This window comes from Orcinus orca, chromosome 2, assembly GCF_937001465.1.
Source record: "Orcinus orca chromosome 2, mOrcOrc1.1, whole genome shotgun sequence".
Classification (NCBI taxonomy): Eukaryota; Metazoa; Chordata; class Mammalia; order Artiodactyla; family Delphinidae; genus Orcinus; species Orcinus orca.
This window is the reverse complement of record NC_064560.1, coordinates 85,360,826-85,571,599: the sequence shown is the minus strand read 5'-3', so window position 1 is coordinate 85,571,599 and position 210,774 is coordinate 85,360,826. Positions and strand designations below refer to the sequence as shown.

Here is a 210,774-nt window from a genome sequence, read left to right as displayed (position 1 = left end):
TGTATAGTATTCCATCATGTGAATATACCACAATTCATTTATTCGTACTACCGTTGATGGACATTTATGCAACAGCTTGGGGCTATTAGAAATAATGCTGTTATATATACACACTACTATATATAAAATAGATAATCAACAAAGACCTACTGTATAGCACAGGGAACTCTGCTTAATATTCTATAATAACCTATATGGGAAAAGAATCTAAAAAAGAATGGATATATGTATATATATAACTGAATCTCTTTGCTGTACACCTGAAACTGACAGAATGTTGTAAATCAACTGTACTCCAATAAATTAAAAGAAATTAATATGAATAAACTTTTTGAGAGTTGGTTTAGTTTTGTAAAAAAAAAAAAAAGAAAAAGAAAGAAAGAAAACAAAAGAAATAGTGCTGTTATAAACATTCCTGTATATATCTTTGGAGAATTTATACATTTTTATAGGAGCAGAATTACAAGGCAAAGAAAAAGAAAAAGAAATGTCGTATATTAGTGCATATATATGGAATCTAGAAAAACGGGACAGATGAACCTGTTTGCAGGGCAGGAATAGAGACATAGAGAACAGACATGTGGACACGGGGAAGGGGGGAAGGGGAGGGTGGGACGAATGGGAGATTAGGATTGACATCTATACACTACCATGTGTAAAATAGATAGCTAGTGGGAACCTGCTATATAGCGCAGGGAGCTCAGTTTGGTGCTCTGTGACGACGTAGATGGGTGGGATGGGGAGGGAGGGAAGTCCAAGAGGGAGGGGATATGTGTATACATATAGCTGATTCACTTCGTTGTACAGCAGAAACTAACACAACATTATAAACAATTACACTCCAATTAAAAAAAAATGAAAACGAGAAAGCAGAGGGAATACTTCCTTTTAAAAAAAAAACAAAACGGCTTCCCTGGTGGCGCAGTGGTTGAGAGTCCGCCTGCCGATGCAGGGCACGCGGGTTTGTGCCCCGGTCCGGGAAGATCCCACATGCCGCGGAGCGGCTGCGCCCATGAGCTATGGCCGCTGAGCCTGCGCGTCTGGAGCCTGTGCTTCGCAGCGGGAGAGGCCACAACAGTAAGAGGTCCGCGTACCGCAAAAATAAATAAATAAATAAAAGAATTGCAAGTCAATACAGTGTGCATATACTTGGCTTTGGTGGATACTGCCAAACAGTTTTGCAATATATACCAACTGACACTTGGACCAGCAGTGAGTCCTCATCAACACTCAGCGCTGTCTGCTTTGGGTTTTCGATATTCTGTTAGATGTGCAGCAGCATTGCACTGTGGTTATAATTGGCATTTCGCTGATGATTAATAAGTTGAACACTTATTTATTGTCCATTTGGTTATCCTCTTACATAAAGTGTCTTTTACTCATTCTTCTGTTGGGTTGTCTATCCTTTTCTTATTGATTCCTGAGTTCTTTATATATTCTGGATAGGAAGCCTTTGTATTTAAAATGTCTTCTCCCTCTTTATGGCTTCTCTTTTCACTCTTTTCATGTGGTTTTTTTTTTAAAATGAAAAGCTGTTCTTAATTTTAATGTATTCCAATTTATTGATTATTTTTCTATAGGGTTAGAACTTTTTTGGACCATGTTTAAGAAATCTTTGCACATCCCAAGATCATGAAAGTATTCTCCTATGTTTTCTTCTAAAAGCATTATTTTTTGCCTTTTACATTTAGATCTACAAGTCATCTGGAAGTTATTTTTGTGTATGGAGTAAGGTGAGGTCCAGATTCATATTTTTCTATGTGGATAGCCAGTTGACTCTACATCTTTTATTGAAAAAATGATCTTCCCCTCAGTATAAGGCCTTGGCACCTTTGTCATTGGTTAGGTGACCACATATATATATGTGTGTGTTTTTCTAGACTCTCTGATCCTACTTCTGTCATCATATCTCTGTGTCTCTTTTCTGTGCCCTTCTACTTTTAAGGATCCTTGCGATCACATTGAGTCCACCCAGATAATCCAGGATAATCTCCACATTTTAAAGTCAGCTGATTAACTATTTTAATTCCATCTGCAACCTTAGTTCCCTTTTGCCATGTAACCTAACGTATGCGCAGGTTCTAGGGATTAGGGCATATATGTCTTTGGAGGGCCCTTATTCTTCCTACTGCAATGAGTGATCCAGTTTTTCTGCATCCTCACAAGGATTTGGTGCCGTCACTATTTTTTATTTTAGTCATTCTGATATGTGTGTGGTGATATCTCATTGTATGGTTTTAATTTGCAGTTCCCTGGGTGGTGAATGATGCTGAACATCTTTTTATGTGTTTATGTGCTATCTACATATCCTTCTTAGCTAACTGTCTGTTCATGTCTTCTGCACATTTTCCAATTAGATTTTTTGGGTTTTTTTGCTGTGGAATTTTGAAAGTTCTTTGTATATTCCATATACTAGTCCTCTGTTGGATATATGGCTTGCAAATATTTTCTCCCACACTGTAGTTTTTCTTTTTATCCTCTTAACAGAGTTTTTCATACAGCAAATATTTTTAATTTTGCTGAGGTCAAATTTAGCAATTTTTCCTTTTATGAATCGTGTTTTTGCTGTCAAGTTGAAGAGCTCTTTGCCAAGCCTTAGATCCTGAAGATTTTCTTTTATTTTCCCCCCAAAGTTTTCTAGTTATAGGTTTTACATTTACATCTATGAGTCATTTTAAGTTAATTATTGTATAAAGTGGGAGGTTTAGGCGGAGAGCCCATTGCCTGTGAATATCCAATTGCTCCAACACCATTTGTTGAGAAGGCTATCCTTCCTCCAATGAACTGCTTTTGCACCTTTGTTAAAAATCAGTTGGGGGGCTTCCCTGGCGGCGCAGTGGTTGAGAGTCCGCCTGCCAATGCAGGGGACACGGGTTCATGCCCCGGTCTGGGAGGATCCCACGTGCTGCGGAGCGGCTGGGCCCGTGAGCCATGGCCGCTGAGCCTGCGCGTCCGGAGCCTGTGCTCCGCAACGGGAGAGGCCACGACAGTGAGAGGCCCGCGTACCGGAAAAAAAAAAAAAAAAAAAAAAAAAATCAGTTGGGCATATTGGAATGGGTCTGTTTCTGGGTTCTCTATTCTCTTCCATTGATCTATGTATCTATCCCTCCACTGACTGATACCGTACTCTATGAATTATTGTAGCTAGACAGTAGTACTGAGTGTCAAGTAGAGTGATTTTTTTCCATTTTACTTTGCCTTGTAATGATTCTAGGGGCTGTTCCTTTCCCTAACATTTTTAGAATAGGCTTGTCTATGTTTAAAAAAAAAAAAAAACTTGCTGGGATTTTTATAGGAATGGTATTAAACTTATGGACATCTTTACTATGTCAAGTCTTTTAATCCATGAACATGATATGTCTCTCCATTTGTTTCAGTTGTCTTTGATTTCTTTCATGAGCACTTTGTAATTGTCAGCATGTGGATTCTGTACATATCTTACTAAGTGTATACATAAGTATTTCATTTTCTTTGGGGTGATCATTAAAGGTACTGTGTTTTTAATTTCGGTTTGCACATGTTCATTATTAGTACATAAAAATGTGATGATTTGTGTGTGTCAGTCTTACATTCTGCAACCTTGTTGAACTCAGTTATTATTCTAAGAATGTTTTGCAGATTCCTTGGGATTTCCTCTGTGATATGTTAATGTTGTTTTTATAGCCAATTCTTGTATTTATTTATCCACATGATCAAGTCCTCAGTATTGCTCCTAATGCTGTTTATTTGTGTCTCCTTTTTTTTTTTTTTTTTTTTTTGCGGTACGCAGCAGCTGCGTGAGTGATCCCAGGCGAGACCAGCAGAACTGCCCAGATCGCCAACCCACAAGACTGTGAGAAACATTTTTGTCTTTAACCACTAAGTTTTGGAGTGGTTTGTCATGGAGCAATAGATAACTGAACGCTTGTAAATCACACAATTCCATGTAACTGGATTTTCAAAATCCAGATTGAGCACCTTTCTTTTCTTTGATAACAAATTGTTCATAATTTATTGTACTTAATATGTTCATATCTCTTCCTAATACCTTATTTTGAGTTTTCTCTCTACCGTGTTTTTTTTTTCTTGCCTTTTTCCCCTCCTTATTTCTTGCTTTTTGGTAGATTGGTCAAGTTTTATTTATTTTATTTTTCGTCTCATGATTTGAAAGTTACAAATTCTATTCTCATTCTTCTGACTTTTCTATCCAGGAGACAGAAGAATATATCTGAACCTGTTTCCTCATTTTCTTTGGCTATAGGGTGTGCTTTGGGGATAACTAGGTTGAATTTTACCCATTGGAAGCAAAGCTACTGCTTGTGGCCTAGAAAAATATAAAATATAGAGTAAAGCAATCAAAATCACCACAGGAGAGGAGCCCTATGGGTCTGTCTGTGTGTGTGTGTGTGAGTGGATGGTTATTGGAAAATGGCAGGAGGGCAGCTCATCAGCACTGGTCTTGGACTTCGGCCACCCACCCGACACTTATCAAAAGTGTCTGCAGAGGGCTTCCCTGGTAGCGCAGTGGTTGAGGATCTGCCTGCCAATGCAGGGGACACGGGTTCGAGCCCTGGTCTGGGAGGATCCCACATGCCGGGGAACAACTAGGCCCGTGAGGCACAAGTACTGAGGCTGCGTGTCTAGAGCCTGTGCTCCGCAACAAGAGAGGCTGCGATAGTGAGAGGCCCGCACAACGCGATGAAGAGTGACCCCCGCTTGCCACAACTAGAGAAAGCCCTCGCACAGAAATGAAGACCCAACACAGCAAAAATTAATTAATAAACTCCTACCCCCAACATTTAAAAAAAAAAAAAGTGTCTGCAGATGGACCAAGGGTCCACAATTGCCTCTTGGTTAACCTCTGCTTTACCTTGACCACACTTTAGGCAGGCTTCTGTCTTCACTGCAGGCCCCTGAACCCTGCTTTCCCCCAAGCTTGAGCAAGCACAAAAACACTGGGATATGCCCCCCACCATCAGCCTCTCCTGAGAATTGCCCGACCACAACGGAACACTTTTCCTGCCAAACCTCACTGGTATTTCCCCTTGCATGTTCAGCTTTCCCTCCAAAGATTATGCTTATCTATACTTGCCTCTCCTCTACCCTATAAAAGAAAACCCTTTTTCTGTTTGATTTTAATACGTTTGCAGATTTCTGAGATGCGAGTGTTCTCCCTATTGCAATAGTCTTTCTAATTAAAGTCTCTATCTAAGTCTCTTACCTAAGTCTGGATTTGTGTGTGTGTGTGTTTTTTAAACTGCATATTTTATTTATTTATTGTTTAATAAATTTATTCATTTTATTTTTGGCTGCGTTGGGTCTTCGTTGCTGTGCATGGGCTTCCTCTAGTTGCAGTGAGTGGGGGCTACTCTTCATTGTGGTGCGTGGGCTTCTCATTGTGGTGGCTTCTCTTGTTGCGGAGCATAGGCTCTAGGCGCACGGGCTTCAGTAGTTGTGGCACGCGGGCTCAGTAGTTGTGGCATGCAGGTTCAGTATTTGTGGAGCATGGGCTTAGTTGCTCCGCGGTATGCGGGATCTTCCTTGACCAGGGCTCGAACCTGTGTTGCCTGCATTGGCAGGCAGATTCTTAACCATTGCGCCACTGGAGAAGCCCATGGATTTGCATTTATTTGACAAGATACAGTCATCATTTGCTGAGACCAAAATCCTGGATAACATCAGAAACCTGGAAGGTATACTCCTTAAGGGCAGAAGGAATAGTCCCCTTACTTTTCTTTCCAAGAACTTAGACTGCTCTTGAAACATGATGTACTAAATATGTGTTTCCTGAATGGATGAATGAATGAATGAATGAATGAACAAACAGTTGCTCAACTCAGGAGACAGAGAAGGAGGCTGGGAGACCTGGTGCCTGGTCCCTCGTCCTTCTTTTCCTTAGAAGCTAGATTCTGCCCATTCACAGCTGTAACTACCAGAGATCTGGAAACATATCCTCTACCTTGGAAATATGCATAGTCACAGAGTGGGAAATTTTGTTACTTAAAAGAGCTACATCGTTTGGAAGAAGATCTCTAAAGTCCTTGCTCCTGCAGGAGACAGTGACTGGGTGACAACAGTGGAGTCACACGGTTAATGATGGCAGTCTCAAATAAAGCCAAAACAATAGCTAGAGATGCAAACATTTTTGCCACTTACTTGAGTTCCCTGTCACCTTTGCCTTGCTTTCTCCATGTTTACCGTCTCCAACTTCTTGCAACTAGATTGCATACGTGTGTTTCAGGAGCAGCCTGGCCCAACCTAGTGACTGAGGCAGGAAGCTGGTCTGTTAGTCTCAGCTGCTCTTGACAAAGCCCCGTGGGCTAAAATCTGTTCACCCTTCCCCCAGAGCTGCTGCTAAGGCAAGTCCCCATTCCCTTGGTGGCTTTGTCAGGCCTTGTTTATCTTTTCATCTCTCTTGACTGGCTCTGGACTATTTCTGGATCCCATATCTGTCCTCTGACAAATCCCACATCTCCACCAGCTCCTTGGTGTCTGTAACTCTGAGAGGCATGGAAAAATGACATTGTCCAACTGAACCAGCATTCCGCTGTGGCAAAAAAGTATATTTGTCCAAAGCAATTTGAGCACACATGAATGTCCCTAGTCACTAAACATCCCCAATCGCTGGTTTTCCCCACGGAGAGGTTTTGCAAACACCCATCTCCATGCATTTTTATGCTCTGATGTTAATTTTGATGGATTTTTTTCTCTCCCCTTTACTTGATTTAAATGAGACTATTTAAATGAAAAAAAATCATTTAAATCCATTTTAGCTGATTATTCCTTCTCTGAGCTGTTCCTAGAACAGCTAGAGACAATGTAATTACTAACAGCAAGAGATATTTCCCCGTCATCTGGTGTGGGCTCTCTGTGATCAGCCCGCAGGCTGGGGTTTACTTTTCTCCTCCCACTGACCTCACTTGTAGCTAACCTGTAGTCTGGTGGCCTAGCCTGTTTCTAAACAGCTGACCTCTGCCTGGTCCAACTCACTCTGACAGAGCATCTTCTTGTTCCCCAGTGGGATGTTAGGGGAGGAGCAGCTGAATGGAGCAGAGAGAGGCCTGCCCACGGGTAACTGATGACAAAGGTGCAACTGATCTGTGCACCCAACGTGCTCCCTCTTCCATGAATGTGGGCTGCATTCCAGTAGCTGCATCTGTTCACTCTCCCTGCCCACCTCCCCCATGCAGAGAATTGAGGATACTATGTTAGTGAAATCCTCTTCTCTCCGTCATGTGTAAGGCCCAGAAGCAGCTACACTGATTACAGCATCACCTCCTACCTTTCCAGCTACACAGTTGACCAGCTGTGCATCAGTCTAGGAAAGTCACCCTGAAACCCAGCTCTAGTTTGGGGAGATGACACACTCTTGTTTTGTTCCAAGAGATGATCTTCTGTGGTCCTTGCAATGGGGAGTACCTTACAGGCTGAGTGCAGCAGCCTGGCTGGGGAGGGAGGGATCTATTTACAAGTCTCGGATGAGACAGGTACTTCTAAGTCAATCAAAACTTTTCATATCCCAAAAGACACTAATGCTCAAGTGAACACAGCAGCCACTGAATTAGACTGGGCACATCACACAAATGAACTCTGATTATTGTATTGTTTTCTCGATTGCCTTGTGAAACTAAGTAAAGTTACATTTCCTGATTCAGAGGTTGTGACGAAAATGTCCTTTGGGGAAACAAATGGGGAAATTTTTTTTTTTTTTTTTTTTGCGGTACGTGGGCCTCTCACTGTTGTGGCCTCTCCCATTGCGGAGCACAGGCTCCAGAGGCGCAGGCTCAGCGGCCATGACTCACGGGCCCAGCCGCTCCGCGGCATGAGGGATCTTCCCGGACCGGGGCATGAACCTGTGTCCCCTGCATTGGCAGGCAGACTCTCAACCACTGCGCCACCAGGGAAGCCCGGGAAATTTTGCTTAACAGATGTGTCGGCCCTTTGCAGGGCAGAACTGATTCTGTAAGCTGTCCCCACAAGCACACATTCTGTAGCATATCAAGCGGCGCACTGAACATGGCAACCGAAACAGGTTCTCCCAAGCTCCAAGGTATTTTGAGTTGAAAGATAGAGTTTTAAAGTGTTTTCTGGGTTTCTCTGAAGATCTTAGAGAAATCACAGATTATATGAAACAAAAGATTGTTATCTTACCCAAATGCTAACTTTATTCATCTGTCTGCATATTGGCAAACGGTGCAAATGTAAATGTTGGAAAATTCCATTCAGTCTATGAACCAAAGAAAAATTTCTCACCAAAGAAAAATTTTAAAATCTTACCAGCTAAATGTCCTGCACACCTTTTACATAACACTGCTAAAAAGAGATCTGATTTGCTTACCTATGATATTGAGATTTTCATAATGAAATTTTAGGTCACTTTTCCATCTCCTGAAAGCATGAAGAAGCACTTAATGACATTTTTAATTTATAGAAGCAGAAGGAGATAGCCTCCTTAGACATATGCTTACAAGATGTCTTATAGAATAGATGTTAAAACATTGGCTTGCAGGCTTCCCTGGTGGCGCAGTGGTTGAGAGTCCGCCTGCCGATGCAGGGGACACGGGTTCGTGCCCCCGTCTGGGAAGATCCCACATGCTGCGGAGCGGCTGGGCCCGTGAGCCGTGGCCGCTGAGTCTGCGCATCCGGAGCCTGTGCTCCGCAACGGGAGAGGCCACAACAGTGAGAGGCCCATGTACCGCAAAAAAAAAAACAAAACAAAAACAAAACATTGGCTTGCTCTAAAATAATATTTTCCAAGTGTGGGACCAGAAGGATGTCCTTCTCTAACTTAGAAGTACATTGAGAGGGAGTTCCCTGGTTGCCTAGTGGTTAGGATTCTGGGCTTTCACTGCCACGGCCCAGGTTCAATCTCTGGTCGGGGAACTGAGATCCCATAAGCCACTTGGCTTGGCCAAAAAAAAAAAAAAATTACATTGAGCATGAGAGTGGAGAAAGGGGTTACTGTGAAATGGAAGTCTACATGCCATTTCTCCAAAATTGTTTGATGATCTTTGAAGAGACTGCAGAAAAGGATGAACTGAGGGCACCTGACTAGTTCCATTCAGGTGTAGGTTGGACAAAAACTCATCCAGTGAAAAAAATGACTCATTTCTTGGAAGTAAGACTGCCTCAGAACTCAAAAACTTATCATCAGTAAAGGACAGCCAAGTTGAAGAGGACTTTCTCGATTCCTTTGCTGTCACTTATTTGAAATCCAAGTTCAATTTCACAAGTTCAAATTGCCTCTGTGCTTTAAAGCCATTTTTCCTGAGAAATGGGGTCTAACTTGCAATGACATTTGATGTGCTTCAAGATGTTTTAAAATGATGGACATTTTAGACATGGAGAGCTTACAGGAGGAATTTATGGACACAAAAGACCTGATTGACAAACAGCTAGTCTCCCCAAACGAGCCTATACCTACAAAGAGCATGGGCATTCTTGGAGTGGTGGAGATTAATTCCTACAAGTCTAAAACTCTGCTGATGCTAAGAAGTTAAATCCTAAGTATTCCAGTCTCAAACACTTTTCTTGAGAGGCTGTCTAGCACGATGTCATCACATTGAGCTGACACTAGGAACCAGTGTAGTGCGGGCTTGATAAAAGCAGAGCTGCAGGTCAAAGTGTACATTTGTCTCTATTCCATTTTACCACTACATAAAGGAAAAGAACGATGTCATAAAGGCTGCAGGCAATTCAGAGAGGTGTTACTGGGAAAGAAAGCTGAAAGAGTAAAAATATGCCACCATAGCATGGGATAGAAGGAAATATGTCGTTACTTTTTATTAAATATAGGTAATATCTGTTTAACTGATACTATTACATTTATATATTCCTTTTTTAGAAGTGTTACATGTATGTATCTTAAGAATATACAATAGTTAGTCTATAAAATTTTTAAAAATAAATTTATTTATTTTTGCTGCGTTGGGTCTTCGTGGCTGCGTGCGGGGTACTCTCTAGTGGCGGAGCACGGGCTTCTCATTATGATGGCTTCTCTTGTTGTGGAGCATGGGCTCTAGGCACACGGGCTTCAGCAGTTGTGGCTCGTGGGCTCTAGAGCACAGGCTCAGTAGTTGTGGCGCACATGCTTAGTTGCTCCGCGGCATGTGGGATCTTCCCGGACCAGGGCTCGAACCCGTATCCCCTGCATTGGCAGACAGATTATTTTTTTTTTTTTAACATCTTTATTGGGGTATAATTGCTTTACAATGGTGTGTTAGTTTCTGCTTTATAACAAAGTGAATCAGTCATACATAAACATATGTTCCCATATGTCTTCCCTCTTGCGTCTCCCTCCCTCCTACCCTCCCTATCCCACCCCTCCAGGCTGTCACAAAGCACCGAGCCAATATCCCTGTGCCATGCGGCTGCTTCCCACTAGCTATCTACCTTACTACGTTTGTTAGTGTGTATATGTCCATGACTCTCTCTCGCCCTGTCACAGCTCACCCTTCCCCCTCCCCATAACGTCAAGTCCGTTCTCTAGGAGGTCTGCGTCCTTATTCCTGCCTTACCCCTAGGTTCTTCATGACATTTTTTTCCCTTAAATTCCATATATATGTGTTAGCATACGGTATTTGTCTTTTTCTTTCTGACTTACTTCACTCTGTATGACAGACTCTAGGTCTATCCACCTCATTACAAATAGCTCAATTTCGTTTCTTTTTATGGCTGAGTAGTATTCCATTGTATATATGTGCCACATCTTCTTTATCCATTCATCCGATGATGGGCACTTAGGTTGTTTCCATCTCCGGGCTATTGTAAATAGAGCTGCAATGAACATTTTGGTACATGACTCTTTTTGAATTTTGGTTTTCTCAGGGTATATGCCCAGTAGTGGGATTGCTGGGTCATATGGTAGTTCTATTTGTAGTTTTTTAAGGAACCTCCATACTGTTCTCCATAGTGGCTGAACCAATTCACATTCCCACCAGCAGTGCAGTAGGGTTCCCTTTTCTCCACACCCTCTCCAGCATTTATTGTTTCTAGATTTTTTTGATGATGGCCATTCTGACTGGTGTGAGATGATATCTCATTGTAGTTTTGATTTGCATTTCTCTAATGATTAATGATGTTGAGCATTCTTTCATGTGTTTGTTGGCAGTCTGTATATCTTCTTTGGAGAAATGTCTATTTAGGTCTTCTGCCCATTTTTGGATTGGGTTGTTTGTTTTTTTGTTATTGAGCTGCATGAGCTGCTTGTAAATTTTGGAGATTAATCCTTTGTCAGCTGCTTCATTTGCAAATATTTTCTCCCATTCTGAGGGTTGTCTTTTGGGGCAGACGGATTCTTAACCACTGCACCACCAGGGAAGTCCCTAGTCTATAAAATTTAAATATATAATAGAGTTTAAAAGTTAAAATAAATTGCTGTATCAGAGGATAGAAAGAGTATGAAAATATTATTTTTTCTCATACATATGTCAATTAATTCTACTATTAATTACCACTAATTGCTATTATTAATTGTTTTGTTTAAATAATAGCATTTATGTAGCAGAAAGTAAACAATACAGAATGATACATAATTTCAAATAAGCACCTATTTTTATCTTTGTATAGTAAAATTTAAAAAGTAATAGCTCATCTGTGTCTATTTATTACATATTATATTATTAATTTTTTTTCTTTTTTTGGTCTGGCCTGGCATAGCTGTCTTGGATTGTCTTTCTAAAAAGTTGGTCGTCCTGTTTGTCATTCAGCATAATCCTTCTGAGATTCATCCATGTTGTGCGTATCAGTTGTTCAATCCTTTTTATTGCTTGGAAGTACTCCGTATTACGGATATACCCCTGATGTTTCTTTTAATTCATTCACTAGCTGATGGACATTCGTGTTGTTTCAGTCTGGGGTGATTATGAATGATGTTATTTTAAACATATGTATGCAGGTTTTTGTATGAACATGTATTTTTATTTTTCTTGAGTAACCCTAAGAGTAGAATTGATAGGTTGTACAGTAAATATAAACTCCCATATTGTTTTCCGAAGTGGCTGTACCATTTTGCATTCCCCCAGAAATGTATGAGTTGCTCTGCATCCCAGCTAGAACCTGATAATTTTAGAGTTTTAAACAATGTTCCTTTTTCAGCCATTTTAATAGATGAATAGTGCTACTTCATTACTTTAACATTTTACAGCAGTCATTTTGATGGACATTCACAACTGCCTCGAATGGAATTGAGACAAAAAGAAAACATAAAGGAAAGTCCCCCAGTGAAACCGGAGAATGGGACAGGTGTGGAAAGGGCCCTGGGGAATGTACGTGACTTGGAGCGTATTTTGGGTAAAGAGTCAGCTTGTGTTTGGGGAAGAGCAGGAAAGGGAATCAGCCAGACTCGCCCTTCCCCCAGAAGCTCACACCCCCAGCCCTGAAAATTCTCAGAGTCAATGAAGGGATGGGGGAGGGGAGCGGAGAACTCTTGTTCAGAAAGTTCTCTCTCAGAGGCATCCCTAAGCTCCATGAAGGCAGCCTGCTGTCAACCTCATCGCCTGCTCTCTGTCCCCAGAAGCTGGCTCATTACTGTCTTATCACAGGAGCCCAAGAGATAGAGTGGAATGAATGAATGAGGGTCTCTGGACTGCTTAAGTTGCTCCCTCTCACCATCCCTTTGTGAACCTCACCCAGAAGCAGTGACTGCCCTCTCTGCCAGCCCAGGGAAAGCCCCTTTGCTCACCCCAGGTCCAACTTGTGGCCCATTTGGTCTTTTCCTCACCACCTCTCACCCCTGCCCACTCCACTGCTCCCGCCTTCCTACTGCTTCTTCTCTGGGCGATTGACACAGCCTTCTAACAACTCTCCCTGTACCCCCCTTCCCCTTCTCTCCCCCTTTCTAATCTATCTCATCTGCACCAGATGCTGAATTCATAAATCCCAGCTCTTATCCTGCAGCGCTCACATCCAAGCTTCTGCACCGGCTCCTAGGTATCCACAAGAGAAAAGCCAACAGGCAGGCTGGGTCTGGCTCCCTTCCTCCCACTGGCCCTCTGGGGGCTTGACATTGTGGTCAAATTCCACCTTCATGTCTTTTTATCCTCCCCTTTCCTGCTGAAGCCACAACCAATCCAGCCTGTTGGGCTCCTTGAGAACCAGACAGAGGCGGGTTTGAACTCTGGTCCCCTTATTTCCTAAGCAAGGGGACATTGACAAATTCCTTAACCTCAGCCTCAGTGGTCCCTTCTCTAGAATGGGCAATAAAATGACCTACCTTTTGGGGCTTCCCTGGTGGCGCAGTGGTTGAGAGTCCACCTGCCGATGCAGGGGACACGCGTTCGTGCCCCGATCCGGGAAGATCCCACATGCCGCGGAGCGGCTGGGCCCGTGAGCCATGGCCGCTGAGCCTGCGCGTCCGGAGCTGTGCTCCGCAAGGGGAGAGGCCACAACAGTGAGAGGCTCGCGTACCGCAAAAAAAAAGAAAAAAAAAAAAAGAATACCTACCTTTTGTGTGGTTGCAAGGAGATGGTTTGTATAAAGGGTCTGGCACATGGTAGATACAGAATGGTAGATATGATTTTTGGTAATAATCAAAAATCATTGGTAATTCCTGCCTCAAGTAGAAAAAAAAAGGTTAAAAACAGGGGTATAATTAATTAATTTTTTTCAAGTAGGAAAAAAAAAGGTTAAAAACAGGGGTATAATTAATTAATTTTTTTCAAACCCCTTTCCAGCCCTAAACTGGAGGATTCTTCTCTAGAATCATCAGAGAAACAGCCTGGAAAAGATAGGGTTTCAAGTGTAGGTGTTGCTGCCTCTGAGTACAATGTCCCCACCCTGGCATGTGGGGTAACCCTCAGCCTAATGGCTCACACACCTTAAAGAGGAGCCGGTGAATCGAGGTGCCCTCCATCTCCCCTCTGCCCCCTTCCCACCCCCAACCAGCCTTTCTGCTTGGGAGGGAGGCCTCATGGGCTAAAAGACCAAAGTGCCCAATGGGACGTGGTAGGGAGAAGAGCCAGTGAAGAGCTCTCATTTTCCCGGGTGGACAGTTAGGTTTCTCTCATGTGAGACCCTCATGAAGGGGGAAGACAAAGATAAACCAAGAGACCGGGCATTTCCTGAGGGCAGTCACTGAGCTGGGACTGGGCAAAGGGCTCCAGAAAACACACTGATGATGGTTGGAGTTCTTCCAAGAAGGGGACCTCAAACTTCTCCAAAGCGATGGGCCTCCTTGGAATAGAAAGTTCCCTAGCGTTGATGGTGTTCCAGAGGGAACTTCATGTTGGAGTATCGGGGTGGAGCATGAAGCTTCAAATGGGCTGTTTGATGACACGCCCTCTCAAGCCCAGCCTCATTCTGGGATCTATAACTGACAAGGCTTCAGGGTTTCAAAGGGCTTCCAGCTGCTTGAAAAGCAAAAATAAACAGAAGAAGCTCGTATGTCAATAAAGCGAGGCACTAGGAAAGCAGGGGCTTTTAATAGGAGGCAACGTCAGCACAAGGAGACATATACAAAGCTGGGTCATTTTTAGGATTTGGTGAAGGCACATTATTCTTTTGACAATAAGAATAAAGAAAGCAATTAGAAACTCCAGGAAAATCAAAAGCTGTACAAAACAGCCATCACCCAAATATAAAGCAAATGAAAACATGGCAAGCCTTCGAGTAGTTGATGGAGCCTAAGGAAATTGAATACATGCGACCTTGATGCATTCTTAACCACCCTTTGAGTGGCCTGGGCCTCACGACACTGGATCGGAAGGGAAGGAAATATAATCCTTGGGTACATATTCCTTCACTCAGCAGTGGACTATACTCATAGTAATATTGGTTCATTGATTTTTTTAACTTTTAAAACCGATCTAAGGACAAAATGCAACTGTCATAATTATGATTTCAAAACAGCATTTAAATATTATCATCTTTTAAAATGTAAGACTATTACAGACAGGTTGAGAGGCAGATGAATGGGGGGAGGGGAAGAGGAGAGATAGGAGCGGTAAATTTCTCATTTTATATAGCGGGAAGGCATTAGATGGTGTCTCCACTCTATGGAGGAGGAAGGAAGATGCAGCGTTTAGAGCGCAAATGTAACCGATAGAAGAACCCAAACTATTTTAACTAGCAAAACTCAGGAGGAATGGGGGAGAGAAGAATGGGAGCATATAAGTGAGCTAAAACGTGATTTTCCGTAGAAGAGCGTATTCGTTTCCTAAGGCTGTCACAACAAAGCACCAAGACCCAGGTGGCTTCAACAACAGAAGTTTACTGTCTCACAGTGCTGGAGGCTGGAAGTCTGAGACCAAGGTGTCGGCAGGGCTGGTTCCTCCGAGACTGTGAGGGAACACCCGCTCTATGGCTCCTAGCTTCTGGGGTTTGCTGGTAACCTTTGGGGTTTCTTGGCTTGTAGATATCACTCTAATACTTGCCTTCACCTTCACAAGGCATCCTCCTTTGTGTCTTTACACGGTGTTCCCTCTGTGTCCCTTTTTTTTAATAAGGACGCCAATTTTATTGGATTAGGGCCCCCCTTAATGCCTTCATTTTAAATTGATTATCTCTTTAAAGACCCTATTTCCAAACATCACATTCTGAGGTACTGGGGGACTTCAACATAGCTTTCTGGGGGGAATACAATTCAACGCATAGCAAAGAGTCATAGATATTGTCTAAAAGTTTCTGTATCAAGACAAGGTATTCTATGCATATAATTTAGATTTATGCAGGTCAATATCACTTCATTCCAGGCAGTGGGGCCCCAGCCCTGAGCCCCAGGCTTTAGAGAGCTTGGCCCTGACTCTAGCCTACAGTGCCAGGCTTTTTTTCAGTATAAGTATGTCCCATGTAATATTGGGGCCACACTTATACTAAAAAATTATTGTTGTCTAACCGGGTGTCCTGTATTTTATCTGGCATTCCTACCTGAGACATGCCTTTCAAGGGGACTTTTCCACCTAGATCCTACACCCCAACTTCTGGAGCTGGGGCCATGGAACTCTCTGCCCAAATAAAACGGCCTGAGCCTGCTTCCAGGGCCTCTGTAAACCTTTCACCCTGACCACTCCTCCCCAGGCAGAACTACACCAGGGTGTGTGTACCCTTAGGCCTGAGTCAGTTCGAGGGAGGTAGGGAATGTGGACAGAGCTTGGGTGTGAGGGCTGTGGTGTTCACTTCCCTATGCCTAGGGCCCCTCGTGATACAGGATGGAGCCTGGGGTGGGAAGAGAAATAGGACAGCTGTAGGTGGGGGGTCCTCTGCCTGCCTGTCTAGTTCTAGGCTGGGACTCCAAGGAGTACAAGAATTCTAAAGTTGAACTTGGCCTTCAAGTGGTAATGAAGGGACATTTGTAAAGGTAGGAGAATAGAACATATTATGTAGCTTGCAGGATTTACAACTTTTAAATATTTAGACATATGTTACGTGCATCCCCAAATGTACCCTTGCCCCAGGTCCTGCAAATGTTATGGGCAGGCCCGATATGTGTAACCACAGCAGAACTAAAAACAGACAACATCCCAAGTTGTCGCCTCTGGGGAATGGATGGGGGAGGGAAGGGTGGGAGGCAGAGGACTGTAGTATTTTGTATTAAGCCTCTCTGTCCATTTTTTTTTTTTTTTTTTTGTGGTACGCGGGCCTCTCACTGTTGTGGCCTCTCCCGTTGCGGAGCACAGGCTCCGGACGCGCAGGCTCAGCGGCCATAGCTCACGGGCCCAGCCACTCCGCAGCATGTGGGATCTTCCCGGACCGGGGCACGAACCCGTGTCCCCTGCATCGGCAGGCGGACTCTCAACCACTGCGCCACCAGGGAAGCCCCTCTCTGTCCATTTGATTTTCGCGGGCCTCTCACTGTTGTGGCCTCTCCCGTTGCGGAGCACAGGCTCTGGACGCGCAGGCTCAGCGGCCATGGCTCACGGGCCCAGCCGCTCCGTGGCATGTGGGATCTTCCCGGACCGGGGCACGAACCCGCGTCCCCTGCATCGGGCAGGCGGACTCTCAACCACTGCGCCACTAGGGAAGCCTGCATTCTTTACTTTGTTATGAAAAGTATTCAAGTTCCCAGTTCCTCCCTTAAGTCTTCCTGATCCCCAGCTCACACACCCTTCTCTCAACCCCTACACCCCATGCTGTGCAGCATTCTGTTCTGCCTGGCCTTCTCCCAGAGGTCTTTGCAGCCAATGCCACCTGCCCAGGCCGACTGGCCTCCTGTCTCCTTGTCTTCCCCTGAGAGGTAGCCTTGGGCCGAGGTCAGCGTGGCCCTGTGACCCTGCCTCCCCGTGGTCAGCAGCCTTGGCCAGAGCTCCTCTCCTCCCTCCATCTCCAGCTGGTGCTCCCCACTTGTACACCCTAGGAAGCCCCTCAGGGTTGGGAGAAGCCTGCAGCCCTGACTGCAACCTCTTTCTGCAGGTTGGTGTGGAGCAGCATAGCATGGAAATCTCGCTGCAGCCTGGCCTGTTGATGAGAAGCGGGTGTCCTGAGGGCTTTCTGCTGTCGGTGAGCTGCTCCACACTCCTCCTGGCTGGCCCCTCCTTTCCCACCCCTGTTCTCTCATGTCTCCTCCCTACCTGCTCCCCTCTCTCTTCTTTTTCTCTCTCTGCCCTTGTCTCCCTATTTCTCCTTTTGTCTCTTTGCATTACTCTGTAGTCCTCTGCCAACTGCCTCTACTGCACTTTCCAACAAGGCATGGGGACCATTGCTACTATTTCAGACCCCAAACCCTGCTTCATACATGGTGTTAACCTACCTCCGCCCCACCCTCTAAATCTACACCTGCATTTAATCCTGGCCTTTCAAGCTGACCCCTAACAAGTGGCCTTGGCCTGTTCCAGTGCACCATAGCTACCTAGGGACTGGGATCCTGACCTTATATCTCTGGTCCCAGTCTAGAACCTTAATTCAAAGACTCACTCATTCACAGCACTCCCCAGTCCCACCCCTAGCCTTTGAGAAGGCGTGGGGCTGAAAACTAGAAATCTGCTATGTGCCCTGGGTGTGTGGCCGAGGTCTGAATTTCTGGAAATTGTGGGATTGGCGGGCAGAAGAACAAAAATAATTGCAATGAAATATGCCGCAGTTAGTGCCGCTGCTGAAAACGGCCCCTGCGAACTAAGGGAAAGGTCAGGAGAGGGCAGTGAGGATGGTACTAGGCGGCAGGGACCAGAAATGCCAGCTAGAGAGTGTCCAGTGACAGAGAGGGCAGTGCCACACAGAAGGGAGGGGCTGGGGAGGCCCTGAGCAGGTGGAGGAGGGCCGGGGGGCAGAGGCTTCCTGTTAGGAGACTGGAGGTCTTTTCCTTCATTCATTCATTCAACACTATTTACCGAGCACCCGCTAAGTGGCTGACCCTTTGGCAGGCACTGGGGGTATCGCAGTGAACAGAAAAGTGCCCACCCACGTGGAGCTCATATTCAGACTGGGGAGATGGACAAGAATTACACTCACAGATATGTCAGAGGTAAGTGTTAGGAAGAGGGACGGGGAATTCCCCACTGGTCCGGTGGTTAGGACTCGGCGATTTCACTGCCATGGCCCGGGTTCAATCCCTGGTCGGGGAGCTAAGATCCTGCCAGCCGAGCGGCATGGCAAAAAAAATGTAAAAAGGAAGAGGGACAAATAAAGCAGGGTGAGGGGACAGAGTGACAAAGGCTGATTATGTAAGGTGGTTGGGGAAGGCCTCTCTGGGGAGCTGGCATTTGAAAATCTCCATAGACTAGAGGGAGTGAGCCCTACAGAGTCCAGTTTGAGAAAAGAACGAGAGCAGTGCCCCCAATGTGGGAGCAGGTGATGCGTGAGGCTGGACACCGTTAGCGGGGTGGAGATGGGGCCAGACAAGTAGCCAGGGGCAGATCAGAGAGGCACCTCCTGGTTTCCAAGTTCTGAAGAACTGAGACTGGAGAAGAGCTGAGAGGCCCTCACACCTGAGCGAAGGGGAGGGGTGTGTGGAGAGGAAGGTGGAGGGTGGGAAAGGAAACGGGAGTGAGGGCATCACGGTAGGGTCAGCCAGGGACCAGGCCGGCTCTGCCTGGGCTGGGGCCTCTGGGCTGAGGCCGATGCAGGGGAGGAGATGGGGCCTGGCCTGCTGGCCCTACCCACAGCCTCGGGAGCCCACACAACGCTCCGACGCTCGAGCTGTCCCCACATACCCGCAGTGTGCGTGCACCAACAAGCACATATGGAAAATCAGCACAGGCTCACGTGCGTGCAAACAGAAATGATTGTGCGTGAACGCACGAGTGCACGCACACTCCTCGTGTGAAGGTAGGCATTAGAAATTCTAGAACATCAGGGCTGAAGGACATCAGACCATCTCATCTGACTCCCACGTAGGACAGAGAAACTGTATTCTCAATGGCACAGGCAAGACTCTTCCTCCTGGGAGACCCACAGGCTTCACCAAGTCCCGCCAGGAGCCACTGAGCTTCCTCCCAATTATTCCAGCAAGCTGTGTGGAGGGAAAGTGGGGTTGGAATCAAGACCAACCTGCCCTCTCCGCATGATGGCAACAGCCCCCAACCACGGCTGGCCACACATCTGAGCACCAACGGTCTCCTTCTTCTCAGAGCCAATTTCAGGGCCCAGCGGACCCTCTTTCTCCATCTCCTTTTCTGTGTCGTCCTTTCTCTACCTTCAGGTCTAACCCTGGCTGTCGGTGATTGCTCTCTTTCTCTCTTCCCCCATCTCTGTCTCCCTTTTCTCAGTCTCTCGGTTTCTCTCCAGTTCCCTCTGTGCTGGGCTCTGTCCCTCTCACTCTATTTTCTCTCTCTCTCCAGGATCTTTTTTTGCCTTCCAGGAAAAGCTGACGTGGACCCCTGGTCAGCTGGAGTGAGGCCTCTTTGGGGTGGTGGAGTCAGGCTGGCTGAGCCTCTGCAGCAGGAAAGGGATTGGCCGCCCTGGTGGGAGGGGAAGGCAGGAGGAATGGGAGGAGAAAGGGCTGGGCTCCTGCGGAGGGCTGGGGAAGGGGGAGCAGAAAGAAAAACTCTGTGGGAAGAAGTGAGCACCACCTCCCCTGCTACGGTGATCAACTGTCCCAGTTGGCCTGGGACTGTCTGGATTTTAACACTGAAAGCCCCGCATCCTAGGACTGTTGGTCACTCTACCCTGAGGCCCACAGGAGCCAGGATGGGGCTGGCAGGATGGGCTCCCAGACCTGACTCCTTTCCTCCACCTCCTAATTCTCCCTTCCACCGTTGCAGGGCTGCTGAGGATCCAGGGATGGTGGAGGGGTTTTAGGGTCTGAGAGAAGCTCTCTAGCCCTAGGCCTTTGGGCCTCCATCTGTGATCTGGGGACCGTCAAGGTATCCATATACTCACCGAGGACCCCCATCTCCAGGTCCACAGGGAGCTTCCGGCTGGGAAGAGGAAGGGGAGCCGACCTCCAGTTTGTGTCCTTGCCTGCTCGCATTATCTCCTGTGGGATGGGCTTTTCAGGAAGAACTTTCAGTCGATGAGGGGATGATGGTGCAGGGAGAGCGAGGGGTGGGGGTGGGGGGTGGCTGCCTAGGAGTTGAAAAGCCCAGTCCTTGGAGTTGTACCACCGCTTCTCAGGCTCAGCAGGGAGTGGCCCTGCGTGGCCCACTGTGAAGCACCTTGGAGGACACCATGCTTCTCGGTAGAGGCACACTGGACCCTGACGGCCCTTGTCCCATTGTCCTTCTTGGTAGAGGTGGGGCACACTGCACCCTCAGGAGGTGATGGGATCTGGGCAGATGGGGAAGAGCTGTCAGTGACCAATGTGTGCAGACTCAGTTCTGCCTGGGTGGGCAGGTCCCTCTTGCTTCTCCTGCCATAGCACCACCCCGTTCGCCCCTGCCTCCACCCCCGGCTGTTCTGCATGGGATTCCAAGGGCAGCCTAGTGTTGGGCTGCCATCAAGGTCTTTGATGATGGGGAATGGGGGTGAAAGGACCCCCAGGAAGTCTGGTAACGTGCTCACTCACCCGACAGAGGGTGGGTCTCCCACATTGTATGAAATATTCTTAAAATGTCCTGTTCTGAGGAAGCCGGTCTGGGCCCAGGGTCCTGATCTTTAAAATGAGGGGGTGGAGAAGGTGACCTCCAAAGTGCTTTCATTTCTGGCAGCTGAGGCCCACGCAACTCACCCATTCATTGAGTCAAGGGGTATTTACTGAGCATCCTCTCTGTGCCAGGGGTTAACAACAACAGGGGAGACAAGATGTCTGCCTTGAGCAGGCTTCCTCTCTAGCAGAGGGGTCTCCCATTAAACACATGAGAATAAAGTTATGTCAAGTGAATTAACTGAGAAAATCTCTAATAGGAAAGACAGTTCCAAATAAGTAAGCTAACAGAAAAAAAAATGCAACTTGAAGAAACCAGCAATGCAGATAGAATGAAGCTTTCAAAAAAAAGCTATTATTAATGTCAGAGAAATACAATATATACACATGAAACAAGAACTGGATGCACATCAGAAAATCTACAAACAATAAATTCTAGAGAGGGTGTGGAGAAGAGGGAACCCTCTCGCACTGCTGGTGGGAATGTAAATTGATACAGCCACTATGGAGAACAGTACGGAGGTTCCTTAAAAAACTACAAATAGAACTACCATATGATCCAGCAATCCCACTACTGGGCATATACCCTGAGAAAACCATAATTCAAAAAGACACATGCACCCCAGTGTTCATTGCAACACTATTTTACAATAGTCAGGTCATGGAAGCAACCTAAATGCCCATTGACAGAGGAATGGATAAAGAAGATGTGGTACATATATACAATGGAATAAAAAGGAACGAAATTGGGTCATTTGTAGAGACGTGGATGGAGTTAGAGACCGTCATACAGAGTGAAATAAGTCAAAAAGAGAAAAATAAATATCGTACATTAATGCATATATGTGGAATCTAGAAAAATGGTACAGATGAACCGGTTTGCAGGGCAGAAATAGAGACACAGATGTAGAGAACAAACGTTATGGACACCAAGGGGGGAAAGCAGGGTGGTGGTGGTGGTGTGATGAATTGGGAGATTGGGATTGACATATATAGACTAATATGTGTAAAATGGGTAACTAATAAGAACCTGCTGTATAAAATATAAAATTTAAAAAAACAAAGAACTGGACACAAGTATCCTCTCCCTGGAGGATGCTAGTGTTGGGACAGCAGAGCCCAGGGAGCGACGCTGCGTCCCCAGACAGGCGGCACCTAAGGTGGGGTTTCAGGCACTTGGGAGGCCACAAAGAGACTATTCCAAATGGAGCGATGTCCTTCAACCTCACCTGGCTGCCAGGTGGGTAGTCCTGGGTGATGGAACCATCTCTGTGAGCCTGAGTGTCTCAGAATCCCGGTCTGGAAACTGAAGCCCAGCTGGTTCCTGTCCGGAGCTTTCTTTTACCCGCTTGGAGCTCAGTCACACCCCTGCCTCCCACCCGCCCACCACTTCCAGCCCAGTGGGGAGCCAGGGCTGGAGCCCTGGAGCCTGGGGACCTCCGGGATTACATGTGTTTAGGGCAGCCCAGCCTCAGAGCCAGCAGGCAGGCCTGACACAGGCGGGCCAGGAGGATGTGTTTTCTTACAAAAACATCTCTAACGTTTTGGCTTCTTACTGAGGCTTCGGAGCATCGTGGGTGTTTTATACAGTTTGGCCTCAGCTTTTCACTGGAACACACCCACCACCCACACAGACACACAGTCACAGATATGCACACTCACTTCTACACATAAACATGCACACACACACACACACACACACACGCCCAAATATACAGACAGACTCACATACACCCACACAAACACAGAGACACACAAAGACTCAGCCTCACACTACACAAATACACACACCCAAACATTTCCAAACACACAAATTCACCCATACATGGTCTCACACCCACATCCACACAAACACACATACAAGCTCATCTGCACATAGAGATGTCACACCCACACTCAGACATGTGCACACAAGTGTACACACAATCCCTCACACCGTCTCAGCCTGGAGAATGCCCCCCACCCCCGCGCATTTTTTTTTTGTTCAAAGTGAGGTTAGACGTCTCCCACCTTCCACGGGATTCAGTTTCTCACCCTTCGCCCCATAAAAATCCTTCTGGCCACATCTTTTCTTGGGTCTTGTCCAGCTAGTGCTGTGTCTTTAAGGAAGTTGAAGCTGCTAAAAGTGAGCGAGAGAGGAAAAAAAATCCAAAAATTTGGCATCTTTTCCCCCTCAAGTTTCTGGTGTCACTTATGAAACACGGGTCCTTGTTGCTGCAGAGAAGCAGTTGTTTTGCTGGAAGGAGGAAGTATACGGGCTGCCTGGGCTTCCTTCCTGCAGCCTCCTCTCAGCAGACGGTCTCAGGCACCCTGTTCGGATAAGGAAAGGGCAGGCCCAGGTGTGCAGACTGAAGGTGGGGCAGGGACCAGGCTGCCCCTTCCTCCAGCATCTTCATCTTCCCTTGGCCCTGCAGACCGTCCAGGGCTAACTCTTCCTTTGTTGCTTTTTTGGTCCCATCTTAGAAGAGGCTCTGCTTGACTAAGAAAGAGTAGTTTGAAGGTAAGCCAGCTGGAAGAGGGCTCCAAGGGCCAGTGGGAGGAGAGGGCAGCCTGCCGGGCACAGGGCCTGGGCTCCCCTGGGCACTTTCCTGTTGGTTTGGGGTGCTTGGGACAATCCCTTGCTTGGGTCTGTCCAGGGGGCCTCAGTCCCTCTAACAACCGCAGCCCTGGAAATCTCAGCAGTATTTGGGTTGAGCCACTGGCCTCACCCAAGCCAGCTGACAGGTCCTGGCAGGGGTTTATTTAGGCAGCTGCCTGGCGTAGTTTGAACCGAATAGGCCAAGGGTGTGATTCTGTAGAAAGGGTCTGGTGTCTGCTGTGGTCACGGGCCAGTAGGAACGGGAGAGCGGTGGGTGGGGCGGATGGGGGTGGTGTGCACTGCACAAGGGGCCTTGTCTAGGCCGGGGCAAAGCATACCTATGGGGGGCTCTAGTGGGAGGGACTGCGGCCAGGATGTGGGAGGGCAGGAGGGAGGTTCTGCCGAGTGCTGGGGGGAGGAGGTGGCTGGAAAACAGATCTCAAGCCATAAAGTCAGCTCGGAGCTGGCCGATGCAGGGAGAGCTCTCTGCTCAGAGAAGGAGCTGGGGTCCTCTTCCGTCCGGTCTTCACCTGCTCCTGACTGCATGACCTCGGGCAAGTCCTGGACCTTCTTTGGGCCTCAGTTTCCCCTCCTATAGAATGGGGGTGGTGGGCTAGGTGGTATTGGGTCTTAGCTGGATAATGCTGGCAGGTCCTTCTGATGGGGAAGAGCTCTGGGTCAGGGTGCTGAGAGGGACGAGCGCCTTCTGCGTGTCCTCGGGGTCACCCTGGTGGCATGTCCTTCTCTGCAGGAGGTAGGATGCAGGAGCTGCGTCTGCTGTGCTGGGTGGTCCTTGTGGGCCTGGTGCAGGCCTGTCCCGAGCCCTGCGACTGTGGGGAAAAGTACGGCTTCCAGATCGCCGACTGTGCCTACCGTGACCTGGAGGCCGTGCCACCCGGCTTCCCGGCCAACGTGACCACGTTAAGCCTGTCGGCCAACCGGCTGCCGAGCTTACCAGAGGGCGTCTTCAGGGAGGTGCCCCTGCTGCAGTCGCTGTGGCTGGCGCACAATGAGATCCGCAGGGTGGCCGCTGGTGCCCTGGCCCCTCTGGGCCAACTCAAGAGCCTGGACCTCAGCCACAACCTCATCTCTGACTTTGCCTGGAGCGATCTGAACAACCTCAGCGCCCTCCAGCTGCTCAAGATGGATAGCAACGAGCTGACCTTCATCCCCCGCGACGCCTTCCGCAGCCTTCGCGCCCTGCGCTCACTGCAGCTCAATCACAACCGCTTGCACACGCTGGCAGAGGGCACCTTCGCGCCGCTCACCGCACTGTCCCACCTGCAGATCAACGATAACCCCTTCGACTGTACCTGTGGCATCGTGTGGTTCAAGACGTGGGCCCTGACCACTGCTGTGTCCATCCCAGAGCAGGATAACATCACCTGCACTTCACCCCACGTGCTCAAGGGCACACGGCTGAACCGCCTGCTGCCGCTGCCTTGCTCGGCACCCTCGGTGCAGCTCACTTACCAGCCCAGCCAGGACGGCGCCGAGCTGCGTCCCGGCTTCGTGCTGGCGCTCCACTGTGACGTGGACGGGCAGCCAGCCCCCCAGGTTCACTGGCACATCCAGACGCCCGGCGGCACCGTGGAGATTGCCAGCCCCAACGTGGGTGCCGATGGGCGTGCCCTGCCCGGTGTCCTGGCAGCCAGCAGCCGGCCGCGCTTTCAGGCCTTTGCCAATGGCAGCCTGCTCATCCCCGACTTCGGCAAGCTGGAGGAGGGCACCTATAGCTGCCTGGCCACCAACGAGCTGGGCAGTGCGGAGAGCTCAGTGAACGTGGCACTGGCCACACCAGGCGAGGGTGGCGAGGATGCACTGGGGCGCAGGTTCCACGGCAAAGCGGCCGAGGGTAAGGGCTGCTACACGGTTGACAATGAGGTGCAGCCGTCGGGTCCTGAGGACAACGTCGTCATCATCTACCTCAGCCGTACTGGGGGCCCCGAGGCTGCAGCAGCAGGAGGAGGGGTCTCTGGGAAGCAGCCCCCAGGGCTGCTCCTGCTGGGCCAGAGCCTCCTCCTCCTCTTCCTCAATGCCTTCTAGCCCCACCCCCACCCAGGCTGGGCTGGAGGAGGCCCAATGCCTCGTTGACTCCTGCCCCTGACTCTGCAGCCGTCCCTTACAAGTGCTGCAGGGGTCTGGGCTCGGCAACTCTCGAAGCCTGCATCGGGGACTTCCCATCTTCCTACCTCCCTTTCTCATCTCTTCTGGAACACTCACTGCCCCAACTTCTAGACTTGCTCAAAGCTAGTGACTAGGACAGAATTTGACCCCGTAACTCACCGTCTACGGTGCTAATTGCTGCTAACAACAATGCCATGCTCCCTTCTCGGGGCAGCGTGCTGACAGGGCGGCGCCCTAACCAAGCTGGGTGGGGGGGACTCACCGATGGAATTCTGGGCACTGGGACTGACAAGCTGCCGGAGGCTATGGGCGGGGCTTGGGGCTTGGGGCTTGGGGCTTGGCAGGGAGGTAGGCTGAAGCAGACAGGACACAGGAGACTAGGATGTAGCGGAAGTGGCTGGCGTGGCTTTGAGGCTCTCTGACCTGCTTGAGCTCCTGCTGACCTTTGGCGTTCTCTGACGACCTGGGGGCTTGGGAGGCTCTGCCCTCATCTCAGACAGGACTGGAGTGTCCAGAATGTCCTTCATCTCCTCACCCTTCCTCCTTCAGTGTGCCCCTCCACCCTGGACACCTGCCCTGTCTTCCTCTCCAGGTATGCATCTGTAGCCTGCCCCTCCAGAGAGACCAGGCAGCCTGGGGGCGGCAGAGAAATAAACAGCATTTCTGGTGCTCCCCTGCATCTGCCTGGTGTTTTGTCTGGATCTAGGGGGCCCCTGGTGGAGGATAGGACTGGAAGGACAGCCAGCCTGCCTGTCCACATGTTCTGGGGCCTGTGAGGCAGGGAGGGGTGGCCCGGTGGTGGGTTCAGGGCTGGGTTGAGCTGCAGATGCTCTCCTCCACCCCCCACCTAGCCCACGGCACAAATGGGGGCATGAGCCTGACAACCACTGCAAAGGCTTCCCTGGGGTCCCTGAGCAGTGGCCTGAAGGAGGTGTTTTGGAGGGGGCATGGGGGAAATCAAGTGCCTGGGTTGTGGCCTCTCTTCCCATTCCTGCTCCGGGAAGAGATGTTAGGGAACAGTGAGGAAAGCGGGGATGGGCAAGGCAAGATGGAGGGGAGAGAGAAAGGAGGAGAGAGGGGATGTAGGATGGGGTGAGAAGGAAAGAGAAAGACCCAGAGAGACTGAGGACAAGAGAACATATTTGAAGGAGAAGCCAGAGGAAATGAATGGTACTTCCTCCCACATTTCCAGAAAGAGGAAATAGTATTCCTGGAGGAAAGTCTTTTCCTCACAGAGCAGGGGGATCAGGAACTGACTTGAGGGGTGGAGGGCCTGGCAGCAAACTGTGGGTCTCTTAGGATGGGGTCAGAACCTGGAGACCGTAGAACCTGTGCTGGGTCAGAGACACGTCTCCCTACTGCCTTTATCCCTGCCCCTTTCCTGATCAAATGGTGCTATGCATAGGGACAAGACCCCATGAGAGAGGCTCTGAAGCCTCTGACTAGAGCCCCCAGAACTGCTGAGCCCAGCAAAGTGGAGGCAGGGAGGCCAAGGAACGTGGGGTAGCAGTTGTGAGCCTTGGAGGCTGGCCAGCCCCGCTTCCTCCTCCTTCTACATAGAGCACCTCCCCATCCCCCCAGTCAGCTTGCAGCTCCTGCTGAGCTGCTGTCACCAGAGCACATGTCAAGGATGACTGCACCTCCGACGGAAAGCAGCAGGATGGTGCCGAGTCCCCTGTGCTGTGCCACTTTGGGTAAGTCACTGCCCATCTCTGGACTTCAGTTTCCTCAGAAAACAAAGGATGGGCTAGGGTATGGTAACTCATTGACTCTGACCCACTGACTCTGATTATCTAAGGCTTGATAATCCTAACCCAGCTTGGACCCCTTGACATCTCTGGCTCCATTCACAGTTGAGCAGGCTTGGCTTCTTGGAGTAGGATGTGGGCCTAAGACCTGAGTCGGGGGCAGCTGGGGAACATTTGTGCTCTGAATGAACTAGCTACTCGCTTGTTTTAAAGTCATCCATGGCCCCCCATGCCCTCATGGTGAAGCCCAAGTTCCCCAGCCAGATGTTCGTGGCCCCTCTGACTGGCTCTCCAAAGTCACCCCTCCCCACCTCTCTTGGAATGGCTAATTAATTGTTCCTTTAACAGTCTGCGATGTGTCATCCTCTGTACGTTTACTTATACTGTTCCATCAGTCTGGACACCCTTCTCCTGTTCGTCACTTGGCTAAGTCAGCTTTTGAGGGTCGGCTGAGGTACCACCTCCTCCAGAAAGCCTTCCTGGATGCTTTTCCCTCACCACCCCCCCCCAATTGGACTAGGCCCCCTCCTCTGGCTCACACAGTCCTGAGTGTCCAGTGTCCCAGCCTGATTACACTTTATTATGACTCTGTTTCCATATTAAGGGCAGAGACCCAGTCTGCCTTCTCATTCCTGAGACCCCGTCAATCACTAACACGGGGCTGGGAAGACATTTTTCAGTGGGCTGCAGTGGGATCAGACCCTGCCCCCTTTGCCCTCTTCCTGGGCATCCTCGAAGGTGGGTTGATGCTCCCTGGCCCTGCCTGGCTTCCTGCAAGTTTGAGGCTGTCGTTTGGGTGCAGGAATGTGATGTAATTGTGCAGATATTTCTGGAGGCCCCACTGATCCAGGTGTGTGGGGTGGCCACATCTGCCCCACCCTCGGTAGCCCCAGCCCCACAGTGGTCCCCAAACCCTCACTCATACATGCCCGTACCTCAGTCCCCAGCAGGGGGAGGGACCCCCTCAGTTGCCCTCCCTTCTGCATACTAGTCTCCTCCTACCTCCATACCTTTATTCATATTGTCTCCCCATCTCTTGAAATCTCTCCTCCTCCCCAAATCCTGCTCATTCTCGAAGACCCAGAATCAGTCTCACTTCCAAAGCCAGTGCTCACACGGCTCAGGGGTGGCACCATAGGCCCCCAGTCTCTCCACCACCCCAAGGGATGTGGCCACGGTTCCCATTCTGCCCCCCATCCAGTGCCCAGCCCAGCATTGACCAGAGTACCCCAACCCCACCCAAGCCCCATAAACACAGTGTTGATTGACTGAGATGCCGGGTGGTTTTCCCCACGTACCCCTCCCCTTCAGGAAGACTGTTTCTTAGGGACAAGTTTATTCCAGGGAACACACTAACCTCTTTCATAATATCTAAAGGCATACCAGCTACAAAAATATCAGGCTCTCAAGTGTGGCCAGCTCGGTGTGGGGCCTGGTTTGAGCCGTGACTGCTGCCAGGTAGGAGCCCATGGCTTCCTCCTGGGCTGCCTTGCAGGCCACAGGGACCCCCAGGAGGAGCGGAGAAAGCTGCAGGAGAGAGGAAGCGCTGTGTCTGGTCACAGTGGTGTGTTCCAAGGCTGAGTGGGCCCAGCTGGAATCCTAGGTTGTCCCGGTCTGCATCACCAGCCCCGATCAGGAGAAGGCCTCCGTGAAGCCTGAAGGCTGGCGGCAGAGCCAGCGTCGGGAGGCTCCTGGACCGAGGGCCTAAACCACCGATTGCTTTCTCCAGAGCCCTAGCTGGCTTCCCAGGGTCAAAGGGGCAGACCAGAGCCTTCCCAAGGCTTGAGGTTCACAGTGCTGACAGACTTCCACCCAAGCAAAGCAACCCCCGGCTGGCCCTGAACCCCCGGGACCTGCTGACAGAGCTGGTGCCAAGCAGAGAGGCTGCCATGGCTGGAGTGACAGATGCTGGGAGAGCTGGGGAGGGAGTGGGCGGGGAGGATGGGAAGTGCTCCAGCACAGGCAAGGACACGGCGGGTGGCCTTCCCCACCTTCAGGGCTGGGCACCGTTGGCCCGGGCATCCGATAGGGCTGTCTTCCGGAAGGCCTGCAGGGCTGGGTTGTGCAGCAGCGTGTATGCCAGACCCCAGCGGGCCCTGCCTCGGCCTACCCGGGGCCCCGCTCCCTTGGCCACCCGGTCCTTGGTCTGCAGCAGCTGCATCCCTGAAAAGAGACCTTCCGTGAGTCACTCAACACACACCCAGCCAAGCCCCACCCCCAGCACCAAGACCTGAGCAGAGGCTGAAAACCCCTTGTGTATGTAGGGTGAGGGAGGCCGAGACTGGGGCTCCAGGTGCCCGTTCACAGGGTGGGAAGCCAGGAGAGTGTGCGGTGCAGAAGCGTGTTTGTTAAGGCTCAAGGTGTCATCCTCTGGGTGGCCAGCAGAAGAGGGAAAGGATGAGCTCTGTGGAGGGGACTGGAGGCAGGGCTGGGACAAGGGTCCCCCTCCATACTACACGCTTCCCAGGCAGCAGCGGGGGGAGGACGTACTGCTTAGGAGAGGCAGGGGGTGGCCTGGGGTGGTAGGGGTGACGGAGCCCCTTAGCTCTGAGGCTGTCTCATTCTCCACGTGAGGAGTGAGTGTGTGTGCACACACGTGACAGAAAGTGTGTGTATGTTAGTATTATGGGAAAAATTACCCTGAGACGGACCAGGAGAATTCTCACTTCTTCTCTCCCACAGGCAGCCCAGAGAGGATGTGGGCATTTTCCTAGCCCTGTCTCCCTTGCGTTGCGGGAGAGGGGGCGTGCCTCCTTCCTGGGAGAAGCCGGGTGGGCTCAATTCCCCCCATTCCCACTGGAAAGGCTCACCGTCCTCTTCCTCCCCGAGTCTGAGGCCATCCCGGGGGGCCGTGAGGGGCTGGGGCCTCCGAGTTCGCAGGAGCAGGACGCAGAAGGCTGTCGCGGCTGGATGTGACTGGCTGGCCTCCATCTTCAAGAAGTTGCAGTATGTGTGGTAGCCTGGGTGGGTGGGGAATGGCCGTGCTAGTGCGGGGGGGCCCCAGCCGGCACCTAACACAGACACAGGGAGTGCCCTGCACACCCTGCATGCGAGCTCGTGGGCACGTGAGCGTGTCACACGTGCACTGCACATGGCCCCCTACACATACCCACAGCCTGGGGTTACAGACATCCTCTGTAGAGACCAGGTCAGGGCAGACCCTCCCGCACTGCTTGGGCAGCCTGAGCATCCCCTGCCCCCAGCTCCTGCCCAGTAACCTTACCGGGGTCGAAAGTGGCGGCTCTAGGTGGCAGCAGGCTGAGGTCCATCTGGCCAAGGTGGACAGCATTGTAGAGGGCAGACAGCAGCACTCGCCAGGCGGCCATCATGGCACCCACCAGCACATTGATGGGGAAGAGAAGGAAGGTGGTTGCATAGAGTGCTCGCCTGGGGTCAGGGAGAAGAGAGCTGAGGCAGGTCCTCACACAGAGTCCCTTCCTCAGGGTCAGTGGCAGACCTAGATGACCACAACTGCCGTGTATTGGTTGGTTACACCTCTGTGTACCCATCTTCTGGGCTGGGTCTGCTCTCTCAACCCAGCTCACTCATCCCACCCATCTGGGAGACAGAGGCCCAGAGAGTCTGCGAGACTTTGCTAAGGCTGTCTGGCTAGTCAGTGGGGTTTAAGTCCAGGTCCACCTGGATCTTTCTATGACCCTGGTGCCCCCACCTCCCTCTTCTGGGTCCCTTGTCCACTGACTCTAAGTCTCTCCTGGGGCTAGCACGGAAATAATATTTCTGTTAACCTCCTTCCTGCAAAGGGGAAAGCAGTATTGATCCCCAAAACAGGAAAGGCTCATGGGGGTATTTCTGGCCGTGTGACAGGTAAACAGAGAGGTATTTTGGACTAAGCTGGGTCACTGACCCCTTTTAAGGCAAGCTCTTTTTACTGCTCACTGGGCTCCCCATTAGAGAAAGGGGAAAGATGGCAGACGAGGGAGAAGGGCACAAGGACAAAGACACCGAAGAAGCAGCTGAGGGCCTAAGGGAGGCGCAAGCCCAGGAGCAACCTCACCGGTTGGTCAGCTCTGGGCGTCCATGGTGAGTGTCTAGGAAGACCCAGTGGGCTGCCATGTTCTGCAGGGTCACAGCCAGGGCCAAGGTCAGCCAGAAGGGCCTGTGGGGGGTGAGGGGATGGGGCGGGTGTCACTATTAGTGGTCCTCGGGAAAGCGGTCCCAGAGCCCTCGGTCCCTTGCCTCACTCACCATGAGGATTTCAGGGATCGGAGGAGCAGAAGGTTCCTGCCATGCAGCACGGGCGTGAACACCAGGAAGGTAAGGGCCAAGGTCCCCAGGAAGAAGAGGATCTGCTGCACCAGGAGCCCTGCCAGCATGGGGAGGAGAACAGGGAAAGGCATCAGCCCACCCTCCCAGGAGCCCCAGGCTTTGGAACTGGGCAGACCTGGTTTCAGATACCTGCTCTGCTGCTGCTTAGCTGTGCCACCTTGAGCAAGTTATTTTACCTCTCTGAGCCTTGGTTTCTTCCTCTGTAAAAAGGGGATAAGCAGCCCCTACCCAGGAGGGCTGTTGTGAGGATCCAATGAGACAGTATCTGTGGCGGCTCTTTGAAAACCACAGAGTGCTTTGCAAATGTCATTTTCCCCCAGTTGCTCCTGAGTCCTTGAGGACAAGACAGTATTTGAAATTAATGTTTGCATTCCTACTGGCCAAAGCCTGGCACATGGTAGGTACCTGAAAGTTGCCTGTTGAAACAGTTGGCTAATGGTTTACATGGGATATGTACAAAAGGGTTTCAGAGGCATAAAGTTTACCTATACGAGGAATTATGACTTTTAGTGCTAGGGATTCGTCCACCCCTTTATCATCTTTTTCCACCTCCGCCAGCAAGGTGAGAACTGAAGGAACCAGCAGCAGAGGGAGAAATCAGGCCCTTGCTTCGGCAACAATGGCCCCAGCCCCCTCACATCTGCAAGGACTTTATTCACCGCAGTGCCCAAGGGGAGAATCAGAAACTCGGAGCTTGGAGGGGTCCTTGAAGTTAATCTAGTCCAGTTCTCTCAGAGCAGGGCCCTCCTTGCGGCCCCCAACCATGGCCGCATAACCATGCTTGAATACTCCCAGTGACAGAGATGACCTCCTGAGACAGCCCATCATGATATTGCCCTCCCTTACAAAAGCAGGAACATGCCTCCTCGAACTTTCCAGCCCTGGGTCACCTTCTGTGTAAACCCCTGGTGGCACCCAGGAGCCATCCTCATGGGACGGGTATCCTTTTACCAAGGGCCCCTGCACCTGCCCCCCCACCCCACCTGTGTGGACTCACTGAGGGCAGGGAAGGCAAGGTGGGTCCCTCCTCTTGCTTTTAGCCCCAGAGCCAGCTCCAGCACAGGCAGACCCCAAGAGGCAGCCAAGACCTGCTGGGAACCCTCCCCTCCCCCGCTCGGGCCAGTGGGGCCTGCTGAGGTCAGGTGGAGTGGGCAAGGGGGCGCTCACCAAGGCAGGTAAACGCAGTCTGGTAGGCGGTGAAGCTCATCCAACAAAATATGGCCTGGCGGGAGGGGCGAGGGCTCGGGGGCCGCGGGCCCAGGTCCAGGGCGCGCCCTCGGTGCAGAGCTCGCAGGTTGGCCCTGGGGTGGGAGTGAGGAAGCCAGCGATCTCAGGGAGCACACACGCTCCCTAATTTCCTGCTCTGGTCCAGCCTCTGGCTGAACTCCCAGTCTAAGTACAACCCACGGCCATGGGCAGGGAAGCCCAGAGCTGTGGGAGCCCAGAGGAGCTACTAACCCAGCCTGGGAGATCAGGGAGGGCTTCCCGGAGGAGGTGATGTCTGAGTTGCGTCTTAAAGGATGAATCAGACTAAGCTGGTGGGGGGCGGGGCAGGGATCAAGGAAGACAAATTAAGGCAGAAGGCTCAACCTGAGCCAAGTCAGGAACGTGGGACACAACAGTAGGGATGGAAAGTGATTGGCAGCTCGGCCGTCAGGGCAGGAGGCAAGGTTCCAGGCAGGCAGAAGCTTGAGGGCCTTGATATGCCAGCCTAAGTAGAGCCAACCCTGTGAGAAAAGATCCTGGGGCAGGAACCCTGAGGCCTGATAAATGTACAGCATACGGACCAGCTCCCTGCCAAGTCCCTGGCCCTCCCCTCCCCACCCACTCTACTCCCAGCTAGAAGCTTCTCTCCCTCTCTGCCCACATTTCCTCAGCGCTCCTTACCATTCACCATGAAAGGGCAAGGTAGGCGGCTTGGCATTCCATGTCCCACAATAATCTCTCTGGTGCCCCAGCGCCAGCCAGTCCACTCCTCACCCACACTTCACACTTGTTCTTGCCCACACAGTTCCTCCCGCCTGTGGCACCCTTCCTCCCTCATCTCCATTCCCAGGTAGCATGCCAGCTTCCCCAGGTGGCCCCACGCCAGCCCTTCGTCAGCCGTACATCAGTCGCAGATGTTTCTCCAATCGGACAGGGATACCCCACCATCTCCACCCACCACAGGGCAGCTGGGCAGCTGGGCAGCTGGGCTCAGTAAGAGCCTGGTCCTGCAGGGACTCTCCCTCCCTCCAGCCCCTAGCTTCTCCCCACAGGCCTCCTGGGTCAGGGGTCCTGCAGGCCCACAGGGCTCTGACCCCTTCCCCACGTCTGCACCGGGGGGAATCAGAGCCTGTCACTCACCTGTGTGTCACCAGCGAGCGGGTCAGCATGAAGAAGGTGAACAAGCAAGACAGAACCAAGGCCGAGATGTAGCAAACTGGAAGGTGGAAAGGGAGCAAAGTGGGAGGTCAGGGCCTGGGGGTCTCCTGGGACCCCGAACTGCTGCCAGGATGGTACCTGGGTGGGAGTTATCCCTGCCCCACACCCCCCTCTGAGGTGTCACATCTTGTCACATCCCCTGTTCTCAGATCCAGTATAAGTCGATGACCTTGGTTGACCAATACTGCCAGGTGACATCTGGTGGCCAAGACAGACAGAGGCCGGCTCTGAGGCTGCAGACCTGGCCCTCACCCCGGTCTTGCTGCTTCCATTGCTGTGTGACCCCCAGTGAGAGACTCCATCCCATGTGGCATCTGCCTTCAGCTCCATGGCTTCCTGGCTGTGTGGGCTTCAGGGGGTCATTTCATCTCCCAGCCTCAGCTTGCCCATGCTGGGCACACTGCTGGGCTGCCCGTCTCCCAGCATGCTGTGAGCCATAAAACCCCATCAGGGCCTGCGTCAGTGGCCTTTGTTAAGATGTGAGCGCCCGTCAGTGTGGCCTGAGTCCATCAGAATGAGGGAAGTGACCACTGCTACCCATCTCCTCCCCGGGTCGCCACCCACCCTGTCCATTTGCACAGATCATGAGTTTCCTGTATCACCAGCAGCTGGGGGAGAATGCATGGTGTTGTGAACAAGCCTGGCATTTAGCATAGCAGGGATGCAGGGCTACAACCCTTCCACCCTATATCCACATCTAGTCTTACTCAACACCCTCACAGTAACCCCACAGGAGAGGCACAGGGAGACATGGGACCAACAAAGAAGCTGAGACTCAGAGAGAGGGCCTGACCCGCCAGCCACACTGCTAGGAAGTGACAGAGCAAGGGGTGCAATCATTTCCAAGCAGACCCAGAATGAGCCCAGGGTGTCTGCACTCTGATCTCATTGGTCAGCCAAGGGAAGTGTTCCTGGCTCCCATCAGAGACTCAGGAGGGGAGCAAACACACACGGGAAAGGCAAGCACTAGGTCCTTGTAGCCACAGGTTCTGGAGATGTGGGTCTCAGCACTGACAGCATATTAGGATCTCCTGGAGTTGTTCAAATTCCCATGGCCCAGGTTGTACCCCAGACCAATTAAATCAGAATTTCTGGGCATAGGACCCAGGCCATAGCTTTTGGGAAAGCAACCCCAGTAATTCCGATGTGCGGTCAGGGTTAAGAACCACTGAACTGGGTTGTTGTTTTTTTTTTTTCAAAGACAGAGTCCTAATGATCTATTTCAAATAGCAACTGATTGAAATCAATCAGCCAACCGACATGTGTAGAGCTCCTGCTACAGTGGTTCTCAAACTCAGGCTGGCATCAGAACCGTGGGGAGGGCTTGTCCCATCACAGAGGCTGGGCCCCACCCTCAAGGTTTCTGAAGTCTGGCTTGAGCCTTGGGATTTCTTACAAGTTACCAGGTGATTCTCAGGCACAGCCAGTATTGAGGATGACCGCTACAGAAACCCGGGGCCGATCTGCCTGTCCCTGGCTCACTCCTCTCGGGGCAGAAGGGGGCACTTCTCTGAAAGGCAAGGCTAGGAGAAAGCCCTGGACACGTGCAGCTCTGCCCTCCTAGAGCCAACACGGTACCAGCGAAGGTACATTCTGGACTGTTTCTGCCAGGAGGTGAGGAGCCTGCCTGCTGAGGCTGTCCAGGTGAGTGAACAGGTTAATTGGGGTGAAGGGTTAGCCAGCCCCCTTGGCCCCAGCCTGGCCTTTGGTCTCCATTTGTCTACCTCTTGTTCCTCTCTACCTCAAATGTGTCCAAACTTGGGTCCCTCCTAATCCTGGTACCCATAAAATCTTCCTGCACTTTGCCTCCTCTGGGACTCTGCACCTGCCCCCTCCTGGGCACTGATTCCGTGGATCAGTCTGTCTCCCCTACTCAGTCAAGCGCCTCTAGGACAAGGTTGCCCTTAGAGCTTCAGCACCCATTTTGCAGGTAGGAAGATGGAGGTCCAAAGGAGAAAAGTGGCTTGCCGGGGTCACACAGCTGCTAAGTGATGGAGCAGGAATTCTAATCTAGTCTGCCTGACTCAGAGTGTGAGATTTCTGTGAATGATGCCAGCCTTATAGTCCAGGTGCTAGGTGGGCAGCCCTAAAACAGGCTCTCGGAGCTCAGAAGACATTCGCTTCTTAGGCTAAGAACAGACCAAAAGGTCCCCAAGCTCAGACCTATCTCAGTTCCATCCCTGGCTTGCTGAGTGCTTGGGGCATATCTCTAATCCTCCTGGGCCTCAGTTTGCCTTGTTAAACACTGATCTGTTTGACCCCTGCATCCAAGGAGATCCAAAGTGGGAGCCTTTGGGCTTGGAAACTGCAACATGTGATTAGAAGTGTCAGGTGTGTTGAGTAGAAACCAAATCCATTGTCCTGGACATGTCACTTCCTCCCTCTGCCTTTTGATTTCCTGCTCTGTGGGATGAGATCAATGATGCTGACCTAACAGGGCTGCAGTGAGCAAGGTGTGAGCTTGGATGTGGACTGATGTGGGCCATGTCTGCTCCTGCCTGTGGCCCAGATTGCAGCCAACTTGGAAAATCTCCCTGGAGATGTCATTTTCAGCCCATCCAGAACTTGTCACCTGTCTATCTTGTGGGCTTTGGCCACAGTTCCAGGGAGCAGACGCACTCAGGAAAGTGGTGGGAGTGGTAGTTGGGGAAGGAAGCAGGCACTGCATATACCCCTGCCCACTCCTACTCCCTCCCTGATGGTAATGGTAAGAAAGAGCTGCAGAGCAATCACACCTCCACCTGCCATACTGGCAGCCTAGACTCTGACGATCACATGTTACTCCTCCAGAGCCAGGGTGCCTTTGCCTGTGCCTTTGCCAGGGACGCCCAAGCCAGCAGAGGGTGCAGGCCCCATGACACCTGACCACTAGGCTTTGTCTCAAGGTGATGGAGAGCCCCAGCCTGGGCATCAGGAGATTGTGTTCTCCTCTTGGCTCCCGTCTGCCTGGCTGTACGACCTCAGGTGATTCCCTCCCCGTGTGTCAAGTGAGGATACTTCTCAGTCTCGTCCACAGGGCTGTGGAGGTGGCGTAGGTGGGAAACAGGGCTAAGGGATAAGGAGGCATCAGACCACAGAAGGGGAGACTAGTACAGTTCCCGGGCCCAGGAGCTCATTGTCAAGGGAAGGAAGGAGAAAGCAGGTGCCTGGAGGACAGGGATTGGGGAAGAGAAAGCGTCCGCCCTGCCTGACCCCACCCACCTGCCATGAGGATTAGCTCAGAATCCTGGCGCACTGTCCCACTTCACTGCCTCCTTTTCCCTTTCCCCACCCGCAGCAAAGGCCCCGGGCTGTCCCCTCAGCTCACACATACCACACCCTCCCCCATCTCCACGCCTGCAGAACTGGGCAAAGTCACTAGGGGTGGGGGTGGGAGACACCACACAAGCTAACAGCGGCCTGCTGAGGTGACCTTCAGGTCTCAGAGACTTGGAACTGGAAGCTCCAACCACCCCAATTTGGAGATGAAGCAGCCAAGATGCAGAAAGGGGAAGGGACGTGCCCAAGGACACCCCGCATGTCTGCAGCACCTGGGACAGAGCTCAGGTATCCCAGCTGAGGTCCCCACTGCCGGCCCTCAGGGGCTCCCGAGAGGCCTCACCTTCCAGAGCCCACAGGTAGTGCTTCACCAGCTCCACCACCTCCTGCTTGTCCTCTGAGAGCACGATCCCAAAGCCAGCCAGCAGGTAGGAGATGTCCGTGGTGATCCCTGCCCTCACCTTCTGGATGGTGGGTACCACGCCCACCAGTAGCAGCAGGGCCACCTGGAAGAACCCCCAAATCAGGGCGGCAGGGCCTGGCTGTGCTCACACCAGACACTCCCATCCCAGGAAAAGTGTGCTCTGAGACTTCAGGGAAGAAACTCTGGCAGCACATGGGCTGCCTCCACGTGCCCATCACCCTTCACAGTGTTCTTATCTGTCCCTTAGAGCAGCATCCTCATGCCTCCAAACAGCACATTACAAACAGATACGACTTTAGCCTCATAGGCCTCAGATATGCTTTCAAGCAGCACAAGTATGCGTGTGTATCTCTGACCGCCTGTCAATCATCTATCTATCTAAAACTTCAGAATATTAAATTTCCAATTTTTCCATGTTGGACAAAGCAAAGTGTCTTATAAATGAGCACAGGCACTGAAGCTGGACAGACCTGGATTCAAATTTTGGCTACCCTGAGATATTAACTGTAGGAACTTGGCCAAGTCAAGTTCATCTCTCAGCCTCAATTTCCTCCATCTGTAAAATGGAGAAAAATCATACCTACCTTCCAGGGTTTTTGATTTTTTTTTTGTTTTTTTTTTTCTGAGGGGGGCATAGTGGTGGTGGGGATTTATCAAACATATATTATCTCACTAAATCTTCCCAACTAAAAGGAATTAATCTATTTCCTCCATTTCACAGCTAAGCTAATTGTTTCAGGGATGTTGAGTAACTTGCCCAAGGTCACTCAGGAGGTAAATAAAGGAGCTAGGATTTAAATCCACATTTATGTGACTCCAAAACTCGTGCTCTGACCCTGTGTGAGCCCAACAAGAGTTACCATCCCCTCTCCTCTGGGTAGGCCAGCATTCCCAAGATGGCCAGAAGCAGCTGGACAGGATTTGGGTCGGGGCTTTTGGAGAGCTGAGCTGAGGGCCTGAGCCATCTCAGCCTTGGGGGTTGGGAGCAGGGGTCCAGAGGCAAGTGGCACTACAGAGGCAGGACATACCTGGTAGATGGCCGTCCCTGTCAGGGTGACTGAAAGCACCAGCTTCAGGGGGAGTCGGAATCCTGCAGTCCCCAAAAGGAGGGGTGTGGTGAACCCCAGCGCCATCCAGCCCCGGGAGCCCCATCCCTCCCAAGAGGCCTAGGACAAGGGCGAGGGCTCACAGGACCCTGGACCACCAAGGCCAGGCCAGGGGCTTCCCCTTGTCCCAAGCTGGGGTTGTTCTTCCTGATGACAAGAGTTTTGGGGAAAGGGGCGGACCTTCTACTGCAGCTGTTCTATGCAAAAGAGGGGTGAGGTCACCCGTCACTCTTGACCTCAGCTCCCCACGCCATACCTCGCTGTGGAGTGTAGATATAGTGTCTGAAGTAGATCCAGGCCCGGGACAGGAAGCCCTGCTTGGACGTGTGGGAGCTGCAGAAAGACCCAGGCAGGAGGGAGCTCTCAGGAGAAGCCCCTGCCCTGAGCCTGGGCCCCAGGCTTTGGTTCATTCCTCATCTCTGCCCCACCATGCTGCCCAGTGCCAGCCTCCCAAACCAGCCTGCCTGCCCAGACCTGTCCCCTGGCCCTAGGACCTCACCTGCTTTTCAGCTTCTTCTGGCAAAGGAGGGTCCTCAGATATTCTTCAGAGTAGCTGTTCTGCAGCCCCTGTGGCGACACACAAATGGACAAGCAGATGGGACCTGTCTCGAGCCATCCCTGGGGCCCTGGCTCAGGGTAGGTGCGCGTACAAACCTCTTGGCAGTGGTGGAGTACAGAGAAGGGCCATCCCGTGGGGACGAGGTCCATGCCCCCCAAAGCTGCCCTTCCCTCCTCCGTAAATAAAAGACTAATCAGTCTCCTATCTAAGAACTCTCAATGCAGGGAAGGTCTTCCTAAGGTCTATCTCCAACTCTCTCCAGCTTTACTCAGTCACATCACATCACTGCTTTCCTCCTGGCCCTCTGGCCTCTAGTAGCTAAGACTGAAGCAAAAAGGGAACTTATGTCCCACGAGCACATCCCTGACCAGGACACAGGATAGGGCCATTTCAGGTCAGATCCCCCCAGCCCTCTCCTACTCCAGGGAGATCACAAGGGTGACCTGATTTGTCTAAGCCACATTCCAGGCCTTAAACTCCCTGCCAAGTGGCAGAGGCCCACAGTAAGATGCAGTGAGCCCCTGGCCCCTGACGATTAGGAAAATATAGGCCATTGTCACCTGTTGCCATGGCAACCCTGGGATCCAGGGCAGGTGTGGGTCAGCTCAAAGCTTGACTGTGTCCTTTGAGGCTTAAAACTCTTTGACCAAGGGCCAAAGAGGATTCTAGTTCTCCTCAGACTCCCCAAGAGGAAAGGCATGCAATGGAGGGAGAGGCCGAGAAGATCCCTGGAAGGGAAGGGAAGGGCCTGGACGAGGTGCTATGTGTCCTGGGGAGCTGCTCCCCTCTTCTGAGCATCTGGAGGGCAGTAGTGACAAGTACTGAGGACCCTACTGCTACCCTGTGAGAGCGAAACCCGGAGTCAGGTGGGCCTGTGGGGGACCCAGGGTCGCCCCAGAGATGCTGAGCCCACCCACCTCTTCTCCCCTCACTCTTCATCCCTCCATGGGGACCTCACTCCTTCTCTGGCTTCAGTCCTAGCCCCTCTCCTGAGCTCCAGGCCCACAGTCCAGCTGCCCGCCAGACCCCTCAGCGCCACACACCTACAGCTACACATCGTCCCCCGCACACCTGCTCTCATCCAGCGTTGTGTATGTCAGCAACTAGCGCCACCACCCACCTGCTGTCTGTCCTAGATGCCACCCTTCAAGCCTTTCCTTCACCCTCCACATCCGCAGAGCAATCAGCCTTTTGCATCTGTGTCTTTAACCTTTCTCAAGGGCCTCTGTGGAGCAGTCTCCCTCTTCCTCCCCTCTCGCCAGGAAGAGTGCTGGGCCCCGCCTCCACCCATGCTCCCAGGTCAGCTGGATGAGCCCAGTGCACTTCTCACAGCGCACTGTAAATATATGTTGCTGCATCCATCTCCCCCAGCACACTGGGAGTCCTGGAGGTCCGACACAAGTCACTCGGCTAAGTTCACAAACCCAGCCTAGGGCCTGGCACAGGGCAGGTGCTTAGGAGGTCTACCTAATCTCAGATAAGATTGCCATATCTTGTAAGAATTCTCTCTTGCCATGGGTGCCAGCTGAGGGCCTGGCCTGGCCTTTGCCTGGGGAGGGAGGACCCACCAGTCCCTCTGCGACTCAGCAAACATTTTCTGAGCACGTGTTATGTTCTAGGCTCCATACCGGGCATGACCACGTGTAGGGGAACAATAGATACGGGCAAGTCCAGGGTGTCTCGTGTGCTGAGTACGAGCCCACCCCAGCCCTGCCCCTTTACCTGGGAACCCGCTGCTGCCCCATGACTGAAGCTTTTCACCAGCTGCACTGGGTACCAAAGGCTCAGGAATCCGAGGCCCAGAAGGAGAGGCAGAGAGGCCAACAGAGAGTAGTACCTGTAGATCTGGATGGACAGAACAACGCCTAGACACACCTACCTTCTGCCTCCTTCCCCCAACTGAAGACCAGGGTTCATTTCCCTTCCCAGCTCACAGGGGTCCCTGAGGGTGGTCTAGGGTGCATGGGAAGGCTTCTGGTTCTTTCACTACCCCCCCGCCAGGGCCACTTGGCCCCAACTTCTTCTTCCCCTTCTCAGGCCCTGCAGAGGTGCTTGCCCCTCTCCCAGTCCCCTGGACTCCCAGGTCCCTTACAGGAGCCAAAGGGAGTATGTTCTGTAATCCTCTCCTACCCACCCCAGGGGGCTGGGATAGGGCCTGAAACGGGGGACATCCACCTTCTATGTCCCTACGTTCCTGGTGCTTTGACACAGGCCTGATTTTTTCTATTACAGTTTGCAACCTGGGCATCTGGGAAGTACATGCTCTGCCTCCCGGGGTTGAGGCCCTCCTAGAGTTGAACATGTATTCATCTATTTGTTAATTCAATATGTTTTTATTGAGAGCTTAGTATGTGCCAGGTCCTGGCTGGTGAAAAAGACCAACGAAGTCCCTGCTCTCACGGAAACCACCTAATCTTCAACTCTACCCTGAGGGATTCGTGTTACAACTTCATTTATGGGGGCAGGGCAGGGTGGGGGGGAACCTGAGTCTCAGAAATGTGGTAAGGTGTCCTCAAAACACCTAGCACCACCTGGCATCATTTCGTATATTTGTTTGTTTGACTGTGTGTCCCCTTCTGGAATGGCAGCTCTTGGGATGTCAGGGACGTCATCTGTCTTGTTCACAGCTGTATTCCAGTGTCTGGAAATGTCCCTGGTGCAGAGTATATGCTCAGATATGTTTGTGGAATGACCAAAGGAAGGAAGGGATAAAGTTGGATTCAAACCTGGGTTGTCTGACTCTGTAGGCCACACCCCCACCCTTTGGGCTCTGGACTGGTCAAGCTTCACACCCCAGCCAGCTCCAGTGAACCAGGTTCTGAGGTTCTGGAATTCTCTTTTTAGCCCTCTGAGACCATCCCCCAGCTCAGCACTTGCGTCCTCCAGCTCTCTTCACTCCCACTCCAGTCTGGCCAAGGGAAGTCTGGGAGATCAATAATGGGGGGATTTCAGGCTTCCTCTCCCTCCTTCTCTGCCCCTTCCCCCCCTCCTTCCCCCTCCCAGACTGGAAGCTCCTGAGGGCCGGCCCGGCTGCTTGGTCCCCAGCCTCTCCCAAAGAGGGGCAGAGCTTGGAATGAGCATGTGTGTATAGGCGTGGAATCCTGTGCAACAGGGAAGCAGGACAGAGAGGAAAGGAGCCACACTGGTTTAAGCAGCTTCTCCACGCCCCGCCGCCCCAGGCCGTCGTAAGTCAGCGGTTACCTTGGGTGACACCGGACACTCTGCCCTTTGCCAGACCTGGACCCCCAGATGAGCCCAGGACAGCACGCTGCCGAGCAGGTGTGCGGCTCTATGCCTGACCGTGGCACAGACAGCCAGGGGATAGTAGAGGGCAGGGTAATAGAGCAGAGCCAGTATCTTCCACGGCCCTGGAAGGCAAGACAGGCCGAGAGACACAGGATGGAGGGGCAGATGTGGGGCCTGGGTCCAACCCACCCAAGCTTCTCTCCTGTCTCCGTCTTCCCAGCCCCTCAGCTGATTCCGTGGGCAAGAGCCCTGCACGCAAATCCAGGCTCTGACTATTATCAGCTCTGTGATCTTGGGCAAGTTACCTCTTGGAGTCTCAGTTTCCCCGTCTGTAAAATGGAAATAATATATAGTACATTAGCAAAGGTAAAATGAGAAGGTATGTGTACAGTGCCTTAGCCCAGTGCCTGAGTTAGTACTCAATAAATTAGGCTAATATTTTATTACTCTTCCCTTCTCTGACCCTCAGCACGCTGTAAAATGGGGCGAATATCTGCATCTTGTGGAGTTGCTGTGAGGATCGGATCATCTAAGGAGGTCATGTTGCAGGGCAGTGGCTCCTCTGGGTGGCAGCTGTCCTTTTTACCATCACCTCCTTGAGCCCAGCTCAAGTCTCCAGGACCCCTCCCCGCACCCCTCCCCACCCTTCTTCATGCTCACACGGGACTGGGCTGTCTGGGGGACTCAGCCTGTGCTCCCTCCCTCCTGAGGGTGGGATTTGCACAAGAGCAGAGGGGGCAGTATTGACTCAGGACAGAGCAATAGAGGTTTCAGGCACTGTGGTGGGACAATTGGGGAGGGCAATGGGACAGCGTCTTCTGGTCTATGGCTCATGACTGGAATGGGGAGCCCCAGTACTCTGGATTCCCACCTGCCCCCTCCCATCAATCCAGCCCAGGGCCTCAGCTGTGCTGGGTACCTTGGCCGGGTGGTAAGGCGAGAGTCAGGAAAGGCAGTGGGTCCTCAGTGGGGAGCAGCAAGCACAGGGAGCTGAAGAGGACCGTGAAGACGGCGGCAGGCACGGTCCGGGGCCTGTCCCCAGCCAAGAAGTCCACAGGGCTGGTGCAGAGGCGGGGGCAGGACAGGGGGGAGTTGCTCAGGCCCTGCACGCCCATTACCACACACCGAGTTCCATAAACCGGGGAGGTGAGTCAGTTCCACTTTCCAGATGGGGAAACTGAGGTCCCTTCGTGCATTCATTCCACAGATGTCTGTGTAGTGCCTCCTATGTAACCAGATCTGGGCCCTGTGGCAAAGTGACTCAGGAACATCCCCTGCCCCACCCCCTGCAACAGGCAGACACAGAAGGAAGAAGCCTGAGCACTGCTCCCTCCGCCCACTCTGGAAGCTTCAGGAAACAGCCGCCTCCACGCTAATTGGTCTGTCTGGGCTGGCTGACCTTCAGAGAGCTGGAGAGTCACAACATCCTTATGCAACAGCCGCCACCCTGGCCTGGGAGTGGCCCTGGGGCAGAGGGCAGACAGCGGGCATGGCTGTCCCAGGCATCACCCCTCTGGGCTCAGGGCAAGCCACTCAGACGCTCTGCTTCTGTGCTCCAGTTTGCCTTCATGCCCTGAGGGCTCCATCCTGCTTCTCCCAGGCCCTCCCCCAGGCGGGGCATGCTCTCTCCTGGGCCAGCCAGTGTGGCAGAAACCCCAGGCTAGTTCCTCACAAAACCAACATGGCAGGCCCCACCTCAGTGTGCAGCCCAGGCCTGGGGTGCAAGGCTGTCTACACTGGGGCTCCACCTACCACCTCGCCCCAGGCCTTTGGTCTTTCCCACACAAGGCTGCCCGGTCCTGTCTCCTCAGGGTCATCCCCATCCCAGACTCTGGGGTTGCTGGGCTGAAGGAGACGGGGAGAAAATTTCAGCCAGAGGGACTGGAGGGCAATCCCTCATAAATCTGCCTCGAAGCATCAGGGTCCAGGTAACACCCTCAGGGAAATGAGGGTCAAGATGGCATGGAGAGGGGCTTCCCTGGTGGCGCAGTGGTTAAGAATCCGCCTGCCAATGCAGGGGACACAGGTTCGATCCCTGGTCCGGGAAGATCCCACATGCCGCCGAGCAACTAAGCCCGTGCGCCACAACTACTGAGCCTGTGCCCTAGAGCCCGCGAGCCACAACTACTGAAGCCCGTGTGCCTAGAGCCCGTGCTCCGCAGCAAGAGACGCCACCGCAACGAGAAGCCCGGGCTCCGCAATGAAGAGTAGGCCCTGCTGGCCGCAACTAGAGAAAGCCCGCGCACAGCAACGAAGACCCAACGCAGCCAAAAATATTAAAAAAAAAGAAAGACAGTGTGGAGTGACCACGGCCTGTCGAGACTATGGACTGCCTGAGGGGGTGTGTCCTAGAGCTGGGCCCTCTTGGGCTCGGTCTCCCTGGGGTCTGGAACAGGAGTGGGTGCATCTGAGTGGGTCCCTCCCCTTCCCTCAGGGGGTCCCAACTAAGCCTGGAGATCTGGGTGGGGATGGGGAGACCCCCTAGACTGAGAGAGTTTGGGGTGTCCCAGAGGCCAGAGCTGGCTCCTAGGTACCTAACAAGCCACCACCCTCCCAGCTGGGCCCCCTGAGCGGGGGTGCCCAGGCCAAGGCACCAACCTGGGGAGCCCAGGCCTGCCGTGCCCACAGTGGGGCCAGAGCTGGCGGCGCTTCACCAGCATGGCCAGCAGCAGCAACACGAGGATCTGAAAGGAGAGCACAGAGGAGGGCTCGGGTGCCCAGGCCTTCCCTGAGGGGCTGAGTCAGGGCACTCAATCCCAGGACCCCCTACCCCGCAGTGCACACTCCTGCAGCAACTGGGGACTGGCTAGGAGGTGACATAAGTTTGAAAGGTTGGTCTGCATCCTGGTTTGGGTCCCCACCCTGCGAGAACTCCCGGTACCCACTCCCATATGTGGGCTCCCCGAGTCTCCCTTCACCAGCGCCAGCAAAGAACACACATCCCCCTGTTCAGGCTGGCAGTAGGCGGCAAGCCAGTTGGGACTCACCGACAGCACGATCAGGCAGGCGTGGTAGAGGCCGGGTGGCACGCTGGGGTGGCAGGAGGGCACCAGCCTGCAGAGTGAGTGAAGGCTGGGTCAGGCCGAGGTAGGGAAACCCCAGGTGTGCAGCCCAGTCTGGGGTTCCAGGCTGTCTATACTGGGGCTCCACCCACCACCTCCCTTGACCCTCTGATGTCTCCTAGACAGTTCACCTGCTCAGGGCCATTCTGGGCCTCTGATGACCCTGAAGTGTGCCGGTCCCACGCCCAGCTCTGAGGTTACAGGGCTGAAGGAGACAGGGGGCTCCCAGGGGAAGACATGGGAGAAACAGAATGGGCCAGCTTGGCCTTTCTATCCATCAAGGCCCACTTCATTCCTCCCTCCTCCAGGAAGCCTCCCTGACTGCTCCAGGCCTCAGATCTCTCCTCAGAACTGTGGCTGAGTGTACCGCCTGGGTCCGGCAATCAGCAATGGGTCCTATGATTTGTCTTTCACTCACTGGAATCCAAGTTTGGTCTGTGTCTCTGACTGGAATGATCTACCTTGGTCTTCCAGGATTTATGTCTCTTCTTTACCTGTTTTATTAAGGGCTGAGTCACGTGGCAGAGAAAGGTATCAGGTAGGAGCCCTGAGCTCAGGGCTGGACGTGAACCTGGGAGAGCTGATAGGACTGGGTTCCTGGGGGAGAGGTAGACCTCTGGGTTTGCCCAGATGGAGCCTGGGAGTGCCAGAAGGAGGTAACCAGTGTGGGCAAGGCCACCAAGTTCTGGTGGGTGAGGCATCAGGGGAAGCCCTGCAGCTGCGCCCTCCCTGCCGCAGGCGGGGCTCACCCACCCAGCTGGGCTCCTTCCTGCTGTGTGGAAAAGAGGGATCCCAAGGGTGAGCCTGAGTACTCTGTGCTGGAACACCCCGAGCTTGGGAATCCCAGAGAGTGAGAAGCAGGAAAGAACCCGGTCACACGGGCTTGTCCTTGGGGTGGAGGGACAGAAGGAGTCTGTTTTGTGCGATTTCTTGGCCAGAGCAGAGCCAGCCTCTTCCCAGAGCAGTAGAGTTTGTGCCATGCAGGGGATCAGGTTCCTGCTGTCTGAGCCCAGGCCTCACGCTCCGCGCTTGCAACTCTGAGGCATTTGACTCGAGTATGTGGGGTGGGGTTTGGGTGAGGCAGGGCCCCTCACCAGCCCCAAGAGTTCAGAGCCACCACTCCAGGCCCTCTCAGCCTGCATCTCACCACCTGACAAAGTCCTACTCAATCCTGCGCCCCCCACCAGGCCCAGCCAGGGCAGGGGCTCCGTAAACCGTCCCTGGAGCAGCCTGACCGTTTCCCACTCACCCCAGACCAGGAGCCACCCTCACCTCCACGGACCCCCTCCAGGGCCCTGTCTGGGGGCAGCTCTGGCCCTTCCTGTGCCACCCGGGGCCCCCCGTCTACCCTTTACTTAGCTCAGTTTGGCGGAGGCTCATGGACCCTCAAATGTTTGAGGTCTGAGCGACAGAAATTTAGCTGAGCAAATGTTTGGCTCACAGCTCGTGGACCCATGTTTCGTGCTGTGGGACAGGCCGGATGGTGCAGACACAGAGAATGCTACGTCAGGGAGGGCGGGCGCTCGATCTTTGAGGGGGCACAGCAGATGCTAAAGGATGCAGAAGAGGGAGAGAAATCTGGGGCAAGGCCTCAGAGGGGGTGGGATTTGAGTTTGAAAGATGGTGGCATCTCTTTAGGCAAAGAAGGGGCAAGGGAGCTCCATGTAGAGGAAAGAGCGTGAGAAAGTGGAGTGACAGGCAGTAGACAGTGAGGCTGGGGCCAGGCAAGGTTTTCAGCTTGATTACAGCGCAGAGGGCAGGCTGAGAGCCGGTAATAGCAGGCATGGGAGGCACTAGGGAGCCACTGAGGGCGTCTGAGCGGGACAGTGTTCTAGATTTTAGGAGATTTCTGTGGCTAGATTTGAATAACAACAACAACAGTAACTAGTATTGACTAAGCATCGAGTGAGGCACTTCCTATGTATTAACTCAGTTAATTACCTAAGAGGTGGGTGCTATCAGTATCCCCCTTGCCTAGATAAGGAGAACAAGGCTCAGAGAGGCTAGGTATCTTGCCCAAATCACACAGCTAGTCAAGCACCAGAGCCAGAATTCGAACTGAGGTAGTCTGACTTCAGCAGCCGCGTGTGACCAGGATGTGAGAGGCAAGGAGTACGTGGAGGAAGATATTAAGTTGAACCACACGAAACTGCCACTTCTTTCCATCAAAAACAGTTGAGTATCAGCATTTTCAAATGGCTCAGCATAAACAGTCACGGGGGAGCGGGAATGTCAGGCAGTATCTCAGGGGTATTTAGGTGGAAGACTTTACGTGCCTTAATGTAGCGGAGCAGAGAGAAGGGGAGTTTCTGGGATGACTGTAGGGTTCTGGGCCTTATTCCAAGACGGAGAGTGAGGACAGAGTCCAATGGAACCCAAGGAAGCTGAGGCTTGGTCTTGGGCAATTCAGAGGTGGTGATGGGCACTCAGGGACAGAGGCCAGACTGCAGGATGGTGAGGACACTGAGACGGAGAAGCAAGGCAACTGTTTCTAGAAGTTTGGCTCTGAGGTAGAGGTTGCAAAGGGCCCCATCCAGAGGGGAGGGCAGAACACATCTGTGTGGGTGAGAGGGAAAGGCTGACTGTCTGGGGCGGGGGTCTGTGGGCCTGTGGTCCCCGGGGGGCCTGGAGCCCTGCTGCCTGACCCTCTCCCTGCTCCCACAGCAGAAGAACCTGCAGATCACCCTGGCGTTGACCTCTCTTGGTGGGAGGGCAGGCCATGAAGGAAGCCTCCCAATTCCACCTTCCAGGCAGCCCTTTGAAGTGGTGGGGAGGTGACTGACATCCTGGACAGCTGCCACAGATGTATTTGTATCCCCAGGCTCTGGCTGGGAAGCTCGGTATTGATGATAAGAGTGGATGACACACGAGCACATGGCAAGTAGGGCCCATAACCTGACCAGAGGAGCCTCTGGGGGTAGAAAAGAGCCAGCTCGGCTTATACGCATCAATCCTATGTCCACAGAAGACCCCAGACAGTGTGCATCCCATCGCCATCAGACTCACCCCCACCCCCAACCTCTCCAACCAGGTCCTGGCGCCAAGGGGGCACTTGGATAAATGTGACCAGGAGATTGAGTCCATCCCAGACACTGTCACCAGTGCCCACAACCTCGACTCCAGCCTGCTGGGGCACGCTGAGGCACAAGGGGGACCACTGTGCAGAGCTCCTCAAAGCTTTGGTGCACCACCTCGCCGGGGTGTCTGACTCACACAGGGAGAAGTGAGTCCAAGTTTGCCTCCTTGGGATTCCCCTGGGATCCCAGCTTCCCACTCCCACCTTTGGCAGGAAGTTCGACTTGGTTTGGCCAAGTAAGTAGATTCAAACAAAGCTCTTCATTCTTACCTGCAGTGGGAAAAGAGAGCTACAAATTCTAGATGACACCCACCTTAGGAGTGGTACTGCTCATCACCTAGTCCCTGCCATGCACCCAGCTTTATTCTAGGGCCATATCTAAATACCTGAGCCACAGAGCTGGCTGCAGGCACCTGGCCCCAGCCAATGCCTGGGCCCTGAAGTGGCTAAGGACACAGCTTCAAATCAGGGCCTTAACTCAGGTCAGATTCTGTGTCCTCTTGGGGCTCCCAGGCCCCTCTCCATTCTGCTGCTTCTCCCACCTCACACATACACAGCAGGAACCTGGGGAGCCCTGGGCTTTCGAGGTCAGCCAGGGAAGGGGAAGAGGGCACCCTTTTGCTGACAGCAGGGCTGCTTTCCAGGTGGTCAGAACCCCGAGTCCTCCAAACATCTCCTTCCCCCAGGCCTGGGTGGGGTCTCCATCCCTGCCGGGTGACCCCAGCCTGGCCAGGCCACAGCCCTGGCCTCTGGGGAGGCATGCGAGCATTTTTCCCTTCTCCGGTTTTGGTTGTTGATGGAGAACAGATGTGCACACATCTGGCTCGGCAACCCCCAGCCTCACCTTTCTAGTTCCGCAAACCTTCAGACAGAGAAGGGAGGTAGGGGATGGGGCCGGGGCCAGGGACAACAAGGGGAGAACTGGGCTCTGGGGCCCACGCAGGCAAGGCGTCCTTGGCAGCATGGGGGCACAAGGAGGCCCAGCTCCTCCACCAGGGTACCCAGACTAAACAAAGATAGAAGGGATCTGGGCAGAGGCGGCTGTGGGCCGAGTCCTCAGGCCACACTGGGCTGGGCTGAGGCCGCCTCCCTCCCCTGGGCTGCCCGAGCACTCCTGCTGAAGAGAACAGGGCCTCCTCAGCTTCACGGAGCCTCAGACCAGCCAAAGCCAACCAGGGCGGCATGTTTCCTCAGGCCTCCCCCTGCCCCAGGTCTGCCCAGAGAACCTGACGCTTACTAACAGCACACCCCAGATGGTCACCACAGGGGCCAGTAACACCTTGAAGGCAGGCCCGATTCCCTCAACCACTCACCCAGGACTCTCCACCCTGGTTACAGGCCAGAGTCACCCAGGGAGCCACCACAGCCCAGCTGGATCTGAGTTTGCAAGGATGGGGCCCAGGAATCTGTTTTTTAAACACACCACAGGGAATTCCCTGGCGGTCCAGTGGTTAGGACTCAGTGCTCTCCCTGCCAGGGCCGGGGTTCAGTCCCTGGTCAGGGAACTAAGATCCCACAAGCCGCGTGGCACAGCCCCCAAAAATAAAATAAAGTCAAAAAAACAAACACAGCGCACAGGTGCTTTTTAGGTGACTAGCCTGGCCCAGGTCCTCCACCTCAAGTTTCTTAACACCAGCACAAAGGCTGTTCTCACCTAACAGGCGAGGAGACTGAAGCCCAGAGAGGCTGTGACTTGCCAAGGGTTCACACAGCAAATGAGCGGCAGAGCCCCTCTTAGCAGCCCTCGCTCAGGGTCTTCCCCACACACCCCCATCTGTAACCTCTGCCACACCCCATGCGCTGGCCGACAGGGCCAGGGGTTCCGACTCACCCTTCCGGCTCAAGCTCCTGGCCACCCTGGGGCTCGTCGATGTACCAGCTGCCGTAGGAGTCATCGTCGTCTGGGGCCCCGGACGAGGTCTGGTTCCCTGCTACCTGGGTCGACATTCTCTGGTGCTTTTCCTCTGACCCCCAAACCAGAGGGAAAAAGCCACTACAGATGAGAAAAGAGGCTTGGGGGGGCGGGGGGAGAAAGAAAACTCAAACAAAGAAACGTTTCTCTTTAATCCTAAAGGTTACTTTCTTGCTTTTAGCTCTCTGGGAAAAGCCCTCCTGGGAGTGAGGGCCTGGGCCGGCTGGCACAGGAGAAGGGGAAGGGCTTCTCCTGTCCCCTCCTGTCCCTTCTCGCCCAGTCTCGCGAGGTCCTGCAGGAGGTAGTTATCCCTTGGGGATGGTGCCCCCTCAGGGTCCTCGGGCTTTTGCTGGGGCACCCGTCTGTCTCTCTATGACTGGCCACCGGTAGGTTTTGACTCAAAGCACCATTTTCAAAGAAGTTTTGTCCAATCCAAGCTGCCCACAGAGAGCACCCCCTTCCTTCCCCCTCCTCAAGCCCACCCAGATGGACCCACAGACACACACTCAAGGAAGGACCAGGGAGGAAGGAGCTGCGGAGATGAAAGGGTGGGCGGGCAGCGGGCAGCGGGCGGGCTCAGCACCGTCTGCCGGCCCCTCCCAGCTGGACTCCCAGCCCCTTCCGCTCTCAGGGGTCCAGCCCAATCCCCCCTCTTTGTTCAGGCTCCCTCGAGACCATCCCCCAGCCTCAGCCTGCCCCTCGCTGGCCCCCTTGGGCCTCAGTGATGGGAACACACCGTGGTCCTCACAAGACCCCCTTCCGGAGGTGGAGGTCCGGCTCCATTGGCGGCCTGAGCCTGGGAGGAGTGCGGCCAGGAGTGCCGGCACCTGACTGCACGCACATACCTGCCTTCGGCGCCTGCCCCAAATCGCCCACACATCTGCAGGGCCTTACAGACAAGTCAGGCATTCCAGCAACCCAGGGAGACTGGGCCAGGGCCAGAAGGAGGGGAGGGAGCCCGTCCGTTCCTTCTCCTGGAGGAACATGTGTCTCACTGGTAAAATCTTTTTGTTTCTCCAACTTGATTTCACAAGGAGATAACTCACCCCCACAAGGCAGAAATTAGTCCTTTAAACACGAACCAGACCCACGGGGAGGCAAGAACCCTGCCTGCCTCCTGTTCCTCCCGGAGTGTGGGGTGAGAGTGAGGGCAGGAGATGGAGGTTCCTCTCCCCCTCCTGGCCCCCAACCGGGGGTGGAGGTATGGCAAGATGCAGACAAGGCAGAGAGCAGTTCTCAGGGCCCCTATCCCTGGGTGGGAGTCAGGCCCCCTGAAACTTTGAGGGTCCCTGTCCTTCCAATACCCCACAGGGCGCCTGGGTCATGGCCCTACCCAGCTAAGGCATTCATTCAACAAGCTTTTCAAAAGGACGTTCATCCATTTATTATTTTAACATAAATTCATTGAACACCTACTTAGTGCCAGCACTGTTTGGGGTCCTGGGACGGGAGAGTCTACAGTTCAGGGGGACACAGCCAAGTAGGTAAATGACCTTGGATCTGAGGGTTACAAAGGGAAGGCACAGAGTGCCCTGATGTACACCACAGGAAACGGAATTTGGTCTGAAAGAATGGGGGGCGGGGGTGGTGCGGTGTGTGTCTTGAAGAAAGAAACCTTTCAGTGGAGATCCGATGGCAGGGAAAAGTCAGCTGCACAGAGGGTGGAGTTGGTGGGTGGGGTGGGTAGTGGAGGGAAGCGTGTTCCTGATAGAGGGAACAGCATGAGGGATGCTCAGAGGGACAGAGCTTGAAATCCTAAAAGCTCCCCATCCAAATTCTGTAGCCAGGCTCACAAGGCCTTCCAGAATTAGGGTCTGAGGGCTCTGTTGGCTTTGGTTCCTCCCCCTCCTTCCCAAATGACCCCTCTTCCAGGAAGAGGGCTCTGGCCTCCCCTCTGCCACCCCACAGAGATGTCAGCATCTGCTGACTCAGAGCTGAACCTGAACTTTGTTTGATGCGACGCAGGAGCCCACACTGCCCATCTGATCCCAGGGATCAGACCTGGCTAGGATCTCCTGAGGGCAGAGTTCTACCTCTTCTCCTCCTCATGCCTCCTTCCCCTGATGCACGGTACCCAGCACTGGGGCCACAGGGACTTTCTAAACTGGGTTTGGCAAAGCCATTGCTTGTTCTGGTGACCATCGCTCCTCCATGGGCCTGTCCCGTGCAGCCTGCTGTTTCTCCAGCCAGGTTTCCAGAGCCCTGCATTCCCTTCACTGCTCAGGAGTCCTAGACCCATAGCTTAGGGAGCAACTCACTATCTGATTTTAAATCCCCCTCATGATTCCTCCAACAGTAGGAGTCCAGTCTGTGCCGGGGAGCTCACTCCCTCTACAAGGTGGAGAAGTTCATAGCTGGATAAATCCCTGTCCGAAACTGCTTTCTACCCTGCAGGGAGCGAGTCTGCCTCCTCAGTCTGGTTTGTTCATTCCCTCATTTATTCCACAGATGTTGACGGCATGCCGATTACGTGCCAGGCAAGGTTCTCCACGCTGAGAATATAGCAGCAAGCAAGATAGATAAAGTCCTGTGCCCCAGGGAACCTCATGTGTAATGGGGGGTGGGGGGGGACAAAACATGTGTCATGAGTGCTGAGAGGGAAAATACAGTGGGATACGAGAGGAGAGACAGACAGACGGGAGTTGGCTATTTTAGGCAGGATGGTGAGGACAGGCACAGTCGAGAAGGTGATATTTGAGCAGACCCCTGAACGAAGGGGGGCGGTACCCAAATGGGCGCCTGGAGGAGACTCCATCAGCCTCAGGGGCTACAGCGAGGCCGGCAGGGAGGGGCCCAAGCTAAGTCCAGGCACAGTCCTTTCCCCACTGCACTCTTCCCCGACCCAAACCCTGCTCTGCCCCCAAAGAGATCTCAAGTGGAGACAGCGCCTCCCCCCATCCCCCACCCCGGGCCAGCCCAGTGCCCATGGTGCCACCTCCCTCCTTACTGGGGAGATGCAGAGGCCACCTTCAGGGAGGCCCTAAGCAGAGGTGAGAAAGTGTGAGCTTGTCTCTCTCCCCAGGTACAAGCACAGAGGGCAGTCTTTTGTTCAGTACCTCTAGAGCTGGGTTTCTATATGGCAGGGAGAAATGCTCTGGTTAGGGAGGCAGCCTACCTGGGTTTGAGCCCTGGGACTGGCTGTGTGACCTTGAGTGATTCCCTTGGCTTCTCTGAGTCTCAGCCCTGCCTCTCTCCCAGGAGGAATAGGTTATCCAGCCAGGAGATCCTTTGACTGTGGGCTCTCCTCTCCCCAAGGCCCCCACTCCCTGCCCTCAATGACTTCACGGCCCAGGAATGTGGAGCCAACACACCAGGCACTGGTTATAGTAAGAAGTTCAAAGCTACAGAGAGCAGCTGTGACTGCCCAGGAGTCCCCCATTGTCTTCCACCCACCCTCCTGGCCCCCAGCTCCCCTATACACTCTGATGGGGGCAGGGAGGCAGGCTGGGTCAAAGATCCATGGTTACTAGGCTGCTGCATAGCTCAGGCTGGGAAGGGGACCCCACTCCTTGAGCCCAAAGTACCTCCTCAGCTTGAAACTAGGAGAGCTCACATCTGTGAAATGGAAGGTTGCCTCTGAGGTGTTAGGAAGGATGCCACCTGGCCAGACTGCAAGCTGGCAAGGAAAAGTATTGAGAGGAGAAAGATGGTAATGATGTGCTCCTGAAGAATTTCTCCAAAGGCCTGGCGGCAGAGTCCAGGGCCTACCCTCTGGAGTTGGGCCTACCCGTTATAGAGGGACTCGTATCCAAAAAAGTCAGAGACCTGCAGGAGAGGAGGAGCTGGCCGGTGGAGTTACTTGGAAGACAGACAGTAAAAACTCGGAGAAGGGAGAAGAGAGGAGAAAGAATAAGGAGATGGACTGAGCAGTCTTGAAGGCTTCCTGGAGGAGGGGGCCTGGAGCAGGGCCCTGAGGTCAGACAGAGTCAGCAATGGCAGCAAGAATGAGGTGTAAGTGTCATAGGAGAGTTGAGAAGGGGAGTCTGAGAGGCAAGGAGAGAGCAGGGCAGGGCTCAGGGCTGTCTGGCTGTGCCCTCGTGAGCCCACACGGGCACATTCAGATGAGGCTGACACCAGCACCCAGGGAGCAGCCCACGCCAGCAGGGCTCCTAGCTGAGCACAGATTGGGGGGTTGCAAAAAGCCTCTGGGCTCTGAGCAGACGAAGGCCATCTGCCGTCTGGGCCTGGCACGGAGCTCCCCTTGGGCTGGAGCTGGACCACGAAGCCCTCGGGTCAGGGCTTCCTTCCTCCCCATGTTTTTGTTCAAGTTGATTACATCTGAGGAATTTTGGCGTCCAGGAACAGAGGCCCACGTGTGTGCCTCCAGCAGCCTGTGGTTATCAAAATCCTCAAAGGGTAAAGTGCTCAGCTTAAAAGGAGCTGACAGTGGGCCTGAAGGCGTGAGGAAGAACCTCAGAGACACCCCCAAGGACTCCCAGATCCTCCGGAGCACCTCCAGGATCTCAGCAATGTCCCCAGAATGTTAGTAACACCACAAGAACTCCCAGAACTTCAGAATCACCCGCCACGAGCCCCCAGAACGTCAGTAACACACCAGAACCTCTAAAACACCTCAGAACCTCGGCCCACATTCCAAGGACCCTCAAACTCCGGCAAATCAAGCACTGGTAGGGGCAAGATGGTCAAAACCATGGTACGCGGTTGCAGAAGGCCCAGAGACCCCTCATTGCTCACCACCCTCCCATCCCAGCTTTTGGCTCTCTGAGTCCAACTGCACCCCCCAAAAGTTCTACAGCACCCAAACCTCAGTAACACCCAGAGCCTCAGCAACACCCCAATTCCCAGCAGCACAGCAGAGAATGGCCAAGGGTTGCCTCAGTCCAGGAGTGGGGGATGGCCCACGTGCCTGCCTGTGCAGCCCAGCCCACCGTGAACCCATGGATACACAGCCAAGGCAGGTTCAACCCCACGTGGACCAGTGAGCTCTGGGTCCGCCCCCATCTACACAGCACACTCACATACACACATATCGAACTGCCCCCGGCACACACAGGCGCCTGACCCTGGCTCCAGACCCAGCCTGACCCCATTCAGTGGCCGGAAGGCAGTGCTGTTGGCTGCTAAGCTCACAACAGGAAGTGTGGATGGCTCTCTACCTCCTACCTCCCTTGCCATGTGGGAGCATCAGAAGCATCTAAGACATGCCTTTCTTAGAATTCTCCTGCCCCCCTCACCAATAACATCATCATAGCATGAGGGATGTAAGCCAGACTGCTCTGGTATGAGTGTGGACACTGGTGGGGAGAAGGAGGGCAGCCAACTGTTCCAGGGGAGCAGTGTGTTCTTCCCCTCCCAGAGTGCCAGCTAGAACTGACTCAGAGGAGGCAGGTTTCAGCTCAGGACAAAGGTAGCTTTCTTTGTCTCACAGAGCAGTGAGCCCCCCATCAGAGGAGGCAATCAAGAATAGGCTGGTAACATCAAGATGCCTTCAGAGGAGGACTGGCCAAAAGGCCATGAAGATGCCCCCAGCTATTAGAGGCCTGGATTCTCCCTTCCCAGCACGTCCTCCCTGGGATGGTGCCACCATGGTCTGGTCTTGAGATGTGGGCTTTGTGCTGCCCTCCTTCCTCACTGAGGACACCAACTCCCGGGCAGATCCCCTGAGTTCTCTCTCCTTGTTCCCTGCTGACCACAGGACAGTGCTCTCCGTCAATCTCTTGCCTACCAGCAGACCCTACTCAGACACAACTCTTCTGATGTCTCCCTGCGTTTTGGAGCTCGTACTAGCTCCCCTGGGTCCCCCGAGTACAGCAATCTCGAGGTCTCCAACCTCATCCCTCAGAATTGCTCAACCCTACCATTCCTGCCCCCTTGCTGCCCTCACCTTTGTGCTCTGTCGTACCCCCTCCCCGCTGTGCCTCTTCCTTGCTCCCTCACCTGTCCCGATCCTACCTGGCCCGCAAGGCTTGGCTCCAGCCCCACCTCCACCAGGCGTTCTCTTGATCTCTCCCTTCCGTATCTCTTCCTTCTCCTTAGTGGTCGCCCTGGGGAGTCCTGTGCCTCCAGGCAGGCAAGGTGCTCCCCGCCCCCTGGGGCCTCCTCCGCTGAGCCGCCAGCACCAGCTCTGGCTGGGATCCCGGAGGGATGGCTGGTTGTGCCGTCTCAGCACTCGGCCCTGAGCAGAGTCCCCAGCACCTGCTTTAAAAGGTGTTTGATCTCCTCCTCCCAGAAAGGCAGCTCCCTCCTTCCCACCAGCTCTGGCCCTGCCCCTCCTCCCGCCCCCCAGGCCTCCCGCCTGTGATTCTAGCATCAGAGAAGCCCACCCCACCCCCATCTCGCCAGCTCAGGGCCACAGCCCAGCTGGGGCCCCACACAACACACAGGGCGGCTTGTCTTTGGCGGAGACTCTCCAACCCCCAAACCATTTGCCCGAAACTTGATCTCCTTGGCCCTCAGAGTCACCTCAGTGGAGAAGCCTGCACAGGGCTTTAATGGCTGAGTTTCCCCAGCTGTGGCCCAGGATGGGCTAAGGAACCCCCTACCTACCTTCATGTGTCACCATCCATCACTCCCGGGGAGCCATCGCCTGATGAATTGCACCAAGCCGGAGGGGAACCACCAGCTAAGCTTTTAATAACCCGATCAGCACCCTGCTGCTGCCCAACTGGGCTGAGGGCCCTGACCATGGGAAGGGGGGCATTTGTCACACTTTCATGGGGCTTTGGGGCTCAAATTTCAGGTATGATCCATTCCAGGGGGAGGGCCAAAAAGCTCTCTCAGAGAGCTTTCTCTTCAACTCCTCATAGCCCAGTCTGTCTCTAGAAGAAGTCTGGGGTTCTGGGGCCTGCTACTCATCCCAAGCACCTTCCTACAACCCCCAAGTCTGCAGGGACAGTCGCCCCGATCACCATCCCAGAACGTGGAAGGGGAGGTGATTAGCTCAGATTCACCACGCTCTTCCCTCCCCCTCCTAGCAGGGGTGCCCTGGAGGGGGGTAAATGAGGAGAAAAGGGCTCAGAAGGTGCTAAAACATGGTGCTGTGGTAGTCAGGGAGGGAAGGGATAAAGGTGGGGACCAGAAGAAGGGCCCTAAATTCCCAAGAGAAGGATACCAGGGGAGGTGTCTTCCTCCTCAAAGGAGAAAGGGTGTACAGTCAACAAAAGGGTGGGGCCGCCAGGCAGCATTAAGATGTGAGATTGGCTTCCAGTGATGGTAAAGACCCCAGAACAGAGGGCACAGTGAGGATGGGGCCAGGGCTGTGTTTGCTTAGTGGGAGGGAGGGAGGAAGGGAGAGGGTGCAGTCCAAACCAAGATGGAAGGGGCCTCTGAGCTGACTGCAATTTTCCCCATGGAGAAGAAGGATTTTCAAAGAGTTAAACCCACGACACTAGGAGCGAATTAAACTTTGGCCCATTTTTAGGAATCTATCCTCAAGTACCACTTGCATATATATGCAGAGAAGATACCCAAGGCTGTTAGTAATGTAAAAATTTGACAAGCCTGATATCCATCAATAAGCTTTGATAAGTCTATATGGTAAGGCACTATTCAGTTGTCACAAAGAATGAGGTACCTCCTTGTGGACTGGCATGGCAGAACCTCCAAGACATAATGCCATGTAACAATAACCAAGAATGCAAGTTGCAGAATAATACACACCTATGTTCCTTTAAACTAGGTATACGTGTGTGTGTGTGTGTAAATACATAAAAAATGAATCTAGAAGACACACAGAAAACTGTTCACAGTGATACACTCAGGGGAGGGATGAGTTTGGGGAAATGAAGGAGATTTGCACTAGTAAAAACTATCTATTATCTATCTATCTATCTATCTATCTTTAGTAAGCAAAAGGAAAACATTGTAAGGCTGTGTTGAAGCTGCTGTGAGGAGCTGTGATGGCATCACTGAACTGTGTGAAATACATTGTCTCCAACCTAGTATTGCACATTCCACAGCCTCCCTTGAAGTTAGATGCAGCCCTGAGTCGAAGTATTAGCCAATAAGATGGAAAAAGAAATGTTGAGCATAACTTCCAAAGAGGTGTTCTTTAAAAGAGAGGTGTTTTCTTTAGTCTTTCCTCCTTCCAATTGGTTGAAATGTGCTTGTGATGGCTGGCTCTCAAGCAGCCATCTTGGACTATGAGGTGAAGGTCATGAGTTAAATAGGATAGAGCAGTAAGTGAGCTGCAAAGATGGAGAAGTCTGAGCTAAGACCAGATCTTAGGGCTGGAGGAGACCTCAGAGACCCCTGTTCTACTCCTACTCACCCTCACATCCAGAGGAAACTGAGGACCAGAGAGGCCACATGATGTGTCAGGGACAGTGACTGAGCTAGGAGTTTTGCCCGAGATCCCCCACCCCCACCCCACCCACATGCACACACAGAGTTCATGGTTCTTTCCCCAGAAAACTTCCTTTCCCAGAGCTTTAATGCTGCTCCATTCTGTGGCTAGGGGACTCCCTCTGGGGCCCAGTCCGAGGACTAGGTGAAGGCCCCCAGGGTTGGTTAAGTGGTAGACCTGGGACATACCTCTCAGCACTCTGATGAGAACACAGCAGAACCTCTGCCCAGAACCTCTGTGGGTCTGTCAGTATCTCCTATTTGGCTTCTTTCTTTCTTTCTCTCTCTCTGTCCTTCTGTCTGCCTGTCTGTCCCTGTCGATTAGCGCCTCTTTTCATCCCTATTATCGTCTCTCTGTCCGCCTCAGTCTGCCTGTCTGCTATCTTTCTATCTCTCTTTCTAACTCTGTCTCTGCCTCTTTCTTTCGCTGTCAATCTCTGTCTCTCTCTACCCTTCCTGTCTTTCCCTTTCTGTTTCTCTCTCCTGCTCTTGTATTGTTTCTCTGTCTCCCTCTCTCTGAGCCTGACTGTGAAGTGCATCTCTCTTCCTAAAGGTTTTAGGCGGTACCTTTTCTTGGGTCGTGTTGTGTGCTGACTTGGTGCTGCCCCTACCAGCTCCTGCCTCCTCTCTCCCCCACTTACCTCCTCTGGCCCCCAAGCAGGCTGGACTCCCTCTCAGGGGTTTGAGTCCGTGGAGCCAGTGGAGCAGCTGGGCAACTGGGCACAGAAAAGGCAAAGGTCAGTGCCGTTGATGCTGCCAGAGAGGCTAGCACCCTCGCCCTCCTGCAACCGCAGGAACTTCATTCTTTCTGAGCCAAGGCTGGCAGAGAGGGCTGCTGGGGAGAGCCCAGGGATCATGGGTATGGCCCTAGCCCAGGCTGAAGGCCAGAGCCAGAGGGCTTCAGGGGTGACCCAAGACTCTCCTGGCAGTGTTCCATGCTGGAGCCTGGAGCAAAAGGCCGGGAGGGGAAGGGTGGGGCCGGAGGCATGGAGGCTGGATCAGTTGCCACTCAGAGGGGAGAGTTTCAAGGTAGCCAGGCCCCAGTCTTAACCACCACAATCAATGGAGGGAAAAAACCAGGCTTCTAATTTTGCGTTTACCACTTACTAGCTGAGTGACCACAAACAAGGCCGTTTCCAGCTCTGGGCCTCAGTTTTCTCATCTGTGCGGTGGAGAGAGACTGGCTGCTACGTTTCACTTTGCCAGTTGGAGTCTGTTCTATCATCCCATGAGCCTCTGGCACTGTGGATTTGAAGGGAGTGGGGTGTGGACCTTGGGCAGTTCCACTGTGGGGGAGGGGAGGCTACTGGAGGGGAGCTGGGGGCTGAAATCCCAGTGTGGAGCAGTGATGATCGTTTGATCCCACTGGCCTGGGAATCAGGAGTCTGAGGTCCAGGTCCATCCCTTCACTCACCCACCTGATCTCTCTGTGCCTGTTTCACCATGTGTAACCCCATCTGGTGTTAATAGTCCCAGCTCCCAGGCCTTGGGAGGATCCAGTGAACTCACAGATGTCCCTGCCATGAGGACTCAGCTCTGAGCAGAGGTGGCGGGTGAGGGAGGGGGGAGTTGGAGGTGGGTCTTTGGGGATGAGGGTCTGAGGGCCCACAGGAGCCATGGGGGCTGTCAGCAGGGGAGGCTGAAAGGAACTATTGTGGGAAGCAGGAAGGGGCTCTCTGGGGCAGGCTAATTACAGGCCCAGGCTCTTCCAGACAAAGCCAGCAGCCTCTGAGTGGCCATTCTTCTGGAGAAGAAAGAAGACTTGGCCCCATGAAGTCCTTTCACGTTGGGACTGCAGAAGGCGGCCTGGAAGTCAGCACTGTCGCCTCCTGTCTTCACCTCACACTCTGCCCCTTCTTGGCTCCTTCTGTGGGAGTCGGGACTCTTCCTGGAGTTTAAACCTTTTGAAAAACCACAGGAGGCTGAATCAGGGAGGCAGCTGGGAGTGGAGAGAACCCTGGGAAGGGAGTTGGGATCTGGTCCTGCTCTACTATCCTGGGCTCAGTTTCTCCATCTATAACATGGGGGAACTATCCGGTCCTGACCTGCTAAAATTCACTGAGGTGTCCAGAGACTTCCTCGGTGGAACTGAGGCCAGGCCCAGAGAAGCCTGAGCAACAGAACACTGCCTCCTGCCCTGTGGTTTACCCCCCCGCGCTGCTACCCTCCCTCCTGGGCACCAGCCTGCCCACTGAGACACCGGGATGCATCTGAGTCCAAGTGTGAGTCAAAAACCCAAAATGGTCTTCCCTTCTCACAAACGGACTCGAGATGAACTAGCCAAAAGGAGTATTCCTTATTCTTTTATGCACAAGCAAAAGCTGGGTTGGGCTTGTTGATCACTCCTCCTTCCCTCCCTCCCTCCCTCCCTTCCTTTCTTTCTAGAAGGTGTTAAAGGTCCCCCAGGCACCTATCTCTTGCCCAGCCCTGTCCTGGGCACACAGACGTGATTCCTGAAGGCACCTGCAGTTGAGCGTGGGCAAGTTTGAGGTGTGTGCAGTGTGTGGCAATCGGGTGGAGTCACCAGCCTGATCCCAGAGGAGGAGGCTTTTAGCCAGACTGGAGGAGGAGTAGCATGACATCAGATGGGGCTGGGCAGCTTGGGCAGAGGAAAGAGCACCAGCCAAGGCAGGGAGGAGAGACTGGGCGGGCCTGGCTTGGGGCAAAAGTGAGCCTTCCCCAGGACATTGAGTGAAATAAGCCAGTCCCCAGAGGACAAACACCATGTGATTCCACTTATATGAGGTGCCTAGAGTAACCTCATTCACAGAGACAGAAAGTAGAACGGCGGCTGCCAGAGGCAATGGAGCGATGTTGTGTAATGGTGTAGAGTTTCAGTATTACAAGATGAAAAGAGCTCTGGAGATTGGTTGCACAGCAATGTAAATGTACTTAACACTACCGAACTTGCGCACTTAAAAATGGTTAAGACGGTCGGTTTTATCTTGTGCATATTTTACCAGAATTAAAAAGAAAAAAATAACCAAACATACACACCAAAGCATGAGCTCTGCCCAGAGACTGAGTAGGGGAGGGGAGGCTAGAAGTGGGAGGGGTGGGTCATCAGATGCAGAGGGCCCTCAAACCATGCTGTGGCTGCTGGCACAGTCACCTCAGATCTTCTGCAGAAAGCTGGAGGGAGGGAAAGAAGGGAGGAAGGGGGAAAGAGGGAAGCGTTGAGGAAGGGGCTCAGGCTGAACCCTGAACGGTGGTGTGCATGGGGCCTGCTTGCAGGGGCGTGGGTCTGGCTGTAGTGCACAGAGGTCTGCCCGAGGGCAGAAGAGACTGGCTCCCGTCTTGTAACATCTCTGAGGGTCACTTCAAACATGCAAGAGAAGAGAGCTACCTCTACCGAATCACTGCGTCTCCAAGACTTTAGACCTAGCAGAGGCAAACCATGGCTTCCAGACCCAGGCTGGTTGGCCAGGCCCAGCTGTGGAAGCAAAGGTTTCCAGGTAACCTCTGCCAGCCACCCTCTTCCCATAATGGCCAGACTGCGGCCTTTTCCAACATGACTTGCAGAATTTTAAACCGCCAGAACTTATCTGCGAAGACTTATCCGTCCAACTCCTACCCATCATACAGATGGGTCCACTGATACCCAGAAAGGGAAAGGAATCTGCCCAAGATCACCTGCAAGTCAGGTGACTAGAACTCTGGTCTTCTAAACGGTCTCTGCCTCAGTTTCTCCTTGGGGGACCTGAAGAAACTGAATTTTAATCATTGCAGAGGAAGCCTGCCACATACATCAGGACCCTTATCTGGGCTGGCCAGACCATCTTTAGACTGGTTATCTCTTACTTTTTGAAAATGATGCCTTCCAGTCAAGGTGACTTCAAATGAACTCTTTTGAATGAAATCTATGCTGTCCATAAATCTACTCTTTAGACTCAGAACGAAGGTACAGAACTCCCTAATAGTTTGAATTTAAATCTTTGAGCCAGTCCCAGGCCACATTCAGTAGGGGAAAATGTAGATAGGTTTAGAATCTCTGGGTTCAGATCTCAGCTCTGTTTCTTACTAGCTACATTATCTGAGATTCTCTCAGCTTCAGCTTCTTCATCTGTAAGATGAGGATGATTATATCTATCTCACAGAGCCATATAGAGTGCCTGGTACCCAGCAGCTGCTCAGTGAGGAGTATCACAAATGATGGTGATGATATTGGCTAATGATGAGAATAATGACGGTGGTATAGTGGTGATGGTAGAGATGGTTCTTCCTGAGGAGTGTCCAGAATCCACCCTCTCCCACTGGATATCAGCAAGACCCAGGATCAGGAAGGATGGGCTCCAGCTTGACAATTCTTTGGTGCAACAAGCTCTGGGCTCTCTGTAAAGTGAAGCTGTGCCCCATATTCTGCGTTTTGATTCAGAAGGTAAACAAATGGGTTCTAGAAGCAGGTGCTAAGGGTATGCTCCCAGGAAACAGACACTCCCCCGACTCAAGAACTCTAGGGAATGAACAGGCATGTGGAGATAGGCTCTCCTGGAAATGGGAAGCCCTGATTACCCCATACCTGTGTGCTCCCCACACCGGTACTCCTTATCCCTGACCCTGCTCTAATTTTTCCATAGAACTTATCATCATCTAGCAGACATCATAGTTAACTTACTTTCTATATTTAGTGTTTACTTTTATCTGTCCCCACCTCCCTCCCCCACTAGAAGATAAGCTTCAGGAGGGCAGGAATCTTTGGTTCACTGCTATATTCCAGATGCCTAAAATAGTGCCTGGCACACAGTAGATGCTCAATAAATATCTGCTGAATGAACAAAAGCTAAATGGGAGGAATCCATTGCTGCCTTTTTTCCCTGGGACGGGCCCAGCTTCCTGGCTTGTTACCTGGGTTCTCCTCAAACAAACAGAGAAACGTGGGGGTGTGGCCCTGAGCGCCCAGCCAGTAGGCTTTCAGACTGGGCCCAGGCAGGGACGTGGCTGGGAGGGGGCAGCGCTCAGCCCGGGGCTCAGTCCCTGACATGGGCATGGCCTTCAGGGGGCCTGAACCCTGGGTCCCTGCATCCCTGCTGAGCCAGAGGCTGAAGGCCGAGGAAAAGACTTTGGACCTGGAGTTTGAGGTCTTGAGCGTGGGGTTTAACAAGGAGGGCAGATACGCCCTGCGGCTGTCAGCTGAGAGGCCCCAGCAGGCCAGCTCTGGGGCTGGGGTGCAGTTGCAGGTGAATGATGGGGACCCCCTCCCTGCCTGCTCTGCTGTCACTGATGTCGTTGAGCAGAAAGACCCTGGCCGGAGCCTCACCCTCACCAGGAACAAGTTTGTCTTTACTTTGCTTAAAGGTATGAAGTAAGGGTGGAGGCTGGGGAGAGACAGGGACCCTGCAAATCCTGCCTGGCCCCTGTCAGGGACTCCAGGGAGCCTCAGGGGAACTGGGAGGGGCGGGGGCAGAGCTCCAGATTGAATCCCAAAGCTCTGCCTGTGTCACTTGGGCCAAATTGACCCTCTGTGACCCCTGCCTCCTTCAGTATGACACAGGGATGCTGACGCTGGTCACCCAGGGTCGGGTGAGGAAGAAATGAAAGGACAGCTGAGGAATGGCTTTGTGAATTTGTAAGAGCTGAGCACACAGCAGGTTTGGGGCCAGTCCCACCGGCCATCACACTGAGTAGCCTTAGAGCCACTGGACTGTGGGTAGGCAGGGTAGACAGAGAGATGGAGACCTGGGCCCAGCCATCAGGTAGAGAGGCAGGAATTCCAAAGAGAGAATAGTTAAGTGACCTGAAAAGAGCAGAAGATCCATACCTAGACTGTGAAGACATCCAAATGGGCTTCCTGGAGGAGGAGGCACATGCAGGAATAGGGAACCTAAGTTCCAGGCCTTCATGTGGTCAGAGATCAGAGTCAGGTTGAACTCCTCCCTCTGGGTGGCAGGACCCAGGACCATCTCACAGGCTAAGAGCCCTCCACTCCCTACATTAGTAAAGGGAGGGGGCCATGGATGGGGCCTGAGAGGGGGTCATCCACAGGGAAACCAAGCCTGGCTTCAACTCAAAGGCCGGGCAGCCCGGGTTTCCCAAGGGCCTTGCCTGTCCTCCTCATCCCCTGGGGGAGGCAGAGAGAGACCCCAGAGACCACCTCTGAGACCCCTGTTCCCTACCCAGCTTTCTGCAAGAATGATGGACAGCATGACGCACAGCTGCGCCTGAAGGCTGAGCAGGGCCTCCGGAAGGGCGGCCCAGAGGGTGGGCGAGGCCATTTTTCCCATCTACCCGCGCCTGGACGAACCTCTCGGCCTGGGAGCACGAGGACCCGCACCACTACCGCGGCAACCTGTCTCTGCTCCGGGCCAGTGCAGACCCCACGGCCTGCCACTGCGGGAGCCTGGCCTACAGGGTGGCCTTCCACATGCACCGGGCCCCTCAGCCTCCTGCCACAAACTGGCCCCCCAGCGCCAGCTAGCCAGAACCAACGTCACCGCACCCAGAGCCCCAGCTGCCCGGGCTGCAGGTGGGTGTTCCCTGGGTCCCCATCAGGTTCTAGAATCACTGCTCCCCCAGTTAGAAGACCTGTGTCTTTGATAAGCCTGGCTGTCCCCACAATCTTTCACTGAGCAGAGCAGCAGGACTTGCCAAGCTTGCCTCATTCAGTTCTTAAGAACAAGCAGTCTGAGGGGGCAGCAGGGAGTCCCAGTTTGAAGGAGGAGACAGAAAATGGAGCAAAGGCCACACAGATCAAGGACATCACTGGGTGGGGTTTCTCTGCCCAGTGGGTGAGTGTCCCCTGAGAGGCTTCCGTCCTCAAACTCACTCTCGCACGTTCTCACCAGGTTTTGAGGGAGGCCTGGAGTGACCAGGAGACAGAAGTCTCTCTGTGCCCACCCTCAAGCCCATCCAGCTCTCACCACGGCCAGGAGGGACTCAGCCCTGAACCAGGACCCTGGCAGCCTCAGGCCCAGGTGACAGGGTCTAGTCCTCGTCCGAGCTGAGGAAGGTTCCCCAACGCAATAGTGTTCCGCAACCAGTGTGTCTGGTGGGCCTCACAGTCAGTATAGATAGACACTAGTAGAGCAAGCAGCCCATTTCACAGGTAGAGAAACTGAGGATCACCCCCAAGGACGCTTGATTCCATTTAACGCCAACAACATTTCCTGGGGACCTTAGTGCACAACAGTGCACGGAATCCAAAGCTAGGTCAAACCCCAGGTTCAAGATGCCACCTGGCTTGAAAACAGTCTGGCGTACTGTGGGCATCATATGGTCCCACAAGTTATGTGCTGGAAGGAGAGCTCTGGTGAGGAAGTGTGTGGGTCTGATTTTGGAGCCTAGGAAAGGTGTTTCAGAAGAGATATCATTTGAGGTGAATCTTTCATTCATTCATTCGCTCATTCATCCATCAAACATTTGTTAAGTGCTGACTCTAACAGATCCCATGCTAGGCGGGTAAGATTTAGGAATGGCAGTTCTGGACTTTGAGGAGCACATTCCAAGGAGGAGGGACCAGAATGAGCTGGCTGAAAACGAAAGGGTTTGGCTAGCAGCAGAATGAGCTGAGGTTGAAACTAAAAGTTTACAGCCAAAGGTGCCTGGCTCTCCTGCAGCACCTCCCCCCCACAGCGCATTGGTCTAGGCTGAAGTGGAGCCCACGGTGGTGGGCTGAGTTGGGCTGGAAGACGGCTGACGGACGGGAGAAAGTGGAAGGAATCAGGAACAGTGACAAAAGAGCTAGGTGGATGTTCAATTCAGGAGGCAATGGGGGACCACCAGAGGGGTTTGTGCATGAGAAAGACAATCTGACCCGTGGTTTAGACAGAGTAATCTGGCAGAATGTGCCAGGAGAACTGGAAGGATGGACCAGGGACCAGGCACCGACTTCTCTTGCCCAGGTCTCAGTCTGTTACATGGACTACTTTGGCCCCTGTTTATTCATTCATTAGTCAGTCGATCAACAAATACTTTTGACCACCTATTGTATGCCCAGCTCTGTGCTGGGTGCTGAGGAGACAGCGGTGAGCTTGTGAGTGAGATAGATGATACCTGGGTTCCAACATGTTCTACAGTTTGTTACAGGACTAGATATGCAAGAAGCTCAGAGCTCAGGGAGAAGCAGTCCCCTGCTGTCTATGTCCCAGCATGTCCTGGCCACCTGAGCCAGGGGACACATGGACAGTTCTTTGCAGGCCGCAGCTCTGAATGCCTCTGAGGGAGGGTGGGACTGCTGCAGGGAAGGGGGACTGAGATGGCTGAGCCATCCGAGGCAGCTCTAATTTCTGTTATTTAATGCTGTCATTTCCCTGCCGTTCTCCCTCTTAAAGTGTCAGATGTCTGCTTCTACCAAGACAAGAAAATGGCTTTCAAGGGAGAGGAAAATCGCTTCCCTCCTGGGGGTGGGGTCAGCCATCACAGCCCTGACAACAGGGCCAGGAAGCCAGGGGGGAACAGACAACGGAGAGGGATCCTTCAGAGGATAGAGGGGCTGTTTCTTTCAGCTCAGGCAAACTCATCCAGCAGTTCAGCCTGAGGAAGGAGGGGGGCACCTTTCTGGTGTCTTTGGAGGCTCAAAGACACAGCTGGTAGGACAGCACCATGACCAGGGTCTCAGCGCGGGGTGGGGCCGCAGGCTGTCCTCCGGGCCTGTGGCCAGCTCCCTGGGGAAGTGGATGTGGCCTAGAACCACAGGGATCCTTAAAACCATCCTCCCTCCCCTCCTTGCAGATAGGGAAAATGAAGCCCAGGATGGAAGGACTTAACCCAGCTCTCTTTGATTCTCAACTGAAGAGGAGGAGAAAGCAATCTTGGGGCGGGTGAGGCTGGTGAGGGGAAAAGGCGGTGAGCAGGACAGATGGAGAGGAGGGAACTGCGTTCTTGAGTGTAGCTCAACTTCAGCAATATTCAGTTCAAGGCCAGGAATGGATTTTAGGCTATAGATGCCAATGGATAGACTCAAGGCCACCTCATACAGGAAGCCTTCCCTGCATTGATTTTGTCCCTTCCAAACTAGCCTCGGTCCTGTCTGGTCAGGCATTTCAACCATTGAATCTATTCAATTTCAAACTTTATTGTAAGCTGACAAGTTGCTCTCCAACTTGTGTGTCAGTTTTTTAAGCCAGAACTGATGATGGTTATGGGTTGAGAGATGGGGTAAGTGTGGAGCTGGGGGCAGAGGGCAGGGGGATTACTAATGCAGTGATCAAGAGTGAGTAGGGAACAGGAGGCAGGGCTCGGTGTGAAGCTTCAGTGACTGACTTTGAATCACTTTGCTTCTCAGCCATGGCTCACAGGCTTCACAGCCATGGTCATAGCATTCCAGAAATCTTGGAGACTCTGCTGGGACAATGAATTCCCCTGAGTTAACATCTTCCCTTCTTCAGTACTCACATTTCCTGTTATGTGTGTGGGGAGATGGGGAGGTGCCGGGGTCGGGAGGGAGTGGGGGTTGCTGGTAGTGTGGGCTTATGCCCCATGAGTATTTCCAGCAGGTACTAACAGACTCCGGGGTAGAGATCACTCCCTCGGGCCCTGACCCACGAGTTGGGGGACTGGGCTGTGCAGGCAGTGGCTGGAGAGGGAAGTTTACTGTGCACGGGAGGGAACGAGCTCCAGGTTTCCTGCCAGCTGCAGTGTCCTCTAGCGGCTTCCCTTCTGGGAGGAGCTCCACCAGACTCATCCTGTCCCTTGACCCTGCCTCCTGCGCCTCTTGGCGGGTTTGAGACCACAGGGCAGTGCCACCCCGGCACCCCCAAGGCCCTTTCTCCCCAGGGCAAGAGAGAGTTTATCTGACCAGAATGAGGGTGGCCTGTCCAGTGCCAGGCAGGGTAGGTCCCCAAGGATGAGGGAAGCGGCGGGGTGCAGGCCAAATCTGGCAGCTGAGCCCTTGGGGGTGACTCCCGCTCAACTCTCTTAAGGGCATATGAGGCCTCCTGGGGAATTATGGGGCAGGGGAGGCCACAACTGCTTTGGGCTGGGAGCCGCAGGGCCCTCAGGGGCCGCAATCCCTCCTTGTACCTCACTCACCTCTCTAAGAGATCCTGAAGGCGGAAGGACAAACTCCTGCAGGGCAGCGCCGTTTAGGAGGGAAACTATGGACTGGAAATTCCCAGTCAAGAAATTTCGGGAAACATGAACTTTAAAATTCCTTGCTGGTAGCTCTGTGAGCCATCCTGGGGGCTCCTTCATGCTAGGCCCTGGAGCTTCCTCCCACGCGGGAGGGGAGGGGGGAGGGGAAGGAGGGGAAGGAGGGGGAGGGGAAGGGGAGGGGGAGGGGAAGGAGGGGGAGGGGAAGGAGGGGGAGGGGAAGGAGGGGAGGGGAAGGAGGGGGAGGGGAAGGAGGGGGAGGGGAAGGAGGGGGCGAGGTGGGCTCCCTCCCCTGCATTTACCTCTTGCAAACAATCGCACTTTTGTTTCAAGGAAATGATTCTGTTCCCGAGGAGCCTTTTAAATGATGCTTTCAAGGGTCTGTTTTTTTAAAATTCTTTCCATTTAAAACATTTTTTTTTGCCCTGGAGGGGGAAAAAGAGAAGAAAAAGCTAATAAAGCAATCACCAAATGCTGAGCGCCTGGCTCTAATCCTGTGGCTTCTGATTGTGGCTTTGGCACCAACAGGCTGGGGGGGTTCATGAAAAGGAGTGGAGGGGAACGAGCAGTCAGTGGCTCTCCTGGCGTCCCTGCTGCCTGCGGTCCCCGAAACTCTGTCTCTGCGTCTGTGTCCCTTTGTTCCTTCCTTCCTCCCCTCCCCCAGCCCCCTCTCTGATTCTCTCCATCCTTTTCGGGTCCCAGTTCTGGCTAGATCTCCAGACCAGCACACTTCCACCCCAGGTGTCTTTCTGCCTTCGGGCCAGAGCACTCCAGGCCCTCACTCTCTTCCCCTTCCTGCTCTGCTTTTCAATTCATTCCGCCTTTTATTGCGCACTATTGTATATACTATTTCTGTTGCCCTGGAGATGGGAACAGTTCTAGTGGGGAAAGGCGCACACACTGTTGGATTTCATTAACATTCCTGCCCGGTTCATCTGGGGTGGGGGTGGGGAGCTGGCCTGGCGGGGGAGCTGGGTACTTCTTTGCTCACGCCCCTACACCTCAGTGCCAGACCTTCAGGGTCAGTGTCAGGCTTCCCTCCTGTATCCAGTCTCATGGTGGAGGGGGATGCCCACAGCCATTTCACAGGTGGGGAAACAGAGGCTTGGACTGCTACTAACAAGGTGGGAAAGGTGGGAACAGGTTAGATCAGGACTGCTAACCCCCTCCCAAGCTAATGCTCCAGTCCCTCAGTATTGGGGCCCCAATGTCACCCTTCCCCCTCCCTTCCTGTGCTCCATCACATACGGAGGATGTGAGCAGGTCAGCTCCTCCTTGCAAATGAGGCAGTTTTACGGGCTTTAGAAAAACACTCCAATTGTTCCCTCAATTACCCCGAGTGGATTGAATATATTAATCTCTCTCTTAACTCGAGTGAGAGACTCGGCTGCTGCCCCTCCCCCAGCCACCAGCACCCCTCCACGGGCACGTGCTGGGGAGTGACTCCCAGCCCCTGCTCCCCTGGCCTGGGCCCCAGATCAGGTCAGCATACTTCTGCTGTGCCTAACACACACACACACACACACACACACACACACACACACACACACACACACACACACACACACACACACACACACACACACACACACACACACACACACACACACACACACACACACACACACACACACACACACACACACACGGCTGCTTTACATTCCTCCATCAATTCTCATTGATTTTGCTCCTTTGCTGCTATTTGGAAGAGCCTTTTCCTTGTGTAAACTCAATCAAGGGGCGAGGGTGGTGGGAGAGGACTGCGGGCAGCTCCCCCTTCTGCTCCTGTGACAACTGCCTCCAGCTTAAACACACTCTGCCCCAGGCGGCTGAGCTCCGTTAAAAGCTACCTGAGGTTTCCCTTTGTAGCTCAATTTTCTTTTATTTCTGGGGAACAAAGGCACTGTCAAGACGTTCCTAGAGCGCGCTGTCACCCATGCAGGGAGGGGTGTGGACCCATCACCAGTCGCGGAGGAGAGCTGAGGCTGGCAGGAGAGGCGGGGTTGGCCAGGGCTGGCCCCAGGTTGGGGGGGAGGGGCGGTGAGGGCCGTGGCCAGACCCTCCTCGGGAAGAGAAAGGCCCTTGGCTATTTGTACCACAATGACCCTGCAAGCTGCCTGCTGTCCCTTCTTGCTCCTGGGTGGCCCTGAAAGACTTTCTGCCCACAGGGGCCTCTGAAGGGCCTCAAAAGTCCCTGGACATAGTGGATATGACCTGAAAATATGTAAGTTGGGGGGGTCCCATATTTATGTCCTTGCCCGAGCCAGTCTCTTCACCCTGCCTGCCTGATTTCCAAGTCTCTATATATGCCTTTGGAGTCGGTGCCTAGAGCTCAGACGGGTGGGTTATAGGAGAGTTTGGGGTTCAGCCAACTTGCAGTGAGAGGCAGGTACAGTGGGGTCAGGTGGATCTGGGTTCAGGTCAGTCTCTAACATTTATTTAGTAGCTGTGTGACCTTGTGCAGGTCATATAACTTCCCTCAGCCTCCATTTTCACATCTGTAAAATGGGGGAGAGCAATGCCCTCTGTTGCTGGGAAAATTAAATGAGCTGGTATATGGTTAGCCATGCCCTGCAGGCAGGGTTTAATAGATGCTCTTCTAGTAATGAGTTGGGATATCTGTACTAGGCAAAGCAGATGCGTCTGGGCCTCAGTTTCTGCATCTAGAAAAGAGGGTAGCTCCTGCTTGCCTAGCTGGCCTCCCATGGGAAGGGTGTTGGGAACTTGTGAAGCCCACTGTCTCTGGGACCTGGGTACCAGTTTTCAGGGTTGAGAAGGCTGGATCAGCCTGAGCGCTGGTCTGGGAAGAAACTCCATTAGCAGATTGTTGTATCTGAGCACACCAGATGGCCCCGCTGCCCCTCCCCCATCACTGCCTTCCCCCACCCCAGCCAGGGGCTGCGGCTGACTCACACCTCCTGGAGGCCCTGTGTATGTGTGTGTGTGTGTGAATGTGTGATATGTGTGTGGTGAAGGGGAAATGGAGAGGAAGGGGGTACCTGGCTCTGATGTCCTCCCAGCCAGCCCAGGCCCAGCAGCTGAAGGGCTCCGGGGTTGGGGGGGGGGCGGGGGGGATACTATGGTAGCCTTCTCATCTCCAGAAATTACCTTCGTGTGAAAGGAGGGAGGAGTGGCAGGAGGGTCCAGTTGTCATGCCTTTTAGGGTCATCTTTCTCTCTTCTCCCTCGCTCACACCCTTGGAAAGTAGATGTTCCCCCAACAGACACTCGGGAACACAGCCACTCTCACAGACGTGCAGACACACAAGGACACACACTTGTTGGATATACACAAACCCACCACATCCTGGACATGCAGAGACCCACTGCCCACATCACAATGATAGATTCATACCGACTCATTGACGGACATACATGGAGCACACCCCCTCCCACACACAGACCCATACCTCCACGGGACCCTCCTGGCTTTATCTCTGTACAAGCCCTCCAAGTGCAGCCTCTAGCAGAGGAGAAAGAAGCTTTGGGGATATGGCATGTATGATGTATGAGGTTAAATTAAAACCCCGTATGAAACCAGTCTTTAATAACTGGTCTCTAGGACTTCCCTCGTGGTGCAGTGGTTAAGAATCTGCCTGCCAATGCAGGGGACACGGGTTCAATCCCTGGGCCGGGAAGATCCCACATGCCGCGGAGCAACTAAGTTCATGCACCACAACTACTAAGCCTGCGCTCTAGAGCCTGCGAGCCACAACTACTGAAGCCCACGTACCTAGAGGCCATGCTCTGCAACAAGAGAAGCCACCGCAATGAGAAGCCCGTGCACCTCAACGAATGGTAGCCCCTGCTCACCGCAACTAGAGGAAGCCCATGCACAGCAACGAAGACCCAACGCAGCTAAAAATAAATAAATATTTTTTAAGAAAAAAATAAATAACTGGTCTCTAATATTAAACAGCGGATGGGGGAGGGCAGAAGGGAAAGAAAGTTGACAGTGCCCAGTTGGCCTGCCATGGCCCTGGTGAGGGGTTGGCCCGTCAGGAGTCAGCCGAGACACCCCAGCCTGGGTCCCCGGCTGGTTCTGCAGAGTCCCTGGGCTCAGGCGCAGCTGAGGCCAGCAGGATGGATGGCAGATGAGTCAGAGGTATCCTTTCTCTACCTGGATCTGACAGCCTGCCCTTGGGCCCAATGGTCCAACCTCCCTTGGCCCACAGTGATCATCTGTCCATCCAACCATTCATCCATCCACTCCCCAGCAGTAAACAAGGTAGCTGATCTCCCAGCCCTTGGGGAGCCACCAGGCTAGGTGGGGAGAGGAAATAGGAGGAGTTGGAAGACCATGACTTAAAAAGCTCACTGTGAGGGCTGCTGGAGCTTGGGGAGGAAGCGATGGGCATGAGCTGGGTGGTCATCAAGGACTCAGTCTGCCGTAGGAAAGCCAGTTCTGACTGGGAATCAAAAGACCTTGATTTAGGACTCCATTCTGCAGTTGCATAAGAGCTGTATGACTTTGAACAAATCACTTACTTCCCTGGGCCTCAAGTTCCTCATCTGTACAGTGGGCAGAGCAGTACCCACTGACACGGAGGTTGTGAGGCTCAGGTGAGGAAGAGGGTGAAAAATTGCTTGGTTCGTTAAAACCCACCTCACAAATGGGGAACATCTGATCCCTGCCTCAAAGAATGGGTGCGATTCCAGTAGGGACTGAGGAGAGTCATTTTCAAGCGGAGAGAACAGGGTAAGCAAAGGTGTGGGTGCATGAGGTGTGTGAAGGAACAGCAAGAAGGGAGAAAGGATGGAGTGGAGAGAGCGTGTTTGTGGGATGAGGAGTTGCAGGGGATGCCGAGGGAATGGAGGGTCGGTGCCAGCTCCCAGGCTCTGAGCCCTTTGCTATACCGTTTGCCCAGGCTGCTCAGAGCCAGGCTGGCAAAGGGGGAAGCTACAAAGCCCATTAGAGCACTGCGTGGGTCTTGGGAGGTGGGCAGGTTAGCCTCGATAATGTCCATTTTCTGGAGCAAGAAACTGAGCCCTTGGGAAGTAAACCATTTACTCATGGCTTCCTATTGACTCAGTAGCAAAGCCAGGCTAGAATCCAGGTCCCCACCATATATTTTGCTTTTTCTGATACAGTAATCAGCACAGAGGAGGGAATGACTTGTAGTGTTCTTTCCCAGGGAGACTCATTCTTCAATGGGCTTTCCAGGCAACATGACAGGCTCATGGGCAAGCATTTGGGGAAACAGATTTCTTCCTGGTGGCCCCATCTCACACCAAGTCCAGCCCAGACAGATTACTCAGTGTTAAGCTGACCCTAACAGCAGTTGCTCATTGTTGTACCGGGTGGTTTGGGAGCAGGACTGGGGATGGGGTTGGGGCTGTCAGTGCCTCAGAGTCCCCAGGCAACCCCCCTGGCCTACTGGAGTTGGCTGATGACACCTAGAAAAAAGTGTTGCATAAATAGCCCCAGCACAGAATTAAGCCCTTACCCACCCTATCTGAGGAGTGAGAGTGAGTCACTGCCGAGAAGATGCTGTGGATCGATACCGAAGCTGGATTCAGGCATGAATTCAGATCCCTGCTCTGCCTCATACTTAGTGCTCCTGATCAAGTCACTTCACTTCTCTGACCCTCTGTTTTCTCCTCTGTAATATGGGGATAATGATGCCTACTTTGCAGTGTGATTATGAAGATTAAATGATATGCTAACCTGACTGCATGCAGTCCAGGAGCCCTTCCTGGAGGAGAGGGGATTCCAAATCGATTCCAATTCCAATACGGATAAACTGGAAGGCACCACTGGAAGGATACAGCTTCGGAGGCAAGAGTGGGACACACATTCGCACCCCTTCTATCCCTGCAGGGAGGTGTGTCGATTCGTCCACCCAAGAATTATTTGTTAAATCCCGATTCTCCTCCAGGCCTGGCCTCTCAGAGTCCTCAGGGAGATAAGACACCACAGTGAGACCACTGCAGTCATGGGTACAGGAAGGGAAGCAGCTGGGCCTACCCTGGGCGAAAGGGTGAATGTTCTTCTTTTAATTCCTGCTCTGCCTCCTTCCAGCTATGGGACTTCTTCTCTGTGGCCCTCTTTCTTCATCTATAAAATGGGAATAATGACAACAGTCCCCTGAACATGTAGTAAATTTAAAGAACACACTAAGTGCTCGAAAACTTAACCTATGATTATTATGCGGAGTGAATGGCAGCCTGCCAGGTAAACAAGGGCTGGGGGGCTACATTCCAGGCAGAGGGAACAGCCTAGGCAAAGACCCAGAGGCTTGAGAGGGCATAGTTTCTTTGGGGAACGCAGGGAGGTAAAGAGTGGTGAATGCGGGGGCAGGTGAGGGGCTAGGCCTTGGGGGCACGTCCTCCTCAGAGGGAGAGAACTGAGTCTGCCGCCCCGCCCCCGAGCAGGAAGCCTCCCTAGAATCACAGTCGGGAGGTGGTGGAGGCTGGGTGGAGCTGAGGCCCTCGGGTGGGGATTGTTGCAGAGGATATTATTTTAATCTTCCTCTTAAAGCATAATTGCTTTTCGTCGGTGGGTGTTCTGGGACGCGCCTCCCCACAAGATTGCTTTCCAGGCTCCTCTCCTCCAGGAGACAGGCAGGGCCGGGCCAGCTCCATGCTGCATTAATACGCTGCAAATGCGATTTCATGGCCGCAAATGAGATTAGGGCCAGAGGCTCTGCTCTCTGGTAGAGACGGTGGGCAGCCGGTGTGGACGAGGGGCAGGTGCTGAGGAGGGAATGCGAGAGAGGGAATCAAGGGATCCCAGCAGGTAAAGCCTGAGTAAGCAGTTTCTTGTAACTGGAGCTCCTCGGACCTGCTGGCTCATTCCAGCTGCAGAGTGGGCCCCGAGGCCCCATCCTGGGAGTGGCGTGCTCTGGGCTGTCCCTCCCACCCCCAAACTCCCCACAAGCACCTCATTAAGGGAGAGGGCTGTGATGACAAATGCGGGTTCTACAGCCACATGGCCTGGGTCTAAGCTTGGCTGTTCAGCTCCTGGTACTGCCTCTGTTTTCCCATCTGTAAAAGGGGGTTACAGTTGTACCTACCTCACACGCAGTTGTGAGCACCGAGTTAACAGATGTAAAATGCATAGAATAGTGCCTGGCACATAACAAGCGCTTGTTAATCATTAGCTCTTCCTATGAGGTTCACACCAAATATTCATGCCCGAGTAGGGGAAGAAGGCCCCTGAGGGCTTGTTCTCTGGAAGAGAGAGGGCTATTTGGGGAGCAGGCATCACTGTCCCAGGCTGAAGTGGGGGCATCTGGGGAACTAGCGGAGAGGAGGGAAGCATCTGATGCTAACGTCATCCCTCACTCATTCAACGAGCACCCACCTGACACCAGTTCTGTACCAGGCAACAGCCTGGGCCTTGGGGACAAGGCATCACCAGGCACAGTCTCTACCCTCAGAGGAGACAGACCCTCTCCCAGAAAAGTCAATAGTGGGTCATGAGCCAGGCCAGGGGGAGGCCCAGGGGCTATGGATCTGATGCCCCTCGGTGGAAGTGGAGGCAGTGGGGGAAGGTTTCAGGGAAGATTTGCCCGAGGTTGTTCCATTTGTGTCTTGAAGAAACACGATGAATTATTCAGGCTGGTAGAGAGAGGACAGTCCAGGCAGAGCTTAGGTGAAGGCCAGGAGGCTGGAGAGACCAGAGCCATTTCAGGGGACTGCAGACGTGTAGTGTGGCTGGAGCGTGGGTGTGAGGCAGGGATCGGGAGCAATGAGGCTCGAGGGGCTGAGGCGAGCCGAACATGAGGCTCCTGAGAGAGTCAGCATCTCTCCTGAGAGCAGTGGGGCCTACTGAAGTGTTTATCAAAGCAGAGGAGGAACTGGGTCAGACTTGTGGGTCAGAAGAGTTGGGGTGAGGGAACTGGTTGAGCCTCCTGCCCACCCCCCCTCAGGCCTCTCTGCCCTGAGTGGACCCCTCGACCTTGGCAGGGTCCCTCTTCTGCCCCCTCCTGATGGAAGGGAATAGCAGGTGGCCTTCCCTGCTTACCCCTTTATTCAGTCCTTTGTTAACGAGTTATTGATTCTGCAAAAGAAAAATGCCCAAAAGCCACGTTGCTTCTTTAGCAAAGTGATTCATGGCACGATGATGGGACCTGGGCTGCCCCAAACAAGAGGTCTGGTTACCAATGCTGAGAGGACTCCTTCAATGTGGTGATCAATAAACATGCCTGCTGAGCTAAGGGACGCGGTGTCAGCCAACGAGGAGAATAGCATATCCGTGACAATCACCCCAAGTCTCCCGTTGCACAGCTGGGGCCGCAGGGGCTCCGAATAGGCACAAACTGGCATAAACATGGGGGAAGCTCGGTTTTCTGGGCCACCTGCCATGTGCCAGGCGTCCATTCTCTCACCTGATCCTCACCGCACCCCTGCAAGGTAGATTCTCCTTGCTGCTTTGCAGGTGAGGAATTGAGGCCCCAGCTGGTCAAAGGACTTGTGCAAATGCTTGTTGCTGGGGCTGGAGGAGCCCCAGTTAAAGCCTCACTTGGCGGATTCCAGGCCGGTGGATGGTGTTTTTTGCTGCCCAGTGTGATGGTGCTGGGCCAGGCTGGTCAGTCCTGAGGGGCAGAAACGAGGCGCGGTGACAAGTTTGGGACTATCAAGTAAGCCATGATGGAGGTACATGCATTAGGCCCAGGAGCCAATGACTGAGAAGATCCAGGTCACCTCTGCATAGTAGGGCACCAGAGGAAGGTCAGAGGGCAGCCGCCCAGTGCCTCCAGGATCCACCACCCAGACAGCAGACAGGCTGCTTTGAAGGGGCTTAGCTGGAACTGGGAGCTTGATCCCAGGCATAGCCCCCAAGCACCAGGACTCCACCAAACAACACTGCCACGCATTTGTGCTGGATACAATGGCCTCCTCTGGACACCCCAGCTTCTGCCCTGGTTTACAGGGGCCTGGCCCAGCCGTGCCCAGTGAGCCTCCAGGATGCTCCGCCTCTCTCTCCTTTGACTCTTGGTGTCTGTGGACAGCACTGTCACAGAGCAGCTCTCTGGCCCCATTCAAGAGGTCGGGTGTTTTCATCTCTGACCTTGACCTTTTACGTGTTGTCCCAGTTTTAGGAGTGAAGGATGGAGAGATGTGACCCCTTGCCCTGGGAGTAAAGGAAAAAGCAATATGCTTTGGTGGTTATGACCATAGGCTTTGGAGCCAGCAGATCTGCACTCAGATCCCAACTCTGTTGCTTCAAAGTTTGGACAAGTCCCTTCATTTCTCAGAGTGTCTGTTTCCTCTTCTCTAAAATGGAGTAAAAACAATAACTCCTGGGGCTGTGAGTGTGAGGATGAAATGAGACAGTGAGGTAAACTCTGGGCACAGCACCTGGCACAAAGTAAGAGCTCACTCATCGTTAGCAGGGTGTGAAGATGTGGAGGTGATGCATGGCGGCAATACCAGGGTATTTATCAGATGAGCGCTCAGGCCCGCAAAGAAGGGCTCACGCAGCAGGAGCATCAGTTGAGGGCCTTGTAGGAGAAAGAAGGCGTTCAAATTCTGTCATTTGAGGGGAATTTATTAGAGGCGCTATTTGCAAAGTTGAGAGTGATGTTTAGGAAAAACAAAAGGGACAGTGTAGTCCCCTGGGGGCTAGTAAGTGAGAGGAGCCGTCACTGTCTCTTAGACCTGAACAGGCAAGAGGGGGAGCGATGACCTGGAGGGGCAGCTGTATGGAGAGTGCTGCCTGCTAGGCAGGGTGGCCCTGGGGAGAGGGACCAGCCAGCCCAGAGAACCAGCCAGGAGGATCTTCCTAGCTCCCTGATGGCCCTCCCGTAAACCCAACCCAAACAGAACCCACTGAAGTGGCCACATGGGTCAGCCTCCTGGGCACAGCGCAGGGTGGAGAAGAGGGAGAATGCATGTACGGTACAGATGGGAGGCGCCCAGCACCATAGGTGACGGGAGAGGACCCTCCTGCCACACTCACCTGCTCCCCAGTTGGAGCATTCTCAGAGGAAGCCGGTGGCCCTGTCCTTGGGCTGCTTCTTTGGTGTGGGCGGGACTAAGGGCAGGAAGGAGGACAGGCTGGAGGGAACCACAGAGAGAGGGGCTTCCAGGTGCCCCCTGCAGAGCTCTGGCTGCAGTGTCTTAAGCTCAAACTCTGCTCAGTGCCTTAAGGGGTAGGGTGTGAAATGGCCCCCAGGGGCCCCAGTGGGAGATGAAATTGAAGCACAAGGTGGAGCCAGTCCTCCCCTACTCACCCCCAAATCTCTCTGCAGAAACTCCCGGGTTGAGCCTCAGCTGATGTGAGGTCAGAGCAGCCCCTGATGACCCTGACCTAGCGGGCTGTGGATTCACCACTGTAATCTGAGGAGGGGGCCCTGCTGGAGTCTGCCATCCTTCAGCCAATGAGTGAGCATCTGCTGTATACACTGCTGGTGCTGACGGGAAGTGGCATTTGGAGGGTAGAGGCCCTCTAAAGGAACTACCTTGGGCTTTCCCGGTGGCGCAGTGGTTGAGAGTCCGCCTGCCGATGCAGGGGACACGGGTTCGTGCCCCGGTTTGGGAAGATTCCACATGCCGCAGAGCGGCTGGGCCCGTGAGCCATGGCCGCTGAGCCTGCGCGTCCGGAGCCTGTGCTCTGCAACGGGAGAGGCCACAGCAGTGAGAGGCCCGCGTACCGCAAAAATAAAATAAAATAAAATAAAAGAACTGCCTTGGCTGACAATTGCCAATAACTTGGGGAGGGGCAGGCACTTGACCTCAGGTTTATTTCCTAACGGGAGTGAACTCACAAACACAGGCACAGGCAGGTGTTACCGTGGACAGAGGACTGTTCAGAGCAGGAGAGAAGGGGGCTCAGGAAGGCTTCCTGGATGAAATGTCTTGAGCTGGACCCTGAGGATAAATTGGATTTAGGTAGGAGGGGAGAAGAGATTTCTGGCGAGGGGGCTGCCTGGAGAAAGGTGGCTGTGGGCGTGGTCTTGGAAGCTGGGAACAGAGTGGGTCTGGGGAAGAGAAGAGGGAGGCTGGGATATCTGAGGTGGGGGTGAAGGCTCAGGCGCTGGGGGGAGACTGCACCCTGCAGACATTTCTCACTTTTCTGGCCCATTTCTTCTGGGGACAACCTGCCAAGTCCAAGGTTGTTTAGCAGGGAAAAGAGCGAACATTTCTGGAGAACTTAAATGAGTATCAGCACTAAGGGCTTGACCGGCATTGTCTCTTTCAGTCCTCAAAGCTGCCTGGTTTCCCCACTGTATAAAGAAGGAAACCAAAGCTCAGAGAGGGTTAGTATGTGAACCAAGATCACATAGCTATTGGCTGCTATTTGCTACAAAAATCACACTAAATTTCCACCTCATCTATCCCTTCCCTTTCCCAGAAGCCCAATTCAACTGCCCAAAAGAAATGGAGAGAAAGTGATGGGGGTGGGGAAGTGGTGGTGAAAGAATGGGGGAGGTGGAGGGGTAGGCTCTTCCTGCTGCCCAGCAAGCCCAGTGCAAAGCCAGCGGAAGAAGCAGGACCCCTCCTTCCCAAGAGCCAGCCTCAGATCAAGTGTGCAGTGACTGTGGGCTCCCTAATGGCTGTGTTTAACCCCTGGCCCTACCAAATGATGCAGCACCAAGTGTTCTCTCCTGAGGGGAGGGGTTGGGTAGGGTTACTTATTAGCCGTGAGATCAATCATTACCTGCTTCCCCTAACAGTGGAATCTCCTTGAGTCATCAGAGCTTGGGGCTGGTCCCCTGGTCAGGGGAGCAGAAGGTCTTCTGGACGTTTGGGGAGCAGGCTCATTTCCCTTGGCTGGGGGAGGCGGAGTTCCCCTTCCTGGGAAAGGGCCATGAGGCAGGTAGAAGAGCCTGCGCGGGAGGGGGAATGGGGTTCGTAGTGTTGTTACGTAGGAGAGCCACATCCAGTCCCCAGGCTGATGGCCGTCTCACTGGTGAGGAGTAAGCAGTTCTGGAGGGAAGGTTAGTGTAGCACAGGAGTGAGTGTCCCAGGGGCCCTTGGTCCAGGGAGCCGGGCAGCCAGCGAGTGAGGCGGTGGGAAGGCCCTCTTTCCGTTGGCTGCTGAGTGTGCAGGGCTCAGGGCTCACTAGGGCTCTGGAGCCAGACGGCCTGGAACCAGTGCCCAATTGCATTATCTTCTTCCCAGGCAGGAAGGCCGACGGGCTGGGAGCTGCAGCTGTAGAAAGCTCAGATGCCAGCGGGGAGCTGCAGGGCAGGGCAGGCAAGGCAGTTAGGGCGCAGGATTTAAGGAGGTGTGGCGGCAGGCGCTTGGGACTGAGTGGAAGGGGGAGGCACTCTAGGGAGACTGGGGAACCACCCACTGAGGTCTTCTCCACGCATGCTCGATTGTGACAGTGTCGGCCCAGGCCTGGGAGGGGAGAAACCTGGAAGTGGGACTCACAGCGTGCATCCCCAACCATCTGGGTGACCTTGGCTGGTGACCTTTCAGTTCTAATCAAAGGTGAGTCCTCAGCTTTTCTGCTGCCAGGGTGGGCCTGCTCTTGGCCCCCAAACCAAGGAAAATGGGAAGAACCCTCCGTATGGTGTCTGAAGCAGCTGGCCAAAGAATGGGGCAGGCCACAGGGGTCTTCCAGACATCTCTCAACCCCACCCCGTATCGATCATCCTTTGAGGCCAGTTCACACCTCGTCTCCCCATGGAGCAGACTCCACCCCCATGCCAAGGGCCAGTCACTCCTCATTCTGCCATCTCATGGTGGCAGAACCGTGCCCGGCATGTGGTAAGTGCTCAAAAAAAAAAAAAAGAGTCGTTATTTATGTAATCATTTCTTATGGAGCTCAGAATTGGATCAGTCATAATCTTTGGTCCATACTCCAGAACAATTGTTGACCCGTACATAGCCCTCTTTAGTTATTTATCATTTATTTTCAATAATATAATGAACACCTCTTAACTGACCACCCAGTCTAAGGGGACAACGTTACAATACCACATCTACTTATTTCCCGTTCTCTCCCCCATCTTCCCACACACCCTCCAAGAGGAAACCATTCTCCTGAACTTTGTGTTTATTACTATTATACAAACAGAAGGCTAAAGGCATGCAAAGAGGCAGGATGCCGGCAGGTTCACTAACAGAAATAGCTGTTTTTCCAACCAAGCTGCAACTTCCTTGCAGGCAGTGTCTGGGTCTCCTCCTTTCCTGCACTGTGGTCAGCATGTGGCCGGGCACACAGGACCACTGGTGAATCTTGGTTGATGGGCTGTTTGGGGTACCCAGAGCAGGAAGGATGAGGACTGAATGCCGGAGAGCAGGCAGGACACAACCCCAGGAATAGGAGGAAGGGCTTCGGACTCCACCGCCACTGCACCTGACAGGTGTCTGTGTGACTTCTGCCCTGCCCTGTGATTTCACACAGTGTTGCCCAGGTGACCCAAGTGGGTGCAAGAGCTCACTGCTTTTCCAGGTCTGGGCAGAGAGCGGTCCACCCCTATCTTTACCTTCTGGGGGTTCCAAGAGCCGATTGCCCAGCAGCTGACCCCTGCCCAGCTGGCCATGGCCCAGAGCCCACACATCACCTCCGCTCGCAGAATGTCTCCCTGCTGAGAAAGTGCTAGACACTTGCCCTCCTCCTTCCCCCTGCCCAGGTCCCAGAGCCGGTGTCTGGTACCCCTGAGCCCACACTGGTGCTCCATACTGTGCGCCACCCCCAAAGACCCCAAGGTACCCAGGCCAGCTGTCTGAGCAGGACTGATCACCCAGCAATACCAAGTACTGCTCCTCAAGATTGGCAAACAAGGCCAAACACTCCTGCCTGCAAGAGGATGGTATGGAAAAGAGAAAAAGCTGAGGCCTGGGGGCATGGGGCGTGCACCTGCATGAACTCATCTCTCCTTCAAAGTCCCTTATTTTGTTTGCTCCTGAATCATGACAGAAGCTTCCTTTCTCTGGGCCTCAGTTTTCACAGCTGTGAAATGGGGAAGGAGGTAGGCGCTGTGGCTCTTCCCGGTGGTGTCCTATACTCCTGGAACACATGGGCTCTGAAATGCGGTGTGCCTGCAGGTGTCATCAACTCAGTCTCGTGATTTCTGCCCATCTCCCTGTGACCCAGAGAGAAACGTAGCTTGAACTGGGTATATCACACCCCCCCCCACACACACACATACACAGCCTGGAAAGGAGTTTTTGTCCTCTTGTCGCTGGTGTGTCACAGAGGTTCCGAGAGCCTATTGCGATCGCTCACCGTCATCCTCCAAGATCCTCCAGGAGATTCCCAGGTTGCTGCCCGGGCAGTGCCCATGCCCCACTGCTCCACCATCTCCCAGCCCTGGCCCAGCCCTCTCCCCCGGCCACAAATGCTCCAATGTCTGGAGAGAAGGGATTTTTGTCTGTTTCCATCACTACTCTATTCCCAGTACTCAGAAGAGCGCCTGACACATGATAGGTGCTTAATAGCAGTGACAGAGCAGCATGCCCCTTACTTGTGCTAACTGGCAAGGCTGAACCCATGCCCTTCACTGTGTCACTTGCCAAAGGTACACAGGTAGTTGCTAACTAGGGAACACCCTCTTTGCAGTTACACTCTTAGGTCAAATAAAACAAACAGCTAAGGGTACCGAGACCCCAGTGCGGTTTCTACTTTAGTACCCTTGACTTTGGTGTCTCTGGTTCCTTGTGTTCTCTACCCATAGCTGGCTCCTCCTCTTGACTCCACCCTCCTGCTTTAAGCCTTCTTCCGGAATGTCAGACACGTGGGACCAGGCACCCAGCCAGCCTGACCTGGGGGCCCTAAGCTGCCAGGTGGTTCCGGAGCTCATTCCCACCTGCCCACCCAACCGGATTCGGGGATCCAGGGAGGGTGCATGGGAGCCCTGAGAAGGAGCCAGATTTGTTTTATTTGATTCATAGCTTTGGGAAACATTTTTGATAGCTGGGTAGAATCCCATATAAGGATGTTCATAATGTACATAATTACATGTCACATATTAATATCACATATTAGTATTTCTTTGTGAGTCCTCCATTCATGTCTTTTTTGTTATGGTAATGTTTACAGGTTTCAGTGTTCTTTGTGTATTAGGGATATCTATCCTTTTATATATACTGCAGATATTCCGTCCAGTTTGTCTTTTTTTTTTATGTGTTGTGGTGAATTTTGAAACATTATAGAAGTTGGCATGGATTTTTTAAAAATAAATTTATTTATTTATTATTTTTTGGCTGCGTTGGGTCTTTGTTGCTGCGCACGGCTTTCTCTAGTTGCAGCGAGCAGGGGCTACTCTTCATTGTGGTGCGCGGGCTTCTCATTGCGGTGGCTTCTCTTGTTGTGGAGCTCGGGCTCTAGGCACGCGGGCTTCAGTAGTTGTGGCACATGGACTCAGTAGTTGTGGCTCGCGGGCTCTAGAGCGCAGGCTCAGTAGTTGTGGCGTACGGGCTTAGTTGCTCTGCGGCATGTGGGATCTTCCGGGACCAGGGCTGGAACCCGTGTCCCCTGCATTGGCAGGTGGATTCTTAACCACTGTGCCCCCAGGGAAGCCCCAGTATGGATTTTTTAATGTAATCATATCAATCCTTTTCTTTATGAGTTTTGACTTCTGTGTCCTTTTGAAAAGCCTCTACTGCTCTAAACACCACAACTCCTATTGTTAGTACCATGTGCTAGTACTAGCTACTCGGGTTATGAGCTTTAGAGTGTATACATCGTGGCCCAGAGAAAGCACATCACATACAAAGAACGGCTGGTGAGAGAGGAGAGGAGAGACAGCAGGAAGTGGAGGTGGATGGACCCTGGTTCTATTTCCGGCTCTGTGCCTGTGAGCTAAGCTGTGTGCTTTGGTGCAAGGGCTTTTGTGTCCCTGAGCCTGTTTCCTCACCTATAGAAGGGCCTCACCATGGCCGTCATAGCTCCCAGGCAAGTTTAGATGCTGAAACGAGAAGGAACATGAGGGACCATTTTCCACTCGAAGCCCTGGTGTTAGAGCTGAGGAAACAGAGGCCCCTGGAGTGAATTAGCCCAAATGACTATTCCCAGCCCAGTGCCCCCTCCTCTGGCCACCATCAGAGCCTCTCCAGTGGCATGGCTTTCAGATCCAGGGGCATCCTGGAGGGTGGAACTTGGCTTCCTTGCTTCCCATGGCCTCCCAGATTGCCGGGCAGAGGAGTGGCCAGGGAAGGGTGGAGGAGACTGTCTTCTTCCATCTCTCCCTTCAGGAGAACCAATTTAAGTCCCTTCCTGATAGGCCATTAACTCCTTCACTGCTGGTGCAATCTTCCTACTCCCTCCCACCTTGTTCCCTCCCCCCAGCACACATATCCCCAAATGCCCTGAGTGATGGGCAGTCACAGGTCCTTCAGGACATCTGCTGGCTAATCCTGGCTTATTGAGGGCAAGGCAGGCTGTCTGGAGGGTAAGACGTTGGAATTAGCAACTTCTGAGCCTTCCCACATGCCAGGCCCCAGTGGAGCAGCTGAGAGAGCTGTGCTTTGGAATTATAACCCTGCCCTGCCAGTACCGGCTGAGTGGCCTTGGGCAGTGGTAAACCAGCTAAACCTCTGCCTAGAAATACTGCCCACTGATTTCCACACCCTAGCAGTGCTGCATGAGTCAACAGGGAGTAAACCAGTGGTGTGTAAGTATCCAGCTCTGCTCCTGGCCTGCAGGAGGTGTCTTCGGGGGAAGTGAATTCCCTTCCTCGGGCTCATGTCACCCCTACAGATGGGTTTGTAGGACCTCATACTTAGTTTCGTCATCACCCACAGTTCACTGCCCCACATGTAACCCAGCCTGTACATTTTCTGTTCCCTGAAGTCTCCAGTGTGGGCCTGGGAAGGGCGGGGCGTGGAGAGGACATCAGTCCTGACGCCGGCACACATCTGAGGGAAGCCTGCAGATTCCCATCCAGACATAGGCAGGAAAGAGGGGAAGGCAGAAAAGTTGGCCCATTGTCCCCCCTCGAGGCCTCCTCCTTGGCCCCAGGCCTCCCTGGCCCTGGGCCCAGCCTGCCCAGCGGACACACGCCTGCAGGCCTCACCAGGAGGCGCCAGACCGGCAGCGGGCCTCACGCCCAAAGGTGAAGCGTGAGCAGCTCTTGCCAAACCCCCTGCAAGCTTTATGTCCCGGACAGTTGTCCCAGAGGGGAGGCACAGAGGACATAGAGGGTGCAGAGGATGCACAGGACGTAGGTGAGGCACCACTCATGGCCTGGTCTGCCAAATGCCTGGCTGGACTTGGGGCTGCCAGGGAGTCACTGAGAGCCTTTGGGCAACTGCCATGCTGCTGGGCCCTCACTTCTGGGGCCCTAGGGAGCTCATCACAGCAATCAGGGGGCTGGAGCTACCATCTTAGGCAGTTCCTGGGAATCTGGGAGTGGGAGGGACATTAGTCACCTCTCCTGACCTCACTGCAAGAACCTCAGGCCAGTTATTAGGAAGGCTGAATTACAAACCGTTCCAGATATCCCCATTGACCAGGTGGGAAAATTAAGGCTTAGAGAGGTCACCTAGAGAGTTGGGGGCATAGCCGGGCTAAAACCTAGGTCTCTCGACCCCTAGGCTGCTAGTCCTGCTCCTATATCACCAAACCAGATCAAACCTGCTGGGGAGTGAGTGGGTTACGGGGTGTGCAGTGAGGGTAGAACACTGATCTATGAGGGTAGGGGGTGGCTTTGTGGCTGCTTCTCCTTCTTTCCCCCTCCACCTGGCAGGCGTTCCTTCTGAGTACTGACCTCCCTCCCCCTCCTCCCGCCCTGGCCTGGCAGAGGAACAGGGGAGGAGGGGGCAGCTTTCAACACCTCTGCAGATGGCGATGGCTTCTGCTGAGTCCTGGGTTGGAGGAGGGGCTCCTCAGCCAGAGGAAGGGAAGGAGAGTCTCTGTAGGGCTGTCACTTCTGGGGCTGGGGAGGGGGGTGATGTTCTCACCTCCTAATTAGTCATCTTGTTAGGCAAGGACCACAGCCTGTACCAGGAAGGTCTTTCTGAGAAAGAGTCAGACGTGCAGGAAGTGAAGGAACAAGCCGCAGAGATGGACATGTAGGGAAGAGCAGTCCAGGCAGAAGGGTCAGCCAGGGCAAAGGCTGGGAGGCAAGAGCCAGCTTGGTGGTTGCGAGAAACCACTAGAAGGCGAGTGTGGCTGGAGTGAGTGGGCAAGGGGCCCAGAGATGAGACGAGGTCAGCTTCCTGGAGCAGAGTGCATCGTCCTTACAGGCCACAGTGAGGCTCTGTGTGAAACAAGGAGCTACTGCTGCCGGATTTTGAGCAGAGAAGTGATGTGGTCTGGTTGAAATTTGTAGAGGATCACTCTGGCTGTTCTGTGAGATGGGGCAGGGCAGAGGGAGGGCCAGAGCAAACAGAAACGAGAAAGCAATGAGGAGGCAAGTGCAGGAATTCCATGTCTTGAATCCAAGTGGAGATGGTGAGAAGAGGTCAGATTCTAGACATGGTGTGAAGGTAGAGCTGGCAGGAGATGCTAACAGGTTGGAGTAGCGCAGGGAACTGCATGAAAGAACAACCATAAAAAGCTCTCCCCTTTGCCTCGGCCCGGAGGCTTCCCAGAGTCAGAAGCCAATGTGCCCGGGACCCCCGGGCTCAAAGGGGAGAAGTGTATGGGGAACCTGGACCCTCACAGAGGAAGCAGAGCAACTTTCAGACGGTCTGGTTTAAGCACTCATCTTTCCATTGGGGAAACCGATTCTCAGAGCACAACTGGCTTAGGGTCCCGCCGTGGTGAGAGGTAGAGCTGGTTTAAAGCCAGCCCTCCAGACACTCAGTGCTCATCAGGACGGAGTCAGGGGACCCAGCCTGCTGGGGCTGCCACCGGCACAAAGCCTGCCTCGGACCAGGCCCTCCTCTTCTCTGGGCCTCTGTCTCACATGGTTCTCTATGGTCTCCGTGGACTCTTCCCGCTCTGAGGACTCCACCACCCCTGCCACAGCCTGCTCTGAAATGCAGGACTGACAGGCCAAGCTTCCCAGATAAGAGGGTCAGCCCCCAGTGACGCCCTCCCCCAGGGCCCCATCTCCAACCTGAAGAGGTCCACTGCTTCTCTCCCAGGGCCAGGAGGGCCTCTCACATCAGCTGGTGCTGATTAATCAGTGGGAGGGACAGAAGGTGGGGGGGTGGCCTCCTGCCAGATGAGGCTTAATCTGGGTCAACTGTGTCAACCCCCCGGGACTGGGAATGAGAGCCAGGAGCCAGTGCCGAGGGAGGACAGGACACCTCAACCTCAGCAGCCCCACGTCCATACCCTGATTCTGCTACCCTCCCTGGATTCCCCACTGCCTCCGGAGTCAAACTGAGCCTGCCCTGGGCCTTGGTAAGCTCCCTCCCTTTTCCACTTCGCTGTCTTGGTTCAAGGTTCTGCTTTCCAGCGTGTGAATCCACAAGATGCTGAGCTGTTGAGCTCCTGTACGTACGTCTGCTTGGGGCAAGCGGCCTAGGAGGCCCCGTGTGCGGGCAGGCACCTCTCCTCCTTCCTGGTCCGCAGGGTTTTCTGGGTAGACGATGGATGAGGCATCTGGGAAAGACACATTCATTCCTCCCTACTTAATGCTTTGGGTGACTCCATGGATGTGGAGAGGCTTTGTAAACTGTAAAGCGCTGTGCACAGGAGGGACCTGAAGTGACAGCTGGCCTGGGGTGAGGTTGCAGGAGCAAAGAGGGCCAATTGCTAGAACCTCAAAAGTAGGGCAGGATTTAGAAATTACAGGCAAGGGTACCAGGAAAAGCAAAGGCTTAGAGGTGGGACTGGACTTGAAAGGTGAAGTGGCCTGTCTCATTCTGCAGGAAGAGATAGATCCAGGACTGGAGGAAGCAGGAGGGAGACAGACACGTGGAGTGTGGGACAGAGGTAGGGAGAAAACGGGGTCAAAGGTGACTGCCCCTGTAGTTCCAGACTGGCTGTGGGGCTGACAGAGGGAAACAGCCACTCGGAGGGGAACCGAGAGGGGGCTAGAGTTATAGGGAGGCAGTAAAGGGAGGTGAGCACACTGGAAGCGGTGCTCAGCCTTGGCTTTCCCCACAGGTCACCGAGGGACCAGAGGAGCCCACGAATACCTCCCAGAATGTGGACTCTGTCATCAGCCACCTGTCTCCCTCCGATAAGGAGGTCATCCCAGTCACTCTCCATGGGGCCACCAACCTTCCTGCCTCTAAGGATGGCTCTGAGCCATGGCCCTATGTGGTAGTGCAAGCAGCTGGCTGAGAGTGAGGGCAGGGGACGGTGTCCAAGCTGGAGCAGAAACCAGGGTATGGATATTTGGAATATGAGCACCCAAAGGGCTGGGGAAGGAGGGAAGAGCCACTCCGTGATCCTACAACCAGCTGACCAGTGTTTGGCCACAAATCGACCTCAGTGGGGCAGGGCCCCTGGATGCAGAGGCCTGGGCTGGACTCAGTGGGAGGTGATGGTCAAAGGAAAGAGAAGGACTAAGGGCTGCCCTATCTTGCCATGCCCAGTCCTGGGGTAGGATCCTCCTCCTTGGCCCCCACCACTTCTCCGGTCATTTCTATTACAGGTGCTTCCCTAGTTCCTTCTGATCCTTTAATGCACGCTCCCCTCCAACCAGCCGGAGTCAGGGTACACACTTCCCACAGCCCGGTATCCAAGCGAGGCCTGCCATGCCATGTCCACTTCCCCCTTCATGGGCCTCACTTTTCCTGGAAGGGTATCGGGGTGACAGAGTCTCCATCCAGCCAAGCTTCTGTATGGATGTTGGATATCTACTCAGTCTTGATTATAAAGCCCCATGCAGTAATCCCCTCCCATGAGCTTGCCATCCCTTAGCCCCTTCTGTAGACACTGGGAGCCACTGGGGCCTCCCCACCAAGCCACCTACCCCTCCCCTCCTCTACCAATACCAGCAGCATTCAGTGCCTGCCTACAGGCTTTGCCCACATTTTCTTTTGGGGAGTGCCTACGCCAACATCTGCCAAAATCCACTTTCAAAGCCTTGTTGCGATCCTCCTCCTCCAGGCGCCCGTCCAAGCTGAGCTCTCTCTCCTTTGGAGACGGACAGCAGTGGCAACGCTGGTCTGACGTACTTTATATAAATGAAGTTATGTGCTGCTTCTCTGTCCCCTAAACTGGGGCTCCCACGGACAGATCCCACGTCTCCCTCTCCATTTCCCCAACAATATGCCCGGTATAGGCCTGAGCACACTTAGGGGTCAAGGAGCACTGAGGCAAACACCCCAGGTTACTATGACAACAACCCCTCCCCAACACACACACACACACACACACACACACAGTAAAAGTGGGATAGATGAGGTGCTGGAGCCCAACAGGTGAAACGCTTGTCTCCAAAGCCCCATTTCCCCTGCCCAGCTCCTCGGCCCTCCCCTCCCCCGACTCCATTTCCGTGGTGAAGAAGGACAGGTGGCTGAGAGCAGGCTTGGCAGGGAGCTCGCCTTCTCCCCTCAGCTATTTCCATAAACCAATTATCGCCGATCATCTCGGGAGATTGAGGCCCCGCCTATCACCAATCCAGCTTGGGCGGTGGGGCGGGGAGTTGGGCGGCCCCTGGCTCCTCGACAGAGCCACCGCGACCTGCGCCATCACCCGGTTGCCATGGGAACGCGCAGCGGGAGCCAAGCCGCGGAGCCTGGGTGAGGGGTGTGGAGGGGTTGGTGCATCCGTGCACCCATCTCCACCCAGAGAGGGGGCAGGGAGCAGGGCCTAGGCGAGCCTGCAGCCTGCGTTCCAGGGCTCCGGGCGGCTGAGCTGCCACCAGCCGAGGAGGTGCTAATGAGATGCAAATGAAAGCAGAAGGGAGGGCTTCTGAGAAAGAAGGCCCAGCTGTCAGGACCTGAAAAGGGCTTTCAGTGCGAGCCCCCCCGCCCGAGGCAGGAACCCCAGAGGGAGGACCGAGACCCTCAGAAGCCCTAACCCCTGGAAAGGATATGATATCCGCCCCTCCACCATGTCTGATTCCAAATACACAGTAACAGAGCATATAATAGGCATGAGCAAATCCACCAAAATTTTCATTTTTCTCACAATGAATATTTCAATACTCAAAATATATATTATATACTATATATATTAAATACTATTAAACCATATTACATGATATATATTGAATATATATAATTTTATAGTCTTTCAAAGCATTTTTTTCTCATCTTTTTGTTGCCTGTATTTTGGTGCCCTCAGCTCGGTCTCCTGGCTTCGTTTCCTACTTTCTTCCATCCCATTTGTCTCACCTCAGACTGGGAATGGGGTCCTGGAGGTTCTTGTCTCTGCCGAGCTCCCTCCTCCTCTCTGGGGTGTTGCATCCTCAGCAGGCAGGCTCATTGTGGGGCCCCAAGGTGGGGGAGGGTTGAAGCACAGGCCCGAGAGTGCCCCAAAGCCACTTACTCAACCCATTGGTGAGGAGCAGAATACGGTTCAGGTCCAAGATGGGGCCTCCCTAGTTTGGGGTGTAGCCACTTCCCTCCACCATGCAGGCTCTAGCCTTGAGCCGATCTAGTAATAGGGTGTGTCCTCCAGTGGCGACTATGACAGACCAACAGGTCCACTTGGCTCATCTTGTGGTCGGTTCTGCCTCTTTCCAGCTAAGCCATTGACTTGCTTCCAGCCTGACCCCACTTCTCCACTGAAATAGCTGTCTCTGAAGTCACCAGAGATCATCATGCCTAGTTCTCCTTCCAATGGGTATCTCATCTTTCTCGGTCTCTCTGGCATTAACCCCTCATGACCACCGATTGTGTTGGCGGCCCTTGCTGTTCTTGGCTTCCAAGATGCCCTACTCTTATATTCTTCTATGTGTACCTCTTCAACACTCTACCTGGAATTAAATGTCGGCCTGTCGCAGGTTTCAACCCTAGGTCTCTCTTATTTCTCTATACTCTCTCTTCGTATGAGCTCATCTGCATCCTGGCATCAGTAATCACATTCTTTTGCCCCCATCCAATCCATTGCCAAGTCGTGTCAGTTCCTCTCCGATCTTGAATTTATCCACTTCTCTCTGCCGGCTCCACCACCTTAGGTTACTGCACTGTTCTGCTCTCGGTACATCTAATATTGCCCCTCTTCAAACCCCCTTCAAAGGCAGGTTACCATTCGATGCTGTGATGCCGTAGTACCAGAGGAACCCACTCTTTGAACCCTTCACATTGCTCTCAGGGTTTGAGGATTCTAGGCCCAGTATGGTTGGGTCTTTGTCAGCGCCTCCAGCTCCCCAGAAGCATGACCCCACCTCCCTCTCTCTGCTCCAGCCACACCCGATGGACAAACATCTCTCAATGCTCTGAGCAGACCCTCTTCCCTCCCACCCCAGGCCTTTGCACGCTCCCTCCCCCAGAACATTCTCTCTTCCCCTCCCCTCTTCGGATCTCAGCTCAGTCATCACCTCCTCAAGGAAGCCCTCCCGACCTCCCAGATCAGGCCTAATCCTCCCGCATTACATGCCTCCATGGGACTGTGTACTTCTCCAGTGTTGCAGCTGCAGTTTCACGTGTTTCATGGGCTTTGATGTGATTCTTGGCTTATTCTTTGTCAGTGCCTCATCCCATCGTCCCCCGCTAGTTCCACGAGCAACCACCAGGTCTGTTTCCTTCACCATCCTATCCCTACTTTCAACACAGACTCTGAAACATAGGAAGTTCTCAATTAATAATTGTTGAATGAATGAATACACAGGTGAATGAATGAATCTGGTCATGTTTTGAGCATGCTCTGTGACTTTGGGAAAGTTACTTTACCTTTTGATGCTGAATACCTCACCTGGGAACCTGTCCCAATGGGCTGAAGGGATGGTGGAGCCAGACCACCATCTGGGAGATGCTGACAGGTCTAATATCACACAGGGAGAGGGGGTATCCTTAGTAAGAGTCACAGTGGGCACGTGAGACCTAGCAGAAGAAACCACAGGTCAGTGGAGAGAAGCCAGAATGGAATCAGGAAAACCCAGAGTCTGGCCCACAGCCCCTGATTCCCTGTGTGACCTCAGGGGAGTCGCTGCCCCTCTCTGAGTCTTGGCCTTCCCATGGCCAGGGTATAAGGCTTGGCCTCCACGCTGTCCCAGGCTTGCCGGGCTGGTCTGTGCTCTGGCCTGGGAAACGGACTCAGTTCCTTAGAGGCAACAAGAGCCCCAGGTGTACTGCCCAACAGATTCCACATCCAGGTCTGCTGGGTCAGTGGTCAGGCCCAGGGTCTCCCCTGAGCGGTCTGGGCCTGGCTCAAGTCTCTGGGGCCTGAGAAGTGCCCAGCACCTGCCCCCCAGCTTGGCACAGAGAGACCTGTCTGTCAGAGCACAGCAGGGATCAGGAAGGCAGTGGTCCTGACAGGTGGGGAGTACCCCAGCAGGCAGAGTGTGGAGAAGGGGCCAGCCAGGAGGCGGCCTGTGGGCTTCTGACCCTTGGCCAAAGGCTGGATGGCCGGGCTGCCAGCTGGCAGCTTCTTCTCTGACTGCCTGCTGCCCAGAGCTAATGAGCAGGGACAGAGCAAGTACTGGGAGGGGAAGGGCTGCTTCCTTTCTTGGATAAGCCTGAGAGCCCTGACCCTGGCCCCAGACTGAGCCTGACCCTGGTGACTAACTGAAGAAGATATTGAAAGTAGGGCAGTTTTGTCAGAGGTCCTAGTAAGAAAGGAACGTTAAGAGTGTGTGTGTGTGTGTGTGTGTGTGTGTGTGATATCATTTAACCATCAGTCCGTCCCATGAACTAGGTAACATTGTCCTCATTTTATACATGCAGTTACTAAGACTCAGAGCATTTCTGTGACTTGCCCAAAGTCACAGAACTAGTGGGTACCCAATCCAGGACCCAGGATTCCCAAATCAAAAGCTCTTTCCACCTCACTCTCCGCCTCGATCTTTACGTAGCTGTTGCCCTTGGAAGGGGATGTTGGCATCAGGGTCCTAACCCAGACTTGCAGAGAAGATCCAGTGACCAGTCTGAAGACCGCTCCTGGGACCTGCCTGCTCACACTTTCCCTTGTTTGGCTGTGGACCTTGGCCAAGGGCCCCAGAGGGCAGGAATTTGGGCGAAGTAGGTGGAGGTCCGGTATGAACCACAGGTGACCTGGGAGATGGTCTCCGCAGCCAGAGTGTTGGACTCGCAAAAATAACAATAACACTCACAGTGACAGTGGTCATGGGACGGCACCGGGAGTAAAAAGCAGCCCCCATTTGCTGCTGCGTCCCACACTGAGCTCACTCAGAGCTTGGGTCTCCAGGCACTCTGGCTCTAATAAAGCAGCCCTGGGAGGCAGGTTGCATTAGCCCCATGTGATAGCCAAGGAGGCCAAGGCCCAGGGCAGTGAAGGGACTTGACGAAGTTCACATGGATGGCCAGTGGGAGTGGAGCAGATGAAGATGACTGTCCCCATCTTGACAACCGGCCACTTGCTCTGGCAGAGGCCAAGCCTCCTTCCTTCCCAGCAGGATGCCTGTGGGAGAAGTCACGTGGTAGAGAAGGCCCTGAGAATCCTGGGTCTTATCTTCCATGCAGGGCCTCCTGCCTACGGCGTGGCCTGACCTACCTGCACCTGTTCCAAATGATGTCAGTCCCTTGAGGCTCAGAGCCTCAGAATTTTTGTTCAGTGAGAACATCCCCATGTCCCAGGGCTATAAACACAGCTGTCATCAGCGCTTAAAAGGAGGCTGGCCCGAGACCCCCAGCCAGACTGAAGCCGCAGGATTCTTTCCAGATGTTCCCCCATCACCTCTGCCAAGGGCCCGTGAGGTCTTCTCATGCCGAAACATTTATTCAAGCCCCCAAAGCCTGAGCTCTCCCCCAGGACTGCTGGAATCCTGGAGGAGCAGCCCGAAAGGACAATGCTTACCAAAAGAAGCAAGTATTAGTGGGGAGATTTCAGGAAATGAGGCAAGCCAGTGGGGGCCTTCCTGCTGTCCTCATTGCATTAGACATAGGCTGTCTGGTTTGCTTATTTCTGAGCGCGGACAAAGCCGCTGCTGACGGGGCTCCTCCTCCCTCCCAGGACACCATGAGAAACCAGGAGGCCTGGTGCCCCCTCCAGGCTCGGTCTGGCTTCGCTCTGCCCTTGCCTGGCCCCTACTGGCTTCAGGGTCACATGCCCCATGGTCTAGCATCTATCGAAGAGGGAGGGACCCACTGGCCAGGGAGCCAGGGTTCAGGTTCCAATTCAGCTCCTTCTGCCCTTGTGCTCTCCCCATATCTGTCTGTTCCCATCCCTACACACACAATGAGATTCCACCAGAAGGAATGGCCAGGGATGGCACGGTCAGTGCCTTCAAGTCCCAAGCCAGTTAAAAAACACTGAAGTCAGCCGGGTGTATGATGCCGTAGAGAGCTGAATCCACTGGCAAACCCGAGGGCACTGGCTCATTGAGAGCAGCCCCCAGGCACCCCTGCTGATTTCTGCCAAGGAGGGAGGAATGCAGGCTTGGGTTGCCGGTGCTCTCCATTTTTCAAGAGAAGCCAGAAATCCACATTGTTATGTGAAATCAACCACTTTTTACCGGCAGAACAAACACCTCTGCTCAGCTGGATCTGAGTCTCACCTCCCGTCTTCCCGTCCTGAACCCTCAGTCTGCTCAGACTCAACCTCCACAGCCAGCTTCGCGGACTGTCCTCCTTTCCCAGGGGCCAGATACTGCCCCACGGCCGCTCAGCATTTATACGAGTCTGAGAGGCATCCCCCTTCTTGAAGCCCCTTCTTTCTTTGCTTCCAGGACACTCCCATCCTGATTCCCCCTTCTCTCTCTGCCCATTCCTCTGTGGGGTCCTTTCTCCCTGTACCCTGTGAATGCCCATGTTCCCGCTCAGTCCTCGACTCTCCCCTGCATCTCTGCTCTCCTGGGAGATCTCGCTCACCCCAGGCTACCCACCCCAACCCCTATTCTGGAGGTTCCAGATGTCTAGATCCAGCTCAGGCCTTTCTCCTAAGCTCCAGCCCCTGGACCCACTGGTGAGTGTACACTCCACCCCAGACTCAGTCTTCCCCAAACTGGCCTTCTCGTCCATCCAGAAACCTGTGCGTTACAGAGAGCGATCATCGGGGGGAGCTGAGCTCAGAGATTGTTAAAGGATGAGCCTGCACAGTCAGTAGGCTGTACAGCCAGGACTCAGACCCACAACCCATGAGCCTGAGCGTTAATCCTGTCTGTCTGGCCCGGGAATGCTCCCAAGGCTGAGCGGTTTTCTCTCTGGGGAGGGCAGGCTGTGGCCTCCCCCTTCCCTGTTCCCACAAAGGTAGAGACAGAGGTGCGGCTCGCCCTGAGTGAGGGGAGGGAGTGGTGGTCCCCCATCAGCCCCTCTTCCTCCCCCGTCTCTCATTTTCTGACTTCCCAGGCAGCCCCAGGGCCTGTGGGGAGGGCCGTGTGCATGTTGTGTTCTGTGGATGTTCAAAGCAGGGCCTGGGGTGGGGGGTAGGGGGCGCAGACCATGACTACAGCTGCGGGCAATCAGGATGGTCAGTGTGTCCAGGAGGAACAGACCCAGGATCCAGCCACAGGGCCCCAGGCAGGGACATGGAGGCCAGGACCCAGGCTGGACCGAGGGTCTCAAGGGACCCCAGTCCCCACAGCTGGGCTCTGCTTTCCTCCGTCTGAGGACATGCGTTTGGACTAGAATTTGGAATCTGAACCTTCCTCCCAGCCCAAGAGCTGCTTCCAGGGCGGTACTGATGAGCTGCCAGCGTTTAAAGCAAGGTCCCAGCAGTCTGGACTGGGGGCTGGCCTAACAGAGCTGGAGAGGAGGGACTACCTCCGTCTCCACGTGGTTTTCCAAGGGTCTGTCACCCCTCCCTTCACTCAGCAAACACTTGCTGGGTCCCACTGTGCCCAGCCTGGGAGCTGGGAACAGCTACAGCAGTGACAAGGCAAATCCCTGTCCTCCAGGAGTTCACAGCCTAGTGGGAGGAGGGCAGTTGGTAGACACTACTCACATGTCCTATGCCCACAGTCTCCCAAGACAGAAGGCAGCTGAGCAGGTTCCAGGCCCCAGAACTTGGGTTCCAGGACCCCTCAGGGGGGCTGTCTCTTGGAAGGGGGCAGGAGGTAGGGCTCTGCGTCTCAAGTCATTCTTCTGAGGTTGGGAAGTTCACCTGTATCTCTGCCCACATTCCTCCTGCTCTAAAGCTGCATCCGTGAGAAAGGGGGTACTCAGAAGAGGGGATGTTCAGAGTGAACTATCAAGAAGAATTCCAAGTCATGGTGGATCTCACGGGCTTGTCCCACCCAGGGCTGTCCCTTGTCAAGGGGGCTGTCATTCCATCCCCTAGGGCTATGGTGTTGACTGACAGCTGACCCTCTCTCCTCCGCCTAAGGAGATGGCTCCCAGGTCCCCCCACCAAGCTAGGCCACAGGATAGGCCACAGCTAGATATTCCAAAGGCTGGCAGATGGCACAGGCAGGAGCCCCTTCTTGGCCCCGTACCATCTCCTGCCTCAAGAGAGAAAAAGGGCTCTCTGGAAAACAAGGAAGTTCTCCTCTGGAGAGGATAAAGGATGTGATAGTGCCTGACAGACTGGGGCTTGAGTCTGACTTTGGACCAGTCACAAAGCTCTGTGGGCTCTGGTTTTCCCCTGGACCATATGGAAAGGCTATCCCTGCCCTGCTGCCTTTCTGAGATGCCATGCCTCCGCATGTTGACCAGAAGGGGCTCCCCTGAGAACAGCAGGACTATTTCAGATGATGTGTGGGAGCGTTCTGGGTTTTACAGAAAGATTTTTCCCTTTGCCAGAGTGCTGCTCTCAGAGTTCCTTGGAATGTGCCGTTTCTGATTTCTAGAGCAGTCCCCACTCCCTGCAGGAAAGTGCAGGGGAGGAGCCACGCCCGTGTGGTTGCGAGATGGCTGGCCTCCGGTTTACACCCCCATCACACCTCAGTTCTCTAACTTGAGGCCCGCCTGTAGCGGTGTAGCACCATCAACAATCAGTGATGGTTCATTAGAGTCCAATTAATAAATGAAACCTAGGACGAGAGCCCATCACTTTGCTGAGAATAGCAGCCCCGCTCATGCCTTTAAGTGGCAGCCTCCCAAGAGCTCAAAACCCACAAGGACCAGATGCACTGGGGGCTGGGGAGAGGCAGTCATGGAGTGGGGAGTGCCATGGATGGGCTGCTGTCTGGTGAAGTGGGAGAGGCGAGAGAAGGGAGCTTCAGACCAGACACTCCCTGCCTCAGATCTCAGCTCCTCCTTCATGGAGCCTCAGGCCGCATCTTCTTGCCCAGCTATGCCCAGCTATCCTCTGGTCCTGTGACGGCCGGGGGTTTTCCCTCCTGCCTGTCTGGCCTCAGAGGATGACGCATTTGGGTGTGGAGAGAAGGGGCTGGAGAGGGAATGGGGTAAGGGAGGCCCACAAGCCTCGCTTTCCTCTCTCACTACTCCAACCCATGCTCCCAACCCACGGACCCTAGATGGGCCAGCCAGCCCCTCCCCAGAGCTGCCCATGAGCTCATGGCCCCTCTGAACCTCAGGCTCTATCCTCCGATTGGGAAGGTCCTCCTTTCCAACTATTCAAACCCTGCTTCCTCCAGGAAACATTCCTTCCCTGGTCCAGCCCAGGCAGGGTCAGCAACACAAGAATCCAGCCTTTGACCAGCCCGTTCAGATGACCATCTCTGCAGAGGCCAACTCTCCCATTTTGTCCCTGTTGCACAAGGCTGGGCCTCTGGGGGAGGAGGAGGTCATGGGGTTTTTCTGTGCCTTCCAGGGATAGAGGTAGGCCTGTGACCTGGGAGTCTGGGTGCCTCTTAGACTTCAGGAGGATGAGGGAGGCTGGCCTTCCTGGCTCAGAGACCTGCATGGAGGGTCCAGGTAGAACGGAATTGCCCTGCCTCCTCAGGACAGGATAAGGCCCAATCATGACACACCAGCATCTGGCCGGCAGGAATCTTTTTTTTTTTTTTAACATCTTTATTGGAGTATAATTGCTTTACAATGGTGTGTTAGTTTCTGCTGTATAACAAAGTGAATCAGCTATACATATACATACATCCCCATATCTCTTCCTTCTTGCATCTCCCTCCCTCCCACCCTCCCTATCCCACCCCACTAGGTGGTCACAAAGCACCGAGCTGATCTCCCTGTGCTAGGCCTGCAGGAATCTTAATCTGAACGTGTTCCCCCACCTCCCTCTAAGTTTCCCTGGGAGAGAGCAGCAGGGCTGTGGAGGACAGGTCAAAAGGTCACAAGACCTCTTGTTCTGCCACCCATCCACCTAAAGGTTCTGCCCTCCGTCATATCCTTCTCCATCTACCCAGCCACCTCTTTCCCCAGGGCTTCTGGGAATATCCCTCTGGTCTTTCAGGATTCAAGACCCTGCCCAGCCAGGACCCCAGCAGCAAGAACAGACCCAAATTGGGGTGCTCCCCTTTCCCATGATCTCCCAGGGGCTGCCCTGGTATTGGCACACAGGTGGCCTGCATCCTTCCAAAGCCCTGCCCAGGAGGAGGCCGGACCTTGACAGTTGTTCATGCTCTGATGCTTTGAGGAATATGGAAGACCAAGAGGACAGGCAGAGCAGGAGGTGGGCTTAGAGACCGTGGAGGCAGCTTGAGGGCTGGTAGACTGGGGACTGTGTACAGAAATTGGGTACAGTGTGGCACACAAACCTCTCTGGGGCATCCTGTGCGTGTGCATGTGTGTGTATGTCCGCACACATCCATGCATGCACATATGCGCTTGTAATGGGGGAGGGGAAAGAGAGGAGTGAGGGGAGACTTCCTGGACACAGGGACAGTGGCACACAGGTTCCACCCATGAGGTGTGTGCCCTAGGGGGCCTTCAGAGGACAGTGGAGGGTGGGGAGCACCTCAGGAGCCTGCCCTCTTTCTCCATCAACATCCCATGCGTTTCCAGTGCTCACCTCCACTCACAGCTGCAGCCCCTGGGAACCAGACAACATGTTCCCCTTAGTTCTGACCTCACAGAAGGAAAGCCCAGTCCTTCTCCCCTCCCACTCACAGCTGTGCTTGGGCCTGGCTGGAGTTTGTCAAATATACACACACCCCTCCAGTGCCCTGAGGGGTGGGCTGGGTTGAAGCGGGGGTCACATTTCCTGCACCTTTGGACCCAGGACTACCGCACTGTGCCTCTGAGCCCACCCCCGGTTCCATCCTGGGGTGGCTGCCCTGCTCCCATGGCTGGAATAAGTCTGAGCCTCAGGACAGCGGGCAGCACCTGGCAGCTCCTCCCGGGCCCCTGCTAGAGCGAGGCCAGGGCTTTAGGGACAGGGAGGGAGGAGCTCAGGCTTGCAGGCGGCTGTGTGGAGGCAGGTCCCAGAGAGGCCCCCTGGGCTCTGAGACTGCACTGGGAGACCCGAGCTCCATCAGAGGCCTGAGGGACCCTAGAACTCAGCTTCTCTTGTGCCAGCAGAGGGCACAGAATGGGGGCTGAGAGCAGGGTGTGAGCTGCTCCCCTTCTCCAATTCTGTGAGAAATCAGAGGCCCCTCTAGCTCTCGTTTCTAGAATAACATCAAGGCCCAGAGGAGTCAGCTGTGCCAAGAAAAGCCATTACTCTGACAGCCTCCCTCCACCTGCTAAAAGCTTCCTCTTTCCCCTGGGGCTTCACCCCTCCAGAGTTATTTCTTCTCTGCTCACCTAGCCCCCTCCGACCTCTGTGGTGTGTGTTGAGGGAAGGGCTTGCTTAACTCTTTCTATGCCTGAGCGAAGTCAGCACCAGCAGACTCCCTTAGCCTTGTCCATTGCCCTTCCCTGTCTCTTTCCACCTGGAATTCCTCCTGCCAGATGCCCAGGGGAGGGGACAAGGGGCTGAAGACATCAGGAGAGTGGAAGACAGGCTGGCAAGTTGGGGTCATGGGCTCCAACCTGAACTGTGTCACTGCACTGCTGTGACTTAAGTCCATCGCTCACCCCCGATTCTGTCCTCTCCTTGCACTGAGAAGCCCCCAGGGATGCAAATACCACGCGCCCTGCAGGAGCAAGCTTGCTGTTAGGGTGTGGAAAGTCTGACATCCTCCTCACATGCATCATTGCAAGCGTCTCCACTTAGTGCTTCTGCCGTTCCACTGCTCTCCGCCCTCTGTCCTCTGTGGAGACCAGTTCCTGCTTCCCAGAGGAAGGGAGTCATGGAGAAAGAACAGAGCAGGTGGAATGGGGGCTGGCGGGAGGCTGCTGAGAGCTCTGAGGCCTCTGACATTGGGGGCGGCTGGCAGAGGGGGAACCAGAGCAGAGTGGCAGGTGGAGGGGTCCAGGTCACACCCCTCAGTTAGCAGAGGTCACGGAGCCGGGAGGAAGGGGTCTGAAGAGCGTCGGCAGGCTGGGCTCCACCACCCGCCAGCCTCACTGCCTTGTTCTCTCCAGCCTGGCAGCCTCCCGCACAGCCCTGGGCCAGAGGGACCCGCTTTGCAGGTGTGGGGAGGTGATGGCTGTGTCTGGGTGGGCACCGAGTCTGGTGGGCTCCATCGCTCCAGCTCTCTGGGCAACACACCCCTTGTCACCTCAGCCCTCCCGCAGTGCATCCCTTTCCCCTTCACGCTGCCCTCAGGTGGCTTTGGACACACCCAGGTTGTTTTTGTTTGTTTTTTGCGGTACGAGGGCCTCTCCCGTTGCGGAGCACAGGCTCCGGACGCACAGGCTCAGCGGCCATGGCTCACGGGCCCAGCCGTCCCACGGCATGTGTGATCTTCCCGGACCAGGGCACGAACCCGTGTCCCCTGCATCGGCAGGCGGACTCTCAACCACTGCGCCACCAGGGAAGCCCTGCCCAGGTTGTTTTGTATCACAAATGAGGGAATAACATGAATGGGGGTCTTCTGTGTGCCAGAGCTTAACATGCTTTCTCCCCAGTCCTTATAACCAACCCTCGGAGGGAGGTACTACTTACAGAAGAGGAAACTGAGGCTCAGAGAGAGGAGGGGACCTGGCCGGAAGAGAACTGTGGGCTGGAAACCAGTCAGTGTGATTCCAAAGCCTGTACTCTTTCTGGGTATTCTTTGCTGTGACTTACCTTGGTCACAGCAGCCAGAGACCCCCAGTTGCAGACCCAGAGTTGGGGATCAAGATAGGGAGACGCCAGACCTGGGGCAATTAAAATCATTATTATTATTACTACTACTACTATTATTATTATTAACACTCTCATGGTATCTAACAATGTCTCAGGTACTTCACACATATTAATTCACTTCATGCCCACAACAACCCTGCATTACCGTCCCCATTTCACAGATGAAGGAGGTAAATCACAGCAAGGTTATGAACCTCGCCCAAAGTCACACAGCTACTTACGAGTTAGAGCTGGGATTTGGAACCCAAGCGGTCTAACTCCAGGGACCCTGTTGTCATCATCACCATGTCACACTGCCTCTCAGCAGAGGGGAATCCTTAGCTGACCCCTGGAGCTTGAATACAGGACCCCCACAAGAATGGGTGTCCACAGGAGTAGGGCTGTAATGGTTAGAAGGAAAGATCCAGGCCACTCAAGTCAAGAGGAGAGAAGGAGCAGTGAGGGCCAGGGGGTCCCAGAGGGTTTCCTGGAAGAGAGGAACAAGCTGGGCTGGGAAGGATCAAGGTTGGGGCTGCTAACACATGGGACACATTGGGTCTGAGCTTCTGGGCCGGTTCGCCTGCCCCACGTTCTCTTTAGGGGCATCTGGGGGTGGGGGCCAAGGGCTGGTATGGACGCCATTTCTGCTGCCCACCCTGGAGTACCATTTGTCCACAATGCTTCTCCCTCGCGAGTGTGTGGTGCGGCTCCCCCTGCCAAGGCTCTCTGAGACGAGTCCTCACCCATGATTGCTGCAGTTAACGTAGCAGCACCGCTTACAGCCCTGATATAACAACCTCCTCAACAGAAGAAACATGAACTCTCTCACCGAACTGTTCGATGGCTCAGGATCTCGGGGACACATCCCAGACCCCTGGGGGATGTGCTAGGATGCAGAAGGCCCAAGCTCCCACCTCACCTGGGACAGCCTCACCCTGCAGGGCCTTGAAGGCTTGCAGGCCTGAAACCCCTCACCAGCCCCTGCCCTGCCCCGTGCCCAGCTCCACGTGCCCTGCCCGGGACCCTGCACGCAGGGCCGCAGAAGGCTGCTGCAGAAGACAGTGGCGCGTGTGTACCCCATTGAAAAGTTTCAGAGCCGGGTAGCTGGGCCAGAAGCTTGGGGAGATGAAAGTTAAAGGAGAGGTCAACCAGGTGGGCACTGCACAGCTGCCCTGCCCAGAGACCTCCTCCCACCAAACAGAACCTCGAGAAGAGAATCAACATGGGAGTCTGTGCACTCAGGCTGGGAAGCCCTGACCTGGCCGGGGGCGGGAAGTCAGACAGGCTAGGCGTCTCCCTCCTCTTCCACCCCCACCCTCATCCTCTGGTGCCTTGGTCACCCGGGCAGGCAGGGCAGCCGAGGAGAGAGGCCTGGCGTTCCCTGGGCCTGGGATGACATGAGTGTCTCTGCCTGACAGGGAGCAATTCATGCCCCGTCCACTCTTTGCTCAGAATTATGGACAGTGAAGTGTGAGGGGGGGGAGCAACAGGCAGGGCACCCTCCCTCTGACTCAGCCTGCCCCACCCCTCCCCAGGAAAACCACATGTGAGGCAGCGAAGAACCAGAGTTCCAAGGCAGTCACATCTGTGCCCTCGGAGCCCAGCAAAGCCCCCATCTGGGGGGGACACAGTCAAAGGGGAGATCCAAGCTGAGGATGCGGGGCGTGAAGGTGAGGCGGTGAGGGGGCAGGCGGGGCTTAGGAGGGGTGCAGGGCAGAACCAGCCTCCCTCTCAACGCAGCTGGAAGCCACCTGAATGTCTCCTTGGGCTCAGTTAAAAGCACTTTAAAGGAAAAAAATCATAATGCTGTCACGCCTCATCTCCCCAGCCTGCTCGAAAAATGAGTTGTTCCACATAAATGAATTTTCCAGACAATGAAAGCTTATCTATTTTACGACCCTTGTTATTATTTTCATGGTTGTTATTACCACCGTCTCCCACTGAAATGGCACATTACAGCTTCCTGGCACATCCCCATGCGTTGCTCGTTGGATCTCCCCTCCCAAGAGGAGCAATGCTGCTCCCATTGCTTAGATGAGAACACTGAGGTTCAGGGAACTTATATCACAGGCTCAACTCAAGTAATCAGTAAGTGGGGGGAACCTAGGATCAGCATTCCATGCTCTCAGTATAGCTCCTGAGCTCTAGCTGCTTCCCTAGAATGGCTTCATATCCTGTCTAGTCCTCCCCGGGAACTGCCCACTGTCAGACAGTAGTGCGTCTGTGCTTCCAAAGTCGGGGGCTGCTGTCATAGAAACTGTCTAATAGTTCTCACTCCGCCACCCCCAGAAGGCTTTCCAGTCCCTGTGTTTTGGCAAATGCTGACACTGCAGGCAATTTAAGGTACCAGTGTACACACATAAGTGTGCACACTTGTGTTTTCCACACTGGGGGCCCACCTGATTTCCACTCTCAGGTGAGAACTCAAGCCAGGCACACAGGAATATTGGCTGGCTGATGACAGGACAGCTGTGGGTACCGGCATCAGGCACTGTCAGCACAGACTCGCAGGTGCCCGTGATGTCTCTGGTCATATCTAGTCAGAAGAGCCCCAGGCTCCCGTCTTGCAAGTGACACACCTCAGATGACATGCTTTACCTCTGCCCTTGAAAATCTTGCCAGGGACTTAGAGCTCCCTGTCTACCTCACAAAGAGCAGAAAGCCAGCTGTTAAAGACGGTGGAAAAGGAGAGAGAAAAGGGGTGAAGAGGAGTGCCAGGAAAAGGGGAAGAAGCTAGTTCTAGGTCAAGCCCCAGAATTTTCTTCTGCCTGTAAAGGGATAGATGGAGCTGTTGAGAAAATGTGGAAAAGGAGGAGAAATTGACCTAGGATCTCATGCAAATGCTCGTGTGTGCCTGTGTGTGAATGCCTGCATGCTGGTTCATGTGCGTGCGTGAACATTGTGTGAGTGTGTGAGTATGTGCTTGTGACTATGCCTGCAGGCATGCATGTCTGTGTGTCTTGTATGTGTGTGCGTGCATTCACATGTCTGGCTGCAACAGTGTGTTACGTGTGCACCTAGATTTACGTGGGAGCTGATATGTACCTGTTGGTACCTAAGTGTGTGTAGTTTGTGTGTGTGTATACATCTATGTGGCTGACAGGAAGTTAGGGGTTGTGATGAGTGGACCAGGGCTGTGATCCTGTCCTGGGCTCTACACATCTGGGGTGATTACGGGAAAGGGCGTGATGAGTCAGTGGCCTTGGGGCCCATCTGTGTAGCAGAGAGGGAAGCAGGACTCACTGCAGGGAGGACAGGAGGGTGGGGAGGCCTCATGGGCAAGCAGAGAATATTGGCAGCAGGCTCTTTGCAGACTGAAGTAGCTGGATGCTTGTTAGAACCTGGTTGGAACCGGTTGCTGTGGTGATATCTGCGGTGGAGGGTGGGGGAGATGGGGTCCAGACCAAGAGGTGGCGGAAAGGCAGGAGGTAGCTCGAGGATGTGTTAATGAAAAGCAAAGGGGAGTTGCAGACGCTGTGTCAGGGCTAAAGCAGACTGGCAGCAAAAATGGCTTGTTGGCCACACAAAGGGAGCTGTAGGAGGCCAGAGGGGCACAATGCCCAGAGGAGAAACTGATGAAGCGTGTTTGTAGCACGGAGACAGGAACAGGGAGGAATGGCTGTCCATTCCCTCCAATTACAGCTCATCTGTGTGGCTGGCCACACAGAGCTGCAGAGACTAGGGGCAGGGGGAAAAATGCAGGGAACTCACCCCTTGTTCGGCCTCAGCAAATTCCAACTGTATTTGGGGACTCAGGGCCCGTGGGTAGTGGCCATGAGAGGCTGCAGCCTCCACAGCTACTGTTGTGTCTTTGGCTAGGAGCACGGGAATCCCCCAGCTGAGTTTTTTCAATCTGCTCAGGGCTGGGTAAGCGTATGGAGCACTACAGATGGTTAATGAGCAGGAAAATGGTGACAGCTACGAGGAGCATTTGCTTAGAATTTCATAGGTTGGAAAACATATTCCCCTCCCTACAGCAATTATTAGGAGAGGGACAGAGTTTTCCTTCTTTAAAGTATTAACCTTTTGCAGAGCAGGAACATGAAGCTCAGAGAGGTTAAATGACTGGCTACAGGTCACAAAGCAAGTTGGTGTGTTAGTACTAGAAACCAGGTCTGCTGACTTCACACCTCTTGCCTTACTCTGTTTTTTTTTTTTTTTTTTTAATATATCGCTTACTTTGCTCATGTTTCTATTTTATTTTATTTTATTATTTTTTGGCCACCCGGCGTATGTGATCTTATTTCCCCGACCAGGGATCAAACCTGCGCCCTCTGCAGCGGAAGTGCAGAGTCTTAACCACTGGACCACCAGGGAAGTCCCTTACTCTAGTTTCTTCAAGACAGCCTCAAGTCCTTTTGGTGACCATTTTCCCCTCTTTCCTCTGAACATGAATCCCACATGGTCTGCCCTTGAGGGACTTTGGCAAGTGTCTTTCCCTCTCTGTGCATCCCGGGTAGCTGTGGGGAGGAAGAAGAAAGGAAGAGTAATCAGCAAAGCTGTCAACTTCCTCCTCCACCCCCTCATCCAAATGACCCACCCAGCTCCAAGTGACCCAGTAGCACTGTGCTCCCAGGGAGCCTGCAGAGAGGCAGCTGTCCCTGGTGCTGAAACGTCCTTGTCTCAAGAAGAGAGGCAGAGGGCAAGGAGCTACCCAAGAGTCTCCTTCGGGTACGCCCATCCACCCCGCTCCTCTGTTTCCCATTCTTCTTAGATCTCTCTTTTATCTCGCTCCCTCCTCCATCCACCTCTTCATTCCCTCCTTCCCCATCTCCTGTTCTTCCTTAAATCATAGACTTCCAGAGTGGGAAGATGATTCCAAGGTCACTAAATCCAGCCTCTCACATCAGCCATTTACTAGCTGTGTGATGTTGATCAAGTTGTATAACCTCTCTGAGCTCCAGTGTCCACATTTGGAAAACAGAAATGGCGATTCCTACTTGAGGGACTGCGGAAATTTGTTGGAATAATGGCTCAGGCGTGCCCGTCCCCATGCCTGGCAATCAGTAGGTGCTCACTAAGTAAGACCACCATGATTATTTCCAGGTCATTTGTATTTTTCTCAGACTTCCTCCTGAAGTTCATGCATTTGATGACAAAATGTGGTCTCTTTGGAAGGAGTTTCCTAAATGGTGCATCATTCTTAGTGTTTAGACCAGTTTTCATTTACTTGGAGTAGACTTTTATTGATATTTGCATTGAAAGATTCCTTGAACAGATCACTTTTCCTTACTGAGCCTCAGTTTCCCCCTCTATATCATATGGGAGATAAGCCCTCCCCTTCCTGCCTGAGGAGTTAGCGAGAGTGTCTGTGACCAGAGGAAGGGGGCCTTGTTCCTGGGAAGGGGTCCTATTCCTGCTTATGTGTGTCTGCACATGTGTCTGTTGCTAAGGGGACTGGGGTCAGTTCTGTGTGTGTTCATCTCTGGGCTGGGAGTTTCTGGAACAGGAGAGAATTGCATCTTTCAGTCCTAAGAGCACCTAGCAAGGAACCTTGCCCCGTGCAGGGGCTCAAACAGTGCTTGTGAAGTTGTGTGCATCTGTGTGTTCCACACATGTGCATGCATGTTGGTTCTTCAGTGTGGGCCCTGCTCCCTTGTTCACCTCTCAACTGTCTCACCTGGGACAGGGGTCAGCTAAGCCTTGCCATGACCCTGTGTTCATCTTTTCTCTCTCCAGATGTGATCCTCAAGGTGGTGGACAATAAAAAGAAAGAGGAGCTGTTGCCCTAGCAAATCCCCATCAAGTACTTGTGTGTCTTCCACCCCTACCACTTTGAGCTAGTGAAAGTGAGTCAGAGCCCTGGGCTCTGAGCCCATCTAGGCCTGGGACAAGTAGGGGGAGAGTGGGTGGGAACCACCTTGATGCCCCTAGCTATTCCTAGAGCAACCCTGGGCATCCCATGCCCACCCAGATGTATGACAATTCTTGGCCCATGTGGGGCTCAGGAAAAATAGCTCCTGGAAGATAGACAGGAATGATTTCCATAAGAATTTGGAATTCTTCAAGTTCATCTCCATAAAACAGTCCAATAAGCATAGAACATCTACCACATTAAATGAATACACCAATTAAAGCTGTATTCTCACTTTGTACATGTTTAAAGGATGGAAATGTACCTAAAAATCAAAGAAATACAGTGTTTACAAAGCACCTACTAAGTTCCAGGTTCTGGGCTAGACACCACACACACCAACTCTAAACCTCAACGTGAATCACATTTTGCATACATAGAACTGGGACCCAGAGAGCAGAATCCTCTCATCCTGGGTTACAAAGCAAGTGAATAGCAGAGTCAAGTGTGAGCCTAGGTCACATTGTCTCCCAAGCCAGTTCTTTCTGTGCTGTCTCCTCACACTGCATTGACAGGAAGAAGGCCCAGGAGAGTTGGGGTGTGTGGGAAATAAAGTGTTCCCTGGAATGCACCCCTCTAGTGGGCAATAGGGCATGAGCCTGGAGTGGGGAGCCTCAGGGCCCCTTTGTCCATGGCCTAAACCTCCCAGGCCAGCCCCCCTGCCCAACCCCTCTCCCCAGTGCTGATTGATAGAAGGGAGAATTCACTCTTTCATTGCTCAAGTACTTTATTAAGCGCCTATTGTATACTAGGCACTGGCAAGAGATGGGCAGAAGCATCACTTTTCCCTCTCTCCATGTGCATTCCAGACCACTCTGGTTGTTTAGAGTAAAGAACAATGTGAAGTTAGCCTGGGTTCCTAAGTCAGGTCTGCCGCTTGCTAACTGTATATCCCCAAACCCCAGGCCTCAATTCCTCATCAGCAAAATTGAGATAATATCCCTCTTAGCATGGCCATTTGGAGGGTCAAGTGCAATGATGGGCATAAAGCACCTAGCAAGGGACCTGGCACATAGTAAATGCTCAGTTCAGATTAGTTCCCCTCCTCCCTCCCTCCTCTAGGCCCTGGCACTGACTTTCTTTCCAAGCAACTCTTCAACCATGGCCCCAGGGGGTCTTTACCTTCTCTAGACTTTAAGAAGAACCCCAAGCCCAGGGCCTCAGGATGAGGAAGCAAAGACCCAGAGTTGAGTGACTCACCTGGGACTCAGCACTTCGGCTGTAATTCTGGGAGCATCACCCAGACTTCTTGGTTCTCTGTCCACTTACAACCCAGACCTTGTTATCACATCTTTACAAAGAGAGCAGGCAGGCAGTGGTCCTTGTGAGGGCGATGAGATATTCAAATAGAAAAGGGAAGATTTATTATATTGATCTCCTTGGAAGGGCTCGCGGGGACCATGAACTTTAATTATCAGCTCGGAGCCCCAGTGGAGCAATGCCAAGTGATTGTCTATAGAGGGCTGGATTTATGGCAAGGGTCTGCCCCTTAGTCACTCTCCTCCTTGTGTGTCTTCTTCCCCCACCCTGTCCCCAGCCCACTGAGTCTGGGAAAGCCAATGAAGCCACCGCCAAGACCCAACTTTATGCAACGGTCGTTCGGAAGGGCAGCTTCATCCCCCACTACATGGGCCACAACCACACAGCTCTGGAGGTGCTGGGACCGGGACCCTCAGGGGTGGGATGGGGTGGGAATCGGCCAAGCTTTGAGCAGGCCCCAGGCTCTGCCCTTGGCCACCTCTGGCTGGTCTGATGGTGTGGGACGGGGTGTCTGAGGAAGAAATCAAGAAAGAAAAAAGCAACTGGGTTCTTCAAAAATAGCCTAAGTAGTTAGTAGAGAACCTGCCCTGGGATGGCAGGGATGATGGGGATAAAGACGATGATGATGTTGCCTAATCTTTTCCAGCACTTTCCAGGCATATGACCCTGCCCTAACCTTGCCTTCCCTTGCTGTGCTCCTTCACACCCTGCAGGGAGTGCCATAGGGAGGACAGGAGGCTCCTAAAGTCTATGTCTCCCTGACTCTCATGTGGGGAAGTAAAGCACCCCACCTTGGCCCACATTTTCTGGTGTTTTCTCTCTTATTCGCTCCCTTCTGGAGTAGTGACTCCTGACCTAGGATCTACACCCCCTAAGTGAAAATTTTAGGGGCCTCCCCACTCTTCCTTGAGTCCTGTTTCTGTTTGGCTAGTCTTCCAATTAGGTCTTCATTCATTCATTCAACCACTATTTTTGGAGCCTCTTCCATTAACCAAGCCGGGGTTGGGCCCAGCTTAAGCCCAGCTTCCATACATGCTCTCCACCCACCATTACCTTCTATCCCTAGATCTTTCAGTAGCCCCAGGAGGACTGGAGATGCTCCAGGAAGATGTGGTCCTGGGACATAGGCCTTCTCCTTTTCCCTCAGCCTTCACATTGCCCAGGATGAGAGATTCAAATCCAGTCATGACCTGAGTATGATCAGGGTGGGAGCCAAGGGGGCTTAAGCTCTGGGCTTCCCCTGCCCCAGCAGGGCTGATCTGATCTGCCCCATATCACTGTAAGCCCGGCAGGGCACTAGCCCCATTTCACAGCTGGGTACACTGAGACCCAAGGAGAGTCTGGTATGGGAGCCCAGAGCTCCTGACCCACATCTCTGCTTCCCCTCAGTCATCCTTGGATGCCAGCATTTGTCAGACCACACCTCTGAGATCCAGGCTGAACCTTGGCCTGCAGGGCGCCTCCCTGTGGATCTGCCTCAGCCCCACACCAGCCCTCTGACTTGTTCCACAGAGTCTGGGCCCCTCTGCCCTCCAGCACCCCGCCCACTCCCCTGCCCCAGCACAGATGTCCTCCTTGTCTGCTCCTGACGGCAGACCAGGGAGCACAGTGGAAGAAGAAATTGCGTGGGCAGCTGTCTCATTCACACCTGACCATTCATCACAGAACAGTTGTAAATTAGCACCCTGCACACACACCTCAGGCCCACCTCTCAGCCCTTACACCTGTTGGAGTCCCGGTGAGCAATAGACAGTCTAACAGGTTCCAGTGAAATCCCTCAGGCCCAGACCTCATCCCCATCCGAAGTCTGAAGTGCCACCATCAGAGATTCAGTCCTTTGAATTTGGTAAAGGGATTCAGTCTCCAGAGGCCCCAGTGAGACCTGAAAAGTTCTCATCACTATTTCAAGCCCTTATCAGTCCACACCTGTGTGGAGTGAGCTGACGATCAGCTGAGATGGGTCCTGGCAGAGGGGCTTAGGAGAGGGTGCTAGGGGAGTAGGGGAAAAGGAGAAAAAGGAAAAGATCAGAACAAGCCCCTACTCCCAGCCTCTCTCCTCCCATTGAGGACAGAGCTAGAAGGACCAGGGAAGGTATGGTCCAACCTGGCAGGGGCCTCTTCCCATCCTGAGGTGTTCCTGAGACGTGGCGCCTTAGCCAAGTCCAGAGTCCCTTCCTCTTCCTGCTTTTCTTCCCATCAGCACCGTGTAATCAGTATCACCACCCATCCTCCAAGACCAGCTCAACCCCAGCGCCTCCTTGAGGCCACTGCCTGTCTCCTGTTCCTCGCCCTCCCAGGACCCTTGTTCTCTCTCTCTCTCACACTCATAAGCACAGTCAACCTCTCTCGCGCCTGTTCTCCCCTTTTCTCCTTCATTAATGTCACTCATTTATCCCACAAGCACATATTGAGCTTCTACTCTCTGTCAGATACTTTTGCTAAAAGCTGGGAATACAGCAGTGCATAAGATAGATACGGTCCCTGCCCCTGCAAAGCCAGGGTTCTCGTCAAATGGACAGAAAATAAACAAGAAAGAAATTAGAATAACACAAATGATGCTGATGCTATGAAGAGGCAATCTAGGGGCTGAGAGAGTGGGGGTGGCTTCTTTAGTAAGCGTGGTCACGGAAGGCCTCTCCGAGGTGGTGATATTTAAGCTCTAAAAGAAGAGGAGGAGCAAGCCACTGAGTTGGTGGGGGTGGAGGTGGGGAGTCTAGGCAGAGGCATCAGCACAAGCAAAGGCCCTGAAGCAGAAACAAGTGGGGCATGCTGGAGGGGTGAGGCAAAAGAGGTTGGGGGGCTGCAGGAGATGTGGGCTGAGCGGCAGACAGGCCAACCCGTACAGGCCTTGGCTATCATGGTTAGAATTATGGAATCCATTCTAAGGGCAGTGGGGTTGGGGCAGGGGGATAAGATGATCCAATTCATTTTTAAGAAGGCAGCTTTCGGCACCGGGTACCAGATTGCCTGGGAAAGGGAATGGGTTGGGCGCAGGAGTGGAAGCAGAGGCCAACGAGGGGTCAGACGAGTAAAAGGAGCCACAGCTGGGGGGTGGGGTTTGGGGTGAGGGCTGAAGGGGGAGTGGGAGCCCATTAGCGGACAGAGGTGAGGGCCAGGAGCCAGAACAGGAGCCTCTGGGATGGCAGTGGAGGCACGTGGGGACAGAACCGGCGTCTTCTCCCGCTGCCTTCCCCATGTCTGGCCCAGGGCCTAAAGGAGGGCAGCCTTGAACCTCTGTTCAAGAACCGAGGCAGGAGCAGGCGGGAGCCTGTGCAGAGACGTGGATGCAGGGATGGTCTCATTGTTGGGGAGAAAGATGGTGGGCTGGCCATGTCCCCGAGAGGGCCCAAGGCCACCCAGGGCTCACCTGCCTCCTCTCTTCCCCAGGTCGTTCTCCGGGGGGTCAACAGCCCCGGCCTCATGGTAGTCATTGCCCTGGTGGTTCCCAGCTACAAGGAGTTTCGGGGAGTGGGGCCCAGGCGGGGGTGGGCAGGGAGGGAGGGGTGGGGGATAGAGGAGGGGGGAGGCTAGAAACCCGCCCTCCCCACAAGGCCCAACAAACCTCCCCACTGGGGCTGAGGTCCCAGGAAGCTGCCACAGCCCTGGAAAGGGGCAGCTCAGACCCTTCACAAGAGCAGGCTTGGAGTGGGGGGAGCCAGCACGTAGAGGGGAAGCGTCCTCAGCCCCTCCAAACGTGCCCCCCCATCCATACCCACCACATCCACAGTTCCCCTCCCACTCTAGTTCAGGGCCAGGCACCATCAAGTGGCCGTCCCCAGAGGAGGCAGCCTAAGGGTCCTCTCAATTTCATGACCTTTAGCCCTGCCTAGGAGTCCCCTTCCTCACCCTCCTGGAGGTCTCCCTGGCACCAACCCTGGCTCCTCCCCAGGCCTCTTTGGGTTTGGTGGATTCACAGTCCACAGGAGGGGCCTCAGTGAAGACCACAGAGAGTCATGGGGCAAGGAACCTGGGCGCTACAGCCCATCTCGTGACCAAGGCTTTCTCAAGGCTTGGACCAGCCACCAGAAGAACCAGTGTCCACCACCTGTCAGGGTGTCCAGACCTGAACTACGTGGACGACTTTACCTTTTCCTCTCTCACATCGATCCAGAGCACACGTGGGAGTCCTTGTCTGCCTGACTGGGCAGAACCAACAGTGCTGGACACCCACAGCACCCCTGTGCTGACCCCTGTCTCTCGCCTTCCTAGAGTCAATCAGGTAACCTGGGACCCGGCATCCCTGGGGCTTCCCATCGCCCCACTCTCCTTCCCTATCCCATCCGTGATGAACTTTGATGTTCCTCGGGTCAGCCAGGATGGGTGCCTTCAGGTATGGCTCTTTCCCTCATTTGCCCTCTCTCTGGCTTATACCGCTAGTAACTCACCGACTTGTGCATTCGTTCACTCACTCACTCAGTCAGCTGTTCACTTAACGATTAAGTAAGAGTTTACTGAATCCCAACCCAGGGCCATGCCTGTCTGTGCTGTGGAGAAGCTGCCCTCAGGGAGCCCTTGGTTTGATGAAGACAGGAGTCACACATGTGAAAAGGTTAAATATCAACACAAGATAATGTATAATTAATAACAAACCAGGAGGGACTCAGAGCTATAAAAATCAGAGGAGAGAAGACACATACTGTATGATTCCACTTACATTCAGTATCTAGAACAGGCAAATTCATAGAGACAGAAAGTAGAATTGTGGTTGCCAGAGACTGGGGGAGGAGAGAATGGGGAGTTATTATTATTTAATGGGTACATAGTTTCTGTCTGGGATGATGAAAAAGTCCTGGAAATAGATGGTGGTTATGGTTATACAATATTGTGAATGTACTTAATGCCACTGAACGATACACTTAAAAATGGTTAAAATGATAAATTTTATGTTATGCCTATTTACCACAATAAAAAAAAATTTTTTTTTAACCAGAGGTGAGAGGGATGTGAAGTCTGAACAGGTGTCCAGACATAGGACTCCTGAGTTTTTAATAGGGGAATGTTGGTGCAGAGCGATTGAGAACAAGAGCACAGGTGTGGAGATGGGGATGCATGGACATGATACACACCAGGGTTGGAGAGGAGGGTGGTGGGTTTGAGTATGTTGCGGAGGGGTGTGCAGATTGTGGCTGGGTCCAGGGCCATGGCCTCATCAATCTCTTCCCATAGTCTACACTTCAGTGGGACCTTGCTCCACACGACGGTCCCAACATTCCTAGGGGCCTTGAAGAAGAGAGCTTGGGAAGTCCTTCCTGTTGTCTGCCAACCAGAGTTCATGTCTGGCGTGGCAAATACAGAATGAGGTACCCCTTCGGAGCCCCAGCCTTCATTTAAAGGCAAAGACATTTGAAGAAGGCTTAGACACGAACAAGAGTGATGGTGATGAGGAGGGGTGGGACAAAGGGGGACTCGGGGGACAGAGGCTTCAAACCCAAACCAATCCTCAACCTGATTTCCCCAGAGTCATCTCACACGTGGCCCTGCATTTGCCCAGAAAATTATGAACCAATCAGCAGGCCGTCCCGAGGGGCAGGAAGCGCTGGCTGCTTTAATGAGCGAGCCCCCTCCCTACCCCGGGGCCTCTCTGGCTGCCTTTGCTGCCTAACTAGTCTGGGTGAGGGAGGTGTCCCCAGTGCCTCTTGCATGTGTGGGACTCGAGGCCAGGGGTCCAGCAATGGCAGGATGCTTGCTGAAAGTCACCTGGCACCATGGCAGTTGGGCCAGGTTGAGAACTCACTGGCAGCCGGCAGAGGTGCCCAGGTGCCAGCAGTGAGAGGACGGGGGCAGGCTTCTGTGGCACAGGTGGGGAGATGGGGGGAGTGGGCAGAGCCCTACCTGGAAGGGGCACCAGTCAGCAGCTCACACAGACTCCTGCCCTGTCCCCTCTCCAAGCATCAGTCCCCTCATCTCAGCTGAGCCGGTGGCGGTTGGACTAGGTTATTTCTAGGACCTGTCTCTCTGACATCTTGGGATGCTGTGATGTCCCACCAGTTGCCCACCATGACAAAACACTCTGGGCAGGGATTTGAGGGCCTAGCAGACCTGGGTTTGACCCATCTTCTGTGACTCACTGGCTGTGTGACCTTTGGCAAGCTTCTTAACTTCTCCAATTCCTGATTCCTACCTTATTAGGCTATTAGGAGAACTTACTGGGACAACCTGTGCAAAATGTCCAAGTCCAAGGTGGAAGCTAAACGGATTCAGACAGTTTCAGAGCTGCCCCTCCCCTAGTGCCAATGCCCCTTCTGAGGCCAGCCTCACCATTGCTCTTGTTACATTTGGCTACAAGTAATATAAACCCCAACTCACATGGACTTAAACTCTAAGGATATTTACTGTGGCACGTTGGGAGGGGTCCCCATGAAGATGCTGCCAGAATTGGTTGATGCCTGGGCTCAGCAGCATCTGCAAGGACTCAGGACCTTTCCAACACCCCTGGATTGCCATCTTCAGCCGGCTAAGAGCTCAGGGGGCAAAATGTTCCTAGCACCCCCCCCCCGGAAGACATGACCAAGACTAGAGGAAGAGAGAGCCTTCCCTTCCCACAAGCGTGTGTTTTTTCTTTTAATAAATGTATGTATTTATTTATTTTTGGCTGCATTGAATCTTTGTTGCTGCGTGCAGGCTTTCTCTAGTTGAGGCGAGCGGGAGCTACTCTTCGTTGCGGTGCGCGGGCTTCTCATTACGGTGGCTTCTTGTTGCAGAGCATGAGCTCTAGGCGCACAGGCTTCAGTAGTTGTAGTTTGCGGGCTCTAGAGAGCAGGCTCAGTAGTTGTGGCGTTAGTTGCTCCACGGCATGTGGGATCTTCCGGGACCAGGGCTCGAACCCGTGTCCCCTGCATTGGCAGGAGCATTCTTAACCACTGCACCACCAAGGAAGTCCCACAGATGGTTTTTATGAGGAGCTGGAAACCTCCCCTCCAGCTGCCCTTCAGCAGACTCCGTCCTCTCATCTTTTTTGCCAGAATTTGATCACATGCACTTGTTGACCTGGCCCAGGCTGTGGGACCCAACATAGGGTGGGACTTGGGCACTCCTGCCCTGCACCCTGTGCTCTTGAGGGGGCCCATTGCCCAACAGGTGGCTCCTGTTGGCCTGGCCTCCTACAGAGCTGATAGACCTCCTGGCTGATGAAACACAAGCAGTGGTGAAAAAAGCTGTCTGTGCCCACTCTCATCTCCTTGCTCAGCCCCCGCAGCAGTCTGTACCCAAGCTCTCACGGGCTCCTGTCCATCCCATAGACCTTGCTGGCATCTTCTCTTGCCCGGACCATTGCAGCAGCCTCCACTAGGAGATTCCCATCCCATCCATCCTGTGACAAGTGGCCAGGGTGACCCCCTGCCCAGGACTAGGTCCTACCCCTGGACTCCTTGTCCCTACCGTGGACAGGACAAAGCCCTCACTGTCAGCCAGATACACAAGGTCCTGTCCCCTCCAGCCTCCTGGCTCACTGCCCCAGTTCCCCCAGGCGTTCCCTAGCTCCACTGGATGACTGGCTGTTCACACCTATGCTGTCCTCTGTCACCTCCCAGTCTTTGCCTCTGCCGTACTCTGAGCCTGGAATGCCCTTCCACCTTCTTACCTACTGCACCATCCCTAAGGTCCTCCCCTCCCCAGGTTGGAAGTCATAGCTTTCCCCTCAGACATTCAGCTTCCACATCCCACAACTTGCTTAGGCCTCTGCATGGATCATAGGGATGTGTGTGTGTGTGTGTGTGTGTGTGTGTGTGTGTGTGTGTGTGTGTGTCCTATCCTCTTGCAAGACGATGAGCTCCAGAGAGGAGCAGGGTCTGGCTCTAGCTCTCCCACATGCCCTGCTGAACCCCAGAGGCCACTAGCATGGGGAAGCTGCCTACCAGCATTTGCTGAGTTCAATTGAATTGAACTTGCACCTTCATAGCAAAACATCCACTGTCTCCTTCCACCCTCAAAACAGGCTTTCAAACCATGGAGCATAAAATGTTTTCTCACCGGACAATGAAAAAACCATGTCCCAGAGAGGCGAAAGGACTTGCTGAAGGTCACACAGCAAGGTTGAGGCAAACCTGGGCCCAGAGCCTAGGTGTCCTAGCCACCCAGCATCAGCTGTCCCAGCAGCTACTCTTCCCAGGATGGCCACCACTACATCTGGGCAGAGCAGACAGCAGCAGGTGTGGGTGTGGGTGTAGGTGTGGGTGGGCCCTGGGGAAATGGGAGGAGGGACCATAGGCCCATGTGATAATGAAGGCTCTGTCCCCAGAGAAGGCAGGTCTGCCTCAGTGGCTGGGGGTTAATGGCTTTGCTGAAGATCACAGCTGAAGGTTAATCACATTCCTTATTGCACAGCCTGCCAGGGTCTTTCCCATAAGCAACTGTGGGGAGTGGCTTCCCCGCTCGCGGTGCTCCCACACACACACACACATGCCACCAGCACCTTCACCAGGTCCCTGGCATCAGACTCTGAAGGTGGTTTAACCTTGATTCCTTGCCCCACCCCATACACACATGAGAGAGGCTGACCCTCCCTCCCCAATTCTAGGTCTCAAGGGCTCTTTCCTCAGGGACTTATCTGGGAAACCATTCAGGAAAGGAGCTGTCCTTCCTGGGCTGGCAGACACTGTTTCTTGCTTTGTAGACTCCATTTAGACACATTAATAGGCCCTAGAGAGGACAGCCAGCGTCCATTAAACACCCCTTTTCCTGGGTGGGAGCAAGGGATGGGGCGGGGGGGGGGCTGTCACAGGTCCTCCTTGAGTGCCCTAGTGTCTGGCAGATGGTCCAGGCTGTGTGGATGCCCCTTGGGGATTCAGGAGAATGGCGTGGCTCTGGGAAGAACCTGGTTTAGGGATAAATCCTGAAAGGCCATCCCAGGCACCACAGAACCCAGGGAAGCTTCTCTGGCCTGGCCTGGTGGCCAAGTGGCTGTCCCTGAGCTGCCACCAGAGCCTGCTCTCAAGAACACTCCCATCACCCCAGTCACAGTCCCTGTATTCAGGGCCCCCTAGCCTCAGAGTGACTGCAGCTCGTCTCCCCAGGGGCAGGGGCAGACACAGCTGGGCCACAGGCTGGGCCTGGGAGAACAGGAGCACACACATTAGTGTGACAGGCATCAGGGCCCTGCCACGGTGGGGGGAGTGGACCCACACTGATATTTCGCGATCCTGCATCAATAACTCCTGGAGCTGGCTGTGCCTTTGTGCTGACCTTTTCGAGTGATGACTGATTCCCGCAGGGGAGCGGGAGGTGGGAGCGGCTGCCACTGTTGCTGACAGCCCCTGGCTGGGGGCAGAGGCAAGGCAGCCACTTGGAGAGTCTGTGCCAATGACCCCCAGCCCCTGCCTGTGTTGGGACCATGCAGGGCTGCCTGCTGGGTGTCACAGGCTGGTGCCTCCAAGTCCCATTCCTCACTCACTACCTTCTGGCCTTTGCAGATGCCGGACCTCTTTTCCCTGCAGTCCTCCCTCATTCTAGGTGTCCACACATGCCAGGCTTGACGCCACCTCCACATTTTTGCTTAGGCTGTTTTCCCACCCAGAATAACAGCCTCCCTCCCTTCAGTCTGCCAGATCTTCCCTCAGAGGCTTCCTCTGGTCCTGTTTCCTGCAAGATGGCTTTTCTGATCACCCACGGGAGTGTCTCAGATAGTCCCTTGTTTAGGGGCTCTAGTTATGTTGTCTTATTTTGTTGTTTAAATATTACCCACATGTGTGCTCCAGCTGTTGGCTTAGCATGCCATCAAGTCCCCCAGATCCCCTATTGAAGACCTGCCGTGGTTCCTGCGAGGGGCTGGGAAACCCGTGCCGGGAAGAGAAGCGCTGGTGACAAGGGCAGAGGTCTCGTCTAATTTGGCATCTAAGGCACCACCAGCCATGGGTGGGAACACGGGTGCAACTCTTCAGGAAAACAGTTTACCCAGGATGAATCAAATACCTTAAAATATGCATGTCCTTTAACTCAGCAATTCTATTTTGGGTACTTGAACTAAGGAAATAATTTGAGATACAGAGCTATGTATCAAAGAACATTCAATGCAGTGTTATTGAACAAGTGGGAAGGGAGAAACCGGGACACTGGGACGTGACAGAATATCCTGCAGCTACTAAAGCTGGGTAATTAGTGTTACTTAGGACTCTGGATATGCTTAGGTTTTAATGGTAAATGAAAAAGGCAGGATGTTAGGATGACAGTTATATGCAAAATAGGCATAGGGGAAAAGCTAGAAAGAAACACACAATCTTATGAACAGTTGTCTTTAGTGTAAGAATTTAGGTGGGTTGTTTTTTTTCATCTTTCTACTTTTCTTTTTTTTCCAAAGTTTCTTCACGAAGTGTGTATTTATTGCTTTTATAATCGGGACAAACATCTGTGACATATATAGACATGCACACCACCAAATATCTGGACGTCCTTTGATTTGGGAGAAGCTGTGGCCTCACCACCTTCTCCCACCTTCTCCTTTCAGCTGTCCAAGGCTGGGGGACCCCCAGAGCTGCCCCTGTGGAATCAGTTCTTCCTCTTCCAAGGCCGAGATGAAGCCACCAGCTTCTCAGAGGACACAGCCCTGGTGCTGGAGTACTACTCCTCGTCTTCAAGTAAGTGACCCCCGTTGCCAGGTCAGGGCCACCACATACCAGGACATGTGTATGGAAGGGTGTTCGGACCATCCTGCCTCTGCCTCCTGTGGGCGTGGGTGAGGGGTCCCGAGGCAGCCTCCCCATGTGTGCAGACAGGTTGGGGAGCCCCTGGCTGGCTTCCTTGTCCCAATGACAACACTGGGATATGAGCCAGGACACGTGGGCCCTATTCCCATACTAGACCCTCGTATTATTACACCACCACCCCGTCCACAGTACCTTTCAGGGAGGGGAGGAGCCCTCAGGGCTCACAGGGGGAGCTTTGCGCGGAGACAGGAGTCAGAGACCGGCTGATCCACAGTCCTAGTTCCACACCATAAGAGGGAAGCCCCCAAAGGACAGAGACAAGGGAGAGCTATATAAACACCCAGAGACACAGAATATGTTTAGAGTTGGTCTTGAACTCAGGAAGCCCTGAAGAGCAGAGAAGGAGAGGAGATTTTTGCAGGGAAAGGCCAGGAGGCAGGGAACAGGTGGGCGGTGAGGGATGGGAGAATTAGATGTCAGTTACCAAAGGATGGGCCCCGTTGGGACCTCAGACACTGAGATCCAAGAAGCTTGGGCTGGGGGCTTTGATGGGAATCCCAGAGCATCCTACCTCCACAGTGAAAGGCAGTGAACCATGGACCATCAACAAGCCCCTGGGTATCTCCGTGTTGCCGCCAAAGAGCCGTTTGTACCGCAAGATGCTGACAGGGAAGGGCCTGAATGGGCTGCGTGTGGAGAAGCTCCCCATCACCGTGAGTACCCACCACCGTCCCCTAGACAGGGTCCATGGCAGATCCACCTGGTCCCACCCCTCCCCAACCTGCTCCCCCTTGCCCCCACAAACAGAGGCAGATCTGGCTTCTCCAGCAGCTTCCCCCAGAGCCCGCACCAGGGAATCTGACCACTGTCAGGTGTGAGGAGTACCCCCAACACCAAAACTCAGTCTTACTCCCGGGCTTGTGATGAAATTGCCCCCAGACAACTTGCGAGGAGAACAGGGAGGCCCTAGGGGATAGCAGCAAGAGTTCAGACTTTTAACCAGCCAGACCTGGGTTCAAACCCTGACTTGTCCTAGTCCTCACTGTAGAACCTGGGGCAAGTTACTTAACCTCTCTGAACCTTAGAATGCCCATCTCTAAAATAGGAACGACATGCTGTACATTATTTCTCTGCATAGTGAGAGAGTCTAGAGCCAGACGGTCTGGTTCTACTACTTATCAGCTTACAGGACCATGGAAAAATTACTCGGTCTCAGTGACTTAGTTTCCCTGTGTGTAAAATGGGTTCATAGTAATAGTACTTTTCTCATATGGTTGCTATGAGGTTTTTTGGAGGAAATACCTGTAAAACACTTAGAACAGAATACGTTCTCAATAAGAATCAATGTGTTATTATGATCATTGTCTATTTCTATGCCACCTTTTTCCCTAAAATACTCTGGCCATCCTGACATAATAGACCTCAACAAATTGGAGCTTCCCCACTCTGCCAGGAGGCAAGTCTGAAGGAGCCAGTCAGGTCTCCTGTGGAGTTGGGAAGGGTAGTACAGAAGCAGTGAGGGTGAGCAGAGGTGGGAGACCAGCTACCGCCTCCCTCCCACTCCCTGGGCACAGCGTCCAGCAGGTACTTCCCCGGGGAATCTGAAACAATGGGCAGAGCAGAGGCAGAAGCTGCCTGCCCTGGCCAGTGTGGCCGACTCTTCCCTTCTCTTCCTCCAGGACACCAGGCTGAAAACCATAAATGGTGAGGTCCCCACGGTGGATCTCTCCTTCCAGCTGCTTTCCTCTGAGGTAAGACTGTGGGTCAGGGGAAGCTCAGGGCCCGGCAGCCATATGCCAGCTCTTGTAGCGTCTCCGTGGGTTCCAACCTCCTTCTCAATCGCTGGCCTTATTCAGGGGCTGCGGCCAGGGGCTTTTAGAAGGATGGGGCTGCTGCTTTGGATGGAAATTTCTGAGGGTAATTTAAGGCTTGCAAAAACTGAGATTAGGAAGAGAGAGTTGAGAACAGAGGGCCACTCAGACGTGGGCGTCAGCCTCTAACTCAGCCCAAGCCAAGCCTGGCTTACTGGGATCAAGATTCTACAAGCATGAACTGGAGACTAGCTTCTCTTGCTGTGTAACAAACTACCACAGACTTAGTGGCTTAAAACAGCACCCACTTATGAGCTCACACTTCTGTAGGTAGGCAATGCAATACAGCATGACTGAAATCAAGATACTGTCAGGGTTCTGTTCCTATCTGGAGGCTCTGGGGAAGAGTGTGCTTCCAGGCTCCCTTAGGTTGCCATCAGAATGCAGTTCCCTGCAGTTGTAGGGCTGAGGTCTCTGTTTCCTTGCTGGCTGTCAGCCGTGGGGGGGCCTCTCTCAGCTCCTGAAGGCCGCCCACATTCCTTCTCACAATGCCTCGTCCATCTCTAAGCCAGCAGGCATATCAAATCCCCCTCACACTGCAAAGCTCTCTGACTTTCTCCTCTGTCAGCAGCCAGAGAAAACACTCTGCTTTTAAAGGGGCTCATGCGATTAGGTCAGGCTCACTGATGAAGTTCCCATCTTAAGGTCAACTGTGTCATGTTAACATCATCACAGGAGTGAGAGCTCATCACATTCACAGGTTTCAAGGATTAGGGTGTGGAATCTTGTAGGCTCATTTTTGGAATCCTGCCCACCACAGCTGGGTTGCCCCAAGTTGAAAGTCCCCAGGGACTGAGCCCTGCCTGATGGATGGGATCGCTTCCTCTGTCAGCTATACCTGGGCTCCGAAGTCCAGCTTGGCCTCGGGACATTTGGCTCCAGTGCACCTGACAGGCTGGAATTTTCCCACTTTTCTCTCTGTGGTGCTGAGAGGGGCATGAAGCTGGGATGTGGGCAGTTGAGGACCATGACCCCCTGGAAATGCTTGCAGGGGCTGATGTCTTGATCAGCCCACTCCTGCTAGCTTCCCACGCCAGGAAACATAGCCACCAGCTCTGGGGTAATACTCGGCCCTGTCACCTTACCTGTGAAGAACGCAGGGAGTTCCTTGTTGGAGGGTCTGAGAGGTCCATCAGGGAAGGTACCCACCCAAAACTGTCTCCCCGCAAGGCCCCTCGTGAGCGCTTGAAACCTCCCATTAACACTCCCCGCCGTGGAATGTTCCACATTGCCCCGTAGAGACTCCTCTAATTCTTGGTGAGAGAGAGTTTGTTAGATATAACCTGACATCCACACCACCACCATCACTACCAAACCAGGTACATGATGGAGAAGTTACTGAGAGGGGAGGGGACACAGAGGCAGCAAAAGACCTCAAGAAAGGGGAAGCAGGGATCCCAGGTGTCCCAGATGGGAGCTCAACCCTCCATGGCTCTTCTCAGGGTCTAGAGTCTGTCAGTGGCCACTGCCAGCCCCTTCCTCACCTCCCCCTGCCTCCTACACCTTCGCCGGGGCACGTGTGTCCTGAGAACCGAAAGAAGTGTCAAGTGCCACTGGTCAGGGCACTGGGGGACCCAGGCAGGCAACAGGCAGGTGGGCAGGACACTTCCCCAGTTGCCCAGGGGCTGGGCACAAAGGTCTCAGTGATGAATTATTCACTGGAGCTGGGCTAAGTGCAGAATTAATCCCTTTCCTTCCGGCTGGTGGCTTCACTAAATTATCCCTCCAAGTCATGCGGGAAAATGCTGCTGAATTCATTTAGCTGCTGAGTGTTTTGATCTGGGTCTTGTGATTTTAGCTTCCCCTTCCCCCAGCCCCCTCCCCCTGGAGGCGGGTAAAAAAACCTTTCAGGAGTGGATTTCCGAGAAGAAAGGAAAAGAAAGGGGATCAAGATTGAGTGTGTACCAGGAAAATAGTACTGGAGGAAATTCAAATTCTGCAGCCAAGAATTCACACACACACACAGTTCTACACATACAGAGTCTCACACAATCACATTTGAATACCCACACGCAGACAATCACATATGCAAAGACATGCAACGCAAACATACACATCCCTCTGCAAGAGTGCACGCATTGAAGGCATATATACGTGCTCCCACACCCGAGCAAACTGACACACAGACGTTTTCACACCCGCATTGGCACACACAGAAGAGAAGTCTTTTTGTGGTTAAACTGTTTCTTGGTGAAACTATCTGAGAACTGGCCAATAACTGACTCACTTTGATTCTAGAAGCTTGAAGTCCAATTTGGGGGCCTTAATATGAAAAGCGAAGGTGGACTTGGCATAATCTTACAGCCATGGTACCCGGTCATTCATTCTTTTATCCCACATCTATTTGTTGAGGACTAGAGTTTTAGCTGCCCTTCTGGACTGCAGTGAGGAGAGGGAGAGGCCGGCAGCCGTGGAGCCCGTCTGCTTGAACTTACCCTCAGGCGTGGACATGGCTCTCTGCTGGTGTCTGAGCCCTTTTGTCATCCTCCTCCTTATGTGGAGGTGGGAGAGTGTTGATGAACAGATCAGATGGCGCTGCATCTGCAGCGTGTCCCCAGCTGCACTCCTCACCATCGCCTTCTCTGTAATACCACCGCCGTTCTCCGTGCAACGGCAAATCTTTGCTGAGCACCTGGCTGGGGAGCAGATACTGTCCTGGGTTTAGGAATCTTCCATTGAAAAAGATGAGAAACAGTCCCCGTCTTCATAAAACTTGCATTCTTAGAGAGCAGGGAGTGTGGGCCAGAGAAGAGCAAATCAATTCATGAGCAGATATCAGTTCACGATATGAGGCCTGATGAAACTCAAACGAGGTTACGCGATAGGGAGTGCTCAGACAGGCTCTTGGATTTGATGTGCTCTCTGAGTAAGGTTACCAGCCAAGCCGCTGTAACAGAGAAGACCCGGTTCCTTCCATCTTATTGTTTCACCTAAGGTGTTGGCCACCAATTCATGGTGAGAGGCACCCAGCTTTCATCTCTGCATTCCAGCCCGTGGGAAGGAAGCGCCAGACCTAGGACCAGAACTATCGATTCTTCCACTGTTTCAATCAAACACTGCTCAAAGCCCCAAGAGCCACTACCTGAAGCCTGCAGATCTTAGAGTCCTGTGGCTACTCCGTCTGCGGCGGGGTTTGTGATAATGGGCCTCTCAGGGCCCCTCGTCCACCTGGCTAACAGCACCATCTTAGGGGCAACTCCTTGCTCATAGACAGCTGCACTACAGAGAGGAAATGCTTCAGAACAAATGAATATGCCTGTCCTATTTGGGTACCTCCCACTTGAGGACACAGCCTCTTTCCTGAGAGCCTTCATGTCCTGGAGGTTTGGGTACAGGCCAGCCTGGTTAACTGGCATTTTGGGGAACACAGTTTCCCCACACCCACTGCTTCCATATCACCCGTTCTCAGAGCTCCAGGAACGAGAACATTGTGGAATTTCCAAATAGGCACAGAGATGTCTCTCCACAGCCCACCCGGGACAGAAATCTCCCTGAAGCCATCCACCACGGGTGCATCCCAGCCCCTCCTCTTGCTCTGCCACGTCAGGGGGCAGTTCACTACCTCTAGAAGCAGCCCAACCCGTGGTTCAGTGCCTATAGCTGATAGAAATGCTCAGCCCACATTGAGCCCACGCTACCTCCAGGGGCTCTCCCTCTGCCCCAGGCTCCTGACTCTGCCCTCTGGGGCTGCAGTGCAACCCCTGCACGCCCCCTTCCAGCACGCGGGCAGGCCGACCAGTCACAGTCAATGGCAAGGAGCGGTTTCTTGGTTTGGGATATCATGCTCGACGCTGGTTCTGCTGGTGATGGGTTGAGCTTTTTCCCTCTGATGGAACTTCTCTGTGGACACCTGCAGCTCAGAGTGCTCTGCCTTAAGCTAGGGTCGTGTGTGTAGGTGAGTACATACATGTGTAACTACATATAGCTACAAAAAACTAGAAAAACACAGACATCTGTGTATACACAGAAAACTTCCCTTTATCCCCTGTTCAGTGGGAGTTCACCTTGGAGGTCCATTAGCCTCTGAGAACCCATGAGCCTATGACTACTCCATATATACATACACAAATAAATGCTTAGTCTCCTCCATTCACCCTCTGATCTTGGCCTCTTCTCTTTGAAGAGTGCAATCTGGTCCCCCAGGAGTCTATGATTCTCCGGGCTAAGCAGTCTGCCTCTTTTAATGAACTGGTTTCAAGATCCCACAGCCTCCTGGGTGCCCTCCAGCTCGCAGACAACCTCTTTGAAGTGAGACAACTGACCCGGTTTCCTAGGCTGACTATGTGGATTAGAGCCTGGTTTGCACACAGTAGGTGCTCATTGTGTCGACTCCTGCCTCCTTGCCTGGAAATGTGCCTTCCCATGGGGTGGGACAAGTCCATGCTGTCATCTGGGTGTTCAGCAGCAGGTGCTCTCTTGAGGCTGGGATTTGGGATCCAGGGTCTTGCCCAGGCAGCGTGCCAGGGCATCAGGCAGAGGCAGAGCCTCTCAGATGAGCAGCCCCCTCTCCTTAGCCCACAGACTTGAGAGATGCTGGAGGATTCAAAACCCACTGCTTCTTTGGATTTGGCACAGAGAGCGTGCCTTTAAGGAGAGGATGAGGTGGTCCCTGCTATCCCCCACTGAGGGAAGGGGCGGCTCCCACAGCCCCATCTGACCTTTCCCTCCCTGTTCCCCTCTAGGGAAGGTGGGGTGCGGGCAGGTCTTTGATGCGGTGTAAAAGGCTGCCCCGGTGTTTTTATTCAAACCACTTTCTCTGGAGACCAAGTGGCTGTTTAGCAAATGTGGAGTGGAGGGCAGGGGACAGGCAGAAACATGCTGAGTTCTGATGAATTCTTATGGATTTTTGGAAAGCCACACATGTCAGGCCTGGGCTGGTCTTCAGAGAAGCCCCAACACAAGCCGTCCTCCATTTCCTCACCGAGCCCAGCTGCCCAGAAGGCCCAGTGTCCAGGGTGGCACAGAAGCCTCCTCAGCTGCTTCTATCCTCTGGGAGCTTCTGTTCCACCCCCAAGACTCCAGCTCTGAAAACACTACCGTAAGGATAATGATGAATCCAGAGAAAAATACCCTTTCCCCTCTTTTAACCTCACAACATCCCTGCCTGTCTTCCCTGCCCTACGCGCAGGCCCCCAACCTCACCCTGCGTCCCCTCCCTCCCTGTCCTCCCCCTCTCCCAGGCCACACGGCAGGAGACAGAGGAAAAGACCTATCCCTCCCCAGCTCACAGGTACACTTTTCCCCACCTGCTCAGACTCTAGGCCCAATTCAGAGATCATCCCATATGACCCAAGGAAGCTGGGGACAGGTGAGCGAGAGGGGAGAGCCCGTGCTTTTCCGGGGCCAGCCTGGCCCTTGGCTCACAGATGCTCAGCGTTGGGTCAGGGCTCCCCATCCCCCCATAAGAGGCTCCTGCCTGCTTTTCACAATGCCTGAACCCCTCCTGCAGATCCATGCTCCCCCAACAGTCTCTTGGTTATGATGCAACTTCCCCCATGCTCCCCACTTCAGGGAGGGCATTTGACACTCCCTCCAACACACAGGGTTTTACAGACCCTGCTTGCTCACTTCTTGTGACAGGGACCTCATTTCCTCTCAGGAAGCCCCCTCCAGCCTCTATCAGCTCCCTTGTAGACCTCTTCCTCCTATCTCTCTCCAGTTGCCTCCCCCAATCCTGCCTATTCCTTCCTGAGACTGGCTCCAGAGAAGTTAGCGCCCATGCCCAGGTCGGTCCTGTTGCTGTTTGCAAACTAGTTGTGTCATCTCCAGCCTGACCGACTCTCCCTCTGACTGCTCTTTGTCACACTGGGTTTCTGCTTCTCATCCTCCTGGTTGTCTCATCTTGACAACACTCTTAAAGTGTCCCCCCAGCAAACTGTGGAGCTGGATCAGTATTGGCGGGTAAAGTAGGACTAGCATCCTTTTCCTGCAAACACATTCTCCCCTTTGGTGCAGCCAAAGTCTATCATTCGCTTTATTCCTAACCAAGGTTGTGGGGTCCATTTAGAGCCTGGGAGTCCTGTCTGGTATGTGAGCCGCTGGCAGGTGGCACACCTTCACCTTGAACCTCTGCTGCTCTATTTTGAACTCACCTTCTTGGTCTCAGCATATTGTCTGGGCTTGAGATCGCTCTGGGCCCTGATGCCATCACGCGTCACACATTCACAGCCCCACGTCCACCCCTACTCCAAGCCCCGGGTCATCTGTGCATGTAGTTAGGACACTTTGCTGCAATGTGCACTAGAGAGCGTGCCTCCCTGGATCTGGGTTTGAATTCTGGATCTTCCACATGATCTTAGCCACCGTGAATTTTACTTTTCTATCCATAGAAAGGGGTTGTGATCCCTACCGGCCGGAAATGTAGTGAAAATTGAATAAGGGAGCGTGTGTAAGTGCCCAGCAAAGGTTCTTGCAGATGCTCAGTAAAGGGAGCGCTTACTATTGTTCACCCAAGTTGCTGACAAACACGCTGAACTCATCAGGGATGACGACAGAGCTCCGGGGGAGGGGAACGACAGAGCCCTCCTAATCTATCACTCGGTGCCCGCCCCGCATGACAGCTGCTCCACCAGATTCACATCCGTAAGGACATCGGGAGGCCTTGTCTGGTGCTGAAGATAAACGTCACCAGCGCCACATTTGGTCTCACAGCAATTTTTCAGAGAATGAAGAAATGGAGAAGAGACAGACAATCATCTCTCTAGAGGCCAGAGTCCTGAGCTGGGAGTTAGAGAGGTGATAGAGAAAATGAAGACCTGCTTCTTGGCCTGTGAGCTCCCAGGGCAGGGTGGGCAGGAATGGACCCAGAGCCATACTGCAGGCTTATCCTGAATGCCTCACCAACCACTCTGTGTTGCCTTGAGAATGTGAGCTTGTGACTCCCGGCCACAGATGGAGTGGATTGAGTCAGGATGCAGGGATGACTAAGGAACCGGACCTTCGGGCCTTCCCCTGGCCTGCTCTGCTCTCCACATGAGCCAAATGCATAGCTGATGGATTGAAGAAGGGGGAGGAGAGGAAGTAAGACAGGGCAGAAGCTTCCAGACCAGACTTCTCAGAAAGTGGGGGCTGCTCTTGGGTTTTTTCCCATCTCAAAGCCAGACTACCACAGCCTTAGACCTCTTTTTAGCCAAACCATGTGCACCCTTGGTCCAGCCAAGGTCATTCAGGCATGAATTCATCAACCATTTGTTAGATCCTTAACCTGTGCCAAGGAGTAAAGCACCCCAAAAGAATCATCACTCTTCATCTTGCTAAGGGTTCTAGTTGAGGTAGTTGCATCGTCAGGGGAAGAGTCATAGAGAAGCATGGTTTGCACTCTGCCTCAAAGAGTGGCTTGGAAGTAGGCAAGGCAAGGGTGCTTCTGGCAGAGGGAACCACAGGTGCAAAGCCATGGAAACACGACAGTGTCTGGAGTGCATGGGACATGAGGAAGCTGTTGTGGGCGGTGAGACTGGAGGGTTAGATGGGGCCTAGATTCTGGAGGGCCTGAACACCAGGATACAGGGTATATAATTCGTCACAGAGTAATAGGAAGCTAAGGAAGATCTTTGAGCAGCAGTAGGATGTGATCTGACCTATATGTTGGAAGGACCTCTCTATGAATAGGGGGAACCCAAGGGAAAAGATTAAGTGCAGAAAGACCAGGTTTCAGGCTAACAAGAGTGAGCCCACAGCCTATCCACTGAGCCATAGGCAGGGCTCTAGTTAATACTAAAATCCCTGCCAGAGTGGTTGTGAATCTGCCTGCCAATGCAGGGGACACGGGTTCGATCCCCTGGTCGAGGAAGATCCCACATGCCACGGAGCAACTAAGCTTCTGTGCCACAACTACTGAGCCTGTGCTCTAGAGCCTGCGAGCCACAGCTACTGAAGCCCACGCACCTAGAGCTCGCGCTTCACAAGAAGAGAAGCCACCGCAATGAGAAGCCTGTGCACCGCATCGAAGAGTAGCTCCCACTCCCGCAACTAGAGAAAGCCCGCGCGCAGCAACGAATAAATAAATAGACAGATAGGTAGATAGATAAAAGAATGGTACCTACATCCAAAAATAAATAAATAAATAAAATCCCTGCCAGAATTTAAAAAAAAAATCTTTCTCACTGGCTCCCCTCCTCTGACGCCACAACTTATTTTTAGATTAACCCTCTGACACCATTTTCTGGAGACTGAATCATGGCCCCGGTGAGGATTAACACTTGGACCCTTCTTGGCTGGAAGACAGACTCAGAGCTTCAAACCCCACCGCAGCTGCAAGATCACATGGTTTGTCCTAAATGAGACCTACGATATGCAGGGGAGGCAGCAAGCCCCCTTGGAGGGACCCGTTGAAACTCCTTCAGCTGAAGAGATAAGAACCTACAACTGCAGCCACAGGAAATGACAAAGCAGCGACTGACGGGGGATCCGCTGCACAGGGCTTATTATGGCACTTGCCAGCGGGCGAGACACCCTTATCAGGGAGAAAATTGCATCAGGCCTCCTGAATTACTAGCGATTGGAAGCAGATTTCTTGGGACGCACTTTGTTAGATACCTAATGAGCAGGATACAGGCGGGCAGAGCCCAAAGCCAGCGGGGCAGGGGACAAATGTCTTTGTTAAACAGAATTTGTCAGTTTCCGCTCCAGGCTCCCTGGGGAGGGTTCAGGGCCAGCTAATTGAATTAAGAGCCTGTGCGCTCCAGCAAGAAGGCTCAGGGCGGGGCGAGAGGCAGGCAGGCCGCAAGACGGGCACTTTCAGCACCGAGGACAGCAGCTGCAACTCGACTAGTCTGTAATTGCCGGGGCAGGCTGGAACAGTTGCATTTTGCATGATCAGGGACCTAGGGGATGGACTGGGTAGGAGGGAGGCAGAAGATGTTAGAGGAGGAGGGGGAAACAGGTGACCCAAGAATCCTCGAGCCTGTTATGCTATTGGCCTGGTCTGTCTCAACAGACCCTCTGCAGGCAACAGCGAGGGCTGAGAAGGAAGAAGAAGGGGTGTCTTCTCCCCACCATGCCCTCATGTGGTGTGGGACAGCTGCAGCAGGACAAGGAACAGTGGGCTGGGTGCTGAGTCTGAGCCAGTGCGCGGTCATGCATCACTTTGAGCTTTCAAAGTCGGTCTCCTAATTACAGTCCTAATGAAGCAGGATGTGCTGTAGCCACGGAGCCACAGAGTGAGGGGCCACTTGTCAGCCCCGAGCTGCCTCCGCAGGCAAGGCAAAGCCTGCCAAACAGAAAAGCAAATAAGCAGACTTGTGGGGTGAGCCAGAAGCCTCCTCCCCCACCTGGAGGAAGGCGGGAGAGCAAGGCAAGCCTGGGCCCGAATACGGAAGAGCTAGTCCCCAGAGATCCCCCCTCCTTCCATCCCCATTTTAGCATTGTTTCTCCCCCATTCTCCACCCTGACCCACCGCTTCCAGCAGCCCGGCTCCTCCCTGTAGTCTCAGACAAGGTCCCTCCCATGAGGAGCAAGGAGAGGGGGGCACAAGCCCCTCCCCGAAATGTAGGCAGACTGAAGCTGTTGAGTCTGGACAGGTAATGTAAGGGAACAATAGAGAGAATTTAAGCACTATGGGAGGCACTGTGGTCCTCCTGGGACCCCTTACCTCACATGACTAGAACAACTGCCTCTGACCTTCCCTTTGGGGTCTGCATTATGTGCAAGTGTAAAGATTTTTCTATACAAGTCGCCCACCCATCTTACCCCAAGCCCCAGGCTGGGATGGATCCTGGCAAAGTTCACTGGGAGACCTGCAGGGGTGAGGGCTGGGGAGGTAGTCTCGTGAAGCAGCTGTGGAAGCAGGTATAAGCCGGAGCCAGCCATGGAGAGGGCAGGGCAGGACCACTGAGTCTGGCAGAAGCTACAGGAAGAGCAGCTGGGGGTCAGGAGGGGGTGGGATGGGCAGAATAGACTGAAGGCCATAGATACTTGCCTTTCCTCCTTCTTGGGACAACACCCCTGCCCACCAGAGATTCATGGGGTGGTCTGGACTGAGGGGTCCGTCTCATTTTTATTTCATCTTTGTGATGAAATTAAATTAATTATACATAATAAATTTCAGAATCCACATAAAATTAGTGAGTGCCCAGTTCTGATCAGGGACCCAGTAAGTGTCAGCTCTGGGTCACTGAGCTGACCCACTCGGTACTGGGGTCACACAGGGTGGATGTCAGGGTGACAGGCTGTGGAGGAAGAGACTCTCTCAGCAGTGTGTCCCTGCTTTCAGAACTGATGAGGGCGCCTCTGGAGGCCTCTCCCTTGATTTCATTACTTCTACTTCCTCCCCTAACTGGATTAGATGGCGGTCTATGAAATCCAGGGCATCAAGATTGGCTTTCTGCCTGGAAATGAGGAGAAATGTCATTACAGGTCCTGAATCAGCATCTCACCCCAGCCCCAGGGGCCAGTTGGTCAATGGCGAGTCGGTCTTTGCCTTGGCTAGTTATTTCTTCCTTCCCTCTCTCCTACATCCATCCACCCACCCATCCATCTAATATACATTCTGTAGTTTTTCTGCTACAGCCAATCGCGTTCAGCTGTTCTGAACAGGAGACAGATGTGGTGCTTTTTCTTATCTAAAACACACAGACAACTAGGAAACTCCAAACCATCTGACTCAGATGCTGTACAGAGGGCATGTTCAGTGGGGAGCCTCTGAATGAATGAAAGTTACTGAGAGGAGCAGGTGAGAGAGACAGCCAGGTCTAATACCCAAGGACAAAACAGCCCCAGAAGTCTTGCTTATAAGGTTCAGTCAGTGCCAAAGTCAGCCTCAGAGTCACCCAATGCTTCACTCTTCCCACCCCAAGAGTCTTCATATAGCAGCTTTCTCCTGGTACATATTTGATGGTAGAGGGACTGGGGGATGAGGCCCAGACTGGATTGGATACCTCTGTAGTTGTATGAATGTCCCTTAATCTACTGATGCAAGACTGAAAATGCTTCTTGTTAATGAATTTCTGCACACCAAATTTATTTTTAAAGGGTAGTTATTTAAAGGATCCTAGAGGTAAACGGAAGGGTCCTTGTCCTGATTCATCTGGTTCATAGATGTGGTTTTTCATATAGAGCACACTTAAAGAGAGGCCCACCTGCACTCATTCTCTCTGTTTGTTCAGGGTCAGACATTTGGGCACTTCTAACCCTGAGCACATCTGTCTTTGTTGGCACTGTGCCCATTGTTCTATTTGCTTCTTTCTAGCACAACACTCTAGACAGTGGAATATTTGTCTACTGTGTGGCCAAGACAGGATTCCAACAGCTGACGTAGAGTGGAAGCGGGTCATCTCTGAGGTCCCTACCAACCTGAGTCTGCATGATTCTTTGAACAATGGGCACGTTTTGAGGGCTAACCATAGATTTCCAGCAGAGCTTTCAAATAACCTCTCCCCAGAGGGAGTATAAGACATGTCCCTAAGCCCGAGGAACTTAAAGTTTTGTCAGAAAAACAACAATGGCAAATAAGCCTGGAATTAGAGGACAGTGTGAGAGCAGAGAGAGCCAGCTGCTGGGCTGGGAGAACCCGGAAAAGCTTTGAGCAAGTGTGGGTGGAGGCCCTGAAGGCTTCCTGGAAGGGTTGGTATTTGAGTGGGGTTAAATTCTAAACAAGCAGAGATGAGAGTGGCAGTCATGTCAAGAGAGGAAGAAGAGAATGAGGAAAAAGAACATGGCTGGAGAAAGAGGCCCATCAGAGTAGAGAGAGAAGAGACACTGTTTAGTGGGTGAGAGGATGAGAGGATGACAAGGAGATGGAATGGAAAGCAAGTCCACTCTGCAAAGGGTGTCAGAGGAGCATGGAGATTTTCGAATCTTTGTTACTGCACCAAGGGTGGGAGTCATAGATGGCACGGTTTGTTTATTCTTTCAACAAATATTTCTTGAGTAGCTACAATGAGGCAGACACTAGGGATAAATGAGTTCCCAGCTTACAGGTAATTTGCATTCGAGCGTGGAGAAGCAAGGCAGACAGTCAACAAGTAAACACATTTTTTGGAAATGAATTTTCTGGTAGAATAAGTACTGTGAACACAGTAAAATGGGATAATGTGAATAGAGTATATTGGAGGAGGGGTTACCCTAGGTGGGGTGGGCCTCTATCTCAAAGGCAAGGCCTCTCTGAGATCACATCTGGGCTGAGACCTGAATGATGAGAAGGGGACAGGCATGTTAAGACCCGTGAGGCTCTCTGAATAGAGAGAACAGCAGATAAAAGGGCCCTGAGGCAGGAAAGAGCTCGGCTTGTTGGAGAAAAGGCAAGGACAGTGTGGTTAGAGCACAGTGAGCAAGGGGCCAGGTGGTGGGAGGTAGACAGGGCCCAGGCAGGCAGGGCCTCCTGAGCCATGAGGAGGAGAGGCTTGGGGGGTGTAGAAAGGCACGCTGATGGTAGAAAGGCACAGAGCAATGTCTCTGCACCTTCTCTTCCCAGAGGCCGGAAAACTTCTTGACACCAAACAACAGCAAGGTTCTGCCCATCCTGGACCCCAAGATCTTAGACGAGAAGCTGGGTACCATCCGTGAGTCCTGGTCCAAGGCCACAGTGAGCTCCACAACTGGCTCCAACACATCCACTTCTCAGGAAGCAGAGGAAGAGCTTCAGGTGCCCAAGATGTCCCGAGCAATGGTGAGTGTCTCCCCTCCAGGGCCAGGAGGGCCAGAGCGGGGATGGGGCCTGGAGAAGGGGCTTGCCTGCCACCTGTGAGCTGTCCACTCCTTGGGTGGCGAGTGGACCTTCCCTTTAGGCACACTGTATATATGAGTCACCCTAAACTGGTGGAGGCTGTGGAGTCTTCATCTTTGATGAATGACATTCACCTTTGAATGGAACTCTCAGGTGATTTCTTTCAAAACAACCCCTGCAACACTTGTAAGACTGGGTTCCTCTGACTCAAGTAGCCATCAACTGAGAACTTCCTCGAGAGCTTGTCCTCTGGGTAGTGGGAAGCCCCAGAAAGATTAGTGTTAACTTTCGAAAGAGGAAAGTAGGACTCAAAGCAAAGAGTCTTTGGTCTTTGGTCACAGAGTCTCTACCCTTGATTGTGGGAGTTGGTCTGTCTTCCCGTTACCAGTTGACAAGATGCTGGGAGAGGGATGGTGCAGGCAGCCGGCCGAGGTGATGCCTTAGTTTGTTGAGGGCTCAGTGCTGAGTCCTAGCCCCTTGATGCAGAAAGCTCCAGGACAGGCCACCGGAAAGACAGTCCAGTCAAAGGCTCCAATTGAAGTCCTGTCCCGACCACCATGGGTGAATTCATAAGTGACTTCTTCCCTTCGTCCACAGCAGATCCCATGGGGAACGCTGCTCCGGAAGATCCTGAGAAAAGGCCGGAGCCAAGGCCACCGAACCATAGGGAAGCCCTGGGCCTCCTCCTCCCAGGACCTGACCCTCTCCACCGACAGCCTTCGCATCTTCCCCTGGCACTTCTGCACCTTCCTGGAACATGTCCCATAGGACGAATAGGAAAGGTGCTGTCTGCTGGACGTGCCCAGGATGCTCCCACATGGAACGTCCCTGCCCACCCCAAATGGGACCCTCCCTGGCAGGTCCAGAGCCCTCCGAGGCCATCTTCTACACTCACTCCTCTCACCTCTGCCCCTCGGGAAGGCGGCTCCCGGGCCTGACCTGCCAGCTCAGCCATCAGTTGGGTTGAAAATAAAGATTCAGACCTGCCATTGGAGGCTTTGGGCGGCATGAATAAACCAATGCCTGCTGCCTCCACAGCCCGGCCTCATGACGCCCCTCTTGTGCCTCTGAGCAGAGGTAGTGCAGGGGAGAAAGAAGGAGGGGGAAAGGCCAGGGAAGGAAGGAAAAGGGAAGGCGCCATGGAAGGGGAAAGGCAGACAGGAAGGAAGGGGAAAGACGAAGGCATCCCTCCCTGGTCACTACCCTGCAGAGAGCTCAGGGCTCTCTCCTCCCCTCACCTCTCCAGCTCCGGGAGCCTCCCCTGGGATGTCGAGCCAGCCAAGCCTCAGGCATCACCCAGGGAGGCCTCACCTCACCGCCAGACGCAGACCTCACACTACCAGGGGAGTAGGATGAGCCTCTCATCTCAGCCACTGGCCTGTCAAGGGAGCAGTAGGGGCCCTGCTCCTGGTACCGTGCACGGCAGGCCTTCTCCGGTTTGGAGTCCAGTGAACATTTCTGCCTGGCAAAGGATCCAAGGTCTGAGTGGAGGTCCGTGAGTCTCAGGGTCTGGATTATTTGAGAGAAATTAGAGATGACTTAATATTATATATTCGCTTGGGGAGGTAAGATGTAGAAAGGGTTGGAATCGGCTGAGTTGGAATCTTCATTCTGCTTATAAAATGCGATGGTGATATTGTCGATGGTGAGAATGGGGAAAAGAAGGAGAAGAAAACAGAGCTGAGGGGGAAGGGCCTTGACATATAGGATGGACCCGATAGGTGAGCAATTCAAACAATATATATACTTTTCATATCCTTGAATATTTAAAGCATAATAACTCGGGTAGTAGGCCAGCTAGTGTGGCTCTTCTCTAAAGGATTAAACCATGGAGATGAAACTAGACTGCATTTGAGAAGTCAAGGTTAGCCATGAGGAAGAACCGTTTTTGAGCGAGGGGTTGAGTAAACAGAGGGCAGGAGGAGAAATAAGTAGCCCAAGGGCACTAAGACAGGATTGGGGGAGGCTCTGAGTATGAACAAGGGGGCTCAAGGCTGCCCTTTACCCTGTCAGAGACGTTGTGAGTTGTGTCTATATGGAGAACTAATTCAAGCATGCCCTCTCTGGGTATCACCCCAGCACTCCCATTGCGGGGCTGGTCCCTCTAGCCTCCCCTTGCTGGGCACCTGGCAAGGTCACAAGCACTGGCTGCTCTCCCTAGCTTGCTGTTGACTTAGGTACACTCAGCCACCACCTTCCTCATCTCTGGGCTCCAGGGCCCAGGCCAGGCCTGACCCTACACAGATGTAGGTGAAGGCTTTGGGGCACAGCAGGCCTGCCCCTCCCCCTTGCCCATCCCAGCCTGTCCCAGGCCCAGCCTCCATCGTATTCCCTCCTTGTTTCTGGCTTTTGGTTTCATTCTATTTACCCTCCAGCCCTGCCTCAGTCCTCCATCGCATCATTCTCTGTCTCTCTGTCAGCACAGATTTACCATGCTGGTTATTCCCACCTCTGCCTCGGTTGGGTCCTAGAGACTCAGCCCCCAGCTCCAGTTCCAAGCCCCTAGGCAGAGCCCAGAAGGACCAGAGTAGGAGCCAGACAAACATTCATGCAGCCAGTAGAGCCCAGTAACAAGCACTAGAACACGGGTGGGTAGCAACAGCACACAGCTCCATGACAGGTAGCGTGAAGCAACGGGTCACCGTTCCATGGCAACCAAACAAAATTACACAGCAGTCAGCGAGCTCCTGCGACCAACAGACACAACGACAAGCTACAGGACACGGTGCAGGAGCAGTGGAGTGTAGCTGCATAGCAATACCCCCAAGCCGTACAATGATATCACACGACACTGCACTACAGGAAGACGCAGCCATAGAACACGGCCATAAGCACGGAATACGGCGCGTACACTGTAGACAGAGTCACAGGACATGGAAAATACCTGACTGCCCTAGAACACATCTGGGTGGCAATGGCACTGTCGCAAGGTGTGTGACTCCTGGACGTGCGGTCAGGGAGTGGCCACCAGCAGCAGAGCCCGGGGGTGTGACAGTGGGCCCCAGTGACATGGCAGTGATTGGGCAGTGAGCGAACGATTAACTGTGTCCCTCAGGTCTCGGCCACTGTGTCCGGGCTGTGAGCCTCTCGATTCCAGGAGTGCCTTAGTCTGTGTCTGGTCTTGTAGCACATTCCCCAGAGCCCAAGAAACAATTCTGCCACTGATTTCCTCCAGAGCTTAATAGAAGATTGAACACTTTCTGGAGAAAGGATCACCTTGGGAACAGAGAAAGGAGCGGAGGAGACCAGGGTTTGTACCCTCTCTTCGGACAGAATGCCACAGGTGCTCGCTGCCCTGGGGCCTGCCAGTCCCACCCCACCACCACCCCCGGACGCCCTTACCCACAGTGTGCCCTTGGATCTGCCTTCAATCCAGTCAATTCTTCCTCCCTTTATCCGGGACACCTGATTTTGACATAGGCCTTTCAAGTTCCATTCTATCAAAGTGGGTGCAAAGCTCCAGTCCTGAGTGGACCCTCCAGGGTGAGCATCTTGTGGGTATGACCTTGGGTCAAGAGTAAGGCCTGGGCACAACTAGAGGAAGCCTTCACCTCCCTTCTGAGCAGCCCAGGGAGTTTTTTTTGGAAGAGGTGGGCTTTTAAGTGAGGGTGAAGAATGAGATATTAAGAGGCATCCCACACATGGTAACTCTCCAAACACTAAACAACGTGTAAGCATTCCCCGCTCATCCCCTGGATTCCCTGAGCCCACCTCATGCTGAGCCAGACAATGTCTTCTGACACGGGTGAGAGCCGGTGAGATGAGGGGTTCTATGCGGCCTCCAGACAAGCCAGCTCCATTCACCAGGGCTTGTAAAACCCTTGCCACTGCGCAGACTCCCCTTCCCCAGCAGCTGTATCAGCAGTTCCTCCAATCAGCCAGGGAAAGAGACACACACACCCCTCCGCCAGGTGCCCAGCCCTGTGCCCAACAGTGCAGGGTCCTGAGGCAGGTGGGGTGGGAAGAGGCCAAGGTTCTGAGCTCTGGGAGCTCCCCGGCAGGCAGGAGTGACAGAGTAGGTGCACAGTAGCCAGTAAATATTTGCCTTTCTTTCTTTCTCTCCTCTCCCCCGGCCCCCTTTTTTCCCCCTCCCTCCCTCCTTTCCTCGATTGCTCAGAGGAGATTTGGGGCAGACCAGAGGGCCCTCACACCAGCAGATGAATAATTGACGAGGGTTGTTTAAAGATTCAGTGGAGTTTCCCCAACCTCACCACACTGGAATAACTCATTTCTTTCTTTCTCTGTTTGAAAGCCTAAACCCCTCCCTTCATCTCTCTCCTTCCTGGTCCCCACGTGCCCGCCCTGCTCTGAGCATAACACTTTTGTTTCTCTCCCACTCCTGAGTCTGCTGAGCCCAGAATGATCCCTTGATCCCCCTCACCTCCTGGTTTTTTAGCGTCCCCTTCTCCAGCTGTCCTCACCGCCATTTAACCTGGTAGGTTGACTTCAGCTCCTCGGGACAAAGGGCCCCATTTCAAGGAGAAGGAGAAGAAGGAAGGCCACAGAAGCTGTAGCGCCTCCCAGGTCACACAGCAGCGGAGGTTGGGGCTCGGGTGACAGGAGGGCAGGCTTCCCAGCCCAGGGACTGCTTCCCTCTCATCCATGGGGAGAAGCGCTGGCTTTCCCATGCCTTCCCGGGGTGACTTAGAGCACTTTGTGCCTCTGAGCCTTGGTTTTTCTGTCTGTAACAGAAGAGAGCTGCTTACCTGCCTTACCTACTTCTGAGGGTCAAAGGGAGCAGGTGAGGGGCCTTCAGAAAGGGCTGGCAGTATAGCAGAGACACCTGTGAGCCTGGTCCTGTGAGTGTGCCCGGCGTGGCCCTATGGTGTGCAACCATCCCTGCTTTCTCAGGACTGAGGGGTCCCGGGACATAGGACTTGCAGTGCTAAACCCGATAGTCCTAGGCAAATCAGGATGTGGTCATGGCGTGGGCCCTCCCCTGCCCCAGCCCCGCTCTTTTCATGATGGCTACACCCTCAGCCCCCTCAGCACCCCACAGCCACGGGACACATACCCTCTGCCCGTCAGCCCAGCTCCACACTACCCCCTGCACTCACAGCACTCTCACCACCTCCTTGAAATGACCTTGAACTCCCTTCCCTTCTCTGGGCCCCAGTCCCTTCCTCTGTCAGCAGAGGAAGTTGGAGCAGATGTTCCAAAGGCCCCTGGGGCTCCTGGAGCCTTGGTCCTGCCCCCAGGCTCTGGCCCAGGAGGAGGTCTGCAGACTGGTGAAGCTGAGAAGCTCAGGCCCAACCTCGGCTTCCTGGGCACCACCTGGCGGCAGGTGATGGGTCCTGAGCAGGAGGCAGCCGCCAGCAGTGGTCGCCTGAGTATGGACACTATTGACGTCAGTGGCACCTAGTAGCAAGAGCGTCAGCTCAGGGTGTTGGCATCACAAAGCCCAGGAGCCTGGGGTTGGCCTCCATAAACCAGAGTGACACCGAGCCCAACCTGGGAGGCAGATCACCCAGGTCCCTGAGAGTCTGAGCTCCACCCAGATCTTTGGACCACAAGAGGGAGAGAAAATACAAAAGAAACAGATGGAGACAGAGATAAAGAAAGCACAGCCCTCTGGTGCCCACCTCAACAGGCTCCAATCAGAGGGCCCTGACTCCGTGCCCCCTACAGGCCACCGGGTGTTTCCAGAAACATCGCTGTCACCCCATCCCTCCTGCTCCAACACCCCAGTCTCAGCAGTCCTGACTCCACCGCCCAGTGCTTGCGGTCCCATGTGCCAGGTCAGTCTTCTGTCCCTGTCACTCTACAAGCACCCCTGTTCTGTCCACCTGTCCTCACGTGCTCATCACACACAGGCACCGGACCCCACTCCCATCCCAGGCCTAGCTCCTGCAGGCAGGAAGGCTTCTGAGGACCCCAGCCCTCCTCGTCTCCTCCCCTGCACTCCTGCAGCCGGAGTTGTGAGCCCTGCATGTTGGCACTCGGGAGCTTTCTAAAAATAAATCTTGTGAGGGTGCAACTGTCATCGCAGCTCCCAGGCTTGGCTGAAAGCGCTCACCAGCTCCACTCCTCTTCCTCTCTGTCCTTCTCTTCCTCCTCCAGTTCCTACAGAGAGAGAGAGACAGAGAGAGAGAGAGAGAGAGAGAGAGAGAGAGAGAGAGAGCGCGCGAGAAAGGTGCTTACCAAGCATTTGAGAGAAATAAGGACCCCATCCTGTGCGTCTCTGTTATCTTTCCCTGCAGACCCTTCCTCCGGCTTCCTCTCATTCGTGCAGCTCTAGCAGGTTTGAGCTTGTCTCCACCACTCAAGAGCTGTGTGACCTTGGATAAATCATTCCATCTCTCTGGGCCTGTCTCCTTATCGTTAAGTGAAAGAGATTCCCGCCCCCACCGCCCCAACATCTTGAGGCGGTGGGAAGGAATAACAAAAGAGTGGATGACGGTGAATTGGAAACTGTAAAGGGCTGTCCACTTTGCCAGGAGGCTTATTAATAGTCACTGTGCTGATGGAGATTTCCGAGGTGGAGAATAAAAGGGGGGAGAGCACACATCCCCCAGGCCTCCCGGTTCTGACCCCTCCTCCAAAAGGGCTACTCCCAGACCCCTCACCCACGTCTCCTCCCTCCTTCCCCCATCTCCGGAATCGCCCCAGTGGGCCATTCTCCTCCTCCATCCATCACCTGGGACTAAAGAGATTAATAAACGAGACTCATAACTCAGCTGCTGGGATACAGCAGATATTTACAGCTCCGTTTCAATTTGCAGAGAGATTAAGTGTTTGTCGATTTATTGTCTTGGTGTGTGTGTGTGTGTGTGTGTGTGTGTGTGTGTGTGTGTGTGTGCGCGCGCGCGCGAGCATGGCTGAGCAACACCCACTGCAGGCTGGCTCCACCTCCCCACTCCAAGTCTCTCTCACTCGTGGGCTCACTCCCCCCACACCATCTCCCACCCCTGCCAGGTCCCTGGAGCTGGTGGGGAGCCCAGGGCTGACCAGCCAGGGAAAGCCACTGGCTGCTGGAGTGGGCTTGTTTTACTGACCAACTTGACCAGAGGGGCAAGTGGCCTTGGCTCCAGGAAAGGTCCCCAGGGCCATGGGACAGGGATTAGACAGGATGGGAGAGGGATACCATCCTTAGATGATTCAGAGGGCCCTTTCTGGGCCTCCACCAGCCTCATCTCTCCCCATAGAGCAAGGGGTCCACAAGGCCAGGTAAACGTACTCTGGAGCCCAAGCCCCACAATCTAGACCAGTCTTTAGGTATCCAAGACCCCAGAATTTCCTGCCCAAATGGACCTGAGCCTGCTTCTGAGGGCCTTGCAGGCCTCTTCCCAAAGTCTATCCTCCCAAGAGTCAAATACTTTCAGGGATGCACCCATAGGATCAGGCGATGGCTGTTTAGGGGGGAGGGTGGGCACCTGCAGGGAACCTCCATTTACGCCCTTGTCCTGGGCCTCACAGACATCAGGGGCAGATCTGGAGATGGGAAGGCATGCTTCCAAGGAGAAGGCCCTTAGCCTAACTGAGGAGGAGCCTGCAGAGGCCAAAGGAAGTGAGACAACCCGGGGAGGCGGGTGAGAAAGTGGCGCCTCCCCGGGGGGCTGGGAAAGGGAAAGAGCTCTGCCCCAAGTCTGAGCAGGGCTTGAGGAGCCAAGAAGGGGGCATGTGAGCACAGGGAGCAAAATGTCAAGCACTCTCTGACCCCCACACACCCGGAGCCACTCCCCTCCCCTCTTGACTTTACAGTCCGGCATATGCACTCACTTGTTCATTCATTCACTCATTCGTCCAGCTTTCTGAGCACCTACTATGTGCCAGGCCCTGTTCTCTCCCACTGCAGACCCATCTACTCATCTGTGCAGCTATAGCAGGTCTGAGTCCTGTCTCCACCACTCAGGAGCTGTGTGATCTTGGATAAGTCACTCCACCTCTCTGGGCCTTCTCATCTGTTAAAAGGAGGGAATACTCTCCCCCTACTCTACCCTTGAGGCTTTTGAGTGCATTTACAAGAGAGTGGATGGCAGTGCATTGAAAACTATGAAAGGCGGTCCACTTTGCAGGAAGCTTATTAATAGTCACTGCATTCATGGGGTCCTTTGAGATGGAGGGAGAAAGGGGGAGGCGGCACAACTCACCCAGACCTTCCCTTTTTTAAAAAAAAAAAAATTATTTATTTACTTACTTACTTTTGGCTATGTTGGGTCTTCGTTGCTGTGCGAGGGCTTCTCCTTGCAGTGGCTTCTCTTGTTGTGGAGCATGGGCTCCAGGCACACGGGCTTCAGTAGTTGTGGCACACGGGCTCAGTAGTTGTGGCTTGCAGGCTTAGTTGCTCTGCAGCATGTGGGATCTTCCAGGACCAAGGATCAAACCTGCGTCCCCTTCATTGGCAGGCGGATTCTTAACCACTGTGCCACCAGGGAAGTCCCAGACCTTCCCTTTTGATCCCTCTCCAGAAGCTTGTCCCCAGGCTAAGTGACAGTAACATGAAGATAACTCCCTCCAAAGTCTCTGTCCTCAGGAAGCCCCCATTCAGCAGAAGAGACACATCAGAATTCAGTGGAGGAGATTTGTAGCCGGGACTGGGGTGCAGTCTGCTCAGGGGATTGTAGGAGCACAGAGAGGAGTGTACCTAACTGTAACCTCCACTGCCAGGCAGGGCACACTTTATACGGAATGCCAGGCAGGGTACACAGATGGCACTGTTGTCAGTGGTTGTTAGTATGAAAACCACAATAGATCTTTGATTTGCTGGTAGAAGAGAAGTGTAGGTGGGTGAACTTGTTCCTGCAAGAGCAATCTGATGAGTGGAGATTGTGTGTGCGTGCGTGTGTGTGTGTGTGTGTGTGTCCCCGTACCTCCCAGGTGGAACCCTGGCCTAGGATCTCACCAAGAGACACTGTGGGGCCCTCGGGCTAGTCCTTTCCCTCTCTGGACCTCAGTTTCCTTGTCTATAAAATGGGGATTGGCCAAATCAGGGCCTAGCCCCAAGCACCCAAAGATTGGGCTCAGAGGAGATGCGGATGAGAGGGCCACTGGGGCAGCGGCCCCCAGAAGAGAGATAATCAACAGCTGAGAGGGCGCTGGGCGGGAAGGGTATCCGGAGACCTGGGGCCCAGTTTCTATTCTGCCACTGACTTGAGGTACACCCTGTTTGACCCCCTTCCCTCTCTGGGCCTCAGCCTCCTCCTCTGCGGAGTGAGGAGCCTGGTCTTGATGATTTCCTCCTTCATCCCGGCAAACAAGGCAGGCGGAGACAGGACAGCCTCCGGGCTCGGCTCCTTAGTGAGATGGCTCTTGCTGCCCTGTATCACCGTCCATCTCAGTTCCTTGATTAAATGGTGGGTGGGCGGGGCGGGAGTGCAGCGCTCTCTGTAAATAAAGCCAAGATGATGAGGCCATAAATTGCTGAGGGCTCAAATCATCGATTGGTGAGGGTTGGAGGGGGGACTACAGAACCAGGGGGGACTGGGACAGATCTGCTAACCTGGGAAATGGGGCCCATCCCTTCTGCAAACTGGCAGCTTGGCCCACCTTTTAATAATACTAATTACATCCATCAATCTTTATTGAGCTCTTACTCTGCTCCCAGAACTTTGTCATAATCTTGTTTCATCCTTGCGCCAACCCGATGAAGGACATACGATGATCATCCCCATTTTACAGTTGGGGAAACTGCTGGTAGCTCAGTAGCCCTCCCAGGGCCGCAGGGCAAGACTGTGGGAGAGCATTCATTGGTCCAACACAGGTTTGGGGTTTCATCCCAGTGCCTGCTCCTGCAGCTGCCTTGGCCAAGCCTCAGGACTCAAACCAAGAGCCTGGTGAGCTTGACTCATCGTCTTCCCAGCCTGTCTGGGTGGGATGGGCTGCCTTAGTTTCTATTAAACCCCCAAAACAGAGCTCTGTGGCTGCAGGTCCCCTCCCCAGGCCCACTCCAAACCTTTGAGAATACATGTGGAGGTCTACACACCACATTACCTATACCACAGATAAGGAAAAATTATAAATCAAGCTGGAGCCCACAAACTATTATACATGTTCTATTCTTCTACCTTGACAAATATATCTTAGAAACCACCTCAGAGGATTCTTGGATTCCACATTGGACCCTGGCGACATGGGGAGAGCAGCTCCCAGCCCCCTGCCCCAGTCCCCTCATATCTAGCAGGAGACATCCCCTTTCCTTCTCATGCAGCTCAGTTTCGGTCCCACACCCTAATGACCCAGTGATCTTGTGAGACCTTTCACCTGTGTAAGAGTGCACGGTCCCATTTAGGAGGAGAGGCCCTGGAAGCAGGAGAGGATTCTGGGGTCCCCTGTACCGGGGTGCGGTCTAGAAGAGTACTCAGGCTCTGGATGGGCACATCCCTTGGCCTCACCAACTCCTCTCACCCCATGGGGAGGGTGCAGCCCTAGCAGGGCTAGAGCAGGATCCTGTAACACACAGGCTCCAGGGCAGGGCCCCTTCCTGTCCAGGGCTAAGAGCAGAACTGTCCCTCCTCTAGCTCAGTGACTCTATTAGGGTGGACTCCTGAGCTCAGATTAAATGCTTTTCAGTACAATCCAATTTCCTCCTAACGTGGACTAGAAAAGCCCAGTTCATGCACATGCACAAGCGCACACACACACACACACACACATGCACTGACACACACTACATTTGGTGTTAAATATCCAATCAGGTCCAAAGATAATAGAGAAGAGCCAGTTCACTCCCAGTTTAATCAGATAAAATGCCCATTCATCGTTCCTCCAGCAGCGGACCTCCCCTCCTCAGCGCCACCAGGACTGAGCAGCTGGGCTGGGAGGGGCTGCAGGAGAGGGGCCGACATGCCAGTGGGAACTGTGGCGAGGAGAAGCAGGTTGAGTAGGTGGGCTGTGCCTTTAAATCTTCAAGGAGGGGGGACAGTGTTGCCCACAGGGGACTAATTATCCTTCAGCCTTTAGCCAGTTCTTACTCAGACAGACAAAAGGGAGCTCAGCAGCCCTGGTGGCGCTAAGCTTCTGCGGCAGAATTTTTTTTACTCTCAGATATGCAAATCCACCTCCATGTGGTAGACCCAGGCGATGGCTGGATAGTGGCTCAGGAATATTGAAGGGCCAGCAAGGGCAAGGACCTGGTGACTGGAGCCCCTCAGAAGGCTGGTTTGGGAGACTGGAGGCATCTCAGGGTCCCTCCTCTGGTTGGGTGGGGAGCGCACTCTGAGGCCTGCTTCACCAGTGGAGGAGAGTCTTTGTGGAGGCCAAGATGAAGGCCTCTCCCTCCCACCTTCTCCTTTAAGAAGTTGGAGCTCCTGTGGAGTGCCAGAGGGGCTCCCTCAGGAAGCTGACTCAGTCCAGGAGCCAGTCCAGATGGAGCCCTCCTGCCCGCTTGACCGCCTCCACCCTAGGACACAGCCACCAGGTGTGTTGCCCCTGCTCTAAACCCTTCCAATAGTTCCCTCACCTGCTGCAAGAGCCCCTCAGCCTGAAGACCCCTGTGACCTCTGAAGCCTGTGCCCCAACCCAGAATATTCTACCCATACCCAACTGCAATCATACTCACTCACAGCTCCAGGCCTTTGCTCCTCTGCTCTCTCTGCCTTATATCCTTTCTCCACCCACACTCTGGAGGGCCTGGCACACTGTAGGTGCTCCGTAAATGGGTCCACGGATGCATAAAGTGTCCCTTCCTAAGGAGACACATGGCCCAGGGGAGAAGACAGGTCTGGATCAGAGGCAGGAAGTTTGCTTCCCACTCAGCACCCAGCCAGCACCTATAGGAACCTCAGTCTTTTCAGCTGTGAAATGGGATTAATGATAACGCTTACCCCACAGGCTGGCTGCAAAAACCCCGTGGTGCCTGGAAAGGGTTCTGTGAGCTGTGAAGGGCCTCTGGTGCCTTAACATTCATAGCAGGAAGTGAGAAGGACAGTATGGGAGAGTTTGGGGCATGGGAGGAGGCCAGATTTCCTCTCTCTCAGCCCCTCCAAGACCCTCATATCAGACGAACATCAGCCACTCCCTTGGGGAATACATTCCTCCACCATGTATGGGTCTCTGCCTTCCCCACCCCAGACCTTCCCAGATCCTCTGTGGAGCGAGCGATCTTACTGCCATCTCAGCAGGATGGGCTTGGGGCCTGACGTTAAAAGTGGGAGGGGAGCTGGCCCTGAGGCAGGACTGGAGATGTGCTTGGGGCAGGTCTGACTAACGAGCATTTGCATTCTGAGACTGAACCCTGGGCCTGAGGTAGACGGGGGCATGGGTACCCAGAGACACTGGGTAGAGAAGGAGCCCTCAGGCAATGGGAGCATCCGCTCATGAAACCCCTCCCCTCATTGCTACCTGCGTCTGTGAGGGCTAGGGCCCAGGGGGATTCCCAGGGATGGGAGCGGGGCGAGCCATGAGGGCAAAGTGGCTAAAAGAGGTTGGGTCACCAGCCAGGTGAGAAGGGGCTCTGAAAGGACCTTGTGACTCAAGGCTCCGAAGGCAAAGTGTAACACAGATTTCCAGAAGCATCGCCCAGGAGTCTGAGAGCAGAAACCCTCTGTGAAACTATGGGGTGAGCCCAGAGCCTGGCAGAAATGGGGCACAGTTTTCAGCACTTCAGGGCTGGGCTGGAGGCAGGCAGGGAGAACCAGCCAGAAAGGGTCCAGTCACTGAGGATGGGGGGCAGAAACCATAACAGCCTTTTTAAAAGAATCTAGATGGGGCCAGAGAGGCAGAGAAAAGGTTAGTGAGCTCCCAGGGATGGGGACCTACACCTGCCCATTCCTAGCTACACTGAGGCATTGCCCATCCGTGCCAGCCTCCCCCTGGGATTTGGCCCCTTCTGGCACATCAGGCCTAGGCACTTGGAGCAGAGGACCCTTCCCGGTGCTGGCTTTCCAGGGGCTAAGGTGAGCCCTGGGAAGAAGGAAGAGAGGCCCCACCTTCAGCTCCTCTGTCACCCTAGTCTCTCCCCCAATCACTGTCCCTCTCTCAGCTCCAGATTGTCTCCCCCCCACCCCCCCACCCCCCCCACCCCCGCCTTGAATCCCACAAGAGGCCCAGATGTCCAGCCTGGGGCTCCTTCCCCCACACCAGAGATCTGGAAGGTGGCCCTGGGACCTCTTCCCTCCACAGGCCTGCTCCAGGGCTTTTTTTCTCCTGGCCTAGGGAGGAAACACTGAATGGGAAGCCGTGGGCACACATCTTCACAGAAGATGAGATGGGGGAGGGTGTAAATGAGAGTCTAGAATTCAGGCCTGGAGCACGCTAATCTAAAGAGATGATGTTCTACTAATAATCTCAATTCCTTCCAATCAAAGACAACCAAGAAGGTGGGTGGAGGGTATCAGGAAGGTGTGTTGGGAAAGGACATAAAGGACTCAGGCTCCTGTTAGGTGATTCAGGGGAGAGTTCAAGGACATAAGGCTTTGCTCTGGTCAGATGCTCTCAGGAGGGGGGATAATTCTATGAGTGGGGATTTTAGTGATTCTTATCCAGAGGGCAGGGGAACAACGAGGCTGCAACTGTCCTTGGTAAAGAAGCAGCAGGCACTCGTATTAGCCAGGAAAGGCTGCTGTCTCGTCATCTGTGTGGTTTGGACAATGTTCGTGTTTCATCTGTGCTCAGACATGATTACGGAGTGGTCTTCTTTTTGTCTTGCTGGTCAGAGAGTAGCCTCGAATGATGCTGTGAAATTACGTTCAGCAGGAGGCACACCAAGGTCTAGCTGAGTGTGCCAGGCCAGCTCCTGGCACGTGAGGGGCTGCTGCTTTCTTTCCTGGTAGCTTCAAGCAGAGTGACCAAGAAGAGAGGGAAGGGCATGTGTTACACATGCACCAGTGCTGGGCACTGTGCTTGACACTGGACAGTCACTGCCCACTTAGTCTTCACCCCAGCCCTGTCCCCATTGTACAGATGCTGAAACTGAGGCTCAGAGAGGCCAAGTGCTTGGCAGAGCCAAGAGTAACTGGCAAAACCGGGATATGAACCCTGAGCTCCCTGGCACCAAAGCCTCTTCCACACACCTGCCCTTGGCCCGGAGGCTGAGCCTCCACCCACACCTTGGGGCACAGGACCCTAAGCTGTGTCCCTCCAGGCATCCCAGCTGGGCATCTCTTGCCGAAGCAGCTTAGCCCGGCTGCCACAGGCCAGCCTCGGTGTCAGCAGCCGCTCTGGCTCAGGCTGGTCCCCTGTGCCTAGAGGTGTGAGGGGTAATGAGGCCGCGTAATTAAGGTTTCTAGAGACATGGCCAGGAGATTTATAGACAGGCTTTGTCAATGACTGTGCTCGGGACTGCAGATCCAGCCATCGATAAGTGCTCGTTAGAGCTTCTCCCTGCTCCCTGCCCTGTCCCCGCTCCACCCCCTCCCGGGCCTGTCAGCCTGCCTGTTCACAGCACCTATGTACACAGGCTTCGCTCAATTAATTTGCACTTGTTGGTACCATCTGTTCTTTTCATGCGTCCTTATCGGGAGCGTGTGGGTCCTGCCTCCCCCTCAGACTGATATGCTCCAAGGCAGGGACATAGCACCTCCCCTCAGGCTGGGGCACTGTCCCCCCCGCTCAGTCTAGGACTCCTGAAGGTGAGGCCAAGTCCTCCTCTTCCTTAATCTCCCTCCCCACCTCTAGCCCCTCACCCTGGTGAGGCGTGCCTGGCCTGAGGCCTTTGCAGACCACCACCGAGCCCTCCCCCGCCAGGCAGGGCCTTGGCCCTCTAGTCCCAATCAAGCCATCCCGCAGAAGGCTGGCTGCCCCTGGGGGCTGAGAGGCAGGGCTCTGGTCCTGGTCCCACAGCCTGAGGTTTTCAGGTCCCTGCTCTAAGAACAGGGACTTCATTGAGCCATAGGGTGGGCGGGGGCTGAGAAGCCGTAGCCAAGTCTGTTTCCCGTGAGCAGTGTGTGTCAAGTGTGGTACAGGGCCTAGACTTGCCCAGTGCCCAGGGCGAGGTGGGGCATGGCCTGGTGGCTCCAAGATGCCAGGGCAGGTGGCCCACCCAGGGAACTGAGAAAGGGCAACATCCTAAGTTTGCATGCCCGTGACTGGCTCCCCATCCCAGGTTCTTGGCAGCCAACATCCCAGCCCTACCCCGTCAGGGCCACTCTTTCCTCCAGAAGGTCTCGGCCCCTTCCAACTCTGATAGAATGTGCTTCCAGCCCTCTGCGCAGATCCCCGAGACGGCCTGGCTTTCCCCGCCCTGAAGAGCTATGAATGCTGAGCTGGCTCTGCCACGAAGGGGCTGTGGGAAGCAGGGCAACGTCTTGCCCTCTCTGGGCTCTGGTGCCCTCTGCAGCTCACTGGGCATGTGTACAAGGCAACCAAGCCTTATCCTGGGAAGGTCTTGAGAAATTCATAGTCAGGCCTCGTGCCAGCATCTCGCCCCAGCCCAGCCCACCTCATTTGACTATAACAGGCTCCACGCTTAGGCCTCGGCCAGGCATTAAAGTCCCCGTGACTGGGCCCTGCAGTCACCCCAGCCTCATCTCTCACCACCCCTCCTCCCCACACATCCTGACTGTCTGCACTTCACCGGTGTGCCAGGCTGCTTCTCACCTTCACACCTTTGCTCCTGCTGTTTCCTCTGCCAGGACCCCGCCCCTTTACTCCTTTATCCTCTCACCCTTCAAGAGTCGTTGGGGCTCTGGGATGCCCTCCCTTTACTCCTCTGCCTGCACCCTGGTGGGGGAAGGGCCTGGCTGAGAGGTTCCCCCACTAACGCACAGACCATACTGATGTATCGTATCACCCTGTGTTTGCTGCCACATCTACTACAAGACAAGCTCCTCGGGGATGATACAGGCTCCAAGCCTTGGTCACATCTGTGTTCCTGGTGCCCAGTACGGGCCTGGCCTAATGGGGCTGCTGGCAGTGTGTGTTGAAGAGATGGACCCTAGTATCCTTAGCCCGGGTTGGGGGAAAAGCAGTACTCACCCTCCCCCCAAAGATGGAGGGCAATGCTCCCCCCCGCTTCCTTAGCTCCCTACTTATAGAGCCATGGAGGTCTCGGGGGTGGGCTGTGGATGCATTAGGGCCAAATGCAATGTACAACCCGGGAGGCACCCAAGGAGGGGCTTTACCCAGCTCCCTGCCCATGTTCCCCCCAACCCACCCCTGCCCCAGGCCCAGCGCAGGGCCCCTGTGTGAATGTTGCTGTGGGAATCATAGTGAGTCCTCTGCCACGGACAGCTCCAAGCCATACCCTGCCGGGTTGCCTGGAGCTGGGATTTGCCTGGGGGGTGCAAGGCGAGGGACGTGTGATTTATGGCTTCCATGTGTGTTTCAGGCCCACTGATGGCATTTCTGCCAGGAGAGGGCTTTAGAAATGGGAACCCACGGGCCCTTGACAGGCCTCCAGGTGTTTGAGTCTGAGGTCCCACACGGCCCATGTGCAGGGACACAGAGCCCTGGGTGCCCAAGGGCCCCCTCCCAGGCTGGAGCAGAGGCCCGTAACCTGGCAGGGCCCAAAGAAACACAGCAACATGCCGGAAGCAACGGGAGAAACCACCTCATCCCCAGTCCCCTCTTTTCCTCTCCTGTGTGTCAATGTGCTTTACTGCAGGGAGGGGCAGCGTTCGAGAGGACAGCCTCAGGATGTAGGAGCCAGACTTGGAGCCTGTGCGGGTGGGAGGAGTAGGACAGCCAGTGGGTATTATAAGGCCCGCATGCCCTGCTCTGAGTTCCCCTGAGCTGGGAGCAGGGCAGCACCAGGCCCTGAAGTGGCAAGATCCCAGCCCTAGTGAGTGAGGAAGCAGGGAGCACGAGCCCTGCCTTGGTGGACCTGAAGGCCAGTTGAGGACAGGAGAGCCAGCCCGAGTCTGGGCAGATGGTTAAGAGAGTGGACTCTGGAACCAGCTCCCCCACTGCAACGAGTTCCCTGACCTCTTCCTGCCTCGTTCCCCCACTCTGTAGAATGGGTCTGACGGCAGCTGCCTCATTGTGTTACCGGAGGGATGAAACTAAATTGACCCATGCGAAGTGTTTAGAACAGTGCTCGCCCACGGTGAGTGCTTCTTGTCTGATTCCGGCTCTAGAAGCTCAGAAAAGGAAGCTGCCATCCCTTCTAACCAAGGACTGTGGACAGGCTTTTGTCAGGAGGTGGGCTCTGTTAGAACAGATCTGCAGAGACAGGGTGGAGGCGCCTCCCTCCTGTTGGTGCAGGAACTGCACAGGCACCGAGGCAGGACAGAACAGAACCTCTGTGCTTCCCCCAGCAGTTGGCTCTGAGGCTGCAGAAAGCAGAGGCGTGGGGTGGAGAGCGCACTTGGAAAGGGAGCTGCTCTGTGAGGCTGGAGGGGGCGGGGCCGGGATCCCCCTGGACCTTGACCACCGAGCTGGGTGAATAACCCCCGCCCAATGCCACCAGGCTTCTCTGTTCTCCCCTCGACCTCCTCCCCACCCCAGCCTGGTGCCTACCCTGCTTTCCTGGACTCCACAGAGGAAGGACATCCCCCAGCCCCACAAAGAACCCTAGTTTTCGCATAGCAACTCTCTGCCGTGCCTCACTACGCTTTAAGGGGTGGGGGGCTCCTTAGCATCCCTTTTATGGATGAAGCACCTGAGACCAGGCAGGTGTCTCTGGGGTGCAAGGGGCAGGCTCAAGTCTTTGGGTACGGCTTCTCCCCACCTCCCAGGATCCCACACTTACTCTGCGTCCAGCGATGGACGCCCCTGAGGGCTCCACTCGTTGTCCCCGCCAGAGCAGGGCTGGAAGGCAGCCGTGTCTAGGGCCTGGCTGAGCGCAGCGGTGCCTCCACATGGTGCATTATTGATGGGGCTTCTAATTGTGCATTTCCCAAAGTCTACAGGCCTTTGATGAAAAATTCATGGCACGCCCGAGGATGGGAGCAGATTCAATCGATTGGCAGAGCAGCAGGCGTGGGAGCCCTGGCCCCACTCCGTGAGGGGGTGGCTGAAGGCCGGGCTGGGAGGGGGCATCAGTCTGGCTTTGCCTTTATCCCAGGCTTCTGCTCCAGGGTCTTGGGACAGAGGTGGGTGGTGAGGGGGGAACACACAGCAGAACGCAGCAGCCCATATTCCCTGTGGGGAGGCTGAGGGACAGGATCAGGAAGGTCTAGACCCACATCTGGGGTACCATCTGGGTGGCTGGTGCCGCCCAGAGAGGATGGCCACCTCCACCACAAGCCTCATTTTCATTTCCTTAGAGGAGTGTTAGAGCCTCCAGGGCCCCCGTGAGCCCTGCAGAGGAAGGAATAACATTTCCAGAGCCGCTCACGTACCAGGCACTCTGCTTCGAGCTTCATCCCCACAGCCTCAGTACATCCCCAGCAGTTCCGGGAGATGGGCGCAGTCACGCTCTCCATCTCACAGAGGAGGAAACTGAGGCTCGGAGAGGAACTTGAACACAGCACTGCGCAAACTCGAAGCCCACTGCCTTCCCACTACTCCCAGCCAGCTCAGAAATGAGTCCCAAAGCCGTATGGGGCATACCCTATTCAACAATCCTGCCCCATCCCTATTATAGGAGGAAGAAACCCCATTAAGAAAAAGTGAACCCTCTGGGGTCCTAAAGTAAATTAAATGAAAAGTGAGGTCTGCAAAGGAAAAGAGTAAGAGCCCTCCCATAACACCGACAGAGGCCAGAGGCCCTCACCCATGCAGAGTCCTGAGCTAGCACCCAGCAGCCAGGGGTAGGGGTGCCTTAGACAGGGCTGGAGCTTTTGAAACAGGTCAAGCTGTCTGTCTTGGACTGCCCAGTCAGGGATGATTCTTGGGTCACCATAGAAACCCCAGAGACCTGCGACATTCTTCCATCCATTCATTAAACAGGTGAACAAATATTTATGGAGTCCCAGTTTCATGCAGGCATCTTGCTAGGGGCAGATGAAGGGGTAGGGCTATCAGGAAAGGATCTGAAACCAACCTTGCCTGGGATAGACAGGTTGGACCCAGTTTAGTTGGGGAAAAGGCAGACAGACCGCTCCATGCCCTAGGGGGTGTCTCTGCAACCCTGGGCCAAGGGCAGTTATAGTAGATGGTTTGCCTTAGTGACCAAGGCCGTTTCTAGGTGGTGGGCTGCCTTGTTTGGGTTTGTTTTCCATTTGCTTCCCAGTGAGTTCCTTTTAAAAACATCCACCCATGTTTTCTCCGCTGAACTAACAGGAAAGGAATTTGTCCAGACTATCAGGAAAGCAGAGATGGGAAGGCCCCAGGGGCAGGCGTGGGGCCCTAGGCCTCGCTGTGCAGCTGCAGGAGAAGGGTGAACCCAGCCCGAGCTGCTGTGGAGGGACTGGTGAGAGTGCAAGGGCCAGAGAGAGGGGAGACTGAGGGACAGAAATAGGAGGAAGCTGAGGGGGAGGGGAAAGGGGGAGCCTGCGGATACAGGGTAACTAAGGGGCAGAGACAGTGGGGATGGAGAGGGGAGACTAAGGGCGAGACTGAGGTCTAGATAGAGGGCAGGTCAAGGGGAGGGGTGCTGAGACTGCGGTTGGGGAGACAGAAGGCCAGAGCCCTTCAGGGCCTTGCCATCTCCTTGCAGTTCCCTGGCCAAGGAATGAGCGTAGTCTGATTCCAGCCACCCCACCCAGATGCCCCCACCCTGGAACAAAGAGGAAGTGGCCCCCCGGGCCTGCCTGCTTCCAGCTCAGGGCTGGGCTCAGTCACCAGGCAGGCACTTGTTGTAGCAACCGTCCCTGAGGCCCCATCCTGGGGAACAGAACTGCTAGCACGAAAAATGAGGGAGCCAGAGCCTCCAGCCCCAAAGTCTGCCCCAGGCCTCCCTGACAGCTGCTCTGTAAGTCTGCTCCCACACTCGCTGGTTCTGGGAGGAGGGGTTGGCTCACCTAGCAGCCAGGTGTGTTGGGGTGTGTTGCCTGGCAACCAATAAAGGTGTCCCCAGAGCAAGGTAGAGGGAGGACTAGAAGATCAGGCCTACAGGCACTGGCCCCTAGATGCCCGTGGTCACAGGAACCTTCTGGGGGCCTCCCAGGCCCAGCCAAGGCTACCGGAGCCCACACCTGGGAACCCAGAAAGGGAAGACAGAAGGACTTCTGGGAAAAACCCTTCAAGTGATCATTGTCTGCTGCTAATCCGGGCCCTGGCTCTGGCCTCTTGGAGGTCCAGGCCTACATCCTAGAAAGTGGCTGGGCCTGGGCTAGCCTGGGGCAGTCGGGCCAGGAAGTCTTGCTGGTAGGGAAGAGCTCACAAGGGCTAGTGAGGGAGAAGAGTGAGGCAGACAGGGGCATCCAAAAGAAAGGGAACCAGCCTTAGGCCAGGGGCCTGCATTGCCTGGGTTAGTGACAACTTTCTCGTTCAGACCCCAGTAGCCAAAGCATTTGTTCTTTCTTTGTGGCAAGAACCGGAGCACACCCCACAGCAGTTATATCCCTAGCCTGCAGGTGAGGAGGCCTGGAGTAGGCAAGGGCCTTGCTTAGGGTCATTCGGCAGATTTGGGCAGAGGTTGCATTAAGACCCAAGATTCTGGACTCCAGCCGGGGCTCTCCTCATACCCCACACGGAGCACTCAGAGGCAGCAAAGCTCTAACCAAGGAGAATGCTAACAGGAGGTGACCCCTGGGGAAGGGGTTCTTTACGGGAGAGTAAGCAGAGCCTGTGAGGCCAAGGCTGGGGTCTGTCCCCTCACCAACCCCGTGAGCGCCTGGCCCTGTAGCTGGGCTAGGTCAAGGGCTAACCCCAAGCTGAGCCTAGGAGAGGCAGGACTCTGAGCCCCAAACCTGAAGAAGAGTGATCGATGGCTGGGCTGAGGTGGCCCAGGGGATCCTTCTGGAGGAGGAGGGCCCAGAGTGGAGGCATGAAGGTCAGCAGAGTTCTGGGAGGCCTGGGAAGGGAAACGGGAATGGGAGAGCATCCTCCAGGAAGCCCAGCCCCCAAGCCAGCCCCACCCCCAGCCCCATTGTCCAGGCCCTGCTCAATTAGCCATCCTGGCTCAGGCGGGGGCCAATTAGGCAGGGGCTGGGGTCAGCAGCCGAGGCCTCGCCACCCCTCTGAGCTTCAGTGTGCTAAGCACAAAAGCTTTCCAGGCGCCATCTCTGCCGCAGCAGGAAGGAAAAGAAAGAACAGAAGAAAGGGAAATTTCACTTCTTTTGTTTCATTGCTGTAACCTTGGGTTGAATAAAGAGGCAACTGCCTCCCCCTCAGGGAACCAGTTTTAAACAGCAATTTCCAAGATTTGCTTGTGGTTGGGAGGCTCAGCTGACAACTGAGGTGTCGAGACATCAACTGGAAAGAAAAAAAATGCACAACGTGAGAGCTGTGAGTTTCAGTTTTATTTGGGGACTTCACTGAGGACTCTAGCCCGGGAGACAGCCTCTCAGATAGCTCTAAGGAACTTCTCTGAAGAGGTAAGGAGGGAGGTCAGTAGTATATATGTGGTTTCAGAGAAGGGTACGTGCAGTCAAGCACACGTCTTGGGAGAAGGATACTGCCAATCCCAAGGAACAGATATCTCAGTGAATGACTTTAGTGCTCTTCTAAGTATGGGACGATGCAAGAATCTGGATTCATACAGTTTTCTCCTGAAAATATCTAACTGTCTGAAGACCTTATTCTGCCAGTTTTCCCAGAGCACAGAGTACCTCATTCCTGATCTTTGCCCTGAATTCCTTTCAGAGTATACTATAGGTAGAACTGGATGGGGGCAACATTCTTTGTTTTGCAGTTCCCCCATTTGGGGCATAAATTCGAACAAGGTTTGGGAGGCATCGCATGACCAATTTGTTCCACGGCACTAGGAATGCTCATTCCTAGGTCAGGCGGGGATTTCATTGATAGGTCACTCAACGTGCTATTACAGGACTAGGCCCCGTTAACAGTAGCCAAAAATCTTTGGACCACATGTCTTACTAGTCTGTTCTGGGCCAGGAAAAGATTCCCTCTTGTTGCTTCTTCCCATATCTAGAATTACACTGTTGCAATCATTGATCTTATATAGAACTATGTATCTGCGCAATTATTTCAAGTCGCCTAAGTCATCATTTTTATCAGAGACTCAGTCACACATTGGGGAATACAAGAAACAATAATCTTGTAAAATAGGCAGAATATAATCATATAGGCAGTAGCATTTATAAGGTCATAAGTAAGAATTTAAGACAAGAACTTCCATTAGGTGCTGCCCAGTATATCCCTGGTCATGGGACCCAATCTGTTTGGTGCCATTTGTTATCTTTAAGGGAAATGATACATTGGCATTGTTCATAAGGCACCCAGCCCAGTTTCCTAGTGTCATTAGACTAATTTAACTGTCTGCAACATAAGCGGGGGGGGGGGTCCCCTAAACTTAAGCCACAATAGCCTGGGGTAAGCCATATAAATCCATCCCATAACAGAGGAAGGGTCCCTCCTAATAATTGGGAAGTTGTATTCTTTGACTGAAATGTAGGTCATTTCTCTGAGCGTGAGTACATTTAAAGAAAATTCATATTTATGAATGAATTTATGGTCTGCCTTAGAGCCAGTACGATTAATTGGCCAAATGGGTTCCATCTAGTAATACCAATAGTGGCCCAAACAGAACTACAACTTCTTTCTTCTAGAATAAATTTCCTAAGGGTCATCCAATTAGAGCCTTAGAGAGGAGAAATCCACCAAGAAATACTGGTTGTAGGTAATTGACCATAAAACCAACAATTGGATTAATTTTTAAACTCTGCATAAGGTTGTGCTCATGATAGAAAAGACATTTGATTCGCATGCAAACATTCAAGAAATCAAGAAAACACTATAGGGGCTTCCCTGCTGGCGCAGTGGTTGAGAGTCCGTCTGCCGATGCAGGGGACGCGGGTTCGTGCCCCAGTCCGGGAAGATCCCACATGCCGCGGAGCGGCTAGGCCCGTGAGCCGTGGCCGCTGAGCCTGCGCGTCCAGAGCCTGTGCTCCGCAACGGGAGAGGCCACAACAGTGAGAGGCCTGTGTACCACACACACACACAAAAAAACATAGGGAGGAGCCCAGGAAGGCTGGCCCATAAACTGAGTGACCAGGTGATGTAGTTGTGCTGGGGCAGACCACCTTGAAATTCAGCGTTGGAAGTTTATTATGTACGTAAGAGCCATTGAAGGGCTCCAGAGGCCAGGGAGAATGTTCCAGTTATCTGCTGCTGCATAATAAGCCACCCCAAAACTTAAAGCAATACTGTTTTCTTTTATAATTCTATCTCAGTTCTGTGGGTCAGGTGCTAGGCCCAGGCACAGCAGGGAGGGCTGGTCTCAATCCAGGGTCTATGGGTTCCCAGCTGCGATGACTTACGCAACAGGGGGCTGGAGCAGCTGGAGCTAGGTGGACATCTCTCTCTCCCACACAAACTTGGGGCTTCCTCGCAGCATGGCCATCTCAGGGTAGTAGGGGCCCTTCCCTGGGGGAACAGCAAGCGTTCCAGGAGGGAGGGTGGAAGATACAAGGCTTCTGATGACCTGGCCTGAGAAGTCCCAGAACTCCGCGATGCTGCATTCTGCAAAGTCTCTAAGGCTCGTCCAGTTACACGGGGAGGGAAATTAGACTAAGAAGAGGAGTAGCCAGCATTTTCAGCCATCTTTCATCTACCAGAGAGGTAGGCTGTGTATTGAGGCAGTACAAAGACAGCCCAGCCATAGGGAGCCGGAGAACCATGAGGCTTGCCTGAAGGAGGCTACAGAGATCAGAGCAGTCAGCCAGGAGCAGTGGGAGGGGGCTGCCCGACCCTTGTGCCCTTCTGGGCAGAGAAAATCCCTGGGGGAGGGTGGATACACTACTACATTATTAGCTGGTTTCTCAGGGGCAGAGTGGGTTATGAGGGAATAGAAAGGGCCCCTCTTTGCCTGTGTAGGGGTCCCGGAAAACCAGGAAACAGGCCTGGCCAAGCCCGGGTGGGAGGGGGGTGGGCAGGAATCTTTCTATCTCTGACTCAGAAAAGCAGCTCCTAAGGGCCCTAAAAGCACCTTGCTTGAAGGGGATGGGCGCGCCTCCCCTTCCCCAGCAGACATGTTGCCTAGGAGACTAGCCCCAGTCCCTGGGAAGAGGAGAAGGTCAAGGGCAGGGTGGCATCTCATCCTGTCCCCTTGGAGACCACAGCTCCGTACCCCCAACCCAGGCTTGGCTCCCTGGGCTCCATGGCATCCTCCCTCAACAAGGCCCAGAGAGCCCCAGGTGGAATTGCAGCTCTGCTTCTGTGAGCGGGGCAACCTTGAACAAGTCACCCAGCTCTTCCCACTCTGGGCCTCAGCTTCCTCCTCAGAAAACTGGGAATGAAAATGCCTCCTTTGCAGACTCATAGCTCTGGTTAGAGAAGAAGTATATAAAGGGCCTGGCCAGTGACAGACGTTCAACAAAGGGGGGCTGCTGTCATGAGGCCCCCATGACCCCTACAGACTCTACCTGGGCTTAGTGTATCTTCCTGGGTGGATAGAAGATTTGTAAAGCTTTAGGCTTTGGGGGGGGGGGTGTCGGGGGGGCGGGGTACACTTTTTAAACTGCATATCCTAGTCCCTCTCAACTGTTCCTTTTGCATAACGGTCAGCCTCAGGTGCCTGCTGTTGTGCAGGTATGACTTCAGTCAGGGTCACTTCAGTGCTCTGAGATGGCTCTTGTCCCAAGTCCCTCCCCTCCCTACTCAACCCCATCATTTTCTCTGGCTCAGAACAGAAGCCCCAGTTGAGGATCAGGGTTTGCTGTGTGACCTCCGCAAGTCATTGCACCTCTCTGGCCTCCATGGGTGGTTCTCAGCAGAGGACACCCAGCAGAGTCTCCAGCAGATAAGAGTACTGGGGCAGGAGGTGTGCAAAGGCAGGCTGGACTACCTGGAGGAGGAACATGTGTGCCTGGGGCTGGACAGCAAGACAGCACCCCTAGACGTGCCCCCGAAGAGCTGCGGGGCCCACTCAGGCCAGCCTCGGTCCCACCACAGGCTGAAACCAGAGCATCTGTGGGAGGCGGATGCCCTCTGCCGGATGCAAAGGTGAACCACATGGCAGGTAGCCTAGGCCTGCCAGCCAGGGATCCTTGAGGCCTGGGGACCCAGAGTGGTTGCCTAGGGAAGGGCAAAGCGGGAAGGGTACGTGCCCAGCCCAGCAAACCCACCACCCTGGCTGGGCATCGCCACCCGCCCTCTGTACCCACTTCACCCCCTGCAGAGCCCTGCCATCCACACTGCCTCTGATCCAGACACCCATCTATACCTGCCCAGCCCCCCCACCCCCTCTACTCCAGCCCATGCCCCCCTATACACCTCCCCCGCATGCCTTCTCATCCTCCAGAAAACCCTCTGTCTCTCCATCCGCATGCTTCTCTTCGACCCTCTGTCCTCAGCTACCTCTGACCTTCCTCAACCTCACTGTCCCCCTCCATCCTCCTCCTCCTGCACATCCTCTTCCTGGCATTCACAGTCACCAGGGGCCACCTCCTTGAGGTCAAGCCCAGAGGCTCCCTCTGCAGGTTGGGAAGCTATTGCGCTTTCTCCTTCTTTCAAAAACCTTTTAGGGCTTCCCTGGTGGCGCAGTGGTTGAGAATCTGCCTGCTAATGCAGGGGACACGGGTTCGAGCCCTGGTCTGGGAAGATCCCACATGCCACGGAGCAACTAGGTCCATGAGCCACAACTACTGAGCCTGTGCATCTGGAGCCCGTGCTCCCAACAAGAGAGGCCGCGATAGTAAGAGGCCCACACACCGCCATGAAGAGTGGCCCCTGCTTGCCACAACTAGAGAAAGCCCTCACACAGAAACAAAGACCCAACACAGCCAAAAATAAATAAATAAACAAATGTGGGGTTTAGAAAAAAAAGAAAAAGAAAACCTTTTAAACTGTGAAATACAATCCCTATGGAGAAAATTGCAGTGAACATAAAAATACTGGGTTGGCCAAAATCTTCGTAAGATCTTATGGAAAAACCCAAATGAACTTTTTGGCCAACCCAATAAAACACAACCAAATTATTATAAAGCAAACATCCATGAAACCACCACCCAGGTCAAGAAATAGAATATCACCAGCACCCGAAGACCCTGGTGCCCCTCTTCTCCTAGATGTGGGAGGAAAAAGGGTGGGAGCAGGCCGACAAGGCCAAGGCCACAGAGCTTCAGAAAGGAGGGGAGATGGCCTCCTGCTTTGGGTAATGGCGCATTTAGTAGTACAGACAAACCTTCCTTTTAGATAACCTGGACCCTGGACCCACTTTGTTTCTTTATACTGTCCTCACCTCCGTATGCCTCCCTAATCACTATGGCCTAATAGTCCCTGTTTTTAACTTTCTGTAAAGGGCATCGTGCCATGTGTGTTTTGTTTTATGTATAGTTCTTCTGCTCAACTTTTTGTGTGAGATTCATCTGTCTGGTTGCTTGGTGCTGTGGGTCCTCTTTTTCATGGCTGTGTAGTATTCCACTGTGTGGGTTTTCCCCACCCCCCTCTCTTATCTATGTCCAATAATTCCTCACTGTCCCATCAGCTCTTTATATGTTTAAGAAGGTGACTTTTACTTTGTGTCCAGGTTTTTAAGTTATCTAAAGGGAAGTTTGGTCTATATTACTGAATGTGCCATTACCCAAAGACGAAGGCCATCTCCCCTCCTTTCTGAAGCTCTGTGGCCTTGGCCTTGCCAGCCTGCTCCCACCCCTTTTCTACCCACCCCTTTTCCACCCACCCCTCTGGCAATTTCCCTGAACTTGAGGGCTCCTCTCCCACCACCACCCCTTTCATTTGTCCTTGAATCTCCTCCTGACTCTACACTTCCCCTGACTCTGGAAAATCTCCTTCCTTCCAAGGCTTCCATCACATCTGGTGGGCTGTCCTCCCACCCCTCTATCTCCAGCTGAGATTCTTTCGAAGCTTACAGCCATCAGCTGCCTGTGACCACCTTCACCTGGAGGGCACGCAGGTACCTCACACCCAGCACGAGTTCCTTGTCCTCCGCACTCCGTGCATGCACCTCCTCCCCACAGGACTCCAGATTCGGACTCCTCATGACTCCTCCGTGCTCTCCTCCCTCATGGTCCTCCCTCCTCATCTCCATGCACATCGCCTCCACCAGGCACAGGTCCCAACACGTTCACCAGGCTGGTGGTTACTGGCCTTCGTTCTCCTGATTGGTACTCCCTGCTCAGGGCCAGAGAGAGCTTCTCCCAGGCACCCACTGCCCCGCAGCCGAGGCCCTTCGGCGGCCTTCAGGATGGAGTCCAAGCTCCTGAGACTGACCTTCAAGGCTGTCTCCTGTCTGCCCTGCCACCTCTCCAACTGTACCCCTGCCTCTCCTCCCTGCACCCTGCTCTCACCTGCTTTGTTCCTCATCACACGCTCTCTCACCTCTCTGCCTTTGTCTCCTCTGCCCTGAGAGCCCTCTCCCCACCCCCAGGTAACACCTACTCATTCCCAAGAGTCAGCTCAGATCATCACTTCTTCCAGCAAGCGCCTTCCTGCCTCCCCACTCCCTTGCCCCAGGCTGGGTTAAGAGCCTCCTTTGAGTTTCCCTCTGTCAGAGGCACTTCCTGCCATCTCCTCAGTGTAGAGGGGAGCCCACTGCAGGTGGGGACAGTCTGGGCTCCTCTGGGCTCCGAGTCCCCAGCATAGCATAGCACAGACGCGGCACTCAGCAAGTGTTGGTTGACTATGTGTTTACTGAGCTGCTCCCAGTCAAGGCTTTATAACTGAGTTTCTGAGACCTTGGGCACACTGCTGTCTCCTAGCCTCAGTTTCCCCATCTGAACAATGAAGGTATAAGGACCCTTTTGGCCAGCATAGTTGGTAGTGATCACAGGGATATTTGAACATCCCCGCTTGGGTGAGGTGCCTCTGATTCCACCATAAGAAACTTCTTATTTGTGGGGGAGAGAGGCAAGCATTGCCCTCTTCAGTCTTTTGTGAAAGATAACCACCACCCCTCCTCCTTAATTAAAGGTAAGGGAGGGTGAGGTGTGTGCTGGGCCTCAGTTTCTGTAAAGTGAGAGCAGTCGGATAATCATACCTTCTGTGCTTGGTACCCAGGGCTATTGTCCGAATAATTTAAAAAAAAACACAAAACACTCAAAAGGTGGTGCAGAGATGGCGGTAGCATCTCCAGGCACCCTATATGCCAGGGCAGGCTGGCCCTCCTCACTCTCCCTGACTCCACAGCCACTCCTTGAGGTGGGGTTATTTTCCCATTCCACAGATGAGGACACTGAGGCTCAGAGAATAGTTACAACCTTCCAGAGCCAGAGAGGGGGTGTTAGTGCAGCAAAGGCCACCAGTACCCAGTAGCAGGGGAGTTATTCGAACCCAGGGCCACCTGACACTTCTTACCTCAGCTGGCTCTGAGAGCTGGGGACCTGGTGGGGGGTGTCAGTGGGTGAGGGGGGTGCAGTGGGCACTCAGGGTCAGGAACAGGTGGAGTCAGTGTCCCTAAAGGGTGCGCTAGCCCAGAGAGGAGACAGGGATGGGGCTGACATCGCACCCACACCCCCACCAGAACAGCCTGGGGGCTGGGGGGAAGGGGGAGCAGGCGGAGGGGCAGCACCGCAACAGGAATCTGGGTCATGGTGTCCTGTATGTTCTCAAGGCTGGGCTGTGACGCAGAGCATGGCCCTGAGTGGGGAGCCCATCCCAGTCTGTGGGGAGAGGTCAGGGCTGCAGTCTAGAATCATGGCTCAGCTGTGAGGGTGGGTGGAGCTGGGGAGGAGGGGCAGGACCACCAGGCTGCTTCCTCTCTGGGTCCCCTAGGACCGAGGGCTCCGGCCACGGTAGAGACTGAGGGAGGGTAAGCCAGGGCCAGGTCCCCCTTCATCCCTACTGGGGAGATTTCACTCTCAGAGAGCAGCCCGGCTGGGGATGGTGTAGGGGCCTGTGGAAGGGCTAATCTCCAAGGCGTGGAGTCCCCAAGAACCTATCAGCCATCCGGATGAGGCAAGGGCGCCCCACTTCCTCAGGAGGCATGCTCTCCATCTCCTCCATTTCTTTTTTTTCCTTGCTCTGGGCCTTATCTTTCTTTGTCAAGGTGGAGAGGTGAGCTCTGCTCACCCCCAGGACTGCTGAGTGAAAAACAGCAGAGTATTAGAAAGGGTGAACCCCTGAATGAGAAGAGGAGCTTATTAGACCCATGGGGTAGACTAAACGCCGGCAGCGCCTTCCCAAGGACTCCCTCCATGCACACGTGCACGTGTGCACACACATGCACACTCAGGAGCGGCACACACTGTCAGTCCTCATGCAATTACAAATTACTGAGTGGACTATAAAATGTCAAAGGTTAGGTAGACGGAATGAGGGAGGGGTTCTCTGCAGATAGTTCAGCCTGAGTGGAGGTGTGAAGGGGGAAATAAGTGTGCTGGAGGGAAAGGGCGGGGTCGATGGGCATGAGGGGGTGGCTTGTAAGAGGCCTTGAACGCCAAGCCTCAGACTTTGCATCTGAGTTGATGCAGAGCCAGGAGGAAGCTGGTCCAAACCTCAGGAGCTCATTCTGAACCACAACCGTGAAGATCTCAGCCCTCCACCCGCACACACATAGACGAAGGTGTCCCGGACCCCAGCATCCAGCAGGGTTCTTCCCCTCCTAGGGCTTCTCTCCCCCAACCCCTACCTTGGGCAGGGATGAGGCTGACATCCCGCCCACACCGCACACCAGAACAGCCTGGGAGCTGGGGGGGAGGGGGAGTAGGTGGAGGGGCAGCACCACAACAGGAATCTGGGTCATGGTGTGAAGTACAGCACCCGTTCAAACAAATGCACAAAACGTAAATGTATTCACAGCGATGAATCATCACAATGTGAACACACACATGTAACCCCACAGGTCCTACAAGTCAAGAAGAGTGGCATTGCCAGCACTCCAGAAGCTCCCTCATGCCCCCAGTCCCCCACCCCCCACTTCCCCAAGGGGATCTAATACCCCGATTTCTAACTCTTTTAAGTTTGCTTGTTTTTGAAGAAACTCTATATGGGATTGTAGAGGACGTACCTTGTGTCTGACTTGTTCGGCTCACAATTAGTTTGAGAGCTTCCTCCATGTGGTTTCACGTGACCATCATTCATTCATTTGTATTGCTGTATAGTATCCCATCACATGACTGTCCCCCCATTCTACTGTGATGGGCACTTGTGTTATTGCCAGTTTGGGATTATTACAAATAATGCTGCTAGGAATGTTCTTACCCCGCTTCTTAATGCATTCCCTGCATCAATGTGATGCATTCACATTTTTACTGGGTATACACTCAGGAGTATAATTGCTAGATCATAAGCTATGCATGTGTTCAACTTGAACAGGATCCAGTATCCAAGCAGTTCTCGGAAAGGATGGTGACACTTCCTGTTCCCCCAGCAGTGACTAAGCATTCTACTTGTTCTATATCATCACCAACATTTGATATGGTCAGGGTTGTTTTGTTTTTGTTTTAGTCATTGTGGTGGGTGTATAGTAGTATCTTGCTGTGGTTTTAAATGACTAATGAGGGCGGCCACCAATTCAGATGATTATTGGCTTATTTTGCCAGGGGCCAGTTCAAATCTCTTGTCCATTATTCTATGGCGTAGTCTGTCTTTCTCTTATTGATTTGTGGGAGTTGTTTTTATATCTGAATACGAGTCCATCATCGGTTGTGTTTGTTGCAAGTATCTTCTCCCACTTTTCCTGCCCATTTCACCCCCTTAATGATGTCTTTTCATGAATAAAAGTTCTTAACTTAAATGTACCCAACTTATCAATCCTTTCCATTCTGGTTCGTGCTTTTGTGGCATGTCCTGTTGTGAAAAACCTTTCCCTACCCCAAGTGCATAAAGATATTCTTATCCTTGTCTTCTAGAAGCTTTATTGTTTTATCTTTTACATTTAGATCTACAATCCATCTGGAATTCACTTATTTATTTTTAAATTAATTAATTTATTTTTGGCAGTGTTGGGTCTTCATTGCTGCACGAGGGCTTTCTCTAGTTGTAGCGAGCGGGAGCTACTCTTCGTTGCGGTGCGTGGGCTTCTCATTGCAGTGGCTTCTCTTGTTGTGGAGCATGGGCTCTAGGTGTGCGGGCTTCAGTAGTTGTGGCACATGGGCTCAGTAGTTGTGGCTTGCGGGCTCTAGAGCACAGGCTCGGTAGTTGTGGCACACAGGCTTATTTGCTCCGTGGCATGTGAGAACTTCCTGGACCAGGGCTCGAACCCTGGAACCGTGTCCCCTGCATTGACAGGTGGATTCTTAGCCACTGCGCCACCAGGGAAGTCCTGGAATTTATTTTTAATTATGGTATGTAATAGGAGTCAAGTTACCCTTTTCTCCAGATAGATATCAAATTGATGCAGCACCATTTATTAAAATTACAATCCTGGGCTTCCCTGGTGGTGCAGTGGTTGAGAGTCCGCCTGCCGATGCAGGGGACACGGGTTCGTGCCCCGGTCTGGGAAGATCCCACATGCCGTGGAGCGGCTAGGCCCGTGAGCCATGGCCGCTGAGCCTGCACGTCCGGAGCCTGTGCTCTGCAACGGGAGAGGCCACAACAGTGAGAGGCCCGTGTACCGCAAAAAAAAAAAAAAAAAAATTACAATCCTTTCCCTGCCTCCCTGTAACACCATCTTTGTCATGTATTAATGGTCCATATATGTGTGGGTCTCTTTCAGGGCTCTCTCTTGTTTTGCTTTGGTCTGCTTATCAATCTTTGCATTTATATTACCCCGTCTTAATTATTGTAGCTTTATCATAAGTCTTGAAAGCTGATAGAGCAAGTCTTCCCACCTGTTCTTCTTCAAAAATATTTTGGCTACACTTGTTCTTTTTATTTCTCGTAGAATCAGCTCATCTATTTCTACACATACACATAGAGTGTTATGATTTTAATTAGAAATGCATTGAATCTATAAATCAATTTAGGGAAGAACTAACTCTTTAAATATTGCATCTTTCAATCCAGAAACATGGTATGGCCCTCAATGTATTTAGGTTCAAATTATTTTTAATTGATGAGTAATGTACGGACAAATTCTTAGTAAAAATGCAAAAAATAGAGATTAAGCAAGTGTTCCTTTCTCTTCCCAAACTGAGCAGTAGCCACTGTTAACTATATATCTGCATGTATGCACTCATGCACACACATGTGCATACACACACACATACCAGTGACAGATGGGATCATATTAATTTGCCACCTTTTTTTTACTTAATAATGCAGTGTGGACATCTCTGTGTCAGAAGAAGTGAATCTAGGTCATTTTTTTTTAAGCTTTACTGTTTCAGATTTTATTGGATAATTGGTATTACATGCATTTAAGATATTTTATGTGCTTATAAGTATACTGTATTAGACCATTCCATAATTTTTATTAAATTCAGTTTAGAAAACAGTTTATGTATTCTTATATCCTAAGATTCTTCATCCTTATAGGCAAATGTGCTTGTTCCAGTTGTGTGAAATTGCTTGATGTAACCTGTTAATAGACTTAAATGATGAAAAGTTGGTGCTTTAACACTCTGCAGGGAAGTTGGGAGTTTTGTTTTATAGTAAATGTAGATTTTGCTGTAATTTCAAACCTTCTGCTCTCTTAACTGTACTATACACAGCATGATATAAGAGTAGGAAAACTGACAGAATCAACAAATGACAAGATCAATTTTGCTTGCTTTGTACTTTTGGATGAAGCCTATATCTAACACTTCCAAATAGTTCTCCACTGGAGGATATTAGAATCCTCCCAATATTAAGCACTATGTTATTATTTTTTCTCCATTTTCTTTTTGAATTTTGTTTTATTTATTTTTTATACAGCAGGTTCTTATTAGTTATCAATTTTATACATAGTAGTGTATATATGCCAACCCCAATCTCCCAATTCATCACCCCACCCCACCCCCCACTTTCCCCCCTTGGTGCCATACGTTTGTTCTCTACATCTGTGTCTCTATTTCTGCCCTGCAAACTTGTTCATCTGTACCATTTTTTCTAGATTCCATATATATGCGTTAATATATGATATTCGTTTTTCTCTTTCTGACTTACTTCACTCTGTATGACAGTCTTAACTCCATCCACGCCTCTACAAATGACCCAATTTCTTTCCTTTTTATGGCTGAGTAATATTCCATTGTATATATGTACCACATCTTCTTTATCCAGTCGTCTGTCGATGGACATTTAGGTTGCTTCCATGACGTGGCTATTGTAAATAGTGCTGCAAAGAACATTGGTGTGCATGTGTCTTTTTTTTTTTTTAATAAAGAAAAAGTTTATTCTCTCTTCCTCTCTACATGTGACTTTTTGAATTATGGTTTTCTCTGGGTATATGCCCAGTAGTGGGTTTGTTGGGTCATATGGTAATTCTATTTTTAGCTTTTTAAGAACCTCCATACTGTTCTCCATAGTGGCTGTATCAATTTACATTCCCACCAACAGTGCAAGAGGGTTCCCTTTTCTCCACACCCTCTCCAGCATTTATTGTTTGTAGATTTTTTGATGATGGCCACTCTGACTGGTGTGGGGTGATACCTCATTGTAGTTTTGATTTGCATTTCTCTAATAATTAGTGATGTTCAGCAGCTTTTCATGGACCTCTTGGCCATCTGTATGTCTTCTTTGGAGAAATGTCTATTTAGGTCTTCTGCCCATTTTTTGATTGTTTTTTTTTTAATATTGAGCTGCATGAGCTGTTTATATATTTTGGAGATTAATCCTTTGTCCATGGATTCGTTTGCAAATATTTTCTTTCATTCTGAGGGTTGTCTTTTCATCTTGTTTATAGTTTCCTTTGCTGTGCAGAAGTTTTAAGTTTCATTAGGTCCCATTTATTTGTTTTTGTTTTTATTTCCATTACTCTAGGAGGTGGGTCAAAAAAGATCTTGCTGTGATTTATGTCAGGGTGTCCTTCCTATGTTTTCCTCTAAGAGTTTTATAGTATCCAGTCTTACAGGTAGGTCTTTAATCCATTTTGAATTTATTTTTGTGTATGGTGTTAGGGAGTGTTCTATTTTCATTCTTTTACATGTAGCTGCCCAGTTTTCCCAGCACCACTTATTGAAGAGACTGTCTTTTCTCCATTGTATATCCTTGCCTCCTTTGTCATAGATCAGTTAACCATAGGTATGTGGGTTTATCTCTGGGCTTTCTATCCTGTTCCATTGATCTATATTTCTGTTTTTGTCCCAGTACCATATTGTCTTGATTACTGTAGCTTTGTAGTATAGTCTGAAGTCAGGGAGTCTGATTCCTCCAGCTCTGTTTTTTTTTTTTTTTTTTTTTTTTTTTTTTTGCGGTACACGGGCCTCTCACTGTTGTGGCCTGTACCGTTGCGGAGCACAGGCTCTGGACACGCAGGCTCAGCGGCCATGGCTCATGGGCCCAGCCGCTCCGTGGCATGTGGGATCTTCCCGGACCGGGGCACGAACCCATGTCCCCTGCATCGGCAGGCAGACTCTCAACCACTGCACCACCAGGGAAGCCCCTCCAGCTCCGTTTTTTTCCCTCAAGACTGCTTTGGCTATTCGGGGTTTTTTGTGTCTCCATACAAATTTTGAGATTTTTTGTTCTGGTTCTGTAAAAAATGCCATTGGTAATTTGATAGGGATTGAAATGAATCTGTAGATTGCTTTGGGTAGTATAGTCATTTTCACAATATTGATTCTTCCAATCCAAGAACATGGTATATCTCTCCATGTGTTTGTATCATCTTTAATTTCTTTCATCGGTGTCTTATAGTTTTCTGCATACAGGTCTTTTGTCTCCTTAGGTAAGTTTATTCCTAGGTATTTTATTCTTTTTGTTGCAATGGTAAATGGGAGTGTTTCCTTAATTTCTCTTTCAGATGTTTCATCATTAGTATATAGGAATGCAAGAGATTTCTGTGCATTAATTTTGTATTCTGCAACTTTACCAAATTCATTGATTAGCTCTAGTAGTTTTCTGGTGGCATCTTTAGGATTCTCTGTGTATAGTATCATGTCATCTGCAAACAGTGACAGCTTTACTTCTTCTTTTCCAATTTGTATTCCTTTTATTTCTTTTTCTTCTCTGATTGCCATGGCTAGGACTTCCAAAACTATGTTGAATAATAGTGGTAAGAGTGGACATCCTTGTCTTGTTCCTGATTTTAGAGGAAATGCTTTCAGTTTTTCACCACTGAGAATGATGTTTCCTGTGGATTTGTCATATATGGCCTTTACTATGTTGTGGTAAGTTCCCTCTATGCCCACTTTCTGGAGAGTTTTTATCATAAATGGGTGTTGAATTTTGTCGAAAGCTTTTTCTGCATCTGTTGAGATGATCATAGGTTTTTATTCCTTAATTTTTTAATATGGTGTATCACATTGATTGATTTTCCTATATTGAAGAACGCTTGCATCCCTGGGATAAATCTCACTTGATCATGGTGTATGACCCTTTTAATGTGTTGCTGGATTCTGTTTGCTAGTATTTTGTTGAGGATTTTTGCATCTATGTTCATCAGTGATATTGGTCTGTAATTTTCTTTTTTGTAGTATCTTTGTCTGGTTTTGGTATCAGGGTGATGGTGGCCTCGTAGAATGAGTTTCGGAGCATTCCTTTCTCTGCAACTTTTTGGAAGAGTTTGAGAAGGATGGATGTTAGCTTTTCTCTAAATGTTTGATAGAATTCACCTGTGAAGCCATCTGGCCCTGGACTTTTTTTTGTTGGAAGATTTTTAATCACAATTTCAATTTCATTACATGTGATTGGCCTGTTCATATTTTCTATTTCTTCCTGGTTCAGTCTTGGAAGGTTATACCTTTCTAAGAATTTGTCCATTTCTTCCAGATTGTCCATTTTATTGGAATAGAGTTGCTTGTAGTAGTCTCTTGTGATGCTTTGTATTTCTGTGGTGTATGATGTCACTTCTCCTTTTTCATTTCTAATTTTATTGACTTGAGTCCTCTCCCTCTTTTTCTTGATGAGTCTGGCTAAAGTTTTATCAGTTTTGTTTATCTTCTCAAAGAACCAGCTTTTAGTTTTATTGATCTTTGCTATTGTTTTCTTTGTTTCTATTTCATTTATTTCTGCTCTGATCTTTATGATTTCTTTCCTTCTACTAATTTGGCGTTTTGTTTGGTCTTCTTTCTCTACTTCCTTTAGGTGTAAGGTTAGTTTGTTTATTTGAGATTTTTCTTGTTTCTTGAGGTAGGACTGTATGGCTATAAGCTTCCCTCTTAGAACTGCTTTTGCTGCATCCCATATGTTTTGGATTGTCATGTTTTCATTGTGATTTGTCTCTAGGTATTTTTTGATTTCCTCTTTGGTTTCTTCAGTGATCTCCTGGTTATTTAGTAATGTATTGTTTAGCTTCCATGTGTTCGTGTTTTTTACGTTTTTTCCCCTGTAATTTATTTCTAATCTCATAGCGTTGTGATAGGAAAAGATGTTTGATATGATTTCAATTTTCTTAAATTTGCTGAGGCTTGGTTTGTGACCCAAGATGTGATCTATCCTGGAGAATGTTCTGTGTACACTTGAGAAGAAAGTGTAATCTACTCTTTTCAGATGGAATGTCCTATAAATATCAATTAAATCTATCTGGTCTATTGTGTCATTTAAAGCTTGTGTTTCCTTATTAATTTTCTGTTTAGATGATCTGTCCATTGGTGTAAGTGAGGTGTTAAAGTCCCCAACTATGATTGTGTTACCATCGATTTCCTCTTTTATGGCTGTTAGCATTGGCCTTATATATTGAGGTGCTCCTATGTTGGGTGCATATATATTTATGATTGTTATATCTTCTTCTTGGATTGATCCCTTGATCATTATGTAGTGTCCTTCCTTGTCTCTTGTAACATTCTTCATTTTAAAGTCTATTTTATCTGATATGAGTATTGCTACTCCAGGTTTCTTTTGATTTCCATTTGCATGGAATATCTTTTTCCATCCCCTCACTTGCAGTCTGTATGTGTCCCTAGGTCTGAAGTGGGTCTCTTTTAGACAGCATGTATATGGGTCTTGTTTTTGTATCCATTCAGCAAGCCTGTGTCTTTTGGTTGAAGCATTGAATCGATTCACATTTAAGGTAATCATCAATATGTATATTCCTATTACCATTTTCTTAATTGTTTTGGGGTTGTTTTTGTAGGTCCTTTTCTTCTCTTGTGTTTCCCACTTAGAGAAGTTCCTTTAGCATTTGTGATAGAGCTGGTTTGGTGGTGCTGAATTCTCTTCACTTTTGCTTGCCTGTAAAGCTTTTGATTTCTCCGTCAAATCTGAATGAGATCCTTGCTGGGTAGAGTAATCTTGGTTGTAGATTCTTCCCTTTCAGCACTTTAGATATATTGTGCCACTCCCTTCTGGCTTGTAGAGTTTCTGCTGAGAAATCAGCTGTTAACCTTATGGGAGTTCCCTTGTATGTTATTTGTCGTTTTTCCCTTGTTGCTTTTAATAATTTTTCTTTGTCTTTAATTTTTACCAATTTGATTGCTGTGTTTCTTGGCATGTTTCTCCTTGGGTTTATCCTGCCTGGGACTGTCTGCTCTCCTTGGACTTGGGTGGCTATTTCCTTTCCCATGTTAGGGAAGTTTTTGACTATAATCTCTTCAAATATTTTCTCAGGTCCTTTCTCTCTCTCTCTTCTCCTTCTGGGACCCCTATAATGCGAATGTTGTTGTGTTTAATGTCCCATAGGTCTCTTAGGCTGTCTTCAGTTCTTTTCATTCTTTTTTCTTTATTCTGTTCTGCGGCAGTGAATTCCACCATTCTGTCTTCCAGGTCACTTCTCTGTTCTTTGGCCTCAGTTATTCTGCTATTGATTCCTTCTAGTGTATTTTTCATTTCAGTTATTGTATTGCTCATCTCTGTTTGTTCTTTAATTCTTCTAGGTCTTTGTTAAACATTTCTTGCATCTTCTCGATCTTTGCCTCCATTCTTTTTCCAAGGTCCTGGATTATCTTCACTATCATTATTCTGAATTATTTTTCTGGAAGGTTGCCTATCTCCACTTCATTCAGTTGTTTTTCTGGCATTTTATCTTGTTCCTTCATCTGGTACATGTCCTCTGCCTTTTCATTTTATCTATCTTTCTAATGTGGTTTTCGTTCCACAGCCTGCGGGATTGCACTTCTTCTTGCTTCTGCTGTCTGCCCTGTGATGGATGAGGCTATCTAAGAGGTTTGTGCAAGCTTCCTGATGGGAGGGACTGGTGGTAGGTAGAGCTGGGTGTTGCTCTGGTGCGCAGAGCTCAGTAAAACTTTAATCCACTTGCCTGCTGATGGGTGGGGCTGAGTTCCTTCCCTGTTGGTTGTTTGGCCTGAGGCGACCCAACACTGGAGGCTATAGGCTCTTTGGAGGGGCTAATGTAGGACTCTGGGAGGGCTCACGCCAAGGAGTACTTCCCAGAACTTCTGCTGCTAGTGTTCTTGTCCCCATGGTGAACCACAGCCACCCCCCACCTCTGCAGGAGACCCTCCCACACTAGCCAGTAGGTCTGGTTCAGTCTCCTATGGGGTCACTGCTCCTTCCCTCTGGGTCCTGATGCACACACTACTTTGTGTGTGCCCTGCAAGAGTGGAGTCTTTTTTTCCCCCAGTTCTGTCAAAGTCCTGCAATCAAATCCCACTAGCCTTCAAAGTCTGATTCTCTGGGAATTCCTCCTCCTGTTGCCAGACCCCCAGGTTGGGAAGCCTGACATGAGCCTCAGAACCTTCACTCCAGTGGGTGGACTTCTGTGGTATAAGTGTTCTCCAGTTTGTGAGGCAACCACCCAGTGGTTATAGGATTTGATTTTGTTGTGATTGCACCCCTCCTACCATCTCATTGTGGCTTCTCCTTTGTCTTTGGATGTGGGGTATCTTTTTTGGTGAGTTCCAGTGTCTTCCTGCCAATGATTGTTCAGCAGTTAGTTATGATTCTGGTGCTCTCTCAAGAGGGAGTGAGCACATGTCCTTCTACTCCACCATCCCAAACAAATCTCCTCTCTGAATCTAGGTCATTCTTTGTAAGTACTGCCTGTATCCAGTGACTCAGCGTGCCCTAGAATAAAACCATAAACTGCAGGCATGAAGCATCCTTGAACATGTTTTCTTGGACGAGGGTGTGCTCCTCTAAAAGATAACCCTAAAGCAAAGAAACCCATTTGGATACTAATGTAATTGTTCAGAGCAGACATGATAAGAGCCTGAACTAGGCTGGAGAGGGAAAGGAGAGATGAATTCCCTTTCCAAAAATATCATGTGCTTCTTTTGACAGTCTACTCGACCTCCCAAATCCCTGTCCATCAAGGGGCTGCTATAAATTGAGGATGTAGAGCAGAGCAGAGGAGAGAGCAAGGGAACCCAGGGTGAGGGTAGCAAGGAGGAAGAGAAAGGGGTCTGGCCTGTTGATTAAAGCTGGCACTAGAACAGAAATGGGGTGGGATGAGAACTACTGCTTCCAAGTCATGTCTGCCCTAGGCAGGGTCCTGAACCACACACACTGACTCTGAGCTTCCAGATACTCCATGTTTCTCCCATGAGAGGAATCAGAGGCTCAGAAAGGTGAAGGGGTCTGTCCAAGCTCACTCAGTGAGTCAGTGGCCAAGCTGGGCTTCTGAGTCCTGACCACAAAGCCCTGTGTGTGTGCAGTCTCTGGGCTGAGTGTCCTAGTGAATGAAGCTGTCTGAGGGCACCAGATGGGCAGATCTGGAGGAGCCAAGACCTGAAACTTGACTGGGGCAGGTGCTGGGGAGATGGGCCCAGCACTGGCACCATTTAGAGGGAGTCTAGCCAGAAGGCTAGACAGCAGCAGGTGACAAATGGTGTCTGATGAGCCCCTGCTGTCTGGAAACCCCTCCCCAGGCAGCCAGTGGCCCACCATGCAGCAGGTTGAAGGCAGTGGCTGGGATCCAGGCCACATCCTCAGTCAGCATGGGGCCCAGGTGGGAGTTGGGGACAGAGCTCTGCTTCCTGAGGACTTGGGAGCCCATTTCTGGCCAGGCCTAGGAGGCCCACCCCCCACAGGCAAGGCCTTCACAGTCTCAGGAAGGACAGGGCTTAGGAAGCTCCTGCTGGCCTCGCTACCCTCCTCCCACTCCTCCCCCAAACCTAGCTCCTACCTCCTCCCCCTTTACCGAGCTTCCTGGCTTCACATTTTGAGTCCCTCTTTTATATTTTGTGGTACTATTTATATTAAGAAACTCCCTTTCCAAAACTTTTTATAAATAACAATAGGGAATTTCTGATTATGATACAAGTACGTGTAAATATAGCCTATTAATTCTCCTATGCACACGCAAGGGCAAACATGAATTTTTTTTTCCCAAATTGAGATCATAATTGTTTTTAGTAACCTGCTTTCATCACTTCTCAACATACTGTGAAGTTTCCATATATGGGGCCATTGTGGCAGGATTGCGCAGCGTTTAAGAGCACGGACTCAAGTGGCAGGAGGCCTGGATTTCAGACCTTGACGCTGCCACTCATTAGTTTTGTGACTGAGCACGCTACTCGCCTCTCTGGGCCTTGGATTCCTCGTCGGTAAAATGAGGATGATAATAGTATCCGCCTTCATAAGCTAAATGAAGGAGGTGGGCCTGACTTGGTACATAGTAAATGCTCAATGAACACCAGATATTAGTATTATTGTTACTCCTAACCTAGTGACAGAGCCTGGCATCCCGTCCCCACCTCACAGCCTAGATCCTGTAGCTGGATTCCAACCCTGACCCTGAGTCCTTTTCTGGATCTCCCGGGCTTACCTACGCCGTGTCCCTTCACGCCCCCTGGGCTGCTTGGGAGGCTGGTGCCTAGGGTTGGCTCCCAAGAAGCATTCAGCGAGATTTCAGAGAGATTCTTCCCTGGGTTCTCGGTGACGTGAGGAAGAAGAGGGATTAGAGAAGGGAGAAAGGAGAAGGGAAAAGGTGGAGAAATGGCCCTGATTTAGCCTGGCCCTGGAGCCTTTCAAGTCTCCATCGCTCATGGGCCTCCTCACCTAGTGTCTGAATCCTGGGTCGCCCGTAGCTGGCCTCCCGGGAAAACGTGTCACCCCCAGGAGAGCACATTTGTGCAGCTGCTCTCACACGGCCAGAAGGGGTGAAAATCCTGTCGTGACCACCCCTCCAAGGAGCTGCTAAGACTTGAGAGCACAGCTTGGGATTCTCTCTGTTCTTTGGCCTTGGGAGTGACCCACTGACTTCCAGGTGTGGGTGTAGATATTGGGGGGGCGGCTACAGTGGGGCTGGGGGTTCATCTCTGAGCTCTGGGGTACACAGGAGATGAACAGCTACCGGCAGGCCATGCAGAAGATGGCAGAGGACATCCTGTCACTACGGAAACAGACCAGCATCCTGGAGGCAGAGAACCAAATGCTGAGGAGCCAGCTGACCCAGGAGAGGGTAGAAGAGGAGCCAGACATCACTGACAGAGCCCAGAACCTGGGTGAGGGCCTACAGGCCACCAAGGGAACAGGGTGGCAGGAGCCTTTCCCAGGACACAGGCTAGTAGGAGCCTGGCTGGGTCCTCTCTGAGATGGGAAACTGAGAGTCCAGTCTTGTGTCAAGCCCCAGGACTGGGAGACACCCCCCGCCCCCCAACCATGCCGATTTGAACTGGGAGGTGCCTCCTCCCTGAGCCAGTTCCTCCTCCACCAGCGTCCATGAAGCAGAAACTGCTGCTGAGTGAGCAGGACATGAAGAAGCTGAGGGACAAGGTGCAGCATCTGCAGAATGAGCTGATTCGAGTGAGCCTGGGCTTGGAGGGCAGAGGGGAAGGGGGCTCAGGAGGGAGCGTCTGGAGAAGCGTCTGCGGCTAGAAGGGAGAGGGACGTAGGGGCCAGGGGGCCAGGGCAGTGGAGGACTGAGCAGAGTGGCCTGGGGTGGACCCTAAGGGTCAAGGGCACCCTTGCTTTCCCCCGTTTCCCCTCCCTCCCCCACCGTCAGAAGAATGACAGAGAAAAGGAGCTGCTCCTCCTGCACCGGGCTCAGCAGCCACAGGCGGCGCTGCTGAGGCGATACCAGGACAAACTGCAGCAGATGAAGGCGCTGGAGGAGACCGTGAGGCACCAGGAGAAGGCAGGTGCCCTAAGGACCAGGCTGCCCAGGCCCAGCCACACACGGGCAGGTGTGGAGCCCCTAGGCCATCCCAGCCTCTGTGCTCTGCCCTCCAGGTGATTGAGAAGATGGAGTGGGTGCTGGAGGACAAGCTGCGGGAGAGGAACGAGCGCCTGCAGAACAAGCTGCAGGGAAAGCCCAATGTCGGTGAGTCTGCTCCCCGGCTTCTGTCCCATCCCTGGAGGCCCTGCCTTCTTGGAGCCTCTCAGTTTCAGGAGCACCTTCAAACTGCAGCAGAGGGTGCTAGGTCCCCTCAGTACTCAATCAGGCACTGAGCACTTCCAGAGGTCCCCCAAGCTCCCTTCTCCTACCATGGAGTCCCTCAGAACACATGGAGGGGACACAGTGTGTGAGCCATGCTAGAAAGAGGCTCAGACCTTCCAGAAGATGCTCTGAGATTAGAGCGAGCAGAGATGGGCTACCTGCAAAGAGGGGCTGTCTGGGGCAGCGGTTCCCAACCTCTTAACTCCAGGACCCTTCAAATTATTTGCTCATCTCCCTGTGTCTTCAAAGAGTCTGCTTCTATAAAACACACAAAAACTTTCTGGTTAAATCAATGATTTGCTTTCTCCACTGATGTTAACCAAAGCCACCTAGAACTGCCAACGAGAGGCAGCTCTGATGAGCAGGAAAGAACCAGGTCACCCCGCATCAGGCCAGCCCAAGCAGAGGATTTCTGTGCCACCTCCCTGGGGACCCCCGTGAGCCCAGCCCTGGGTCAGCCTTCGCCGCATGGGGGTGTCTGTAGGGGGCATTTTTGAAGGTCTTTAAGAAACAGTGAAAACTGGGCCCACCTTTCAGGAACGCTGAGCTTAGGGTGAGAGTTGAGAAGGCAACCTAGGGAGGGGAAACAGCCATGCACAGGCCTGGGGAGTGACGATGCCAGGAGCAGAGAAGGGAGGAAAATAGAGGTGAGGAGCTGAAACAGACCCAGGACAAATGGTGGGGGAGTGATCAGAGAGAACACTGGGGTCAGAGTCTAAAGAGCCTAGAACGATGGCCTGAGGAGGAGTATGGACCTGATCCCACGGGCAGTAGGGAGCCATTGAAGGCTTGGGAGCAGAGGAGGGGCATAAAAAAGTAAAACGCTGAGGCAGATTGGACCAGGGACAGGGAGGCAGGAAAACCCATCTCATGAACATCTATGGCCACATTCCACAGCCTTCCCCATGCTCTCAGCCTCTGGCCTTCCCCCGGGTCCAACGGGAGAGAATCTGCCTGTTGACCTTTACTCAATGCTGCTGGCGGAAAACTCGAGGCTGCGGGCAGAGCTGGACAAGAACCGCCACCAGTCGGCCCCCATCGTTCTGCAGCAGCAGGCCCTGCTGGTAAGAGCCACCAGCACAATTCTGGCCTGGACCTGCCTGCGCAGGTCACCAGGCACCCAGAAATCACTCAGGCACAATCCAAGTTGAAACCCAAGACCAGAAGCAAGGTTTCCCAGGGTCTCCAATGTGCCTGGAGTCTCCTGGAGAGCTCTGGCTCTCAGGCCTTGGCTCCTTTCCCCTGGGAACACACATGAGTCTGAAAGCTTCACTCTTACCCTCATTTAGCATCCTGGGAGAGAAAGCAAGCCCCTAGCTGACCCCTGACCCCGTTTGCCACCTGGCTGCCCTGCAGTTGGGCTCCAAACAGGCCTCTCAGAACTCCATTCTGGAGCGTTTCCTGGGATTGGTACCGCCTTGGAGAGCCCTTTTCCCCCATCCCAGGTGGACCCTGGGGAGTTGGGAACAAGAGGAGACCTGGCAGAGAAGCTGCAAGAGACAGATGGTCCAGGCCACTGCAAGGGTACCCTGCCCACATAGGTGGGTGTCCCTGGCCCCTCCCTACCTCCGAGGCTGTTACAGGTGCTCCTGCTTTATGCAAACCCGAAGACAGAACATTTGGAATTACAAAAGCGGGGTGGGCTGGGCACAGGAGAGTTTTTCTCTTCATCCCAGGACTCGCAGGAGGTGAGTTCTGTTTGAAAGCACACCTGATGCATGGACATCCATGTAAAGTGTGGAGGACGGGGAACCCTTGCTTTACAAATAGATCCTTCACTTTACAATATGACCCCCAGCTCAAGATTCCTTTCTGTGCACTAACCTATTGCCCCCTGGTGCATTTTACATTTAAAAATTGGTGTGCAAAAGTTTCATACAGTCAAAATACGTGGGGGGACAACTGTGAAAAAGGCACATGCCAGGCCTGAAACTCCGGGCGGGGTTCTGAGGCTCGTTGGCCTCAGGGTCTTTGGCCCTGGGTCTGAGGCTCTGCGTCAGGGAGCTGAATTTGGAACTCAGACCTGGCTGATTTCTCCCTCAGTGTCACCTGGCCTCCTGAGCTCACATAGCTACAGCCCCCAGTGGGGACCATGTGTGAGTTTCTGCTTTGCCCACAGGATCTTCTTGCCAGTAATTCAGACAAGTTTAACCTCCTAGCCAAGCTGGAACGCGCTCAGAGCCGGATTCTTTCCCTGGAAAGCCAGGTAGGTGAGGTGCAGGGCTCACACAGGCCAGGTAGCCTCACCACTCAGCCTGAGACCAGGCTCAGCCTCTGTGTTTCAGAAGGGTCGGGGCTCCGTGTGTGAGGAGGGTCCAGACTCCATGTTTGAAGAGGGTTGAGGTCCATTTGGGACCAGGGTCGAGGCTCTGTGTTTGGAAAGGATCAGGGCTCTATGTGTGAGGGGGGGTCAGGACTCAATTTTTGACCAGGATTGGGGCTCCCTGTATTTGGAGTGTCAGGGCTCCCTGTTTAACCATGTTTGGACTCAGGGGGCACGGAGGGTCGGGGCTCAGTCTGCATCCAGGGTCAGGGCTCCATCTGTGACCAGGATCGGTGCTCCATGTGAGAAGAGGACCGAGGCTTTGTGTGTGATCAGGGCAAGGGCTCCGTGTGTGTCGGGTTGGTGATCGGTGTTTGTCAGGACTCCCTTCCTGTGTGAGGAGGGTCTGGGCTTGGTCTACATCCAAGATCAGGGCTCCCTTTGTGACCAGGGTCAAGGATTTGTGTTTCAGGAGGGTCTGGGCTCTGTGTGTGACCAGAGTCAGAGCTGCGTGTTAGAGAAGGGCTGGGGCTCTGTGTGTGAAGGGGGTCAGGGCTCCCTCTGTGACCAGGGCTGAGGCTGCACGTTTGAGAAGGGTTGGGGCTCATTGTGGGGAGTGCTGCAGCTCTATGGTTGAGGACTGACGGGACTCTGCGTGTCAGGAGGGTCAGGGCTCATCGTGACCGGTGTTGGAGCTCCGTATGTTGGTGGAACCCAAAGAAGGTCCATCAGTCGTATTCAAACTGTCGCTTGTCCACCCACCCTTGTTATCCTGAGGTCTCTTGGGAAGGTAGCAGGCCCACGTTGCCCAGGGTTTTGCTTTCTGCTCAAAGAGCAGGCTGAGGTTTGGGCTGTCCCAGCTCTCAGGGACGGGCGCTGCTGCCCAGTGGTTCTCCATCTGTGTCTCTTCATGTCTATAGTTAGAGGACTCAGCTCGACGCTGGGGACGAGAGAAGCAGGACTTGGCCACACGGCTGCAGGAGAAAGAGTACGGCTTGAGGCCCCCTTCCAACACAATCATCACAGATGAGTCCGTGAGTGATCCCTCTGGAGGAGCTCTGTGGGGTTCGGGGGGTGGGTCTGGCAGCCACACACACACACCCCTTCCCCGAGTCACTGGACCTTGTGAAAACCTGTCCAGGGGGCCCTGCTCCCTGGCTGGTAGTCAGAAGACCTGGGCTCAACTTCTGCTCAGTTACCAGCCGAAACCTCTGCCCCATCTCAATCCCCCACCTGTCTAGGGGGAATAGAGAACCCTGCCAAGACGCCCCCTTCCCTTCGGGTGGTGATGAGTATCAGAAAGGAGGGGCTGTGGTGGACTGTTTGCCCACAGGGGCATTCCTCGAATGCTGTGGCACTGGCTGTACTTTAGGACTGGATTTGCTCATGGGTAGAGTAGCTGTGGCCCCCTCTCCACTCCACAGTGCCTAAGATTCTCCCATGAGCACGCACTTCTTGGGCCACTGCAGTGCTGCAGACCTGCCAGAGGTGGGGGCATGTTGCCAGAGAGAAACACTGCCAACTTCCCAAGAACAAATAGGTTTATTCACAACTGTCCCTCAAGCTCAGCCCTGGGCCCCCCAGCCCCCCAAAGCAAACCCCCTGATGGCTTCCGCTCTTGAACCATCAGTACTCTGCTGGAAAGGCCTGAAAAGGATGGGGGAACTGGGTGGAACACAGGGCTACCTTTGCAAACTCACCCGCTGAGCCCTGGAGACTTCGGCAGAAATCAGGTGTGACCTGCTGTGGTGAAATGGGTTTGGAAATCTTTGAGAAGTCATGGCCTGCTGGATTTTGGATCCTCTGAGGCATGACTTGCCAGGCAAGATACATTTTATTGAGTCACCTGCTGGGGACAGGGGCATACTCACTTCGTCTGGCTTTGCCCACCACAGAACCCCTCCACCCCCTCCAAGAACCACAGGCAACCCTCCAAGCTGGACCCCTTGATGCCCAGCTCAGAGACTAAGCTCAACAATCTCTCTAAATCCCAGCAGACTGAGTCCTGGCAGACCTCAGTCTTGGAGCAGGCCTCCCTCTCTGTGTACTGAGGCGTCTCAGACCCACTCCCTAAAATGACTTTATTAAACGCTGAGGTCAGTGAACATGCACCTCTTTCATTGAGCAGGGCAGCCTGGGGTGCCTTAGCTTCCTCCTTCCAGACCCCACTCTGGGCCTGGGTCCTCTGCTGTAGCCCTGTAGCCTCCTGCCTGTCCCAGGAGCTACCATCTTTGGAGAGCCAGAGGCCATAGTGGACCCCAGACAGGGGGCGGGTGGGGGTGGGGGAGAAGAGGCCTTCCAAAGCAGGATCCAGGGAGACAAGGCCTGTCAAGGTCTCTGGAAGAACTGAGACCACCAGAGGCAAGCTGGTGTGAGAGGCTGGAACTTCCTACCTGCACCCAAACATCTATCATATCTGAAATCCCTTTTTTCAAGTTTGGTTTATCTGTTTCTTGGGAAGGGAAAGACTTGAAGCCTGCCTGTAGCAATCAGTTACATGTTAGTATGAAATACCCCATTTACCTGAGCTGGCAATATTGTGTCTAAATGTGTCCAGGGACAGAAACACAGATAGGGCCAGAAGAAAGAGCCCTCCACTGAGAGTTAGGAAGCCTGGCTTCTAGCTACAAGCATGCTGTGTGACCTTGGGTGACTCCAGCAAGCTCTCTGGGCTTCAGTTGCCCCATCTATCCCCAAAGAGCTTAACATCCTTGACAGTAAGGCCCTTTCCAACACTAACATTTCCAAGCACAGATGATTCAAGCCTGGAGAAAGGAAAGGAAGCAGGAAGGAGAGAGAAAGACAAGAAGGAAGAGGATTGTGATGAGGAAAAGCAGAAAGGCTCCAAGAATGGATTCAGAACCTGCAGATCCCGGGAGAAGAGGCCAAGCCAGCTAGGCTGCTGTCCCTAGCGGCACTAGCCCCCCGTCTACCTGAAGAACTTAGAGTTGGGTAGCCAAGGGCCAGGAAGGATCAGGTACCTGGTCAAGCCAGGAGTCATGAAGCTCAGAGGGGGTTAAGGTGGCCAAAATTGAGACTATTGTCCGGCAGTCCAAATAATGTACCAAAGACTCTGCCCCAGTCTCCCTGCCTAATGCCCAGAGCTTGGACAAGTGGGCATGTCCCACTGGAGCAGGAAGTTAAGGCCTGGGGAAGCCCAGAGAAGGGTCAGGTGGGGTAGAGGAAGTATGCTGTCCTCTCGTCCCCAGGGTCGGTCACCTCACGCCAACCCCTCACCCACAGTCTCTTCACCACATCGTCCCTGGACATGCCCAAGACTCTGGCTGGACCTTGGCAGGAAGTCCTCATGACCCCGCAGGGAATTCCCACCCAGGGCTCAGCCAGTCAGAGCCCTATACGAGCCTCCTGATAGGTGGGCCTGCCCTGGTAGCCAAGATTGGCCCACACCTCTCAGGCTGCCCTGTACTCTCAGCAGAACTCTGCCAAGTTCTATGTCCCTCTGCCTGCTGCTCCAGTAGCTCCTGGTGCAGTGGCAATAGCCCTCCACCAACTCTGCCTCACACCCAACCGGGACAGCAAGGGAGGTTGATCCTGCTGGCTCCTGAGCTGCTGTAGGTGGGTGGGTCCCAGCAGAAACGGTGTCAAGTGCAGCTGCCTTGGGTTCCCCATTCACGCTTAGATCTATTTGCTGATCTGGGTCAGGGAGCATCTCTACAGGAGTGATGGATACCTTAGGGGTCAGATGGAAATGAAAACACTTTACAGAGTTCAGCTGTTTATTGCCTTCATGGGATGGGAGAAGAGGGGGAAGAGATGGGGTGAGAGAGGGGTGCCTCAGCTGAGCGCCAACTCCATCTGGTCAGAGCTGGCCAGAAAGGAGCAGGGGTGGGGACCAAGCACTGGAGATGCGGACACTTCCATGGGCCCCACCCACTTGGGCCGTCCTCCCACACCCCTGCTAGCCTGATTGGCAGGCTGTGCCCACCCTCTCCAATCACGCCTGTGGTGGGTCCTGGTTGAAGGGCTGGAAGACAAGGAAGATGGGTTTGTCGGGCATCAGGATGAGGTTGAATATGGTGTCCACATCACTGAGATGCTGCAATTCAACCTTGAAGCTCTCCAGAATCTGAGAAAGAGGGGTTGTGGGCTTAGGAGAGAGGCAGGGAGGGTCTGTCTCCCCCAGGCCAGGCTTATTCACCTGTGAGCAGTGCCTGTTGAGTGTGATCTGAGTGGTTCCAAGGGGTCTACTGCCAGCTCCTACTGAATCCTGCGCAGAGCCTGAACACGCCACTAGTGCTTTGTCCCCTTGGTTCAGGCTTTCACTTTGGTTTCTACAAGACCTTTCCCACCCCACCCCCATCCCATCACCACTCTGGGGAACATATGACCAGGGAGCACCAGTGGGTGGTAAGTGGATTTGCCCAGAGAGGAGACAGCAGGGAATTGTGGAGGAGGGGAGACAACGTAATGGGAGACAGATGTCCCCAGGCTTGACTCACATGGATGAGGAAGAGGGTCATCTCGAGCTCAGCAATCCGCCGACCCACGCACTGCCGTACACCCCAGCCAAAGCCCAGGTTCCGGAAGTGAATGAGATCCCTGTCTTTACCCAGCCACCTGGTTGGGTCAAACTTGTCCGGATTCGAGAAGAAGGAAGGGTCTCGGCCCATGGCATAGATGGCCACTTGTACCAATGTCTAGGGACACAGTGAGCAGAGGTCTGAGTAGGCCTCACCTCCTCACAGCCAGGAGCATTACCCAGCATCTCCACTCCCGGTCCCTAGCCTGGCTACCCAGCTGTGCAGCACAGGACGCTGCCCACTATGTGACCTTGAACGAGGCCTCCCCGCCTTCCCTGAGCCTCGCCCATTAAATGGGCGTGACTGAAGACTTTAGGCCAGGCACAGCGCAAGGGATTGCCTTGCCCCTTTCCTCAGCACCAGAGGGTCCCCAGAGACCCAGGCAGCCAGTGGGATCTCCCTCCTAACCCTACACTCCAGCAACATTCCAAAGACCATCACCCACTGTGTCCACCACCTCTGCCCTTCATTCGGACTTGGACCACTGCCACCAAGGACCCCACCAGCCAGCTCCAGGAAGAAAGGCAGGACAGAAGGCCCCATCACCCCCATCTGTACGCAACTGCAATCTGTCCCTGGCCTCGTCTGTCCGACTGACAGAGCCTGCAGTCCTCCTGCTGCACCTACCTTGGCAGGAATCATGTAATCTCGAAGAACCAAGTCATTTGCGAGGTATCTCTGTAGGGTCACGGAGATGGGGTGGAGTCTGCCAGTGAAAAGCGTTCAGAAGCTGATGCCCTAAGGCCTGGACGAAGCCCTGCACCTGGCGTGGCATCTCAGCCCCAGCTGCAACACCCTGGAGGACCTGGAGGCAGGAGCCTTCTCCCTATTCCCAGCTATCTTCCCCAGACTTCCCACTTCCTGCTACCAGTCTCCTCCACCAGCGCGTTCTTGTAACCCTGTGCGCAGGCACAACCCTGCCCCTGCCCAGGGATTTGTGGGGCGGGGGGCGGGGGGCGGGGGGGACAGGCATAGGTGGGGGTGGGCTTGCCTCAGTGTCTCCTTGATACTAGCTTTGAGGAGCGGGACCAATTGCAGCATCTTGCTTATGTCTCCCTGGGCCTGGCGCCGGGCATTCAGGACCTCCTCCCGCAGCATGTCCTGCACATTCAGGCTGCGTGCCATCTCATACAAGTGCCACTGCAATGTCATGGATGTCTGGCAGGGAGTGAGAGGGTACAGAAAACCAAGAGGACAGGTCACTCCTGGGGCACCTAGACCCAGGCTAAATTTTCGTTGCCAAACACCTCTCCCCACCCTTCTCCCAGTATCCAGAAACCACCATCCACAAAAAGCAAAACAATTCAGACGGCAAACGTCCAAGAAGCCTTTCTTGTGGCCCAGGTAGGAATGTTTGGGGCAGCACTTGTCCCTGCCCTCCCCCTCATGTCACCAGAGCCCACCCATCTCCCCAGCCAGCAGAGGGTCATCCACATAGCTAATGCCTTCTTCCAAAGGACTCCAGAGGCCCTAAGAGGCCAAATCCTACTTCTGTAACAGTTGTACTCCTGAATGATTGCCATTCATCTTGAAATGCCTGTTAAATGACCAGCCCTCTCCCCAGTAGAACTTCCCCCTAAACTTAACATCTGCCTACAGCAGCACAGCATAAAGTGAGGCTCAAAAATGCTGAAACCAGGGCTTCCCTGGTGGCGCAGTGGTTGAGAGTCCGCCTGCCGATGCAGGGGACACGGGTTCATGCCCCGGTCTGGGAAGATCCCACATGCCGCGGAGCGGCTGGGCCCGTGAGCCATGGCCGCTAAGCCTGCGCATCCGGAGCCTGTGCTCCGCAACGGGAGAGGCCACAACAGTGAGGGGTCCGCCTACCGCAAAAAAAAAAAAAGCGGAAACCAGAACAACCAGACCTGTTTTCTATCAGTATTGCAATTAGCACATGGTATATACTGAGATTAATCTCAGTGTTAGCCCAAGGTCGTGACTGTTAACTTTCACTGAAGGTATGAGTGACCCTCATCAAGCCCCACAGTTCAGATTCCTCAGCGGTGGGACCCTGGGCTGGAACAGCCCTCTGCCCTAGGGCTAGGATACGAGTTGTTGGCATATTATCTTACCAAGGACCATATTTTGGTCCAAGAGGTTTGGACATGCTCCTTCTTCTTCCCAGCAGAAACAATTGTGAAAAAATGTCATCCAGTCACTTCCTGGCTTGAAATCCTTGCCTGGCTCCCTGGAGTCCCCAGATCAAGTCCAGAGGCTCTGACCGGACCCATGGACCCCCTCCAACACTTGCCTGTTGCTCCCAGCCCACCGCCACCTCTCTCCAACATGCTCCTCATGCTCTAGCCACACTGAGCTACACACAGCTCCTGAAGCCCAGAAATCTTCCTCATGCTGCTCCCTTTTCCTACAATTCCCTTCCCCAACCTAGGAAGCAAGTGTGTACTCCTTCCTCAAGGCTCAGATCAAATGCATATATTTGTCTCAGTACTTCCAAGGCTTGACACAGAATGGGTACTCAGGAGATACTTGTTTAATAAGGTAGTCAACTAAGTTACTAGCTGTGTGACCTTGACAAAGTTCCTTAACCTCTCTGTGCCCCAGTTTCCTTATCTGAAAAAGGGTTGTTTGTGAATCCTAAATGAGTTAACACATGTGAAAAGCTTAGGACCCTGCCTGCCACATAGTAATCGCTTAATAAATGTTACCTAAGAATAATAGCTGCTTTGGTGCAGGTGAGCTTTTTTCGGAGATCTCTTCTACATGACTGACAATGAACTATATTTAAAATATGCTCAAAGCCTCCATCTGTAGCCGAGGGACGGAAAGGCCTCCATTAGAGAACAATGTAAATATGATACGTAGGAAATCAAGTTATTCACCTAAGCATGACACATGCTTCTCCCCAGTCCTGAAATGCTATTCCTCCTCTGTCCTCCTGGCAATAAGAGGAAAGACAAATTGATTTTACTCTATGGAACACTCTCCCTGTCCTACAAGGCCATGTTAGTCTCTCCCTTCTTCTCAGCGTTGTCAGTACCTGGCACGTGCCTCATCATCCAGCCCTGTAATACGGTGAGGTAGTTATCTGGGTCCACGCTACCTCCTTGTCATGGGCTGAATTGTGTCTCTCCCAAATTCATATGTTGAAGTCCTAACCCCCAGCACCTCACAATGTGACTGTATTTGGAGATAGCGCCTTTAAAAAAAAAAAAAAGGTAATTAAGGTAAAATGAGGTCATGTGGGTGGGCCCTAACTGAATAGGACTGGTGTCTGTATAAGAAGAGAAGGAAGACCATGTGAGGATGTAGGAAGAAGACGGCCATCAGTAAGCCAAGCAGAGGGGCCTCAGAGGAAAACAACCCTGCTGACACCTTGATCCAGAACTGCGAGACAATATATTTCTGTGGTTTAAACCACCCAGTCTGTGGTACTTTGTCATGGCAGTCCTAGCAAGCTAATATACTCTTCCACTCTGAGCCATCTGGGAGATTTGAAGTCTACTATATTCACCTTTATAGTCTCAGTGCCCAAATCATAACTAATAACCACAAAACACTAAAGAATTAACCCTCACCATCACATTAGCTTGAGAAAGTTTAAGGTATTGGAAAAAGGGATGGCACATAAGACAGAGAAGTTTTGACTTTCAAGAACAGAAGTTTCTGGGGCTTCCCTGGTGGCACAGTGGTTAAGAATCCACCTACCAAGGCAGGGGACATGGGTTCGAGCCCTGGTCCGGGAAGATCCCACATGCAGCGGAGCAACTAAGCCTACGAGCCACAACTACTGAGCCGGTGCTCTAGAGCCTGTGAGCTACAACTACTGAGCCCATGTTCGCTAGAGCCTGTGCTCCACAACAAGAGAAGCCACCGCAATGAGAGGCTTACGCACTGCAACAAAGAGTAGCCCCCGCTCGCCGCAACTAGAGAGAGCCCGTGCGCAGCAACGAAGACCTGACACAGCCAAAAATAAATAAATTAATAAATTAATTATTTTTAAAAAAGGACTTGGCCATCCAGGACCTTTAAAAAAAAATAAAGAACAGAAGTTTCTGAGGTATTGTTCGGCCTCTGGGAGACACCACAGATGATGCCTTCAGACATCAGGGGCAGCTTTTCTGAGGTCCTGCCTTCCTTTCTGACTCGGAGTGAGCTGTGTCACCCACCTGTGCCTAGTCACTCCCTCCTCAGAGGCAAAGAAAAAATGGTGGATCAGCCTCAAGGCATGCTCCATGCATGACCAGCTTGACCCGCCCTCCTAGGAGATTAGTATCTAGGAAGTAGAGTCAGGAGAGGGAGATGGACCCCACATGGACAGGGTTTCAGACAATGAGGCAGGCTAGTGGGAGGGGGCATAGGGGCACAGGAAGGGACAGGATGTGCCCCTACAGCCACCTCACTGTGCCCTCACCGTGTCCACGCCCCCTGCAAGCATCTCTGTAATGTTGGCCTTGACGTCCTCAGAGAGCAGCTTGTCATTTCCCAGGAGCCGGTAGAGGATACCTGGGTAATTGGTGAACTCTCTTTTCCGTCTCAGGTCCCAGTAGAAGTTCTCGGTGTATTTTTCAGCTGTGGGGCAGGAAGAAAGAAAATAGAGTGAGGCCAGGACTTCCCTGGTGGTCCATTGGTTAAGAATGTGTGCTTCCACTGCAGGGGACACAGGTTAGATCCCTGGTTGGGGAACTAAGATCCCGCATGCCATACCATGGCCACAAAAAAAAAAAAGTAGAGTGAGGCTCTCTGCAGAGGGGAGGGAAGGAGCACGATCTCTGGTGGGAGGTGGTACGGGGGCTTGGGGATTCTAGAGCCCTGCACTTTCTCAGCTGCCGTCTTTCTGAGCCACAGTCTCTGCTAAATCCTCCATGTCTGTTTTTTTGATTTATTGGCCATAGCTCTTTGGGGTAAGTGCTATCATCCCCATTTTACAGATAAGGAAACAGAAGTCCATCTAAGATAATGACTTGCCCAAGGTCACAAGGGTGTCAGGGGCAGGGGCAGGATTTGACTCCAGGCCTGGCATCTTCACCACATCCCAATCAGCCTTCTCCACCCTTTACCAATCTCTCTCACCAAAGTCCTACTCTGTCACCAAGCACAGCTGTGTCTGAAATACTGGTGCTTAACCCATGTTGGGAATCACGGGCTCCTTGGAAGAATATGATGGACCTCTTAAATCCTCTTTCTCCAGAAAAATCTAATCAGCCCACCATATTCAGGGGTTCCTGGGCCTTCCTGATGCCCATCCCTGCCCACCAGAGGGTGGGTTTTCTACATGGCAAGCCAGTGCTCATTGACATAACTTGGGACAAAGAGGCAGGCTGAGACCTGGAGCTTCCAGCTGACTTTCTCTCTCCCTCTGTCTCTTTCTCCCCACTCCCCCAAATCTCATCCCTGCCAACCGAGGCCCGGATTTCCCATCTCCTGAGGTAGACAGGGCTCTCCTGGCCCCCACATATGGCTGCTCAGGGTACAACCCTCACCTTTATTGAAAATTATGTCCCATGCGGCTACATGGTCTCTCCAGGTCTTGGTCCTGAACAGACGGAACAGGTCTGGAGGGAGGTTGAGCATGGGGACACTAGTGTGGAACATCTGGTAGACGGCATCAATGAACTTCTGGGCCTCAGGGTCCACTACTTCGTCCAGCATCCCCAGGCGCTCCCCAAACATGACATTTGTGATGGCTGTAGGGGAAGCAAGGTTGAGGAATGTCCCGACCATCTGAGAGCCTCTGCTCCCAGGAAACCATCCCTCCCAACACATAAGAGCCCCTGCACCCAACCTCAGCTTCCTTCAGTAAAGAAACTGAGGCCTGAGTCCCAAAGGGCTGAAATTGCAGGGCAAAGGAAAACTGCCTTTCTGTCGGCCAGTCGGGTCCTTCAGAGGGCCATGTGGCAGACCCTAAAAAGGGATCACTTGAGTGGGAAGCAGAGCCTCCAGCCCTGGCTGGGACGAAACTGCTCGGCCCCTCTTCCCCCAGCACCCCCAGCAGCCTCTCGGCTTTCCTCCTGGAAAGAGAGGTTTCTCATCTATAATTGACCAAAGTGGCTAAATACTTCCTGAAACATGTCAGATGGGTGCCTGGGGGACATCAGTCCCTGGTAATTGGCTATCCAGGGCCCACTCTGGCTGGACATAAGAAGACACAACAACTCCAAGGTTTTCCTACCTCCTGGGTCAGCAATCTGAACGCTGATTTCATGCCAAACTCTGGGTACTCCAAATCTCCTGAAGAGACCACATGGGCCCCCATCAAGCCACAGGGCCTTTGCATGTTCATGTTTCCTCTGCCTACGCTGTCCAACCTCCTTATTCCATCTGGATAACTCTTACACATCCTCCAATACCCTGCTCGGATTAACCACCCAACCCTCCCCTTCCCTCCCAGACCTCAAAGGGAAGGTCTCTGTCCCACGAGATTTGTGGAATGAAGGACCAAGCCAAGCCTGGCTTTTGGAGGAAAGTGGCAATAGGGACCTACATTTTAGAGACTCTTGCCCCCATAGCTTGAATCAGATGAGAGTGTGCAGCTCCCCCTGGGTGGCTGATGCCAGAGAATGTGTTCAGCGGCTCATCTCAAGCCAATCCCGACGCTTCTTCAGGGTCTGTGTTGGGTCTCTAGGTGGGACGCTGGGTTCTCCCACCCCCAAGACTGTGGCCAGGTAGGTTCAAGCCCCTTACACTCAAAGGCGAAGCGAAACAGGTCTTCCCTGATGTCCCCTGAGAACTTTCCAGAGCCCTGCTGCTTGATGCGTCTGTGCAGGACGCCGACGAAGTCCTGAGACACTGGGTTCAGCAAGGGAATGAAGTTCTTTATGGCCTCTGGAGCCATCACCTCCGTGTTCAGGACCAACCGGTCTTTCTTCCAAGCTCCTGCCTTCCTGAGAAAACATGGGCCCTCGGGCCCTCACGGTCACAAACCCCAGGCCTGGCAAACACAGAGGGGGCTGACTTGGCTCTCCCAGGAGGCTGAGCCACAGCTCAGAGTCCAGCACTCCATCCACGTCCTCCTCTGCCCTTACCTCCTCCCAGCTTCTGCCTGGCCTGGGCGGGGCAGCGGGGAGAGAAGTGGGGAAGTGCGTGACAAGAAAAAAAGAGGCTGAAGGAGAACAAAACCCCAACCCTGCTCTACTCTCTCTGCTGCTGCTGCTTCAAGCCAAAGAAATCATATTCTTAGAGCCTTTAAGCAACTTTCCAACCCTCTAGTCTTTGCCTCTGCTACAGGCCTGCCCTCCTCACCACTTCCCCTTGCTCCTGGCCAATCTCACCTCCTACCATTCAAGGGCCCCTCTACATCACCTTCTCTGACCCCTGCACAGACACAATTGACCAACCTCTGCACCCCCAACACGTCCCATTAATCACATTGGTGGGGAATCTCAGGTGCCCAGAATAGGGTTAATGCCCATTCTTATTCTCAGCTTATGGCCCATTCTTGAAAATAAATCCATGCAAAGCCCTCTTTGTCATTTTGGGGCTTTGTTTGTTTACAAGAATGTTATTATGAACTCACCACCCAGCAGAAAAACTAGGAACTTGACAATAACCTACAGATGCCCACCTGGTCCTCCCACATCCTGCCTCCCCGGCTAAGGGGACCATCAACCTGAATCCCTTGTTTGCTTTTGTATATAGTTTTATCTGACCGACATGTATTTCTAAAACATACTTTTTAAATACGTATACTTGTTTTCAACTTCTTCTAAAAGCTGTCATGATTTGGTTTGTTCCCTCAATTTTATATTTCTAGGTATCATCTGTACTGTGGTGAGTCACTGAGTCTGTTCTTTTTGACTGGGGTATGCCACTGTCATTCATTCCTGCTCCTGTTGGGCATTTAAGTGGTTTCCAGGTTCTCACTATTATGAACAACCCTGTTGCAAACATTCTAGTACATGTCCGCCTCGGGGGGGCAGGCTATTCTTTGGAGTATATGCTTGAGAGCAGAACGGCTGCATTGTAAGCATGTGAATATGCAACAGCAGAAAGTAATGTCCAACCATTTTCCAAAGTGATGCCATCATTTCAGCCCCACTAGCAAGCTATGAGCATTCTAGTTGCTCTATATCCCCACCAACACTTGCTATGGTCACATTTTAAATTTTTGATGAGCAATTTGGCGGAAAACGGTACCTATTACATTTAAATACACTGATTTGTTCATGTTTCTCACTGTTCCTTTAGGCTATAAGGGACTCACGGTGGCAGGGCCGTGCCCTACTTGTGACTCAGAACCCAGCACAAGGACTGGTACATAGTAGGCACTCAATAAAATGGGACTTAATGAATGAACCAGCAAATGAGGACTTTTCAAGGTCTTTAATTACTCAGTAAGATCTTCTGCCTGACCATGTCGCTGAGGGTTGGCAGGGCAGTTCACCATCCCCATCATCTGTTTTATGGAGGCAGGAAGAGGACAGGGATTTGTCTAGAGGCCCCAGCTAGAAAGAAAAGGCAGGGCACGCATGGCCCCAGCCCCTCACCCCCAGCCTCTGCCCTCGCCACAGCTGCCCATCATCTCCCTCCAGCCCCTGGGAGATGGCCCAAGACTCACTTCAACAGGACCCCGATGGGTTTCTCGTAATACTGGTGATAGGCAACCCAGGGTGGGATGTTGTATCGTTCTGGGTTGGGTCCCTCGAACTTAAAGAGAAGGGCCACATCTTCAGGGTCGATGATATAAACTGACTCCAAATTGCCGAGCTTCTCTCTGGAGGGGCAGAGAAGGGGTGCTGTGATGTGAGGTTTGAGGAGAACCACGCACACCCTGGGCAATCAGGACACAGTTCTCGGCTCGTCTGTAACCACCTTGAGGCTGACAGCGCAGAGCAGACAGGCCTGGGAGTGGATTCCGTTCCACAGCCTCCTCGCTGTGTGACCTAAGTCCCTTACCCTCTCTGAGCCTCAGTTTCCTCAGTGGAGATAAATGCAGTACCTGTCTTACAGGATTGCTGAAGGATAAGATGATATGAAGTCTAGGGGTGTGATTCCCGTGAGACATTCTATAAGTGACAGCTTTGTGCTTCTCTTATCATCACAGTGGCTCCTGCCTACCTCAGCACATCCCCAAGACTTACCCAGGGCCTTCTATGGACCATCAAGTTCTCCATGTTCATTCTTCCTTTGTGTCCACACTCTCAGCACCCTCCACCCTCTCACCCAGGCAGAGCTCAGAAACATGGCGCCTTCGTGGCAGCTTGGGGTGACCCTGTACTGAAGTGATTCCATTCAGCTTGTCAGGCAAGCCAGGCACCGGGCCAGGCAACCCCTTCTAGGCTCTAGGATTGAAGTTCTGGGAGTGGCTGCCCTGCCCCCTGGAATCAGATGTCCAACAAAGTACCTTGTCGCTATTAAAATAAAACTACAGTAAAACGTCAGACCCAGGGTATAAATATACCTCAGAGCACTTTGCGGAGAGTATTAAAGCACAGCAATTGTGAAACAACAGAAAATTCTACTTCTCACTTGCATCTGCCTTTTGCATAAGAAAGTTAATTCAAGATAGCCTTTAAAAAAAAAAAAAAAGGTCATGAAGAACCTAGGGGCAAGATGGGAATAAAGACGCAGACCTACTAGAGACCGCACTTGAGGACATGGGGAGGGGGAAGGGTAAGCTGGGACAAAGTTAGAGAGTGGTAGTATATATATATATGGACATGTATACACTACCAAAAGTAAAATAGGTAGCTAGTGGGAAGCAGTTGCATAGCACAGGGAGACCAGCTCGTTGCTTTGTGACCACCTAGAGGGGTGGGATAGGGAGGGTGGGAGGGAGGGAGACGCAAGAGGGAAGAGATATGGGGATATATGTATATGTATAACTGATTCACTTTGTTATAAAGCAGAAACTAACACACCATTGTAAAGAAATTATACTCCAATAAAAATGTTAAGAAAAAAAGGAATTAAATATATTTATAAATTACGTTCTTAGAGTAAAATAGCAAAATAAAAGATACTTATTTCTAAAGAAAAAGAAAAAAGACACACTTTAAGGTAAAATATCATGGAACATACAGGTATAAGCCAAATTCTCATTCTCTCTCTCTCCCCCCTCCCTCCCCTCTCTTCCTCCCTCTTCCCGGAGAAAGGAGAGGGAGGGGGAAGGGGGAAAGGAAGGATGGGGAGATGGAAAGAGCACTGCTTTAACCACTGACCCATAGAGCCTGGGCCTACCTTCCGCAAGTCTCCTTGGCGAGCCATGGCCTCCTTTTTTTTTTTGAATTTAATTTTATTTTTTATACAGCAGGTTCTTATTAGTTATCTATTTTATACATATTAGTGTACATATGTCAATCCACGGCCTCCTAGAAAATCCTCTCAGTGTTTTCCCAGCTGCCACACGGCCTCAAACCACTGACTCCATTAAAAAAAAAAAAGCTAAGCAAAGTCCTTGAACTGCTATTGTTATTATCAATTCCACCTCTGGGAATCTAGCCCAAGGCAGCTATCTGACATCAGACAATGATGCCTGATGGATGAGAATGTTCATAGCAAAAAAATGGAAAAGGATGTCTAATAGCAAAAAAAAAAAAAAACCTAGAGTGGACTAAATGTCCACTTTAAAGAACTGGCTAAAAAAATATACCTTATCCATGCTATGGGCTACTATGCTGCCTTTTCAAATTATCTTAAAGTGAGAAAAGAGAAAAGAGAAAAGAAGTCCTCCATACATTGCTATAGGACAACGCCAAACAGCGTATAAATATATTCACATTCTGAATGGAATATAAATATTATCAAAACTGAGATTGTATCTGATTTCAATTTTTCTAAATTGTTTGATAAAGAACAGGGACAGCCTTGTATTAAGGAAAAATCCACAAAACTTGTATTTTAAATTCCTCACGTTCATTTAGAAGTTTGTTATTTCAAGGCTATAGCTAGAATAGTGACACACTGAACTGTAAGTTAGACAATCAAGGTTCCAGCCTTGGGTTCGCCCTGATGAGCCGTGTGACATTGGTAAGACCCTTCTCCTCTCAGGGCCTCAGTTTCCCCATCTGTAAAGTGGGGATAATAGCACCAACTTTAAGGACATGTGCCAAGGCTCAGATGAAAGTGACTCAGAAAGTAGAAAGGGGTTTTATAAAATAAAGAGCTCCTACGGGGACTAGGGGCAGGAAGGATGAGGCGGGGTGGAAGAAGGGGATAACGAGAGAGCTCCATGAAGTGAGGTTGGGGATAGAGGCCTGGAAGAGAGAAAGAGACAGACAGACAGACAAGGAAGAGACACTCAGGAGCAGACTTCTCCCAAGCCTGACATTCAGTCTGGCGGGGTGGGGGGGCAGGCAGCGCCCTGCCTCCAGCCAGCTATAAAAAAGTCACTTAAGACTTCAAAAGGCATTGTGGGAGAGGGAGGAAGTGACCCTGACTAGGGAGCAGCTGGTCCCCTACACAAACTAGCCTCCTCCCCCAACCCACCTATCCAACCAGCTAACATGTCCTACATGCCCTTTCCTCATCTCAACCCTTTCACTTAAAGTAAAAGTAAAGTATTGTCCCTCCTGGTGTCCCCTCCCTGCCCTCCCATCCCCCTCACCTACGCTCTCAGAAAAGAACTCAGGTGTGTCTTGAAGCCCACCCACCTTAGAAACTGCTAGACCAGAACAAGTGAGGCCTCCCACCAAGGGCAGCCCCCAGACCCCACCTCCATCCCAGGGCAAGAAGGTGGGGTACACAGTGGTCAAAAGACCGAAGGCCCTTCCTCCTGGCAGGAAGCTAGGCAGATGCTTGGGGAAGAGGGGCTCCAGCCAGGCCTAGTGGAAGGGACAAAATCCGCTGCTCCAGAGCTGCACAGGGCCAAGGGCCGAGGCCAGCGCCCCAGCAGGACAGGGTTCTAGCTGAGGGACCAGGGCAAGAATCCTAACCTCTCTGAACTTCATTGTCTTCTGATAATAGGGATGATTAACTTACCTTGCAAGGTGTGCTGCGGATAATGGATGTAGGGAGGCATTTGTCAGGGCTTGTTCTCTTAGCATTCCCACCTCCCTAAAGTTTCAAAGGGTATAGGACCTGGGGACTGTTGAGGCCTCAGGGCTGGGAAGTGAACCCACTGTCTGGGAAGCCTTATCCCTTCTCCTGCCACCCCCAGGCAGGAAGAAATAAAGCCAGAGGTGAACAAGAGCCTGGAAGGGGAGGGCAGACCATGCGAGGAGAGGGGAGCCCAGCAGGGCTGCCCTATCCCACCAGCCCCCAACCTCTGCCAGGCTTACCTGTAAATGGGGCCATACTTCTGGAAGTTCTGGACATGGTGATAGTGGATTTTCTGTGAGCCCTTCTCCCTCCAGAAACGGTATAGGTTAAGCCAGCCATTGTCACCAGGGGTGGGGATCTCGTTGAAGGGGCGAGGGATTTTAGTGGAGATGCCGGCTCCCTCTCCAGTGCCCACCCTGGGATGCCCCAGGCCCTCCCGCGGGGTGCTCAGGAGGGGCTGGCAGCCTCTGACCAGGACTGAGTGGAGGGGAAGCCCCCTGGCCAGCATGCTGCCCCTACAACTGCTCCTACTGCAGCAGGGCCTGACGAGGTGACTCTGGCCCTGGGCCCCTGGGGCCCAGCTTATAACCACCAGCTCAAGGTTAAGCGAGAAGCTGACAAAGCGGTCAGCCTCCCTCCTCCTCCCGCTGGCTCCAGCCCACATAGCCCCTCCCAGACTCGAGCACTGTAAAGAAAGAATGTTGTCCACCATTCCAGTTCTACAAAGATCAAGCCATTAGCCACTGCGGTCACCCACCTGAGGGGAACCCCTCCGTGCACCCTGAGGGAGACTTCAGGATGAAGAAAACCAGGAAGCGTTTGGATTATACTGGCCCCTAGAGAGTAAAGATGTATATCTAAGGAAAAGTTTCCATGCCCCTGGACTCGTGCACCTTCCCCTACATAGAAAAGCACTAAAAGCATTAACTTGAGCTGTCTGTTGATTGTGATTAGCAGTAATCTTTTCATGTTAGGCTACATGGGTTTTTTCCAGCAAAAAGTTCATATAAATCGTGGCTTCTCCCTTACTTTTCTGGAGCAGACCCTCAGAGCTCTCTGAAAGGCTGTCTCCTAGGCGATAGTCCTGTAGGGTAGCAACACTTGCCACCCCAAAATGTCTCTTTGGAATGCAGATTATTTCAAGATGAGAACAATCAAGGCCCGAAAGGCTTGGGAAGAGACTGGCCTTCCCTTTAACCGCCTGAAGAAGAAGTTAGATAGAAGGCCTGTTTCAGGAATCACCAGAGACATCGGCAAAGAATGTGGACTAAGTGTGGTGAGGGAAATTCTTAGAGACCGGAGACCACTCTGCATCCCATAATCTCTGCATGGCCAGCAGACATTTATTTACCAAACATTTGCTTTCCCATCTCCACGTCCCTTCAAAGTCCCAAACCCCTACCTCTGGCATCCTCTTTTGTCTCCAGCTGAAGATGGTCTTTAGGTGACATTTTCAGCTATTTTGGCGAGTTAGTTTTTCTGAGTCTCTCCCATGTATGTGTGTTTTCTTTTTTTAAAGATTTATTTATTTATTTCGGATATGGACCAATTTTAAAGTCTTTAATGAATTTGTTACAACATTGCTTCCGTTTTATGTTTTGGTTTTTTGGCCACGAGGCATGTGGGATCTTAGCTCCCCAACCAGAGATCGAACCTGCACCCCCTGCACTGAAAGGCGAAGTCCTAACCACTGAACCACCAGGGAAGTCCCTAGATGTGTTACTAAATTTTGTTTTATTTTCTTCTGATGAGACATCAGTCTCATGTCAATTTCATTCTTAGACCAGCCAGAAGAAACTAGAAGGGTAGAGGAAAACGTCTTCCTCCCCAACAGGTGGCAACGAGGGTGGGATGCAACTTTACTGGCTGGACACTACTCACTCCAAAGCTGCTACAGTTAAGAGACCCTGGGATAACTGACAAAAGGCCCCAGAATGTAAGAATTCTTACTATGTCAGTCTCCCGGATCTCTGCCTTCAGGGTCTGTTGGAAATGAGACTGGTGAGTTTTTCTCTTTTCTAAAATAGATTAGCTGGAGAAAATATCTGTGGGCAGCTCCTTGGATTGGGTAACTCTTGGTTTGAAATTTGGCAGGGTACCCTTGCTCTGTTGATTCTTCTGCTCCCAGAAATGGTCACTGTTTTCCTTTGTCTCTGTTTCTGGTGTCCTTTCTCATAAGGAGGAAAACCATTCAAATGATTAGTTTTTCCCTTCATCTTGTTCTATGTCTTGAGAGCTTGGCTTGTAAACCAGTGTGAATAGTCTCTCTGGTCTCTGCCACCTGGAAGGTGCACACGTCAGTGTGCATTTGGCAGCCTGTTGAATAGACTGGGATTCCTAGCAGTCTCTTTGTCCAGCCATGCCAGCTCTCAGGGGAGTTTATCATATAGGGTCCCAGTCCATATGGGGGCCTTTGTCATCTCAACCCTCATTGTTTTATTAGTGATGTGACAAAGGTCTTTAATTTCTTAGACTATTTTTTTTTTTTTTTTTTTTTTTTTTGCGGTACGCGGGCCCCTCACTGTTGTGGCCTCTCCCGTTGCGGAGCACAGGCTCCGGACGCGCAGGCTCAGCGGCCATGGCTCACGGGCCCAGCAGCTCCGCGGCATGTTGGATACTCCCGGACCGGGGCACGAACCCGCGTCCCCTGCATTGGCAGGCAGACTCTCAACCACTGCGCCACCAGGGAAGCCCTAGACTATTTTTGAGACTAAACTTTCTGGATCTTGTGAGGGCTACATCCTTTACACTATCTTGTAGGGATGCCTCTTACACCTTTTTGGTTTGAGTCACTATTAGGACCCTACTTGGCAACGGCCAGACGATGGATCCTTTGAATTGGAAAAACGTCTAAATTGATAAAATATTTTAGAGAGCTCTCATCATAAATAGCTATTTTATTGGTACCTATGAAAGAATAAACTAAAGGGTGGATACAAGAAATATAACAACTAATTTTAAGAACTCCCTAATGAGAAAACAAAACAAAACAAAACAGTTTGGGAAGCCTTAAAGAGTTTGGTATCCCAGCTTCCCCTCATAGGGAACAAGGTGGAAATTTTTAAAGGGTTATTTAAAAATAAGGTAAATAAAACAAATATTGAAAATAGTGGAGAGATTCCCTGGTGGGACAGTGATTAAGAATCCACCTGCCAACGCAGGGGACACGGGTTCGATCCCTGGTCCGGGAAGATCCCACATATATGCTGCGGAGCAACTAAGTCCATGGGCCACAACTACTGAGCCTGCGCTCTAGAACACGTGAGCCACAACTACTGAGCCCATGTGCCACAACTACTGAAGCCCGTGTGCCTAGAGCCCATGCTCTGCAACAAGAGAAGCCACAACAATGAGAAGCCCGTGCACCGCAACGTAGAGTAGCCCCTGCTCGCTGCAACTAGAGAAAGCCCGCACACAGAAACGAAGACGGAACACAGCCAAAAATAAAAACAAATAAATAAATAAATTTATTTTAAAAAAAGAAAGTAGTGGAATAAAGAGAAATCAGGAAGGGAAGAGTCACTGGACTCTTCCAACAGAATGGAAATCTTTAGATGGTTATTAAGAAATGGGATAAATAAAACAGACATTGATGGGATTAAAACAAAGATTTTAATACAGCATTACCTAACATTGGATGGGCCAAAGGGACCCCCTATTGATCCCCTCAAACATTAAAGGGCCCCAAACATGTCTACTCTATTTACCCCTACTTTAGAAAAATTTTAGAGGCTGGAAGAAAAAAAAATACACTGAAAAACCTGACCAGCAATCGCTTAGGGCAACAGTTAGACCAATTAATCAAGTTAAAGAGCCACAGAAGGCCCTGGGACCCTTTGCTCCCCACCTCAGTGGGGACCCAAAGCCTTTTAAACAGGAGTGGATAAAACAGCCAGGGGATACAAGGAAAGAGTTCCTGGGACTCCTTGTGAAACCGAGTCCCCCGAAAACCGAGTTCCCCTGCCAAGTTTATGATTAACCTCTCTATCCAAAACTTTATTCCCTTTCTTGTCCCATTCCTGTTTCCCTTAGGATTGAGGTGTATCAAAGAAAAAGGGAGATTAAAACTGAGCAGGACCCTGTAGGGCCTTCCCCATGACAAGACCCCACTGTGTCCCCCACTTCTTTTTTGTAGAAAAAACTTTAGTCTCCTAGACTTTCCCCAAGTTTCCAAGAGCAGGCAGAAGAAGTTAATAAGAGAAGCGAGGGAATGCAGAAACAAAGGAAAAGCAGTCGTCAATCAAGAAAAGTAATGGTAGCTTAAACAACAGTTCAGTGATAAAACAGAGTCCTAGTTCCTCCTCAAGGGCTATAGATAACAATCTGGTGCATATCTTAGAGTTGTTCTGCAGAAATTAAGACCACCCCACACCTGGTAAAGGATGGTGGAGCCCAGACTGGTTGGAACCAGAAGATTGGTGATAAAGATTCCTGAAATATCACCCTGCTACCTCACCACCAGCCAATCAGAAGAAAGTCCACAAGCTGCAACCATCATCCCTAAAGTTGCCTTTAAAAACCCTTCTCTGGCGGTCCGGTGGTTAAGAATCCGCCTTCCAATGCAGGGGACGTGGGTTCAACCCCTGGTCGGGGAACTAAGATCCCACATACTGCGGGGCAACTAAGCCCAAGTGCCACAACTACTGAGCCCACACTCCGCAAACTACAGAACAGAGCCTCCACTCTGGAGCCCCTGCACCACAACTACAGAGCCCACGTGCTCTGGAGCTCACGCGCCGCTATTAGAGAGTCTGTGCGCTGCAGTGAAGATCCCATGTGCCACAACTAAGACCCGATGCAGCCCCCCCAAAAAAAAAATACCCTTCCCTGAAAGCCACAGGGGGGTTCAGGTGTTTTGAGCATAAGCTGTCCATTCTCATTGCTTAGTGTCCTGCAATAAACGCTGTACTTTCTTTCACTACAACCCAATGTCAGTAAATTGGCTTTGCCGTGGAGTCGGGCAAGTGGACCCAAATTCGATTTGGTAGCAGGGGTAAGATAAAGACTTGCTGATGGGGTCCTAATGGAGGCTATGGTTAAAGGTATAAGAGTTAACAGAATTGGGATGAAAGTTTATAAGGAAATTGGTGTATCTGAATGGGCTTTTTGTAATATGGTTGCATCTCTTTTGCCTGATGGTACTGTGAGGATAGACATTGTGTCTCACTGGGGAACGCTTCCCCCACCTGGTATTTTAAGACAGGGCATAGAAATCCAACCTTCAGGCAATGTTAACTGAACATGCTATAGAAATCGGCAGGGTTGCCTGAACCCACACAGTGTGAGGTAAAACCTGGGGACTAATATTCAGGTGCTAACATGAGCAATAGTGAAAGATTTTTGCCTCTAGGGTGAACTGGTCTGGGGTTGACTTGTGCGCTTGGAAACAGGGTCTTTGTTGAATGCCTCATGCAAACTTTTGAAGGCATGATACACTGAACCCTGACGTTGTAGAACATAAAAATCCTTTGATTTCTAGTTTAGTTGGAAATCTCTCTGATACAAAGAAGCAAATTAAAGAAAATGTAGTTGGGCAAATCAATCTTTTGATATCATTTAGACAGCAGCCCAGTTCTTCAGGAAATTGAAAGCAACTTTGTCTTGCAAAACTTACAAAATCAGAAATATAAATACAGCACGCAATAGCCTGAGACTGAGCCTAGTTAATTTGATCAGGTAGAACTTGAAACCAAAGGAAAAAAGAGGAAAAGTGACCTTTTAAAAACTACAAACTGCTGGAAAGGTTCCCTTACCCAAAATCTTGTTCACAGCCTGATTCTAGTTCATGCCTGATTCATGACTAAAATTTTTAAATGAAAGCTATGAGGTCTCTGGTTGTGTCTGTCTATAGGTCTCAATGTGTATATTATTGGTGTGGTATTTTTCTACCTCTTGATAGTATTGCCAATATTAATTTGTGAAAGAGCTTTATTTAATTGGCTTAAAAGTAAGCACTTATAAATGAAATATTTCTAAATTTCAAAAGTGTAATAGAAACGAACCCAAATGTTTTTCAAGTTCATGTGATGTAGGACTACTCTTTAGTAAATAAAAGCAAATTTTTAATTTTTGGTTTAATTTAAATAGGCATGTCTTAATGTTATCAGCATTAAAATTAAAACTCAAACAGGGAAGCCATATGGGAACATATGTTTATGTATGACTGATTCACTTTGTTATAAAGCAGAAACTAACACACCATTGTAAAGCAATTATACCCCAATAAAGATGTTAAAAAAAAAAAATTAAAACTCAAAACTTTTATTCTACCCAAGTTTACCAAAAGTCAAATAAGTTTATGTTATCTCTGTTACAAAATTTGTCAGCAAGAAAAATATCTTGGGATGATGGGTGATTTAAGAGAGGAAAAAACAGTGTTTCAGCAGAAACTGTAACACAACGGTTGTGGATATTAGATTCTAGTTCTGTTTATCATCTTTGAGGTTTTGTTTTTCTATAAACTGGACTGTATCCTGAATTCTTATAGTTTCCTCAAAGATTTGACTACAAAGCTCCAAACTTTTCCAATTTTTCTCCTACTTTGACTTGGAATCATTGAGAACTAAAACTGCACTTTTCTGAAGCCCTGCAAACTAAATCTAGATGACTTGATAGAAATTTCAGAGAAATCACAAGAGCTCATGTTTAGGCAATTTTAATTTCTGTTGTCTGGGCCACTCAGGAAGCTTACCTAAATACCTGACAACATCATCAGAGACATTTCAAACTTCAAAAGGTGCTTCGACCCTGACGTCTAGAAGTCTTCTTGACTGACAGCTCTCAGGACTCAGACACTGGGTTTGTAATTTGCTCCAATCCTTAATGCCTCTTATTAAATACCCGATTGCTTGCACCTCATAGGCCTAACTTTGAGAATCCCCCTGTATCACCATTTCCGAAAATGAATTTTACTGACCTGCTGTCAGGGCTAAGAGAGTGGTTTAAGGAAGTGGAACTATCCACCAACTCAGCTTCTACGGTGAAAATTCTTTAAAAGTTTCAAAGGCAGGACTGTAGGGAAGCAAAACTTGCCACCCCAAAATGTCTCTTTGGAATGCAGATTATTTCAAGATGAGAACAATCAAAAGACTCAGGAGGAAACTTTTGACCTTCTCCCTAACTGCCTAAAGAAGTTAGATAGAAGGCCTGTTTCAGGAATCACCAGAGACATCGGCAAAGAATATGGGCTAAGTGTGGTGAGGGAAATTCTTAGAGACCAGAGACCACTCTGCATCCCATAGTCTCTGCATGGCCAGCAAACATTTATTTACCAAACATTTGCTTTCCCATCTCCACGTCCCTTCAAAGTCCCAAACCCCTACCTCCAGCGTCCTCTTTTGTCTCCAGCTGAAGATGGTGTTTATGGTGAAGGTTGCAGCCATTTTGGCGAGTTACTCAGGTCTTCTGAGTCTTTCTCCTGTGTTCATGTTACTAAATTTTGTTTTATTTTCTCCTGTTAATCTGTCTCGTGTCAATTTCATTCCTAGACCAGCCAGAAGAAACTAGAAAGGTAGAGGAAAATGTCTTCCTCCTGACAGACCTCAGTAAGTCCCCTAATAAAACTGAAACCTGCTGCTCTGACGTTGTGCATTTTTTTCAGTTGATAGTACCAAGGCTTGGTCTGGATTTCCTGCAGTCAGAGAGGCTCCCCAAAGCACAAGGAGACCCCTCTGTCTCTGTCCTCAGTGCCAGCCCCAGTGGGCCCTTGAAATGGTATAGATTTGTGCCAGTCCTCTGCTGGGGCCTCCTGCTAACCCCTGCTCTGGGACGCATTGAAACTGAGTCCCCCTAAAACTGAGTTCCCTTACCGAGTTTATGATTAATCTCTCTGTCCAAAACTTTATTCCCTTTCTCATCCCCTCTGACTTCAATCCTGTTCTAACTGTGCTACCAGAGTCAGATGACTAAAATTGTTGTTGTCAATAACATCGTTAACGTACTAAAATTGCTGCTGTAGCCATCATCAACAATGTACAAACTCAGGTTGTTTCTCCAGGACAAGATGAGCTAACAGACCCTCAAGCCATGAACCACTTGGCCAGAGATTGTAAACCAGAGACATCCTGACTCCTATGATTAAGAAATGTCACAGAAATGTCACAAGACCGTAATTAACCCCAACTTCTTTGTTCTTCCCCTTTAAAAAACCTTTAACTCAAAGACCGAGTGGGAGTGGATCTGAGGCTTGTCTCCTACTCCCTTGCTTGGCGCCCTGCAATAAACACTGTACTCTCCTTCGCCACAACCTGGTGTCAGCAGATTGGCTTTGCTGCACATCAGACAAACAGACCCAAATCTGGTTCGGTAACACTAGCTGCTGGCAGACATCCATGAGCATGTGCAGACAGCCTGGGGTTAGAGATAATAATGAGGGGCCCAAGAAGAGGCCGGAGCCACCTTGCAGCTTTGGGGCAACATACATCTTAGTTGCAGCTCCATTATTTATAGGTATATGATTACAAACTGTTTTTGTATAGTTTCATGATTTTTAAAGTTCTACTGTTTCTGCTCATTAAAAAAGCCCCTATATTTTCTGAAAATGTTGTAATTAACAGGTATTGCTATTATTATTTTTAAAGATATTACTATCTAAAAATAAAACTGAATTACAGTCATATTTGCTCACTGTAGAACACTAAGGAAAAGGACAAACATGAAAAATTAAAACCTCCTGAGTCTTTCATGTTGAACGAAAGAAGCCAGACACAAAAGAGTACATGCTGTTGGATTCCATTTTGACAAAGTTCAAGAACTGGCAAAATGAATTTATGGTGTTAGAAGTGGTTCTCTCATGGGGTAGTAACTAGGAGAGGGGATGGGAGGACTTTCTGGGCTGCTGGAAATTTCTCTGTCTTGATCTGTGTGTTTACATATGTAAAAATTCACCTGAGCCATAAACTTGTGACATTTGCATCCTATGGAATATATACAATTAAAATGTAAAGAAAAACATTCATCTTTTTCTAATAGATTCTTTTTCCTATAAAAAAACAATGGGCCTAGGGCTTCCCTGGTTGTGCAGTGGTTAAGAATCCACCTGCCAATGCATGGGACACAGGTTCGAGCCCTGGTCTGGGAAGATCCCACATGCCCTGGAGAAACCAAGCCTGTGCACCACAACTACTGAAGCCCGTGCGCCTGGAGCCTGTGCTCCACAGCAAGAGAAGCCACCACAATGAGAAGCCCGTGCACCGCAACGAAGAGTAGCCCCTGCTCGCCTCAACTAGAGAAAGCCCGCCAGCAGCAGTGAAGACCCAACACAGCCAAAAATACATAAATAAAATAGATAAATTGAAAAACAAAACAAAAAAACATGATGGGCCTTTACAAAGAGGACACTGCCTCTCTAATTAGGAGTTAAACCCAAATCAAGCTTTAGTGCAAATCTTCAATCCTTAGGTACAGTGGAAGGAAGGAAGTCCCTGGCTGTGGGTGAGCGAATAGTCACTGGGGGCAGAGCCCAGAGGACCGGGGAGGGTACTGGAAGCCCCCGCCCTGAGAAGCTCTGCACAGCACTGCTCTCTGGCAGGGAGGGGGCAGCAATGCGCTCAGTGGGTTCCCGCAAGGATGACAGCATTGCCACATCTGAACCTCTGTCCTGCTGGCCCAGAAGGCAGATGCAGGGGACACGGGTTCGTGCCCCGGTCCAGGAAGATCCCACATGCCTCGGAGCGGCTGGGCCCGTGAGCCATGGCTGCTGAGCCTGCGCGTCCGGAGCCTGTGCTCCGCAACGGGAGAGGCCACAACAGTGAGAGGCCTGCGTACCACAAAAAAAAAAAAAAAAAAAAAAAACCTGGCTTTTATCAAAAACTGCTGGACATCCAGTGCTGGGCTGCCCAGGGACAAATGCCCATACATTGCTCTTTCTGGAGATTCTCCATCTGACAACTCCACACCACCGCTGGAGGCAGAAGCCAGAAGCTCACTTTCCCAGCATCCCTTATACCTGGTACACAGGCAAGCCGATGACTTGGGCTCCACCAATCAAATGCTCCCTTGTGAAATTTTAGTTGAGAAGGTAGTGACATGGAGAGGCAGCACCATGTGGAAGGTATCTGGCACCCATGGTGGCAGAGACCTCCAGCCTGGGCCAGCTGCAGGATGTGAGCCCTATGGGGTCAGTGGGTGGCCACCAAGGCATCCCTGGATGTGATTCAACTGACGTTCCTGACACCATGGCATCCAAGCCTGATTATCTTCCTTCCCGGAGATTTTGTGAACTATATAGTATCCCTTGATAAATTCCTTCCCTGAGAAATATTAGCTAGAGTGAACTCTGTTCTTGACAACTAAGAATGCTCAATGAATCAATAGTAAACAACTCTTATATTGCTAAAAGTCCACCACATTTCTACATGACAAACATCGTTTGCAACTCAATTAATACAGCTAAGATGGATCATCACGTACCATCCTACTTTTAATTTATGCCCTATAGACTCATTATGGGGACATTCTGGGAACCAAAGAGAGGAAGTCTCATAACAAAGTGGTGTTTGATGGAAACAAATAGGTTTGGTATGGGGACTGCCACTGTGACACCTGTCATTCCATCACCCCGAGATAAACATAAACCATATGTGGACTGAAAAAAAATGCACAATGTGAGAACTGTGAGTTTCAGTTTTATTGGGGGACTTACTGAGGAATATAGTCCAGGAGATAGCCGCTCAGATAGCTCTGAGGAACTGATCCAAAGAGGTAAGAGGGGAGGTCAGTATATACGTGATTTTGGAGAAGGGGTACATGCAGTCAAACACACATCTCGGTAGAAGGTTACTGCTAGTCATGAGGAACCGATATCCCAGTAAATTATTTTAATGCTTTTCTAAGTATGAGAAGATGCAAGAATCTGGGTTCAGACAATTTTCTCCTGAAAATATCTAACTTCTGAGGGCCTGTTCTACCTGTTTTCCCAGAGCACAGAGTGCTTCATTCCTTCATTCCTGCATTCCTTTTAGGGTAAACTGTAGGTAGAACTTGATGGTGGGCATACATTTTGATGTATTTCCCTTAGTCCTTGTTTCCTGGATCCTGTATCTCTCCTGTTTTCGGTACCTGACTTAGAAAGAGTACATGAAATGTCAAATGTTGAGATCCTGCTTATCTGACAATGTCTTTATTCTACCCTCACCCTGATGGAAAGTTTAGCTGGATATAGAATTCTGGAATTGCTGCTGAAAAATCCAAACCCATTCTGATTCCTGAGCTTTCACATTTGTCTTTTTCCCCCCCTCCAGTTGCTCATAGGACCTTCTCTTTATTTTGGCTGCTTCAAATTTCACAATGCATCTTGTCACATTAGTTCTTGGGCTGGTTACTGGGTGAGCCATTTTATTATTTTATTTTATTATTATTATTTGTTGTTGTTGTTGTTGTTGTACGTGGGCCTCTCACTGCTGTGGCCTCTCCCATTGCAGAGCACAGGCTCCAGACGCACAGGCTCAGCGGCCATGGCTCACGGGCCCAGCTGCTCCGCGGCATGTGGGATCTTCCCAGTCCGGGGCACGAGCCCGTGTCCCCTGCACCAGCAGGCGGACTCTCTACCACTGCGCCACCAGGGAAGCCCTATTTTATTTTATTTTATTTATTTATTTACTTGGCTGCGTCAGGTCTTAGTTGCAGCACACAGGCTCTCCATTGTGGCAGGCAGGCTCTCTAGTTGTGGCGCACGGGTTCAGTAATTGCAGCACACAGGCTTAGTTACCCCGTAGCATGTGGGATCTTGGTTCCCTGACCAGGGATCAAACCTGCTTCGCCTGCATTGGAAGGTGGATTCTTAACCACTGGACCACCAGGGAAGTCCCAGTAAGCCCTTTTAATCTGGAAACTCATATCATCAAATTCCTGGACATTTTCTTGTATAATTTATTTCATAATTTCTCCCTTTTTTTTCTCTTTTCTCTATTTCTAGAACTCCCAGTAGTTATATGTGAACCTCCTGGATTTATCTTTTTTTTTTTCTTTTCTCTCCTGTACTACATTTCTTGGTCTCTTTATTCCACCTAATGAGAGACACCCTACTTCAGCTACCAGCCCCTCTGTTGCAATTTTTATTTCCACTATCCATTGTCTAGTTTCCTAGGGCCGTTTACTGTATCTGCATTTGGACACAATATGGACATGACAGTTTCTCAAACCTCTGAAGATATTAATCATAGGGGTTTTTTTTAAGTTTTTTTGTTTTCAGTTTTCTTTTGTTCTCTATATCATCTCTGTTTCCTCTGAGTTCCTTTTTCTGTTTGTTTTGGTCCCTACCTTTCATGTTAGAAGTTTCCTCAAATGCCTACTAATTTTGGGCAGATCCCTAGTTGTCCTGCGTGGACTCCAAATTTAACAGTCAGGACCCAAGAGGCTGACCAGTTTGGAGCAGGTGAGCAGGGCTTGCCCAGCTGTGGCTTTGGGGCAAGATCAGGGAGGACTCTGACAGATCTCCAATGTCAGCGGCTGTATGACTTTTCACTTAGGCTGATCATTTTCCCCAAGGAAGAATCTTGTAATTTTCAGTATGAGACCTCTCACTTACCTCACTGTGGCTGGTGTCCCCAGGCCCAGAGCCTTCCTGGTTCAATGAATCCAAGGAGCAAACCTCAACGCTTTGACCCAGAAACCCTCCAGTGTTCTGTGCACACAGCTACGATCATCACATTCATACAACTTTCTGTGCTGTCGCATCGTTACCAGAATTGTCATAAGCATTTCTCACTTATTATTAAATACTAGTGAGCTATCTCTTGGAAAAGTTGCATCACATTCTGTGAACGAGGTTATCTGTGCCTTATTCTTTTAAGTTCAAAACTCTGAGGTTCAGAATTCAACTTGGGTGATAAGGTAGGAACAGATCATGTCAGGTCACAACCAAGGGGTGGGGGGACTGGTGCTTTTATTCATTCCCATATCTGCAGCATTCGGCATCTCTATTCCAGGCACTGGGCCAGGTGATGGCTTAGAGGAGGGGTCCAAGGGCCATGCGGGCCCTGCCCTCAGGGACAACACAGTTAGGGGAGGCGGTGAGAAAGCCATGAAGCAGGGAAGGCTAGAAGGACTCTGGACTCCAAAGAGAGGGGTGAAGCGGGATTTTCTCCAGGAAGCCTCAGTGGCCTCCATGGGCTCTCAGATGAGAATCCAGGAAAGGAGAAGCTTGCTGGTTTCATGCCCATTTCCTCCTCTCCAAGGCAACAGTTGAAGGATCAGTTCCAGAGAGCAAATGAGAAGGGAACGGGAGAGGATGAAACAGGGAGGGGTTAGTTAGATCATAGCTCGGAATCAAGACAACCAGGTTGGCTATGGTTCTGCCTCTTACCCGCTGGTGACCCGAGAAACTTATGCATCTTCACTGAGAGTGTCCACCTCGGTATGTGAGTCACCTGACAGGGTCATCGGAAGGCAGAGAACACCGTCCTCAGAACCCTCTGCAGAAGCCTTGCACTCCAGAACCACGGGTGTGGACCTTCCCATGGAGGAGTGAGGTGATGGGTGGAAGGAAACTGGACAGTGCCCAAATGGGGCAGACAGGTCCAATCAGGGCACCTTTCGCTTTCTTTCTTTGGGGCAATCTAAGGGAAACCTATGTAGGCATAGAGGAGCAGAGGGAAAAGGAGAGGCCAGGGTGGGAGGCAGGGCCTGGAGTCCAGGTGCAGGGGATTGAGGGAGTGGGGGCAAAGCCGGTGAGAACAGGAAGGAGATCGGCTTCAGAGAAAGCGCTTTCTGAGTCACACCATGCCTGGCAGTGATGAGAAGGTCTCGGGGTGAGGGAGGAGTAGAACAAATTGCAAGATGGGAAATGACTCCCTGGGCACTGTATCTCTGCCTGGGGCCCTGCCCTGTACCCCTACAAGAGGGAAGAACTCGGCCCCCACTGAGCAGCACACAGCCTTGCTCAGCTTCCTGACACTCACCCCACAGGCCACCCACATCTCTGTCTCATCCTGACCTCCTGGTCCATGGCTCCCGAATCCTCCTCAGCCCCCTTCAACACACTGCCAATGGGGGCCAACCAGACAGCCTCAGCAGAAGTAGAGAGGTGTGCTCCCAGGCTGCTTGCCTCCCAAGCATCTGGATCCAGAAAAATCGAAAAGAGCCTGGTTTTTCATTTCTGCACCTGGAAAAGCCCTGTAGCTTTCCCTGTCTGTACTGATAGAATATAGTGAATGTTTACTATGTGCAGGGCATGTTACAGGCATTATTCCACATAATCTTCACACTTCCCTTATGAGGTAGGTTCCAATGCTTTCCCTGTTTTACAGATGAGGAAACTGAGGCCTAGACAGAATGGGTGTTTGCCCAAAGATACAGCACTAACTGGAGACAGAGCTGGGATTCAAACTCAGGTTATCCCTCTCCCAGGCCTGGGCTCTCAGCCCCATCACCATGCCATTGAGAAGTGGACCTGAGGACACTAATGAGAGCAGTAACAATGTGACAAAACCCTGCAAACTGTAGAGCAGTGACCTCATTACCCAAAGTGAGCTAGGCTGAGAGACCTGGAAAGGCCCTTAAGGGTCATTTCTTTGGTCTCCCATGGTACAGATCGGAAGACCCCAGAGAGGGGCGGAGACCTACCCTGGGTCACTAGAGCAAGGCAGGAGCAGAAGCAAGCCTGAAGCCAGGCCTCGAGGCCCCCAAAGAGCTAGAGGGGCCCAAGTCAAGAGTGGCCACTTAGAGGGACTTCCCTGGTGGCCTAGTGGTTTAGAATCCACCTTCCAATGCAGGGGTCGCAGGTTCAATCCCTGGTTGGGGAACTAAGATCCTACATGCCGCGGGGCAAATAAGCCCGCGCACCATAACTACTGAGCCCGCGCGCTCTGGAGCCAGCACCACAACTAGAGAGAAGCCCGCGCGCCACAACAAAAGATCCCGCGTGCCACAACTAAGACCCGTCACAGCCAAATAAATAAATAAATTTTTAAAAATATAATAATAATAATAATAAACTCAGCCTCATAGAAGATTTATCATTTAAAACAAACCAAAAAAAGAAGGAGCGGCCATTTGGAGAGGCATGGCTGACTCCTCCCCACAGCCTGCCCTGTGTAAGGCCAGCTGGGCAATCACTGCAGACTTCCACAGAGTAGGTGCCTGGCTATGACAGTGGGGAAGGCCAGAGCAAGAAGAGGAGGTGATGAGAAGGCCTTTATTCCCCAGGCCTTGGAAGAACTTGAACAAACAAAGCAATTTCACCTTGAACTCCAATCCCCGTCATCCCTCCCCAGCTGGCCCTGATCTGGGGCTGTAATTCAGCATGGCTGACTCAGAAGGAGCCCCGGATCCCTTGAGTTGAGGTCTGCGGTCAGGCCACTCTGGACTCACTTCAAGATCTTGGCAAATCAGGTCAGCACCAAACCCAGGATGTCAATTCCAGTCTACACACTGGCTCTGTTGCTTTCCTCTCTGATCTGTCTCCTCAGCCCCTTCCCACCACACCACACCCCCAGACCCATCCCAGCCAACACACACGGCCTCTCCCTGCACCCATCACTTCCCCAGACAAGGATCAATCACAATAGAATTTCAACAAAACTACAGCCCACTTGATGAAAGCGTACTTGTCAGGAAGCACACACGCCATGTAGCGCACTTCATGACTACAATCTACACTCTTACCTTATGTTTTACATTGGACAGTATGATACTTCTCCTTTTTTTCCCCCCCAAAATGTTACCTGCTGGCAAATAAAGGATGTATTTAAAGCACACATATAAGAGACAGAAAGAGTGGCGGTTGCTTCAAGCTAAGGGGATGATATCTAAAGGGAATGGGTTTCTTTGGG

General features: G+C 52.4%; 4 protein-coding genes across 6 annotated transcripts; 2 read left to right on the top strand and 2 right to left on the bottom strand.

Moving 5' to 3' along the window:
* Positions 1–23,132: 23,132 nt before the first annotated feature.
* On the top strand, positions 23,133–26,316 carry ISLR (immunoglobulin superfamily containing leucine rich repeat). Of its 2 annotated transcripts, none has more exons than XM_012535383.3 (2): positions 23,133–23,432; positions 24,262–26,316. In XM_012535383.3, exon 2 carries the CDS (start codon positions 24,270–24,272, stop codon positions 25,554–25,556), a length of 1,287 nt encoding a protein of 428 aa, XP_012390837.1. In that variant the 5' UTR covers positions 23,133–23,432; positions 24,262–24,269; the 3' UTR covers positions 25,557–26,316. The 2 variants fall into 2 exon arrangements, with proteins under 2 accessions (XP_012390837.1, XP_049562448.1); XM_049706491.1 differs by lacking the exon at positions 23,133–23,432 and adding an exon at positions 23,913–24,064.
* A 2,388-nt stretch (positions 26,317–28,704) lies between these two features.
* Positions 28,705–51,766, bottom strand: STRA6 (signaling receptor and transporter of retinol STRA6). Its single transcript, XM_049706486.1, has 18 exons — positions 50,659–51,766; positions 45,677–45,743; positions 45,288–45,373; positions 43,609–43,748; positions 42,995–43,018; positions 42,645–42,811; positions 41,166–41,288; positions 39,384–39,451; positions 39,141–39,217; positions 38,807–38,868; positions 37,698–37,860; positions 34,019–34,094; positions 32,840–32,973; positions 31,592–31,709; positions 31,401–31,502; positions 30,609–30,772; positions 30,196–30,345; positions 28,705–29,548 (listed from the first exon to the last, which is right to left on the bottom strand). Exons 1-18 carry the CDS (start codon positions 50,772–50,774, stop codon positions 29,379–29,381), a joined length of 2,007 nt encoding a protein of 668 aa, XP_049562443.1. The 5' UTR covers positions 50,775–51,766; the 3' UTR covers positions 28,705–29,378.
* Positions 51,767–63,976: 12,210 nt separating this feature from the next.
* CCDC33 (coiled-coil domain containing 33) lies at positions 63,977–180,577 on the top strand. The gene is given in 25 exon segments (XM_033440158.2): positions 63,977–64,338; positions 65,161–65,203; positions 65,205–65,285; positions 65,287–65,453; positions 81,141–81,246; positions 82,604–82,679; positions 88,975–89,138; positions 103,428–103,512; positions 103,514–103,562; positions 107,572–107,681; positions 109,284–109,400; positions 112,394–112,491; positions 113,216–113,336; positions 119,445–119,574; positions 120,223–120,356; positions 121,323–121,394; positions 133,924–134,118; positions 175,163–175,328; positions 175,541–175,629; positions 175,829–175,960; positions 176,056–176,146; positions 177,161–177,327; positions 178,383–178,469; positions 179,447–179,560; positions 180,422–180,577. Coding segments are annotated over 25 exon segments (3,066 nt in total). The 5' UTR covers positions 63,977–64,022.
* Positions 180,578–182,249: 1,672 nt separating this feature from the next.
* Positions 182,250–203,509, bottom strand: LOC101284598 (cholesterol side-chain cleavage enzyme, mitochondrial). 2 transcript variants are annotated; one of them, XM_004276298.3, is made up of 10 exons: positions 203,505–203,509; positions 195,244–195,531; positions 191,583–191,738; positions 189,710–189,909; positions 188,509–188,712; positions 187,440–187,597; positions 184,059–184,225; positions 183,695–183,773; positions 182,987–183,184; positions 182,250–182,613 (listed from the first exon to the last, which is right to left on the bottom strand). In XM_004276298.3, the coding sequence occupies exons 2-10, from the start codon at positions 195,510–195,512 to the stop codon at positions 182,482–182,484; spliced, it is 1,563 nt and encodes a 520-aa protein (XP_004276346.1). In that variant the 5' UTR covers positions 195,513–195,531; positions 203,505–203,509; the 3' UTR covers positions 182,250–182,481. The 2 variants fall into 2 exon arrangements, with proteins under 2 accessions (XP_004276346.1, XP_049561404.1); XM_049705447.1 differs by lacking the exon at positions 203,505–203,509 and having other exon boundaries at positions 195,244–195,556.
* Between the last annotated feature and the right edge of the window lie 7,265 nt (positions 203,510–210,774).

Coding starts and splice junctions, on each gene's coding strand:
- LOC101284598 (XM_004276298.3), bottom strand. CDS start 195,512: ATGCTGGCCAGGGGGCTTCCCCTCCACTCAGTCCTGGTCAGAGGCTGC. Junction 191,739..195,243: donor AAGTATGGCCCCATTTACAG/GTAAGCCTGGCA, acceptor CTGCCCCTCCAG/AGAGAAGCTCGGCAATTTGG. Junction 183,185..183,694: donor ATTACATGATTCCTGCCAAG/GTAGGTGCAGCA, acceptor CTGTGTCCCTAG/ACATTGGTACAAGTGGCCAT.
- STRA6 (XM_049706486.1), bottom strand. CDS start 50,774: ATGTCGACCCAGGTAGCAGGGAACCAGACCTCGTCCGGGGCCCCAGAC. Junction 45,744..50,658: donor CAGGAGCTTGAGCCGGAAGG/GTGAGTCGGAAC, acceptor CTCACTCTGCAG/GCTGGTGCCCTCCTGCCACC. Junction 31,710..32,839: donor GACTGCGTTTACCTGCCTTG/GTGAGCGCCCCC, acceptor CCATGCTGGCAG/GGCTCCTGGTGCAGCAGATC.